Here is a 236,938-nt window from a genome sequence, read left to right on the forward strand (position 1 = left end):
CTGTATGTCTCTCTCTTTCCCCCACCCCCGTGTGTGTGTGTGTGTGTGTGTGTGTGTGTGTGTGTGCACATGCACATATCTCTTTCAGTTTCTTTTACTGTATCACTGTCTCTGTCTGAATCTGTCTGTCTGTCTGACTTTTTTTTTGTATGTCTGTTTCTGACTCTGTTTCTGTCTGTCTCTGTCTCTCTGTTCTCTGTCTCTGTCTCTCTCTCTCTATGTCTTTGTATTTATCTCTCCCTCCTTCCTTTTCTCTCTCTGTCTCTATCTCTGTCTTTCTCTCTCTCTCCCTCCCTCCTTTCCTCTGTCCATCTCTGTCTCTCTGTCTCTCTCTCTCTCTCTCTCTGTCTCTCTCTCTCTCTCTGTGACTTTGTGTCTGTGTCTATCTCTCCCTCCTTCCTTTTCTCTGTCTCCATCTCTGTCTTTCTTTCTCTCCCTCCCTCCTTTCCTCTGTCCATCTCTGTCTCTCTGTCTCTGTCTCTCTCTCTCTCTCTCTCTCTCTCTGTGACTTTGTGTCTGTGTCTATCTCTCCCTCCCTTCTTCTTTGTCTCTCTCTCCATTTTTCTCTGTTTCTCTGTCTTTCTGTCTCTCTCTCCTTCCCTTTATCCCTCCCTCTTTGTCTCTGCCTTTCTCTGTCTCTCTGTCTTTGACTCTGTCTCTCTCTATGTATCTTGTGCCTGTCTCTCCCTCCCTCCTTCTGTCTGTTTCTGTATCTCTCTGTCTCTCTCTCCTTCCCTTTCTCCCTCTCTCTCTGTCTCTGTCTTTCTCTGTCTCTCTGTCTTTGTCTCTGTCTCTCTCTGTGTATCTTGTGCCTGTCTCTCCCTCCCTCCTTCTGTCTGTTTCTGTATCTCTCTGTCTCTCCCTCCTTTCCTTTCTCCCTCCCTCTCTGTCTCTGTCTTTCTCTGTCTCTCTGTCTTTGTCTCTGTCTCTCTCTATGTATCTTGTGCCTGTCTCTCCCTCCCTCCTTCTGTCTGTTTCTGTATCTCTCTGTCTCTCCCTCCTTTCCTTTCTCCCTCCCTCTCTGTCTCTGTCTTTCTCTGTCTCTCTGCCTTTGTCTCTGTCTCTTTCTATGTATCTTATGCCTGTCTCTCCCTCCCTCCTTCTGTCTGTTTCTGTATCTCTGTCTCTCTCTCTCCCTGCCTCCCCTTCCCTCCCTCTCCTTCTTCCTCCCCCTCCCAGATACCCTGCACTGCCAACAACATCCAGCCCTCTCTGACTGCAGCAGTGTATGATGTGCAGTGAGCTTGGAAAGGTGGGCTGGAAAGGGCTTCAAAATGCCAAATTCACAAGTCATGATAATGACCAAGATTGAAACTATACTTACCTCCCTTTCTTGCAGAGATGTGGGCTGTGGGTGTGGACACCTGTATACACACTGTCAGAAATGGCTGATCTGCTTTTTTCCCCTTCCTTATTTTTTATTCTTTATCAAGCTGGCTCTTTTTTATGTGACATAAGGAATGACTTTTGGAGGTGGACAACGGGGAAGGATAAATTTGGAAATGAATGTGATCTAAAAACAAATGGCATCACTAAAAATAAAGGAGGGAGAGGGACCTGTGATTTTATTAGTGTAAGTAACTTCCGAATGAGGATATTCTACCCACAAATATAGATCGACGCCTTCAAGGATTTCCTGTGTCACTTTGAGGTAGTGGGTGACCTGTCCAATAAGTGAGAAACAGAATTTGAATTTACAGCTTCCTAGTTCATAGGCTAGCTCCCCATTCACTACAATGAATTTTCTATTCAACAAACAAGATTATGTTTCTAAATTAAGCTCTGTTCAAAGTTGATTTTCAAAAGGAAAATCCAAATGGAGTTTAAACCTATTCCAGGGAGGAGGGAAGTCCCTCTTGGGGTTTTCTGAGCAGGGGAAGGCATAGATGTCAGTGGCTTTGTTTTAACCATGGAGCCCCTCTTTTCCATGATATTTGTCACTCAGATAAACTGCCACCTCCACCTGCTATCTGACATCAGCCTCTGGCCCTATGACCCAGCAAGCAAGCTTACCATAGATTCATGGAAGCAAAGGGAAGATAACCCCTTTTTTCATTCTTCCATATATTTGCTACAACAGGAAAACTTTTTATTGAAACTAAGTATATTTGTATTTTTAGATACAATGAGAGCAAGATTTATTTTTTATAATAATAGCTTTTTATTTTTCAAAATACACGCAAGGATTATTTTCAACATTCACTCTTGTAAAACCCTGTGTTCCAAATTTTTCTCCCTCCCTTCCCCCTGCCTAGATGGGAAGTAATCCATTATAGGTTACACATGTGCAATTCTTCTAAATATATTTCCACATTTATCATTTTGCACAAAAAAAATCAGGTCAAAAGGGGGGAAAATGAGAAAGAAAACAACAAAAACAAAAAAGGTGAAATACTATGTTGTGATCCACACTCAATTCCCACAGTCCTGTTTCTGGATGCAGATAGCTCTTTCCATCACATGTCTGCTGGTATTGGTCTGAATCATAGTGTAAGATTTAAAGAAACATTAAAACTTATGCACAAGTGTACACTTTTCTCAAAAACCTCAACCAAGTTCCACTTTTATGCCTTAGCCAGGATATAATCCCAAACAATGGCAGCTAAGTACAGTTAGAACACTAAATCTAGAGTCAGGAAAACCTGAATTCAAATCCAGATTCAGACCCTTACTAGCTGTAATATCCTGGGCAAGTCACTTACAGGATGTCTGCCTCAATTTCCTCATCTGTAAAATAGAGTTAGTAATAGCCTCTACTTTTCAAGGTTGTTGTGTAGATCAAATGAGATGATATTTGTAAAGCACTTAGAGCATATGATGAGATAGACATTGTTATTATCGCTATTATTAGATGTAGAGAATAGTGGCTGTTTAAAGCAAAGACCTCTGACTACAAAGTTCTTTCCACCTTGCCATTAAAAACCTGGTTTGTCAAAGGTAATATCTGCAGAATATAAACTCAAATGGGTTTATAGAATTATGGACTTGCAGCTGGAAGAAGCCTTAGAGACGATCTTTGCTACCTCCTCTTTTTGCAAATGAGCAAGCATTTGCCTAAGCTTGCACCAGTTGCACCAGACACAAAGGATTTGAAATGGTACCCAGAGTCAACATTCCCTTCCTCCCTCCCTCTTTCCCTCCTTCCCTCCTTTCTTTCTTCCTTCCTTCCTCTCCCTTCCTTCCTTCCTTCCTTCCTTCCTTCCTTCCTTCCTTCCTTCCTTCTTCCTTCCTTCTTCCTTCCTTCCTTCCTTCCTTCCTTCCTTCCTTCCTTCCTTCCTTCCTTCCTTCCTTCCTTCCTTTTTTTTTCTTTCTCCATTCGCAGTTAAGCCCAGGGTCACACTGCTAGAAAGCATCTGAGATTAGATTTGAACTCAGGTTCTCCTGATTTCAGGACTGATATTTTATCCATTACATCACTTAACTGTCTTATCAATATTCTTTCCACTGAGGCAAAAAACTTCATCAAGTCTAAATCTCTCATTTTATAACTGAGGAAATTGAGACCCACAGCAATTAAGTAACTTTCCCTAAGTTATACAATTAGTAAACAAGGTTAGGAATTGAATTCAGCACCTCTAGTTCTTTCCACCATGCCATACTCCTTGACAATGAATTTTGATTCCAAGTATAAATCCAGTGATGGACTGAATATCTTCCACCCAAGGATCAGCCTCCCATAGTTTAGGGAGGCACATCACCAGACTAGCTACAGGTGATGATTTTATCAGGCTATAGCATCTCCCAAAGATCATCTATTCAATCACAGAGAAAGTTTGGTCTGCACTGGTGAAAGAATTTTCATAAGAGGGATAAATTAACAATTCACTTAAATATTGAAGCAATAATAATTTATTTTTACTATGCTCTTCCTCCAATACCTTATCACACACATATATAATATATATTTTTATCTAATTACATTTAATATATATTTACATATATGCACATATCCTATATGTTTATAAATATATGTGTGTAAACTCATGTAATATATGTATAATGTACACACACATCCTATATATTTATAAATATAAGCACATAGAAACATACTTAATATATGTATAATGCACATGCATATGCCTTATATGTTTATAAAATATATGTACATATGAACACTCTTAATATAGGTATAAACATACACATATAATCTATGTATTTATACATGTAGATATATATACATAGATATTATACATATACGTATATCCTATATATTTATAAAGATGTAAATAGAAACACACTTAATATATGTGTAATGTGCAAGCATGCTATATATTTATGTATATGTATATTTACATATGTGTGTACTGTGTGTTGACACATGCATATTTAATATATTAACAATATACACACTTAGAAACATACTTAATATATGCATTATACATACCTTATATGTTTATAAAATATATGTACATATGAACACTCAATATAGCTATAAATGTACACATATAATCTCTGTGTTTATACTTGTAAATATGTAAACATAGATATTATAATATACATATATCCTATATATTTATAAAGATGTAAATAGAAACACTTAATATATGTGTAATGTGCATACACTCTATATATTTATGTGTATGCATATTTACATATGTGTTAAGACACATGCATATAAACACATTTAATATATTAACAATATACACACATATACTATATGTTTGTAAATATATGCATAAACACTTAATTTATTATAATATACATACATACATATCCTACATCTATTTATACCTATGTATCCTACATGCAGTTATACATATATATATATATATACTTAATATATGCATAATGTACACAAATGCCTTTTTGTTTATAAATGTATGTTGCATACATAGACATGCTTAATACATGTATGCTATACATATTTATGCACATGTGTTTATATTTAAACATATATGTTCATAGATATATGTAAACACACTTAATATGTGTATAATATATACACAGATATCCTACATATTTATAAATATCTGTATATATAAACACACTTTATATATACATATATATCTTATATTTATAAATATATGCATACTTAAAAATACACTTAATTTTATACATATCCATGTAAAGCCTAAGTGTTTATAAATATATGTGTATATATAGAAACACAATATATGTATGTATATACACATGTATGTATGCTATATATTTATCAATATGGTTATATATTTATACATACTTGAACTGTGTGTATATATTTGTATACATGAGCTTGCCAATTTTAGGGTTAATAATAGTTGAAACAAGGTCACCATTCACTGAAGGAAGGCTGAGCTTATCATCTGTGAGACTGGTGCCTGGATGAAGTGATTGAATTAAGATCTGTGAGGTGAATTTGAAGGAAAAGAGTGTTCCGAGTGAAATGGTGACAATACAGTGTCAGCCATGCAGAGGAGGCTGAAGAGGAGGGACCTTTGGCTAGATTGAAGAGGAGAAACTGAGGCATGAAGGGATCTTCCAGTAGTCTGGAAAAATTCTGAGGTCATTGAGGCAGTGAAACAAATACCTGCCCCCAAAACATGTTCAGATCTCTAGATGAACTACTAAGACCAAACTGAAAGCAGATGGAGAAGGATTGCTTCCTTCTTTACCCTGACTACTCATTGAGAGGATAAATTGTTTTCTCACCTCTGCCCGAGTTTCTCCAGAAGTTGCCCTGTCATCATCACCTATAACAGACTGAACCTTTAAATGCCCCTCTTTTTATTTTCCTAGGAAATACTTTGCTAATCTGTCTTAAATGTTTTTGCATTTTATTTGTGGTTTTTGTTTTGTTTTGTTTTGTTTTACAATCTATAAGAAGGACAAGTTTTGGGTGGGGGCATGAGCCATAATATGCATAATTGATCATCTGACCCAACTCCCCCATCTCGTTGCTGAACCTGTTAGTTGCTAAGGGCTATCTCCTGTGTTAGATTATTAAGGGAATCCTGCCTTGCCTGTGTGTCTTGGCTGGGTGCTATTTATAGATCACAAGCTTGATGACCCAGAATGGAATAGGAGGAAGAGATCAGACTGCATTAGGTACTACATTTGGAAACTTGTATAGGGCTTTCAGTGTCTCCCTTTAGTATAATGCCACCAAAGCTCATCTCTTCAAGGTCAGTATTCTACTAGTGATGTTATATGGGTTCAAACCAAGAAGAAAAGCCTCAGAAGAATTAAAATGATACATAACCACTCATCCCAGTCCCAAATAAAAAACTAGAACACACAAGAGCAAAAGACAGGCCATAATATTTCAAATGATGATTTGAATGCAAGATTATCTAGGACAAGTTTTTAGACATTTTGCTCTCAGGATACTCCTGTTTCTCTTAACTATTGGGGACCCCAGAGACCTTTTCTGCATGTGGATTGTATCTATTGACAGTTACGTATTAGAACTTAAAAAGGATTTGTTTCTAAATATTCAAATTTGTTTCATATTTATTAATTATATCAATAAACTACAATTTATTAATTACATTGTATTCATCATGCATGCTAATTTGATTTATTTTATTATCATTATTTATTTATTTTTAAATTTATTTTATTAACATTATTAGAGACCTCCAGGCTGTGGGATAGATTACCCATGGTTGATTTACAGGAAGACATGGACAAGATTTGTACAGGATGATAAGAGATTGTGATTTTCATTGATGAAGGGAGTGGCCACAGAGGTAAAATCTCCCTTCTACTAGGTACCCAAAATCATGAGTCATGAGCTTAATCTAACCCTGATTTGCCTCAAGGTCTGAGAGAAACTGACTCACCTAGAATCTTTTAAGGCTTGTCTAGCTAGGGCTTATTAGGACTTGTCCATGACTCTGGTGTTCCTGCCTTGTTTTTAGTCCTGGCGGCAGCTTCCGTGTAGCCTTTGATCTTCTCTTAAATAGCAAGGAAACCCTGACAATTTCCAGCTTAATCAGAGAAAAGGCTGAAGGTTTCCTTCCTAGCACTGACAACCCCCACTTTGAACCCAACATCTAGCTCTTATACATCAGCGATCACCTCTTTGCAGATGACATATATTCATTTCTGATCTTCTCTCAGCTCTGGGCCATCATTTGTGGCTACTTACTAGAAAACACAACTTGGATCTGCTTCCAACACTTTAAACTCAATATATCTGAAAATGAACTTTTCATCTTCCCTTCTAAATCTGTCTCTCTACCCATATTTCCGGTTTTATTGTTGACATCGTCACTCTCCTGATCACCTGGGCTCTAAAACTCTGAGTCATTTTTTCACCTCTGTTTACTTATTAATTTTTTTCTGGAATAAATTAAGGTTACTAATTGTAGCATTCAAAAGGAGGGCTCCCTTAGTTTGGGGAGCTTGAAAATGAATAAGAGAGATGGCCAGCTTCTCCTACCTGTTTGAATGACTTAATTTGGTCGGAAGTGTCGCCAAATGTATACATGATTTATATGTCCAAAAAAAGGATTAATTAAATATTCTATAGGGGCAGTTGAGATCTTTGGAGTATCGAAGAAAGGAAAAGAATGACATAGTCCTCCAAATCCAGAACTAAATTGGGAGGCTAGAACGGTGGCTCCAGCGATGGCTTCTTGGCTATTCTCATTTCTGTTACATGATAAAGATGCTCCCTCCTTTTCAGGGATTCTCAACTGCAGAATGGTGGGAATAAAGGTATTTGCTACCTCTCCTACCAGACCTAAACTTTGGGACCTTTGGAAACAATAATTAATGGAGGAAAAGGACAAAAGTAGAATGTCACTTATTTTACTCAAAATTGGTAAACAAGGGGAATTTGGAGAAGTCTATTTATGGTACCAGGTATTCAATGGTCATCTAGGTCCAAATGAGCATTTTTATTCTTCTCTTCTCCGCTACAGTCACCATCCTAATTCACTGGCTCAGTCCCAGTTCTTGCCTAAGCTACTATATTAGCTTCCTAACTAATCTCCTTGCTATGACTCTCATCTCTCCAATCGAGCTTTCATTTTTATATTCTGGTATTTTGATAGATCCCTGGTATCATTTAGATGGGTAACTCCCTAACAGTTCTCAATTATGAGCACTCGTGCCTTCTCATTCTTTATGACTCTGATCTATGTCCTTTTAAAAGTCCTCCAGGGGACATCAAATCCAAGTCTCTGTGTGTATCTGCTCTCCTCTCTATGTCTCTCAGCTCCTTTTATTTTTTTTTCTATTTTTTTCTTTATTAAAGATTTTTTTATTTTTCAAAAAAAAAAAAAGTCCTCCATGGGGGATCAATCTAGCATTTCATGGGAGCTTCCTCCAAGTCTCAATATTGTTTGGATAACTTAAGGGAGATTTGTCTCTTTTATTAAATAAATAAGATAAATAAATAAATAAATACAAAATGCGGGTAGTCCATTTGTTAACTCTCAACCTGATCATAGGATTGACTTTGGCTTTTTTTTTTCTCTAATTATACAGTCTTCTGATAATCTCCTTTACCCAAGTCTGCTGAACAATTCTTCATTGAAAATACTTTGAAACCTACTCACAAGCCACCAAGTCCTTCTCCACTGCCATTTTGGTGACTCATGGCTGTAATTCTTTGGAGAATAATGACTAGTCACATGATGAAGATGATGGGACCGCGAGGTGATACAGTGAATGGAATATTAGACATGGAGTCAAGAAAGGATGTCTTTTTTTTTCTTTTTAAGGCAGTGGGGATAAGTCACTTGCTCAGGGTACATAGTTAATAAGTGTCTTAGGCCAGATTTGGACTTAGCTCCTCCTGCCTTGGGCTGGTGCTCTATCCACTGGACCACCTAGCTGACCCATGGCTATGTTTTCATAAATGATAGATGGCTGATTGACTGAACTTCTGGATTTTTTATAAAATACAAATTAGGGGTAAACTATTTACCTTTGCAAACACATTCGGGATCAAATTCTTTAAAGTAACAACTTCCTTTCCATGCATTTAAACTAATTTATCTCTAAAAATTGGTATCAACAGAAGTTTTCAGGAGCAACACAGCTGTAGAATCTTATTTGCCCTCAGTATAAACAGCCTTTGGATTACGTATAAGGACTTGAAGATTTTTTTTCTTTTTTTGTCGAGGCTTTTGGGTTTAAATGACTTGCTCGGGTTCATACAGCCAGAAAATATTAAGTGTCTGAGATCACATTAGAACTCAGGTCCTCCTGACTTTGGGGCTGGTGCTCTGTCCACTGCGCCACCTAGCTGCCTCAGAACTTGAAGATTGTTGAATTTCTCTAGGCTAAGGAAGATTGTGTGATGGGATAGGGGCCAGAGCCATGCTTGGTTTTAAAAATAACTTAGGGGAGACTTGTCTCTTTTATTAAATAAATAAGATTTATTTAAAATATTACAATCCTTTTCTCCCTTATTCTCTTCTTTCCTCCCCTCCTTTTTCCCTTTCCTTTTTTTCACTCCCTCTTTCTTTCTCCCCTTCTTTCCTCTTCCACTCCTTCCTTACCCTTCTACTCTTTCCCTCTTTTCTCCATTTCTTCCCTCTCCTTTTCTTTTTCTTGCCTTTCTCTCCTTTTTACTTCTCCTTCCTCTTTTCTCCTCTTCTTTTTTCCCTCTCTCCTCCTCTCTCCTCCCCTTCCCCTCTTCTCTTTTCTACTCTCTCCTCCTCTCCACTTTTCTCTTTTATTCCTGTTCTATCATTTTCTTTTTTTCTATCTTCTCACTTCTTTTTTCCCTCTTCTTTATTTCTTCCCCAATATCTCTTCACCTCTTCCCTCCTTTCTTCTGCTTTTTCTCCCCTTCTCTTATTCTTCCCTCCCTATTTTCCACTCTCCTTTGTTTCTTTCTTCTTCTGGCTACCCCAAAAAACCACAGATGTGGCCATTGGCAAAGCCCAGAATCTTTTTCTACTCTCTCCTCCTCTCTTTTCTTTTCCTTTTTTTCCCCTGTTCTGTCATCTCCTTTTTTCTACCCTTTTCTCACTTTCCCCCCCTCTTCTCTTCTTTGTTCCCCATCCTCTCTTCATCCCTTTCTCCCTTACCTCTCCCCCTTTTTCTCTTCCCTTATTCTCCCCTCCCCTCTGTTTCTTTCTCCTTCCAACTACAACAACAACAAAAAAAAACCCCACAGATATGGTTATTGGCAATATCTAGCCTCTTTTTCTACTCTCTCCTCCTTTCCATTTTTTCTCCTTTTCTCTCTTTTCCTGTTCTTCTATCCTTTCCTTTTCTCTACCTTCTTCTGTTTTGTCTTCCCATCCTCTCTTCATCCCTCCCCTCTTTTCCTCTCCCCCTTTTCCCTTCCCTCATTCTCCCCTCCCCTCTCCACTCCCCTCTGTTTCTTTCTCCTTTAAGCTACCACAAAAACCCATAAATGTGGCTATTGGCAAAGGCCAGAATCTTTTCCTACTCTCTCCTCTCCACTTTTCTCCTTTTTTCTCTCTTTTCCTGTTCTTCTATCCTTTCCTTTTCTCTACCCTCTCCTCTTTTTTCTTCCCATCCTCTCTTCACCCCGTCCCTCTCCCCCTTTTCCCCTTCCCTCTTTCTCTCCTCCCCTATTCTCCATTTCCCTCTGTTTCTTTCTCCTTCCGGCTACCACGAAACCCCACAGATGTGGCCATTGGCAACGCCCAGAATCTTGGGAAGACTGGCAGCATTCCATTCCCCTTGCTTTCCGGGAGATGGAGTCATGTAGACACGCGGTCCAGGAATCCTTCCAAAACACAAAAGAATGTTTTCGCAGAAACCTCGGGTACTGATATTGGTGTTCGTGGCTGTTGACACACCAGTCAAGCTAATTATGGGATTGCCAATAAGTGATGCTTCACGTGTGATGTCACATGAATGGTGGAAGAAAGTACTGAAAAACACCCATCTGGGTTCCATTCATGGTCCAGTTAATGTCTAATCTTGCAACTGCTTGTCATTTATATAACTACTTGGCGACTTGGTCTCTGCTCTGAAGAATGGCATAAGCACATGTAGTTCTAGCCCATCTTGGGGTATCCTGAGAGCAAGTAATACAGACATTTGAAAAATTAAAGGTCCTTTGTTATCTGTGGATAAAGTATCTGTGATCTGTGATTCTGTGATCAGCTGAATTTCTAGGGACATTGAGCCTAGAGAAGAGAAGACTCGGGAGACCATTATAGCTGTCTTTGACTATTTTAAAGATTGTCTTTTGGAAGAGGGATTTGTTCAGCTTGGTCCTAGAGGGCAGAGCAAGGGATCTGTGATAGGGTGTAGGTCTCCATCCCTTCACTTTCTCCAGAAACAGATTAATTTCCCCTAAAAGGTAACAAAGCTTCTCCTAGGACTTGATCTGTCCCTGATTCACTTTTCTAATTACTGAAGGGTCTAAAAAGTCCCAACCATGGGGAGTGAGGTTCCCTCCAACTTGATGGATGCCTGAAAATCATTCTAGACATTGTACTATGTGCTCTTTGGGCCAGACCAGGTTTCATATGGAGAAGAGGAAAGTTGAATGCCTTGTGACATATTTCTTTTTTTAAACTATTCGACGTCCTGCCTCATTTCATCCCAATGTTAAATCTGAACACCCTTTAAATCTTTTTTTTTATTTTGCTGAGGCAGTTGGGGTTAAATGACTTACCCAGGGTCCTACAGCTAAAAAGTGTTAAATGTCTGAGGTCAGATTTGAACCTCAGGTGCTTCTGACTTCAGGGCTGGTTCTCTGTCCACTGTACCATCTAGCTGCCCCAAATCTATTTTTTTTTCCCTGAGGCAATTGGGGTTAAGGGGTTTGCCCAGGTTCACACAGCTAGGAAGTGACCTGAGCTCAGGTCCTCCTGAGTACAGGGCCAGTACTCTATCCCATTTAGCTGTCTCACTAACTCTTTTTTTTTTTCCTGAGGAAACTGGGGTTAAGTGACTTGCCCAGGGGCATACACCTAGGAAGTGTTACATATTTGAGATCATATTTGAACTCAGATCCTCCTGACTGCAAGGCTGGTGCTCTATCCATTGCGCCACCTAGCTGCCCCTAAACCTATTCTTAATAAAAACCAATGGTGAAAACTTAGCAGTAAATGGAGACTTGATGTTAGGAAAAACTTCCCAATAGTAAAAGTTACCCCAAAGTAAAACTATCCCTTAGCAGGTAGGGATTTTCTTCTCATTAAATCTTCAAGCAAAAAGGAGGTTGAGCAGCGATATGGGTTGGACTAGGTGACTATTTCCTTCCAACTTTGGGACCATGTAAATCTCAGAATGCTGTTTTACTAGAATATCCTGAAAAGAACAGGTAGGACCCTTTTGGTCAAAAGCCCAAAGGAAGCACCAAGAGAGGAACCCATTCAATCTCAAAGCTTAAAGTGACCTTGTTGAGTCATTTTAATCAGGTCAGTTTTCTATATCCCTTTGGGGGGTTTCTTGACAAAGATATTGGAAGAACTTGCCATTTCCTTTTCTAGCTCATTTTACAGATGAGGAAACTGAGCAAATAGGGTGAAATGACTTTTCTGGAGTCACACATCCACATCCAACCCTTTCATTTTAGAGCTGAAGACACCAAGGCTTTGAGGGGTTTTTAATGGTACAATTAGTCAAGAAGTATTTACTAAGCACTTATTATATACCAGGCACTGTGCTGAGGACTGGGGATATGAAGGCAAAAACAATCAAAGATTGTTAGACTGGAACAGAACCTGGAAGGCCAAGGAGACAGATACAGGGCCCACACATGATCAGCCAATTAGAATAGAAGTGCAGCATATTCCCGAGTTAGCCTATGCCCGTTTTATAGTTGGGAAAACTAAAAGTCCAAAAGGTAGAGTCTTTCACCCAATATCACATGAGGGATGGGAGGGAATGGAGGAATAGGGACCTGAAGATCCAGCATTTGAAGCCCCTACTCCCCCAAACTAGATCTTCCAGGGCCTCCTCAGCTTTCTCTTAAATGAGGAAACAGGACTAGTGGTCTTTGGTTATATTTCAAGGGGGTCTGTGAATGTGGAGGGTGGGGGTTGGGGGGGGGAAGCACATATTTATTTATTTATTTATTATAGCTTTTTATTGACAAAACATATGCATGGGTAATTTTTCAACACTGACCTTACAAAAACTTCTATTCTAACTTTTCTCCTTCCCTCCACTCCCTCCCCTAGATGGCAGGCAGTCTCATACATGTTAAATATGTTAAAGTATATGTTAAATGCAATACATGTATACATATTTATACAGTTGTCTTGCTATACAAGAAAAATCAGATTTAGAAAGAAGGTAAAAATAAACTGGGAAGAAAAACAAAAATGCAAGCAAACAATAACAGAAAGAGTGTAAATGGAAAGTATCTATCTTTACCTTTACTAACTTCTATCTGAAATGAAACAATCTCTTTGATTATTTAACAATCTGGCTCTGAAAAGGGGGTCATATTCTTCAGCAGATGTTCAAAGGAACCCAGGACCCAGAAAAAGTTAAGAAGACCCAGACAGATGCATTGTCCCAATCTCCAGCAGCAATAAACACAATGAGCCCGTGTTCTTCTGGATTAGATTAGCTATTCAGGTTTGGGAGAAATTATCAGATTCTAACCCACCATTTTTATTTTACTTAGTTTGTGATAGAGTATTTATTTCTATTCCCCTGGCTTCCAGTTCCAGACTCTTGGCCCTAAACCAAAATTGCCTGTTAGGTTAGGTTAAGCCCCCAAATACTTAAGACAAAAGCAACTTTGTTTTGTGGGCCCAGAAGGAACTCTAGTGGTGAAAGGGAAGAGAAGAATCGAATTAAAAATATTTTTTTTCTAGTAGAGCCAAAATATTTATCCAAGTATGAATGAGGTCACCAAGACCCGGAAAGAAGCTTTAGTAGCCCCAGGGTGTGGTGAGGTCACAGGACTCCCTAAAGCATCTAGCTTCTCTTGTTTTCTCCAGTCCTGCCATACCTAAAAAAGCAAGAAAGAAGTTTGCTGTTCTTTTGCCCCAAGTACTTTTGGTCCGGCCTCCTGCTGTCTCAAACCTGTATTCACTGCTCACTTTGTGACGCTGAAGAAACAGCATTGTTGGGAGGTAAGAGCCCATTTGGGAGTGGTGCTTATCTCTCTCTCTCTCTCTCTCTCTCTCTCTCTCTCTCTCTCTCTCTCTCTCTCTTTCTGTGTGTGTGTGTGTGTGTGTGTGTGTGTGTGTGTGTGTGTGTGCAAAGTTGGCTAGAGTTCAGGTCTAGGAAAAGGTGTGAACCAGACAGACAGAGCTTTACACAAATGTGGAGGAGGGTACAGTGGAAATCTGGCCCTGTCTCCAGCTTTAGAAAATTACTTGATCCCTGATCTACACGTACCTCCCAGAGAAGACTAAAAAAGGAGCTGCCCACAAGGTCTGGTCAATGTTTGATTTTTCAGGGCCTAGCTATATAGTTGGTGAAGAAGCCAGACCACGTGCAGGCCCTTTGTATTGCCCGGTGACCATTTCCAAATTCAGTTGCCCTTCATAGAATCATAGATTTCAATCTTTGGGGAGGGGACTTTACAGATTACTTAGTCCAACCTCCCTCCCTCCCTCTTCAGATGAGGGCACTGAGGCAGTCAGTTTTAGTAACCAGCCGAAGGCTACCTAAATAGCAAATAGCAAAAGTAAGATTGGGACCCAGCTCCTATCTCCCAAATAGAGTTTTCTATCCTGATCTGTGGCTGCCTATTCTGTTGTTGTTGCTTATCTGTCAGTGGAGGACCTGCCACAACAGCCTTTCCCATACTGATAAAATCAGAGGATCAGTCCCCAAACAAATGATCAGACTGTCTCAATCTCTGACTCTCTCTAATATATATATATATTTTATACACACACATATATATCAATATACAAATCACACAATCAATACACAAAATAGATACACATACATATATTGTATTTATACATGCATGCATGTATATACACATATAATATATTTACATACATACACATGTAGTTATATGTGATCTCAAAGTATCAAAAGAGTAAATTACTATAATAATTTCATTTAATATACAGTTAGATGTATACCATTTACATATTTGCATTCATTTTCTAAAAAAAAAAAACACACACACACACACAATAGATCAACATCAGAGTTATCCGTGTGGGGAAACTAAGTGCAGACTTTTCCCCTCACTGATACAGATCAGTAACAATGGAATAGTAAAACAGGAAAGGATAAGATAGTAGGATACAACACAATATAGCTTAATATAAAAATAATAGTATTATATAACATAGCATAATAAAATGTGAATTGATATAAATATGAAATATAATGGAATATGTAATAAACATAATATATCTAATATGTAAAACAACAATTCAAACACATATCTAGCAATTACTACATAGTAAATATGATATTAAATATATTACAGTATGGAAGGATTTTATATATTATCTTATATTAAACAAAATGGAATTAGTATCATAGAAGGATTCCATTTCCACTTTTGAAATACATTGGTTGTGGGTGACCATAACTAAATTATTCCTTCTCCTCTCTCTCTCCATTCCCCCCAAACTCCCAGTCTATATGTTCCAAGGGAGTCGCTGACTTGTATCAGTGGAGGAAGATTCCACATTGGGACTTCCCCAAATGAATGAAATTTCACATCTGGAAACAACAACCAAACAAATGTAAATAAAAAGTTGCACTGGTTATCTTACAAAAATACCATAGAAAAAGCACCCCTGCAGACCTTAAAGTGCTCATTTTATTACTTTTCTTTGTATTCCTCTACTAACCCATAATGGTGGCTAGAGAGGAAGTCTCAGCTCCAGTCGCTCCAGTGACACATAGTGTGATTCTGGGGAAGTCACTTTACTTCTCAGAGAGTTAGTTGACTCTCTAAAACTAAAGGCTGCAGAGAAAGTTCTTAAAATTGGCAGAGGGAACATCTTCTAGCAGTTAACTATCCTAATAAAATAGCAGATCTGATTTCTATCCCATGTCTAAAGCCTCATCACATGGTTGTATTCTTGACACCTTGGCCAACTGAGTGTCATCAGCAAGTCCTAGCAAGTCCTCCCCAACCAAAAAGCCTCCAGGGATGGGATGGGAAATGAAGTCCACACCTATCTTCTGAGGTCCATTCTTCCTGAACTGATTTTCAACTCCTCCATTGAAGCAGCAGTGAGCCTGTCACCCCATAGTCCCTCAACATCGATTGGTTCTGGTTTTTACCATTTGGGGGGTGTCAGATTTAATGGGTTGTGAGGTAAAAAGCATATTGAGTTTCTAAGATCTTTAGCTTCAAGTATGATGACCACACCAGAGAATTCCTCACCTTCCTTGACCTGGCAACATAAATGATTCATATTCACCTGCTCTGATGCCTATAATACCATCTGACTTACTGTTTTGCCAGTACTATAGTTAGTTAACAAAGGAAGTAATTAAATCATTGTTATTCCTCCCTGCTCTAGTGCATCTAACCAAGATGGGGCAGACTAGGAATAACAGTACCTTGATTTAGCACATTCAAGTTTGAAAAGAGCTTCTACAAACAACTTTTCTTTTGATCCTCACGAGATATTATCATCCCCATTATACCGATTGAGGAAACTGAGGCTGAAAAAAATTATTGCTGTTCAGTCATTTCTATCCTTAGTATTTTGTTTTGTCTTCATTGGAATTATATAATCAGCGAGCCATTGGAATTTAGAGGATTTTGTTTTTCATAATCTAAATATGGACAGGTCATGAGAGAGAGGAAAGAATTCTGACTCTCAGTACTGAAGACCTGACTCCACACTTTACCCCCAATACTTATCACCTATGTGACTTAGGAAAAATCCCTGAAATTTTTCAGTACCAGCATTTCCTCATTTGTAACCTGAGGGAGTTAGACTAGATAGCCTCCTGAGCTCCTTCCCCTCTTTATAATCTCTGTAATTCAGTTTCCTTATCTGGGAAAGAGGGAATTGAGATCCCTTCCAGTTTTTCTATGACCCTCCAATTCCATGATCACATTTTCTCTGCAGCTCTGATTCTGAGTAGTTATATTTTCATTTGGAGAAAAACAGGTCAAGGTAACGTTCTTGAAGGTCATTTGCAGGTTCTGCTACCGACTAACTGCCTAACCTTTGCCCAATCAATCATTCCATCAGCAAGCGTTTATTGACTGTGGGTCTGACTGTTAATAGAGGTACAATAGAAAATGAAACAGTTTTTTAACCTCTCCCGGATCTCTCTCCTTTAGCATGAAGAAAAGAGATCATTGGCGAGGGATCATGGCCCAAGAGAGTCTATGAATTTGGAAGGGAAAAAAAAAAATTGCATCTTTAATTCCACTCATCCTTGTTGTCCTTTGCTGTCCTGTGAATTTAATTTTGGGCATTCAAAACTGTTATTCTGAGAAGGGGTTTAAAGGCTTCCTCAGATTACCAGAACAGTCCAGGACACAAATAAAGGTTAAAACTCCCCAGACCCAAGGGACAGAGGACTGAGCTTCATTTAGTTCAATTGAACAAGAATTAATAAGCACCTAATATGTGCCAGGCGCTGTCCTAGATGATGAAGACACACACACACACACACACACAAATAAATCTTCCTTTTCCCACAAGAAACTCACATTCTAAATGTGGGTAGAGAGGTGGGAACAATGTGTACACAGATGAGTAAATACAGAGTAATTTCAGGGTTTTTATAGGACATTAACCGTCGAGGAAGGGGAAAATCAGACAAAGACATGTGCTTGCAAGAGGACTACTAGCAAATCTCTGAACCTTTCAGCACCTGATCTAAGCAGCTTTTCAAAGAATTTGGTACAAGGTGTATTCAAGCTATTTGTGTGCCTCTAGGCACATCATTTTACTCTCAGTGCCCCAGGCAGCTCTCTGAGACTCGAAGTTACTGAGGAGCATCTGATTTGCATCAGTGAATGGTTTCCACAAAGAGAGTACCCTACACAGAACAGTATCAAAAATAAAAATCCCTCCTAGCTCTAATATATCTAACCAAGACTGGCAGAATAGGAATAAAGTAACCAACTTTCCACAGCACATTAAAATTTGAAAAGAACTTTTGCAAAATGCCTTTTTATACCTAATTTTTCTAATATTCAATTTACCTCTTTAATTTCTTTTTTATTTGTTTTGTGATTTGATTTATCTAATTCTGGCAAAATGCCTTTTCATTTGATCCTCACGAGATCCTCACAAAATATTATTATCCCCATTTTACCAATTGAGGAAACTGAGCCTGAGAAAAATTATTGCTGTTCAGTCATTTCTATCATACCTGACTCTTCGTGATTCCATTTAGGGTTTTTCTTGGCAAAGATACTGGAGTGGTTTGCCATTTCCTTGTCCACCTCTCTTTACAGATAAGGAAATTGAGGTAAACAAGATGAAGTGGCTTCCGAGGGTCACACAGAGTCTGGATTTGAACTCAGGTTGTCCTAATTTCAGGGTCAATGCTTTTATCTAGTGAGCTAGTAAATGTCTGAGGCAAGATGTGAATCAGGAGATGTAGAATAGAATTAGACTAGATGACAGCTTACAAATGCACATCTATGATTCTTTGAATTTATTCTATTTTCTCCATCTCATCTCTTGATGAAAGAAGGCATATATAAATAAATACACCAGCTCTTCTGTCAAGTGTAAGTAAAATAGTAACAATAAAATGCATTATTTAATATATAAAACATATTTAATATATTATATTATTCATATATATTAGTAATAGATTTATATATTAAATAGATAGAAAACACAATAATAAAAAGTGTTATCATCTATGGAAAAAAAATTTCTCATATGGATACATTCATGGTCCTTTAAAGCGAGAGGGATACTCCTCCAAGTATTTAATGCAATCAGACGATACTGAAATTTGTGGAAATGTTGGTTTTCATTGGCAGGAATAGAGGAAGGAATATCTCCCTCCCCCACACCTTCATGCAAGGCTAAAAGAAAACTGTCCACACACTGCTCTCCCAAGAATGGGTTATTTGAAATGTACCAGCTGTTTCAGCCACTCAAAGAGCCTCCCTTTGCCAAGAACACTGAAGAAAGTAAAAGTATGTTTGCAAATAAAACACCTCAAATTTGAACATGGGATACAACTAAGAGAAGGAAACAAGGAAAGAAATAAGTACTTATTTTCCTAAAAGAGAAGGGAGCATGAATTTATTCAGTATCTAAACAGGCCGCAGGGGTCCTCAAACTTTTTAAATAGGGGGCCAGTTCACTGTCCCTCAGACTGTTGGAGGGCTGGACTGTAGTAAAAACAAAAACTTTGTTTTGTGGGCCTTTAAATAAAGAAACTTCATAGCCCTGGGTGAGGGGGATAATCGTCCTCAGCTGCCACATCTGGCCTGCCGGCCATAGTTTGAGGATCCCTGAGATGCTTAGGGTCACTGTAACTAGTAACAATACTTTTGTGTTAAATAAGTGCTTTAAAAATAAGTGACTTTCCTAGCTCCATAGTTAATAACAAAGATAGCGTGTTAAGTAAGTGCTTTATAAAGATCTATTTGATATCCACAACTACCTTTGAAGATAAATGCAATTATTATCCCCCATTTATAGCTGGGAAAACTGAGGCTGACAGATTAAGTGACTCAGTAATTAAGGTTCCCCATCTTGTAAGTGTGTAAAGTTAGATTTGAACTTCCTAATTGACCTCGAGCTATTCTTCCTGACCTTTGGCACAGGACCCTATTGTGCTAGCTAGCTGGGTCTGGGGGAATTACCAATCATGCTCTGATGCATATTAAAAATATGTTGTGTTCATGTGAGAATCTGGATGTGCATTTATGAGAAGGTGTGAGCTTGCAAATCCATAATGGGTTGACTTTTTGAATGTGGATATAGGATATGTGTGGTCTGTTTATGTATATAAACATAGTATATGTATAGTGTGGTGGGGTGGGGTGTAGAGGGCTGAAACTCTTGAGTCGTTGCACTGAGGTCGGTTCAAGCACTTAGGGCTAATTACTGATTGGACAATACTCTAGCAGTGGTTCTCAAACTATTGTTTTCAGTATCTTTATCATATTAAAAATTATTGAGGATTTCTCCAAAGCGTTTTTGTTTATCTGGATTATATTTATAGACATTTACCATATTGGAAAAAAAAACTATTTTTGAATTTGTAGACCCTCTAAAAGGGTTTCAGAGATCCCCAGGATTCTCTAGACCATACTTTGAGAACCACTGCATGAGCACATGCTTGGAAAATGATCCTTCCCACTATCCTGTGCTGGCTCAATGATTGGTGTACATACAGGATTGTAGGAGGGACTATGGGGTGGAGTAAGACAAGCCAAAGAAGGGATCTCAAAGAAAAAGTTCTATGTTAGCCGTAGAAGAGGAAGAAGGCCATCCCGGAGATTCTGCTTCCATCCTGTTCAATCCTGCGTCTAAAGACCAAGAATAAAGACTAAGGACTTTTGCTTATCCTGACTCCGGCTGATTCTGGGGTGTCTGGGGTGCTAGCATTGTCGTCACAGTGGGGAAGAGTTGTTTGAGAGTAAATAGATCCAGAGGAAATAGATTCAAATTATATCTCTGCTGCTTTCTAGCTCCATGCTATGGTTTTGGGTTTGGAGAGTCTGCTATCAGATCCTTCCTCTTCTGTCCAGAATCAGAGAAAGGAGATGAAAGATTTAAGAAACCCTCTAGCCCAACCCCTCCATTTTACAAAGGAAGCCAAAATTAAGTGACTAGCCTTGAATTGTGTAGATCTTAAAGGGAAGAGACAGCATTTGAATCCATGACCTCTCCCCGTAATGTCAGGGATTTTCCCACCATGCAGGCTGATTAGACTTTCTTGCTGTGTACATTGGATCGGGACTTGAGAGGATTGGGTTCAAATCCTGAATTTTATACTTTCTGCCTTGTATGTGACTTTTTGACTTTGGATAAATCAGCTAATAATCTTTAAAATAAAAGTAAGATAAGAAGGAAGGCAAGGCATTCAAAGTGTAAAAGATTTAGAATGATCCTACTTTAAAATTTGTTACTCAATAGTATCTGATTCTACATAGTCTTATTGGAGTTTTCTTGGCAAAAATGCTAAAGTGGTTTGCCATTTCCTTTTCCAGCTCATTTTACAGAAGAGGAAACTGAGGCAATAGAATTAAGTGATACAGCTAGAGTGTGTGTGAGATCAAATTTGAACTCAGAACTTCAGATCTTAGGCCTGGTGCTCTGTTCACTGTCACCTACCTGCCCTTCTACTTTAAAATAGCTCCTTTTCTAAAATATGCAAAAGACATTAAAAAAAAATAGCACAGAATCTTACAGCTAATATTTTGACAGAAATAATGCTATCTGAGATTATCTCCAATTTCTTCAGTGTACACATGTACATAGGTAATTGTCTCTTTATTGGACTATAAGCTCACATATTTAACATATATAGGACTGCTTGCCATCTTGGGGGGGGGTGGAGGGAGGGAGGGGAAAAAAACGAAACATAAGCGAGTACAAGGGATAATGTTGTAAAAAATTACCTTGGCATGGATTCTGTCAATACAAAGTTATTATTAAATAAAATAAAATAAAAAAAAAAAGACTATAAGCTCACTGCAGGCAAGCATTGCTTTTTACAAGGGCATTGTATGTCCTGCATTTAGCACAGTGCTAAGCATCCAGTATCCTGAAAACTTCAAATGGGATCACAAAAAGTCACTCACCATTGAATAGCAACAAATATACAACAGCTCTACTTGTTACCTGTTAGTCTGTTACATTATCATTATCATGCCTTGTGATTACATGGCACTTAAATATACAAAATATTTTACACATATTGCTCATTTGGTCCTTTTTTTTTTTTTTTAAAGGCAGGTGCTATTATTATCTATGTTTTCCATTTTTTAGATTGGGAAATGAAGGCTGTGCAGTGTTCAATGAATAGCCAGAGTCCAACCAAAATCTATGCTGAGCATGATTCAAACCTGGGCTTACAGACTTTAGATGCAGGATTCTATCCACTAAGACACATTGTGGCTAGATTGTTGCATTTTGGAATTAGATTTGGCTGTTTGTTGTCCTGAGCAAGCCACTCACCCACTGTGAGCCTCAGTTTCCTCAAAGATAAAATGAGGAAGATTTTTTTAATCAAAAATTCTACCTCATAATGAGGTTCAAATAAAATGAGAACTATAATGTCCTTTGCAAATCTTAAGGTGTTATTGTCATGTCACCCATTATTATTAAAATGTGCACATAGGGTAACAAACTAACAAGGAATAATAAACCCTTTACACCCAGCTAGTGCAGCTGTTGTAATGCAGGCACATTTTAGCCCAGAAATCCAACACAGGGCATCAGTACTCACCCACACCTCACAGACCCCAAAACAAAGCAACAGGCTAACCGGGAGCTAATGCAGCTGTTGGCACAGACACACTTTAATACAGGGAAATACAAAATGTTCTGTGGATACACAAGAGCAGCTCAAGTGGGAAAAAAAAAAAAAGAGCTAAAACAGCTGTTCAAATACATGGTACTGGACCATGAGAAGTCCTTGCAGAGATGGAGAACTACTGGGGTGGAGCATTGCATATTCTATTAGAGATCATGGATGGGCTGGTTGTTTTTAATGGTCTGCTCCTTTTTCCCCTCCTTCTTCCTTTTGTCATTCTTTATTACTAATATTGATTTACTGGGTGGGGGAACCCAGAAGGAAATAATCAGAAATGAAGGTAATATAAAAACTTAAAAAAAAAAAAAGATGTCATTTAAAATAATGTACATAGAGCATGTTTTTCAAATCTTAATGCTATATGTATGTCACCTATGCAACAAGGTACATTACTGTATTTCTTTCAGAATGGGAGGAAGGAGAAGGAAACGAGCGTTCATTAAGGGTCCATTATGGGCCAGGCACTTTGCTAATCACTTTACAAGTCTCTCAGCGCTCTCTACGCCGCTAGCTTCCTTTTTGCAGGGTGTTGTGTCTACAGTGTACCGAATTTCTGAGTGTGCAGTGATTCCTTGCATCGGCTCCTTTTTGGAGGTTGTGTAGGGTTTTTGTGAGGGGGAAGGGGGGACGTTGTTCATCTACACAAATTTTGTGTCTACGTTGTTGTGCATCTACACAAACATAGCGTCGGATTTCTGAGGGTGCGGTGACCTTGCAAACAGCTGCATCAGCTCCTTTTTGTAGGTTGCGTTGCTTTTGCGTCTAGGGGGATGTGCATCTATACAAGCATCGTGTGGATTCCAATGTATACAGCGTTCCTCGGCCAACAGCTGCTTTAGTTACCTTTCGTCAGTTGCGTTGTTTTGGCGTCCAGGCAGTGCGTGCGCGCACTCGCTTAGGGTTCCCTGCCCCCGCCTCTTCGGGGGCTCGCGAGCGTGCGCGCGACCTAGGAAACTGAGCGCATTTCTAGGCCCCGCCCCCGATTGCCTTGACCCCGCCCCAGCCTCCACGGCTCGGTGTATTTCTCCCAGTTCCGTAAACACATCTCTCTCCTCCCCAGCTCGGCTTGGGCCATACCAATTTTTGCCCGCGGGGAGAGCCCGCTCCCGCAGCCTCTTCCAAAGAGGCAGAAGTCCCCGCGCTCCGGCCCCGCGCCTACCCTTGTGGGCTCAACTTCTTGGCAGCGTCGCTAGGGCCTCGCGCGGGATCGGATCAGGGGCGGGCAGGCGGCGGGATGGGTCGCCGCGAGTCCTCGCTCCCCCCCGCGGGCCGGGCGCGATGGACGACGCCTCGGCTGGCTGCTCTGTCCCTCTGGGCCCTTTAAATACCGCGTGGGGCCGGGGGGAGGGCGGAGGGGGCTGGCGAGCGGCTAGGCGGCCGTGCAGTCTGGAGGGCTAGCGGCAGAGCCGAGCCGGGCGGAGCGGAACCGAGCCCCGCGGGCATCCGCACGGACGGGGCTGGACAGGACGACACGGGAGGACGGGCTGACTTTACCTCTGTCCACGCCCGGCTCGGTGGGTACCCCACGGCTACGCGCGGTAGGGACGGACAGCCAGCCAGCCTGCCCCAGGTTGCCGTGGGACAGACTCCTCGCCTCCTCGCCTCCTCCCATCCGCGGGGATCCCGAGCCCCCCACTTCAGCCTTAACTTTATTTCGGGGACGGAGAAGGAGACAGCCCCGGTTTCGTGCCCGGGATTCCCCCCCGATGCGTTTCTCACTTGTTTGTCCCCGAACCGCCGTCCCGCGTGGGAGCGGCGGGGAAGAGGAGGTGGGGGCTGGTGGGTGGCCCGGGGTAAGCTGGCACCCCCGGCCCGGGTGGGAGCCCGAGTGCCGGGGCTTGTTTACGTCCGTGCTGGGCAGATGCCAGCGTTTGCGTTCCGGACCAGCTTCCAAAAATACTTCTCGAGGAGGAGACAAGGGCAGGACTTGGGGCGGGGGGCACTTGTCACCCACCTTCCCAGGCCTTCCAAAATGGGCAGGGGGCACTTGCCTTCCCACCCCCACCCCACTCCTGACCTGTCCACTCATCCTCCTCTTTTCCTGACCCCCAACCCCAGGATCGAGCAGGACCACTGGTACCTCCACCTCCCCGGGTCCCCCAGAATGGACAAGGGGCACTTGCCCTCTCTCTTGTCCTGACCTGTCCACTCACCCTCCTCTCTTCTTGACCCCACCACCCCAGGATTGAGCAGCGGCCACTTGTCCTTCCACCCTGCTCCTGACCTATCCAATCCTCTCCTCGATTTGACTCCCCTCTCCCAGGACTGAGTAGGAGGCACAGTCACCCACTCGCCCCCTCCTTCTGGAGTCCCAGCTGTGATCCCCCGGGGCCCGAGCCTGGGCCTTGTGGGAGGAGGATGTGGGTTGTAGGAGATGGCTGCCTCTGTTTTGGGTCGGTTGCCTGGGCTTTCGAGGAGACCCCGCCTCTTCACCCGGTTCCTCTCCTCCCTCGGTTTTGTTTTGACAGGAAACGTGCAGCTTGCAGGTGGGGGAGGGAGGGAAGGGGAGCCAGAGCCGGACACCCGAGCTCCACGGTGGCGGAACTGGGACCACCTCCTCATTTTACAAAGTTCAGGCAGAGGCAGGGTTAGAAGCCAGATTCTCTATGTTTACCGGCACCCATGAGTTGGCACAGCTTGGAAGCTCTGCCATGAGGCAGTAATAGCTCCGTCTTGAGGAAGGAGGATGGGACCTAGAAGTGAAGGGAGGGCTGCTGTTAGCTGCAGCTGCATCATTGCCGGGAGGGCGATCTGGGGCTGTCTACGTGGCCCTTTCTCTCCCGAATTACCCCTTCTTTGCCTTAGAGAGGCTTCGAGCCGGCTCCCAAGAGACCCGGCACACTTAGAGAAGGAGAAACCAGAGAAAGACCAGGGCTTCCTCGTGTTCCTCCCGAGTCCCCAGCTTTAAACCCCGCTTTCCAGCCGGTTCTGCGAGGCTGCGCTTTTCTGGATTAACTCAGTACAAGGAACTGGGTTTGAATTCCTCCCCATACTAGTTGTGTTACCTTGAGGGAATTATATACCCTCTCTGCCTGGGGCTCAGGTTCTTTCTTGCTTTCTTCTCTTTCTCTCTCTCCCTTCTTCCTTCCCTTCCTCCCTCCCTTCCGTCTGTGCTTTCCTTCCTTCTTTTTTTCTTTTCCCTCTTTCCTTCCCTCTCTTTCTCTCTCTTTCTTCCTTTTTTCTTAATTTCTCTTTTTTCTTTTTTGCAAGGCAGTTGGGGTTAAGTGACTTGCCCAGGGTCACACAGCTAGCAAGTGTTAAGTGTGTGAGGCTGATTAGAACTCGGGTCCTCCTGACTTGGGAGGTGGGGGAGGGAGGAGAGGGAGGCAATGCTCTATCTACCATACCACTAGCTGCTCCTGGGCTTCATTTTTTTTTCTGTAAAATTGGAATTACACTAGATAGTCCCTAAAGTTCCTCTGAGTCTAAATTCTGATCTCTCTCTCTCTCTCTCTCTCTCTCTCTCTCTCTCTCTCTCCCTCTCTCCCTCTCTCCCTCTCTCCCTCTCTCCCTCTCTCCCTCTCTCCCTCTCTCCCTCTCTCTCTCTTTTGGAGGGAGTCAGATTAAATACTCTCTGGAGATCCTACCAGATCTAAATCTCAAAATTTTAGAATAATAACATCCTTTGACTCCAATATCAGCCTACTTTCCCCTCTCTCTTTATAATAATTACTTGATGTTCAGTCCTGTCCAATTCTTTGTGACCCTATTTGGGGTTTTCTTGATAGAGATCCTGGAGGGGTTTGCCACTTCCTTGTCAGTTTTACAGATGAGGAAACTATAGAGTGAAGTGATCACACAGTTAAGTAATGCCTGAGGTTAATTTGAACTCAAAAATTCTTGACTCCAGGCCTGGTGTTCTATCCACTATGCCATCTAGCTGCCCAAGAATTACCCTGGAAGCTAAATCAGTGTGTCAATGAGTCTCCCTTTGGATGATTCAGCAGGTCAGAAGTAGGACCCACTGGCAAGTAACTCTGCAGGTGTTTGTGGTGAACCCTGGAGCAAAGGGTTGGAGTAGTTAAGTGCTGAATAAATAGTAGGACATTGGAACAGACTGTTAGGTTGGAGTTTTTCAAATAGCCTGGTTTTCTAGAAATTGACCTTATAGAGGGATTATTTATAGCCGCTGTGATTGTAGTCAGTGCCTGTTTTGTCTAAATACATGTTTTTGGTTATCATGGCTCAGCACAGTGCCCGACACATAGTAGGCTTTTTAATAAAAATGTTTATCGAGAGATGTAATTTTGATATTCTCTAACAGAAAATCTCTGCAGAGTGATCATTGCCTTGTCACCCTGTGACTGGTGTTTAGCCCACTGGTATAGCTACCATATTGGGCTGGACTGAATGAATGTAGGAGAGATTTCTCTTGCCCCCTTGCTCTCCCCAAGTGCCCAGAGCCTTTTCAAGATCCAAGCCCCCCTGCATAACCTACCAATAATCCATGTCCCAAAAAGCTTTTTTTTTTGTAATCCTGCCTCTGACCGTTGTGCTTATATTGGGAGGACAGAGAAGTTTCTGAAATTAGCCTCAATTTCTTCCCGTGTAAAATGAGGTGGGGGAAGGGTTTCCAGAATCCCTTTCAGTTCTAAATGGTCATTAGTGGCAGAATATCACCTGTCTTCACTCTTCTGGGTCCTCTCTTTTTTTCCTTTTTCCTGCCTTTCTTCTGATCTTGTCCCAGCTGTGTCCATTTTCCCAGATCCCGCTGGGCAAGTCAAATAGCCAGTTCACTACAAGGTTTTCATAAGAGTTTGGATATTTATATTTTAATTTGTATTAAAAGTCTGACTTAAAAGATGAATTTTCTGTGTGAGCTTGGATAAATCACTTTTTTGGGGGATTAGCAGTGCTTTTTGAATTGCAGCTCCAGAGTCCTGATCCCAGGATTGCTATCATGTGTGGCAAGACTCCTAAATGGAATCATTGTTTGGCTTCTCTGGTCCGCTGTTGGCTTATTTCCTGTTTCCTTCTCTAAACAATGTTAGAGGAGTTGGTCTTGGCTTGTTTGATGTCATCTTGTAATGCACTGGTGTCCCTGTTACCACATTGGATGCCTGGCTTGTTTGGAACTGTGATAAACTGGAGAGTGTCCAGAGGAGGGTAACAAGGTCATAGGAACTGGATCGATCCAACTGAGGGTGTTTAACCAGGAAAAGGAGACTTCTGGGAAGCACAGTGGCTATTTGAAGGACTGTCTTATGGAAGAAGGATTACTTCAACTCCTTATGTATGGTTCCAAGGGACTATGGATAGAAGTAGTTGCATGGAAATACATTGAGACTTGAAGTAAAGAACAGTTGTTATTAAAAAACAACAATAACAACATTTGATATTATTGTTATATTTTTGATTTATATCATCTTAATTTCTGAATATATCCCTGACTATAACAGCCTTCCTGCCCAAAAAGAGCTCTCTCTTGTACTAAAGAAAAAAATTAAAAAGATGAATAAGTTTAGCAAAACTAGCCAACAGATCAAAGAAACCTGACATTTATCATAACTCTAATGCCCAACTTCTGAAAAAAAGATAGAAGTATATTTTATATTTCTTTCTTTACATTCTTATACTCAATCAGCAATAATTTTAATTGACTACTTTGTGCCAGCACTTTGCTAGGAGGTAGCGAGGTAGCAATGTAGCTAGGGAGAGATACAAAGATCCTTAGGAAGGATACAAAGAAAAAAAAAAGGAAACAATCTTTATTCTGGAGGGATTTCCATTTACAAGGAAAATCCTCTTCAAGTTGAGAGTTGTCCAGATGTAGAATGGAAAGCCTAAAGTATTAATGAGGTGCCTTTATTATGGTAGGTCTTCAAGTTCTTGGAAGACAGAGGCTGGTTGATTTCTGCCCTCATCTTAGCACTTAGCACAACTATTAGTGCTGAATAATAAACACTTGTTGACGGATTGATTATAACAAGCACACTTGACCCCTTGAAGAAATATGAGAATGGGATTCCTCTCTTTGTAGAGTTAGAGGATGGCTGGTGTGGAACACAGTATAAAATGTCAGCTCTAGTTCGATCTATTAGATTAATTTTTGCTGAACTGATTTCTCTCATCCATTTATTTTTAATTCTGGAAGGAAAGAAGGAAGGAGGGAGGGAGGGAGGAAAAGAGGGAAGAAGGAAGGAAAGAAACAAACTTTGTGTACTATGTTCCATAAAGAATGGAATCTTCTTTCTGCTCTGGATTAGGCTACATACTTCTCCTTTTTTTATGATCTCTTTGGCATACAGATCTTGTAGTGGTATCAGTTTTATAGCCCTTTGGGCATAGTTCTAAATTGCTCTCCAAAATGATTGGATAGGTTCACTATTTCTACCAACGATGCATTAGTGCCCCAATTTTCTCGTATTTTCTTAAACATTTATCATTTTTCTTTTCTATCCTATTTAGGCTAAATACTTCTTAAGAACCTTCCAATGCTGAGATTCTAATTTAGACAGGTTAACCCTTTGATCCCTCACTTGGGGTTGGGCTATCAGGAGTTAGAACAGGCAAGGCCTTTGACTTCAGTACTTCAGAAATCCAATAATGGTTCATAGGAGACCTGGCCATATTTTATCTTTCTTTGGCTTGAGGATGTTTCACTTTTCTTTTCTTTTTAAAATAATTTTTTATTGACAGAACCCATGCCAGGGTAGTTTTTTACATTATCCCTTGCACTCACTTCTGTTCCAATTTTTCCCCTCCCTCCTTCTCCCCCCTCCCCCAGATGGCAAGCAGTCCTTTACATGTTAAATAGGTTATAGTATATCCTAGATACAATATACATGTGCAGAACCAAACAGTTCTCTTGTTGCATAGGGAGAATTGGATTCAGAAGGTATAAATAACCTGGGAAGAAAAACAAAAATGCAAGCAATTTATAGTCACTTCCCAGTGTTCTTTCTTTGGGTGTAGCTGCTTCTGTCCATCCTTGATCAATTGAAACTGAATTGGATCTCTTTATCAAAGAGATCCACTTCCATCAGAATGATGTTTCACTTTTCAAGAAAGTCTTCATTCATAAGCATTTGAAGTTCGTTCTCCCTGAAGAAATAAAATTGGGCTGTAATACTCTGCAGTCCCCATGATACATAGGGGGTCATTAACTTTCAAGGTCCTGCTGGTTTGGGTCACCAGGAAGGGCCCCATCAAATTTCCATATCCATTCCTTGACCTTTAAGACAGTGTAGGATCTTACTGGGTTGAACCAAAGGGACAGTGTTGTAATTGGGGATTTATTGTCATTGAGAGAAGACCCCACTGGGAAAAATGTTTCTGTAACAGATTTTTCTTCTCTTTGACCAGTGATTTGGTGAAGTCCTTTGCTTGAGGTGATCTCCTGGCTCAATAATGACCCTGAGACCTTCCCTCTGACCAAAAGCAGTGCTGAGCCCTAGTCTTCTCATACAGGTAGGTCAGAAAAATCACCATGAAAAACATCTTTTCTTTGCCTATTATAGGATCAGAGATGAGGGAATCTAAGACCAGAAGAGTCTCCCAGGTCATCTAATTCTACCTTTACCTGAGGCTTCCAGTAAAAGTGGAGGTTTTAGTTGGCACTGAAAAAAATAGGAGGTCATTAGTTGGAGCAAAGGAGAGAGAATATCTAGGCTTGCGGGAAAGCCAGAGAAAATGCCTACTTGATATAAAAACCACTCATTGATTTAGACCAATCCTACAGATGGACAAAGGGCCCAGAAGTGAATAAGCAGGAGAGGAAGCTGGAATATATCTGGGAAATTATCAAGGTTTATAGTAATAGTGAGTTACTCCTTGGAAAAGAGTAATCCATCTTTTCAAAGGCCAGTATTCTCCCAGTGATGCTATCTATCTAGGAATTATAAAACATCACAATGTCAGAAAAATCAAAATTATGGGTGATCTATTAGATTGTGCAGGGAGTGGGGAAATATAACATCATATTTTTTGAAGCAGACTTTCATATCTTCAACAAGAGGCAGCATGGGGCTATAGATAGAGACCTGGTCTTAGAGTGAGCAAAACCTGAGGTTAACTCCGTTGCAGGTTGTATAATCTTGGATAGATCATTTTGGAGCCAGTGCTGAAATGCATTGGTAATGGGAGTTTCTTCATTGGGATTTCCTTATGCTAGTGAAATCATAGAACTTGTCCAATTAAGGAAAAAAGAAATTGTTGGCATGGTGGATAGGGCACCAGCCCTGAAGTCAGGAGGATCTGAGTTCAAATCTGGTCTCAGACACTTAATACTCCCTAGCTGTGTAACCTTGGGCAAGTCACTTAATCCCAAATGCCTAAGGAAGGAAGGAAAGAAGAAAGGAAGGAAGAAAGGAAGGAAAAGAAAGAAAGGAAAGAAAAAAAGAAAAGAAAAGAAAGAAAGAAAGAAAAAGAAACTTAAAGTGAAAAAAATGCCAATTTAGAAAGAAACTTAAAAGTATCAAAAAAAAAAAAAAAAAAAAAAAAAAAAGAAAAGAAAAGAAAAGTTGGAGACTTGAGTGAAGGCTCTTATGCTAGGACCCTGTGGCTTGTCTGAATCTGAGGACTTTAGCTTGAATTGAAGTCACAGTCTTTGAAGTATTTGTTAAAGTCATTAGAAGATGTGTTTTGATTGAAACTAGGCCAGCTGTGATTTGATTGACGATCAAAGACTTGGTGGAAAATTGGTTGGTCATTGTGGGTAAAAACAATAGTTAGCATTTACATAGTGTTTCAGAATTTGCAAAGTACTCCCCATTTGTTCTCACCTTCACCCTGAAAAGTAGAGGCATTGTTATTTCCATTTTACAGATGAGGATTTCTGTGACTCTAACAGGAAAAGAATCATTGACTTTTGATCTTTATTTGCTGTTGTGGTTAATTGGGGATATAAAAAGCAAATAAATTTGTATTTAAAGGCCAAGATTCCCTGTCCTTGTCCTTCTCCGTTACTTGGGCTAACTGTAAATTTCTCTGGTCTCAATTTTCTCATTTGTGTTATAAGAGGTTGGGCTATAACGGGGGATATAAGAAGCAGTAAATTTTGATTTACAAGCCAAGGTTGCGTGGCTCTCCATTACAAATCCCCTTTGTGATCTTGGGCAAATTGTAAATTCTTCTGGCCTCAGTTTCTCATCTAGGTAACCTGGTCAGCTCTAGATCTGTGCTCCTTCCTGAGCCTCAGTTTACTTATCTGCAAAGTGAAGGAGTTGGACTCCAAGCCAAAAGTCAGGAGTTTAAATCTGGTCTCAAACACTAGCTGTGTGACCCTGGGCAAGACATTTAGCCTTGTTTGCCTCAGTTTCTTTATCTGTCAGATGAGCTGGTAAAGGAAAAGGTAAATCATTCCAGTGCTTTTGCCAAGAATATCCCAAATGGGGTCACGAAGAGTCAGACACAATCGAAAAACAACTGAACAATTGGAATTATCTGAAAATAGGAGAGGCTATCTTGGGTTCCCCATCTCTGGAAGTGGTGGTTGGGCGGCATTATAAGAGGGACTTCTTGATTTGATATGAATTGGACCAGTTGGCTTCTGGGATTCTTTTTGAAATTCTCTGAAAAGGACCAAATGAGTTTTCCTGGTGCCACCATGTTTTTCCTTTCTTTATATTCCCATATCTTAGCCCTGTAGTGAGCTTGGAGAAAACACTCAATGAGTGATTGGTGACTGATTGTTGTGTCACCCTCCGAGGTTCTATCTCACTTGATTTCCAGATATCACGATCCCTTGCCTCTTTTAATATTTTAGAATGCTTGATTCACATCAACTTATTATCTGTCCTGTCTTTTGTTTGTCCCTCCAGCTTGGGATCTAGTGCTTAATCCTCATCTCAGGTCACTTCTGTTGCTCAGTTCAGAGTTTTCTCCCATCTCTGACCCCAGCTCTTCCCCTCCTTTTCTTCCTGTCTCAGCTCCTTTTGCTTCCAGGAAGTTTCTTTTTTTTTTAAAGATAAACATAGCAACCATCAAAACCCAACAGCATTTCAATATACAAAGAAGAAGAAAAAAGATTATCTCTATTATGTCCAGCTTTTTATTAAAAAGTATATATTAATTGACTGGGGTGTGCATATGAGTGAACAAACACTTATTAAGCATTTACTGTGTTCTGATCTCTGTGTTAAATGCTTATAAATATCTCATCTGTGAGAATCCTTTCTGCTGGAGTATACACATTTGTTATGACCTTTTTATTTTTCTGATTGTTCATTGGCTGAGGGAGACATAATAAATGCTTATATGGAATTCCTATAAATGCTTATAGGAATAAATAATTTTTTAAAAGATGAAAGGGAAAAAATACATGAAATTTGACACAACAGGGAATTCCAGTAGTCATCTGCTTGTTCATGTCCCCTTATGAACTTATTCTGGATTTTTAAAAAGTTCTTTTATCTTTCTTGAACCACTGCTACTACCTACCCACTTCCTCCTTCCTCAAACCAATAAAAGTCTCTTTCTTAAGCACCCCCTCTATCCATGGGTCTGCTCCCTTCTTTAGCTGGTTCCTCGTGCTTGTTCCACCCAGGGCTTCAGTGACCATATTTTCAAGATTTCCTTCATATCTACAGAGCCCTCCCTGAAGGTTTAAGCTTTACTTATCATTAATATTTGGATTAGGTGAAAGTTGCCTTAATTGCTATCTACCATTAGTCAGTGAATGGGTATGGCCTCAATTGATTCCTATTGAAGACCTTAGCTTAAAAAGGCCAAGGTATCCCATTGCATCTAGGGCCATCTCCAGTCTTTTTTTTTTTTTTAATAATAGCTTTTTATTTTCAAAATATATTCAAAGAGTTTTCAACATTCCCCCTTGCAAAACCTTGTGTTCCAAATTTCTCTCTCTTCCCCCTCTTCCCTTGACTGCAACTACTCCAATATAGGTTAAATATGTGCAATTCTTCTATACGTATTTCCACATTTATCATGGTGCACAGGAAAAATCAAAAGAAAACGGGGGGAAATGAAAAAGAAAACAAAAAGCAAGCAAACATCAAAAAAGGTGAAAAAAAGGTAATCCCATTTAGTCCCCATAGTCCGCTCCCTGGATGCACATGGCTCTCTCCATCACAAGTCTATTGGAATTGCCTTGAATCACCTCATTGTTGAAAGAGTCAAATCCATCACAGTTGACCATCACATAATCTTGTTGCTGTGTATAGGTATTCTCTTGGTTCTGTTCATTTCATTTAGCGTCAGTTCATTTAAGTCTCTCCAGGTCTCTCTGAAATCATCCCGTTGATCGTTTCTTATAGAACAATAATATTCCATAACATCATATGCCATAATTTATTCAGCCATTCTCTAACTGATGGGCATCCATTATCAGTTTCCAGTCTTGTCACTACAAAAAGGGCTGCTACAAACATTTTTAGACATGTGAATCCTTTTCCCTTTTTTATGATTACTTTTCTCCAAACTTCTTGATCTATATCTTGACACTGGACCCAGATGGCTCTAGAGGGGAAAGTGAGGCTGGTGACCTTGCCCAGTCCTCCTTCACTTAAATCCAATTCACTTGCATGTCATGATATAACCTCCCTGATGACATGGTCCCCTTCAAGAACCAACAACACTTGGTTCCCATTAATATTCAGAATGGGAGTCGGCCCTGTGATTTTCTGGAGTAGGGGCTCTCCCAGATAAGAAAACCCTCCTTTACCTCAACAAGTTACCACCTTCTCTGCAACTTTTGCTGTTAGAGATCTGGGGCACTCAGAGGAAAATAACTTGCTTCAGATTACACAATCAGACTATTTCATTGGCAGGACACAAACCTAGTAGAACTCTCTGACTCAAAACTGCCAGATAATAATAGTAACCCAGTTCAAAAAGCATTCATTAAAAATCCACTATGAGTCAGTAAACTAGGACTTATTTGTTGCCTGCTGAATCCCTAGCCCTGAGGATTCAAAGAAAACAAAGAAAGGGAGAGAGTTGGTTCCCTCAAGGAACTTACATTTTAAGGGAGGAAATGGTATAGGAAGGTAGTGGAAAGCTGCCAGGTTGCTAGGGACTTTTGTAGTAGGGAGCATCAGGGAAGCTTTTCTGTAGCTCAAGCTGTGTCTTGAAGGAATCACCCATCATGAAATGGCAAAGCACTCCAGTATCTTTGCCAAGAAAATCCCAGATGGGATCATGAAGAGTTGCTCTGAACAATAACAACAACATAGCTAAAATTGCATGACAGAATCTGGATGAAAAACATCTTGACAAGCTTAGAACAGAACAAAATAATGAAGTTCATTAAGGATGATTATCAAGTCTTACTCTTGGATTTAAAAACTTAGCAAACCCAGGTATAAGATAGGGTGAATTTTAAATGGATGGCAGTTTTGTCTGGAAAAGATCTAGGAATTCTTGGATCAGAGCCTGAATGGACAGTAAGACAAGGCAGTCAGAACAAAAGATTCAATCCTGGTCTCATTAAGGGAGCCAAAGAGACTACGGCTTAATCCTATGTCGTCTGTTCTGGTCAAAGCACATTGGAGCATTGGGTTCTTTTTTGACTGTGATGGTACAGATCAAAGATGCAATAGGAAAGACTGGGATGCCAAGTTTAAGGGATCTTACGGCTGCCTCCAAGTATTTGAAGGGGATTCTTCTAAAAAAATTCCGTTCTCTTCCTGGTCCCAGCAGGACTAATAGGACTGGTGGGTAGAAGGTACAAAGAGGTAAATTTGGTCCGGATATCACAAGGGAAAACTTTCCTAACAATGAGAACCAACCTTTGGATCCCACATCCAAAGATTGTGGGATGGGCTGCCTGCAGAAGTGTTGACTTTTTCCCTCTTTGGGGCATTTCAAGCAGAGGTGGGAGAACCACTTGTCAAAGATCTTGTAGAGAGAAAGGATGCCCATCCAGAGATTGGAGTACATACTCCTCTGATGTCCTTCCCAGTTCTGAGACTTTTAGTCATTGGAACTGGGAACTCAGATTATTTCAGAAGGTCAAGAACTGGAAGGCAGAGGGACCTGAAAGATCATCTAGTATGAGACTCAGAAATGTGAATTTGTTCAAGGTTACATTGGTCTTACTTAGCTAACCAAGATTTGAACCCAAGTCTTTGAATTTCAAATTCAGAATTCTGTTTTTACACATGAGGAAACTGAGGCTCTAGTCATCAAGTTTAGGGAGGGATGGAACTGAGACTTAACCCAAGGCCTTCTACTCTCATTCTGTGCTGTTTTTTTTTTTTTTTTTCACTCTTCACGGATGATATGATGGTATATTTAGAAAACCATAAAGACACAACTAAAAACTTGTTGAAATAATTACCAACTTTATGCATTGAATTTTTACCAAGATGGAAGATCAAGACTGGAATTATAAACAGCCAACCAGAGAGCTTGATTGTGTGCTGCCTGGGGCTGAGTGTTAATTAAAATGATAATATTTCCTGTATTACATCTGCCAGCTCTGTAGAACTGAGACTTAGTCCCAGGACAGGGGAATTTAAAGAACTTTAGCAGCGTGTCTTTAGCCCTCAGAAATAACATAATTTAGCATTTGGTTTGCAAGAATGAGTTCCAATCAGAAGATGCCAGATGGTTCACTTGCCCCACCCAACTGAGCTGATTCATTGATTGACCCCGCCCAATAGCAGTCTCCCCAGGAAGGGTTGTATGATGTTTCTAATTGGCCAGTGTAAGGGGTTTATGTTTGCCCCATATCACGGTGCCTCCTTATAAGACCAGAGGCTGGTACTTGAAGCCACAAGGAAGACCTTCTGGTCCAATACTCTCATTTACAGATGAGGTAACAGAGTTATCCAATTGATTTGTCCCAGGGGCTGGGTTTGAACTCAAGTCCAGTGAGTCTCATATTACACTCTCCTTCTGTCCTTAAGCCCCTCATGGCCCTCAAATGGATTTATCTTAAGAATTTGATTTGAGGGTTACCTTTCTGGGGTTTGTCCAGGGCATCAATACTGCCAGTGAAGGCCCTGGCATTTGTTTTCTTCCCAAGGGAATAGCCAATGTTTATTGGGTAAAGCAGTCTGGTATCAGGAAGGCCTGAATTTCAATCTTGCTTCAGACACTTACTGGATTTGTGATCCTGGACAAGTCACCTAACCTCAGTTTCCTCATCTACAAAATAGGTATAAGAAGAACACCTATTTCCCAGAGTTGTTGCAATGATCAGATGAGATGAACTATGAAAAGTCCTTTGCAAACTTTAAAGCACTATTTCAACAGGAGTTGTCACTTCTGTGGTTGTTCTTGTTGCAGAGAACCTAGGAATGTTCACCTTATTGCTCCACTTTGTAGTAGAACTCTGTCCATGAGTACATTGACCTGGTCAGTTGTGAAATCTCTCCTCCCTTGAAATCTTGCAAAGCAGAAAAGTCTTATGGAGTGCTGGGCCTGGAGTCAGGAACATCTAAGTCCAAATTTGTCCTCAGACATTTAGTAGCTGTGTGATCCTAAGCAAATCACTTCATCCTGTCTGCCTCAGTTTCCTTATCTGTAAAATGAATTGGAGAACAAAATGTCAAACACTCCAATGTCTCCAAATGGAGTCACCAGGGGTTGGACATAACTGAAAAAATGCCTGAATAACAAGAGGATTATGGAAGGGACATTAGAGAGGACCATTTTGGTAAATGAGGAAACGGAGTCACAGAGAGGTTGAACCACTTTCCCAGAGTCACCTAAGTAGGTTTGAATCCAGCTCTTCTGGACCTTGAGTCCAAAATTGTAGCTCTGTCTTAGGGCTGGGGTGATGGGCTCAGTGATCTTTCTGAGGTGCCTTCCAGCGTTGGTTCTCCAGCCATCAGGCTTTGCTAGAGTCATTTTTAAAAAAAATTCGTTTAGTATTTTATTTTCCCCAGTTACACATAAAAATAAGGTTGTTTAACATTCATTTTTAAAACTTTTGAGTTCCAGATTCTCTCCCTTCCTCCTTCCCTCTCCCCCACCCACCATGTAAAAGGCAAGCTGTTTGATATAGGCGGTGTCTATGGGTATATGTATCATCATGCAAAGCATCTCCATATTTAGACTCATTCTTCTTGAGCGTGTCTTGTATCCCTCTCCAGGCACCAAAAAACTGATCTGGGGGCTGTTTGTCTATGCAGGTGCCTCCGTTTACCCTAAGGCAGCCAAACAAAATGCCCTTTAATGATGAAAAACGCTCAGTGAATGATGATCCCACCAGCGACTCCGACTCTTCCCGTATGTCCGAGAGCACGGCTTCCCTCAGTGACTACGAGTGTTCCCGGCAGAGCTTCACAAGCGACTCCTCCAGCAAGTCCAGCTCTCCTGCCTGTAAGCAAACAGAAGTCATCAGTCGTCACTAGTACCATCGGGCCCCCGATGGGGTCCCCGAGCCCCAAACCCACTCACTTGTCATAAGGAGGAAACTGAGGTCCAGAGAGAGGAAGGTCATGGAGCACTAAGCTAAACACTAGAGATACAAAATAGCCAAATTCAGTCCCTGCCCTCAAGGAGCTTACAGTCTAATGAGGAAGACAGCATGTAAATAACTATATATAAACCAAACTATGTGCAAAATAAACTGGAAATAATTAAGAGGGAAAGCATCTCTGGGCTTTGGACTTGTGTTTGAGTCCAAATCAAGTCCTTCCTGTGGGGCATTTTAATTCACAGTTCTGGGGAGGAATTAATGTTTGCATGTTTTCCCCCTTCTGGTGAGATTTTTAAGTCTTTGAATTACCCAGAGCAATGGTCCATCCAGGAAGTGAAGTAATCAGAGGGTTTTTCTGGTGGTTTCAAAAATGGTTTCACAAATCACCCCACAGAGGCACCAGAAAATGAAATCGGTATTGCTGGCATTAGCAGCAGTTTTTTTTTTTTTTGTTTGTTTGTTTCAAATTTCTGATTTCATCAGTGTAGGAAACTCCTACCCAAGCAGGTCATCACCCAGTCCCTGGGTTTATAGCCTGAGAGCCTTGAGACATCAAACAAATTACCTAAGGTCCCACAGTCAGTAATGGGACTTGAATCTGGGTCTTTTTGACTCTGAAGCAGTCTCTCTACTCACCCTGCTTCTCAGCAATAGTAGCAGTAATAAGGATAACATTAGCAAATGACATTTATATAGTGCTATCAGGCAAGCAAAATACTGCAGCCACAGTATCTCATTTGATCACTGACTGTTAAGGAGCAATTCAAAAAACAGTTAATTTCTTAAGTGTCAGCTAACAAATATTTGATCATTTATTTTTTCTTATGTGATTTATTTTTTTATTTTTATTTCTTTTTAGTGTTCTTTTTTTTTTTTTTTACATTTTGAGTTCAAATTCCTTCACTTCATCCTATCCCCTACTCATTGAGAATTATGATATCCATTGTAACATGTGAAGTCATGCAAAAGATATTTCAATATTAACCATTCAATAAGCATTTATTAAGTGCTTATTATATGTTAGACTTCGGGTTTAGTGCTGGAGTGACAAAAGCAAAATTATGTTTTCTGCCCTCAAGAAGCTAATGGGAGAGAAAACATAGAGCCCTATGTACATAGGGCAATATAAGTGGAAAGGCACTGGAGAGAGGGCACCTTTTGTCCATTTTTATATGCGAACAGATCTTGAGGCTCATACACCGTTGATTTGGAATATCTCTAAGACTTTCTTGAGTCCTTATTTCACAGGTCTGAAAACTGTGATCCAATGTGGTCCAATAGTCAAAGTATCATAAAATAAAATTCCTTAAGATTCCAAAGCAGATTCTGAAAGAAGATTGGGGTTTAGGATCATAGATTTAGGGACCCTAGAGATGATTAAAACCAGTTCCTTCATTTTACAGTAAATGGAGACCCACATATCCATAGCATGTAGAACTAGAAGGGACCTTGGACATCAGTTAATTGAATCCTCTCTTATCAAAGATGAGATGCAGACATGGGGAGTGACTGGTTTTGGGTCAGTAAGGGAATTTAAGTGACCAAGGCAGTATTGGAAACCTGTCCTTTTAATCCGTCTGTCTAGAAAGTACTTTGTTAGTCATAAGACAGTGATCAATCCTCCAGGGACTGTGATTTCCTTTTGTGGGCCTTCTCTCTACAAAAGCAGACCATGGCTGCTGCAGATTTTCAGACAGTTTCATGAGTTTCTCAGGCTATTCTCAGGTCACTGCCCCTTTGATGAAAAGGCTCCAGACTAAGCCTGTGGCTTCCTGTATAGATGCCGACCGCCCAGCTCAGCTATATTGCACGTCCTTCCTTGTGAAATCAGACTTTGGAAGGTTAGCCTGATACAGTTGTTTGGTGGGAGCCCAATTTCAACTATTTAAAACATTTTAAAAAATCATAGACTTAAAAACTACAAACAAAACAGCTGAATAAATATAATTAAAGCAAAAATTCTGGACTTAAACACCCCAAAAACCCATCTCTAGAAACAGATCATAGCACATGAATCTCCATTTCATGCTACTTTCAAATAAATGTGCGAGATAAGGAATAAGACTTTTTGTACAACCCTTACCCAAACAAAGTGTGGTGGTGTAAGTATATGCATTATTCTCTTAGTTCTGCTTGCTTCTCTCTGCATCAGTTCATAGAGATCTGCCCAGTTTCCTCTGAAACTTATGTTTCATATCTTATGGAGCAATAATATTATTGGCATGCTATATTAATATTCATAGATCCCATAATAAGATAAAGAATAGTGGAAAATACTTAAAACTTGAAAGCAGCGGGAGGACCAGAGCCACATCTATGTGACAACTAAATTGAAAATTCATATTGTATATTCCAAAATGTACATATCACATGGTATATGAATAAAAGTAGATATATAGAGAAATAGAATTTATTATGCTGCCTATGATATGTTTATATAGCATAATTTGTATATATATATGCATAAATAATTTGATATATGTAGAAATAGAATCTGGCCAAAAGTTGCATATGATAGTCATATACCATGATTTATATATACACATATATTTTGATACATGTAGAAATAAAATTTGGCATAGTATATTGTATATGATATATTCATATAGTATACTTTGTATATATACATACATAATGTGATATATGGAAATAGAATTTATTATGTATATATCATGGTATATTATATTTATATACATAATATACCACATGTGTTATGGTCCTATAGTTTAATTTGTATGAATATATGTATGTATGCATCCATGTATCTAATGTGTTATATTAATATTCTTTAATTTGTATGTCTATTTTTTATAACCATTCTCAAAATGAACAACCACTTCTCTGGTTCTATTTTTTTTTTCTGAAAAAGAGCTGCTCCAAGTGTTTTTGGATGTAGGATCCCTTTCCTTTTTGCTTTGTTCCCTTTGGGGATATGTGATTGGTGTTGGTATTATATCTAGGTCAAAGGGTGTACCAGTTTACTGCATCAGTGGAGGGAACATCCACATCAGTGAGTTCACAAGCTCAGTGATATAATGTTAGTAGAACCACTAAACTGTGGAATGAGCAGTCCTCCAACCAAAAAAGAGAGTTTGGGAAGTTTCCCTCTCTCAGTTGTTTGTCGTTCTCAATCCTGGATTTTTCAGTTTAGTTATTAGCATGATCCTCAATTGATCTGATTTCATTTACTCTTCTCCCCATCTCCTTGTATTCTTTATTTGTTATTTTTATGGCACTCTCATTTGATATTATATTAATAACCCTCTGTTTATTCCACCATTCTCCAGTCCTTGAAAAACAGATAATTCTGTTTAGTTTTTTGTATCACAAATAAAGCAGCTATGAATATTTTTATTCAGATAGACTCCTTTTAAAATGTTTATATTTGACTCCTTCCTTTTTTAACCCTAATCCTTTTTTTTTTTTTAAGAGGGAGAAAACTCAATATGGAATATTGCCTAGATTTCATTATCTCCCAGAGCCAAGTACATGACCGTTTCATCAGAGTGCAGCCCATGTTTAAGTCTTTTAAACACTCGACACAGTGTCTGGCACATAGTAGATCCTTAATGAATATTTTCTGGTGGTTGGTCAATTGTTATTTGTCCTTTGTCCTCAAAGAACCATGACATCAGGGAGATGATATCATGACATGCAAGTGAATTAGATTTAAGTGAGGGAGGGCTGGATAGGGTCACTTGCCTCAGTGTCCCCTTCAGAGCCATCTGGCTCCAGTGGCCAGATATAAATCAGGATGACTGGAGATGGCCTTGGATGCAGTGGGAGACCTTGGACTTTTTAAGCTAAAATCTCTTACAGGTCTTAGTTTGACAGAGGCAATGCTCAGTCAGTAATTAAGGCTAGTAAGAAAATGAGGGAATGGCCTCTTTTACTCCCCCCCCCCCCAAAAAAAAAATCAATTTGGGAGAGGAAGATCCTCAGGCTTTCTGGCCAAATCAAAAACAGTTACTGTTTATACATTTACTCTGAGCAAATCTGGGCCCAAGCAATGACCTGGGACCGTTTGTTGACCAACCAGTGAAAGCCAGAGTGATTTGGTCTTAAACCCGATCCTTAAAAAAGAAATCTAGCCAATCAATAAGCATTTATTAAACACTTATTTTGTGCTTGATGCCTAAAGCCCTGGGGATAAAATATAAGTAAAAAATAAGACAGTTTGTGTTCTCAAGTAGCCTATAATCTAACAGAGAAAGACAGAAAATAAAAGGAAGCTGAACTGATGGAAGCACTAGAGGCGAATGAGAAAGGGTCTTAATAGAGAAATCCAAAAGCCAGAGGAGCTGGTAGAAAATGGGGATCAGACTCTGCCGAGCCTCTTTCTCAGACAGAAAAGCCTATGATGCAGTCCTCCAGCCAGAGGGACCAGTCAGAGGGCAGAAAGAACTGTTGAGTTGGGAGAAGCGAGCACACTTGGTCTTGTAGGATAATGAGATTTGTCAGTCAGGAGCTTCCTGGGAAAGGAAGGCAATCGAGAGTCTGGAGAAGTCCAAAATCAATGGATTGGTCCCCATTGCCCCATGATTGACTGATCCCCAGTGACAATAATTTATATCATTGATAATTAGCATATTTAAAAATTAGAATTAATAATAAATATCACAAAGGCATTATTAGTATGATTTATATCATGAGCATTAGTCATAATACATATCACTAATAATTATCAATGTGTGACTTGTTAGTAGTAATAATTTATATTATTATCAATTATTAGTATCAAATGGTAATAATTGTTAATAATATAAATTATTACTAATCATTACTGCTTACTAAATTAATACTAATTATTAATAATATTTAGTATTATTAATAATTAACATCACTAATAGTATACATTATAATTCTATCACTGGCACAGTAACTAATTATTGTTAGTAATAATTATTAGAAATAATCATTATCAATAGTTACAAAATATTTTTATGGATAAGCACTATTAATAATTATATTATTGGCAATACTTTATATTATCACTACCATTATATAAATGATTCTCTTGCTTCTGCTCTACTTTGCTCCATGTCGGCTCATATGAGTCCTTCTGCATTTTCCTTCTCTTGCTCTTTTTTTTACATCCCAGTGCTATTCCATTACCTTTAGAGTATTCAGTTATTTCCCATTAGCTATATGGATGCCTACTTTACTATCAGGTTTTTTCCAAACTTCTTTTAGTCCATCTAACATAACAAAGAATACATAAATGAATAAAAAACTTAGCTTTGTCACTTGCAAGCTCAGTGAATAAGAAAGATATAAGAAGCAACATGGTATAATGGGTAATATCCTCTCCTTTAGATGTAAATCTCCAGTACTATGTTTGGCACATAATAATTACTTAACATGGGCAGCTGGGTGTTATAGCAAATAAAGTGCTGGGCCTGGAGCCAGGAGGACCTGATTTCAAATCTTGCTTCTGATACTTCTTAGCTAGGTGGCTCATGGGAAGTCATTTAACCCCGTTTGCCTCAGTTTCCTTGTCTGTAAAATGAACTGGAGCAGGAAATGGCAAACCATTTTGGTATCTTTGCCAAGAAAACCACAAATGGCGTCATGAAGAGTTGGACGTGACTGAAACAACTGAACAACAACAAAATATTTAATAAAGATTTTTTTCATTCATTCATTCATTCCTCCATTCATTCATGGCTAGCCTTGGAATCAAGAAGACTTAGTTAAGTCCTTCTGACGTTTACTAGCCATGTGCCTCCCTCTCAGCTCAGTTGTCTGGTAGCCACTGTGTGTTATTTTTATGTGCACATGGATTTTTCCCCCCACTACGAATGTTAGCTCCTTAAGGAGAAGGATGATTTTTTTCTTTGTAAGCCCATCCCCACTTGGCGCATTCATAAATTTTCATGGATTAATTGCTTGCTTGATTCAACCTCTGATCTTGCCCTGGTACAGGGAATTTCTACCCTAGAATACAAGTTTGGGCCAAAATAAGGGAGATCACTCATTCAGCAATCCATTAAGTACTTACTATGTCCCAGGCACTGGGATAAAGCCCTGGGGATACAAATATAATAATAACAACATCAACAACAACAACAATAATAATCTTGTCCCATAAGAAACTTACATTCCAATTAAAGACAGAGAAATCCAGGACAGAGTATTATGTGAAGTTCAAGGTGTGATCAACTAGGGACAGAGCCATAGCCGTTGAGTCAGGAAAACCCGAGTTCAGATGTGGTCTCAGATAGTATGATCTTCTGCTTTAGTTTCCTTATCTATAAAATGGGTATCAGAACAGCAATTATCTCCTGGAATTATTGTGAAAAATCAAATGAGATATTTGTGAAGCACTTAGCATAAATCAAGTACCTAATACTTTCTTGGTATTTTTTTAAAAATTATTTTATTTTCGATTATGTTTATCAGAATAATAATTATTATAATATGCAAATTGTAATATGTAGCAATATAATCAATCACATATTAACCATCACATAATTAAATAATAAATTACCAGCAATTAAATTATTAATAATTAGTTAATTACATGTAATTAGTTATTATAATATGCAATATATAATTATGTATAATAATATAATATATGATGAATCATACTATATAATTATATAATACATAATTATTGCATTATTTATATTATATTAATTATATATAATGATAGATAGTATATATGATGATATAATGATACTATATAATATATAATGATAATGATAATTAAATTATTTTAATGAGAATAAAATAATTATTTTAAATTGGGTTTTTTTTTAAAGACAAAAGATTTTGATCACAATAGAAGTGGTATTAGAAGGTGGGAGGTGAACATTACTGTTCCAGAAGTCACCCTCACTCTCATCCCTTTAGCCACAAGCCCACCCAGAGTGGTGACCTTTGATGAAGTGATGGCTGCTGCCAGGAATATCTCCAACATGACTCTTGCCCATGAGATCGCCGTCAATGAGAACTTTCACATCAAACAGGGAGCCCTGCCCGAGAACAGGTGAGCGAGGCTGGGTCTGTGGCGGGGAGGCGGCCTTGAGTGCCAAGCCGGCTCCTGGGGAAATGGATTCTCTTGCGTGCTCATCCAGAGCCCCATCGGGCCAGGTGACATGGTCTCATGGGAGGTCAAGGTGCTTGCTTGATTAGGATGATGGCCGGGTGTCTTGTTCTGGGGGAGATGGGCTGCGGAAGCTCAGAGTTTAAAAACCCTGAGAGGCAGGGGTTACTAAACCAACAGTTCAGGAAAACTTGGGTGCAAATCCATGCGCATGATATCTCGATTGTACCCTTCAGCAACCTAGGAAGCTGCCTCTGTAAGAACTGCCATCCCCATTTTACAGGTGGGAATACTGAGGCTAAGGAAGGAGAGCTGGGAGGAGCTTCAGAGACCATTTAGCCCAGCTCCTACATTGTAGGGAGATTAAGTGCCTTCAGGGACTGCAGAACCAGGTCTCTGTGGCTCCCCAGTGCCCCCAGAGCTGGGGCTGCCTCCTCTCAGGAAGGCTCACACTGAGACCCGGGCTTGGCGTCCCCTGGGACCTCAGGCTCTGGGCTCCGGCCCCCAGGATCTCAGGCTCTAGGCTCTGGCCTCTGGCCTCTGGGGACTCTGGGCTCTGGGTTCTGGTCCCTAGGACCTCGGGACCTCAGGCTTCGGGCTCCGGCCTCTGGGACCTCGGGCTCCGGCCTCTGGGACCTCGGGCTTCGGGCTCCGGCTTCCAGGAAGGCTGGCAGAGGCCATCCTCACACACTGACCTCTTCTCCCTCAGCCTGGCAGGTCGAGTGAAGCACATCGTGCACCAGGCTTTCTGGGACCACCTGGAGGCGGAACTCAATGAAGATCCTCCCGAGTATGAACACGCCATCAAACTTTTTGAAGAAATAAGAGAGGCAAGTTGATAGAGCTTTCCTAACCCCATGGCCTTCCCACTCTCCCCCCCCCTCCTCCTTTCTTTCTCTTTCCCTCTTTCCCTCCATTCTGTTCTGTTCTGTCCCTTTCTCTTTTCCTCCCTTCCTCTCTCTATTGCTCCCTTTTTCTTTTTCCCTCCTTTTCTCTATCTTTTTAAACTTCTTTCTCTTTCTTCCTTTTTTCTCTCTTCTCTCTCTTATGCTTTCTTTTCTTCTCCCTTTTCTTCTGTCTTTTCCTCTTTCCTCTTTCTTTCCCTCATCTCTTTATTCTTTCTCCCTTTCTTTCTTCTGTCTCCCCTTTTCTCCTTCCCTCCCTCCTTCTCCGCCTCTCCCTCTTTTTTCCTCTCTTTTTTCTCTATCTCTTCTATCCCTCCTCTCTCTCTCTTTCTCCTTCCTTTCCTTTCTTTCTGTTTCTCTCTGTATTCCTCCTCTCTTTTCCTTTCCTTTCTTTCTCACTTTTTCTCTCTTTCTCTTTATCCCTCCTTTCTTTTCCTTTCTTCTTCTGTCTTCCCCTATTCATGTTCTCTCTTTCCCCTCCCTTTTTCTCTTTTCCTTTCCTTTTTTCTCTTTCTCTCCCTCTATCCCACTTCTCTCTTTCCCCCTTCATTTCTATTTACTTCTTTCCTTCTCTTTCTACCTCCTTTCCTTTCCTTTCTTTCTCTTTGTTCATCTATCTTTCCTCACTCTTCCTTCCTTTCCTTTTTGTTTCTCACTCTATCCCTACCCTCTCCCTTTCTTTCTCTTTTCCCTTCTCCTCTTTCTCCCTCTTTTTCTTTTCTTTCTTTTTTCTTCTCTCACTCTATGCTTCTCTCTCTCTTTGTATTTCCTCCCTTTCTCTCTCTCTTTTCTTCTTCCTTCTCTTTTCTCCTGCTTACCTTTCTTTTCTTTCTACTTCTATTCTCCTCTTTTCTCCTCTCTTTTTTCTCTTTTTCCCACCTTTTTCTTTTTTTTTTTTCCTAAAAACACTTTGCTTGCTTTCATTTTTTTTGAAACTAACCAGGCAGGTTAAGAATCAGAGGACCTGGATTTTGAGCTTCATTTCTACTATTTACTGCCTATGTGTCCCTGAATACATCTCTTTCCCCCCTAGGCTTCAGTTTCCCCATTTATAAAATGAGGAGGTTGGACTAGTTGTCGAGACCCTCCCAGATGGGCAGATAGATGAATGAATAGCTGGCTGGGTTGATGGATAGATGGATGGATAAATGAATTAATGGATAGATGGATGGATGGAAAAAATGGATAGATGGATGGACAGATGGATAGATAGATGACTGGATGAATAGATAGATGATAGATGAATGTATAATGGATGAATGGCTGGCTGGGTAGATGCATGGATGAATAAATAAATATAAAGAATAACAGGCAGAAAGAGAGAAAGGGATGGATGTATGGAGGGATGACATTTCAAGGTGCCATATGGTGACAAGTCTGTGCTATAACTCTGTGACTCACTAGGGATCTGTGACTTACTGACCAGGAAACACCACTGTAAAATACTATATAGAAATTAAGCTTCTGGTACCTCTAGGTGGTGACAGAAGAGAAAACTGAGGATCAGAGAAGATTTAGGATCTCAGATCCAGGGCTGGATCTCTCCTGTCTATTCATCTATCTAATCATCCATCCATCATCTATTCATCTGCCATCTATCCATCTAGCTATCCATCCATCTATCTATCCATCTATCTAATTATCTATCCATTCATCCATCCATCTATTTACCCACCCACCTATCCAATCATCCATCCATATATCCAGTCATCCTTCCATTCATCCATTTTTCTATCCATCAATCTCTCCATCGGTTTTTCTATCCATCTATTCATCCATTCACTCAGCACATATGTAGTAAGTGACTACTGTGTATCTCTCAGACTTTGTTCTATCTGCAAGGGATAGAAACAAAAGTAATTTCTGGTTGAAAGAAGTTTACTTTTGTCGGCAGAGAAAAAAGCAGATACAAAGTAGATACAAGAAGGTACAAAGTGTCATTTTGATCTTAATTTAGCAAATGTACCTTTTTGCTTTTTATTGAATTTTTTTTTTCTTTTGGAATGGGGAGGAGTCTTTGAATTTGAATTTCCTCCACTCAGCCTCAACTCCTATATAACTCTCCATCTCAGGGAGGCCTAAGTGGTTCTGGGTGGTTTTGGGACTCAGCAGGCTGCCCCACTGCTCAGAACTCCAGAGTTGGGCAATTTCCCCAGCCAGCCATTCATTCATCCATCCATCTGTCCATCTCTCCATCCCTTTATCTCTCTGTCCATCTGTCCATCCATCCGTCATCATTCATTTACCATCTATCTATCCATCCAGTCTCCATCCATCTAGTCCAGCTGCCCCTGCCTTCAAAGAGCTTGCATTCCCCTGAGGAGAAATCCTAACTTGGCAGAGCCTCAGACATCAAACAGACAAACACTGCTTGGTACCAAGTGTTTTTGAGTCCATGACCAGCCCTCTCTGGACTGTGCTGCCTCTTAAATCTCCTGTAGACAGAATCAATCAACAAGCATTTATTCAGTGCCCACTAATGTCACACACTGGGCTGAGAACTGGGGATGTAAAGGAAGGCAAAACAAAAGTTCTCGCCCTCAAGGGGCTTACATTCTAATGGGGGGAGATACATACAAGATACATAATGATGTGTCATGAAGATGCTATTTAGGACTCAAGCTGCAGAATCTGTGTCTCCTTTGTGAGCCCCTCCAACATGGCTTGTTGATTTGACTGCTACATAAATTATCTTTTTCCACCACAGCTTTAGAGCTGAAAGGAACCATCTAATCTAGTCCCCTCTTATTACAGATTGGGGAAACTGAAGTTCATTGTGGGTGGTTGACTTGCCCTTGATTGAACAGCCAGGAAATGGCTGGACTTTCGGGAGAAACACTCTACTCGGGTGGAGTGGGTAGAAAGCCAGCCAAAGGACCAGGAATCCCAGAGCTCAGTCCTGCCTGAGACACACACACTGGCTGTGTCAGCTTGGATGAATCACTTCCCTTTTTAAGAACCTCAGTCTCCAGAAAGTGGAGTTGATAATTATACTCACCTCCCAGGCAAGGTGACAAAAACAAAGTGCTTTTCAGTCAGCAGAGTTGTACAGAAAGGCTAGTAATGGTGCTTTCTGTTTTATCTAAGAAATGACTTTCCCAACAAAACATAGGAAATAAATATCAGAGCCAAAGCATTGACCGGGTCATGTGAACCAAGGGCCGCACTGTAGCCACTGAACTGCACTGCCTTAGGAAGCTAGCTCAGTGGAAGAGAAACAGACCTGGCCTATCTAGTGTTCTCAGGAAGCCGTGCCCTACAACCTGCCCTTCTGCTTCTGCTGGCTTATCTGCAAAGGTTTTGAAATGGTGCCAGGAACTCTGGGTGATCTGAGCCTGCTGCTTTTAGGCTTGCTATATTGGGAGTTTGCTGCAGGGAAAGTGATTTAGTATGGGGAAGAAGGGGGGAAGGGAAGAAAGATAGGAGGAGAAAGACGGGAAGGGGGGATAAAGAGAGGAAGGAGAGGGAGAGAAGGAAGAGGGAAAGAGAGAGGAAGCAGAAAGGGAGGGAGGGAAGAAAAAGGAATAAAAGGGGGAAAGGAAGAGGGAGAGAAAAAAGAGGGAGAGGAAGAAAAGGGAGAGGGAGAGCAAGAAAAGAGAGCGGGAGAGGAAGAAGAGGGGGAAAGGAAGAGGGAGAGAAAGAAAGGGATAAAAAGTAATAAGAAAGGAATTGGGATATAGAGAGTCCATTCTTTTGGAAACTAATGCTCAAAGCCTTCCAGCCTTTGCCACATAAACGAGCTCATTCTGCTTTACTGTTCTATTTAATTTCAAGAAAACAGCCTTAAATTCTTTTTGTCCGAGTTGACTGGCTAAGTCGTCATGCAAAAGGTAGAAGATTAAATCTGTGCTTTTGCTCCATAACTGAGTGAGTGAGTTGCCCCCTGGCTCATAGGTTATTTTGTAGTTTCAGAGCTCTCCAACTGGTAGATAGATGGCCGTCCCATCCAACTCTTGTGCAAGTGAAACTGCTGAGTCCCAGAGAGGTTAAGTGATCATAGAATTTAAGAGATCCAGGGGCAGCTAGATGGGATAAAGTACCAGCATTGGAGTCAGGAGGACTGAGTTCAAACCGGGCTCAAACACTTTTTAACACTCACTAGCTGTGTGACTCTGGGCAAGTCACTTAACCCCAATTACTTTTTCAGAAAAGACAAACTAAAAAATATATATACATATATATAGTCCAATCATTTAGTTTCACAAATGGGGAAACCAAGGCCTAGTATGTTTAAATAACTTGCTGTAGATCATATGGTGATAAATGATGGAACAAGAGATGAACCTTTTTCTTCAGTTGCCAAATCTATCATTTTTTCCACCTCTTTAGCTCATATAACTGGTGTCCAGACGGCAATCAGTCAATAAACATTTCTTAAACATGTACTGTGGACTAGCCACTGTACTAAATGGAGGAAAATGAAAGTCTTTCCTGTCAAAGGGCTTACAGTCAACCCTGATTGATTCCGATATCAAGCTCCTCCACCTTATCTCTGCCTTTTTGTTGTTTAATTTATTAGTTTTTCTCATCTTGACACATACTAGAAAAGTCTTTCTGTATGCAAAGAATTATTACTATTATTATTGTGCAAGATAAAAAAAATTCATGAAACCACAAATTTCTTTTAAGTATATAACACTTTGTGCATGTTCTAAGGTTATCCCATTTGTCTCTCTCTGAACTTCCTTCTGTTCTATGTATTTTTCTTTTTAATATTTCATTTTCACTGATTTGTGTGATTTAAGGGGAACCTTCCTTCCACCAGACCTTACCTGGTTTTTTCTTGCCTTTCTCTTCCCTCCTCTCCAGACTCTTCTCTCCTTCCTGACTCCTGGTGGAAACCGGCTCCGGACTCAGATTAGTGAAGTTCTGGATACAGACCTTATCAGGCAGCAGGCTGAGCATCATGCCGTGGACATTCAGGGACTGGCCAACTACGTCATCAGTACCATGGGCAAGCTGTGTGCTCCCGTCCGGGATGATGATATCAAGGAACTCAAAGCCACTGGCAATATTGTGGAGCTGTTGAGGTTGGTGCTGGTGGGATTACAGAACTCAGCAAGCACTTACTGTATATTAGCTTCCCTTCAAAGCAGCCCTTCCACCTCCTCTGGAGGACCAGGGAGTTATCCCGGCTCGTTAGGTGCTGACATTCTGTCCAACTTGGGTAGAGCTCTTTCTGTCCAGCAAAAATTGTTATTGTTCATCATGTGATTCCAAATGAGGTTTGTTTGTTTGTTTGTTTTTTGCTGAGGCAAATGACTTGCCCAGGGTCACACAGCTAGGAAGTGCTAAGTGTCTGAGACCAGATTTGGACTCTGGTCCTTCTGACTTCAGGGCTGGTGCTCTATTCACTGTGTCACCTAGCTGCCCCTCAAATGAGGTTTTCTTGGCAAAGAGTGATTAGCTATTTTCTTCTCCAGCAGAGATCACCCTGTAATTTTTTTTTTAAATTTTTCATTTGTTATTTTATTTTTTCCTCAATAGTACTTTATTTTTCCCAGTACATGTAAAGATAGTTCTCAGCATTCATTTTTATAAGATTTTATGTTCCAAGTTTTTTCTTCCTCCTTCCCTTACTTCTCTCCTCCCCAAGATAGGAAGCAATCTATTTTGGTTATCCTGTATTTATTTTGTATAAACCCATTTATGTTCATGCTATCTTTTCTAAGAGACTGTAAGCCCCTGAGGGCAGAAGTTATTGGATCAGAAATTTCCAAGGTGAAAGGAAACTCCTGCTGTAACTACTCCATCCCTCTCATTTCTCTGATGAGAAACTGAGCTCAGAAAAGATAAATGACTTATCATAAGATTGTAGATTTAGAACATGAAGGGAATTGGGAGGCCGTTTAGTCCAGCCCCCTCATTTCACAAAGTAAGAAATTGAAGACGAGTTTGGGTTAAGTGACTTGTCCAAAGTCACATCGACTGTGTCAGAGATGGAATTTGAATCTAGATCCTCTGACTTCTGAGATTCCACTGAGAGTGTTGGGAATACAGTAGGTGCTAAATAAATGTTTATTGATTGATTTCAAAGAAGGAAGTGATGGGAAAGCCCCCTAATAAATCTCTTTTCCTAAAACAGAAAGCTCATATCATGGGTTCCCATTCTCCCCATCCCAATAGGAATAGGAAGAATTACCCAGGGCAAAAACTAGAAGGGACATTGCCCTCCTTCAGCCCCAGAGGAGTGCAGCAGACACACCTGCAGGCCACAACCCAAACTGCCTCCCAGTCTGCATCTTGTCTCACTAGGAATGGCTGTTTGTTAAGCTCTTTCAGATCTGTGGTTTAGAACTCTTGATCCAAGGAATTTGATTCCATATGGAATATTTCACATTGGTAATGCAGGGTCCTTTCCCTCTCCTATTCCAGTATTAATGGAAGAAAATGGAAGCAGTGTTCCAAGGAACTAGTTAGCCTCTTGCGGATTTCTGCTGGAAAGTCCCAATTAATTCTTTTTTTTTTTTTTTTTTTTTTAAGTTTTCTTGATGCTGTTTTAAAAACCCTCTGAGAGCCTCCTAATGGGCTATGTATGGGTGAGAATTATCCAGGATGGATCTGTAGGGATGGTCCTCAATCTGCATCATGGGAGGGAATAGTCAGTTAACAGGCATTTATCAGGAATTTACTATTTGCAGGCACTGGAGCTAGGCCTTGGGAATTCAAACAAAGGCCAGTGAGAATTGTCCCTACCCACAAGATATTGCATTGCTTGGTTTTTTTGGGCAAGACTCGCCCAAAGTCACACAGCATTAAGTATATAAGACTGGATTTGAAGTCAGGTCTCTCTGCCCTGATAAATCTCTATTAGCCTATGCAATTTCTTTTCTTTTTTCTCTTTTTTTGGGAGGAAGGGGATGAGGCAACAGGGGTTAAGTAAATTCCTGGGGTCACACAGCTCCTGACTCTGCTATCTATTGAGCCACTTACCTGCCCCCCAGCTCATGCAATTATTTCAAAATTGAATTTCTCGACATGGGGTTTGGTTTTAGCTTCGTTCCTTTCCCCTTCCTCTTTAACTCGTTCTCATTCTGATTTTTAAAGACAAATATTCCACGTGCTGGACCTCATGAAGATCGACATGGTCAATTTTACCATCAAGAGCCTTCGACCCCATCTTCAGCGCCAGTTGGTGGACTACGAAAGGACAAAATTCCAGGAAATCTTAGAAGAAACCCCCAGTAAGTTCAGCATCAGAGTCTTGTTTCCTAAATCAGAGGAGCTAGCCATCTTCATCTTGTGACCACAGGAGCCCTTGCTCCTGAAGGGTTTTGTTCTTTCTTCATCTGCTTTTGGGTCTACATTTCTGTCTCTGCTTCTGTCAAGGTCTCGGTATCTCTCGCCATCTGCCCTTGTCTCTTTTCTGTTTCTGTATCTTTTTATCTCTGTGGCTTTCTACAGAAAAGTCTGGATATATTTCTGCCTCTCTATGCATGTCTCTCTGTGTCTCTGTTTTACTATTTCTGTGGAACTCTGTATATCTCTCTGGAGATCTGTGTAAATCTGTCTCTTTCTGTACGTGTCTATTTCTGTGCCTTTCTGTCTTGGAATGTATTTCTGCTTCTTTATACATGTCTTTCCTTCTCTTTACATGGCTCTCTGTGTCTCTCTACATGTCTGTCTCTGTGGCGCTCTATCTGTATAGCTCTCTCTGTGTATGTGTGAATCTCTGTACCTTTATCTCTGTGTGTGTGTGTGTGTGTGTGTGTGTGTGTGTGTCTATCCCTGTGGCTTTCTGTCTCTGGATATATTTCTCCTCTGAATGCATTTCTCCTCTCTTGTACTATCTCAGTGACACTTTATTTGTGTGTCTGGGAAAATCTGTCTTTGTACCTTTATTTGTTGTGTGTGTGTATCCCTGTGGCTTTCTGTCTGTGGATGTATTTCTTCTCTGAATGTATTTCTCCTTTCTTTTACTATTTCAGTGACACTTTATTTGTGTGTCTGGGAAATCTGTCTTTGTACCTTTATCTGTGTGTGTGTGTGTGTGTGTGTGTGTGTGTGTGTGTGTGTGTGTATCCCTGTGACTTTCTGTCTCTGGATGTATTTTTACCTCTTTATGCATTTCTCCTCTTTTTTCCTATCTCAGTAATATTCTATTTGTCTGTGTGTCTGTGAGAATCTGTCTCTTTCTATCTCTCTATATCTCTGCCTCTGTATACAGCTCTCTCTCTGTCTCTTTTTTATGGCACGTCTCTTTGTCTCCATGACAGTCTCTCTTTTTGTTTCTGTGTTTCCCTCTGTCTCTTCGGTATACCTTTGTCTGTGGGAATCTGTCTTTCACTCTGGAGCAACCATCTTCCTGCCTCCAGAATCTGACTCGTTCACTACGATTTGGCCAAATACGTTTGTATTTGAAGTCCAGCTGCGGGTCTTCCGTTGCAAGGTGAGATGGGATGGGAAGGCCTGTTAAGTGAGCCAGTCACTTTTTCCCTAGAATCTTCCTCTTTCTCCTTGGCAGAATGAGGATAATAATGTCTGCATGATCCGCTTCCCAAGGCCGTTGTGAGGTTAAAAGGAGACCCCAGGAGGCTGGGCTAGAGCAAGAGACTTCACTTGCTAAGTCTGTTTTGGTTTGGTTTTGGTTTTTGAGGCAGTTGGAGTTAAGTGGTTTGCCCGGGGGTCATACAGACAGTAAGTGTTAAGTATCTGAGGCTGGTTCCTCCTGGTATCTGTGCCATCTGCTGCCCCCACCTTGCTAAGCCCAGGAGTCAGAAGGAGAGAAAGGGAAAACAGGTCCTGCCTTCAAGGAGCTCACATTCTACCAAAGGTCCCGAACTTATAAACATAAATATCCATGATATTATTTGAGGAGGAAGGGGGCACTAATAGGGAGGACTTTTTCTTCTGTCTTTGCCTTCCTTGGGGAATATGTCAGACACTGGTATTGCTGAGTCAGTGTCTACAGTGTCTACAGTGTCTACAGGGTTTAGCGACTTTTTCCAAGTGTAGTGGAAAGAACACTATCTTTGGGACCTGGGTTCAAATGCTGCCTCTTGTCCTTTACTTCTTGGGTGACTTTAACAGGTTACTAAAGCTCTCTTGAGCACCATTTCCTTCTCTCAGAAATAAAGGAATTATCCCAGATGATCTCTGAGATCTTCACTTCTAGGTCTGTAGGTTCCCATTCCAAATTGTTCTCCAGAGCAACGACTGGTATTGTTTGTTTTGAGAGATAGTTAATATATTGTCTGACACAATCAACCTTGGAAAAGCTGTTAAAAGTTGTAAAAGTCTTTGTGAGCCTAAAGAAGTGAATTACTTCTCTTTTCTGAGTTTCCTTCAGTTCCTGAAGCAAAGTGTCAACAAAATAATGAGCTTGGAGCAGATGACCTCTGGCCTGAATCTATGACCATGGGATCTTTGTCTGACCCCTTATTACACAGGAGGAAAGTGAGACTCAGAGAGGTGAATCACTCACTCGGGGTCACAGGGGGAGGGAGGAGCAGAGCAGAAAAGTCAGGACCACAAGCATTAAGATGCTCACGAGAAGTGTCTGATCTGCCATAAGGGAAGGAAGACTTTTATTTGGCTCAAGGTTCCAGTCATAGCTAAGGGTCTGGGAGGGAGCTCAGAAGTCACCGGCTCTCAGCCAGTCATTGGACAGGTTAAGAAACTGAGGCTGAGAGATTCTAAAATCCCCCAACTCCAAATCCTTCCTTCCTTTTTATTGCTCTTCTTTAGTGAAAAGATAGAAGACTTGGGAAAGTGAGTCTTTCTTTATATCATGTAATGACAAAGCATTAGATCCCACACCACGTGAGAAGAACAGTTAGCAGGAATTGGAAATGGGTTTTCCATCTTTGATCAGTCCATAATTTCATCTGTGCCAGTACAGTCACTCCCTTCACCTGTACAGGTTAGGACTCATCCCACCTTGTCAGTTTAGTTCATTGCAACAAGCATCGTTTACACATCTACCGTATGCCAGGACCTGAGCTAAGGTGCTAAGGATTCACAGGTAAAAAGGAAGCTAGCCAATCAGCAAACATTTCAAAGCACCTACTATGTGCCAGGTACAGAGCTAAGATATTGAGGATTCATAGGAAAAAGGAAACTAGCCAGCCGGCAAACATTTTAAAGCACCTACTATGTGCCAGGTACAGAGCTAAGATATTGAGGATTCATAGGAAAAAGGAAACTAGCCAGCTGGCAAACATTTTAAAGCACCTACTATGTGCCAGGTACAGAGCTAAGATATTGAGGATTCATAGGAAAAAGGAAACTAGCCAGCCGGCAAACATTTTTAAAGCACCTACTATGTGCCAGGTACAGAGCTAAGATATTGAGGATTCATAGGAAAAAGGAAACCAGCCAACCAGCAAACATTTTTAAGCACTACTGTGTGTTAGGCACTGGACTAAGGTGCTGAGGATTCAAATGCAAAAAGGAAACTAGCCAAACAGCCAACATTTCAAAGTACGGAAAGAGACGGTCTCTATCCTCAGTGTTTACAGTTTAATAGAAGACAGCCCATTGGAGGAAGCTGAAAGGGTCAGATGGGAAGGGGGGACATGATGGAGTCTAGTGCCAAGGGGTGGAATGGGAAGAGTCAGCTGACCTTGGAACTCTCTCTTTCAATGGCTTCTCTGGGAAGCGTCCTTTGCTGGAGCCTGCCCTCCACCTTCCCAATCAGAGGGGCCGAGAGGACTAATGACTCATTAGTCCCGAGGCTGATGAAATCCTGAAGCATGAGTTTCCTGGGGCCATGATGGACTAAAGGAGCACAGCCACGTGGAAATGAGGGATGGCTTGGCTTGGCCATGTGGTCCAGCCTTTTTTTTACTGATAAGTAGCTGAAGTCCTGGGAGGTCCTTAATTAAGTCTCATTGATTTAAATTATGTAGGTTTATTTTCAAATTTGATTTGGATCCGTGATTTCGTAAGTGTAGGGAAATCTCAGGGAGGAAACCCTCTATGAAGTTATCACCTGGCAGTAGTCTTCAAGACTTTGTTCGTGAAGTCCCCTGGTATGATCTGGCTAACCATAGGTCACAGGGACATCTTAAACCCAGCTCTTCCTGATTCCTAGTTTTTGACCCACTGTATCATACTCTTGTTTGGTCTTGGGCAAAAACACTTCTCCCTGGTAGTCGGTTTCTTCATCTGAAAAATGAGGGGATTGAATTTGAAGGTCTGTGATGTCCCTTCCAGCCTGAGCCACCTGGCTCAAATCCCAACATGACTTTCCTGCTGGGGAACCTCCAGCAAATGGAATTCCTTTTCTGAGCCTCAGTTTACTTATCTGCAAAAATAAATAAATAAATAGATATCAAGAAGGTTCCTTCCCACTATTATCTACCTTTTTTTTTTTTTTTCCAAAGCTCTTAAAGAACAAAAAGTCCTATACTCCTTCATGGTTATAGGGAGGAACAGAGGAGGTTGTGTTTGTATATGAAATTTGCATGACTTTCATCATTCTGAACCATATAAAATACCCCCCTCATTGCCCCTTCACAATGTAGTTACTTCGATCGGTAGCTACCGTCCATACGTACCCTTCAGACCAGATGGATTCTTGGGTCCCTTCCCATTTGGGGAAGTTCTCTGTTCTTAACTTCAAAGTCACATCCTGATCTATCCAGACTCAGGGAGGAAGGTTCCAACAATGAGCCCCTTCTCTAGATGGAGAAGTTGAAATTTTGAGGTTGGTGCCCATTGGCAGAGACAAGAAGGGATCTCTTAGGGACTCCTGAGTCTCCCTGAGCCTCAATTGTTCTCCAAAGAGAAACAGACTCAGCTGGACCAGCTGGGTTTCCTTTTGTCCTTAGCATCATGGGCTTATTGTTCGTAGAAGAGAACGAAAGAAACTTTCTCTGTAATTGTCTGCTGTATCCAAGAGATGCTTAAAACACAGACAGGCATTATCTTGGCTCTGTAATTACAGATCCAGGGTGATCTCTACAAGCTATTTCATGCCCCTCCCCTCCTTTATATCACACTCTTTTTTATATCTCTCCCAACAAAAGCAAGCAAGAGGACAGAAAAGTTTGGTTAACTGTGATGGGAACAAAGAACTGACATTTCAAGAGTGGGGTTGGGCATAGAATTTCAACTTGACTCAGGATTGGCAAAGATGAATTGCTCACAAGTTGAGGGGAGAACTCTCTGCCTTTTTGAATAGAGGAGAGAGAAGGAAAGATGGGGGTGGGAGGAGGGAAATTGTCAAGACAGAAGGGGAGAGAGAGAGAGAGGGTTGGAGGGAGGAGAAGAGATGGAAGGAAGAGGAAAGAGAGAGAAATATGGGAGGAGAGAGGGATGGAAGGAAAAGGAAAGAGAGAGGGAGGGAAGGAGGGAAAGAGATGAGGATGGAAGAAGAGGAAAGAGAGGAAGAGAAGACTGGAGGAAAGGAGAGAGAGACAGAGATACACAGAGACACAGAAAGAGAGAGAGAAAGGAAGAAAGGGAGAAGAAGATGGGCTGAGAGAGAGATGGAAGGAGGAGGAAAGAGAGAAACAGAGAGAGAAATAGAGTCAGAGAAAGAGATACACACAAACACACACACACACACACACACAGAGAAAGAGAGAGGAGATGGAAAGAGAGAGGACTGGAAAGAGAAGAAAAGAGAGAAAAGTAAGGAGGGAAGGAAAGAGAAAGAGAGATGGAAGGAGGAGGGAAGAGAAAGGGAGGGAAGAAGAGATATGGGAAGAGAGGGATGGAAGGCAAAGGAAAGAAAAGTAGGGAGGGAGAGAAAAAGAGATGGAGGGTGGAAGGAGGAGGAAAGAGAGAAAGGGATGGAAGAAAAAAAGAGAGAAAGGGAGAGAGGGAGGGAGGGAGGGAGAAAGACATATACACACACAAACATACACATGAGTTCATTTTATAAACAATTACCCAACAGTTGACTCTATACAAATACCAGAAGCAATCTGATTTTTTTCCCATGGGAAATTCTTGAAATTAGGGCCCAGGATTAGTGAATTCCCCTTAAAGAAAAATAACACTGGAAGCAGCATTCTTCCCTTTCTGGGACATTTTTTGGTATTGATCAATCAGGAAGTAAGCATTTATTGCAGTCCCAGCCTGCACTAGGCACTATTGTCCCCGCTCCTAGGGACAATACAAAGACAATACAAGGCAGTCTCTGTCCTTAAGGAACTTGAATTCTCCTGGGGTTCTTAGGATCACGGACTTGAGGCAGGACAGTCCGGCAATCAGTCACCAGACACTGTCAATCCCCTGCTATGTTGTACCTGGCTCAGGGTCAGGCTCTGGGAGGAAAAAGACCAAAATGGCCAGCTCTCGGCCCTCTGGGAACTTGTGTTGGGTCATAGACGTTAGGACTGGAAGGGATCTTTACCCAGCCCCCAAACATGTATTAATGCTCTGTTCCAGGCATTGTGCTGGGAAGGGGGATTCAGAGGGGGAAACAATAAAGTCCTTCCCCTGGAAGAGCCTGAATAACTGACATTTCTAGAGGGCTTTCATGTTCACCAAGCATCTTTGGCCATTTTTCTCTTGAACCTCCCGAGAACCCTGAGAAAATTTTATTGTTGTTCACTTATTTCATTCATGTCTGACATTCTGTGATCCCATTTGGGGTTTTCTTTGTAAAGACACTGGATTTTGCCATTCCCATTTCTAGCTCATTTTACAGATGAGGAAACTGAGGCAGACAGGTTAAGTGACACGCCCAGGGTCACACAGGTAGGAAGTGATTCGGACGCAGAAAGATGACTTCGGGTCCAGCCCTTTCTCTATTATGTCAGAATATCTCCTTAATAGTAGCTGAGTCAGGTTTTAAATCCTAGTCTTTTCATCTGCTTTGTGCCCACCACCGGGCTAACGATGAGGATAAAAAGACAGCATAAACACGTGTAATTAAATACAAAATCTATAAAAGGCAAATTAGGGGCTTTGTTTGGGTCCCGTTGTTTTGGAAGGACATTGATAAGTCTTCACGTGAGCAGAGAGGGCTGAGGAGGACGGCGAATGAAAATTAAGTGTTTTCTCTGACACCGTGCTAAGGGCTGAGGGTGCAAGTCCTAGAAAGTGTGTGTCCCCTTAAAGGAGCTTCCTGGTAGGACCCTGTCCCCTCCACAGGTGGGAGGGCACGCAGGCGATGCCCCCTGATCCTTCACAGCTCTGGAAGGGGTGACGGTCATGCTACAGAGTCCCTTGGAAATGGGGGTGAAATAATCCTAATCGTGAACCGAGTGAAACTTGACCATGGTCAAAATGAGCATCCTGACACTAAAGCAAGATGCAGGCTGGAAACAGACAAGGAGGTTGGAGGGCTCTGCTCTGGGGGGCACCTGATCATTGTCAGGCAGTTCCTGCCAGCCTGGGCCTGGGGGGCCCCCAACCTCCCTGATGTCCCTAACCTCTTGCTCCTCTCCTCCCCTTCCTCCTCCTCCTTTCCTATTCTCCTTTCTCTCTTCCCTTCTCCTCTTCCTCCCCTCCTCCCTCCTCCTCTTCTCCTCCTTTTACTCTTCTTCTCTCCTTTTCCCCTCCCTTTCCTCCTCATCTTCCCTTCTCTCTTCCCTCCTCCCCACCTCTCCTCCCCTCCCTCCTCTTTCTCGCCTCCCTCCTCTTCCCTTCTCCTCCTCTCCTTCCCTGCCTCCTCCTTCCCTTCTGTCCTCCTTCCTCTTCTTTTCCCCCCCTCCTTCCTCCTTTCTTCTCCTTCTTCCTCCCTTGAATTTCTGTTTGGGGGGAGCTATTCTCTCATCTTTGCTGCTCAGCTTCTCCCTCTCACTTACCAAATTCAGTCAGTTGGCATTTATTAAGTACCTGCTATGTGCTAGTACTGGGCCAAGCCCGGGGAACACAAAGACCAAGGTGAGGGGGTGGTACCTTCTGGTAGGGGAAACAGCCGACATATGTGTACATAAGTGCAAAGTGTACCAAAGGACGTCCCCTTAACGTCCTGAAAAGTTGCTAAAGACCCAAAGTGACACACCCTTCTTCACCCCACCCTACCACTGCTAAGTATAGAAGGAAATACAAGTTATTTTGGGTGTTGGTGAGTTGTTTTTTTTTTTTCTTTCCTCTTCTTCCCTCCTTCCTCTTCCTTCTCCCCTTTCTTTCTTTGCCTCTCCCCTCTCCCCACCATTTTCCCTCTCTCTTTCTCCCCTCCTTCTCTTTCCTCCCTCCCTTTTTTTTCCTCCCCCTCTCTCTTTCCCCCTCTTTCTCCCCTCCTCCTTTTCCCCCCCTACCTCTCTCTTTCCCCATTCCTCCTCCCCTCACTCCTCTTTTCCTCTCTCCTCCTTCCTTCCTTTCTTCCTCCTCCTGTTCTGTGGTGGTTCTATAGGTTCAAAATAGATTGCTGACTTTCCTTGGGTCTGGGTCTCTTGCCACAATTATTCCATCTTGGGCCTGAGTATTAGAACTGGATTTCCACTCTGCCCTACACAGCTGTCTATGGTTCTGGAGCTTGTTTCTTGCTCCATTTACAGCTCAGGCCCCTCTGGTTCACAGCTGCTCCTCTCCACTGGGAATGGTGACCCAGAACTGGGTAATGGGTGACAGAGTTGCCAGCTGGCCCTTGTTCCTTCTCCCAGTGCTAATAAGGGGGTCCCCTGGCAAATCTTTCTGCCCCTGTGTTCAGTCTCAGCCCCCTTAGTGCCCCAGGGCCTGGGAATTACTGCCCCCATTGCCACTGACCACACTCCTGACCAGTTCCTGCCCTTCTGTCCTCAGGCTCTCTGTCTTCCCAGGCTGCCCTGGCTGGAAAGATGATTCTCTGTGACCTTTTCTTGGCTTTCCCATTAAAATCCAGCCTGGTACACTTTCTGTGGTGTTGTGGAGGAGGCTGGCTGACTAAGTTAGGTAAAAATGCTTCCTCTCCCTCTGCCATTTTGACTCTGCTATAGTTGGGAAGAGCTGGTGAAGGTTAGATCAGGCCGGTTTCTGTGGGCCATGACATTTTTTGGCTCCTCAAAAGCACAGTTGCATCGTGGGATCACTGGATCATCAAATTAAGAACTAGAAAGGACCTTGGAACCTCATTTTATAGTTGAGAAAACAGAGAGAGCAATTCAATTTCCTCGGGTCACACAGCCAATCAGTAATAGAGGTGGCGTTGAAACCCAAGTGCTCAGACTAGGAAATTCTGTGCTCTTTCCATTGCACCACCCTGCCCCGATTCTAGTGTCCGTTTCTTCCTCTTTATTTATAGCCTTTGTCCCTTTTCTGGTCATACGCTATGGAATAATCTTCAACCGAACAACCTCCTGGGCTTATGTGCTGATCTTATCAGTTACAATGAATGGAAAATCTCTCTGCACCTCCTTAGACTTGGGCTATCTTTGGCAAATACTAATTTTAGGAAAGATACACCATGTGATGAAGAAATGGCTCACGGGCTCCCTTCAGCCTTTGCCTTGGCAATTGTGGATGGGAGCTCTATCAGGAAGGGGCTCAGGCTGGGGGTGGAAATCAGGAAGAACTGCCATTGACAAGGTGAGGACTTGGGAGCCAACGGGCCTGAGTTTGAATCCTGCTGTTCATGTGACCTCACTTGTAAAATGAAGGGCTTGAGCTGGATGGGCTCTTCTAGCTCTAAATCCTTGATCTTATGCTCAGAGACTCAGCTTTTCCCTGTCCTGTAATAAAACACAACAGCTCTTTGGTACACGCCTTCAAGAGCTTAGATCATCACTCACCGAGGACTTTTAAAGCGCCTACTATGTGTCACCAGTATCCCAGACCCTGGTGATCCAAAGATAAAGAATGAGGTGGTCAGTTCTCATGAAGGGAGCTGACCTGTGCATGTATAAGTATAGACAGGATAATTATAAATAGAATAAATGCAAGATAAAAATAGGGGAGTTTGGGAGGAGGGGAGCTAGCCTTTGGGGAGATCAAGAAAGACTTCGTGTTGAAGGTGTGGCTTGAGCTGTTTCTTGAAGGAGGAGAGGGTTTGATGGAGGGGGAGAAAGGAGGGCATGCTAAGTGTGAGAGATGGTCAATGCAAAGATATGACCTCTGGAGATAGAGTGTCACATGTGAGCAAGAGAGAGAAGGCTGGTTTAGCTGGATCTTGGAGTATGGGAGAAGGAGAGAAGTCCCATAAAATAAGCAAGATAGATTGGGGTCAGGTCAGCCATGTCTGCTTCTTCTAGCCCCATTTGGGGTTTTCTTGGCAAAAATAATGGAATGGTTGGTCATTTCCCTCTTCAGCTCATTTTCCAGATGAGGAAATTGAGGCAGAGTTAGGCAACTTACTCAGGGTCACACAGCTGGTAGGTGTCAGTGGCTGGATTTGAACTCATGAAAATGAGCCTTCCTTCTTCCAGGCCCACCACTCTGGGCACTATGATGTCACCCAGCTGCCCCTGTGATAATCCACAGTCATCCTGAGGCTCCTGGCTCTGGGGCTGGCCCCCTTCTCCCTCTCCCCCCCCTCCCTCCACTTACAGAGGGAGCTTCTAGTTTGCCTGTCCGGGCCCCTCGGTGACCCGGGCCACTATGGCTTGGCTTGCTGCTATTGAAGAGCATGGCCTGTCTCCATTCACTCTGCAGCTCTGTGCTTCTCTTACTTTAGAGCTGGAAGGAGCCTTCCCGGCCCGCTCAGCCCCCGGGGTCCCAGAGAGAGGAGGGAGCTGCTCCAGGCAGCGGAGCAAGGGGAGCTCAGTCCTGGGCCACGGGGCCGAGTCGCGAGGGACCTCGGCTTTAGCTCAGCCCTCTCACTTCTCTGGTAGGGAACCTGGGCCCAAAGGTGCAAAGGCCCCGGCTTTAAGCGGCAGAACCCAAATTTAAGCCCAAACTTCTTACCTCCAGCTCTGGCACTGACTGGAGCAAGCTGCCTCCATGCGCTGGGTTGTGGAAGTGACAGCAGTAGTGATGATGATGGGGATGGTGATGATGGGGATGGTGATAGTAATGGTGGTGATGGTGATGATAGTGATATGGTGATAGTGATGATAGTGGTGGTGGTGATGGTAATGATGATGGTGATGATAGTGGTAGTGATGATGGTGATGGTGGTGATGGTGATAGTAATGGTGGTGATAGTGATGATAGTGGTGGTGGTGATGATGAGGATGATGATGGTGGTGATGATAGTGATGATAGTGATAGTGATGATGGTGATGATGATGATGATGGTGACGGAAGTGATGATAGTGATAGTGATGATGATGATGGTGATAGTGATGATGGTGGTGATGGTGACAGTGATGATAGTGATAATGGTGGTGATGATAGTGATGATGGTAATGATGGTGATGGTGGTGATAGTGATGGTGATGATGATGATGATGGTGATATGGTGATAGTGATGATAGTGGTAGTGGTGATGATGAGGATGATGATGGTGATATGGTGATAGTGATGATAGTGGTGGTGGTGATGGTGATGATGATGATGATGGTGGTGATGATAGTGATAGTGATGATGGTGATGGTGATGGTAGTGATGATAGTGATAGTGATGGTGATGGTCGTGATAGTGATGATAGTGATAGTGATGATGGTGATGGTGATAGTGATGATGATGGTGGTGGTGACAGTGATGATAGTGATAATGGTGATGGCGGTGATGATAGTGATGATGGTAATGATGGTGATGGTGGTGATAGTGATGATAATTAGCATCTATCTGGTACTTTAAGATTGGCAGAACACTTTACCTTCATTGTCTGACCATTCCTTTCCAGGTGCTCTAGATGTCACGAAGGAGTGGATAAAGGAATCTGTCGATGAAGAATTATTTTCTCTTTCGGAAAACGCTTCCTCTCCTGGGGCTGAGAGCAGCTCCAGACCCAACCTGAGCCCAACCACGGTGCTGAACAACAGTTACTTGAAGCTTCTGCAGTGGGATTATCGGAAGAAGGAATTACCCGAGGTAACCAGCTCCCGGGGCTTGCTGCATTCTCATTGTCCGGTTTCTGGGTTCATCTCGTGTACATAAAATAGCGTGTAATCGACACCACTTATCAAAATAATTATAAGAACAACTGACGTTTATTTGTAAAGCGTTTCTCTTGGAGACTCCACTGTGCCATCATCAGGGCTGAGTTGGTGCTCCCTCTTACTGTGAGGGAGGTGCTTCTATTATCCAGATGGGGGAACTGAGGTAGGATGTTAAGAGACTTGCCCAGTGATGTCACTGACAGATGTCCGTAACTTTTTTGTCTGTGACTTCAGTGACATTTGAACTTAGGTTTCTGACTCTAAGCCCAGGACTTTAGCCACTAGATCCCAGTGCCTCTAAAATGAGATCAAATCAGCACATGTAACATAGCATTAGAGAGGGAGAGGGGGTAATGGTGAAGATTGAAGGTTTGCATTAGCTTCCCCAGCACTTAGCCTGGTAAGCATAGTAGGTCCTTTATAAAGGCTTGATGATAGGATCCTGGATTAGACACTTCTTCTATCTCCCCTTCAGTTTCCACATCTGTAAAACAGACAGAACATATTTTAAATTACTCACCTCCCAAAGTTGTTACAGATAAATGAGATGTGAAACCTTCTGTTAACAAGTCGGTGAGCATTTACGAAGCACTTACTATGTGCCAGTTCTGGGAATACAGAGAAAAGTAAAAGATAGTTCCTAGCCTTAATTAGCTTAAAATCTAATGCTTAAAAAGCTATCATTATTGTTACTATGAATATTAATAATGTAAATGCTGGGGGCCAACATTGTTAGTAGGAACTGCCTTTTAGTCCCAGCTCCTCCACTTATTACAATAACAGGAATGAATGAATGAATGAAAGCATTTATTAAGTGCTTACTATATGCTAGGCACTGTTCTAGGTTCTAGGGAGAATAGACCCTACCTTCAAGGGGCCTACATTTTGATAGAGGGAGATCATATGTGAAAGGGAATAGTAGCTAGGAAATATTTAGGTTTGGAAAATTATTTTACTGGGGTGGGGGTGGGGGAACGTGGAGCCAAGATGGTGGCAAATGGACAGGACATTGTCTGAGCTCTCCCCAGTTTTCCTCAGAATCAATTCTACTTCAAGCCTCTGAATGGATTTTGGGGTGATAGAAAATACTGAGGTGGGGGAAGCTGGGTGGTGCAGTGGATAGAGCACCAGCCCTGAAGTCAGGAGGACCTGAGTTCAAATCTGGTCTCATAGACACTTAACACCTCCTAATTATGTGACCCTGGGCAAGTCATTTAACTCCAATTGCCTGAGAGAGAGAGAGAGAGAGAGAGAGAAAGAGAAAGAAGAAAGAAAATTACTGAGATGTTTAGTGAAATGATAATGGGAATGGATGGACACATCCATTAGATGTGTAGCAAGGGTAGTGTTAATTTGATAATGGTTCCAGAACTCAAAGTGAGGGCTTAGGAAAGGAGAATAATGCTATCCAGTGGATATTGGCTGGAAAGAAGATGGCGGGACCATAAAGTGAAACTTGCTGTGGGCTCCAGGGAGTTAGAAGGCAGAAAAGGATTGTCCTCCAACTAGCTGATTTATCTATAGTATTTCTGTAGAGTTCCCAGGGTACTTTATACAAAGCATCTCTTTTAAGCCTTGAAATGCCCAAAGTCCTAGAAATATAATTAAATTTTGCACCTGAACTGAAAATTCAGGGCTGACCATCACACTAAACTGCCATGGGCATGTCTCCCTAAATCTTAATTTCCTCATCTCTAAAATGAGGGAATTGGATTAGCTGCTGCCTTGTAGGTTGGTACTTCTGTTATTTGTTTTTTTTAAGGATTTTTGTCGTCTTTGTTTTTGCTCAGACACTAATGACAGATGGAAGCCGTCTTCAGGAACTGACAGAAAGGCTAAATCAGCTGAAGGTTATCGCCTGCCTGTCACTGATCACCAACAATATGGTGGGCACTCTGATAGAAGGCTTGCCTGAGCTCTCAGATCGTCTGAAAAGGATTTCCACTGTTTTACTTGAAGGAATGAACAAAGAGTAAGTTCTCAAAGCCAACACGGGTTCACTCTGGCCTGTCATTCTTCGCAGAGTTTGGAAAGCCTGAGCCTTCTGGGACTGCCTGATGGGGTTTTTGTGAGTGTAACTCAGAGCATCTTAGCCAATGGGCTCTTTCCTGACTAGTGCCTTTTAGTATTGCTAACGGCTGAGATGTCCTTGTCTACAGAAGGCAGAATTTTCCGTGACTAGGAGGGATTTCCATTTAGAAGAAAGGTGTTAGAACTCCTTTTTGACTTTGCTGTCTGAACAGTGCTAAAATCCAAACCAAAACAAAATGAAAAAACCTCAATCTGAAAAACTAAGATTATAGAAAGCAGTTATGAATAGGGTTATCTTAAGATATGTTTGTACCTACAGCTTTGCTCTGGGTTCCCTTTTTGTTCTTGGTACCCCATTACCCCTAATAGGAGGAAGACTTCTTTTAGGTAGGGATTGTTTCATTCTTTGTATCCCCAGTACCCAGACAGTGCACAGTAAGTGCTTAATAAATGCTTGCTGATTGGAAGGTAAATTTGATGTAGTAGAAGGAATACTGACCCTCTCTGGAGTCAGATAACATGGATTCACATCCTTTCACGAATATAATTTTCATATTAACTTTACCCCTGTTAATATATACCAACAAGTATTTCTTTCTTTCTTTTTTTTTTCTTTGAGAGGCAATTGGGATTAAATGACTTGCCCAGGGTTAAGTATTAAGCGTCTGAACCTGCATTTGAACTCAGGTCCTCCTGACTCCAAGGCTGGTACTTTATCCACTGTACCATTTAATTGCCCCACAACTGATATTTATTAAATGCCTATTATATGGAAGGCACAAGTCCAGCCTCAGTTTCCTTTTCTGTAAAATGAATATAAAATGACACCGCCAACTTCCTGGGCCCAAATAAGATACTTATACAAAAGTTGTTTCAGGCTTTGAACTAGATGACTTCTAAGGGCATTTATGATTCTGAATCTTTGATCTTATTAGAAATCACTTAATCTTGTCTCAGTTTCCTCCTCTGTTTGATGGATTGGGGCTAGCTGGCCTATAAGGGACCCTTTCAACTCCAGAACCTTTATTGTAACATCCCATGATGCTCTATATAAACGTCAGCCATTGTTATTATTAACATGTCATGATTCTTACCAAGAGGCCGTGAGGGATCCAGTAGATCCAGGGTACTCTGTGAGTCAGGAACACCTGGATTTCAGTCCCCTCTCATCGTGGTACCTAAAGGCCTCTAGATGGTGTACTGGACAGAGTGCTAACCTTGGAGAAGGAGGGAGATCTGAGTTCAAATATTGCCTCGGATGCTTAGAGCTGTGTGTCCCTTGACAAGTTACTCAGGCCCTGTTCACCTCAGTGTCCTCATCTGCAAAATGGGCATAGAACAGCCCCTCCCTCATATATTTGTGTGGATCAATTAAGATAACCTATACAAAGTACTTGACAAACCTTGAAGCATTATGCATGTTAGCTGTTGCTATTAGTCATGTAGGATGTGCGGCCCTGAGCAGGTCCCATCATTTTGGGGTCTCAGTCATCTCTCTGAGGGCAGGTGCCGGTCTGTATTTGGAATAGGAGGTGACCTGCCTTGTGCTACTGAAATCACAGGATGAGAGGGAGAGGCAAAGGAGCTGGAGAGAGGGAGCTGGGAGCACTCGGGCTGTGTGGTGAGCCAGGGGGTGTCAGCGTCCTGGCAGGTAAGGTGAATGGCTTGTAAGCGCCTGGTAGTTCTAAATCTGTGACCCTGAGAGGGTGCTGGACCCAACTAAACAAGAAGGAGTGAGCTCCAGTCACTGTTTGTACTGGAGTCACCCAAAAGTGCTTAACCAAGTGGGGAAGCATGGGAGAAGAAGCAATGAGGAATTTAAAAGGAGACATAAATTAGAATATGTGAATCTAACTCTCTCCCCCTTTCTTCCTCTTCTCCTCCTCTTCCTGCTCTCTCTGCCTCTCTCCCTCCCCTTCCCTTTCCTTCTTCTCCCCCTTCTTTCTCTCTTTTTTCTCCTCCTCTTTTTCTTTGTCAAATTCTTCTTTCTCTTCTCCTTTTCTACTTTTTCTTTTCTCTTCTTCCTCCTTTCTGTGCCTCTCTCCCTTCCCTTTCCCTTTCCTTCTACTCTCCCTCCTCTCTTTTCTCCTCTTTTTCTTTGTCAAATTCTTCTTCTTCCTCTTTTCTCCTTCCTCTTCTGCTTTGTCTTCTTCCTCCTCTCTGCTTCTCTTCTTCTTTCCCTTTCCTTCTTCTCTCCCTCCTCCCTCTCTTTTCTCCTCTTCTTCATCAAATTCTTCTTCCTTCTCTTCTTTCTCCTTTCCTCCTCCTTTTCTCTGTCTCTCTCTTTCCCTCCCCCCCTCTTTTTATCTCCCCCCTCCCTCCCCTTCCTTCCTTCCTCCCTGACTCTCCTCTCTCCTTCCCTTTCTCTCCTCTTTTATTTTGTTCCCTCTCTCCTTTTTCCTCTCCCTTCCCCAGGACTTTCAACCTCCAGGAGGCCTTGAATTCCGTGGGCCTGCAGACCTGTGTGGAAGTCAACAAGTCCCTGGCAGAGAGAGGCTTAACCACGCTAAGTCCTGAGATTCAGGCCAATCTCATTGGTCAACTCTCCAGCATCGCCGAGGGCAACCCTATCTGCTCCCTGATTGGTGAGTCTGGGCATCCAGGGTTTCTGTTTGTCTTGCCTTCTGTTCTTTTCGGTTTTTGCCTTAGCTCATCACACTTGTGTCTTGACTGAAAACCCCTTCTGATGCTTCATCATCAATCTACAAGCACTTATTAAGTGCCCATTGTATGCCAATCCCCTAAGTGTTAGATACTGAAGCAATTCTTTTGTCAGGCTGTAAAGCCTGACCGTGGAGAGCCTAATCAATCACTCAATCAATAAACAGTACCTACTATGTGTCAGGCACTGTGCTAAGTACTTCGTAATTATCTCATTTGATCCTCACAACAGCCGTGAGAAGTGATACTATTAGTAACTCCATTTTACAGTTGAGGAAACTGAGGCAACTGAACGTGAACCAGGGTCATAATATTACTGCAGAAGGATTTTAATTCATGGCTTCCTGACTGCAAGGCCAGTAGTCTATCATATTATCTTATATTGTATACAATGTTCTCTTGGTTCTTCTCACTCAGCATCAGTTCGTTTAAGTCTCTCCAGGCCTCTCTAAAATCATCCTGCTTATCATTTCTCATAGAACAATAATATTCCATAACATTCATATACCACAATTTACCCAGCCATTCTCCAATTGATGGGCATCCATTCAGTTTCCAGTTTCTGGCCACTACAAAAAGGGCCGCCACAAAAATTTTTGCACATGTGGGTCCTTTTCCATCTTTTATGATCTCTTTGGGATACAGGCCCAGTAGAGGCCAGCTCTAGATCTCTGATGCCATTAGAAGCAACAGAGCTGCAGATCTGTAGGACCAGAAACAATGGGAGGAAATTCAATCCAAGTCTTGAGTCCGGAGCAAAACTTCCTGAGGAGGAAAGCCGCTCCACCGTGGAATGGAAATCTCCTGAGAGGTGGCAGTAAACTCTTTCTCAGGCAGGAATTTCAGGCCTCCTCGAAGCCTGGGGAGAGGAAAGACAGACAGACACAGAGTTTGGATGGTTGCTCTGGCCCTGTCTACTCTTATTCTGCGGCTAATGATGCTGTGATGTGGGGAGTTTCTTCCATATTGGAAGTTCTCCACAATGACAAAATTGTGAGATCTAGAAAGAAAACACATAAAAATAACCGCTCTATCAAAGAGTGATCACAGTGCTCTGCTATGATAATTGGCAGAAAGCCCATTGCAAAATGCAAGGTACGAAGTGTCAGTTATTACTGTAGCTCACTCTCCCCAACTACACTGCAGGGAGGGGTCCCCAGAGACGGCTTCTTCTCTTCTGGGTTCTAAGGATAACCCTCAGGTCTTTCTAATCCCGTAGCTCGAAAGCCCCCAGTGAGATGTTTTCTACATTATCAGTCGACAAAAATTAGCCAGCCACACTTAATTAGCTTTTAGAAATAAGTATTTCTAAGGTAGTAGAGTAAGAACAGGTGACTAGAACATTCCTTTCCCTTACTCCCCACCCAATCTGGGACATATTCTCCCCAAATCCAAAAGAAACGGGCTCCAACCCAGAGTGCGCTATAGGCCAAAGGGAATAAGTCATTCTAGAGCTTAGCACAGTTCCTGGCACATAACAGGCATTAAGTAAATATATTTATTGGCTATTGACTATTGGCTAATTCACACTTCCATTTTCCCCTATGTAGAGGACCCTCAGTATGGCTTTCTGCTGGATTCTGTAAGGTTCAGAGCTTCTTTTCCTTAGTTTCCAAATGGTCTTTGTACCATCAGCCTCTGCTGTTCTGAGAACACTGATAGGACAGTTATGGAAGACAAGAATCTTCACATCTTTTGATGTTTACAAAATCATCCCACTGGTCAAGGGAGGGGAGGACACAGAGGCTTTCTCTTCTTGTCCTGCCTTCGCTACACCCCACAAAGGGTTCTTTTCAGAGATTTAGATGAATTGCTCAAGTGCCTGAGTTCCAGACTGGCTTACTTCTTTATCTAGTGCTGTATGACTGAATCTTTTTAGCCACTCCCAATATTTTTCCCAAATAGCATAATTTCATTTCAACCGATAATTTTCTCTTTTTCCTCCTTCCTCCCTTTCCTCCTCCCTCCCTCCCTCTCTTTCTCCCTCTCCTCTCTCCCTCCCTTACTTCTTTCCTCCTTTCCTCCCTTCCTCCCTCCCTCCTTCCCTTCCTTCCTTCCTTCTTCCCTTCCTCCCTCCCTCCCTCCTCCCTCCCTCCCTCCTTCCTTCCTTCCTTCCTCCCTTCCTTCCTTCCTTCCTTTCTTTTTAAAATTTTAGCTAGTCTCTATTTGAGGCAGTTACTGTCATGCAATGTAGGAAAAAATTAATTGGTATATTTTTTCCATATATATATATATATCTTCAAAGAGATAAATGATATTAAAAATCAGTTCTCAGTTTCACATAGCTGCATTTTTACAGTGACATCAATGTATTGCAAAATTCACTTTACAATCAGTTTTAGACTCAGCACTAGAAACCTTTCAGAAGACTCAATGTCAACTAGATTTTGTAAAGGTGAATATTGAAAAAAACTATCTGCGTGTATTTGGAAAAATAAAAAGCTATTATTTCTTTGAAAGAGTGATGTGGGTCTAGTGATAGAGAATTGATGTGAGAAGCCCCTCTGGTTGGAGACGTAGGTCCAACATTAAAGAATTCACGAACCCAAAAAGTCTGACTGGCAAAAGGGATTTTTATTGTCACTGAGAAGCCAGCTTTGCTAAGAAGACAGACTTCTTAGTGGCAAAAGGTCCTCTTAGGGAAATAAAGGTTAGCACTGAAAAGAGGTATCTTCACAGTGGGCAAGAGTCCTCGCAGGCATTTCATTGGCAAAGCATAATCCTACTTTGGACTTCTGCAGAGATTTGGAGTTCAAAATTGTCTTTTTATTGGCGGTCTGGGGCTAAGTTCCAGTTGAAAAGAGAGTCAGTGCCCCCAGGCCTAGACACTTATCTTAGAGTTTCAAGCCACTCAATAGGAATATCAATAGGAATAGGTACTGAATAAAATCTTTTGAAGGCTTTTTCCTAGAGTCTGGAGTTTCCTGAAGAGGATTGGGCCACCCCCAAAAGATCAATGGAGGGTGATTTGACCAAGATCTCCAATTGAATGACGCCACTTAACTTGGAAAAGGCTTGTCTAGGAAAGTATACTCTTTCCCAGACTTTTTAGAGTCTGAGACCCCAAATCTAGTTTCAGGGTTCACTCCCAGCAAGAGCAAAAAAAAAAAAAAAGACATTGTCAGCCAATGATTTTCTAAATTGATTAAATGTAACTAGTTAAATGCCTTTGATTGATTGAAATAATATGACTTGAAGTTACTTTAAGTGTGCATCTCTACATTACATTATCACTACCCCTGCCATTATATTATTACTAGTTACCATTATTATAAGGGCATAGACATTTTGCAGATTAGTATCAATAGAAGCCATTCTTATACCAGTGAAATCATAGCTCTTTAGGATGTAGAAAATGCTAAAGTTCCCTAAAGGGGTCTTTTTGTCCACTTTGGAGAGAATTGAAGAAGCTCTGAGACATTGCTATTTGTGGGGTGTTTAATGTCCCGTTGTTCTGCTCTTCAAGTGCCAAGAGAAAACTGTTGTCTCCCTTATTCTGTGATCTTGGATTTCCCATTGAGCCCCACAAGCAGATCTCTTTTCCTGTCAAATCCAGCTAGATGGTGGACTTGGAGTAGCCTCAGGCTTCTCTCCTCTGAACAACTGCTCAGCCCCACTCTCTGTACATTCAAGTTTAGGGGAAATAAATGCAAAAAAAGGGGTTTGTAGCATTAAGTTCCTTCAAGGGCAGATTTCTATCCCCACTCCTGACACTTGATATATACATATACATATATGTATAATATACAGTAGGTACTTAATAAAGGCTTGATGATCCTATACACATTTCATCTTCTTAAGGGCACAGTATGTGTGTGTTTCTGTGACTTTGCCCAGTTCTTGATTGTAGTTGGTGCCTGTTTAATTAATGTGAAAAGCAGGATTTATGAGATTGTAGGATGAGCATTGGATTGAGTGTGAGGAACTAGTTTCAGATCCAGTCTGCCATTCACTCACTTCTCGACCTTTTTGACCTTCATCTGTAAATGATGGGGTTGAGCTTGATGATTTTAAAGTCCTGCCCAGTTCTAGATCCATGGTCCTATAAGTTCCAGCTTCTTAAACTGTGGTTGCAAGCCCATACAGGGTCTCGTAACTGATGTATAGCTTATAAAATTATGATTTATTATCAATAAATGATTGTTTTATAAACCTATTTTATCTTCCTATAGAAGGGTCCATGTCAAAATTTCTCGGGTGAAAAGGGTTGCCAGTAGAAAAAGTTTAAGAAGTTTAAGATTGCTTCCCTCAGTCATAAAGCTTTTTTGCATTTTTTCTTTCTTTTTTTTTTTCCAGATAAACGAATTCATCTGTATATGAAGAGTCTTCTCGGTCTTCCAAGCCATCAGAAATGCATGCCCCCCATACCCGGGGGTCTCAATGTTATCCAGTCTGAGCTGGAGACTCTGGGCTCTCAATATGCGAACATTGTAAACCTTAATAAACAAGTTTACGGACCCTTTTATGCAAATATTCTCCGAAAACTCCTGTTCCTGGAGGAAGGAGGCCGAACGGCAGACACTGACTCTCCCAGCAACTAGTAGTAGCGAGCTGGAGTTGGAAAGAAGACTGGCCACAAAGTCATCGGCCCTCGATCCTTTCCCTGAATATGCATTACAAGGACTGCGGCATATTCCCTGTACCCCTGTCTGTGTTTTGGGGTTACCTAGAATCTATAACTCCTTTCCTGCTAGTTACAGGGCATATGCCTGTCGCACACCTTGCCCCCCAACATTCTGTCTCTCTTTGAAAACTTATTGGAAGGAAACCATGATTTTTTTTTTCAAGAGAGACTTCTGAAGGACAGGAAGCAATTTATAATGGATTCTATCACCTGAATGTGATATTTTTGTTAAGGTTTCCACGATCCGTGATCCTAATAGCATTAATATCAGTCTTCATTACCTAGATTCTCAGACCAGGCGTTATCGCTCCTAACTTGTCCCTTACAGAGTCTGATTTTTATTTTGGCACAATTTGTGAGAGGGTTCCAGGTCGAGATTGGTGAGGGCCTTCACTAACGGGATGTAGAAATCCCTCTCATTAAACATACTGGCAAAATGAAGTAAGTCAACACAATTGCAGCTGAAACACACGATTCTTTTTTAATTTTTAATAGGTAAGAGAAGTTTCCATAGGATTTCCCCCTTCCCTGGGATCTGAGCACTTACCTGGAAGGACTGACTTGACGAGTATCAAGTCACTTTTTACATTGCCAGCTGTCAGTATTTGTATCCGATTGGAAATCTTTGAAAGCCATGTTGTTTTGACGTCATCGAAAGACCACTAGGGTGTAGCTTGTTTGAAAACTAATCACTTCTAAGAAATTTTATGCTGGAGGATTCATCTTCTCTACGTGCAACCAGTGGAAAAATCTGCAAGAAGTCAACCTTCTCTGCGATCTGAGCTGTGGCTAAGAGGCTCCTTGCAGATCTCAGCAAATCAGATGGAAAAAAATGGAAGAGAAGTTGCCTTTTAAAGGTAGCTTTGGATTGCCGGAAATTGGGTTTGCTTGGGACAATAAAAGAAAGAGGGAAAGGAACTGTATAATCCCAGGTGATGATCTGGGATGTTGCCAAGCAGCAAACCATGGTTTTTTTTTTTGTGTTTTTTTTTTTTTTTTTTTTTGGTGTGTGTGTGTATGTGTGTGTGAAATTTACATCTGAAAAGAGAAAAAAAAATGAACTTGAGCTTCTGTATCATTTAACCTTGATATCTATTAATCTACATTATGCCTCTTATTTGTATCATTCAAGATTCAGAATACTTTGAGAAGCTGGGCCCTCGTGGACCTTTGGTTTTTAAAGACAACTGCATGTTAAAGAATTCTGCATTGGTCTTCACTGAGAATCAGGGATAATGCACCAGCATTAGGATGGGTCTCCTGGGGGAATCACTCATCTTGTACAAAACCATTTCTTGATGGGTGATTTTCTTGGACTCCATGGAGCACCAGTTAACGTGATTGAATACATACTCTTTTGTAGCTTAGGGGATTGTCTGTGTGTGAGAAGGGAGGTCTTTAGTTATCATGTTACTTCCTCCCCTTCTCAAGTCTTTTTATCTATCTTCTCCACCACCATCACTGCTATCCCCCTGTCCCTCCAAAATATCCTCCTCTATTTGGGGATATAACTGCTTTATGATAGTGAAATTTAAAGAAAATGGCAGGATAAATGAGATATCTCTGATTTTTATATGCCCAAATCTGAGCATATTTACTTAACTTTTCTCCCTGAATGACCAATTAAAATTGTACGCCATCTTCATGTGGGCAGTTGTCCAAATGGAACTCTCTTCACGGACACAGCGAGGTACTGTGCCCTTCCTCTCTTCCTGGTATAGCTTCCATTCAGTAAGGTGCTGAATAGAACTCGGTGTTTCTTGTATTCTCTGTCCCGTTCTTTGCCCTGCCCACATTAAGGGCTCCGAGGGGATGGATCCAGTAAATCATATTTTATCTCTTCCAGTAAGTGACCATCCTGTTTAAAACAGGGAGATAAAAGCAGAGCATGTTTTTACCATAAAATTTGAATCCAGTTGTGATTCTTTTATGCACTTAATTTATATCGCAAGGAAAAACAATTTACACTTTTAAAATAAATTACATTTAAATAAAGGGCATTTTATTTTTTAAAAGTGGCAAAATGAATTTGTCTCTGGATTAAGGCAACTTGCATTGACTAAGGTGTCTCAGTCCCCATCTTCCTGGATGCCTTTCATCCTAACGTTGCTTAAACGTTGGCTTGCATTTTAGAGTTTCTTAACAAGGTCACGTTTTGCTATGCAAGGTTTATTAAATGTAAAACTAATATTTTAATGTAATGCTTAAATTCTGTTTGTGAAAATTTTGGCAAAAACTTGTTCCATGCAAGCTGGCAAAATATGTTGGGTTTTTTTTCAGTTAAATATTAAAGCATTGACTTAAAAAATAACCGGTGTGTCCATTTCTTTGGTGTTTTTTGTTGTTATTATTGTTGTTGTTTGTTTAGAGACATGTGAAATACTTTATATCCTTAGGGATTTTAAGTCATGTTTAATCAGGACATCACCTTCCTGTCGTAGCCCACCAGGTTCTTCTGCTGTTCTTAAATATATATAGTACTTGACAAATGTCAATAATTGTGGACACTTCCTTATTCAAAAGAGAACAGAAGAAAGGATGGTTGTATATGAAACTTTAAATCTCAATTACATGCAACTTGGTTCTTTAATGCATCCCATCAATCCCTTATTAAACACTTGACTATGCTAGATGATGATACAAGGACAAAGGATGAAAATATGGTGACTTGGAATGAACTTACAATCTAAAGTTGTAAATTCATTATGTAGTTTCAAAGCAGTCTTACTATCAGTGTCTTCTCTGAATTTTCCTTGGTTCTCTTTCGTCCATTAAAAAATGCTAGATAGCCGATTAGGTAAATAGTTTTGAAACCAAAGGGCCGGTGTTTGACAAGTCACTTTGATGTTCTGGGCCTCAGTTTCCACATCTGCAAAATGAGAGAGTTGGATTCCTTTCCCACAATACAATCTGTGCCTCAGTTTGCACATCTATAAAGTGAATGAGCTGGGCCAGATGATTTCTAATAGTCCTTTCGACTTTTGTATCTATTATCCAATGCTTGGAAGAAAAGAGAAAGGAAATACTTTTTGATGGGGAAAGAAAATAGAAATCAGGGAAGATTTCTTGGGGAAGGTGGCACTTGATTGGCATCTTCATGGACTTAGTTATTAAGATGTCATCTTTCTGAATTCAAATCTGGCCTCAGACACTTACTGGCTGGATAATCCTAAGCAAAGCTCTTCACCCTGTCTACCTCAGTTTCCTCATCTGTAAAATGGCAAACCACTGTAGAAAACTCCCAAAGCAATCACAGAGAGTTGTACCAAAACAATTGAATACGAAAACCACTGTCTTTGCCTTTCCATGTGCTCCCCGCCCAGTGCTTAGCCCTTAGTCCTTCACGAGTACTTGTTCTCGATGAATTAATTAAACCTGAGACTCATAATGCTGACAAGATTTCACAGGGACCCCTTTAACATGTCTCCACAGGGAACCTAGATTCTGGGACATCTGCAGATGTTCTGGGAATTTCTGTAGTAAGTGGATGTTGAGATTTGAAGGCTTGATGGGAAACTTTTCAGGAAGTTTGGGCTCAGTGGAAGGGAGCCAAAAAGCACAGGAAAGTTCCAGGAAATTCTTGAGGCATCCAAAATTCTTTTTAAACAAAAGGCTTTTTCTAAGAGAGGGAGACGAACTCAGTTTTTCCCACTTAGATTCAACGTTTGGTACTTCGTGCCCTCCTTGGTAGGATTTCTTAGTGAAAAACATTCCCAGATGCTCACTGATCCTTAAAATGCCATATTCAAGGTTGTTCACCCCAATGGCATGCTCTGTTTATATCCAAATATCCCAGAGAGTAATTATTAGTCTTTCTGTAGACTCCAGTAGGAAACTGAAGAGTCCTTACTAAATATTGGTTGGATCTATCAGTCGTCTCTTCTTGGCAATGAATGACTGAGTTGATCAGGATATTTAGAAAGGCAGATTGTGACAGAAAGTACAAGGCAAACTCTGAGGATGCTGGGAGAGAAGATCAAGGGCTCCCAAAATGGAGGCCATGGATGAAAGATACTCTTAATCATTTTGGATGGAGAAGTGATTCTGATGGGATTTCCTGTCTCCCCTTTGAAGAACTGCTTTTCTAAACATCTTCAAAACGATACTTAAGAGAGCACAGCACAATAAATTAATTGTATATCAGGCTTGTGGTGAGTGGGTGCCATTATTACCTCCATTTTACAATTGGAGAAAATTTGGCTAAGTGACTTGCCCAGGATCGGAGTCATTATGAATGTGAAACTAAATTCCAACTCAAATCTATCTTATCTGCCACTTTGCCTCCAAGGGATCTTAGTTAGCCAAAAGGTAACTCAGAGGTGATAGAATATGATGCCTTCATTTGCAGATGGGGAAAATGAAGCCCAGATAGATATTATATATGAATACATATAGATGTGTGTTATATATGTAATATACACACATGATATACATACACCTAAGTTATATTTATTCTACCTCACATATTGCTACATGAACACACATGTTATATACAATCTCATCCGTGTCATGCACATAACACAGGCATACAACTTATCTCTACTAAATACATTATATTAAATACAAATATAACATATTTTATGCAAATTCTGGATGTTACATACACACATCTCCTCCATGTCATGCATTTACCACAGAATACAATTTACATCTACTATATACATGTATCAAATACACAATATAACATATTTTACACATATTATGGATGTTATATACACAATCACAGTCTATCATAAAACATGTTTTAATAAAACACATGAATGGTCATAAAATAAGCCCATATTACATTAAATATTAGCTTACACAAATATTTAGGTACAGACCTAGCTTACATCTACTGGCCACATACATCATAGCGAATGTACATACATCTTACATATATTATACCTTTTATTACAAAATATGCAATCATGTATATTACATTCACACCTAGATCACCTATTTTACAAGTATTAGACATATACAATACACATGCAACTTCTGCATCTGTACTCATACTTTACAGATACATTGTTGCATATGTGGATACATTGTATATATATATGAACATTTTTAAAAGTGCCCCGTCCAGAGACGCCCCGAGGTGGAATTTGAACCCAGAACCTCGAACTCCAGGTCCAGGGCTCTACCCACTATATTATGCATATAGGGGGCTAATAGCTGTGAGAACGGTGAGAAGTCTAGGCCTCGTGGAGGCCTAAAAAGACACTTTATTCTTTTCTCTAAATTATTCTGGAAAAGGAGCCGCAATAACCCAGCTCAGCCTCCAGCCGCCACGTGGATGATTCCTTCCCCCTCCCCCAACGCACGAGCTCCCCAGGATGGGCGGGGCTCGAGACTCTGTCAGGAGGAGGGGCTTCGCCAGAGGCACATCCGGGTCTTGCCGGTGAAGCCATAGGGTTACTAAAAAGCAGGCGGAACCTTTCCGCCATTGGGTGTGGTGCACTACCCGGGGGAAGGGTTTGGGCGCCGCACCGCCGGGTGTTCACGCTAGTAGCGGTCCGTCTGCCGCCGCTGCTCTTGGGGCCGCGGATGTGTAGCTGAGGAGGTGGGAGTAACGGCGGCGAGACAGAGCCATGGAAGTTCTAACCGAGGAGTTCGGGAACTTGACTCCGGAGGAAGTGGTCGCTCCCATTCCCACTGTAGAGGTGAGTGAACGAAGGCGCCGGGACGGGAGCGTTGTTTGGGGGCGTTCCCTCCTCGGGCACCCAGACTAATCTGGGAATGTAGCTGGGACGGTGTTCCGAAGCCTACGGCGCATGCTCCGAGCTCTCCGCTCCGCCCCCTCCGGGCGGTGGGGCTCCGGATGCGCATGCGCCGACCTTGGCGCACGAGGTTTCTTCCCGGGGCTGTCAGTCCCGACTCAGTTTTGGGGACCTGTTAGGGAGCCTCGTCCTGCTTCGTGTGATGGCTGCCGCAGTTCCCGCACAGTTGCCTTTTTGTGCTTCCCAGCCCGAACTACTTTCTTCCTGATAGAGAATAGAAAGAAAAATTCTGCTTTCTCTGCTTGCTTCTTTATCATTTAGCCTCCCCGAGTTTTAGCCGCCTTCCTTTGCCCCCAACAGGAAACCCATTCTATTGACCTTTGGGCTCCGAGTATGTCAGTAACTGTTAATTTAACATATTAGGTGGTGGGAGAGAGACAAAGTTTAGTTAACCTCAACTTAGATTTCACTTTTATGGAAACTCCCGGGTGAGAAAGCTCCTATTATTATTGCAGGCTGGCCCCATTCCTTGCAGCTTAAAGGAAACGGAGAGCTTAAATGATTTAAAACCGAACCCCTCATGACAGAAGGACTTTTTGAATCTGTTGTTTTCCTAATTCGTAGGCTCTCTCCACTGTATCATCTAGCCGCTGAGTAGGGAGATGTGATACATAAATAACCTATAGGTGAAGTGTATAAGGGGGGGGGAACTTGAGGTGGGTGGTGCAGAATTTTTTGTCTACTTAACTTCCTCAGGTTTGGGGTATTCTTATGTAGGGAATTCGATTTAGAGTGTGACCAAGGAGATCTCACTCTTCTACATTTTTTACAATTTCCTAGACTCTCCACTCCTTTGAGCTAATGTCCCCTTGCTGATTGAATCACATTGGACCCATGTGTCACCAGAATATTTGATCCATTTAGTCACAGCCCTAGTTTGTCTGTGTAACTTTAAGGTAGTACTACTTGAGAATGAATGAATAAAATAGCATTTTTTAAGACACTTATGAAGTGCCACTAGGCACTTTACAAATAGCACCTTTGAATCTTAAAACAGTGTTAGGAGGTAGTGCTGTTATTATCCCCATTTTACAGAGGAGGAAAGTTCAGTGATTTGTTCAGTCACATAGCTATAGTTAAGTATCTGAGAACACATTTGAACTCAGATCTTCTGACTCCAGGCCCATCTCGACCCACCTACCTGCTTCCAAATACAAAAACAAGGATGTGCTCACAGAATTGGTTTACAAGGCATAGTTGGGGTCTGCTTGCCTAAAATAGTTGGACAGCCAATGGAGAAGGGACAGTGTATGGTCTGTGGCTGTTGGGTAGGCTCTTGGTAGGATTACTGAGATTTGCTTTAATAAAAAAAAGTTTTTGGAGCACATAATAAACTTTCGATACACTAAACCCCAATATATTTTTTTTAAACCCTGATATGTTTTCAACAAACTGTCTAGTGCCTTTTTCTTCTTGTACTTCTAATGTCTCACATTGGTTACTGAGCATTCTGGTCATAGGGATACAAAGCAATGAATCAAGTCATGTTCTTGACATTACTTTTTTTTTGGGGGGAGGATAAGGACTCATTTCAGTGATAATGATATAAATTAAATAGACCTTGCCTGAGCCCCAGTTAGAGAGAGGTAGGAGAGCCTCTGTAACAGAGTACTTTCTAAGTCACCATTCCAAGTCTGCCCATTCACTCAGTTTTGAATCCACCTAACACCTTTTATAGCTTATATCTTTTCTGTTCTAAAAAGAGATGTGTTGTCTGATGTTTTCCTAAACTCTAGGTAAGCCATATCAACTTGTTCAACTCCTCAGTTTGAGGAAGGTTTAATAAAGAGGGAAGGAGGGTCGATTAAGTGGAATGACAGGGTATCAGAAGAGTCATTGACATCAATGATGAAGCCAGCATTCTCAATGACCAAGATGATCATTTTTAGCAAGCCTGTGTCTCCCTATATTATACTTGTTTGATATCAATACTAAGAGGATCATTGAATAAATCTGCCAAGTGGCAAAGATGAAAAGAAGAGCTTTCCTGGCTTTTTCTAAGTCCCAATCAAAATCTCATTTTTTATAGGAAGCCTTTTCCAGTCTCTCTTATTTCTAGTACCTTCCATCTCTTAATGACTTATAGTTTGTCCTATATAGTCTGTTTGCAAGTAATTGTTTACTCTTTACCTTCCTTTAGAATGTGAGCTTTTTGAGGGCAGGGACTCTTTTTGCCTCTTTTTGCATCCTCAGCACTTAGCACAGTGCTTTTCATATCATAGGTATATTATGTTTATTGATTAAATGAGTGATATTATTGTAGACATGGACTACTGTAGAAGATAATTTGCAAAAGCCTATTTATTCTCTCATATTTCTTCAAGGATGCTCTGAATACATATTTAGACTGTTCTTATAAAAATTGCACAGAAAGGAGAAAGGAAACATATTGGTTGGTAATTGTCAAAGCCTTATGTAATGTTCTCTCTAAAATATAATGTTTTCTGTTGAGGTGTTCTTGGGGTCTCTGGGAGCACCCTTCTGTTCAGTTCAATAATCACCACACGAGTACAGCCAGGGGTTAAAGTCTAAATCCTTTATTGTCTCCTTCAAAGTCTTATCTCCTTTACTTGAGCTCGTTTTTTGGAGACCTTCTGGATCTTGGTTTCAGTGGAGAAGCAAAGGAGGAGAGCCTGCCACCACTTCTCTGTTTTCCCTAGTTCTGATTCTGGCTGAATTTGGCTGAGCTTCTATGGTCTCTTACAAAGGTGTGACTCTTGTAGAACTATAGTAAGTACTAAGTACATGTACTGAACTAGAGAACTTTTAAGCACCATGCTAAATAACCATTGTCTCTATCAGTTCCACTGAGCACCTTGTAAGAAGCCTTGTTTGAAATTCAGAGTTCTGGCCTATAACAGTCTTACAGTCACCTCTTTGGCACTAATACTATTTGTGTCTTTTCCCCATTTTTCTAATGACTTCCTTTCTTTGAGATAACTTTTAAAGATACCTTTAAAAATGTACTACCTTCAATACAGATTTCATCTATGTACTTTAGGTCCTGTTGCTTTCTTGACTCATTTCCCTAAACCAAATGATCTGGTTTCCCAGCTTCTGGCCGCTGTCAGAAGCTGACAGAACAGGGAGCTAAAGGCTGGTGAGAATAGGCAGCAAGAAGTCACAGCACTCAGCTTACTAAGGAAGCCTGAAGAACCCTAAAAACAGGACAGTGGGGAGTAGCAGGGGCACAGAGAGTATGGGACCAAACAGACCTGTGTACTTCACCAGCTCCTGAGAGCATCACTTCATGGCATGGAATTATCCTGACAATTATTATTATGACAGTTATCCTGAGTCATCAGGAAAAAGGTAAAATAGATTCATTCTCTTCTAAAAAAGCAGGCAAGTATATAATACATTTAAAAATAATTTTCATAAAAACAGTTAAAATGAATATAGTTTTGGTGCTTGAAGGAATAAGTTTCACATTTTGGGGGAAAGTCCATCAGGTACATCTCCCTTCTGTGACAATGTTGAAGGAGAAGGCTATGACTGTTGTTACTTTAAAAGTGTTGGCCTTGTTCAGTTATTCTTAATTATAATAACAGTGGCTAAAAATCTTTGCTTATTAGCATATTTTATGCAAACCTTAATTCTTATTGTTTTGGTTCACAGGAAAAATGGAGGCTGCTTCCAGCATTTCTAAAGGTCAGTGTTACACATTTAATATTCGTTTTCGTGTTCTTATGTGAAAAAAAGTCCATTTGATTTTCCTTTTCTTTGGCATTTTTTGACAACTGCTGTGTGTGATGCCTGTTGCTGAGCAGTGGGGACACAAGGGGCCATTCTGGGAGGCAGACCTCATATGTCAAAATAGCTTAGGCTATATATTCCAAAGGCCAAATGAGAACTAGAAGTAATGAGTGCCTCACAGATTTAGAGGAGGAGCAATATATTTGAGTGGGGTTTTTGAGGAAAATCTGAAGGATTGAGATTTAGACCTGGAAATAGGAGTAGAATTAGGTAAGTAGAGGTTTGGGGAAAAGGCAGATATATACAAGACTGTTCCATTTGAGTTGGAGCCAGAGAAGTTATGAGGAATCTAGCCAGAGATTACGCTGTCACCATCTGCTTAGTGCTTTGTGATGCCGGGTGTCGATACAGCAGTAATTTCTGGGCAGGTGCTGATGGCACTTCTGTCGGCCCAGGGTGCTGTGGAGGAGGCCTAGTGCCTTTCTTGTCTCTCTCGGTAACAGCGGCCCAGGAGGAAGGCAGGCAGGGGATGCGGAGTGTCTGCTGCTCCTGAGGGGATGCCGAAGCAGTGCTAGGCCTTCCTGAGTTCTCAGGCTGCTTCTCTCAGAGACTTCTAGTGGGAGGCTGGGGAGGCCTGCTAGGGGAGCAGTGATAGACAGATTAAGGCACAAACGGGGGCCAGGTGGTTTAGTGTCTTGGGTTCCAGAAATTTAAGAATGTCTTTGAGCTGGGAGGGATGTGTGCTGGTTGAGGTTTTTGTCATAGTAATCGGATTGTGTTGTGTATGGTGGCCTGGAAAATAGAGAATGGAGTTAGAGAGGAGACTAGGGGAAGGGGTCCTTGGCCAGGCCCAGACCAGCACCAGCTCTTCTTGGCTATTGCATTGCTCTCAGCTGGGTGAGTTCTGGCTTTGGTCAGGATGAAGGGTTGTTTCTAAGCAGGATGTGCAGCTTTCCCAAAAGCTTTGTCTTGAGGTAAGTGTGACACCAGTTGCAGATTTTGTTCTTTTGGTGCTGATCTTGGGGCTTCTTTCTGATCCCTGTAGGTGAAAGGCCTCGTGAAGCAACACATTGACTCCTTCAATTATTTCATCAATGTAGAGGTGAGTGTGCTCTCTGGGGCCCAGACTCGGGCAGGGAGAGTTACCTGCAAGACTGAGATTTCTTTCCTTCTTTCTGTCTTGCCTGTAGATAAAGAAGATCATGAAAGCCAACGAAAAGGTCACCAGTGATGCTGACCCCATGTGGTACTTAAAGTAAGGAGAGGTTTGCTCTTTTGTACAGACTCTGTTCTTTTCAGAAACACAGTTGTTATGAAATACATTAGGCTAACCGCTAAAAAACATTGCCCCTCCCCCACATCTTCTCTCAACTTTTTATTTGGCTTGATATCAATAATTGATTTAAAAGTTCTTGAACTAAACTCTATTCAGAGAGGAGAATTACTATTTGCTTCCTGTGTTTGCTTGGTCTTTGAAACTAACGGGTTAGTCCAGTGTCCAGTAGAATGTCTAGTAAGTATGTAATATAAATTCGTTTTCTTGGGCTGATCATCCTAGTGCATCACTTCTACTTGCCATATTTTTTAGGAAGTTGTATATTTGTTCAGGAGTAACACCTTGATAATGTGCCTTATAGATCAGGGGTGGGAACATCCAGTCCTGGGAACCGTATAAGGTTCATGAAATTATTTGCTAAGGCAATCCCCGGTGATGAAGAGCTGAAAGCTGCGTACGGTAACCTCCCACTGCACTTGAGTTCTTTAAGTTGATAATTTTGTGTGGCTGGTGAATGATGATGTAAATATCCAAATGGCTTTTGGCAGAAAAAAGATTCCCCACCCCTGCTGTAGATAAATGGTGACATGCTTCAAAGACAGGAACCTATGTCTTCTTCTTTCCCACTTTTCTCTCTTCTCCCCCAGAACAGTGTGTTACACTTAATAGAAACTATCAAGTGTTTATTGAGTATATGTTTATTTACATGTTTGTTCAAATAAGAGAATGTCAGATTGAAGCTATCCCTTTAGATTTCAAACTTTAACAGCCAATATATATTGACTCTGGTATTTTGGGTGAAGATAGACTGTTGGTTTTTCACATACAAAATAGATAGAATTGACCTTGGATTTATTTTGCTTTTCAGATATCTTAACATCTACGTGGGCCTCCCTGATGTTGAAGAAAGCTTTAATGTGACAAGGCCTGTCTCCCCCCATGAGGTAATTGGGAAATATGATTTTTAGAGCTACTTTTCTTTTTAATTACAGATATCCCCCCACATTTTTGTAGGATAACCTTATCTGCAATACAAATTCAAATTTTGTTTGACAGAAGACAAAACCAAATTAATCATATGTGGAATCGAATCAATGAATGTTGTTTATTTAAAGGTTTTTTTGGAGGGGAAAGAGCTAGGCCTGTGATTTCTTAGGTGTGGGGAGCTGCTAGTGAGGAACTTTGGCCAGTGTAAAACTGCACATTAATGGTCACTCAGATTTGTCTGAGGCGCTGAGATGAGCCACTTGCTCAGGGCCCCAGAACTGGTACATGTGCAAAGCAGGACCTGCAGCCTGGTCTTCCCGACCTGGAGGCCAGCTCTTCATGCTCTGTTCCATATTGCCTCTCGTTTGAAAAATATGTGTGTTACCTGTCATTGGCTCGGCGTCCAGCTGTTCCAGTCACTTCTGATTCTCTATGTCCCCATTTTGGTGTTCTTGGTAAAGATACCAAAGGGGTTTGTCATTTCCTTTTCCAGTTCATTTTACAGATGAGGAAACTGAGACAATAAATTGTCACAAGGTAGTAACAAAATTAACTTCTTTGTTTCAATGTCCCCTTCTAGAGTTATGCTTTTTTTCTTTGTGTATCATTTTCCATACCAAAATGAGGATGATGACAATAATTCATATAGTGGCTTTAGGTTTGTAAAGTACTTGGCAAACATCATTTCCCTCATTTTATTGATGGGAGAATAGAAGTGCAAAGAAACTGATTGATTAGATCAAGGTCAACCAAATCATAAAATGTCGGGTCTCCTGAGCCAGTCTGGTGCTTTCCCCGCCCTGCACGCTGCTGCCTCTGCAGTGAGGAGGGCCCAGCATGGGCCCCTCTCCAGGAGAGCCTTTTCTCCCTATTCAGCACACCCAGGTCTTCCCTTTCCTCTGACTCGTGATTTGGGGGCTGTTCGCCATGCGCTTGCACATCTCACACTATGAACTGATGCTGACCTTGGCATAAATTAAGTGGTTAAACTTGGCACAGCAACCTTGGTAAGTGGGTAGAGCCCTCATTGGTTCCTTCCTTTGTAGATGAAAGAACTCAGAAAAGCTACGTGACTTTTGGGATCCCTCAGCTAGTTAGTGGTGGGCTCTCTGGGCCATTCTGCTGTCCTGCCCGGCCTCTGGTGCTTGTGTCCACACTGAGCTTTGGGAGGAGACTGGGCTCCCTCAGAGCTTTAGGTGATAGATGGGGGGTCATTGGGCCCATCATGCAGTGTGTGTGTTCCCTCTATGGCTCTCTGGCATTTGACCCACCATCTGCCTCCTCATTTCTGAAATCTTCTCTTGCTTTCTCCCCTGGCTGGCCTCCCTCCTTTTTTCCTGCTTTCCTTCCTAATTCTATTTCCTGACTGGAAGGGCCACCACACTCTCCTTTGTGGTGCAGTGAGTGGATCTCACCTCCTCATTTCAGGCCTCAGTTTTGTCCCTGGTCTTTTACCCGAGCTCCGGCCCGGGTCCCTGCTGCCTTAGGGCCACCTCATCTTCCCTCCTGGTCTCTCACTCCTGCCCCGGTTCTGTCGGCATTGCCATCGCCTTCCTCCCGAGTCCCATGCCTTTTCTGACTCTTTTCCTTCCTCTGTTTCTGGAGAGTTACTCGGTCAGTTCAGCAAATTCTGTAATTGAGTGTGGGCCAAGTGCTGGCACTGGGCTCGATGAGCCAGGGAGAGACTGAGGGGGAAGCTCCTGTGCCTTTGGTGCTGCTTTTCGGAGGTGTCTCTCCTTAGCTTTTGCATGTTTCCGCTGTTGGGGTCTCCTCTCCCCCCGGTTACTTTGTGCACCTCCTCGGAGAACTCCTGCCTCTGGCCTCTCCCTCCTGGTCCGTCTTGTCTAGCACCATGTGAAGCCAGAGGCCCTACATTCAGCGCCTCGCTCCCTGATTTACTGAACTTGGGGCAGCTCCTCAGCTGCCCGGGGCCCTGGGCCTTGAGTTAAGTGACTTCTGGACCCTCTCAGGACTCAGTCTGTGGTCCTGTGATCCCTTTCTCTGGAGGCCTTGGGTCTGGGGCTGCCAGATGCCTCCTCCAGATGTTTGTGGAATGGGATTGAGGGTTACCTCCCTAGTAGGAAGCCTCTGGGGAGGCCCCCATTTCTCAGCCTCTTGCTGCTGACCCCGTAACCTGGCTCAAGCCTGTCTGCTGCCCTTTACTGCGTGCTACCCTGTGAACACGCAATGTTGGAATCCCCAATTCTAAGCTTTTGCTTTGTGGGCTGCCATTCTTGTCATCCTAGAATCCTAGCCCGCCTTTGTGTGTGATAATAATTAACAAAATACTTGGATGATTTTTGTTGTATTTGAAAGCAAAGTCACTGGGGTCACATAGCTAGGATGTGTTTGTTTCATGTCTCCTGACTTCTAACTCTGGTGATTTTTCTAATCTTTCCCCTTTTAAAATTGGGTCCTCTCATCTTGCCCAGCCTGGGAATGCAGGGACTACCCATGGGGCAACATCCCACCACTGGTGGACACAGAGGTGCTTGCCGACCTGGGGTGGTTTGCTCCCTAATTAGGTGACCCGGTGCCGTTCTGGGGGCTCCCCACATTAACGCCGAGCTTGATGCAGATACCTGATTTAGCCTGGCCAGTTGCGGTTCAGAAGCTTCCCTGGTAGCAGCAAGGTACCACTGGCAAGGGCCTCCAGACTCAACCCCTGCCTCCTTCCCAGGCTGGCCCTCCCACTGCAGAGGCCCAGCACACAGCCACGTCTGCACCCCTTTCTCCCGTCAGCCCAGCTAGTCCATGAATCTCTACAGCCACGCTGCCTCACATGTTGGTTCTTGCACTGGAACCGAACTGTTTCCTATGGAAAAGCTTCAAGGAATTAACATTGTACAGAATCTCCTGCAGATTTTTTTCGGTGGTTTTTCCGATTCTCATGTATCTCATTATTGAACTAAATAGACCCTTGAGAAGTCATGGAGTCTTGCTGCCTGATTTGACTTTCTTCAGTTTCTTGTGGCCGGTGGTGATGGATTAGACTGATTTGACTTCCTCCTTTAGGGGTGAGAAAGCTAAGTCAGTAGCTTTAAAATGGTTGTTGGATGGGGACAGATCCTCTTCTTTCCCGGAAAGTTCTCCACCTAGTGGTTGTGAGGTGCATCAGAACAAAAATGACTTAGTGTCCTCATTTCTGGTTTTGGTCAGGAAAAGTTAAACTACATGGCAAAGGGACGAGATATTGAGCATCCTATTAAACAGCCAAAGGGAGTTAGATTGTAACATTTATGGAACCAAGTAGCACGAGCAGCTAACTAGGAGCACATTTAAGGCAAAGATTTTAGGTTGTAAAATGGACTTAAAAACATGCTCAGAGCTGTCACCGACTGTTTTTCTCTCTCCTGTGTTGGAGTACTTTGCTGGTACATTCTAATTCAGGCAAAGGCACAGAGAACGCTGTCCTGTTCTCTCTAATAATCTCATTAGGGAAACAATGAAAGCACGTGAAACAGAGTGCTTTACGGCCTACTTTTTGGGCATGGACTAATTTCATGCAGAGTTCAGAGACAGAGCCCTGTGGCTTGGAGTATTTGCAGAAAGCTGAGTCTGCATCTGTTCCAAGGACATGGGATGCTCAGCTTTATGAAACAGACAGGCTTGTTTATTGATCATCATATTCAGAACTTAGCTTAGTCTGTATAACATGACTGTAAGCCTATAGATCCTGTTCACTAGGATGACTTCTTTCTCTCTGTTGTCCCATGATTCAGTTCCTGATCACTCAGCCTCTCGGCAGTCCTGCTTTTTTCCAGCATTGCTAAACGAATCATTTTCCGTGAATTCAATTGGTGCAAAAGTAATCTTTGCTAGATTTGGTGATGCTAAAGAGCGTTGCAAGGGAAACCTGTCAAGATTCTGGTGTTCTGCTCCCTTATTGGACTGCCCGGTCCCCAGGTGTGCAGCACAGACAACATTCACTGGCTTTGGTCAGGCAGGGTCAGGGAGAGAATGAGGCAGCAGGAGGATGGGTTAGCGTGGGATTGATGCCAGTGAAATGGGAGTTCCCTTCTTGAAGAGAGGCGTGGGGGACGAGATGCCACAAGCATCAGGCCTTTCCTTCACCGAGAGGCTGTAGCACAGGACTCTGACTTTGTGTTGCAGTGCCGTTTGCGAGACATGACGTACTCGGCTCCCATTACCGTGGATATTGAGTATACCCGGGGCAGCCAAAGGATTATTCGGAATGCTTTACCCATTGGCAGGTGAGAAAAATGTGTGTGTGTCTGTCTTTGTGTGCATGTGTGCGTGTATTTTATTTCCTGGAGCGGTCAATTTGAAATGACAAATATAAACTTAACAAAGAGTCTTTATTCTGACCTGTCCTTGGCATTAGCCAGGTAACACAAGCCTTGAGAGAAGATTTCCTAAGGCTAGCCTTCTTGCTAAAAGGTTACTGTATATTTTATTACTTTAAAGCTTTTCTTTACTCTCCAGAAGTTGTTCTTAATTGTCAAGGAACCTCAAGTGTGCCTGAAGTGACGTTATTTAAAAATCAGGTAGTTACTTTGATAGGTAACTCTAGTCACCACCACCATTATTATTATTATTATTTTTGCTGAGGCAATTGGGATTAAGGGACTTGCCCAGGATGGTATATCTGAGACCAGATTTGAACTCAGGTCCTTCTGATTTCAGGGCTGGTGCTCTATCCATGACAACATCTAACCACTCCCATGATTTTTTTTTTTAAGTTCCTTCCTCAAGGTAGGAAAATCGAGGCATTTTTCTGTAGGATATTAGTGGAAATAGGAAAGAATCAGTTTGGATCATGGCATGCCAGGTTCTCAGGCAGACCTTCCTGGTTTCTCCTCCAGTGCTTTGGCAGGGGGATTTACAGATAATTACCCTGAGAAGGAAGAGTTAAATTTTCCTTGTTCTCCACTCCATTTTACAGACAGGGGAAAGGAGCAGGGACTAAAAGAAATAGCCTTAGCTTGGGTAGGGAAGTCCTTTTGAAGCCAGCATGAGAGCTCTGCTATGCCTGGTGCATGTCTGTCTTTTTGTGTGACTATGCCCCTTGCCATTGGTGATACATTTTGAAAACAAGGAGAAGAGAGTAGATTTGTTTGCAAAAAGCCAGCAGAGACCATTGGGATGGGAAGGTTAGGGGCCAGTGTGGTGAGAGAGCTGCTGCTTTGCCTTTTGGTCTATGTGTCTGACTGATCTCCTTGAAATAGGGACTTTACCTCCTTCAATACTGAACATAGTTTGCACTTAATATGTGCTTGTCCAAGAGCTGCTGTAGGTTGATCTGTTCTTCAGGCACACATGAAACCCTTGATGATGCCCCTGGACAAAAGGCATTTCCTGGCAACGTTTGATGTTCCATGATCATGTATGTGGGAGGTGGTCAGTTTGACCCAAGCAGTTTATGGGACCATTTTTTGATATATGATGCAAGGACAAGAAAATGTTCCTAGCAGTCCTGGCTTCTTGGCTGTAGTGTCAGCAAGTGAGAGCAGCTGTACCCCAAATTGGGCCTGTCTACATGCTATGAAAAGCATCCTGAGATGGGGTTGAGTTCAGTGGTGGTTTTCCCAGACCAGAACCATGGCTTAGATGATTCTGTTAAACATATTCCCATGTTGAAATGAACGTAAACTGTTTGCATTTTTGTTTTTCTTCCCGGGTTATTTATACCTTCTGAATCCAATTCTCCCTGTGCAACAAGAGAACTGTTCAGTTCTGCAAACATATAGTGTATCTAGGATACACTGTGACATATTTAACATATATAGGACTGCTTGCCATCTAGGAGAGGGGGTGGAGGGAGGGAGGAGAAAAATCGGAACAGAACCGAGTGCAAGGGATAATGTTGGGAAAAAAAAAATACCCTGGCATGGATTCTGTCAATAAAAAGTTATTATAAAACAAAAAAACCCATATTCCTATGTTCATCAGGGAATGAATAACAAAAGAGAATTTTGGATTATTTTATTTGTTTTTTAATCTGGTCTGTCTTTGTGCAAAGAATCTTCTTTTCAGTAGGCAGGTTCATGGTTTCTTTGTGGATGATACTTCGTGCTTATGTGGATATTCCCTTCCCCATATCCCCACAGCATCCAGAATAATGAGAAAATAGAATTAAGATGGAAGCTCTGCTCACTTTAGCTGAAGACTTTGACAAATATTCTGGGCCTCTTTCAGGATATTGCAATAAATATTTAATCACAATATTTCAAAAAACATTGAGTGATCTGACATACTGTTCTGAAGAGAGCAAATTGTATTATGGATTAGAATGAAGAGTGAAGATTTTCATTTCTGTGTTGTTGCTGAGCATTGGGCGTTGTGGAGTTTTTGAGAAATGATTTAGAAGTTGTTTAAGAGATTGAGTTTTTTATTTACTCTCAGTGCTTATGTGGTTATTTTTCTTTGAGAATTGTTATATTTTGTAAATACTCCACATGGGACTCAACACTCTTATCTTTTCTGAAAACAGAATGCCCATTATGCTTCGGAGCTCAAACTGTGTCCTTACAGGGAAAACGCCAGCTGAGTTTGCCAAACTCAATGAATGCCCCTTAGATCCAGGTACGTTTTCTTCCCGTTGGTTTTTTTTTTTTGTTTGTTTGTTTGTTTTTTTTGCTTTTACCTTTGTTATTCCCATTTTCTATTGTGACTTTTATTTATATCTTTTGTTTTTATAACATCTCCACTTCACATAACAAAGAGTAGTTTTTAAAAATAAGAAATTTTTTTAAAGAAAGAGGAAAAAAATTAACAGACTAATTCATGTCAGAGAAGTCTGAAAATAAGTGCAGCAATTGTTGACTCCTGCCTCTGCAAAGGGGTTGGAAGGAAATATCTTCCCATCCCTCTGTTTTGGAGCATGCTTATTTTTTATAATTTTGCAACATTGCTGTTAATTTTGTGTGTGTATGTGTGTGTGTGTAAGAGAGAGAGAAAGAGTTCGTTCTGTTTATATTGTTGTAGTCGTGTCTGTCATTTTCTTGGTTCTGCTTACTTCATTTCTGCATTAATTTGTGGAGATCTTTCTATACTTTTTTGCTGAAACATTCCATTCCATTCCTAAATCTCAATCTGCTTAGCCATGCCCCAGTTGATGGGCATCTATTTTGTTAACATTTTTTGCTATCATAAGTGCTGTTACACATAGTTTGGTATCAGTGCCTTCCTTGATGTATGTGTCCAATGGAATCTGTGGATCAGAGGGCCTTGATGTTTTAGTCATTTAATTTGCATAATTCTAAATTGCTTTCCAAAATAGTTGTACTGGTCTGCAGCTTCACCAACAATGTCAGTGTGTCTATCTTTTCAAACTCTTCCAGTGTTGACCATTCTTGCTTTTTGTCATTTTTGACGATTTGCAAGGGTATGAATGTTCTCCCACTTTAGAAAAAGAGCAAAATATGTTCTGAAAGAACCTCAAACCTGGAGCTTTGCAGCTTACCATGAATTATCTTATCCCATATGTCATACATTGGCTTATATTAAACACATCCACGAAGTATTTTGAAGATTGGCCCAATATTTATTTACTCTTCTAGCACAAAAATCTTAAAGGGAGGGGGTGAGTCCAAGGAGGTGCCCGGACTGGCAGAGCTTGCCCAGCCCTCAGTGGCCTCTGCTGGGCCGCGGTGGTGTGCCAGGCTGCTGCCACTGATGAGGTGTCGGGGACACCCGATCTGGCCCCCAGATAAGCCAGGAGACGAGTGCCCGGCCTCTGTGGTCGGGACGGGGCAAGGAGGACTCAGGAGGGTCGGCCTTTTCTTTTTGGAGCAGGTGGTTACTTCATCGTCAAAGGAGTCGAGAAGGTCATTCTCATTCAAGAGCAGTTATCGAAAAACAGAATCATCGTGGAAGCTGACAGAAAAGGCACGGTGGGGGCCTCCGTTACCAGGTAAGCAGTCTGTTGAGGCCCCCCATTTTCTAGGAAATGTTGGCGATCCTTCATTGAGATTATTTAGTTATAGTACCCGTGTTTAGTGTAGATATAAGCCGTATTTCTTGAATGGTGTATAGTGACAAAAGCTAGCATAGAATATTCATTGAGACAAGGCTGAAAGGTCACAGCTCTGAGGCCCAGAGATTAAGTCCTGCAGTTGGTCAGGCATCAAGTCCCTCCTCTGATCAATAATCAGGTTTTCTAAAATCTCCCCGGTCCCCCCAAAAAGGAGCGCCTTCAGGTTTTCAGCAGGCTCCGGTCCTAAAGCCCCGGAATTCTGAGTCAGTCACCTCCCGGCCTCGCAAGGCCCGATGGCGACCCCTGCCGCCATGGTTTCTGCTGCGTGTGAGTGCTTTTTAAATAACCTGAGTTTCCTTGCAGTTCAACCCACGAGAAGAAGAGCAGGACCAACATTGCTGTGAAGCAGGGGCGGTTTTACCTGAGACACAACACCTTGTCTGAAGACATCCCCATCGTGATCATCTTTAAGGTAGGGTAGAGACTGTCTGACCGGAAGCCTCCCCAGTGCTCCCTCCTCGCAGACCCGGGCCAGGCAGGGTCCTTGGTGCAGCCAAGGCGGGGCAGCCTCTTCTGCTGTGGCTGTGGGCAGGGCGGCAGCGAACGTCAGCAAGAAGGAGGACTTCTGGGTGGGATGGCAATGGGGTCCGTGGGTTAGTGCTGTGGGGAGGTCCTGGATGAGAAGCCTCTCTGAGAGACGAGCAAAGGGTGTCAGAAGCTTTCCTTGTGATGCCCCAATAAGGTCGAGAAGCTTTATGTTGTCTGAGAAGGAAACTGAAGCTTAAAGAGGTTCACAGTTGGGCTGTGAAGCCAGGACCCTTTCCTGCAGCTTCCTCCTGTTGTCTGTGCCTTATAAATACATGGTGTCAGGTCTCTCCCTACCCCCAATCCTTGAGCTTTATAGGTGCTTGCGTTGATAGATTTGTGATGTAGCTGAAAAAGAGCACTGAACGTTTCTGATTTCAAACACAAACGAGAAAACAAGGCTGCTCAAAAGATCTGGGATTTGGCCTGTGTGGCCAGTGTGCTGCAGAACTGAAACCCTCCGCCCTTGGAGATGATGTTTTGTGAAATGCTTTGACCAAAGGCTTCATCCCCTCGTGCTGAGCGTCACACCTGGTCCTAATATCCCCTTGGCATATTAATATTCCCTTCTTTGGGATGCTTCTTTCTCAGCAGTCTCCTTGGAAGCACCTGCCAGAGTTCAGGCTTTGTGGCCTTGCCTCTGAACCCAGGGCGCCTCCATACCAGGATGGCAGGGGAGGAGGATTTGAAGATACGACCAATTAAATAAGGAGGGAGAGAAAGAGAAAAGACATGAAGATGGGCTCCTTGAACACTCTCGTGGGAGGAGCAGCTGAAAAGAAGCAGAGATAGAAGTTGGGCTTCTCAATTAGAATCCTGGGTCAAGGGCTCTGGAGGTTGATTGCACCAGTTCCTATCTCTGATTTCATTTTGAAATTTGTGGCTCTCCTTTCCCTTGGTACTTGTGTATCACTAACACTACTCTCGCTTTTATCAGCCACAATTAAGGTTATTTTTTGGCTCACAAATGGAACAAAGAAAGGAAGACAGAGAGAATAAAGGGAGCGGATTAAGAGGGATTTGCCTATATGGGAAAAAGAGAATGCCTGAGGTGGAAGTAACTGAACTGTGAATGGTGAGAGAAAGGGGGGCTGGGGATGGCATGGGTTCTGTGCAACTGATCCTCCAGAGAGGGAAGAAAGGAAGTCAAAGAAAGGAGATGTTCCCTGAGCTGGCCATTAGTTAGAGGTGGTTTGGGAGAGGGGCTGCTTCTTGGGGTGGAGAAGCACTGGCCCCTTGTCCTATGTGTCCGTCCTTGATTCAGAAGGCTGCCTGTGTGTTGAAAAGTAGCAAAAGGAAATTTCTTCCTGAAATTTGCTTAGTTTGACTTAACTTGGCTTTCTTAATCTGATGTCTGGATTTGGATTTTTTTTTTATTTTAACCTTTTGGTAAATTTTACAATATAATATAACTGGTTTCTTTTGTTAATTGTATGTATTTTATCTTAAGTGTTTAAAAGAATTTTGAAAAATCGATAGACTTCTTCCAAAAGGGTCTGCGACAGATTAAGAATCCTTGCTCAGATGCTACCTGAGGAAAGCACTTGAAGCCATTTCTTTGGTCACAGCAAAACTGGGACTAAAATATTTAGTCTGTCAAAAATTCAGTGCTCAGAGACTATGAGGCGTCATTATTTGGGAATGAATATCGGGATTGTCTTTCCTGTCTTTTTCCACTTGGAGAGAACAAGGAAGTACTCAAGCTGTATTATGTGGGCATTATGTCACACACAGGAAAGGATGTCCTGATGGGGCAAAACTGGAGGGAGGGCTCCCTCGGCAGGCAGTCTGAAAGGGGAGACCCTTGGAGAGAGCAGCCCTGACCTGCAGCCCCGGCCGGAGTCCTGGCACCGAGGACCAAGCGAAGTACTGGTGCGCAGGACGTGGCAGCCGAGCAAGGCGCAGGGCCCGGTGCGGTCCGAGGAGCCGGGGGTGCTGTTGGACCTCGGGGCAGAGGCATCTCACCGCTGTGTCCCTCTGGCCCGGGTTCTGTAACTGGCCCCGGTGCAGTTGGATCCCCACAAGAGGGCAGCACACCCTCACACATCAGGCAGAAATCAGTGAGTGTGCGCCTCTGTACCCACGTTCTTAGTTTTGAATAAGTTTCTTCTCTTCCCTTTGGTTCTTACATCGTTTTGGATTCCCTCCCCTTAACCCTTGCTCCTCCCCCAGGCTGGGATTAGTGTGTTCATCCGATACCTGGATGGATCAGGCGCCATCATTTTCCTCCTTTAAAATAAAACATTCGTGTCCCAACTATGCACATTGACCTGACTGGGATTTTGCACTTTAAGGATCTCATTGCCCATCTATGGAGTCACATGGGGAGGAAAAGGTCCAGGTACAACCTGAGCTAACGCAGCTCTCTTCCTTCTGAAGGCACCTTTTGAGTAAGCCAGGCCGGTCAGCTGGCCAAGACTGTGTGTGCATTGGCGGGCTGTCCAGCTAGTTCCTCGAGGGGACTGGGGCCATCTTAAACAATTTTGCAGCCCTGGAGCCAAAAATATTAGGAAGTGGTCAGACTTCCAGAGCGAGCCTTCCAGACTGCCAGGCTTGGAGAATCCTCCTTTTTCTCCCTAGCAGACATGAGAAGAAGCTTCTCCTACTACTCAGGAGGCCTGCAGCATTTGTTAGAAGGTAATTAAAAAGACTTTTGTGAAACGCCCTACCGTTTGCCAGGCCCAGTGCCTCATGATGGGATATTCAGGATAGGAGGGCCTTTGGAGAGCCCCAGCCCTGTGCCCTCGTCAGGTAGATGAGGACATGGAGGGCAAGCTCCTAGACTCTCATTTCATTTGCTACCAGACAACAGGAATGGGAAGACTGCAATAAAAAATATACTTGAAAAAGGTGTAAGAATTTCTTCACGTTCCTCCTCGTGTTGAGCGAGCCTGACGTAAACAGGCTGTTTCAGTTGGCAGCTGGCTGACAGGGACAGAAGGAGGGACTGAGAGGCCTTTGCACTGAGTCTGAATGTAACTGACGGTGCTAGGATTCCTATATCAGCTACAATTTGATTCGTGACAGATCCTCCAGAAATTTTTTCCCATTTTCCTTTTGTGTGCTCAGCATTTGCACTGTGATGATGTCAATAGTCTTCAGAGTTTGCAGGTATAGTAGAATAAAATTGAAATTTAGAGGAACATTTCTGGTAGCATTTTTATTTTTTTAGAGCAAAACATTTTATTATAAATGATAATACTACAGGTCTTGTGTTCTTTTTCAGAGTAATGAATTTTAAAAGAAGACTGAGATTCCTGTTTCTAGGGAATAGGGAAATAGGGACCTTTTACCCTTTACCTACTTAATATTTGTCAAGTTGCTGCTATCAATTTGCATATCATCCTTTTCTTTAAAGGACTGCATCCTTTGTAGCTACCATAGCAGAAAGAGAACTCCCTAGTGACCTCATTGTAACAGTGGTCGACCAATAAAATCCATGTTCTCGTAGCACTTTTTGAAATTTTCTCTTTCAGATCGACAAAGGGACATGAAATACGTGAAATTATTGCATTGGTTTTCTACTCAGAGTTTATTCATTGCTTTATGTGGTACTGTATGTTCATCTTGATATAGTTAAATTGAACAATTGAGGAAATGAATTGATTTTTTAAAAAGTGGATGAATTCCAAATTACCATCCCTTATTTTTCTTACATTAACTTCCCAGATTGTATGAGCTTTTATTGAACTAGGGTAGTAGTGCCGAGTCTTCTTCTGGTTGTTATAGCATAAGTCTTAAACTCATTAGTGAGGCAAAATGATTTGAGGTACCTGGAGTACAAAGAGTCCCACATAAAACTAGTTTTTAGATGTCTAAATTATGTCTGCAAGGTAAAATAGTTGGGCATGTTGCTGAAGTTTCCATAGCAATCTTCTCCATTTATTTGTAACTCTCACTGGATTGATAGCTAACTAGGTTGTAAAGCAGGACTTTGGCCTTTGGAGGTGTAGAGCTTTTGATAAGTCTGGTGTAGTCATCATCATTGTAGTTTGATGACCAAATGGAGGAAGTGGTTAGTTTTCTGGGGCATTAACTCTGTTTTCTGAACATGTGGCGTCATTTATCAAATACCCTGCACATCTTGGCTTGAAAGCGTAAAAATATCTGGAAGGGTCTAGCTGTCCTTAGGAAAGACTGGTTTGGTCTAGAACCAAGAGGAGGGGGAGGATGCCCGTGGCCCATAAGGAAGGACTTCTTGACTGAGGTTAAGCACTGGGACGTGCTCTCAAGGACGCCAAAGGGATTTCTGCAATCATTTAAAAGTTGATGGTTTCTGTTTCTTATATCATCACAGTATTTCATGGGTCCCTCCTTCTTCTCTTCTCCTTTCCTGAAAGGCATTTCATATAACAAAAAAAAAAAAAATATTTTAGAAGCGGAAAAAGAAGTCAGCACAATTGATCAATATGTTGAGAACGTCTGAATACGTATACAGTGTATGACACCTGTGCACCTCTCACCTCCATGAAGGATTAGGTTAGGGGTACTTTCTCCAATCTCTCCATTTCATCTTTATACTTTTATTACATTTGCTTTTAATTTTTTGATTCTTGTCGATCATCCCATTTAAATTGTAACTAGACTATGTGTTGTATTCTTGGCCTTGTTTCACTTTGCATCAGTTCATAAAAGTCTTTCTACACTTCTCTGTATTTACTACAGCATCATTTCTTACAGCACATTATTGCCTCCATATATTTTAAAGAATAAGATAGCTTTCTTAGAAGGTTCTAATATGTGAACGTGCAAACAACAGTTTTTCTGTTAGTTAATATGATCTTCATACATCGACCAGTGATGGAGTGAGTAATTGTTCCAAATCCATATTGGAATTCTCATTATAAATGAAAGCAAATGTAAAGAAGTTAGGCTTTTATAGTAATCTCAATTAAACAGTGACAGGACCAGTGTGGTTATGGTAGGAGTGGAGAGGAATTGATAAATGCGAGAGAGCTGATAAAGTCATCAGACAAGGGACAGTGCAACAGCTCCTCAGTGAGATCTATGGCCTGACCGTAGATAATCAGCCTAACCATTGGTGGTGGAAAACCCAGGAGATGGAACAGCATCCATTACTCACATCATAATATGCCATCGTACGAGCTGCCCATTGAGTTAGTCACTAACATGACTTGGATGGTGAGCCAGAACTGAGAGAGAGCAGATTATGAAACCCCAGTCTCAGATGAATTGTCAGTTAGCCAAAAGATCACAGAAAGACACGTAGCAGGTAGAAGTAAAGTGTAGCAGATCTCCAAAGATAATATGCATGTGTTCCATGGTGTAAAAGAACATACAGAATTGGAAAGAAAGATGGGCTGCTCATATAGCAAGAATAATAAGCAAGATAACAGTCAGCCTAGACTTACACTGGTATCCATACGATATTAAAAGAATGAATATAAGGTCCCTAGTGTGTTGGGTAGATGCTCCTGTGGAGACTATACAGAGGCACATGACTGAGGGTTGTCAGAGATAAGAAGGCTTGGAGGGGCGACCATCTCTGCCTGTGGAGGGACCAGGAAGTGTGGGAAAAGAGAGCCTGGTAGCTTGGAGACTTCATTGTACCAGAGATCACTGGCCCTGAGTCAAGAGGGCCAGAGTTCAAATGCGACCTCAGACACTTGACAGTTACTAGTCCTGTGAACCTAATTGCCTCTCCCAAAAGAAAAAAAAAGACCATTATAACTTTATGATTGTAATCTAGGTGCTTAATTCTTATTAGATTGACACTTGGTTAGAACTGATCTCTTCCCTACTCTGAGGCCTTTCTCAATTTCCATGTTGCCAGGACTATCTTTCCTGTATATGTATGTGTATATTGAGATAGTTTTGATTCTGCTGATTTCCTTCTGTGTCACTTCAAGAGCTGTTGTCTTGTGTGCTTAATAGTTAGAATTTTTATGGCATTGTCATAGCCATTACATTAACAATCTATAATTGGTTTAATCATTCTCCAATTATTTCTAACATTTTTTGCTATTACCAGTAGAATAGCTATGATTATTTTGGTACATGAAGATCCCTCTTTACTTTTGGTGGGGTAAAGGCCCATCAGAACACCTTCACTAGTTTGTAGAGATAGTGGCTGAATTCCCCCAGGAAGACCCGGGCTCAAACTGTGACCCTGGGTAAGTACTTAGCCTAAACTTTTACCTCAGTTGCCTTATATAAAAAGGGAAAACAAGAATAATACCTCAGTAGGCAGCTATGATAATCAAATGACACATATAGCTTGAAGATATTTTCTTGGGATTTGCTATCAGTTCCTATTTCCTTTTTGTAAATAGTGTGTTCACATCCTTTGACCACTGCTCATTTGGAGGAGAAGCTGTGTGTGTGATATATTCGTATTACAGATTTTGATGAGTAACTTTTAGATTTGTCATACTAAAATTTATTCTCCAAAGGTTGTGAACTTTCTCCTTATGAATTTTGTTGTAAAATTTTTAGGTGCAACTCCAGTCATTGTAGAGATGGAAGCCTGTGAGTTGGAACATTGTGTGTAATAGCAGTCTTGGTTGATGTGTGGTCTAGTTTGAATTGAATTGATTTATTCAATTTGATTGAATACTTTGTTTTAAGACAGTTTTGGAAATGAAGATGATATAAAAATAATTCTAAATTAATTCAAAATTTTTTAAATGATAAGGTTCATGCTTTCATTTTTAGCCAGTTGCCTGGTAGGTATCATCCAGATTTCTAGTAATTATATCAAACCCAGCATTTCCAACTATAACTCATATTATTTCCTTAAAACTATATGCCTTTCAAATGTTCTATTGAGAGTACCACTTATCTTCCATTCACTTGGGTTTTCAGGCTTAGAGTCAGCCTCGTTTCTTGCCTCCATCTCATCTACCATATTTAGTCCATTGACAGATGTTATTGATTCTACTTTGACCACATCTCTTGTATCCATTTTTTCTTTTTTTCTTTTTTCTTTTTTACTTATACAGCCACACATTAATTTAGTTCCTTATTATTTCTCTTGGACTACTGTTGTCAACTTTTAAGTGTCTATTGGACTTTTGTTTTTGTTTTTACGTCATTATAGGTTTCCCTAATCTCTCTCCCCTCTCTGCAAGCCATCCCATATAACAAATAACTTTTTTTTTAAAAGACAACAAATACAAAAGAGAAAAATTCAACACAGTTAATTCACTGAGAAAATCCAAAAACATGTGGTATTGCTATAAGCAGCCTTCATAGACAGTCACCTCTGAAGGAGAGGACTGCATCTTTTCTTTAGACCATGCTTATACTTTATAATTTTGTGAATGCATTGATGATTGTGTGTGTGTGTGTGTGTTTGTCTGCTTTTTGTGTACATTGTTGTAGCCATTGTGTCTATTATTTTCTTGGCTCTGTTTACTTGACTGCATGTATTCCTTACATTCATCATTTCTTACATCACAGAAAGATTCCATGGCATTCTTTGGTCAGTGGACATATATCTTGTTCCCAATTCCTTACTGTCACGGTAAATGCTGCTATAAAAATTTTGGTATCATTGATCTCTTTTGCATATAAGCCCATTAGTAGCAAAAGATGAAAACAGTTACTATTGTAAAGGTTGTGGGAAAGATGGGCACACCTATGCATTGTTGGTGGAGCTGTGAATTGAACCATTCTGTAATTATACAAAGAAAATGACTAAAATGTCTATATCCTTTGACCCAGAAAGCCTATACCTAAGTTTATATCCCAAGAAGGTCATTGAAAAAAGAGAAAGGCCCCATGTATAATAAAATATTTGTAGAATTGCTTTTTGTGCTAGGAAAGAACTAGAAACAAAGAAGATGCCTTTTAATTGGGAAATGACTTTAAATGTGATACATTAAATATAACCAAATATTGCTGTGCTGTAAGTAATATATTTATAAGTCTTAATGATTTAGCCTATATAAGGAAACTAAGAGATTTTGGAATCTCTTTTTGTGAGCAGATGTTTCATTTTACTTGTTTTAATTACTTATCTTTCTGACTGGATAGCTTATTTGTCCAAAGACCTATATGAATTATGTCTCTTATGTTTTCAGATTCTTAGATATCCTTATGTTTTTAGAATCCTCAAATATCCATTTCCTGTCTTCTTAAAACATAAGTATTTGTGGTATGTGGGTTGATAATTCTGAATTCTCCTTAAAAAATTTTTTTTCAATTAATAACTTTTAAAAATCAATAAATTGCCTAAATTCCCCTTAATATCTTCTCTTTATCCTTCCCAGAGAATCATCATATCCTTACATTTGAAACTATTCCAATAGCTTGTCTGCCCTGAGTCATCTGCAATACTTACTGTTTTTTCTTAATAAGCTGCTACTTCTGTCAGCTTATATAACTTTTCCATATTAATTGCCAGATTAGAGTTTAAATATGATATGTGTAGACAGTTACATCTTGAGTTTTTCTTTGTAAATGTCCTGTGGATTCTGTTTGCATTTCTCAGGTTTTTACTAGTTATAGAGAATTTTCTTTGGTAAGTTCTTGGAGTGTAGTATCCAGATTCTTTTGTTTTTCTAAGTTTACCAGAAATCTCAAATTTGCTGCCTTGTGTTTTGTTTTCTAGGTCTGTCATGTAAATCTGTATGTAATTGGAATAGTATTGACAATTCCAGTGACTTCTTCCCATTCTTTTGTAACTGTGCATTTAGTTGCTTTGCTTTATGTACAGTTGTTTTTTTTTTTTTTTTCCTGATAAAGTTAGTTTGCTGTTTGAGATTTTTAAAATGGTTTTTCCCTTTTATGTTAGGGATTTCTTCATTATTTCTCTGCCCCTGTCTCTGTCTCTCTCTTGTGTCTCTCTGTCTCTTTCTTGCTTATCTTTATAGAACATCTATTGGGATAGTTTGCATGATGAAGAGTCTCTTGGTATTTTTGTCAGTGAAAATTAGCATTATGGTAGTTTGCCTCCTAAGATGCTTTTATTATAATAGTTTTCATTTTCTCTTTATGTAAGTCAGTATTAAGGGAATTATTTCTCTTTGCTTCATTTTTCTCTTGGAAAAAAAATCCTGATTTTGTTTTAAATTTTTGTGTGATATTTTTGATTTTACTGAAATATGGATAGTTTAAAAAATTTGATAACATATATATCTGTGTGTGTGTATATATATATATATATATATATACACACACATATATGTACATATATAACAAAATATTTATAGAGTTGCTTTTTGTGTTAGAAATAAAGAAGATGCCTTTTGTACATATCTATCTATCATCTAGATAGATAGATACATACTCCATCATAATTTCATTTAACAAACTTTATTAAAATTCATTGTGTATATATGGTCATATGATCAGCATGCAGTATAAAGATTCAAAACAGTGCAGACCTTTGTATCAATGTGATCTTTTTGCAGTCTCACCAGTGTGATGTAGAAGGTCTGTTATTGGCTATATCTGATGATGTACAATTTCTTAAGGGAGGAGTTATTGATTCTTTGGATACAACCTCATAGAGCTTTTTAATTTGGTGACCACAGAGGTTGCTTTCTTAATTTTTGTGCTTGTCACTTTCTCAATATCTACTTTGTTTGGAATGCTTGTTTACCAAGCAAGGGTTGGGTTAGAACTGACTTTTTATTTGTTAGTCTCTTTAATTTTTGGTAGGCTCATTTGTTTTTTGCTTTTTTTATAGCTTTTTATTTACAAAACATATGCATGGGTAATTTTTTCATCATTGACTCTTGCAAAACCTTCTGTTCCAACTTTTCCCCTCCTTCTCCCCACTCCCTCCCCTAGATGGCAGGCAGTCTAATACATGTTAAATATGTTAAAGTATATGTTAAATACAATATATATCTACATATTTATACAGTTATCTTGCTGCACAAGAAAAATCAGATTTAGAAAGAAGGTAAAATAACCTGAGAAGGAAAATAAAAATGCAAGCAAACAATAACAGATAGAGTGGGAATGCTATATAGGTTGTGGTCCACACTCATTTCTGGTAGGCTCATTTGTAAGTGAAAAAGTCTCCACTAGCTCAGTTTATTCATTTACTGTTTGGGGATGCAAGCTTCCCATATATGTTTAGTTAGTAGACTTCCTTTGTTCAAATCCTGTTGTAAGTTGGTCTTTATAAGAGAGATAAATAGTGTGCTGTGTTCCAGGGGATTTGGAATCCTTGTCAAAACTGACTCCATCTTTTGCAATTCCTTTTAAGAATTATCTCTTATTTCCTTGCTTTAGAGCTAGAGGACTATGGATATACATTATACAGATCTATTAGGATATTCACCATGACAGTTGGTTTTGCATGTTTTTTGTGTTCTGTGGCAAAAGAATGTTCTTTAAGGGGAAAAGGTATGTTTGGAAATGTCAGAAGTAAAACTAGAGGGGGAAAAAACCTTTAACATTAATAACATTGAAATACTTGCTGTAAAATTCACATTTCAATTTCTACTGCTGATGTTGACTTAAGACAACTTGACATCCCCCATTCTCCTTTAGTCTTTAGGGAAAACTTTTTGCTCATTTTTATGAGTAAGCATATTTTCCATGAGACCTTAGAAATATACTGATTTGTATTTCATAAGTTTTGCCTCTTAGGGTACAGGTTATATTCATGTTTAATTGTGTGGCCTAGCAGGGACCTTGCATGTAGGAAGTGTCTAATCGATACTTGCTGAGTTGAATCAAACTGACTCTTTCATCTATATAGTTCATTTGAACCTTACAACAACTCTGTGAGGAACGTACAGTGATACTCATTTAAAGACAAGGAAACTGAAGTATAGAAAGGTGTAAGTGAATATTTATTGATAGTGGAATTTTAAAACCCTGGAATGTTATTCTGATATCTGTTTGAACAGACTCCATTAAAGATGTGAAGCCTTCTTCTCCCTCTACCAACCTTGGTATTTGTTATCCTCAGAATAAAGGATGAAGACAGAGTTGAATGGATTTTTTTTTCTAATTTTTAATTTTGAAATAAGCCAGTTGTTTTTCACATGCCCCAGGCAGAATTTGAATGTGGGTTTTTCCTGACTCAAAAATTGCTTCTACTATATATTGCATTATACACAATACATTTATATATTCTAAGTTAATGAAGTTACTTAGGATTTGTAAAGAGTTTCAGAAAAAAAGAAAATATTGTATATGTTTCAGCTATTTCCAACATTTGTTTCCTTCCCCTCCCACAGCTTTAGAATTCTCATTAATTTTACATTTCCATTCTAAAAGAGAACTCAAGGCAAATTAAGGAAAGAAAAACCAGAGGTAAATGAAGAAGCTTGGAGAAGAGCTGGGAGAGCTTTTTCCTTTGTAGATGAAGAATTGGGGCTCCACAGAGGGTCGCCTAGAAGGATCAGCAGGCAATCAGCAAACATTTCTGAAGTGTCTGCTGTGTGCCAGACATTAATAAATGCTAGAGACACAAGAGGCAAAATCTAGCAAGTGGCTAAAACAGGACTAAGACCGGATTCGGCCCATGAGCTCATCTCCCTTATCCATTCTCCCACATGGTTAGAAGCATTTTGGTGCTGGGGTCTGAGAGAACAGAATTTTTCAAGCCTTTTTAAAAAGAAGCTTTTTTGGTTGTATTTTGCATAACCATGAGACAGAAGAACCAGAGAATAGCAGATATTACATTTGGAAATTGGTTATATCCTGACAAGTCTTTCTAATTCGTTCTCGAAAGGAAGAATTTTGACCACAGACCGTAACTTTGCCCAACTTCTGAGAACATTATTGCTCTGCCTACAGAGGTTTAGTGAGCTTAACTCCCTGTTTCTTGATCTGGCAGAATTCCAGACAAATGTGTGCATGGACAAGCTTTAGCACCATCTGGAATTTACAAAGACCTGCACTGCTGTTTGCCACCTTGAAACACTTACCGATAAAGAGATTTTCCTAAAGCTGTTAAGCACTTTCTTAGTGTATAAAGCTCTTTTAAAAACTGTCGACGATATTATAAGACTTCTATAGAATGATAAAAATAAAATGCTAAAATATTCTACAAGTGGGATTCTCATGAAATGAGTGGCAATGGCATCCAGTAAAATGAATCCTGTGGCAATAATCATTGGGCTCCATTTGGGTTCCTCTGTGGATCTTTCGGTAATGTCTGAAATCGCACCCTTTAACTGGGCAGTTTTAGCTTGTGTGTCATGGTGGCTAGTTTCATCCATCTTCTTCTGTGTTAAGAATTTATGCCGGATATTTTAAAACTTTGCAGAATGGACTCAGAGCATTTATTTTCCTCCTCTTATCAAGGTTCTTAGCTAGCTGGAGCATGTGCTGCCAATGCCAGATGGCACTGTTTCTGAGCGGAGAGCTAGCTTTTGCTTAGGAGTAATACCGGCAAACAATGCCAAATTAGCATAAGCAAATGTCAGTGAGTTAACACAAAGCCAACACTCTTTCTGCCTTTTCTTCCTTTCCTAGGCCATGGGTGTTGAGAGTGACCAAGAAATCGTGCAGATGATTGGCACTGAGGAGCACGTGATGGCTGCCTTCGGTCCCAGTTTGGAGGAGTGCCAGAAAGCTCAGATTTTCACACAGATGCAGGTGTGTCTTTTCATATCTGTCCTTGGCCATGACATTCAGTTGGAAGCCTAACGTTGCTCATTTCTGTGGGGACGGATGCGGTGCCTTCTATTTGGAGAAGTTGGGGGTGAGAGTTGAGAGAGCTTATGAGGGGAAAAGGGAGGGAGGAGGGAGATGGAAGGAAGGAATGTACCTAGCAAAAGAACATGGTGGTTCACCCTGTCCTGGTGACCAAGAAGCCCATTTCTCAGGGTACTTGCATAGATTGTGCCACTTATTCCCTCTACTTGAAGTGGCTTTGCTTTAGTTGATGGTTTTTTCCCCATGGCTGTGTCTCTGGGCATTAATTCAGTCATTCCCCTCCTTTGGGGCCCCCATCTAAGCATCCACTTGTGTATGGTCTCTGTCACTCAGCTGGCGCTCCCCCTCATTGCCATCCCAACACCTTTTTGGAGGGGTGGCCTGCTCATCACCCCGCAACTTGGCTGCTGTAAGGGTGCTTCCTGCCCTCAGAATTCCTTGGCACTGTGGCAGAGTCTTGGGCCTGCGGAATGAAATGCTCTTCTGATACATTGAAAACTGCTTTTTTTTTTCCTTTTCTTTTAAATAGTGAACAAAGACAAAAGAAAAAAATTAGTGAATAGATTAGTTTCATAGAAAATATAATGTCCATCTCTGCTTGGCACTTGGTACTTCCATAGAATATTTTAGGTTTTTATTCTAGAATCATAAGCACTTCAGTAAATGTAAATGAATGGTGCAGAGTGCCCTTTTAGAATAATGTGTATGTTACTTAGCAGAGAAGATACTCTTCTTTATTGATCTGTGGGTATCATTCATTTTATAGGTCACCTGCATTGGGCGGGAATCCCAGACTAGCCCCTCCCTGTCACTCATGTTTTGTGGGTTCTCCTCCCACCCTGTCGTTTGGTGTGTTCTGGAGAGGAGACTAACTGAAAGGAGAGAAGGGATGGACAGTGCTCACAAGTGTTAAGAAATTCAGTTCTTCTTTTCCCTGATCCCTTAGTTGAGTATAATTGAAGGCTGATACACTGTAATTATTGGGCCATTTTGAGAAAAGTTACTTGCTGTTTATATGTCCTGTTACTAATTAAGATTATTATTATTTTGGCCATGTTATAGTTCTTGGTAGTGGAACTTTGTTATGGGCAGTGCTCAGGCTCACTGCCCAGATGTTCCTGAGCATGAACAGGGCTGTTGAAAGGGTCCTGGATCAGCCCTGGAGGAGCAGGGAGTGAGTGGTTCTGTCCCAGTGTCAGATTCTGGGCCAGCAGAGCTGGCGGGGGAGTGAGCACTGCATCCCCCAGTACCTGCCAGTGCCACCAGCACCTCAAATGCAATGTGCCCCAAAGGGAACCATGGTCACTCTCCCCGAAGCTGGCTGTTTCCCTAGTTCTAGTGGTGGCCCCGTTCTCCACCCAGTCATCCAGACCCAAAGGCTTAAAGGTGACCGTAAGTTAGCCTTTCTGGAGATGTATAAAAGTTGGAGAGAGAACTCTTTTTCTGAGATGATGTACAAGTAATTGTTCCTGCGATGTGAGTTTGAAGGCTTCTTGGGGGATGCCAGAATTCACCTGTTTAGTTTCCTGGTCTAAAAGTATGAAGTCTTGCAGCCTGCCCCTCCATCCTTTCTGGTCTGCTTCAGTTTTACTCTTCTTCAGGTGCTCCATGCCCATTTACTGTTCCATGAGCCCAACTCTCCAGTGCCTGCCCTTGGGCTTTTGAATGATTGGCCGTTCCCTCATGTCTAAGATGTTTCCCTCCTTAACTTTACTTCTTAATTTCTCTGACTTCTTTCTAGACTCAAGTCAAATCCCCCTTTTTTTGGGGTCCTTTCTTGGTCTGAGATGACTTACCTTCCATCTACCATGAATATATATCTTCTTCATAACTAATTATTTAATTAATGGTGACTGATAAAGTTAATTTTTAAAAGATGAATTGTGATTAGTCATTTAATTTAATGTTTGCCTAATCAAATATTGCTCTCTTTAATAAAAGCATACCAATGTGAAAATGTGATGTTAGCAAATCAGCTTTTTGGAGGGAAGTCAGTTGCACAGAAATAAGATGGCGTTGATGGGCCAAGCGAGGACGCAGTAAGATTTCTGGGTGCCGCCGCCTGTTTTGGTTGTGCTCCATCGATGGCGTTGTTAACGCTGTAGGGCCAGGGCGCACTCTGTCGAGGGGCCTGTGTGGCCCATTTCCCCCTAGAGTCGGCTACACTGATGAATGATACCTGATGGCAAAGTCATTTGGACACTGCAACGGCCTTACTTTGTTTTTCAGGCCCTGAAATACATAGGAAACAAAGTAAGAAGACAGAGGATGTGGGGAGGGGGGCCAAAGAAGACCAAGATGGAAGAGGCGAGGGAGCTGTTGGCTTCCACCATTCTCACCCATGTGCCGGTAAGTCGTGCCTCTAAAGCCAAATACGTACATGCTCACCTGGTGTCCTTGGTCTGCCCGTGTTGGTTGTGAAGCTAAAAATAAGATTTCTTACTCTTGATTTCAGTTTTGGCCCCTTTCCCTAAGAGAGAAGCTCCGGGATGGCTGCAGGTGGGTTTTGGAGTGTTCCAGGGATATCAGATGGGGTCAGCCACTCATTTTATAGCTGAAGGCACTGAGCCCCAGGGGGTGATTTGTCCGGAGGGTGTCAGCACTGGAGCGCCTAAGTCTCCCGCCTCCCAGACCTTTTCTGGAGCTGACATCTTCAAGCTCTTCCCAGCCACGGTTTCATTCCCTGCAGCTTTGGTGACTCCCTTCCTTAAAAAAATCCAAACCTCCCTTTCCCTCTGCAGTTTTTTCTGGCTTCCTGAGCCTCGGGCCCATCTCTCATTCGTGGTGACTTAGGGCAGAGTTCATTTTCTTTGCAAGGACTGTGATCTGTGTGCCTTGTTCAGTTTTTCTGCCAGTGGGTGTTGCCAGCTTTTTTCTTAGCGAATGGCCTTTAAGGAATCAAAGAACATCATTTGTTATTTTGGGTTAATTATAATGTTTGCTCCTCAACACTATAACTTTTGCAATGGGAAAAAGGAGTTAGGAGCCAAAGGTGTTATAAAGTGCAAAGGGAGACCTGTTGTGGTGGAAATGTCTGTGCTTATCACTAGTCACTTATCAAAGCTCCCTGAACCTGCCACTGTCCAAGCAAAAGGAAGACTTTGGAGTGACTTAATCTGGTTAAGGCAGACAGCTTACTGTTTCCCATTTGATACAAAGATGAATACTAGAATAGCAAGTCATTAGGAAGGTGCCAATACCTATACTCAGAAAAATAAAAGTTAAATTAGATTAAACTGAATGGGAGATTACTGCCAAGGCAGAAATATTTTGTATTTTTTATAGTCCAGTTCAGACTTCCTGTAGAATAATCTCTGGAAATCGATGGGTTCCCAGCAGCAAAATAAACTTTTTTGCATTTATTTCTGTGATTGCTGACTTGATACTTGACTCACTATCGTTTTTTGACTGATTGTCTTGGATACTTGGCCCTGCACATCCTAGGCCTCTCCCAGAGAAGATCATGTTGGGGAATTGATGCAAAGATAGGAAATTCCTCTTTCTAACTATTATTTGTGATTATATATATATATATATTAGATCCCTGGGGATCCACATCAGAGCTGTGGTCCTCCCACTTCACCCCCCGGTCCTCTATTGGCCCACTGTTGGTACTGTGATAGCACTACTCTTGGTTGGAGACCCTTTGTTGTGGTGCCATTTTCCTGAATCCTGCCTGCTCCCTCGCCTCTCTACCTCAGTGTCACTGGGCTCCCTGGGAAATGAGCTGCCCTCTTTCCCAGCACAATTATACCCCTATCCTGCATGGAACAGTTCCTAATTATGTTTCTAACACGAATATTTGAAAATTTTCTGCTTTATATCCCTCCTATTTCCAAAAATGATCTGAAGTGATATATATAGTAGTTACTGTAAGTTATTGGGGAATTCTCCTTTTGAGTTGATAAGCTGCTATCTTGCTCTCCTTGAGGATAGCAGCAGTGTCTTTTCAAAGCTTAGTTTCTCTCCTTGCACAATGGATGCTTCAGAGATATATGTTGGATCGAATCGAAAGTCATAAAAATACAATTTTTGTACATTTTCTTTCTTATAAGCCATGCCATCGAATGTTGTATCAGTAACATATTTCCTGTTTTTCTTCCTTGAAATGAATGTCTTTTCAAAATTTTCCATTTTGGTCTTTTTGGAACGCAGGTAAAGGAATTCAATTTCCGAGCAAAGTGTATTTATACTGCAGTGATGGTGCGAAGAGTGATTTTGGCCCAAGGAGATAATAAAGTTGATGACCGAGACTACTACGGTAACAAGCGTTTGGAATTGGCAGGACAGGTGAGTGAATTCTCCGTGTAGAGTTTTGCGATTTATTTTTCCTCAAGAATAGTTTTCGCTGGTGTTTGTTTTTTGAAAGTAGGAATTGTGGCAGCTATGTCCATGATCAAAATGCATGCATTCCCCATACGGCGTAACTTCTTTGGTAAATCAAACAACACTTAGGGTGATGAAAAGAGACTGCTCCATAATCAAATTGGTACACCAACGTAAAAAGTGATCATAATGCTTAGCATTTATATGGCGCCTTCCTCTGAAGGGAATGAGAACCGTAGAATGTGAGAGCTGGAGAGAATCTTAGGAACCGTGAACATGGCCCACAGAGTTGAGGTGCCCCAGCCTGGAAATGGCAGTGAGTGTCGGCCCTGAAAGCCCTGCTTGCCATCCCACACCCATTCCTCACTATTTCCCGGACACTTGTTTTTCCAGCTTGGCCTTGACACTGGTACTTGTTCCCTGTGCTTGGAATATTCTCTCTCTCCATGTTGTCCCTTCCTAGTTCAGCTCAAGTGCTACCTGCTGCTAGGATTAAATGATTCCCTCACTCCTTTTTGCCTTTGCTGCTAGTGTCCTTCCTCCCAAAACAGTACTAGGAGTAATAATAATAATGATAATAATGTTTGCATAGCACTTACTATGTGCCAGGCACTGTGCTGAGTACCTTACATATATTATCTCATTTGATACTCACAACAGACCTGGAAGGTAGGTGCATTATTATCCCTATTTTATAGGGGAGGAAACTGAGGCAAACAGAGGTTTAACTGACTTTCCCAGAGCCTTTGAATATCTGAGGCTGGATTTGAATCCAGATCTTCCTGATTTCAGGCCCAGTTCTCTACCTGCGGTGCTGCCTTGTTGTCTCAAATCTACTTTGTATGTAATTTTGTATTCTGATATAGGAATATATGTGCATGTCACTCCCAATAGAATGTAAGACCCTTGAGGGCAAGAGATATTTCTTTTTTTTTTTCTTCTTTACATCTGGAGTTCTTAGCATAGTTCTTGTCACATATTAGGTGCTTAATAAATGCTTCTTAATTGATTAGTTGTTTTCAGTTGGTAAACTGAGGGGAGGGTATGGATGGAGAATGGGGGTAACAACAATTATCAAACTGAGAATGACCTTGTCTTGTGCTGAGATCAAACTTTTGGGCCTCTTGTTCTAAAGGCTATCTTGATTTTTTTTTTCCTGACAGCTTATAAGTAATTTTTCTTTGACTTGGATTTTGACCATAATCTTGGAAATTTTCGTTTAGGGATTTCTTTCAGGAATTGTCTAGTGGATTGTTTTTATTCCCACTTTTGCCTCTGGTTCTAAGAGATCTCAGCAATTTTAAGATTTCTTGATATATGATGTGTCATGGTCATGCCATTCAGGTAGTCTTATGGTTCTTAATTTTTTTCTCTTTGATCTGTTTTCCCAAATAATTTCTTTTTATTATAAGAGCTGTTCTTTCATTCCCTTTGTTTTAATATTAATGTTTCAAGGATACATTTTCCAATTTTCATGGGAGTTCAAGGGAATTTTTTTCTTCAGTAAATTTTTGTATCCCTTTTTTCAATTTTCTTATCTTTCTTTCTTGGCTCTTGTTTCTTTTTTTACTTTTTTTTTTCTAGTGCCCTGTTTAATTTTTTCAAAACAGTTTTTTAATTTCTGGAAGTTATGTCTTCTTGGACCCTTCTCCTTCTTTCTTGGGGTATTATTGAGTGCCATCATTCCAGGATCTGAAGGATAGCTTAGAGTGGGAGCCTGCAGGTTTTTACTACTTCCAAAGTGTTACTCTCCTCCTGGTCCAAGATCTGCAAGTTCTGGACCCATCTTTGGACATGTTGGCTTGTTCCTGGTTGGGAGTTCAGTAGATTGTGACTGGGCTCAGGCTCCGTAAAGCAAGCTGGGACTCAGAGTGACTTTTCCTAGATATTTATGGAGAGGTCTGTTTATTTTCCTCTGCTTTGCTGTCTTGTTTCTACTTCAATAGAAGTAGAAACTCATACTTTTTGAATTAGATCCAAAGAAGTTGGTAAATTATAACAAAGTCCATGCTTTAGCAGGACCTTTTGAGTGAAACCGCTCTATATTATTATTTTATCCGTTTTCCCTCATAACATTGTGAATTTTTTTTTAACCACTATCAGTTTAAAAAGCTTAATATTACCATAACAGAATTTTGGCCTTGAATTTTTTTATGGGTTTGGAAGGTTTGCAAATCATATTACATATATTAACATTTGAATCTCCTGATATCTCTCTAAGGTAAGTGTTATCTTATTTTACCAAAGAGAAAACTGAAAAAAAAAAAAAAAGAGAGAGAGAGAAAACTGAAGAGTTTAGAGTCTAAGTGACTTAGCTAGGTCATTTAGCCAGAATGACTCATTCATTATTATTAAGGTATTTGAACCCCAGGCTCCTGGTCTCCTGGCCATAAGTTCAGTTTCCTTTCTAGTGTACTATCTCATTCTCTCTAGGCATTTACATGAATGTTTTTATAGGGATTTACATAGATGTTTTTATGTTTTCCTTTCTCCCATTCTGATCCTCCTTTTTATAAATTCACAGAGAGCAGGGACCATGTTCTTCCAAGACTATCCAAGAATGATGGAGTACCTTATTCACCATCTTACATATAACTTACTTATTAATTATGGTTTTTAGGAAGAAATAGTATAAACCAAGCTTGGTGCTATATATCTCTAATAACCTGTTTCTGAGGAGGTTGCAACTAGCAGGGCTCTTGAATTGGAGAGCCCTGAGCCAGAGTAGGCTAAACCAAATTGGTTGTTCCCATTAAATCTAGCACCATGATGGTTTTTCTCCCCTCCCCTTTCCCCCAAGGAACTGGTTTAGCTTGGAAACAGAGCAAGTCAAAACTCCTAAATTGCTCAGTAATGGGATTGGGCCTGTGATTGGTCCTTTGCTTCCAGTCTGGGCAAGATAGGGAGATTCTTTGTCACCAAAAAAAAAAAAAAAAATGCTGTAGTTCCAGATTACAAAAAAACTGTAAAAATGATAGCTTAAGTTTAGGCTTATTCCAAACTTCCTTCTGTGGAGATGATTGGGTACAGCTGGTAAGATGGGAGGGGATGGCTCATTTGAGTTATGTGTTGATTGCTTTTGGACATTTCTGCAGACATATGCAGCAAAGTGCCTTTTATATCTAATGTGTAATGATGTGCAAGGTCATTGTGTGACTGATTATCAAATAGAAAATTTGACTCGGTTTCACAACTATTGATTAAGCATCTGTAATGTTCTTGGTGCTTTCAGATGAAATGATTTCCATTTCTAGGGTCTGTTGATTAACTTTGTTATTAAACTTTACTTTTTTGTTTAAATTTGCACAAAGGAGTTTGAGAATTGCTTCAAATCACTTTATTTGCCTCTTACCAGAGTTGATACCTTACATGTCAAACTATGGCCCGCGGGCCAGATGCAGCAGCTGAGAACGTTTATCCCCCTCACCCAGGGCTATGAAGTTTCTTTATTTAAAGGCCCACAAAACAAAGTTTTTGTTTTTACTATAGTCCGGCCCTCCAACAGTCTGAGGGACAGTGAACTGGCCTCCTATTTAAAAAGTTTGAGGACCCCTGCCTTAGATTGTATGCATGGATCAAAAACAGGTGACCCCAAGTGGGGTTGGTAGAATGGAACTGGGCTGTATTTGCAGGACCTCATTTTCATTGGAGGAGAAAAATCATGATTTTTTAGGATTAGGGAATGGCTGGACATGTTCTGGTATGATGATCCACATTTGGAAGACTACTGGACTATGAGAAAAGATGAACATGATGATCTTTTAAAAAAAACAAACGGATAGTAGTTAATGTTTTCTTAAAAATTTTTAAGATTTTACTAGCAATAAAAGTCTTTGTTAAGTGGCTTTATGAACCAGCAAAGATGGGTATCTTTAATACATTTTTGGTTTAAGTTCCAGTCTTGTGACTGTCTTTGGGTCAGGATCTTAAACTGTTTCTCCTGTGTCTAAAACTGGTGTGATTCCCACCACCCATTACAGCCCATTGTGAAATACTTTTCATGGAGGAGATAAATGGAAGATAAAATCAAGGAGTGACGGGCCTTGGAATACAGGAGTCTCATCTCCTCTGGCCAAATAGTTGCATCATGCATCATTAACAATTGAGTAACAGGGAAACTTTTGGTCTTGAAGATATAAGGCGATGTTTTTGAGTGTAAGGGCATACCCATTTGGGAACTGATGCTCTTCTTCGAGCTTCCAGTGTTCCAAGATTGAAAGACAAAGTTTATAAAGTTTTATGTCCTCTCAAAGCTTCTGGGGAGTGACTCTGGCTGTTTGATCAAGGACTGAGTCTCCTTTTGCCTCTCAATCTTTCCCTTGGAAGTAAGGCTTTTGACCTCTTCCTGTTTTTAGCCTAAGCTTGATGGACAGCAGCAAGCCTAAATAAAATGTTCCAGGCCTGGGGATTACACTATGTGCACCTCTTTCCCCCCGGGACTGCAAGTGTTTTTGCAGTTGGAGAAAGTGTGCTTTTTGCGGATTGTAGTTTCATTTTTTTGAACATCCTGGTTGTCAGGGAACTTGGCCTGCTGGGGCGGTTGGGGGAGGGATCCTGTTGCTTCAAAAATTGGACTTATAAAGAGTGTCCCTTGTGCGGGGAAAAACATAGCTTTACAGACAATGTAAAGACATAAAAGACATTGTGTTGGCCAAGATGTGTGAAAACAATCGCTGCTAATTTCCCACCCCGTGGGACAGCCCGGCCTGAAATGTGCTTGTGCCTCAGATAAGGGCCGTGTGGGCCTGGCCAAGCTGGCTTTGCCACCGAGGGTTGGGAGGCCAGCAGCCAGGAGAGGCGGTAGCAAAACCGGCCCATTCCAGGCTTAATCTTTTCACCTGCCTTTTCTTTTCCGCTAATGTGTTCATTATTTGCCGAGCAGTTCTCTATTCTTTGTCTGGAAATTTTTTGTTTCTAATGCATCTTGCTTTGTATGGGTGAGATATGGAACAGCCCCACAATCCGGCACCCTGGAAAGCAAGGGATTTCTACTCTGTGACAAAAGACAGCCGCCTTGACTTCAGAGATTGCCTAATCCCAGCTGTTCTGATAATGTAATTAAGGCTGCCTAATGTCTTTAATTTTGCAACCAGTTTGTGTGAAAAGGAGAATTTGGCACTCTGCAGGCTTAAACTAAATAGCAATCTCAAGACGCCTAATTAGAATTCTCTGACATTAAGCTAATTGGTGAAACTGTATTTCAGCAGCTTAATTTCTTTATTAATTTTTTTTTTTTAGCATTTTCATTGAAAATCAATTGATGAGCTGTCAGCATTTTCCCCTTAAATATAATTTACTCTTTAGTGCTCTTGTCTTAAGCAGGCTGAAAGGCCTGGACTGGCTGTGGAAGGTACTGAATATTATCACCAGCATTCCATCCCTTTCCTTTTAATCATTTTACTCTTGACCTAAATAATGTGGTTATTGTGTGATTGGGCCTCACGGTTACTCGTAGCCCTGTTAGAGAGCTTGTGAATTGGGAAGCATTATTCTCTGACCTTATTTTGAGCACAAAAAAATAAGCAAAGTTGGGCTCTGAGAAATATATTAATGAGTTGGTGACCAAGGGGAGTAACTTCTGTAACTTCTGTTGATGGCACTTGCTTTTGGCTTGCTTGGCTCAAAGGACATTTTGTTGTACTCGGCCCTGCTGGCTTCAGCGTATTCAGCTGGGAGAACCAGGGCAACTTTCTTGTTATAATTTGAGACACAGAAGGCCCTCAGCCTAGGGACCTGGGGAGAATGGGAATGAGCCCTTGGGGTCAGAGATGGGATGTGCTGCAGGCTCCTAGTGCGCTCTCTGTCCCCGATTGGCATGTGGGTATCTTTCTTCATCTTCCACCTTTGCCCTTGGCTCCCCAACTTGGGGGTTTTCACAGGTACAGATGCTTGGGAGGTCTGGTTACACGGTGTTCATTTCACCTGCGTGCGCTTTTTAGTGGGAGCCCTGGTGAGGGCTGCACTGCTGTCAAAGGAGGGTCTGTCTCGTGGGCAAAGAAAGTAGATCAAAATCAAATTCAGCTATTTGGGACCGTTTCTGAAAACCGAGCAAGGTTCCCTTCAAAAAGGGTGGCTAGAAATAAAATTCTTCTGCTTTTAGTATTCAGGTCTACAAGTAGAATTAATTTTGATAGGGAAAAATACAGACAACCCAAATTTGAATTTTGAATTTGATGATATTGGATCCTTGAAGTAGTGTGTATATACGCTGTTAAGAAGAACTCTATATCCACTGACTTCTTTTTCCCTGTGTTTATAGGGAGCTAATTCTTTAAAATGTTATTTTATTAATTGGGGGGTTTTTTCTTCTTGAGAGTGAGAACCTAGTATTGAAAACTTTTCATGTCTGTATACCTCTATTTCGTTTTGTTCTTTTTCTTTACATTTATTTATATTGGGCTTTTTAAAAATCCATCTTTTTAAAAAAATATATTTATTATGAACTTAGACATCCCTAAAAATATTTCCATGTACACAGAACATAAAAAGAAGAGTGTAAGGAAATGTTCATTGCTTTTTATCATCTACTTTAAAAAGTATAATATTCTAACTATTCTGAGTTTCAGTGACTTACTGTTGATAATGAAAAATATTGTGAAATGCTAACACTTTTTAATTTTAATTTTAAGCATTTTTGTGTTATTTTAAAGTATTTAGTTTTGCCCAGAGAAGAGAAGATGAAGATGTAGCTCATATGAATGATGTCATTTATTGTCCTTAATTCAGCAAATGACACAAAACTCTCGCCTTTTGTGGGGGCAATAATGATTCCAGTATGCCAGAAAGGGAACTTGGAAATCCTTTATATCATCTTTGAAAAATTGAAGTGAAAAATTATCTCTCTAAATTAAGAGTATTCTTAATGTTCTTAATCTTTTTGTGTGTGTCCTGGACCCTTTTAGCAGTGTGGAGAAACCTCTGGACCCCTTCTTAGACTACTAGTTTTAAAGAAACCAAATATAAACTACATAGGATTACAAAGGAAACCACTTATATTGAAAGAGAGCTTTCAAGATATTTTTAAAAATTCATGAATCCCTTGAAATCTATTCACCAACTCCAGATAAAGAACCACAATTCTGGATTATTTTCTTTTTTGAGATTTTGATGGTGGTGGTGTTTTTTAAATTAAAAACAGTCAAATTTTTACAAAAAAACAGTAGTACAAAAGATGTTTTGGTAGATTATTCAGATTACCAGAATTTGTGTGGTATTCCTTCAAAGCATATATTTTACTCTGAGAGGAAAAAAGTCAAAAGGGTTGATAGGCAGAAATAAGGAACCTTTGCTTTGGTATGCTACTCTATTTGACTACTGAAGTAGAATGTATTTAATTTATTAGTAAGAAGCCCCCTATGTTTACAAATTCCCTCCACTCCTCCAATTACTTTTTCTAAGTAATTTCTTTAGGATTTCCTTAGGAAATTGCTTAGAGAAAACTAATTTTTTTTTATTAGCAATATTTAAAATCTTAAAAGTGAGTAGTTTTTAAAAATGAATTTTTATGGATATATTTTGTTTTAAATCATCACATTTTCTCTTCTTTCAAATTAATAGTTATTTTTTATAAAAAAGAATAAGAGGAAAAAATTCAGTGAAACAACCAATATGTCAAAGAACTCTAACGTCTAGTGTTCCATTCCCATAGTCTTTACAAAATTTTTATAAAGATTTTGGGGGAAAGTATCTTCTCATGTCCAGTCTTTAGCACCAAGTTTAGTCATTATAATTTTGCATTTCCATTTGTTTTCTATTGTTTTGTTCTTATTCTTTCTATTTGCATTTAAAAATTCTAGTCTTTTAGAAAAATCATTTAATTAAATCAAATAACCCCCCTCCCCAAGAAGCATTTTCACATATGTAGCAAGCAGAACACAAAAATAGATTGCATATGAAATTGTGTGTTTCATACTACTTTTCTTTAATAAAAGCTGTATACACACACACACACACACACACACACACACACACACACACATATGTAAAAAAAAAAAAACCCGCCTTGCTTATTTTCCCTTCCTTTTGAACTTCCATCTGTTTCCTTCTCTGTACTTCAAAACTTTTTTTTGGTGTCATCATTATGGTATTACTAATCCCCTTCTTAGCAAATTCCATTTCCCCTTTTCCTCCTTTCTAAACCACTGTATTCCTCTTTTTATTCTTTATCCTCTTTCCCATTAAAATCCTTCAGAACAGAACCAGCCCACCCCCATCAGGCATCTCTTTTTCTCATTTAATTCCCTCTGTATCCTTTGAAGACATTAAGGTACTTGAAGGGAGACTTGTTTCTTCTCCCTCTGATAATATTAGCACTACATCATCATAAAACTCCTCCCAAATTCCTCATATAATTTGACTTCTCTTGGTTTCTGTGGTTGTATTTCTGAGTTCCTAATAGGCTCTGGTCTTTTCATCAGAAATGTTTGTGAAAATTCTCTTCCATTAATGTCATTTTTCCCCTTTGTAGAATTATATACTCAGAATTATATATTCAAGATAAATTATTCTTGACTGGCATTCCAAGATTGCCTTTTGTTTATATTAAAAGTTGCTAGATCTTGCGTGATCCTAACTGTAGCACCTTGGTACTTGAATTGCTTCTTTTTATAGACTTATGATATTTTTTCTTTAATATAGGAGCTCTGGATTTTGGTTAGGCTATTCCTTGGATTTTTCCATTTGGGGTTCCTTTTAGATGACAAATGATTTCTTTCTATTTCCACTTGCATGTCATGGCATCACCTCCCTGATGTCATGATCCTCTTTGAGAATAAAGGACATAACAACAACAGCTCTTTAACACATTTAGGTGGGTTTCATTTATGATTTCTTGAAATATGGTATCTCTAGATTTTTAAAAAAGTTTTCAGGAAGTTTAATGATATTTAAATTATTATTGTTCAGATCAAAAAAAATTTTTTTTTTACATCTGATACATTTTCTTTTTTTTTTTTATTTGTTTTGATTTTGATCTTGATGTCTTCTGGAATCATTGATTTCTGACTGATCTAATTTTCAACGGGTCTATCACTTGTATTAGGTTTACCACTTTCTCCTAAGCTTTCTATTTTCTTTTAATTCTTTCCTCCAGAACTTTTATTTCATCTTTTTTTTATCTTGTATTTGTGGAAATTTTATTTTTTCTTGGATTCATTACTTGAAGGTTTTTTTTTTTTTTAATATCAGCTCTTCTTTTGGGGGATCCCTAATTCTGCAATAATTTTAAATTTTGGTTGATGTCTATTTATTTATTTTTCTCTTCAGCTTTAATTCCTGAGCTGGGACTTTGTGATAGGATCAAGCTACGTCCTCTGCTGTACTCTTAGGTGGAGTAGTGAGCCCTACTTAATTTAACCATAGGCAGGTTTTTGTATTGATCTTTACCTATAAGAATTCAGGCCCTTCTGGATTTTTAGGTTCCTCTGGAGTCCCAGGACAAAATTCTAGTTTTCTTGGAGCCATTGGCTCCATGACGATTAAGCCCTCTGACCATTGTGAATCTTTCTGATACTACTCAATCCTTCCTTCTCCTCTTAGAGTAGAAGATGTCCCTATTCTTCCTGCATCCAGACAAAATTCTGTGCTACAGGTGTCTCATTTAGTAGGCTGAGTGACTCACTCCCTTTGCCTTGCCTGGCTCTGGCTTTGCTAGAGACCTCCCTTCCCTTGACAATGGAACAACCAACTGGCTGACTTTTGGGGCAGGTCTAGAATGGAAGTTAGATTTCTTTATCATTCAGTATGATGCGACTTTCATGTTTTTGCTGTAATGAGTTGCTGCAATTGGGGAGTTAGAAGTGCTATTTACTGTTCATTCCTCCCTTTTTTCTTTATTTTTCTTAGAATCATCTTTTGTTCCTTCAAATGAATTTTGTTATTTTGTCTAGCTCTGAAAATGAACTCTTTCATGGTTTGGTATTGTATTTGATCTGTATCTTAACTTTGATTATATTGTCATTTTGATTATTTTGATATAGCTCAGCCATGTATGCTTAGTTACTTAGGGTACCCTTTCTGAAAGGATCATTTAATAATTGTTGTTCAACAGCTGTTGGATGGACTTGGGCAGAAAAAGTCCCAGATATTTTTTGCATCTTGCTAATTATTTTGAATGGGGTTTCATTTTGGGGGTTATTGACATATAAAAATGCTTTTAAGTTGTTAAATTTTATTTTGTAGGCTGCAATTCTACCAAAGCTAATTCTGTCAATAACTTTCTTTGCTAATAAATAAATCACCATGTTTTTTAAAAGCAAATAGGAATGTTTTATCTCATCTTTTCCTATTTTATGTCTTTAAAAAAAAAACAACTCTTTTTGCTATTGCTAGCATTTTTAGAATTATGTTGAATAACATCCAAGTTGGAGGATGGAGGTGGCAGAAGGGAAGAAGACAACCTAGTTTTTACTGCTGTATTTATTGGGGAAACTACTGGTGTTTCCTAATTGTATATAATACCAGCTTTTGGTTTACATACTTTTTTTTAATCATGTAAAAAAAAAAAAGATTCTCTATGTCTTTCTTTTGTAGAATTTTATCATATGTGAATGTGGTATTTTGTCAAGGTTGTTGGTTTTTTTTTTTTTTTTAATACATCCCTTATTGTGGTTTGGGATTTTTAAAAATACAACTATGTTCACTGTTTTTCTAATGTTAAATCATCCTTATGCACTTGATATAAATCTGACTTGATCATATTGACTTTTTCTTTTTTAGAAATTACTGTAAACTTTTTGACATGATTTTATTTAAATGTTTGAATCAGTACAAAAACAAAGTCTTCATTTCAAAATTTATTAATACATTAATGGAAAAGTAATTATTAAACCCTTACAGTGTATAAAAGCAGTGCTCAGTGCTGGGGGTTCAAATAGAAAATGTCAGGCAGTCGGCTTCTGTTCTCAAAAAGATGCTATTCTGATAGAGGGAATAACAGGAGGAGATTTTAATTATAAGTCTGTCAAATGCTGCATCTGTGGTTCTCGAGGGCAGGGAGGCAAAGTAGGTGACAATGGATCTTCTTGAATGTCATTTTTATTGATCAAGTCATATCTGCCGGTTGTTGATCCATTTCACAGAGCCAGGGACTTTGGGGACCAGAAACTCTTCCCCCAGGTTTTCAGTAGCCATGGTATCTGCTGTATTCAGAATGTGGTGCTAGATCCCCCACTCCATAGAAGTTTACGTTTTCCTGGACTGCATATAGCATGCACATAAGTGTAAGACAAGGCGGATCACAGTCAGAGAGAACACATGTGAGTACGTTGGAAGAAGGATGGGATTCTGAGAGGATGGCACGAGAAAGGAGGTATATGTCAGGTGTTTGAGAAGAACCCCACAGGTAGGAAGAGATGCGAGATGGGGCCGTGAGTCGGGCAACATTTTCTCTGCTTTGTTATGTCCACATGATTTACAGACAGAAGCTAGGAAGTTGTTAATTGTGAAACGTTGAAGTGCGTGGCGTCATTTGTGTTGTAATTGTGACACTGATTTCACTTAATACGTTCTCCTACTTCAATTCAAAGTTTCTCACCTAGAACTTGGCCCTCTCTCTCACTTATTGTGCTCAGGTAAAGAGTCATTCCTGACTTTCACTGCCTCCAAGGGCCGTGGGAGAATGGGGGGGACTCTGGAATTGGGAGGAGGAGGTCTGGCCTGGAGGCCTGCTTCTCATGGGACAGTGCAGCCCAGCCCTCCACCCTCAGGCCCTCATCCATTTTTCTAGTGGCTACCTGACTTACTTAATGGGGGCACCCTGATCAAATCGTGGGAGATAGGATCTGTGTCAGCTGTTACTATCATTATTTTAAAATTTTCAATTTAACATTTTGTTTTTTCTCAGTTACATATAAAACAATTTTTACATTTGTTTTTTTAAAACTTTGAGTTACAAATTCTCTCCCTTCCTTCCCCCCATTGAGAAGTCACATGGGAAGTGATACAAGTCGTGTTATAAAAGAAAACAGATTCTCCCCCCAACAAAAGAAACCGCTGTTATCTTTAAATGAAAAAGGGAGGACACTTTTCAGCAAATAGTACAAAGATAGCCAACAGCCCACAACTGTTTGACATGTATTCATGTATGTGTATCCATATGGATTATATGACCTGTGTAAAATGTCGTATCTGTGCACATGGGTGATGGGTTCCATGTGTTCTGTAGCCTTTTAACATTAATGTTTGAAAACGACGTGGGAAGACTTGCTGTACAGAGTTATGTGCAAAGAAAGCCGGAAGACAGTCACCTCATCTTGGTTAAGACCCTCGTCCTTGAACACAGGCAGAGTTCACAAGTAAGACAAAACTTCCTGCTCCCGTCAGCTATTTTCCATAGCTTTTCTCTTTACTTGGAAAGTTCTTTTAATGGAAACACAACCATGAAGTTGGCAGATTCCTTAGGTCCCGTAGGAAAGCGGCCCGATTACCTTCATTATGGCCGATGCTTCGGTGGCGGTCCCGTGCCGTCAGCCTCAGGGGCTGCCCACGTAGCCTGCAGGGTCGCCTCCCGTTCCCTCCTGGAGTCCTCCAGGCTCCTCCCAGTTCTTTAAGAGGGAGACACCTGGATCTGGCTTCCGCGAGCCCTCCCTCCTGGAGCACTGGGGGCTCGGGGATTGCCTGGAGACGGGAGCTGGATTACTCAATGTCTGATGGACTCTGCTAAGTAAAGTTTGTTCCCTCCTCATGGTGGCTCTTGGTGGCCCCGGGCTCGGGAAAGCTCAGCCCTGGGGAGGCTGGCTGTGGCAGGTCCTTCCAGGACTCAGTGGCTCGGAGCAGAATGGCAGAGGGGCCTCCCCTGCCAGATTAAAATGTACTTGGGAAACACTTAACACGATAAATAAAAATGCAGTAGGGTATGGGTAATGCTTTTGTGTGGTTTTCTAAGTCAGCATTCTGCCCTGCAGCTCTGGGGGTTCTCTTGTAGGTGAGTTTAGCACCCAGGGCTTGGACGACTGGCCTGTGGTCTGAGGCTCAGCCAGCTTAATAAGGAGGAGAAGTGCGAGGGGGGCTGCCGACCCTCCCCCACCATCTCCTGGGGCCAGAAGGGGCTACATGAGCTCTTCTGCCAACGAAACCATGGGGTCTTGGGGCGGGGGTGGGGAAAGTCTGGGGACCCCATTTCTTCTGGCCAAGGTTACCTTACATAAAATGGGGAGGTCAAGAAGGGTACGTTATCAGAAGGTTCCTTCTCATTCCAAACGTCTATGAATTAATGCATTTGCCAGGTGAGGGCAAGAATGTTTCTTTTATCATTGATCACCATATTTAATTTGGTCACATTGAAGTTTAATCTCTTCATTTTTAACCATGATGTCATCCTGTTGTTTTCCTTTGGGTTTCATTTTTGTTTTATATCTTCTTGTTCTATGGCACAAACCCTGGGTTCTCTGGTCAGGCCTCCCCTCGCTTCAGTTTTAGGGCCGTTGATGGCCTATGCAAGCTGAAGAGAGGCCATTCACTAGAAGTGACTTGCTGTCTGCTCAGATGCAGAGGGAGTTATCTCCTTCATCCCTTTTTCTGTAGAGCCGCCATGTCATGATACACTTCTGATCCCGTCCCTCCCCTGCTTTTGAAACTTCTCTTGTTCCCTATTTTCTCTAAGATAAAGTACAGGCTCTTTCATTTGACATCTTAGAAGCTTCTGAGTTGGCTTTGGCTTACCTTGCTAGGTTGATGACCTGTTCTCCTCCCCCCAGCCAAGTTAGCCCGCTTGCTGTTCCCCCATGTGGGCTTCCACCCCTTGCCTCCATGCCTTTGCACGGGCTTGTCCTGGGATGCTTTCCCGCACCTTTGCCCCTTGAAGCCCCTAGCGGCCCTTAAGGCTTAGCTGAGCTGCCGTCCCTTTGTAGAAGACCTTCTGAGTTCCACTAGGGCTTCCCTTCCTCCATCTCTCTGCATTTGGTTTGCATTATGTCCTGTGTTTCCTTCTTTGTGGACATGCTGTCCTTCCCTCAGGAGAATATAAGCTCCTCGTGGGAAGAATGTGCCTTGTTCTTTTATCCGAATCCCAGGGCTTAGCACTGTGTCCCAGGCCATGTAGGCAGAACCCACGTTCTGGAGAGATCCTTTGTGACTTCCTGGACTTGAGACCAGTTCACATTTTACCTTGAGGCTTTGAATGTAGCTGCTTGGATTTCATTGTTTTCTTCTGAGTTTTTGTTTTGATCTTCCTTGTTATCACAATAGTAATTTTCTTCAGACAGGTTCTTCTTTTTGTTGTTGTTTGCCCCCCCCCCCCTTTTTTTTTTAGCCTTTTTCTTGACTTTTTAAGCTTTTTGTTAAAGTCGGGCCATGTTCCTGGTGTGGCGAGGGCACTGTCCCAAATAGCCGGTTTTTCGTGCTGCTGTTTTCAGGGCTAGTTCTGAAGCTCTGTGAAGGTTCCTTTCTTTCAGAATGGATGAGCTAAGGAGAGGGGTGGTCACTGCCCTTCTGCCTTGTATTCTGATCTGTGAATGAACACAAATGCTCTTCTCCTTCCCTTCCTCCCCAATGCTCTCTTCTGCCCTGATACTGTGACCATGGTCCCCGCTCCTGCTAGTGCCCCTGCTTTGCCCCAGAACCACACATTTGCACCCGACAGAATCCTGCCCCCAGTGCCAGCAGATGATCCCCTGCTGTCTCCTTCTGACCCCCTTCCTGTCTGCAGACAGAGAGCTCTGGGAGTTGTAGCCATGGCCCGTGGTGATTATGCTCCACTCTCGTCCCAATGAGACAGATCCTTCCTGCTGACTTTCTAAGTTGTCTGGGGCTGGACAGTTATTTCCCATCTTCTTCTTGTTGGTTCTGCCACTCTAGAATTCGTTCTGAAGCATTTTTTTTTCACATTGTTGTGAGGGAGATTTGAACTCAGGTGAGTCCCTTTTTACTCTGCCATCTCGGCTCCACCCCACCAAGAAAATTTATCTTTCTGAAGGTCTTCCACATCAACTCTTCCTGCCTTTCATCAACTTTGTCAGTTTACTAGGTGTGAAACAAAACCTTAGAATTATTTTATTTTCTGTTTCTCTTATAAATGATTTGACATAATCTTTCATATGGTTGTGATTTATAGTTTTTTTGAAAATCTGTTTATATCATTTTCCCATATATTTTTGGTAATGGCAAAGAAAAAGTTTTCTCCAGATAAAGAAAATGTAGTCAGAATGTGTAACAGTTCTGGAAGATACTCACAATATCAGACAGTGCAGTCCAAGGCCTAGGAATAAGACACTTTCTAGTTCTGGACAAGTCACTTTTCTTTTGCCTCAACTTCTTCATTTCTAAAATGGGGATAATAGCATCTTCTGTGCAAGGTTATTGTGGAGATACAATGAGATGATCTTCATAAATCTTTTTTTTAATAGCTTTTTATTTACAAATTATATGCAAGGTAATTTTACAGCATTGACCATTGCCAAACCTTTTGTTCCAATTTTTCCCCTCCTTTCCCCCATCTCTTCCCCCAGATGGCAGGTTAACCAATACATGTTAAATGTTAAAGTATAAATTAAATATAAAATAAGTATACATGTCCTAATAGTTATTTTGCTGTACAAAAAAAATTGGACTTTGAAATAGTGCACAATTAGCCTGTGAAGGAGATCAAAAATGCAGATGGACAAAAATAGAGGGATTGGGAATTCTATGTAGTGGTTCTTTCGCTGGGTGTAGCTGGTTTAATTCATTACTGCTCTACTGGAACTGATTTGGTTCATCTCATTGCTGGAGATGGCCAGGTCCATCAGAATTGATCATATAGTCTTGTTGAGATCTTCATAAATCTTAAACCAAGATTAAGGTTTATTATTACGCTAGCTATTGGCGTGTCCCATTTAGTTAGAACATGTGCAGAGGAGAGTAGAATGAGTTAAATAAAAGAAAAAAAAATGGATTGGAACTAGATTATGAAAGACTTTAGATGATAAGAGAAGTCTGTAGAATTCCAATGGGCAGAAGAGAAACCTAAACATTTTTGATCAGGGAAACAAAATGTCGCACATATAGAGTAGCAGGATTATTTTGGCAGCTGTGTGAAAGCGAATTGGAGAGGGAAGACTGACTTACTGTTGGACCTGACAGTAATGAGGCTTTGGATGGTGGAGGAAGAGGTGGATGCAGGAGCCATTGGCAGCGTTTGGATGATGACAGGGGAAAGGGAGTTGGAGATGATGAAAGTTTGGGATTGAAATAGAAAAGGGGTGGGGGAGAATCCCTTATCCAGTAAATATGTATTAAAATTCTTGGGGCCTTGAGTTCCTGTGCTAGGGACTCCCAAACAGAGACCTGCCTCGTAAGAAGCTTATAGCAGTGACCCTGGTTTAGAGATTGGCAGGAGGAAAGATGGAGGGAGCCTCCACAGTCAGCTCTGTTTTTTGCAGAGAAGCAGATAGACACCTGGAAGGGTGAAGGGATTGACTAGGGTCACCATCACAGAATCATCAGCTCCTTGCACTGCACCAAGGCTCTTGATGCTGCCCACTAAGGCTAAGCGACTCCCTGACATCCTGTGTTCTCTGGGTGATTGCCTCTTCTGCCCTCACTTTTTTCCTGCTTAACTCCTGGATCCCTGTCTCCTGGCTGCACCTCTCCTTTCTAGAACACATCCACATCTCTCTCACCTGACCCCACTAACTGCCATCTCATATCTCTCTTGCCATGGGGGCCTGACCCCCATGAGAAAGCCATAGAGCCTCCCCTTGCTCTCCCTCTCTCCTCAGCTCTACACAGTCTCTTGTTAAAGTTCCTGACACACCCAAGGGCCTTCTCTCATTTCTCTTACTTCTCACCCTGAGGATGGGCGCAGGACTGGGGATAGAGGCAGGAACCAAGGTGGAGGTAGAACAGTGACCACACAGATGTTTGCTGCGTCTGGGTGGACAGCAGCTCTCCCGGGCCTTAGCGGGTGGTCCCATGAGGAGCTCCGACCAAAAACAGCTCATTACCTGGTAGATGGCGGCCCTGAGTTCCAGCCTCCCCGCCGCCGTCTGAGGCCCTTTCCCCTTGTAAAATGAGGGGGCCAGATCCCCCGGTTTCTAGGAGCCCCAGATTGAACCTGTTGAGGAGGGAGAGAAGGTTGATCAAGGTCCTTCCTAGCTCTGACTCTGTGTGTGAGGTGTGGGCCTGTAAGTTGAATATTGAATAATAAAAAGGCTGCGGCATCTCTAATGGCAGCCATAGAGTCGGAACAGTGTGCCCTACCTCCCTGCTAAGGGGAGAGAACTCTGTTCCATTACCATTACCCAGGGGACTGTTATTGTTTTCAGTCTATAGGTTCAATTTCCTTTAGGGGTTTTTCCCTTCACATCTTTATAGTCATCCACATTTGGGGGTGGGGGGATACTAGTTATTTCTCCATCACTTCATATAGATCTTCACATTTTTTCTCTAACTTTGTGAATTTTTATTATTCACACAAATCCCAAACCAGTGCATCCTTCCGTGTCCAGCCATCCCTCTCTGCTGAAGCTCCTGTCCATCTGATGAGCAGTTGCTTAATGACTGCTTGCAGATTCATGGTTGTACCCTTTCTCTTTTAGCAACAGTGTGTATCCTTGCACATAGACTCGCTTTGTCTGTTTGCATGTTGTTGTCCACGTAAGATTCTGAACTCCATGAAGACAAGAACAAGCTTTTGCCTTTATTTATACCCCTGCACTTTGCTCAGGATCTGGCTTAAAGAAGTGTTTGCTGTCACACTTGAGTTTATGGTGTTTTTGAACTGTTCGCTTGTTTGTCATTTCTAAATTACGTTATTGTAATTGCCCACAGTGCTGACATCGTGTTATTTTGTGTGTGTGCGTTCTCACTCCACTAGAGTCCTGAGCACACAATAATTAAACTCAAGAAATACTTGTTGGATTAAATTTTTACAGGTTTTAGTGATTTTTTTTTTCAGTGAATGAATGAAAGTTGGTATGCTGAGTGATTGATACTCTGGTACTAGAGCAGGAAGGAAATTTAGAGATCATACTTTACTGATGAAGAAACTGAGGCATTGAGACATGATTTGTCCATGGCCACATAGTTACTAAGTGGCCCAGGTAGGGATTTGAAACCAGGCCTTCTGATTCCAGGTTCAACACCTCCCTCCCTGATGTAGCAGATACAAGCTTACAGGTGAAAGAAGCAAAAGCATGTTTTTTAAAAGACACTTTCTGTTTTTGTGCTTTTATTTGCAGCTTCTTTCTCTCCTCTTTGAAGACTTGTTCAAAAAATTTAATTCTGAAATGAAGAAGATTGCCGATCAGGTGATCCCCAAGCAGAGGGCTGCCCAGTTTGATGTGGTGAAGCACATGCGCCAAGACCAGATCACCAACGGCATGGTCAATGCCATCTCCACAGTAAGTGGCCACTTTTTTGCCTTCTGTATTTTGGGTGAACTTAGCTGCAAATTTATTTCTGTGATTGCTTGTTTTTGAGAAGAATGAAACGGACAGTTGATGTTTTCACTGGAATTCTTTTGATTGTCTCACTTTTTTTATTTTTAGAGTAAATCAGCAGATTGGAAGTTATTAAAAATTGCCTTCTCTTTAAAAGGAAACAAATATTCTTATTTTGTCTCTTGCTTTTGCCATAAATAATGCTCTTCTTTCCTTCTCTTAATGAAACTTTTCTTTTTTGTTAACATAAAATTGAGATAGCATCAACTCATTTAGGTCTATGATTGTTCAGCTGTTATCAAACAATATAACTTCCATTTTACTGCAGGTGTGAGGTCTTCAGCTGTTGCACCCATTTGTGAGTTCAGCCTGTGGCAGCTGTTGTATTTAGGGCCCCAGACCCATTCAGGAGGCCTTATCACATATGTTTTCTGTCTTTTAAAAAAACGTATAAGTTTATCAGATAAAAGCTAGTTAACTTTTAGTACACCAAACATAAAATTAGCTTTTTAAATGGGATTTTGCCACCACTGTCAGCCACGGCACACTCTAGCACTGATTCCTTTAATAATGGAAGGATGGGGGCAGAAAATCCCCTGTGGATGTGAGTGCAGTCTTGCAGTCAGTACCCTGTCGGCCTTTCTGTGAGCTGGGCCAAGGTGAGCCTTGGTCTGTGACTCACCAGCCTAGTCCATTTCTCAGGCATGAGAGGCAAAAGAAGAGTGAGAATGACATGTTGTACCTTTTTTTTCCCACTTCTGCAGTCGCCATGGTTCCTTTCAGCAGACCTCAGATTAGCCAAGGAAAGAAAGAAAAATGAAATTTTCTGGAATCTCAGCTGGTGGTAAATTAAGCTAGTAGTGGATTTTTGGTTTTGTTATTTAAAAAATAAAACTCTCTCACGGCCTAGTTTGTTAGGAAACCAGTAAGAAGCAGTAATATACCTTTTCTCTAAATGAGCCAAGTTTCCTGCCTCGCTTTTCCCTCCAGAGCCATCTGGGTCCAGTGGCCAGGTATAGATCGAGATGATTGGAGATAACCCTGGATGGATGGGTCCTGGGAATTCAGAGACAAAAAGGGAAACAGTTCTTGTCCGTTGGGAGCCTTATATAGGCAATCAGAATGGAGACCAGGGTGTAAATCTCTGTGGGCTTGCTGTTCTCCTGCTCAGATATACTCAGAGAAGAGACTCCCTTTCATTTTCTCCTCCCTCACTTTTGTGTTGTCCCTTGCAGAATCCTAGAACAGTCGTCCATCGATCCTTCTGTAGCCCTCCTAGCTTTCACGGTCCAGGCATATATGGCAGGCGGCCCTTGGGGTTACTCATGAGGATATTTCACATTCTTTCAGGGTTGTTTTTCTAAGAATCATGGAGCTTTCTGTTTCCCCTGCCTGGTGTCCAATGGGGCTTTCTTGAACTTGGGCTTCTTTTTTTATTTTGTACAACAATTTTGAAAATTATATCCTTGTATATATGTGTCATTGTCTCTTGGTCTTTAATGGTGTATATTTATTATATTGATTGCCTTACACGCAACTTTATGAAAGGATTCCCAAGATAGGTTGGAACTTTCGGTTCAAACTGTCTTGAAAGGATCAATCTACTAGTGGATTTTCCCCTTATTTTGTTGTGGTTCAGTCGTTTTCAGTTGTGTCTGACTCTTTGTGACGCCATTTGCAGAGATATTTTCTTGGCAGAGATATTGGAGAGGGTTAAGTCACTTGCCCAGGGCCTCATAACCTGTTAAGTGTCCGAGGCTGGATTTGAATTCAGGAAAACTCATCTTCTCTGCATCTCTGTCTGCAGGCCTAGTGCTCTGTGCACTATAGCACCACTTAGGATATCCCTTTTCTCTTTCTGTCATTGCTAGTTTTTCCTCTTCCTTTTGTTATATTTTTAAGGACTAAACTTATCTCTTCCAGCCAGAAGTGCAGAAGGCTTCTCGGATGCACAGCCCTGGTCCTTGGCCACTATACCCCTTCATAGGTAACCTGATGGTGGTCCCCTGCCTTTGCCTGTTTCTGAGGGCTCCCCATATTAATGTTGAACTTAATGTAAACGCTTGATAAGCATAGCCCCCCCACCTCAGGTCTCCTAAGCTCAGGAGATGTTCCAGCTTCAGCCTTCCTACTGGCGGGGATGGTAAGACATATGCCAACATACCCAGTTGAGTTTTTCTTTTTAAACTGAGAAAGATAAACAAGTCAGCCACTTAAAAGACAGCTATTTTCCTCATTTCAGCAGTTTTATTTCGGTTACCACGCAAGCAGCTTAAAAATCTGCCTTTAACCTTCCAAAGTATTTTCTTTAGGAAGACTTAATGTACCATTTTAGAGCATGATATAAATGCATTGTTCAAAATGAATTTTAGATGAGTATGTTTTTAGAAAGTCCTGAGTGCCAGGATAGCCATCGAACATATGGAAAGTGTCTGAAGGCTCACAAAAGATGTCATTCTTGGATTCCTCAAGGCCTCCATTAATAAGTCTGCAGCTCCTTCTTATCCCTTCTTTTTCTGCTCTGGCAAAGCATCCCTAAGGCTCCTTTTGGCTGTCCTCTCCCTGGGACCTCTGGGGGCTTAGCATCTTCCTCTTTCTGCTCCAGGTTTCTCCACTGGAGAAACCATCTCTTTGGAGAGTCGCCCGACCTCTGAAGAACATGTCTGGGTCCCGTGTGGTCCCGTGGGAAGAGTTCTGGATTTGGGATCAGAGAAGAGGGATCAGATTCTGCTGCCTCCTGGGCCCCCAGGGCCCTTGGCTGTTACACGAGGAGCTCTGAGGGGCCCAGGCTCCCCCCAGCTCTAGGGGCCCCTCCTCCGATCTGCGCTGTGCACAAAATGCAAGGCCTCAGGCAGCTGATCTCTGGCTTCTCTGGTCAGCACCGGCACAGAACCACAGAGGTCCAAGTGGCCCTTTCATTCAGCCTGTGTCTGAAAGGAATTCTCACTGTCATCTTCTTGACAAATGGGCCTCCAGCCTCTGCTCAAAAAGGCTTCCAGCAGAAGGGAGCCAATGCAGCCTCCCCTCCACCAAGGCAGCCTCCCCCCACCAATGCAGCCTCCCCCCCACCAAGGCAAGCCTCCCGCCTTTGGCAGTTTGGGGCAGATTTTTCTTCTCTGCAGCAGCCCCGCCTTTGCCTCGGTCCTTGTCCTGCCTGGCAGGTATTTGAGGATAGCCCTTGGGTTCGTACTGAGGGTTCTCTCGGTTGCCGCGTGCCCGGGCCTTGGAAGCGGCCTCCTGCGACGTGGGTTTTTGTCGTCCTGCTTGATGGCAGGTTCCCCTCAGGCCTGTCAGTGCCCTTCTTACGTGCCCCAAACTAACCCCAGTGTGCCAGGCCGACAGAGGCCGAGGATAGCGGGCCTGGGGCCTCCTGTCCCTTCATTGGGCCTTCCGCAGCACTGCCCACAATTGCATCACCCTTCTTGCAGCCACGTTATCCATCGAGCTTGAGATACTAACCTCCCCCCATCTTTTTCCTTCAAGCCGATGCTGAGCCGTTCTTCCCCCATCCTGTACTTGTGGGGGGCTACCCACGTGTAAGACTTCACATTCATCCCCAGATTTCTTATTTTATACTTATCCCCATTTTCTAAAATTCAGCCCCGGGCTCTAGCCGGTAGCGATGTTTTAGGATTCTGACTCTGCTCTGTCTCACCGTTCCTTCTCCCCTTTGTGTTCTCTGCCTCTTTGATGAGCGGGCCATCAGAGTTTTCATCCAATTCATGGGTAAAAATGTTACCGTACAAGACCAAGCACAGATACTGAGGTGGATCCTGCCTGCCATGGTGACCCTGAATCGGTTCTCATTTCTCTGATTGCGTCTTTGTCTGCACACGCTTCCGGCTTCTCCCCGAGAACATGAGCTACTTTACAGGAAGCCTTACTACTACTCCCTAGGCTAACAATCCGCAGCATTCCCTCTATGGATCAGTTTAATAACAAACGAAGTTAGAGTGACCATTTTTGTGGCTCTGATTTTCACTCTCCAGCCCCAACTCATTCTGAACTTTTGCAGGTGTGATACTGTTTTCATAGAACCATATGTTCTCTGACCCTCATCTTCTCTACCTTTCCCTTTACATTCTCAGTCAGTTATTGAGTTCCCTGTGCATCCATTGGCCTTTTGGACACCTCCCACTTTTCCTCCTCACATATTTCCCTTTTTGGTTTCAGAATTTCATTCTTGATCATCTTCTGCCCCTTCTGCAGAATTTGAGTCATGGGATCTTGTCTATCCATTCTCTGATCTCTTGGAAGTACAGCTTTTCCCATATGTGTGTTAAACTGCATTTTTTTTTTTTTTTTGCAAGTTTTAGGAGAGAGTAGGAGCTTTCCTACAGGGTTCTCCTCACTTCCACCCCAGCAATCAGGTCAGGGGAAATCAGCTCCAGAATAGTTTCTCCTTGTTGGTGCAGTTTTGACTAAGGATGGGTTATTCACCATTTCTCTGGGTGGTCTCATGTGAAAGCGTGTGCTGGTCATGAGGACGGAGGAGGGATCCCTCACTTTCTTAAAGAGCATAACCATAGGGAGCTCCAGGGGCCATTTACGTGTGGAAGCCGGAGAATCTTGGCCCCAGAAGCCATGGAACCCTACCTTTGATACTTAGCCAGCTGGTCAACCCTGGGAAGACCCTTAACACTTAAAAAATGGATCAGTAAAATGGGAGTGTCTCGGTATTCCTAGCATGGTATCTGCCTCAACCTCTGAAGTTGTAAGGAGTGAAATAATGGATGTAAAGTGCCTCGCAGATCTTAAAATGTTATCGAAAGTCAGCAGAGGTTTTTTTTTTTTTTTTTTAAGTAGATTTCATTTAGATGTCTTTTGTTTTTACATCAACCCAGTCTCCCCTATGTCCCATCTCTTCTTACTTCTGGAGAATCATCCTATAGATATACATATATATTTTAAAAAAAAAAGGAGGAAGAACAAAACTTCTACAGAGTGAATAATAACTCAGCCAGACCCTCATGGGGTTATATTGGCAACGCTGTCAGCAACAATAGTATCACACCCTTTTTAGGATTGTTACTCACACACTCAAATACTGGTGGCTTTCTCAGTGGCTACTGGCTGTCTTTTCCCAAAGGGCAGATTTTGTAGCAGCTTTTGTGAAGGGTAGCCACAGGTCACTGGCTCTTCGTTCTCCTGGCTTGACTTTACCACCTTGTCCCTGGGAGGGCTCATTCCTCCGGCCCTGAGTGGCTCTTTACATCTTAGCTGCTGGGGATCAGAAGCTCATCTCCTGGTGCCCACACAGCTCAGTCTGAAATGATCCTGGTCCTTAGCAGGCATAGAGCTCCCTACCAAGGCAAACCTCCCAGGAAGTTTTTCCTGCTTAATTAAAAGTTGGGGAAAAAAAAACAAAAACAAAAACTTGGAGAAAGTGCTAGGCCTGAAGTGAGGAAAAGCTGGGCTCAAATCCTCCCTAGGCATTCCTAGACTGTGTGATCCAGGCAAGTCACTTACCTGTCTGGTTCTCAATTTCCTCAAACAAACAAACAAACCTGAGGAAATAATCACACCTCCCTTACAGGATTGTTGTGTGGTTCAATTGAGATAATCACTTAGAAAGTGCTTTCCAAACTTTATGGCACTTTGAAGATGTCAGATTTCGGAAAGACCTGCCAGGGCTTGTGTTCCTCTGGCCCAGTCAGTAAGTATCCAGGGCCCCTTCCATAGACAGGGAAACTTTGGAGAAGGACCTTTGTGGAAGCCTCTCATTTTAAATACATCTAATTATCAGGATGGGAATCAGTTAAGCACCAATAATACTTAGGCAGTACAGAAGTTGTATAAAAGGAAGTGATATAATGAGACAAGATTCATTTGGGAGAAGTCAAAGTTTCTTGACAATAAGGAGTCTCTTTTAATAGTTCTTTTGTGCTTCCCCTTTTTCTCATGGCTACCAGTGACTTTTTGTTATTCAAATTCTCCTAATCCCCTTTCTCTTTTTACTTTTATCCTCCCCAAACTCTTCATTTACAGACTTGGGTCCTAGTGAAAGTTACTCTTCTCTGTTTTCAAAAATATTCTGAGCCACATTTTTATCAGTGACTTGGATGGGAGGCATAAATAGCATGTGTTGATTCAGTTTGTACGTGAAAGGGAGCTGGAAGTAATAGCTACTGTAATAGTGACACAACACAAGTGATGTGAAAAGAGCTTGACAGGCTTCTAGAGTAGATTTGGTAGGTACGAAGGTCTGAACTTGCCTTCAGAAAGTCAGACGGGTGCAGGCTGGAACTGTTGCTAGTTGCCATTTGATATGAGTCTAGAATCGACCTGGGGACATGGCAGCCCCAAACCCAATCTAAACTTCAGCTTTGTTGGTATAAATAGAGGGCTAGTGCTAGGAAGGTTTGAGAGCTGCTGATTGTTTCTGCTTCTGGGGATCACATTGAAGTGGGATTAACGAACAGATGTACCCCAAGAAGAGCTGCTTGAGGAAGGAGCTTGAAGGTATTTTATGCTGCAAGAAGAAAAGACTGAGGGGGAAACCTGCTAGTGGGCTATCATCTAAGGTTTGGAATTGCCTTGACAAAGTGGAGTAAAATTTGTTCCACTTGGCCCCAGCCTGGAGAACTGGCACCAAAGGGTGGGAATTGCAGCTGTGGGACCAGCACAAGCTGTACAGAAATATGGACTGCCTGACAGGGCCTGAGGTGGGAGGGCTATCAGAATACTGTCTTCAGCGAACATAAACTACCTGCTTTGTGCTCGACTCTGGGATATAGAGATCTATGGCTTTGGGGAAGGGTTAGATTGGCGCACTCACAGTCCTTTCCATGTGCTGTAATTCCTTGTGGTCCCATAGCAGGCTGAGAATAATGTTATAAATCCTCCCCAGGAACCTCATCCAACTGGATATTGTATTAGTGCATTTGATTGGAGTGGAGTATGAGGCATTTGAGTTGTTCTTAGTGGTTTGGTTCTAGCTAAAGAGAGCCCTTGGAAGCAAGAATCGGTGATGGAGCTCTCCAGTGGAGAAAGCAAGGAGCCACTGGCCGTGGTTGGTTCTAATACCTTGGCTGTTTTTTCTTCTTTAGGGAAACTGGTCCCTGAAGAGATTTAAGATGGACCGCCAGGGAGTGACCCAGGTGCTGTCTCGCCTTTCTTACATATCTGCTCTGGGCATGATGACAAGAATCTCATCCCAGTTTGAGAAGACCCGGAAAGTGAGTGGTCCTCGCTCCCTGCAGCCCTCTCAGTGGGGAATGCTCTGTCCGTCTGACACTCCAGAAGGAGAGGTAAGGAGCCGATGGAACCTCCAAACTTTTCGCTCCATTTTGCTGTTCTTGTTTTAAGCGGCCCCTTTGGAATGGTCGGCACTCCTCTGGGGCTGAGGCCGATGGAGCTCATGCTCAGGGAGGGGGGCACAAGATAGTTCTGCATTTCTATATGTTTTAAGAATACTTTGACTTCTTGAAAAGAATTTGAGGCAGCATGTGATTGGAACAGCAGAATGGATAGGAACCCCCAAAAGGAAAAAAGTGGGGAGGTAGAAAGTTTGGAGGGAGGATTCATTTTGAGGAGACTTCCATGTATTTAAGTTTCCCACATTTTTATTAGCTTCAATTTTGCTCTAAATTTAGAAGCAGTATCTTTTGTAGTTATGGTACATAACTTAGGCAGAAATGAACTTTGTAACATTCATGTATATTCTCATTGTTTTTTAGGCTTGTGGTTTGGTTAAAAACCTGGCTCTGATGACACACATTACTACTGACATGGAAGATGGCCCCATTGTTAAACTAGCCAGTAACCTGGGTGTAGAGGATGTTAACCTCCTCTGTGGAGAAGAGCTCTCTTACCCAAATGTGTTCCTTGTCTTCCTCAATGGTTAGTACTCCAACATAGACTTTTACTATTGAATCATAAGTTATAAGGGACAGATTACAATTTGACAAGCAGATCATAATTTTTTAAATATAACTTGACTTTGTAATTAAATTAAAAATAAAAAGTCACACTATATACTTGGTCCTCCTTTCTCTGAATCTCAGTGGCTATCAATGCTGGGACCAGTGAGGTGCTTTGGAGATCTGACCTCTGTACATTAGCAGCTGTTGTGGGGGGAGGAGGAGGCCAGTAAGTGATAGGTCAGTCTGTAGGGGCCAAAAATCCCAGTGTTAAAATCAGTCTGTATAGTTAGCTGACATAGCCATGCCATTTTGGGGTAACAAATGAAATTTGTATTTTAATATGTTATTTTAGTAGTAGTAAATATTTTAATTCTCATTTGGAGGCTCGAGTATTGATTTCTAAATTGTAAGTTTAATGATTTGATTTGTTTCTCATTTTGTTTGTTCTTTATATTTTTATTTCATTATTCATATTCATTTCCAACTATATCCTTTTCCCCCTACTTGGCAAACTTTCCCTTATAACAAACATTTTAAAGGGGGTAAAAACAGATTGGTAAAACCAACCAGTACATGTATCTGATATTATTATATGTAATATTTTAGGGTTTATTAGTTATTAATCTTTAAATTAGGTAGTTACTTTTCTTTAGCTAAACCAAAGAAGGTTATGGTTTGGTTAAAAACCTGGATTTTGCTAAGGGTTTTGTGATTTTGTTTAAAATTTATATTAGGCAGGAAGCTTTCCAGATTAAGGAGACATTTCTGTTTTTAAGTACTATAATCCATTGTGTTTAGGCAACATCCTGGGTGTCATTCGAGATCATAAGAAACTTGTAAATACGTTTCGGCTCATGCGAAGGGCTGGTTATATCAACGAATTTGTCTCGATTTCCACAAACCTCACTGATAGATGTGTCTATATTTCCTCAGATGGAGGAAGGCTGTGCAGGTATGTAAGCAATTTTCTTGGGGGCAGACGACCAGGGGCAGCGATTTTCACTTGCCATTAAATAGCCCTGGGCTTTCCTTGGGTGTTCCCTCCCTCATCTTGGGATGTTGCTGTGTCTCCTCATCTTTCCCTTGCCATTCTTGTGGCTCTTTGAAAGGGCTGTATCCAGGTGACACAGTGGGAGGAGGGCCAGGGCTCTGGGGCAGTGGGGCTCAGAGAGAGCGGGGTTCTGAGAGAGTGGGGCTCAGGGAGAGCTCGCCCAGCTCCTTTCCAGCCTCTTGTCCGACCCTTTGTGAGCATGCCGATCCCATCTTGACTGTTCCTGAGCACCCAGATGTCTTCTGGGCCCCAGGGCAGAATGCATAGGGATCCTTTGGGAGAACCATTCGCCCACAACCCTTAAGGGGTTGCCCTCGCCCGCCTGCCTTTGTGCGGCGGCGTCCTCCAGCCAGTCAGCATCCACAGCTGTAGGGCAATCATGTGGGACCGCAGCCCCAGTACCTGGGCCTGAACATAACTGGAAAAGCGAAGCCAGAGGCTCCCCTAGCTCCCCTGCCCCCCACACACACTGAGCCGAACGCTCCTGGAACCTTCCTCATCCAGTTGGGTTTGCTTAAGCCAAGACACCTTGTACAAACTCAGCTGTGCCCACGTGCTGCAGGGGTCCTGCGGGTCTTCTCCATTGGCCAGACCGCTCCGTGGACTGGGCCTGGGGTCTTCACTCTGGGTAGCTGTCACCTGTGGAGTAGGAGAAGAGGCCAGTCAGCGTGGGGAAAATTAGAGAGGGAAGAAAAATCCGGATTTGTTCTTAAGTAGCAGTGATGGGAGAGAATGTTCATGGCTTACTTAGGGATGGTTATTCCCATAAAGATTACACACGCACATTGACTGTCTCTGTGTGTTTGTGGAAGGGAGGGGGGATGTGTGTGGAGAGGGGACGTGTGGCTATCACGCTAGCGGCGGTCCATGGCCCTGCTTGTCAGCCCTTACGGCCCGCTCTCTGGGTCTTTCTCTTCCCCCATTAGGCCATACATAATTGTGAAGAAGCAGAAGCCCGCCGTTACAGACAAGCACATGGAAGAGCTGGCCCAGGGATACAGGTAATGACGATGCTTGAAGGCAAGCAAATTCACTTCTTCCTTCTTTAAAGCACGCCGTTTTAGGCCCTTCCTTCCCGAGCGCCTCTGCCGCTGGAGGCCCGCCAGCTGCTTTCCCCCGGGCCTTCACCATTCAGTCAGATTCCTTTTTGTAGGAATTTGACCGTGGCCCAGTTTCAGGAAGTTGTCTTTCAGTTTCGTTTTATTAATTGAAAAATGGAAGTTGCTTAATACTTTAAAAGCCTCTGATTCCCAATAGTTGAAGCTCTGTTAGATGAGGTAGGTTTAACACAGCATAAAAGGTGGGTAGGAGACAGGACAATGGAGGGGAGAGAGTTCCGGGGTCACAGCCTGTCTTGTACCTTGTTTTATGTAGGAGTCCCAGAAGGGGGAATGACACTTGCCCAGGCTCTGCAGTCGTTTCATTCAGTAAGCAGTTATTAAGTTCCTACAGGGTGCAAGGCACTGTGATGTCAGTCCGGAATTCGGAGATCAGGGCTTGGGATCTGCCCTCCAGGAGGGATGGGAGCAGACTTCTAACCCTCCCCCCATGGAGGCTGTTTTTTCCTTAGAATGTATCGAGTCTTGTTGGCTAAACAGACCCAAGGTTTTACCGTTGGCATCACTTTTTTCTTGCCTGCATATGAAGTCACCCCAAGGGTCCAAGAACCCCGTCTTGTGCCCGGCTCTGGCTCTCAGGGGCAGCTTCTCTCAGCTCAGCCAGCTCATCGCACCTTCTTGGGCTCTTCTTCCTGCTTTGGCAAGGCTCTGGAGTGGCCCATGAGCTAGGACAAGGGGCATCTATTTAAGTAGCAGTTGTGTGCCAGGCCCCATTTCCGTGATGCAGAAATGAAGGGAGGACCTCACACAGTGCCCGGCTGTGAATGTGGCCCCAGACTCCAGGACTCTGGGCAAGTCACTTATTTATAGTAAATTGGGGCAAGGGTTGGGCGCAGGGGCCTCCAAGTTCCATGGCTAGAACCCTGCGATTCCCCAGCCAGGCCCTGACTGGGAATGGAGACTCAGAGTGGGCTTAGTCATTTATTGTGACTGAGGTGGCCGGGTCTTGTCTGAGTCTGGTCCCAGCCTGCTGGGGGCATCCCAGTGGACAGCACTGGGCCTGGAGTCAGGAAGACCTGAGTTCAAGTCCAGATTAGTTGTGCAACCTTGTGGGCAAATCACTTCACCGCAGTCTGCCTCAGTTTCCTTGGCTGAAAAGTGGGGATTATAACATCACCTCCCTCCCAGGGTGGTGAAGAGGACCCAGGAAGGTGATACTTGCAAAGCCTTTAATGCAGCTCTGACAAATAGTAGGTACTACATAAATGCTTGTTTCCTTCCCTCCTTATTTGCCCAGTTTGGGGGTGTTTCTGTATAGCTTTGGGGCATGCTGCCCTGTGTGCCTCAGTGGTCACACCAGGGAGACTCCCTGTCTCAGCACTGCTGACCTCCTGCTGTACTCACACACACCCCCCCCTGCCCCCACTGCAGGTCGGCCACTTGACCCCAGAAATATCAGCCTCCTTTCTCTCATCTGCCTTCTTAAACATCCTGATGGGATTCTAGGTCCAGAGAGCTGCCACTCGCTTCTGTCGCCTGTGGCAACCCCTGGGCAGCGGCAATGTCCAAGGGGGCGTCTCCCTTAACCCCCAGTGCCTCACAGTGGGACCTTCTCCTGGCTGATGGACAGAAGGCCAGACCTGGGGAGCCAGGCTTCCGGGCCCCTCATCTCTCTGAGTGCCTGGATCAGACAAGGGAGAGTCCTGGGGCCAGAGCATGAAGGAGGCCGCAGCCTCACCAGGGAGGAGGCTGTGCTGGAGCCTGGTGGCCACGGGGGCAAAGTGCTGAGATTGACTCACGAGCAGAGCAGATAGGGCCTGGCGCATCGTGGAAACAGGAACTAGAGAGAAGAGTGCGAGCTGACCCACGTGACTCACTGGGATCCTTGGGGAGTAGAAAGAAAGGGGAGAGCAGGGAGATGGGGGAGAAGTTGAACGTCCAGCCGTGGATTCCTGACTTCGTGTTGGAAATATTTGTTTGATTTCTTCCTGTGATGATTAAAGTGAATAAGACAAAAACCACATTGTTATTCTTATAAAATACAACTTGACCACTTTTCCTCTTTAAATTTTTAATTCCAGTGAGAATGGTAGGAGCTTTGCAGATCAAGTTTCTTGATAAATTTTCTATTTGCACAGTTTTAAAAGTTTCCCTTTTAAGAACAGTATCTTATTTTATTTTCATTTCTATGATACTTAAAAATTAATTATTTTGATGCAAAAATATTTTTAACACATCTCTGATGCATTTTCAGAAATTTTGAAGATTTTCTACATGAGAGTCTGGTTGAATATTTGGATGTGAATGAAGAAAACGACTGTAACATTGCACTGTATGAACACACAATTAACAAGTAAGTCACATCCCTGCCACCAATTGGAGAACCTGTGTTTAGAATCTCCTCTCCTCTTGGTTCATTAACATCTTTCGTTTTCTTGTTCTTTTGGAAACAAAAATGCTTAGGCTGTCATTTTGTGTGAAATCCTTAAGCAGGTCTGTACTTTGGTTCTGTAACTATGGGTGATACCCCTCAGGGGCTTCCATCTTGGGGCACTCCATGTCCTTCCATCATTTCCCCCAGAAGGGTCTTCCCTGTGCCTCCCAAAGGCTCCTTCTGGACTTTTTTGTACTTGAGTTCCTTGGTAGGCTTTTGATTTGTGTGCTCATGGAAATTTCCCCATTGTTTTCATCTCTGGTTGAGACAACACCATGCTGTAGCATTTTTCTAATTAGAAAACACCCAGTCCAATCCTGTCTTCTGTACAACTCCCAGTCTTCAACGTGACACTGAAAATATAATCCACTGGAAAATGGTCGGCCAAAGCCTCGTTCTTGCTCCCTTCATGGATGTCTTCATTGTGGACTTACGTGAATCATTTGTATACACAGTTTATAAATATAGGACAATAAACATAAAGATTAGTAATTATTTTATCATTTCAGTCACTTTTTCTTTCTGTTTTGTAATGTCACCTATGACTATTTCCATTCTCTTGGAATTGTTCCTTCCCGTTACTCCAACCAAAGATATTTTGCAAGAGAATTCATTGCTTTCAAAATTAAATTACATCTGACCTAGATTTCTTCTGATATGGAGAACTGGGATGTTAGAAAATAGTTTTGGAAACACCAATCTATCGGCTCTGTTAGTATCTAGTTATCTTTCTACTTTTCTTCCTAAACGCTGTGGTCCTTGGCTGCCATCTCTTTCTGCTTGGCGAGAAGACCAGGAGTTTTCTGTGGGTGGCACGTTCTGGGCTCTTGTGCTTTCCTTCTGCTGGCTTCACTGATTAAGCTTCACTTATAAATAAATAAATATGTATTGTTTTTATATAGAGATTATAATAAATATAAATAAATTACCTTCTTTATATTCCATTTTTTAGGCAATCAATAAGTTTGTTTGACTGGGGAATCTTGAAGCTATTAATAATGTGTGGTCCCTTCTTTTCATCTGTAACCTTTTAATTTGGTATTGATTTGACTCTTTGTTATAAGAATAATCTTTTTGTGCAAATACAAACGAGCAAGATAATCTCTGCCTCCCTTTTCCATATTGTGCCATCTCTATATCTGGTCCTTTGTGACTCCCCCTGATGTGCAGTCTTCCCCTTAAGAGAATGTAAGCTCTTAGGGCACAGATGATGCTGTGGGTGAAGTATTAGCCCTGGAAACAGGAGGAGCGGAGTTCAGACATTTGACACGTACTGGCTGTGTGACCCTAGGCAAGTCACTTAGTCCTAATTGCCTGTGTGTGTGTGTGTGTGTGTGTGTGTGTGTGTGTGTACACACATACCTACATAAATCAAATTAGAATGTAAGCTCTTGGCACAGTGCCTGAAGCAATTAATAAATGCATTCATTCCACTTTAATGATCCTCTCTGTTTTTGCGATATTTAGATTTATTTTGGAACAAAAATGGCTTTTCTTCTGATCTCTGATCACTGCCAGAATTTCATCTGATGCCCAGCCCTAGAAAGGACAATCTGAGAACGAGGCTCCTACGGTGGCTCCTTTGAATTCCCCAGCTTGTAAACTCAGAGAGGGCATCTCTGATTTCTTGTTCCTATTTAAAACCCAGGAAAATGGAGCGTGCCTGCAGGACTTCTTTGGGGGCTGAGTGGACTGTGATGCAGGGATTGCGGTGTCCCATGACCGCGGCAGGTGGCAACAGCTGACCCGAGCTCTGGGTCCCCTGCCCCCGAGGCCACAGGACCCGTGGCAGGTTCTGGGGCTCTCCTGAGGTGCTTGGTCCGGGGCGGTTGCCACTGCCATGGTCTGCAGACAGAGCGGGAGCTAATTAAATCATCATTTGGCCCATTTTATAAATGAGGAAATGGAGATCTGGAGAGACTAAGCAACTATGCCATAATCATACAGTTAGAAAGTCTCAGAATTTGGGCTTGAAAGCAACGCTTCCTGACTTTGATAGAGTGATCACTGATGAGCTGAGATTTTTTTTACCATAGTGTTTTATTTTTCCCCTTATTTATCATTACTTCCCATTGACTTTCCTCACCCCTAACAGAACCATCTCTTGTCACAAAGAAATACAGAGAAGCAGATTAACTCATTGGTCAGTGCCTCATTCCACACCTATGGTCTGAAGCTCTGCTGATCAGAGCTTTTGTGTCTTCCATGTTGTTTTCCTCTAATATGTTTGTGGCTTCCTTGATCCTGGTCAGCATCCATTCGAGCAAGTTACCCTGAAATCTTCATATTTGATGGAGTTTCTTATGGCAGGATAACATTTCAGGATATCCGTCTGTCCCCCAGGCAGGGGGCATCCAGTTATCTGGGGCCCTGGGGCCTTTCCCTCTTTCTTTGGCCTTGTCCAAGGAGTGGGATTGCTGGGGGTAGGGAGTTTGGTAGCTTTCCTAATTATACAATCCCGAGTCATTTTCTAGAATGGTTGGACCATTTTACAGTTTCATTGTCATAGGTTAGTAACTCACATTCAGGAAAGCTTCTCATGTTGAAAGGCTAACGAAGAGGTTGGTTGTTTTTCTTCCTTCAGGAGGAGTTTTTCCTTTGGGTTATTAATTAGTTCTGTGACAGATGGAATTGTTTCTCCCTTGTCAGTGAGTAAGTATCTCAGCCGCCCGTGTCCCGCTAGGGTTTTCCCTTAGGTGGCTGCAGGCAGAAAGGGGGACAGAAGCAGAAAGACTAGACCTTTTCTCAGGTGGCAGGTTGTACAGCCCAGGACCACACCGACGAGCATGAGGATCCCTAGTCCCTTAGGCCAGAGCCTGCGGCCCCCACAGCTGATGACGGAGAAGCGGCTGAGGTGGGTTCTCTGATCCCAAGCCCATCTCTCCTCCCCTACATCACTCTCTTAAAGGAGACATGAGCTGGACCTAAGGGGAAGTGACCTAAATGAGACCAAGGAGGCAGCCGGTCAGAGCTCTGGGGGAAAACATCTTTCCTTTTAATTTTGCCCAGTATTATCAGAGCACCTTGGAAAAGTGGTAGGTGTATCACCTTTGGTAAGCTTCTGTTCCCGTTCCTGCTCAAGTAGAAAATTAGCCCCATAACTTTTTTGTTTGTTTAAGGAGCATTCTGCCTTCTTTCGTTTTGAAAGAAAAATCTAGTATATTTCCTTAGGGCCTTTACAGGTGTTTATATGTGAACATAGTATCTTACTAGTGTTTTTTATACTGGAAGTCCTGAGAAAAATGGGGTCGTCTGCTAGGTCTCCCATTCTCATTTTTTTCAACCTGTCTTGTTTTCTACAGCTGAAAAGGGTCCTTTGCCCTTTTCTTCCCATGAGGAATGTTAACTGCTGAATTTCATTTGTTGGTATTTAAAAAGAGGGTGAGGGTGGGAGTGCATTTCAAACAAATACCATTTTAACTCAGGCTATAAATGTGACTTTAAGAGGGCTTCATTCTAAAACAGGCCACCCATCATCAATAAAACCAGCATTCCCCATGGAAAAAGAAGGCTGCAGTGTGACTGCCTGCTAGACCTTCAGATAGGGGTCTTGCCAGAAATTGTACCAGATTGGGTTAAGATGAGAGCTAGAGCTACATGGAAAACATCCTTACACTGAGATCCTACTTAAGGAATTGTCACAAGGATGTAGGATTCTGATTTCTGGCCATGTATCCACACCTTCAGGAGCCCTAAGACAAAAATAGGAAGCTCGACAGTGGAGAATGTAGCCCCAGTGTGCAGGCAGCTCATTTTTCTGTTCCAGCTGAAGCTTGTAATTGGGTTTAGTCCCAGGCTAACTTCTTTTTGGCAGAATATCATACAGGAGAGTGCCATACGACACACGTTTATTAAGTATCTCCTGTGTGCCAAGAGGCACAGGTACTGGGGACACCCAGAGGAAAAAAGGAAAGACAGTCTCTTTCTTGAAGGAATTTACAGTCTAATGGAGGAAGAAGATCACACCCAACAGAAAATCCAAAAAACAGGGAAGAAAGGAGGGAGGGAGAGAGCCAGCACAGGCCATGATGATGGTGTGGTAGAACCCAAAGAGTGCGGCTGATGGGGAATGAAGAATTTCCAGACCTTTTGAAAGATAGAGTGTTCCAAAGTCAAGCCATGTTTTCTACTTCCACATATTTCTGAAAAAAGGACATTTATTTTTCTGATATAATGGCAGAAAAAGTATAGGGGAAGTAGTGTTCTCACATTACAGTGAATGTATGAAAAGAGGAGTAAACATTGCCATGCTTCTTTCTTTCTTTCCTTTTTTATTTTATTTTATTTTATTTTATTTTGCATGGCATTTGGAGTTAACTGACTTGCCCAGAGTCATACAGTTTCTAAAAGCAGATTTGAACTCAGATCTTCCTGATTCCAGGGTCAGGACTCCATCCACTTCACCATCCAGTTACCCCAATTCTTCTGCTTTCTTTTCATTTTGCTCTGACTTTTTACTTTGATAAGGCCATTTTGGAATTACTGTCATCCTCATCATAGTCCTTGGCGTGGCACAAGGCATCCAGAATGCTTTTGGATTCAAAGACTGTCCAGCCGGTACCATAAAGGAACTTCTGAGTAGGAGGTAGAAGTTGGACCACATGGCTGTTGAGGTCCCCTCCAACTGTCAACGTTCTGACAACTGTTGGAAGAGCAGCTTGACATGTTTAATTTATCATTTTAGGTCAAAATCAAACCTCATGAAATTCCAAATAGGTTTCCTTCTAGATTTGTATCATTCATGTTATATTTATTTGCAAAAATAACTATACATGTGTTATTTTCTACAATATTTGCTATATTCATTTAACCAAATCAAAGACAACAATACTATTTTGTTGTCTAAGTACTGCTAGTTATTGATTTGCTCATTTGTTTATTTGTTCATTTTTTTATTCTTAGGGATACCACCCACTTGGAGATTGAACCCTTCACACTTCTTGGTGTTTGTGCTGGGCTTATTCCATACCCTCACCATAACCAGTCCCCCAGGAATACTTACCAGTGTGCTATGGGGAAACAAGCCATGGGTAAGCTGTTGCTTCTTGAACTTGGGAATGTGACTAAAATAATTTCAAATATCATTTTTATAAATCCTTGTCATTTCTTTTCACTTCACTAGTGTTATCAGTCTCTTGCAACTTGGAGAGCTACTTACAGAGCTGAGTATTGAGAGTTTCATGATATATCTAAAGCATAAGCAAGAATAAAGGAAAGAGAAAAAAAAAGAGGGTAGAAAGGGAATAAATGAGTATCTACAAAGCACCTCCTGGGTGTCTGCTCTTTACAAAAATTATCTCGACAACCCTGGAAGGGGGTGCTCTTAGGATTCTGAAGCAATCAGGCTAAAGGGTCACACAGCTACTAAGTGTTTGAGATGGCATTTGAACTCGGGCCCCGTGCTCTATCTGCTGTGTCGCCTTGCTGCCCAAAGAGGGAGGAAGAGAAAGAAAGAAGGAAAGGTCAAGGCAGAGAGGACCCTGGTCCGCGTGGGCACCGTGTCAGTGTTTGTGGGTGCAAGGAGGTCTATGGACTCCCTCGCAGTGGCCATCATTAGTGAGGGTCAGTGAGGTGATCATAAATGCCTCGTCTGAGGAAGAGGCGATTCTGAGCTTGGTCGGTTCTCCAGGCCATTGGTGGAGGGATTGTGTCCAACTTAGTGTCAGGAGACACGGGACAGATCCCGCTTTGCCATTGGGCATCCTCTCAGTCCTCCATTCCCTCATCTGAGGCTCCCAAGTCTGGTCTAGGGAAGATCCCACCCTGGGCTTTGGACCCAACGTGGTCGTCCCAGTGGCGCCTCCGTTGTGTGGGGCGGTGCTCCTGGTCCTTGTCCGGGGAGGCCCCCTCCCCTTCTGCCTTGGGGTCTCCTCATGGGGCAGGGCCAAATCCCAGCTTTTCCCTTCTAACTCCGGGGGTTGAGGGCTCCGTCAGCAGAGCACACACGGTTTCATCCTGTTTGGCAGCAAAAGCTTCGAGTTTGGGCCCACCATGAGCCTTGTGTCCCTCATCCAAGAACCAGCTGAGATCAGTTTAAAAGAAAGTTCCTTTCCAGAAAGCCATTGTCAGGTGATGGAATTTTTGCTCACAGCCCCTGAAGAAGCTCAGGTGCAGGGAGAAGGCCTGTGGGGGTCTGAGATCCTAGATCAGAAGCCGGTCTGCAGAGTGGGCTGGGGTCTGTCCTTGTACTCTAAAATATAATTGGGGTGATCCTTTGGAAAGAAAAGTGAAAATGGTTATGGGAGGGGTGCAGCGTCACTGTTGGGGAACAAGTCAGAGAATAATTTCTCCCGTTTTTGGCCACTGTAACTGACTGGCTTTGCAGCAGAGCCATCCCAGATTCCATCTGGGATTTTTTCCTCTTTGAGGTCCCCAGCCTGTTGCCTTGCTGTCACTTACCTGAATGATGTGATATCCTGTCGATTCACAGTAATTCTCAAAGGGAAAAAGCTCAATAGCAGCTCATCCATTTGCCTTTCCCATTCATCCTTCAGCAGCCATGAGACTGGTTTCCCATTTTGTGTTTCTGACTTGCTAACAAGTTGAAATATACAGTAGTGAGCCCTCCGTGTCAAGAAAGAACTGTCCCTTTTATTGGGTTTACCAAACCATTTTGTTCTGGGATGTGAATCCTGCCCCAAACAATACACCTTTTGTGAGGGACCTCCTGCAGAATTAAGTAGGGAAGTATCACCCCATCACTGATTCCGCTCTTTGGGGGGACCTGAGAAAATGTCACCCAAGGGGCGGGGTGGGGAGGGAGAGACATCTACCTAGAGCTTCCTTAAAAAAAAAATTTAAAGAAGAGACTTGAAGTGAAGAAACAGCGTTTGTCTCCTCACAGCCCGAGCCTTTGTTTTGTGGCTGTTTTGTGGCTCCGAGGAGTATGTGGACTCTGGGCTAGTTACCGCACACAGCTAAGCAGGATCACTGTGTACAGAAAGCCAATTCAGTGTCTGTGGAGTTCTTTTGTAGTTTGCTGTGTGAAGGGGTTTTTCTGGTTTTGTTTTGAGTGTCATTTGCAATTCATTGTCTGTGTTTTCTGAGGTTGGTGTATTCAGCTGCATTGACCCTGGGTCCGGCACATTTAGCTCCTTGGATACACTCTTCTGACGTTACTGCTGACGCTGGGAAGACAAAAGCCGCTGAATATCTTTAGCAATAAAAAAAAAAAAAAAGCTTTTGTTTCTATTTGTTGTTACCAAACACCTGACTCTAAAGAAAATCCCTGAGATAAAACTACATTTTCTAAGTTGGCACATGACATGGCCATATTTCACTCTGGATACTGAAATAGCTATAAAAAGACTGAATCCTGTCTGTATTAAAAATTCAAAAGATAAGGGAGAGCCGGGAACTGAAGGAAGCCATCCAGGAGGCAGCCAAAGGGCTGGGCTTGAGAGTCCCCTCTTCCCTTTGAAGCTTGAACGAAGGTGGCTGTTCTGTGAAAACTCACATTCTGCCCCATTTAACCATTCAGTGAATAGGAAAGAATATTAAGTGAAAAACAGATTCAATATCATAGCTGTATCTTTTATTTTTTTTTGAATAGAAGATCTCATTTACTGACATTTTAATTATGTTTTCTGCAATGTGGCAAATGCATCTCTTTGACCCAGTTTCACTGAATGTTGAATGTAATATTTCTGAGGAGAAATTACCTTCCACTGCTTAGTACCAGCCCTTTCTGACAGCTTATAGAAATTCCACTCCAGATCTTGGAGTCCAACCAGCTATCACTGGTGAGAAGCAGAGTAAATAAATGAGACCTTGATGGTGGAGTAGGTGAAGAAAGAGGCAATGGATGAGGAACCTTTCTCGCTCGCTCTCTTTTAAACATCAAATTCTTATGCTTTCCACCTTCTTTCCTTTCTCTCCCAGCCAATCATCTCATTTATCATCAAAGATTTAAAAATGGAGTCGGGGAGGAAGAAAAGCAGTTCAGCAAATTACTGAGTACATCTTACAGGATATTAATAGGACAAGGGATCCCAAAAGTCTCGATGCAGTCTGCTGTTAAAATTTAAGTTTTAAGTCTTAAATTATAATAGTTTACAATTGCACTAAGACCTTTGAGACATTCTGTATATGTTATATTCCTCTATTTCTGCAATGAAGAGAAAAGATACTTATCTTTTCTTAACATTTTCTTTCAAGGACCAAGATTATTCATTAGGATTCAATGTTCAGTGGTGTGTTTTTCCCCCCCATGTCCATTGTTTCCCTTGTCATCCCTTTGCTTTAGTTTGAATCAGTTCATATAAAATTTTCCATACTTCTCTGAATTCTTCATATCCATTGTTTCTTATGACATGAGAACATTTCACTATATTAATGGACTCAAGTTGGTTTTGCTATTGGTGAGCATCTACTTTTGTTTCTAATTTGTTATTAACAAAAATGGGAGGAAAGCTGCTTTAAAATTTTTTTGGTGCCAAAGCACCTTTTTCACAATGAAAGCTAGATTTTTTTTTAAACAACAGTAATAATAGATAGCATTTTAAAAAAAAATTATTTTCTTTAGTTACATGTAAAACCATCTTTTTGTTATACATGTACACATTCTTTTTTTTATTACAAATTTCCTTATGAATCACGTTAGAAGAAAAAAATCAGAACAAAAGGGAAAAACCACAAAAGGAAAAAATAGACAAAAAGGGGGGAAAAAAGTGAACATAATATGTGTTGATATTACATTCATTCTGCATAGTTCTCTATCTGAATGCAGGTGGCATTTTCCACCCAAAGTTTATGGAGATTGCCTTGGATCACTGAATCACTGAGAAGAACTGAGTCTTTCGTAGTAGATCATCACACAGTCTTGCTGTTATTATGTACAGTGTATTCCTGGTTCTTGTTTCATTCAGCATCAGTTCATGTAAATTTTTCTAGGCCTTTCTAAAATTAGCTTGTTCATCATTTTTTATGAAACAATAATATTCTATTGCTTTCATATACTACAACTTATTCAGCCATTCTCCAGTTGATGGGCACCCACTCAGTTTCCAGTTGCTAGCCACTACAAAAAGGGCCTCCACAAACATTTTTGCACGTGTGTGCCTTTTCCCTCTTTTATGATTTCTTTGGAATTCAGACCCAATAATGGCATTTGAGCTAGTGTTTACATAGCACCTAGCAGGTACTTGGCTAACGGCTTTACAAATGTTATCTGTCCCATTGGATCTCCTCTTTAATCCCATGAAGTGGGCAGCATTATCACCCCCTCCCCCTTTTTTGGAGACAAACGCATTGTGCCCTTTTCCCATCTAATTTCCTGCCCCGGCAGTGAATTGTCATTTTGGCAATAACTACCTTGCTTAGTTTTCCTGTATTCTGTTATTGTGTGCCAAGGGTAGCATCTTCCCTAGAGAAGGAGAAGACAAGAAGACATTGGGGAAACGGTGTGATCTGCAGGTGGGGTTACAGACGGAGGGCCGGATCAAGAGGCCGGCTCCTGTCTTCTCCCCTGCCCGCTTTGTGGGTTACTTAAAGGGCTCACACAGCCTCAGTGATGAATGTACATCACTTCTCTCCTGCTAGGGCTGGATTGTATAGCCAAAGCAAGGGCTAGAGGAAGGAGGGAGAGAGGGAAAATGCAAAGGAGAGAATGGGGGAAGAGTCTTGAAGAACTCCTCTCTTATTGTCACTTCAACCTCCTCTTCTTCCTCCCTCTGCTTCTGACAGGAGATGCTCTTAACCTTCTCGTGGATCCCATGTGCAGGGAGGGTGACAAGCTACCCCTCGGACTCACGTAACATATTAAAGCCTTGTCCGGTCTTTGGTCTGTCCGTGTTGTCTGGGCCGTGATTGGATGCCCCTGCTCCCCCAGGAGAGAGCTCCCTAAGCACGGGCCTGCTCTGGGGCTTGGTGGCTTCTGCCCAGGAGGCACTTCCTCCATATTTCTTGTTCTTAGCAGGCCTTACATCGGCTGAACCCCACATGGTGGGTTGACTTAGTGCATAGAGTACTAGACTGATATTATTTGTGTGATCTTGGGCAAGGCACCCAGCCTCTTGTGCTTTTGATAATCTTCTAGGATTTATTATTTAGTCCCAGACTGGTTGTGATCTACATTAAAGATGGCCTTGTCATGGAGGCACCATTATTATTCCCATTCTACAGATGAAGAAACTGAGGCTGAGTAGTTAACTAAATTTCCCCAGAAATTAGAAGTGCAGTTTGCTCTTCCTGATTCTTTGGTCCACTTGACCAAGCTGGGTACTCCTCTTCCAGGAGTTCCCTACACTGGTGTCCTGGGTATAACAGACCTAAAATGAATACACTCAAATTTTGTAAATTATCGGGGAGGATAGAGGAGAAAGTGGGCTTGCCTATCAATATTCCAAGAGCTCCAGGGATAATGTGCTTAGTTATCAATATTTTCCATATCATCGATACTATGTCATCCTTGTATGAACTCTGCCTTCTGATACTGAATCCTTAGATGATAGTGTTTTAGAATAACTCACCCATTGACGTGGCAGCTTGCTTTTCATGATTGTTAACATTTGCAAAATTGTAGAAAAGCAATTTTTTACACATTTAATTAATGAGTAAGAAGGTCTTGGGAGGGACAGATGTAGAAGTACATTTCTTTACAACCCAGTTCTATTGAAATGGAATTGAAGGGGAGCAGAAATTACATTGATAAATTACTTTTTAACTTTCAATAAATGCTTAATCTTTTTTTTTTTTAAGCTTCCCAAGTTAAAAGACTTAAATAGTGTGATGAGATCATAAACACAAAACATTTATCTTAACTCTTTTTAGTATTTGGTTTGGTCAACGATCCCTCGTAATGACTGAAAAACCATGATCACACCAGACGAAGTAGCACAATTTATAGTGGGATCCAGTTGCTGTGGCCTCGGTTTAGCTGCTCAGCCATTTATGTTTCCCCGTCACTTAGTGATGCCCTTCTGGGGATTCAGAAGACATTTTTGGCAGCCTGGTGGGACATTGCCTGCATCCTCGTCTCAAGCTGGGGAAGGGCTCACAATTGGAGGTGAAATCTGCACATAAATTTTCCGTGATCCTACGTAAAAGGACACACTTATTGTGAGTGAACTTTTACCACAGGCCTCACAGCAGTAATTCTGTTCCTGCACAATGAAGGTTTCATTGCCATATTGGATCACACCCTTTGTGAGGCCATATCAACATGCATTAATGGGTGATTGATAGAGCAAACTCCATAAGCCTCAGGTGGCTCTGGGTTTTCAGACCAGCCTTGGTGATTTAGCCAGAGGTGCTGGAATAAATCCATGTGGTTAGGCAGACTACCATGGAATTCCTAACGGCTTTCAAAGATCTCATAGTCTCTTAACAAAGATAATCTGTTATTCTCCTCAGTATGATTTTCTTCTTCCAGAATCAGAACTAACATTAACAACTATGCTAATTCCTCTGTGTTTAGAACTTAGAGATTCTGCATGTTGAGTGAGAAGGACCTGCGGTATATAACTTCACTATCACCAATCAACAAATATTAGTTTGTGGAAATAAAATTAATATTAATGTAGGGTCCCTGTGTCTCTGCTGGAAGAATATGAATGAGATTCCAATTCACACAGACATGAGTCATTATTTCTTTTCTGATCTTTAGTATTCTTGCCTTTTCTTGTTGGCCTTCTGGAACAAAAAATTTCATGGGGGGAGGTCAGATGAGTGACATGGGAAGACTAAAACATACTGCAGATCCTAATCTACAACCATCTGATGAGTCTTGAGATTTTGAATTCTTCTGGATTACCTGGAATATTTATTGTGTCTCTAGGCTAGAATTCAGGCTCCTTTCTTTAAGCTCCTTGCGTTTAGAATAAAGTGTTTTTTATTTAGGTAACTAATCTATCAGAGATGACTGCAGAGATGGGGTTCCTTGGCCAGTAGCCTTCACTCTCACTCTGCCCAGGACCACCATCAACTACACCAGCAGGAAGGCCTGAGAGTTGAGATGGGAAAGAACCTTAAGCTTTTCATGCTTAGGGGAAACTCTAAAAAGTCTCGTGACTTGAACAAGCTTTAAAGGGGATCCAGTGGACTGTGCTCCATGCTGGTTTGCTTCTTGTTATTCGGCATCAGACATTGAAATAGAAGACGTTTAGACATCTTTCCTTCTGGGTTTCCTTCTATTGCTTCATTATGGTCCTTATACCATTTCCATGTTTGTTTATTCTTTTTAAAAGATCACTGTATATTTATTTTTTGCCAATCCTCAAGATACTACTAGACAGTTCTAATGAATTAAAGATTTATTTGGGCTTCTTGTCTTTTAAATATTATTGAACAGAATGTATTATTAGCTTTATAGACTAGATTTTAACATTTATATTTGGGAATGTTTTCTGATCTTTGCAATGACCTTTTTCTGCTGCCTCTCCTCTCACCCCTCAGGTTTAAAGTGATCCTTTCCTTCCTTGAATTCACCCTCACACCACGTTTTTTGTTTTGATTTTTTTAACCTGTCTTGAGGACAAGTATGAAATCTCTTTATAGACTGTAGCATCTAGCACAGATATGTCATGCATTTTTAATCTCGACTTATTACTGTCCACTTATTTCAGACGCTAAAATAAGTGATTTTTCTTTTCTTTTTTCCTTCCTCCATTACTAATAAAGGCACTATTGGATATAATCAGCGAAACAGAATTGATACTCTCATGTACCTACTGGCCTATCCACAAAAGCCTATGGTAAAAACAAAAACCATAGAGCTGATAGATTTTGAGAAACTCCCAGCTGGGCAGAACGCCACAGTTGCCGTGATGAGCTATAGTGGCTACGATATTGAAGATGCCTTAGTCCTCAACAAGGCTTCCTTGGACAGAGGTAAGAAGAGGGCTTGGCAGGGGAGGCTGGGAGAACATGGCTGCGGGTACACACACAGCCCGGCAGACTGGGAAGGATGCTGGACTGGGTGAGAAGCCAAAAGACCCAGGTCTAGCTCAGTGCCTTCCCTTCTGGCCTCAGCATGCCCGTCTCTGAATCTGTAAAATGGTCCCACCTGCTTGCTTTAGCGCCCCCTTGGATAGAGAGCCTAGGAAAAAGGGCTTCCCTCAGTGCAGAGTTGTTATGCACAGGGAATATTCAGTGCATTAGTTGTTTGAGATTCAAGCAAGTTTCAGCACCTCATGAGTGACAGAAAGTCACCCAAATACAAATCCTGTTTAGAATTACAGTTTTCTATTTACTTTAGCTATAATAGATTCTAGAGCAGTGAGCGGAAGCTGGTACACCAGTAGTAACTCTCAGTGTTACCATCACACTCAAAGAGACGTCTCAGTCAAACTGTCTCTGGGAGATGAAATAAACCGTTTTGCCATCACTGGCTTTAAAATCAGACTTGTTTGTTGTGACTATAAACCTGCTGACTACGGCCCTGGTGATGTGTGGGCTCGAAAGGTCATAGATTGGAAGGAGGAACTTGCGTATTGTTCGGCACATCATCCCGATAATACGCGGTTAACTTTCTTTAACAAGATGATAAACAACGCAAACGACTGTAACAATGAGGGAATTCTTTTCTCCAAATTGGTGGAGTGCTGAATTTTTATAAGTAGAACAACGAGCGGCAGTGAACCACCTGAAATGAGAACGGATTTCTTTATTCCTGGTCCCTCGCTGCCGCCCCCCTTCCTTGGCATTGCCCACTAGGCTTTCCCCACCCTCCTGCTAGTTGCTAGGCAGCAATCACAGTACTCCTAGACATGTGTCTTTGGCATTAATGTCGGCTGCACTTAATTTATGCTGCTTTTTCTCCCCAAACGACAACAGCCATGCTTTAAAACTAGATGTTTTCCTTTCTGATTAACTGGTAACGTTTATATGGAAACCTGAAGACTTTGCGATGTCTGTCAGAAACTCTGCAATGCCTTTTAATGATCTGAGTTTGCTGCCTCTGACTTTACAGCAACCACCTGTGAATAAAAGGGCAAGTTACACTCGAGAGAAGAGAATCCTGTATTGACACAAATTATATTACGCTGGTATCTCCTTCTCTTAATTACAATGCGAGCCATTGGAAGCTCCTGTAGCACTCTCCCAAGGAGCTCGGTACTGCCAGGGCAATAGTGTCCGGGGGCTACTGTGGAGGAAAGCGAAGAGTAAGGTGATGTGAAGACCTTAAATGTTCTGTAGCCAACCTTGTTCATTTGTTTCTCTCTGTTGCTAGTTACTTCAGACTTGTTTAATCTACCGGTTTGAGGGCTTTTTAGATACTTGCTTTCATTTTAGCCTTTCTTAAACCAAATCCCCAGGTTTTCCAGAAAAGTTTTAGATCAGTATATTGAAAACTGACATTTATTATACCAGTTATAAAGCTCATTTCTAACGAGCTTTTCCTATTTAATTTTTTCTGAGATGTTAGTATATCTTGGAAAGTTTCTTCACCAGTAGATAGATTATAGAGGTCAAAGCACTGTCCATCTCCATTTTAGTCTTCAACATACGGTGTGCTTCATACAAAGTGGGCACTTAATAAATGTTTGTTGAAACAAGTTGAGTTACAGAGGGTATCAGGTTAAAGGTAGATTTGGCAAATGAAGAAACAGCCCAGGCTAGCAGCTCTGGAACCTTGTGTCTTGAGCAGCTGCTTTTTGGGTGAAGATGTTCTTGAGGAATCTAGGTAGAGCTGATAGTCATGTCTTTTCCTCCCCAGATATTCCAAGTTCAACTTGTTGTTTATCCTGGTTAGTCTTCGGACAGTCAGTTGATTTCATCTTCTGGTCCTCCATTAACTAAAACTTAGAATCTTTTAAGCAGAAGAATACACTTTAAATAACCTGTGATTCCTGGCGTCCTCTGCCCCTTTCTCTTCACTGAAAGGGAAAAGTGGGTCTGCATAAGGCCTCTGCAGATGGCCATATCGCCCCGTTGGCGCTGGCAGCCAGCCTGCAGGGAGGAGCCTTTCCCACGGGCCCGCCCGGCCTGGCCAGCCCTTGCTGAGCTGGGGCCTCGTCAGGCTTTCTCAGGGTGCAGCCTCCCAGGGCTTGTGCCCGTGGGCAGAGATGGGGAAGGAGTCCGTTTTTGTGAAAAAAGATCATTGGGGTTGTGGATGCCTAGAAAAGGAGGAATGCCCGCTGCCCTGGCATCCTGGGACCGACCGCCAGGAGATGCAAAGCGTGGCAGCTCGGCCAGCCAGTGACATGCTGAAATCTCTGGCCCAGCCTCCCTGGGGTGAGGGCCTTGTGGCCGGCCGGGTGATGTAAGGCAGGGACGCCTGACTGAGTACTTGCTAGGTGTAAAGCACCATGCAGAGCACTGCGCACACGCAGGGCACAGTCCTGCCCTCAGAGAGCCCATGTGTGGGGCAGCGAGCAGTTTCATCTCCCAGAGGACTGACTGCGTGTATAGGAGTGGGAGGGTAGCGTTTCCCCTGCCTCCCTGGGATGAGGGGGATGGGGCTGTACCCTGGATTCCGGGCCCAGGACCTGAGCCCCATCCTCTGGCTTGGGAGCCCCCATGTTTGCAGAATGAAGCAAGTGAGTGGGTACCAAGTGGGCAATGCTGTACCTGGATCTGATAAAACCCGAGGGACACTTGGTACCCTCTCTCGTCCATGGCTTCCTGCAGCCGTGTTACAAACCAGGGTCCCGTGAAGGCGGCGGGAAAGGCTGTTCTCGCGTCTAACCGTGTTTCATTTCAGGCTTTGGACGCTGCCTCGTGTATAAAAACGCCAAATGCACATTGAAGCGATACACCAATCAAACTTTCGATAAAGTGATGGGGCCGATGCTGGACGCAGCAACCAGGAAACCCATCTGGCGGCATGAGATTTTAGATGCCGACGGCATTTGTTCTCCAGGTAAGAGTCACTCTGCAAGTGCTTTCTCTCATGAATGTTGGCAGGGGGATTAGGCGATGCTCGTAGTGTACGTGGGCTCCCACAGCCTGTGTCAGAGGCAAAACCAGGCGAGGCCGCCCTTCTGCTTCCTCTTTGATTGAAGGCAAATCACTTAACCTTTCAGTGCCCCAAGGGAGAAAATGTTTCCATCCCAGAAGGCCCCGGGTCCGGGCCTCGCCCCCACCCACACTCCCCCAGTGAACAAGAACAAATGCCTGTCCCCCTGCTTGCTCAGTTTTAATTAAGGATTCACTCGGGGGGGGGGGGGGGGGGAGAGTTGTGGGGGGTAGGACAGGGAGGAGAGATGTTGGAAATGAACTTCTCTGGGAAGAAGAGGTACCTTTGAGTAGATGGAGAGTATATTTTGAGGTCTCTACAACATTAAATATTAGGATTTATAATGTGACATATGTTAACCACATCAGACTCCAATGGCATGTGACTGTTTCATGATCTGAAGGTTGGACTGGAAGGTTCCTTACAGCTTTCCCGTCTGTGGCTGTGGCAAATCCATCATGATGCAATGGCCGGCCTCGAAATAGGGGAAAGCAGCCCAGGCCTGGGACGGGAACATCGCAGAGAGGGACAGGAAGCACCTCCGGGGTTCTGTGCAGGCTCTGCGCCTGGTGAGGGGGTCTTCCCGGAGGACCCATTTCAGCAAAAAGCACACATGTGTGATTCATAAATGCGCCTCCACAAAGAAAGAGTGCAAGTGATCTTCTTGGTTTGAAAGTACAAGTGGCATTTGCTGGTACAAGAAAATAATTTTATTTTACTGATACGCTCTAAGTCGATTATTCTTATTCCCCCTCAGGTTTTAAATGTTGGGCCGTCTTCCTTCATGGAAGTGTGGTTGTTTTTCAGTTGTTTTCACTCATGTCTGACTCTTCATGACCCCATTTGGTGGTTGTTGGGAGTTTGGTTTTTTTGTTTCTTGGCAAAGATACAGGAGTTTGCCATTTCCTTCTCCTGCTCATTTTACAAATGGGGAAACTGAGGCAAACAGAGGGAAGTGACTTGCCCAGAGTCACACAGCTAGGAAGTGTCCGAGGCAAGCTTTGAACTCAGGAAGAGGAGTTCCCCTGACTCCAGCACTGGCACTCTTTCCGCTGCACCACCGGAGTGGCCTTAAATCCCCCGGCCGAAACCTCCTACCCTGGGTGTCAGGTCCTGCGCTCTCATCTTCCCGGGTCGCTTTCACAAGCTGGCGGGTGATAACAAGTATGGCCCCTTGGAGGAGGACCCCCCGGTGCGGAGTCCGACCAGAACGTCCTGTTTCTTTCAGGAAGGTGAGGCGGAAATCTAATGTTGTTCGGGTTGTTTTTTAGGGGAGAAAGTGGAAAACAAGCAGGTGCTTGTGAACAAATCGATGCCGACAGTCACCCAGATTCCCCTGGAGGGGAGCAGCGTGCCTCAGCAGCCGCAGTATAAAGATGTCCCCATAACGTAGGTGTCTGCGCGCCGCTGGCTCGGCCCCGGGGGCTCACGGTGCTGGGCAGGAAGGGGAGGGGCTGCTGGATTCTGGTCCCTGCCCGCGGGCACTGGTCGGGGAGGCCACACTCACCCCCATGTGAGTCTGTGGCAGAGCCTCGAATCCAGGGTCACCTGGGGCCCAAGGGGAGAGGAGGGGGAGGGCCGTCCGAGCTGGGCGCCAGAGATGAGCAGCTTTCAGTGGTCTGGGCCGGGGGGAGTGCAAGTCCTGGTGTTCTGGGAAAAAAACTAGAATCACGTGCTGGCTCCGTCATACTAGTTTGCTGTATTCTCTGGGAAATCATTTTTTATGCAGGAGTTAGCTGGTAGTTGAGGCTATCATTCTTAGTCTGTCAAAATGAAATTTACCACTAAGATTTTTTAGAAAACAAAATTAATTTGCAGCATTTAGGTATATATTAAGTATCTGTGTGGGGGAATGCTTACCCCACACACACACACACATGTTGGTACACACATATGCACAGTGCTTGGCACAGAGTGAGCATTTAGTAAATACTTAGCATGGAGGATGGATTGCTGCCCTTGAGACTCGGTGTCTATAGCTAGAAATAATCATATGCTAATAATGTTCAGCCCTACATTCTCTTTTTTGTGCCTTAGATTTTGAGTTGTTTGTATGTCAGGGGAGACATCTGAGATGACGTCTTGTTACTGAAGTTGAAACAAGGACAGGACTTGAGACTGACACAAGCTAGAACCTGTTGGGCTATCTGACTGTCAGATGCACGTTACCTTTCACTCTAGAGATAGGTTCCTGGAAAGCTGCTGCTCTTAGGATGGTGGGAGCTCCCCACAAAGGAACCAAGTGAGGTCCCAAAGCAGTCCTTGGGGGAGAATGACGTCTGGCTCAGTGCTTCTTGGGAGAGGCCGTGTAGCCTCAGAGACAAAGGGCCAGGGCCGCTGCCCTTGTAAGAGACGGCGTGATGGCAGCTTGGTGATAGGGAAGGGAAGCAGCCATTTGGGCTCCACTTGGTGCTCAGGAAGGGCAGCCCAAGACAGCGTCTCATTTCTCTCTTTTCCTTAGCTACAAAGGTGCTACAGATTCCTACATCGAAAAAGTCATGATATCCTCCAATGCAGAGGATGCTTTTCTCATCAAAATGCTGTTAAGACAGACGAGACGGCCAGAAATTGGAGACAAATTCAGTAGTCGCCATGGCCAAAAAGGTAAGTTGTATTTTTTTTAAAAAAGCTTTCAGAATGAACTTGTTGAAAATAGGTGTATGCCCAGCTTTGTCAATACTGTTAGATGTCTTCTTTAAAAATTCTTTAGTCATTTATTTTAGTATTGACAAGATGTGTTATTAGTTCACGTTCATCTTTTTCTAAGACTGAACATTGGGACTGCTGCATACTCTGGGACTGCTTTCACACCCAGCATCGCCATAGCTGCTGGGCGGCACATGATGGGCTGTGGGGGTTCCCGGCCTATTAAGGGACTGCTTCTGTTTGTCCCTGTAACCCAGAAAGCTGCTCACCTTTTCAGAGGGAGACCTCTTTCCCCTCCCCGGGCCTTCCTTTACCGTACTTCAGTTTTCTGACTCGGGTTTCTCCTCCCCGTCCCCAGCCCAGCGTCGCCGTGACCCCTACATCAGTGTCTCCTCAGCATTCCCTTCATCCCTGGCCTTTGTCTCTTGGCGGGTGACAGGCCGAGCCGAAGGGCCATACCCGACCGCTCTGGTTGCCAATAACCCCCAGCCTCCCTTTTAGGCACTGACAGTTCACTCCCAACGGAGCAAGCAGGAAGCCAACCAAGCGGGCCCCGTGCAGGCAGCCGCCCCCGTGTGACTCCCTGCAGGCGATGCGATGGGCGCCGGTCTCGGGCACGTGTGCCAGGCAGCCTGGGCCGGGGGAGGGACCCCGCAGCCTCCCAGCCAGGAGTCCTTCAGGGCGGTGCCGGCAGGAGTGTCGGGCGCCTCTCACAGGAAGGATTGGCCAGTGCTGGTCAGTCCCTCAGCACTTGTGGGTGCTGGTCTGGTCCTGGGGCGGAGGGGGCAAAGAAAGCCCCAGCACTGCCCCAGAGAGCTCCTGTCAGTCAGGGGCGGGCCGGAGATGGAGGGCCGGCTCCTTCCCCCACCGCACCCTGGGTGCTCGGGCAGGTGCCTGGAGGGACGGCCTCGCCGTGGTTCCGCTGGGCTGAGGGCAGGGAGGGCACGTCGTCAGAGGCCTTCCCCGTCTCACAGAGAATCTCTGCTGGAACAGAGAATCGCAGACAGATTTTGTTTTGGGGGAGGGCGACTGGCACATCTCTGTGGAACCGAATGAAAGGCGTTCTCTTGAGTTTTGGTGACCTTTCACTTGTGCTAAGGAGTTTGTCTTTGGAGTTTTCCTTTTCCAGATGGCTTTTAATCCAAGGGTAAAAATCCTCTGATTAATCTGGATTCCCTTGTTTGTCCTCCATGACAACTTCATCAAATTTATTGGAAGAGGGTAACAAGGCAGGTAACAGAGCTTTTATGAAATAGCAACGGATGCACACCCGGCCTCCAATTTAGACGTGTTCCTCTTTTAGTTACATAGAAAGCTTGACTGCTTTATAAAATCCCAGTCCTCTCAGCCTTCTCTCTCCATCTAGTTTTGACTAGAGGAGTCCCACAGTAGTAGCATTCTGGGAATGTTTTTCATATTCTGTTTTCCACTATAGCTTTTAGAGCTGTAACTAAAATTATTTAAAAATAAACCTAAGGAGAGGTAATAATATTTTGTCTATCCCCTCCCCCCCCAAAAAAAATTATGATCTTGTTATGGAGTTAAAACTTATTTGAATCTTTGTTTTTCTTTAAAAAAATTTTTCTTTATTATTATGAACTCATTAAACATCAACATATTAATATGTCTAATTGAAGTATGCATTTCAATATACAAAAAGGGAAATAAATATATATATACATGCCTGTAAGTATGTGTGTATATATATACATATACACATGTGCTCATATATGAGGTTATGAACTTCTGTTCCATACTACAACTTGTTTTTTTTTAATAGTTCAAATATAATACAATAGTTCTGATGCCATCTTGATTGTTTTTCTTTCTGAACTTCTTTTGCCCTGTTCTGTGTTTGTTTTTTTAATGATTCTTTGTTGTTCTTTTCTTGCCATTTTAACGTAATCCTTTTCATTATTCTACTTGTCCTTCACACAACTCTCTCCTACTCCCTCACCCTCAGTTCCTTCCTGGCAACGAATCATTCTGGGTATGGAAAATAATGGAAAATAAATTCACACATTAGGTATGTCTGACAATTCCGTACCTCTTGTCTATCCTCTCTCTGCCAGGAGATGGTAGCTGTTTTGTGTATCTGAAGCATCCTCACATGGGAGAGGGATTTGATTTCTTTATTAATAGCAGTGGGATCTTGAGGTAGATCAATTTGGCTCAGTCAGAGGAAAAGCTTTTTAGTGGTTAGAGCTATCCTAACAACAGAAGGAGGTTCTTTGAGAAATAAATGAGTGATGTACCTCTCAGGGTCTTCAGGTGAAGAGTGATAATTCTGGAATGTAGTAGAGGGATTTTTGTTCATGCCCAGTTGAACTAGATGGTATCCACGACCCTGAGCTTCTTCAGTTCTTGATTGCCCTTTATAGGTTATCCACTTCTTAAATTATCTCTTTTGTCAAACGTTTTCTCTCCCCATGTTGCCCGGCAAGCTCTTAGTTGCTTCCCCTAAGAAATATTTTATATATAAATTTAAAAAGTTAAAAATTAAAAAGTACATGTTTGAAAAAATAATTTTGTATATTGGTTGCTGCAGTAAAATATTGAGAAAGCCAAAGCTTATTGTTTTACTTAATTATACTTAAGTTATAATCCTGTTTAGGGTGGAAGCACTGTTAATATTTCTTAATATCTACTCCACAGTGACTTTTCCGTCAACAAGCATTTGTTAAGTACATACTATGTGCCAGGCTTGTGTAGAATTGTACATAGTGCTACACAAATAGTCATTCAGTGAAAGTAAAATTAAAGTGCTCATTTTGACTTTCCAATTAAATGAATATAATATGTTACATTAATATATATATATTAATGGTTTTTTACTCCATGATATTAAGAAAACTAGATGATAAGCTTATTAAGGACAGGGACCTTTTATTTCTTTCTTTTCATCCACATCTTCTAATATTTAGAATTCGCCAGATCAAGTCAACAAGCATTTCTTGAGTGCATACTGTTTTCCAGGCACTGTATTAAAGCCTGGGGATACAGAGGAGGGAAGACTCTAGTATCTGCTCTAAGAAAGCTTAGATATTGCAATGAAACAGTATAAAGGTTTTTTGGGAAAGGCTCTAATTTTTCTGGTACAATAGACTAGAATTCAGTAGTGCTACTGATGAATGTGAAACTGTTAGGAAAGGGAGAAAAATGATAAGTTCAGTTAGTAGATATGTTATTTAAGATAATAGTGGAACATCTATAATCATTTGAGAAGAATTTTTTTATAACAAGAATATATATTTTATAATGAACAGCAAGAATGTAATTTTGGTAGAAAACACTGATTAAAATCAAGTATTCCTGGTGTGATATTTGAATTAAATTCTCCCATTAGTGATTTAAGTAGTAATTTAAATCAGTGGTCTCCAACTTTTTAAATTACAATTCCCAGCTGTAAAAATTTTTGAGTTTGATGTATTCCCAATCTGCATATACTTACTCATTCTTAAATTATTCACGGTACTAATAATTATATGTTTTATAAAATCTATACAAAATGGGAATTTTAAAGGATGAAATAAAAAAGAAATAAATTTGATCTTAAAGTCATGAAAAATACAGGACTTGAATAAGTAGGAGAATAACATGGTCAGAAAATTACCGTATCAGTTGTGGCAAGGATGGATAGGAGAGGGGGTATCCATCAAGTCAGAGAAACCCAATAGGTGACTCTTTCATGTTCCCAGGCATGAGATGACGAGGGCCTGAACAGTAGTTATTTGAGTAGAAAGAAAGGGACAGATGTAAAAGACTTCATTTCCATCTATGTAAGAACTAGTAACCAATGGAATCTGTAGAGTGGAAGGTAAGGTAAGAGTTAAGATAGTCTCAGGGGTGTAAGCCTCGAGGTCTGGAGGGAAGGTGATGTCCTCGCAGAGGTGGAGAGATTTAAGGGAAGTGGATTTGGGAGGGAGGCTCATGGTGACTGTTGTGGATACCCTGAATTTGAGATTCCTACGGGGATCAGATCCAGGAGAAAGGTTAGGGTGGGTAGGTAGCTACGTAGTTCCAAGAGCTATTACAGCGAGATGGTATTTATGCCTATGGAAATGGATGAGGTTACCTAGTGAAGGTAAACAGAGGGAAGAGAATAGGGCCCGCAACTGAGCTTTGGAGGACACCCCACACCTAGGAGGGCTGATGTAGATAATGATTCAGCCAAGAGGACTGAGAAGGACGGGTCATATGGGATGGAGGTATCACAGGAATAACAAGATGGGGGTCTTCCCAGGACCTTTCAGATCTCTTCACAACAGAAATCATTCATCAAGTGTTTGTAAAGCAACTTCGGCTATTTCCATAGTCTGGGACACCAAGATCCAAAAGAAGATAAAGAATAAGCCCCCAAACCCAGAAATTGGTGTTTACTGATCTTGAGCTAATGTAGCTTCTTCTCCACACTGAGGCTGCACTAGCAGACTCAAGGACCCCAAGCAGGCTTACATCTAGACTCACCCCAACATCCTGATGCTTCCTCCTCATCCCCTCTTGGAGCTCCAAGGTATGGACATTTCCTAGGGTCTCAACAACCAGATTGGTTATTGCTTAGTCTGTGGGGGCCAGAACCTGGAAGCACCCATCCTGGTGGCAGGGAAATCAGCCTCTACCCGTGCCATGAAAAGCAGGCTCTGGACTGTCTGTATGGCCTAAGAGCTAAAGAACAGAGGCAGTGGGACAGACTACCAGATAAGGACATTGTGCACGGACTGTGCAATACTCTGCCAAGCCTCAGGGGAAAGCACAGCATCCAGCGAGGGCCAGTTCTTGTGATCCCCCCTCCTTCCCCTGGAAGTCGTTTGGGGCAAAAATCCAGGGAGACCCACAAAGGAAAAATAGTAGTAACAGGAAGGAATAGGGCCTCTGGTATGAAGAATACAGAGAAAAGAGAGACCAGGTGATTATAGGAATCACGAATTGAGAATAAAGAGCCAGAATAAATAGAAAGACAAGATAAAAAAAGGAGTATCCAAAAATGGGGGGGGGGGGGGAGGGAGGGACACCTAATGATAAAAAATAGCTGAAAGGAGAATCTGTCTAAGAAGGGAAAAAAAGGGGGAAAAATTATATAATCAGATAAAAGCAAGAGGGGGCAATTAATAAAACCCTCAAGGGTAAGAGATGATAAGTGAGGAGGGACTTCAGGGAGGAGAAGAGAGCCAATGAGAACAGAGCAACTTTTTTTTAAAAAGTAAAAAGTAACTAGAGGACCATAATAGCAAAAGAGATAAAAAAGAAAAAAATTATTAACTGAAAAAAGCCCCAATTTTAGAGAAAGGAAAAAAAACCTCATAGCTTTAAATGCGAATAGATTAAAGAATCCAGTAAAAGAAATTTGTTTCTTAAATGTATAAAAAACATTAAAAATATTTCTTATAAAAAATAGACTTTAAAAACCCAAACATATACAAAATGAAGGTTTAAAAAATTGCTATGTATAAAATGAATTTTTTTATTTATTTTATTCAAGTTTTTTTTATTTTCAAATGTATGGATAATTTTTCAACATTGACCCTTGCAAAGCCTTGTCTTTCAATTTTTCCCTCCCTTCTTCTCACTCCCTTAAATAGCAAGTAATCCAATATGTATTAAACATGGTAAAAATATATGTTAAATCCAATATATGCATACATATTTATACAGTTATCTTGCTGCACAAGAAAAATCAGATCAGAAAAGGAAGAAAAATGAGAAAGAAAAGAAAATGCAGGCAAACAACAAAAAGAGTGAGAATGTTATGTTGTGATTCACATTCAGTTCCCATAGTCCTCTCTCTGGGTATAAATGGCTCTCTTCATCACAAGATCATTGGAACTGGTCTCAATCATCTCATTGTTGAAAAGAGCCACGTCCATCAGAACTGATCATTGTATAATCTTGTTGCCATGTACAATGATGATCTGGTTCTGCTTATTTCACTCAGCATCAGCTCATGTAAGTCTCTCCAGGTTTCTCTGAAGTCATCCTGCTGCTCTTATAGAACAATAATATTCCATAACATTCATGTACCATAACTTATTCAGCTATTCTCCTACTGATAAGCATCCACTCAGTTTCCAGTTTCTTGCCACTACAAAAAGGCTACCACAAACATAAAAATGTAATATTATCAGATGAAACAAAAACAAACATTCAAAAAATAGATATAAACAAATTGTATTATGTTGAAAGGAACTATAGAGAGAATAATATCAGTAATAAACCCATATGTTCCAAACACTTTAAAATCCAAATTGATAAAGAAAACATTATCTGAGCTTTTAGAAGACATAGGTATTTAACACAATAATAATAGGAAACTTCAGTGTCTTTCAAATTTCTGGAGAAACTAGAGTTGAAAGACTTAGTATCTTCCAAATAGAGCTTTTGCAAAAATTGACCATGGAGTAGGGTACAGGGATATTGCAAACAAATATTAAAAAGCAAGAAAATGATAATAATGAAATAATTCAAAATTTTCTGGGATGCTGCTAAAGCAGTCCTTGAGGAAAATCATATCCTTATAATCATACATCAAGAAAATAGAAAAAAATATTAATGATCTGAATATGCATTTTAAAAGTTAGAAAATCAGTAACAGAGAAAAGTAGAAGGCCAACCCAGGGAGTTCAGAGTATAGAAGCAGAAGGATGGAGTGATTAAAAAGTCTCATATGAGTCAAGAACAGTGAAGGATTGAGAAGAGATTATCAAATTTGCTGATTAAGATTGATAACTTTGAAGAAAGTACTTTCAATTGAGTGAGAAATAATAATGAGGTTGAGAACTTGGGAGCCTGGACTAGTAATAGCAATAATGATAATAACAAACATTTACCTAGCACATTGTCTGATCTGATTTTCACAGTCACTCTGTGAAGCAGGTGCTATTATGACCCTCATTTTACAGATAAGGGCACTGAGGCTGAGAGGGCTTGCCCAGGATCCCATACCCAATGAGGACATGAGACAGGATTAGAATTCAGGCCTTTGTCATTCCAAGTCCCACTCTGCTACTTAAGAAGGATAGATTTGAGAGTCGGGGTGGAAGATTAGAATTATTTGATTATTTCTACCATGTTTAATGTGTTGGACGGATTACCATCTAGGGGAGGGCATGGAGGAAGGGAGGGACGATTAGAACACAAGATTTTCAAAGGCTAATGTTGAGGAATTGTCCACACATATGTTTTAAAAAATAAAAAGCTTTAATTAAAAAAGAAAAAAAAACCTAACATAATTGTAAGCCACCCAGTGACAACTCATCTTGTAGTTTTTGCTCTTTCCCAGGAGAACGTGTTTCCTTGTGTTGTGCATGTATATATATTGGGAGGCTTGCTGCAGTTGGGGTGTTGGACAGCAGGATGTGGCAACACTGGGTTGGGGGATCAGGATGAGGAATTTTGTGGGTGTCTGGGATGGGCCCAGGACTGAGGAGGCTGCAGTGAGAGAGGGGATTGAGGGAGAGACTGTTGTCAGATGGAGTTGGAGAGAAGCTCAAAATTAGCCTTTTAGGAGTGGGGGCAGAGAAGGTCCCTCTCTGCTTCACGATGGCACACCCCATTCCACAGCCCCCACTGTGGAGACCATTGGCCTTGGGATTTTATCAACAAGGGGAATTCCTGGTTTGAAAATTCTCCACCCAAGGAACTTCTATTCTTAGGGAGCTTCCCAGGGCACTGAGAGCATAAGTGAATTAATTGTCCTTGGTCACTACATCAGGGGCGGGACTTGAACTCTTGTTCTGACTCATCTTCTCCGTTGTCTCCTAAGCTATTATTATTTGTCATGTTGCACTTGGAGTACAGGTGTCCAACGGGCCAAGAAGCAACTGGCAATCGAGGGCTGGGGAGGTCCAGGGCTGAAAAGAGGGATTTTGAGGTCATTTTCACAGGACAGACACGTCCCAAAGCAGAAAGTTTTTTGTACATTGGCTGGTGGTTACTTTGAAGCATTCACCCTGGAATTTACTTCACGTAGTCACGCCAGTAACCTATGGACCTGAGGTGTTGCCTACTGGTGGACCACTCCGTCCTTTTAGCCATTTGTGCATTTATATGTACAAGACCAAACAGGGGCCGGGGGAATCAAATTAGTGCCTCCTTAATTGTAGGACAGTTAGTGAGGGATGTTCACTCTACTGTGAGAATACCTTCAGATTGCCATCTTCCTGGTTTAAAAGGATCTACATTTTAGGCTCGCATTCATATTTTTCTTAAAGCTGGTTTCATGTTTTTATCATTAGTCCTTGTCCCTCTGCTCTGCTTGGTCCCCTGGACTTCCTGATTAAGCCTTCTGCTTAAACATATAACATAAAACTGTTATCAGAGATCCCTTCTGAATGCCAAGGCAGTGACTCTTTTCCCTCCAAGTGTTAAAAAATTGAAAAAAAAGACTTATGATTACAAAAACTGTGTTTTGTATTAACTCACAGCCATTAGCAGGTGGCGAGCAATCTCTAGATACGTGAAGCAATGGAAGAGGCAGATAATTCCATATATATAGGAAAGAATATTGATGCATGTAAAAGTCAATTAAAAGAAACTTTAAGAAAAAGACTGAAGATGACAGATTGAGTTGGTTAACTAAAGCAAGAGAATAAATAGCAATTAGTTGGGAATCAACATGAGAGCAGTGCAATCATTGGGCTGGGAAAGAGAGCGCAAGTGTTTTATCAGGAGCTGTTTGAAAGTGAGGGAAGAGACAATAGAGCACTATCACCTTCTGTGACCCCAGCAGTGGAGGAGGACTGATCCAGGAGATGAGGGATGAGGGAAAGCATTTCTATAAAGAACCCAGCAGAAGGCATCGGAAGGTTGGAGAGAGCAGCAGATCAGGGTCCAGCCCCGGGCTGAACACAGTCCACTTCTGAGATGCGGGAATGTCAGGAAGCCAGTTGTCATTCTTTCAAAGGAGAGACTTGGGGTTCTTGGAACCTTGTTTCTTCTTGCCTTCTTGTGAGTTCACTTCTGTAACTCGGGAGTAAATGTGTGACCAGCTGTTAATGGGGGGACTTTGATCCAGATTCTCAAGCAAATCATCTTTTAGAAGCTGAAAACACAGGTGAAGGCCAGTGACTTGGTCCTCAGGCCAGAGATACACACACTAAACAGAATGCAGCCCTTGCCGCTATAGACTGGCCAAGGTGGTTCTCTCTCCCTCTCTTTTTGTTTGGTTCAGTTTGGAAAGAGCGCCGTGTATCCAAGAGGTGGATTCCCTCCGGTTTTCCACCCAGCTTTCAAATGCGCTGGAACGGAGATGGGAGAGCGGGAGGCTGCTGGGCCCTTGGGGCTCTCCCTGCATCCCCTTCCCCATCTGCATTTTGAGTTCCAGAGTTCTAAAGACTATACCAAGTGAATAGGGGTGATCCTTGGCATATCATAGGAGATAAAATTACTTAGAAGTGGATTGTTCTGTTAAGGTGGAAGCCATTTGATTCTCTCACACTTTGATGTATATTCTAGAGGTAGAGGAAGAGAAAAGAATATTTTGTTTCACAAGTAGCTGGTGTTATTTATTTAGAAGGTAAACAGACTTTTTACCTTACTTTTTTCTTAAATTCTTTGGCTGAAATTGTCTGATGACCCAAAGAATGAAGAGGAGAACCCAAAGAAAGTTTCATCTGCCTGCCAGGCAAGCCAAATTATTATATTTCCACATTTTCTCTGCTGATGGGCAATGAGAAAGGGGAAAAAAAAACTGGACTCCTTTGATGTGAGGAGGGAGAAAAAGCAATATATCACTTCTGAAAGAACATTTCTCAGTCTCTCATGTGAAAAAGGATTAACACCTCCAACAAAGGTCCTGCAGGTCACAGAACTAAGAAGCGGGCTGAGCAGTATCCCTAAGGAAAAGAAAAACTGTATTTAAGTTTGATTGTTGGGACCCAGAAGCTTTTTAATTGCTGCAGATCTGAGATAATGGTTTAAATCTTCTTGCAGTATCCACACTTAAACTCTTTAAGAAAAGAAAACTTGTTCAAATTGAATAAAGTCAGCATTTGTTTTTGTAGATGAATTCTTAATTCTCATTAAAATAACGGTTTCTTCCTGGGATGATTCAGTCCATCAAACTTCAACTAACACATTGTTTTGCTCTTTTGGGATCTTCTTGATCAAGAAATATTCTATTACCTAGTTTCTTCTTCTGGTTCACACTGGGGGAAAGTATTTAAGAAACTTCTTCACTAATTCCCTCCCCCTTTCCTCCCCCCCAAAAAAAATTATTTTTGGATGAATTGGCCAGGAAAAAGAAAAAACCCTGCTTTTCTTACCTGCAAAAAAAAAAAAAAATTCTTCATAGAGTTGTTGTTATTGAGAAAGCATGTTGTGAATCTTGGAGAAGTTATTATTATGGAAAGGAAGAAATTAGACCTAATGTGTAGAAAGTGCTAATATCTCCAGGCCTCCATTTTTATGTTTTCCTTTTTTATATCTGGAAGTCTCTAAAAATTGATTCCATTTAAAAAAAAAGTTAATGAGCAGATAATTAATAATAGCAAAATGAAGAGATTCTATAGTGCTTTATGCTTTTCAAAGTACTTCCTGCCGATCTGATGCTGGAAACAGCCCCCTTTTCTGTCGGTCTGACTTGGGGTGTCTCCTCTGTTTGATCCTGCTCTAATGAAAGCTCCCAGGGTGAGGGGAAGAAAAGCAGCTAGTGCAAAGCGATCAGTCGATGATCTTCCCAGGCTTTTATCAGAAAAGAAATTTGGGCACAGATCGGGCACAAATATTAAAATTCAGCTTTTTCGATGCAAACAGACAGTTCCTCAGCTGGACTGAAGCATTATTTAATTCGCTGTTTGCAGGACAAAATTTGGGGTAAATAGTTAACAAGCAACCTCTTGACCTTTCAGTAAATACCCAAATAAACCTTTGAAATCGGATGGTTAGTTGTTTTATGGCATAGAATAAAAATCTCCAATTGGGTTACCTAATAGTGGACCTTGAACACATTTGATTAAGCTCTTGACACTTTGGGTAGTGTGTATTTGGTAAAGTTCCTCTGGCTATTGTTTTTACAATTGTGGCTTCCAGGACCATTGTAGGAGTTTCAATTAATTAGCCCTTTGTGTGCTTCAGACTATGCAAATTTATCACATCAAACCATTCCACAGCTCATGGGAAAGCCATGTAAAAAACGGCATTGTCTTCTAGCGCCTCCTCTCATTTAGAGTGATGTTTTAATAAGAAAGCTAATCAAGTTTTCCTATGCATTATTTATCTGTTAACATGTAAGGAAGAGCCGAATTAAAATTATGTCAACCAGGATGTGCCCAGTGATGTGATAGATCTGGAAAAGATTCAGCTGTAGGACAAAGCTAATATGATTCAACAATTTTTGTCCTCCTTTTGGGGATTGTTTGGGGGTAGTGGTGTGTAGGGGGAAATGGTTAACTTGACAAGAAGCATTGGTGGAGGGACAGGGGGAGAGGGAGGGTTACTTCATTGAGGAATCACATTTTCATGTAGAGATCCTGATTTCTGATTATTTAAAAGTTCATAAGAGATAAGTTATTCTGGACAGAATGTTTGTTTGATTTGGAAACTTTCCTGCAATTTTTCTGATCTGGTCCTTTCTTAACATGTTTGTTCCTCATCAGTGAAGCTGTTATCAAGTTTTACAGAATTTTCAGCCCTGGGCGTGATGGGGTTAAAATTATTATAATATCTCTCTTAATAATGGCAAATGATCTAAACAAATCTATCTAGAACTAGTCTTCTTTTTTCCCCTTCAGCAAAAATCAGAAACACTGCTACTACTTCTGTTCATTAACTTACTCCCTTTCCTTTACCAGTATTCCTCCTGCTGAGAGTGATTAGGTTAGTTAATGATGATGATGATGATGATGATGATGATAATCATAATACCATCTTGTATTTATATAGTACTTTCTAGCCATGGACCTCAGAATACTACATAGGTATCAGCTGGTCTTTTCTCACAATATTCAAGAATAGATAGATAGTTACTCCCACTTCAGAAACCAAGAAACTAAAGCCCCATTAAAGTGAAATTGATTTTTACCTATTGTCATACAGAAAATCATTTAAAGCGGTGCCTCAGTCTCACTTGTCTGTTAAGAAATTATGTCCATTCCACAACATCATTTAATACACCATTTTACTCTTCTTGGAGTTAGATTACCATGGAAAATAAAATGTAGATATTTTTTGTTTTAGATTTTTATTAATTGGTTCCTAAAGAAAAGGATTTTTCCTGATTAGAGGAAACTTTTATCCCTAAAAGATGTACTAAATGAAGATAAATGATCTATTTTATTATAGAAAAGCAACACAAGAACCTAAATTTAGAATTTGTACAGCACACAGTTGGGAGGGAAGAATGTCTTGAACTAAGGTATAGGGATAAATTCTCTTTAAAAAGTAATCTTTTCTCAAATTTATTATTCAAATTTCTTAGTGGAAACTGGTAGAGGATAATGTTCTGGAACTCCTTTCATTTGCTAACTACCCAACTTATTTCTGTGTAGTAAGTGATGTGAAAAAGCCCACAAAATTACTTCAGCCCAGCACTCAATACCCAAGAGGTGCAGCTGTGCAAGACAAGACCCCTTGCCACAAGAGGTAGCAGAGAATGTGGCCAGATCAGTGATGTCTTTTACCATGCAGTGCCTCATCATGAGCCTTAGAATGTGTCTGAACTTCTTCCTGATTGTTGTTTTCCACTTTGGAAATATTCTGATGGAGTAATAGGCCCAGTGGACAAAGTAGCAAGAGAGAACCCTACAGCCTGATGGAGCGGGACAGCCCCCAGCCTGGTGATGGGTAGTTCAGTTTTGTTGCTGATTTCTCTCTGACTTGGGGCCAAGCACTTATTTCTGGTTCCTCACCTGGAAAGAGGTTGGGAGGAGCCAATAACATGAAAATAGCCTTCTTAGCATAAGCACTATGCAGATGTTTTAATAAAAGTATTTATGTAGCACTTTTTTGCAGTTTGCTAAGTGCTCGACTAATCTTTTATTCTCACAACAACTCTGGAAGGTGCTAATATATCTCCCCCATTTTACAGATGAAGAAAGTAGGGCAGAGGATAAGTGACTTGCCCAATGTCCCCAAATTAACAAGTATCTGAAGCTGAATTTTAATTCAGGCCTTCCTGACTCCGGGTCCAACAGTCTTAACACTTTAAATAATAATGGTAAATAATAAAACAATGGGGCTAGTATTTAAGTAAGGGTTGGTTGTCAGCAAAATATTAAAGTTAAATTTTTTTATTTTTTCTCTTAATTTTGATTATTATAATAAGATTAAAATAGGAACCAAAACTAATCCTTTATACAAAAATTGGAAGGTTTAAAATATCAAAAGTGACAGAAGAAGTTGTAGCTGAATATGCTTCCTGGGAAAAATCTGAAAAATAATCAAACTGATTGGGGAGTAGCAACCCTAAAAAGAGGCCCGTAAAAGGAGGCAAACTAGCACTTGGACCGAGGTACTTTTTTAGTTTCTAATTTGCTTTCACCTTTATCTCAGTATTAAAAGTGGTGAAATCAGAATGTTGCTGTTTTAAGGATGGAAAAGTTTTCTTTGTTGCCAATTTTCTAGTTTTTTCAGAAGTTCCTTTAGCTGGAGTTTGTGCTGCACAGTTAGCTGGTGTGCTGAATTTTTTTAGGCATATTAACCCAGTGTATTTGCATTTCACTGCCAGGAGGTTGTGCTCTAAACAGTGGTGTGGAGAAACCAGCGTGAGCCAGGGACTGAGATTTTATTTTCAAATATGAAATGCTGTGTAAGCATCTGAGGTATGAATTGGTAATTGTCTCACAACATTTTCCATTCGATATGCTTTATTTGTCTCCCATCCTCTTTTCGTGCTTTCAGGGAAGTATTAACACATTGAAACGAACTGCATATCATTTACATTTTTAAACCAATGTTAGAGGAAAATGACCATAACATTTAAGAGTTTAAATATCAAGAGGAATTTTACGCCCCAGTCCCTAGAGAAAATACAGATTTACTGTTTTGTATGAAGAATGAAGAGAAACTTTCCTATTATGATTAGAGGCATGAACAATTTTTAAAACTGAAAAACAAGTTTGGGGGTTTTTTGGTTTGTTTATTTTTTTTTTTTAAGAAGATATCTGGAGCTGTGGTGGAGAAGTTTTTGTTGAAAGCTGAACTTTTCCAATGGCCACGCTCATTTGAGATCATCAGATTCTGTCTAAATATTTTGTTTTAACTTCTAAGCTCATTATGCCCTCTTTGTGTTAACTTGTATTAAAATCTGTCAGCTATGACTGGTCTCATAAGCACAGTCAGCGGACCAGAATAAGTTAATTATTTACTTGTGCCACTAGTGCTCTTCATTTAATGAAATGCACAGCTGTGTTAGATCTGCGGTGGGATGTGTAGCCGCCATTGTTCTACAAGTCAGCAGAGGGTAGAAGCCGCTATGATGGAGAGCCCTCGGCTCTTTCTGCTGTTCTGCCTTTCTGTGTCGATTTCATGGATCTTTTATCATTCACTTTCACACAAAACAAACAACACAGGGCTGTCTGCTATGGGAACCATCTTGGCATAGAAAAGGGTCTTCAGAGCCTAAAGTAATTTTAAGTTAGGGAAGATTTAATTTTTGGCTTACAGGTGCCCCGGGTACAGAGACAGCCCAGATATTTCCTAGAAGTAAGTGGAAGGAAAGAAAAACAAAACAACTCAAAAGTTTCATTTTTATTTTTTAGCAAAAAATCCTCTGAGAAAGGGGAGTCTAGATTTCAATTAAATTTCAGTCAACGGTCTTAAAACATTGAGATTTAAGAATTTGTCTCATCTTGATGACCAGATTGCATTTGCAAATAAAACATCAGCTAAAACTTAAAATGATAGAGTATGTTCTCTTTCTACCCTTCCCTCCTAGGAATATTTCATGCTCACTCTTTTCTTAGTTCATGCACCTATTTCCCCACACCCCCACTTTCTCTTCTTGGAGGGTGGACAAGTAGCCCCCCTCCTGAGTAGACGCCAGCACCCCCCTGTGAACTGACTGGTAAGGGGGGGGGTCCCTGGTTTTTGTTTTGGGGTTTGGGATTTTTTTTTGGTTTGGATTTTTTTTTTAAGGGATACAACTACATCAGCTATCTCTCAGCACTCTCATTATTCCAAAATTTTATTCCTTCTAGAGAAAAGTCATGGGGCCAGCCTTCTCACTGATTTTTTTTTAAACATTTTTGTGTCCTAACAGACAATGTTTGTGTCTCAGAACCTAGATTTACAATTTGATTCCTTTCAGACTCGCCTTCCTGGTAGTCCCAGGGTTTTGTCAGCAAAATTCAATGTGGACATGATGGATTTTTAGAGCAGGGTGAACAAGGATTAAACCTCACTCCAGCACAGATAAAAATGTACTTAACTAGCTAACCTCCTTCTAATGCCTGCTAACTTTACCATCCATTGATTCAGTGGGGATGTTTTCTTGTTAAAATGTCAGAATCCCAATAATAAAGCAAATAAGTACCCTAACATATAGCTTCTCAAACTTGATGAGTTGTGTATTCAAACCTACCAGAAATCTGAGTACTTTTATGCAGTTAAATTTTTCTCTTCCTGTCCTGTGATATCAGCACTTTAGAAAATATATATAATTTTAGATTCTAAGCCATGGTTTAGAAAATGGTTTTCAACTCTTATTTGATGATCATAAGCCTCAAAGAATGAGTGATTGTGAAGCACCAAACATTTCTTATAGAATTAGGTATTTTTCAGTGTTTTGATGATTTGATCCATATCTAAATCTAATACAACAAACATCTGACGCTTTTATGAGGCTTTCAGGTTGACAAAGCCATTTAGCTTGCATTGTCCCCTTCGAGCCTCACAGTGACCCTGGGAGGTAGAACAGATGAAAGGTTGGCATCTCTCTACTGACATAAGAGCATTTTCATCATTTTACTTGTCCTTGGCCAGTTTTATTGTGAACTAATTTTCCGATACTAAATTATATTTCTTATTTATGTCCTAATAACTAAGAAACCAAAGTAATAAAGCAAAAGCAGACTCTTATTTAATATCATTTTCTTTTCTCAGAAATATGGATACTAGGATAATATTGAAATTAATTTCACTGAATTTAGAAAACCTTTTTGTGAGTTTTTTATCTTGGGAATCTTGGCACCTTAATTTATGGTTACTGTCATTCATACTGGAAATGATTTAAGAATTGATTTTTCTTCTTGAATTTTATACTTTGAGCCAATAACAAACCATCTACTATATGTTACCCTGTGGACAGACATTGTAATTCCATGAGGCAGTTTAGGCTCAGCCAGAGGAACCTTGGACAAACAAAGGAGCTGAGTATTTGCAACTGTGTACACAGACCTGTGAGCATATCAGAGACAAATTAGCCCTTGTTATTTGAAAATTGAATCCCAAACTTCTCCCTGGTTTAATTGCACATCAGCCACATACAATAAAGGTGATGGTCGTGGGGAAATGGGATGGACGGGTGGGTATCTAATTAGGAAACTGTCCCTGTGACGGGTGAGGGAGGGATCATAGACTGACATCCCTCTTAAAAGGGGTGAGATTTCTAGCAGGAGGGGGTCGGAGATGAAACCTCCAGGATTCATTCACTCATAGTTGATGCTTCAAGTTGGATGAGCAAACTTGTCAGCGCGTTGCTTTTAGCTGCCACCTGGAGGAAATTGTTGCTCCACCAGGCTACCTATGAGGTCTCTTGGAAATTTCTTTGGTGAATGAAATTAGGAAAGATGGGGAGTGATAATAGGAAGCAGGGCGGGAAGATTCACTGCGAGCACTCTATTCTCCCATTGAGCTCATTTTCTTTCTTTTCACTCCAAATCTTTCTTCTTCCCAGGTGTTTGTGGGTTGATCGTTCCTCAGGAAGACATGCCATTTTGTGATTCCGGAATCTGCCCTGACATCATAATGAACCCTCATGGCTTCCCATCACGTATGACGGTCAGTTGCCTTGATTTTTCTTAGGAATCGCTCCTTTTTAGAGTAAGGTTAGACAGATGGTTATGTCTCACTGGAGGAATTAAAGACTTGGAACTTTGAAGTAAAAATTTTAGACACTGCTATCTTGTCCTCAGTTACCTGGGAACTCTTTAATTCTACCATGGCTTCCTTCTCATCCCTACATACAGAAGATCCTTGGATATGGTATTGAAGCTTAAGTAGAGAGAAGGGAGATTTTTTTTTTTAACTTCCTTTTGTAAATCAGTCACTTGTGTAACTTACTTTTAACAAACTAAGCGATTGATCTTTAGTAGATGAGCACTTTCTATAACTTTAGAAGGTTTAGAAGAAGTCCTTATATATTATATGTACAGAATGTTTTATAGAGTCTTAATTCCATATTAGTACCCTACTAGTGTCCCTTGATGGTTTAACATCAGTATCATAATGTCCCAAGCTCTGAGTTCCCAAGCAGGACTGGGGAATTTTAGACAGTAAGTCTGATATTGATCAAAATATCAGCTGTCCTGTCTCTCTGATATGACTTGTAGTACAGCTTATGATTGATGTTATTCTTCAGAGTATTTACGTGTGTATGTGTGTGTGTGTACGCGCATGCGTGTGTGTGTATTTTTTTCAAAATGGTCTCATTTGAAGAATACCATCTCTTTTTGGGGACAGACCATGTTCAGACCAATATGGCATACTTCTGATCAGAATAATGATAGTCTTGTGAGACATAATTTGGTAACCAGCCAGATCTTGCTGTTAAGTCTTTTTTCCCTATTAGCTCATCAGGATATTGTAGTATGAGTAGACTCAGATAAATTTATTTATGACACTTAATGGCACCTCTATTGAGAAGATATCCAGGTGTGTTTGTCTCTCTATCTGCTTGCCTACCTACATAAATAAATGCAAAGTATACATGGTGCCATCCCCACATTCTTAGTTAGAGTTCATTGTGCCCAACTCTTTCCTCCCCATTGCCAAACAAAACAAAATTTAAAAGCACCTGGTCTAATGTAAACAAAAAAATTTAGGACAGGGAGACTTTCATCCTAGAGTCATGAGGCTAGAGGAGGCTTCCTCTAGCAATAATCTGGTCCTCCTCTTTCTGGACCTTCAGGAAGAAGGTATATACACGCATGTTGGAGAACTGGCTGTCTTTTCTGTTCTTGAAGCTCTGCATGGACAGTCTGACCTCCTTTTTGAGATAATTTGAGTGTTTGAAAGCCAAGAATATCTTTTTTTTTCCCTTTTCAATAGTATTTTATTTTTCAATTACATGTAAAGATAATTTTCAACGTACATTTTTGTAAGATTTTGAGTCCAGTTTTTTTTTCTCCTTCCCTCTCCTTTTTCTAGGACAGCAAGCAATCTGATATAGGCTATACGTGTACAATAATTTTAAATATATTTCCACATTAGTCATGATGTGAAAGAAAAATTAGAACAAAAGGGAAAAATTATGAGAAATAAAAAGCAAACTAACAAACAAAAAAGGTGAAAACACTGTGCTTTGATCTGCATTCAGTTTCCATAGTTCTCTCTCTGGATGTGGATGGCATTTTCCATCCTGAGTCTGTTGGAATTGTCTTGGATCTCTGTGTTATTGATAAGAGCCAAATCCACCACAGTTGATTATCACATAATCTTGCTGTCACTGTGTATGATGTTCTCTTGGTTCTACTTTCTTCACTTAGCATCAGTTCATATAAGTCTTTCCAGGCTTTTCTGAAATCAACCTGTTCATTATTTCTTTTTCTTTTTTTATAGTACTTTATTTTTCCAAATAGGTGCTAATTTTCGATATTCACTTTTGCAAAATCTTGTGTTCCAAATTTGTCTCCCTCCTTCTCTCTTCCCAAGACAGCAAGCAATCTAATATAGGTTAAACATGTGCATTTTTCTAAATATATTTCCATATTTGACATGCTGAGCCAAAAAAAAAAAAAAAATCAAATCAAAAGAAAAAAAAAAGCAAACAAATAACAAAAATGGTGAAAATACTATGTTGTGATCCACATTCAGTCCCCACAATCCTCTTTCTTGATGCAGATGGCTCTTTCCATTCCAAGTCTAATAGAATTGTCTTGAATCACCTCATTGTTGAAAGGAATCATGTCCATCACAGTTGATCATCACATAATCTTGTTGTTATATACAATGTTCTCTTGGTTCTACTCACTTCTTATTATATTTTATAGAACAATAGTAGTACATTCATGTACTATATTCAGCCATTCTCCCACTGATGGGCATCCACTCAGTTTCCAGTTTCTAGCTATGACAGAGAAGGCTGCCACAAACGTTTTTGCACATGTGAATCCTTTTTCCTCTTTCATGATCTTTTTAGAATGCAGACACAGTAGTAGTATTACCTGCCAGATCAAAGGATGTGCACAGCTCGATAGCCCTTTGGACATAGTTCCAAATTGCTCTCCAGAATGGTTGGATCATTTCACAAGTCCACCAACAATGTATCAGTACCCCAATTTTCCTACATCCCCCCAACATTTATCCTTATCTTTTCCTGACGTCTTAGCCAATTTGAGAGGTGTGAGGTGGTACTTCAGAGTTGTTTTAATTTTTATTTCTCTAATTAGTAGTGATTTAGGGCATTTTTCATATGACTATAGATGGCTTTAGTTTTTTCATCAGAAATTGTCTCTTCATATCCTTTTGACTATCGGTTGGGGAATGGTTTGTGTTCTTATAAATTTGAGCCAATTCTCTCTATATTTTAGAAATGAAGCTTTTATCGGAGACACTGGCTATAAAAATTGTTTCCTAGCCTTCTGCTTCCTTTCTAATCTTGGCTGTATTTGTTTTATTTGTGCAAACCCTTTTTAATTTAACATAATCACAATTATTCATTTTGCATCTCAATGTTCTCTACTTCTTGTTTAGTCATAAACGAGATCTGACAGGTAAACTATTCATTGTTCTCTTAATTTGCTTATACTATCATCCTTTATATCTAAATCATGAATGCATTTAGACCTTATCTTGATATAGGTGTGAGATAGAATGCAATGCCTAGTTTCTGCCATACTATATTTCAATTGTAGTGAGTTCTTATCCCAGAAGCTAAAGTCTTTGGGTTTATCAAACAGTGGATTACTATAGTCATTGTGTCTTATGTACTTAACCTATTCCAGTGATCCACCACTCCATTCCTTAACCAATACCAAATGGTTTTGATGACTGCCGCTTTATAATACAGTTTTAGCTCTGTTACAGCTAAGGCCAAGAATTTCTACTGTCCCACAAAATTCTCTCTGCTGCCATTCTCCTCTCTTGCTGGTGTTCCTCAGATAAAGAGAATAATTGATTATCATTCCGCTTATCAAATGCTTTCAAATATCAAAGAGAATAATCTAGTTGAAAATAAATATTTATCCAAACAAAAGAAATGCTAGATGAGGAATGGCTGACTAGATGAAACCACAGCTTTCTTTTCCTCCCTCCCCATCCCTGCTTAGAAAAGCAAAGTTGATCACAAAGTAAAATATGAGGGAGTAGTATACTGCTATTGTTACTATTAAAAAACTGAAATTATAAAATGTTGTATTAAAATGAATCTGTATACATGGTCCAGGAAATAATCTTTGATTATGCCCTACTTTAGATAAACCTTTGCCATTAGGTATCAGGCCTAGTTTTGATTTCCAAAAGGATGTGAGGAAACAGGAGATAATGTAGAGGACATCAAAAATGATTCCTCTGAAAGAATGCCCTACATAAGGAAAAGTTAAAGGGATTGAGGCAATTTCACCAGAGAAGAGCTAGCTGAAAGATGAATTAGAATCATAGAACCTTTTTAAAAATGTTTTTTTAAATTTGTCAAGCATTTTTTTTTCCTTCCTTCCACCTATCCCTTCACATACACTAAAAATAAAGAAGAAAAGAGCAAAAGGAAAGTAGGGAGAGACAAAAGAAGGAAGGGAAGAAGGGCAGGAAGAGACATAAAGGACAAATTCTCATATATTCAAAAATATTTTTCTCACTCTTCTTATTAGTCTATCATCTCTGCCATGTATATACTGTTTTTCTTCATCATTTTTCTAGAATAATGGTTGATTATTTCATTGTTCACAGTTCTCAAATTTTTCAAAATTGTTTGTTTTTTTAATATTAATCTTATATGAGTGGTTCTGATGAATCTGCTCACTTTACTCTCCATCAGTTTGTACAAATCTTCCCAGATGTCTCTGGAACCATCTTTTGCTTCATTTCTTGCAGCACAGTAGTATTCCATTACACTCACATGCCATAATTTATTCCTCATTCCCTAGTTGATGGGTATACCCGTATTAGTTTCTTGTTCTTTGTGGGCACAGAAAGAATTGCTAATATTTTTCCTTATGGAGTTCTTTTTCATCTTTCTTTTATTTCTTTAGGTTATAGGTCTAGTAATGATATTGCTGGGTCATAGGGCATACACATTTCAGTAACTTTGGAGGCATAATTCCAACATGTCCTTTCTGAATAGTTGTACCAATTCCCAGCTTTGCAAAAAGTGCATCAATATGCCTGTTTTCTTGTAGTTCCCCAATTTTTGTCATCTTCTCTTTATTTGTCAACTTTGCCAGTCTAATAAGTATGAGGTTTTTTGATTTTCATGTCATCTACAAGTGATGTAGAACATTTTTTAATATGTCTATTGAAAGTTTAACTTTTTTTCCCTTTAGGAAACTTTCTGTTCTTCTTATCTTTTGATCATTTATCAGTGGGGAATGGCTCTTATCCTTATAAAGTTGAACTCTTAGAAATGAGACCATTATAAAAGAAATTTGCTGCAAAGATATTTTTCCCAGTAATGTTGATTTGCAATCTTAGCTGCTTTCAACTTCTACCCTCTTTTTCTCACTCTATTCTTTTCTTTTGCTAGTTGCATTAGTTTTGTTCACATTAGAACTTTTCATTTATATATAATCAAGCAACACAAGGTTTTCTACTTACTTTATTTTCCAAGCTTGGATGGCCAGGCTGATCTTTTTTGGCCTTCAAAGCATTAAATATATTATGAGTTGAACTGGTTCTTGTAAGCTAATTTGGAAGCCAAACTACATTTTCTTTATGAGAAAATGTGTTCTGAGTTCCAGGCAAGTGACTTACGAACATACTTTTAGGATTTAGTCTTTTTGTCAGTTGGAGGCTATTGACATCCCTTTAATCCCTGTTGAACAGAGAGAATCTGTCAGTTCGCTGAATGTTTGAACTCGGTATTCTGTCTTCTCCAACTCAGTGCTGGCATTTTCTCCCATAAAAATAATTAATTTGTTCCTATTGTCAAAAGAAACTGCAAGTACACTTTCCCACATAGTCTTTAATTTTTAACATAAAAATTAGCCAAGATTGTTATCTTTCAATTAAGCCAAGAAATGGCTTTTTTCTAATATTTTAATAGTATTTTATTTTTCAAATATAGTTTTCAGCATTCATTTTTGTAAGACTTGTAAGACTTTGTGTTCTAAATTTTTCTCCCTCCCTTCCTCACCTCCTCTCTCCACAAGATAGCAAGCAATTTGATAAAGGTTATCTATGTGCAATCTTTTTAACTGTATTTCTGGATTTGTCATGTTGAGCAAGAAAAATCAGACCAAAAGGGGAAAAAAATAACATTTGAAAGAAAAAACAAATAACAACCAAAAAAGGTGAAAATAATGTGCTTTGATCCATGTTCAGTCTCCATAGTTTTCTTTCTGGATGTAGAAGCTATTTTCCATCCCAAGTCTATGGAAATTGCCTTGAATCACCCCATTGTTGAGAAGAGCTAAGTTCATCACAGTTGTTCATTACATAGTCTTGCTGTTGGTATGTATGACGTTTTCATGGTTCTGCTCTCTTCACTCACCATCAGTTCATGTAAGTCTTCAGGCTTTTAGAAATCAGCCTGCTCATCTTCTTATAGAACAATAATATTCCATAACATTCATATACCATACCTTATTCAGCATTCTGCAACAGATGGGCATCCACTCAAGAGAAATGAGTATGAATTTCAAAAAATTAAAAACACAATTGGAGCTTTCCATACCATCCAATAGGACCATGCTTTGTCAAATGTGTTTATTCGCTTTCTCTTCTTCCCATCATTTTTACAAAATTGAACCCTGAAAGTGAATCTCATGTTTTTTCTCATAACTTTGAAAATGAGAGAGAACGCTTTTTTTTTTTTTTTTTTGGTTAATATCAATGTCCATTTTAAAAGACAGTGCCTTTGTGTGGTCAAAGGACTGGAAACAGAAACTGTTTCCAAAACTTGGAAAATTGGCTTTTGTTTGAGGAATGACAAAACCAGAGGTCTTGCGTGAATGGGATGGAAAGTCCCTGAGCTTTAAAAAATGAAAACATGCTAGATACAAAGTAGCATGGAAGACTATAAACTGATACAAAAATACAGCAGAAATAGGAAGACAAAATACATATTGACAATAAGGGGGAAGAAAGATGAGTGCTCCAAAATGATCATGGCATGCTTTGCCCTCAAAAAAAGATAGACGACTCTTAAATCAGGGTCTAGGATGCCAAAAATGCCAGACATTTTTGATGCTTTAGTTAGTTTGATTCATTTGCTTTTTTCTTTCTCTTTTTTTTACTCTTTATGAAAAATGGTTCTCTCAAAGAGAGTAGGAGGGGGCAACATTGAGAAATGTAGGTTCCATAGGAATAAAAAATCAATAAGAATATATTTTTAAAAATGAAAAATAGTGCTCTAACAATATGATCAGTTATTTATAATAAATCAAGAAACTAAGGCTGCCCTCCAGCCTGGAAGGATCTCTTGCTTGAATATAGATCATGTATTAATGAATAATATTCTTACATCTTTATTGGCCAAAGCAAAAATCAAAGCCCAGGAGAGGCAGGAGCCAAGTGCCTTGGCTTTGATTTCTAGCTTTGTGAAAGGTAACAAATAAAACCCATAGAGATTTTTGTGCAGATGCTCACATTCTTCCCTTCCAGAAGTAAGTATGTAGACACTGTTGATACCGAGAGTCGAGTCATAGAGTTTTGGCTTTGCTAAAGAGCTCAGAGACTCCTGGTCTCCCCCAAAAGAAATCTCCTGGAAAGTGACCCACACGTGCAAGAATGTTTGTGGCTGCTCTTGTGGCAAGGAACTGGAAACTCAGTGGATACCCATGTGAGTGGGAGAATGGCTGAATAAATTGTGATATATCAGTGTTATGGAATATTATTGTTCGGTAAGAAACGACCAGCAAGATGATTTCAGAGAGGCCTGGAGAGACTTAGATGAACTGTTGCTGAGTGAAGTGAGCAGAACCAGGAGATTATTGTACACGGCAAAATCAATAATATAGGACAGTCAGTTCTGATGAATGTGGCTCTTTCCAACAATGAGATGATTGATACCATTTCCAATGATTGTGTGATGAAGACAGTCATCTATACCCAGAGGACTGTGGGAACTCAGTGTGAATCACAACATAACATTCTCACTCTTTTTGATGTTGTTCACTTGCATTTTGTTTTCTTACTCATTTTCTTTCCTTTTTGAACTGATTTTTCTTTATACAAAGAGAAATTATATAAATATGTTTACACATATTAGATTTAACATATATTTTAACATGTATAACATATATTAGATTACTTACCATCTAGGGGAAGATGTGGGGGGAAGGAGGAGAAAATCTGTATCACAGTGGGCAATGTTGAAAAATTATCTGTGCATATTTTTTTTTTTTTTTTTGGTTTGGTTTGGTTTGGTTTGGGGTTTTTTTGCTGAGGCAATTGGGATTACGTGACTTGCCCAGGGTCACATAGCCAAGAAGTGTTAAGTGTCTGAGGCCAGATTTGAACTCAAGTCCTCCTGACTTTAAGGCTGGTGCTCTATTCACTCTGTGCATATGTTTTGAAAAGAAAAAGCTTAAAAAAATTTTTTTTAATTAAAAAAAGTAAGAATGGGGACAGCAAAAAAAAAAAAAAAAGAAAGAAAAGAATCTTCTAACATATGCTCTACAAGTAGCTGTTTGTCCTTTGTTTAAAGAACTCTAGAAAGGGGCAAGCCAGTGACTACCTATGCCAGCTTATTCTACTCTCAGATGGCTATATTTAGGAGAAAGTTTTTTTTCCTCGAGGCAACTAGGGAATGCAGTAGACAGAGCACTGGCCCTGGAGTCAGGAAATCTGAGTTCAAATTTGGCCTCAGACACTTAAGTAGTTTTGTGAACCTGGGCAAGTCACTTAACTGTCATTACCTTCACAAAAGGGCCAAGTTTTGCCTAACATTCAGCCTAAATATACCTCTCTGCAACTTTCATCCACTGCTTCTAGTGTGGCCTTATAGAGTGCATAGATTAACCCAAAGAAATCTCATGATTCTGCAGGTCTTCAGGTGCTTGAAGACCCCTGAGCTTGTTCTGACAGTCATAGTCAGTTTTTTATGCTTCCTTCCACTGTCTTTTGTCGTTTAAAAGTCCAGGGTTGGTCACTAAGTTCTCTTGTGTCCCACATCGGTTTTTAGGTGACTCCCCTTTCTCCTCATTGGAATTATTTTTCTTCATGCCTTCAGAATATCATCTTGAAAGTCTCCTGGACTGACTTAGCATGTGGAATTTATTCCATAGGATCCTACCTTTTTTCTCTCTGAACTCTTTGAAATCAGCTCTCAGATATCTAATGTCCACATCAGATTTTGCCTGGTTTCCCTCCCTCTATCATAGATTCCGAGTTGGATTGATCACTTCCTGATCCATCAAATTTCCTTTCATTTTCTCTTCAGCAACCAGTTCATTTTGTAAAAAGTAAGAGAGTGTAAATATCCTTCCTTTACCCACATAGTGGTTCCTTGACTTTGAGACAAGCTAGAGAATTAGTAACTATTTAACTTTTAGCAGAGAAAGAACCTAAAACAGATATATGACTATTTGAGTTTACGTCACTGCTATACTGTTTCTTTGGATTATTTCTGATAATTTTCCTAAACTCACCTATTTCTTTCTGTTCAGGTTTCCTTTGATATAACCTGTTGACAGTTTTGCTTTTATTTCAGTTTTGATTGATCTTTGCCATACTGGTATAGAATCTGGTCCTAGATTTTCTCCTATGAATATATCTATTTAATATACAGTGCTCTTCCATCTAATCTTTCATGTGTCCTAGTTATTTTAAATGCATAACCTCTTCAGATGCCATATTCTAGTTATGAGCCCACCTTTGCCAAGTCTCAGTTATCCTTAGGAAGTCAAATTTTGTCTTCTTGGTTTGAGATTTTGAAATTATTTTGATAGGATAAATCTATATTTTGTATATTTGTGTGTAATCATCTGTCACCATGACCCTTAATATTTAGAAGCCCCAGCTCTAAGCTGGACAGGCCCTTGAAAGGTCATTTAGTCCAACCCTTTTATTTCACAAATGAGGAGACTGAAACTCTGATTTGTCAGAGGGTACCTAGATAGTTATTTAGATTTGAATCCAGGTACGTTGACTCCCAATTTAATATTTGTTATTCTTAGCTGCTTTCTTAAATTTTGTCTTGTGAATTTCTGGACATTTTTACTAACATTTGAAGCACTTGAATTGCATAGTGTCCAACATGAAGAGCTCTTTAAGAGACCCTATCTTCATATATAGTCAATACATGTTAGTTGGTTTTAATTTAAAATAATTGTTCAAAAAGTAAACATAAATTATGTGCCTAAATTACTATTACATGAAGTACCTCGTGAAGTCCAAATTCATTGACATTCTCGTTACTTGTGTCTGTGTTCAATAATTATATGACCATAAATCCTTGAAGCTCTCATAGATTGAAACTTCAGAAGTAAGTCCACTTAACTGGCTTGCAGATTCAAAATATGTATATACATATGTAAATAATTGTATGTATAAGTAATAGACATAATATTATTTTTATAATACATATTAGGTAAAGTTGGGTTTGACATTTGATTTTTTAAATGTCCTGTGAACTTTTATATATGTACATATGACAAGGGAGCTGGATAATCACACATTAATTCATGAAGTATATGATTTCTTTATGTAATGCAGGTGGGAAAACTGATTGAATTGTTGGCTGGGAAGGCTGGAGTGCTTGATGGCAAATTTCACTATGGGACAGCTTTTGGAGGCAGTAAAGTTAAGGATGTGTGTGAAGATCTTGTTCGTCATGGTTATAACTACTTGGGAAAAGACTATGTAACATCTGGCATTACTGGGTGAGCATTTTTTGGCCTGAAACACTTTGAAAGAAGTGGGGAGATCTTGTTGAGATGGGTGGGGAAGCTTCTTTAGATTTCATTTTCATAACTTAATTTATATGTATCACCCTTTCAGTAAACAGAAATCTAAATTTTGAAAACATGTACTCAGAAGATGCTTATTCTCATTCCAAAAGATTCTTCATTTCACTAAAGTTTCCTTTAAATATTGGACTTTCCTTTTTGTATCTGAATGTATTTTCAGATTATAAAGAGAGACTGAGGAGCAAAAAATTGTAAAGTAAAATAGTATAATGTTAGTAAATTAGAAAACATTATAATTTATGACAAGTCTATGTACACATCAGTTACATAAAATCAGTTGCCAAAAAACAATATGAGAGTTTTAATTTGCACTGGTTTTTAAATCTCTTGAATGTTAATGAAAATCTCTGGAGAGTAGAAACGTAAAAACACTGTTTGGGTTTTACTGGTTTTGACAAACTTGAAAATGCTAAATCAATAAGGAATCCAGCTCAGTATTGTTTAACATTGTAAGTATTTATAAGACCATAAATGCCATTAAAGTGCCCCTCTTAATTAGGTTTTTTTTCCCGTAATACCTGAAATGTTAGAGCAAATATTTTATAATAGAGAAATGTGTATCTGCTTCAAAAGTAGCTTTGTCCATGTGAGAGCAGTTTGATCCTCTTAATTTATCGGTTAGAAAATCCTTCTCTCCCTCCACCTAGACAGCCTGATCCCAGCTTGCTGATACCTTATTGCATCTTAGAGCAGCAATTCTTGAATTTTTTCAGATCAGGATCCAGTTCCCCTTCTCCCCAATAGGTTTTATGTGGGTTAATCTATTGAGATTTCCTACATTAAAATTAAAACATCTTATTATTATAATGAAAATAGTTATGGAACTCATAGGTGTCCTAAAAGAGTCTCATGGATTCTCAGGTATCCCCACACCATACTACAGAGGAACTGGGAAAAGAGTCCTGAATTGGGTTGTTAGGTAACCAGATTCAAATCTCAGCTGTTCTACTGACTGGTAGTGTGACCATGGACAAGGAAGGCATTTAAGTCACCTCTGCCTCGGTTCCCCCATCTGTAAAAGTGGGGATAGTAATGCTGAAGCAGCCTCCTGCCTCTTAATGATCGAAGCAGGGGATCTTTCTGTGAGTCTCAGAAAACTCTGTGTGTGAACTGCTTATAGTCATGTTCACTTCCCAACATCCTCTAACTCATGTACGGAAAATGAGGCTTCCTGGAGGCATCCTGCTCTCTAAGCATTGGAGGCAGAAATACCCTACTCATGGATAGTCTGAAAAGAAGAGAAAACCTAACTTGGTTACTCTGGTTGCAGAAGGAGGATATAAAAATCTCAGAATCGAAAGGGGCCTCCCCTGTTCTCTGATCCAGTCCCTACCAAAATTCTAGCAGATCACTGACAAGGCTCATCTCCCTGGCAGAAGACCCTTAAGCTTCTCTCAGCCCTTTCCATGCAGGGCCTGCTTTATTAGACAGTGTTTTCTTACTTCGAGCGGTTTGGACTTCCCTGAAACTCATGAGTCCGACTTCCACTCTCTGGGGCCAAGCTTCTGTCCCACAGTCTGAAGCCCTGTGGCTTGTGCTAACTTTCAAAGGGACATGTGTATCATTTTTAGCTTTTTGGTTAGCCTGTCACCAGTTTAACTTTCATTAATTGCTCAAGGGCTGAAAATCATGTCCTTCATTCAGTTTGTCATAGACTTCTATATGACTAAGTTAAGGCCAGCTATTGCCCCTGTTCTCACATAAAATAGGACATCTTTTATTTGGACCAAATCTCTGATTCCTCCCAGGGAACCTTTGGAAGCCTATATCTATTTTGGCCCTGTGTACTATCAGAAGCTGAAGCACATGGTGCTGGACAAGATGCACGCCAGAGCGCGAGGACCGCGCGCTGTCCTAACCAGGTAATCCAGACCAAGGACGCTGGGCGGATGCTCCCGCACCAGGGCATGAGGATTCGGGGATGGCAGTGAGACGCTCCTGCTTTTGGAAAAGGAGTCCTTCAGTGACTGACCCAGGAGGGGCTGGCATAAGTGCCTGAGAGAGATCCGAGGGGAGGCTTTATGGGGGCTCCGAGAAGAATTGACTTTTCTGTTCAGTCAAGTTGAAATTCACAGGCTTGTCTTACTGGAGCTCTAGATGTTGGGTTTGCTTTATTTCGGGCTGGATGGGCTGGTACCATCACAGAAGGACGAATGAATGAGAGAGGAAGATCTCAAAGCATGTGAAGGTCGTTCCGTAGCCACATAATGAGAGCCACTCTAGATACTGTCGGGGATCTGTAGTTCCCATGCCCCGTAGTCTGGGGGTCCCTGGCCAGACTGCTTTCTATCCCATGGCCAGGATAGCTAATAAAGAGGCACGTGTTCCCTAGGCTGGCCATGAGGTGATGATGGATCTGAGGTAAGTATGAGAGAAATCTGAGGGGTTTGGTGAGCACGGCATGAAGGGACTCTTATCCTAGGCTGCCTCGGGGAGTGCTTTCTGTCCACTTCTGAGCAACCCATTTCAGGGAAGGTTGGGCAGACTGCAGCCTCCCCAGAAGAAGGCAGGTGGGAAGCCTAGGAAGTGTCCAGAGGCGTGTCACTGGCAGGAAGCAGGCTGCTAGGCCAGGAGGGGCCGTGATGGCTGTCTCCAAGTATTTGAAAAATTATTCTATGGAAAAGGGAATAGCCTGGGGGACAGAAGGAAGGAGAAAAGGGGGAGGCTGCCCAGTGGCTTAACATCAGGAAAAAGCTCCTTAGAGGAGGCAGAGGCCCCCCCACCCAAGGGGCAGAAGGGACCTTGGCTGAGGGGCCATTGTTTGCAAAGGGCCCCAGGTTAGATGTCCTCACATCTCCATCCCAGCCCTTGGATTCTGGGGTGAATTCTCTGGCCATGGTGACTATTCAGCGATGTAATTACCCAGGGAATATGTATTACACATTAATCAGAAGTTCAGTTGCGCAGCATATTTTTAAATGCTAATAGCCGAGTTCAATTAAATTCAGTTCCTTATTGAGAACTGTTTGCATGATATGCTCGGGTTTTTTACAGCAATAGAAGGGAGGAAAATGAAGCAGCTGTTTTTTACAATAGGAGAGGTGTGGATGACTCAATCCTTTGACCCTTTAATATAAAGCAAATGCATACATCTATTGAAATGATAGACACATGTGCTCTGGAAATGCAAGAGCGGGGCGGAAAGCAGAGATTCTGAGGCTCATAACCCTCCCCGTGAGGAGACCACGGTGTGGGCAGCTCGGTCTCTTCTGTGATGTTCTTCCTGCCCCTTAAGTTACAACAGTCAAAAACTCTGTAAGAGCAGCATAAAGGCCAAAGCAGCCACGGCCCGTGTATAGTTTTGTTGTGTGAAAGGGGCAATTATTTATTACCGTTAGTGTTCCTGCTTTTTAAGTTTCCTCACAAATAAAGTCGGTGGGCAGTCCTCTCTGACCTTTTAAGTTTACAAAAACGCCTCCAGTTTGGGGGCCCAACATGAGAAGGATTGCGTGCTCTTGTTATTATTCAGTAAAACAATATATAAGCGACAGAAGCTACAGTGAATTCAGACGCACTTCTAAATGTATTTTCCACAGTGGTACCTGCACATATCTGAAGCAGACGAACATATTTGTGGTTGTTTGGCTGAGGCAGCTGGGGTTAAGTGACTTGCCCGGGGTCCCACAGCCAGGAAGTGTTAAGTGTCTGAGACCAGATTTGAACTCGGGTCCTCCTGACTTCAGGCCCGGGGCTCTATCCACTGCACCCCCTGGCTGCCCCCAGATGTACATATTTGAATGAAACATTATTGTCTTCAAATAGGACAGTTGCTTATTACGAGATGGATCCCGTGTAGCCAGAGGCCCCGAGACTAGGAAGTACTGAGTTAGACCGTGTCTGTGTGTGGGCGCACCCAGCCAGTGCTGTTCACCAGCTAGCCATCTCTCAAAGCACATGACCGAGCGTAAGGGGGCTGAGGAGCAAGAGTCTCCACTAGCTGGCTGGGAGAGGGGCAAAAAGCAGGGGGGGAGGAGGGGAGAGATAGCCCTTGTGCCCTATCGACAGCCAGTCCCTAACGTCACCTTAAAATGTGAAGCATCGCCTGCTGGATGCCCTCAAATGCGACATGCAGAATGTTCAACCCCCTTTCGTTGTTTTTCAGGGATTGTCAGGAATTGTGAAGGCATCCTACAGATTTTTTATTTGCAACTAAGACTTTTATTTCTGAGAAGAATTAATCCATGACAGACTTCCTCTGAGTTGATTTATAGGAATATTTGGAAATTATTTAGTGATTTGAATGAGAAAAGCAGGGTGCCAGCCCCAGGTGTCTGTGTATGTGTAATAGAATGACAGGTTGGGGTGCTCATAGAGGACCCAGTGCGGAATAATGGGACAGCATTGGATCTGGAGGTGGAAACTCAGGTTTGAAATACACTCTGCCCATTTTTGTGGGACATTGGGCAAGTTCCCTGGTCTCTCCGGAGCTCCTTTTTCATTTTCAATATGAGTAATAATAATTATGTATGGATTTGTACTGCCTTATGGAGATTGATTTGTTCCTCACATTTTCCTGGTTTTTGATTTTTTTAAATGACAGACTCTTTCATCTGGGCCTATAATTCTGTAAGCACTGGCAACAGCCTTGGAGAGGCTGGGGTTCTCTTTCTTGTTCCTTTTCTCTTAGCTTTAAAATAGGGGGAAAGTACGTGTGCTCCACAAGAGGCTTCTGTTCTTTATGTTTTTCACTAATTTGAGATCTTTTCAATCCAAATACCACATTTGTCTGATGATTTGTTTCAAAGGCAGCCCACAGAAGGTCGATCCCGAGATGGTGGTTTGCGTCTTGGAGAAATGGAACGTGACTGCCTGATCGGTTATGGAGCCAGCATGCTTTTGCTAGAGAGATTAATGATTTCAAGTGATGCCTTTGAGGTAGATGTCTGTGGGCAGTGTGGACTTCTGGGATATTCTGGCTGGTAAGTTGATACCATATGTATTTTGTGCCTCCTCCTCTCCTCTAAGTCAGTTCCCTGCTTCTCCTTTTTAACATCTCTCACCCAATACACCTTTACCCCTTTTCTTTTTTCCCCCTGTGATTCTTCATATATATATATATATATATATATATTGACTTTTTCCTGGTAACAAGCAGGTTGGACCCATACATATATATATATATATATATATATATATGCTAACCCCAAGTCATTTGACAACCTCTCATGATAACATTGTGGGATGGTGTTAAAAAGAATGAATGAATAAGGCATCATTTATTAAACATTTGGCACCAGCCAGAAGTAAAGACAAAAAGCAAGAGCAGTTGCTGCCATCGAGGAGCTTATATTCTCACAGAGGACATGCACAAAAGATAAAAAAGCAATTATTTGATGCTCATTAAGTAACTCCTCAGATTAATTTTTGTTTGGAAGGCGTTCTCTAGAAGTTTGCACCTACCTTGATCTGGGGACCATCCTGGTGTTTCGTTTTATTCGTGCCTTTGGTTTTTATACCACAGTCATCCTACAAAGTATATATAGCCCACTCCATTGACTTTTTCCTGGTAACAAGCAGGTCGGACCCATCTAGCAGCCAGCTCTGACCCTGACTCTTTTCCTATCTTCTGTCTGTCATTCCTGCTCTTTGGAGCACAAGCATCTACTAGGGACTTAATAAATGTTGCTAAGTTGAAGGAGTCATGGTGGTCAGTATTCTTTCCATTTACATTTTTGTAGATGTGCTGATATCATTCTTTGCTCTACCTTACTTCATACATGGCTGCCCATGTCTCTGAATTCTTCATATTCTTTGCTTTTTTATATTGCAGTAGTATTACATCACATTCATATAGCACAGTTTGTTCCGCTATTCCCTACTCAGTGGGCACTCATTTTTTCCTAAAAATTTTACTCCCAAAAAAGTGTTATTCATTACTTTGGTTCACTTCAGGCCTTTCTGGATCTGTCCTCTCCTCCCTTTGGACAATTATCTTATGTACAGTTACTTTTGTATTATTTTGTACAATGTTGCTTTAGCTCTGCGGGATTTTTGTAATTCTTGTCTTTATGTGCACATATCCATGTTGACTATGTGGTGATCTGTCGTGTTTCCTACAAGAACTTAACATCCCAAGAGATGAGATAAGACCTAGCTGTATTTTTTAGCATGTAGTATTCACCTTCAAAGGACTTAGTTGACTACCTGCCTAGAGAGTAGATCCCTAAGCAGCAGCTGAGCAGTGCTGAGTCCTGGCTCAGTGATAATGCAGCCAGCATGGAGCAGAGACTCCTTAAGAACCGAGTCAAGGAAACTTCCCCGCTTCTTTTAAAAGGCAGAAGGAGCCTTGAGCCCTGGACCTTGGGCTCCACTCTGCCAGGGTCATGTGGCCATGGACAAACCAATTCACAGAATCTCCATGTTGGAAGCTGAGTCTCTGCTTTTGAAGGTCTCCAGTTTCCAGCCAAGATGGCATCCCCCTGTGGTCTGGGTCTAGTCTTCAGACAGCTTTTTCTTGCCTGAAGGCCCAGTCTCTCTCCTCCTGCCATTGCTGCTAGATCTGTCCTGTGGGGCCATTCAGAGCAGTTCTCATCTTTTTTCCATGTCACAGCCTTTCGGAGATCCGAAGACAGCCTGCTGAAAATTCTCACCTCCAAGCACAGGAGCCCCTATTATTTCACCTGACAGCCACATGTGATAATCTCTGTCTCCCAAGGGGGCGTCACCCATCCATGGTAAACTGCCAATTAAAGACCCCCGCTTCCTTTTCCACATACCCACAAATTTCTTAATATTTTCTAAAACTCTGCTAGGAACCAAAGACAAGTTTGCTGCCATCTGTTTTGAAGAATCAACCCTCTTCCTTATTTTGGGGGGAATGGGTGAGAATCCACATTGTGCCTAATTCCAGCTCGTAGCATTTCTCTCATTCTCCATGGTTTTTCAGAGATCACTGGTCATAATTCAGTATTTCTTATTTTCCATTTCCTTTAGTTCCCTGAAATATAGTTCAGTCTGGTCTAATGACTAGAATTCACTGAAGAAGTGAGGAGCTTTCTTATCACTCTCCCACTTATCTTGAATTTCATCTTTTATACCAATTATACTTCTGGGTAAAAGGATAGTTCTCTGTAGTAGAGAAAACAGAAGTAAATGAGAGTTAAGTACTTCTGTCTGTTATCATCCACCGTTGGCCAATAATCCCATTGCCCTTTTGATTTTTCCCTTGCCCCTTGGGTGCCCAAAAGGCTTTTTTGGGTATTCACCACTAGCTCTAGTGCTCCTGACATCCTTGTGACAGACCTGCGCTTACTTCCATCTCCTTTCTCTTTCTTTTTCTCTCCTCCTCTCTGTTTTTTCTCTAAATATCACCTTCACAATTTCATATTCTTCCCTGATGAAACAAGAGGGCCCGACCACATGATCCCTAAGACACCCAAGTCATTGCTCTCTGATCATGGAAGGGACCGTGAGGCGCGTGCCTTCAGGCCTTGCTCCCGGGGCAGCATTTTGCTCTGCTGTTGCCTGAGTCATGTAACCCGAGCATCAGATTGAGGCGACTCAAACCCAGCGGGCCAGGCCTGGTGGCCAGAGCCCGCACCTGCCCAGGTGGAGGAGGCCCCTTGTCGATGGGGTCGCGTGCAGTCAGCTTGCTACAGTTGATGCTTTTCCTCCGATTGTGTGAATAGAGGGAGAGTGTAGTGGGAGAGAGCCTGGCGTCTTGTGTGTGGATGGGCAGGGGCCTTTTCTGGCTTGTTTCTGGGCTGGGATACCGATTCATCTTTTGAAATGTGCCTGGAGACCGAGCTGGAGGGGCCTGAAACAGCTTCTGGCAGTCCAGGGAGCAGACTCAGTACCTGAGTCCCTTCTGGTTTGATGCGGGGTCTTATGGTCTCCCTTTGGGAAGGGAGCCTGGGTCAGTGCTGTGGATCGGAGTCAGGAGCCTCCAGGGGGGCCGGCCAGTCTGATTCACATCCATGTGGCCCTTCAGCGAAACACAGATACGGGCGTGGGTTAGGAGACGGCCTGTTCAGATCCGACAGTTCCTGGCTCAGCGGACCCTGTCGTTTCTGTGTCTGTGTTCCCCCGCCTTGCCTTTGATGCAGTGTTAAGTCAGCACAACACCTGAGCATCTTGGGTCTCACTGAGTAGGCCTGAGAACACTGTTGAGGACCAGAGGGATCTGTTCCTGATGGGTGTGAGAAGGAGGAAGTTCCGGGCCCACAGAGGCTCCTGGCAGGTTCTGCCTTCTGGCCCAGGGACCTAATGATGCTGCCATTTCTGCAACCTGGCTCTCCCTGATGTGGGAGGGGGCCAGAGGGTCGGTGGGGGGAAGCCACTCTCTAATGAGCAGCACAATGAAAGCCACGCAATTAGAGCCACCGAGGCCCTCTGCAGCAGCCCTTCCTCAGGGACTCGCACATTAGTGCAGCATTGCTATGGAGCTTGTTCTCCAGAAGACATGGGGGCGGGCGTCACAAAAAGCAAAGGCCCAATGAAAACTCGCCCTAAAAGAAAATCCCTAGTAAGAATTATATCTACAGGGAAGGTTTAATTTCTCCTGTGAAATGACAGTCCCTGCTTTTGCTTTGTATCTAGAGCCATCTGTCATCTTGGTTTTCGTTTGGACAGACAAGTCCACATTTGGGTTGATTCACTCAGGTGTACAAGGTCATTTTGAAAAGGTTGTCAACAGAGGCATCCTTCTTGTTTCAGCTGCTGAGATCAGGATACTTTCTGGTTTATTACAGGTATATGTAGGAAAATTTCAAATGAATGATCTTGGATTGAGAGCATGGGGTAATGTGTTATGAGGAAGAAAACTATAGGAGTATCGGCAAACAAGAGACTCTTCTTTTTAGTGGGAGAGAGAAAACTTAGTTACGGAATGACCTAGACCAATTATAAGAAAGGTTTCAAATGGAGATCAAGTGTGAGAGGTCTCAATTCAAAATATGATCCAAGGGGAAATCAAATCCAAATCCAAATGTGGGAAAATAAAAAGGGAAAACCATTGGACAAGTATTTATTTGGAGTTCAGTGCCATGTTGGGTGTTGTACAGTTAGTTACACAGTGGATGAAAATTAACTTTCTGTATATTTGCTGCTCTCTTCCCTACCTGCATGTCTTTGTATATTCATGAATATCCTCTCTGTCAGAAGCTGTAGCAGTAGAAGGATATAGCTCTCAGGAGGAAAACCAAAAATTCAGAAGAATATTAGGGGACCTTACCAAAAAGGAAAAAATCAAGAGCAGTCTCTTGTCTCTTGACGTCTCTTTCCCCAGTAATTCTTCTAAGGCACCTGAGTCAGATTCGAAACTGAATATTCAGGCTTTTTTGTTACTGTCCCCCTTCAACTTCAGGTGTGAGTGGTCTCAGCATGGAAAGGGGAACCATTCCCTCTAATTGTGTTTATTAACTTTATATATACAACCATTATAATATAAATGTCAATATAAATATAAAACATTTGAATAGATGTGTATGCAAAGTACTTAGATAGTTTAAAGGGGATGAGGTGGCCAGCACCTGAAGTTGGGAAAGGCTATGTACAGAAGATGGTGTTCAAGCACATCTTTCCCCCCCTCTTAATAGTGATTTATTTTTTCCCAATTACATGTAAAGATAATTTTTGCCATTTATTTTTGGAAATTTTGAGTTCCAAATCTTTTTTCCTTTCTTTTCTCAAGACAGCAAGCATATAGGTTATACACGTACCATCATGTAAAACACATTTTCGCATTAATCATGTTATAAAAGAAGACTTGGAACAAAAGAGAAAAATCAATAAACAACAAAAAAGAGAGAAATACAATGATTTCATCTGCATTCAGACCCCATAGTTCTTTCTCTGGATGTGGAATTGCCTTAAATCATTGTGTTGCTGAGAAAAGCTAAGTCTTTCAGAGTTGATCATTACACAGAGTTGATCAGAACACTGCGTAGGTGTTCTCTTGGTTCTGCTCACTTCACTCATGTAAGCTTTTCCAGGTTTTTCTGAAATCCTCCTGTTCATCACTTCCTACACCACGATATTTTCCATTACATTCATATACAACCTCTTGTTCAGCCATTCCTCAATTGATGGACAGGCACCCACTCAATTTCCAGTTCTTTACCACCACAAAAAAAAAGCTGTCAAGCTGCATCTTGAAGAGAGAGAAGAGCTCTCCATGAGACGGAAGGAGAGAGGAAGCACATTTTAGCATGAGGGAGATCTGGTTCTGGGGCATTAAGACGATAGATGGAGTGTTGTATGTGATGAAAAAATAATAATAGCTAACGTTTCTGTAGCGCTGTTTACCTAGTACTGTGCTAAGGGCTTTACAGTGATTAGATTAGTCTCTTGGGTGTTATTATTATCCTCACTTTACAGGTGAGGAAACAGGCAGCAGGGCTGAAGTGGCTTGCCTAGGTTTACCAGCAGTGTCCGAGGCTGCCTGTGAGCCCAGCTCTCCCTGACTCTGCACTCTGTGCCACCGGCTGGATCACTGAGAGATACCCAATGAGGCTAGAAAGGCAGGGGTCAGGTGGTTTGGGGCTTTAAAAGCCGAACACTGCAGTCAATTGAGTAGGGGAGTCACAAGGTCAGATAGCTGTCTAGGAGAAATTCACTCTGGTGGTACCAAGTAGGAGGGATTGGGCTAGGGGGGCTCCAGGAATTATCTAGGCCAAGGTTGATGAAGGCCAGAACAAAGGTGACAGGTGGGAGTGTGGAGAACAGCTCAGGTGAGAGAAGTATCCTAGAAACAGAAATGGCAGACCATGGGGTGGTATGAGAGAACAAAGACTCCAGAGTCACATGGAAGAAAAAGACCTGGAAGCCTGGAGGAGGGCAGCTTCTTCAACAGAAAGAGATGCATTTGGGGGAGAGAGCAAGAACAAGAAGTTCTCGACAGATTGAATTTTTTTTTTATTTCAGTAGAATTTTATTTCTTCAGTTACATGCAAAGATAGTTTTCAATATCCACTTCTGTAAGATTCTGAATTAGAAATTTTTTCCTTCCCTTCCCCAAGCCAACAAGCAGTCCAGTATAGGGTATACATGTATAATCATCTCAAACAAATTTTCATGCTAGTCATATTGTAAAAGAAAACTCAAAACAAAAGGGAAAAACTATATATTTGAATAACTTCAGAAGGAAAAATCTGAAAATGAAGAAATATTTAAGTCATTTCAATGATTAAAATAAAACTTTCTTTTTTGTTATTTTTAATAATAGTTTTTAATTTTCAAAATATATGCTGATAGTTTTCAAAATTGACCTTTGTAAAACCTTGTGCTCCAAATTTTTCTTCCTCCCTTCCTCACTTCCTCTTCCCTTAGACAGCAAGTAATCCAATGTATGTTAAATATGTGTGATTCTTCTATACATATTTGCACAGTTATTATGTTTCATAAGAAAAATCAGATAAAAAAGTAAAAGAAAAAAGAAAACAAAATGCACGTAAACTGCACAAAAGATGAAAATAACTATACTGTGATCCACCCTCAGTCCCACAGTTCTCTCTCTGGTGTTTGTGGCTCTCTCCATCACTAGACCATTGGAACTGGCCTAAATCACCTCGATGTTGAAAAGAACCACGTCCATCAGAATCAATTATCACATAATCATCTTGTTGCTGTGTACAATGTTCTCTTGGTTCTACTTCACTTAGCATCAGTTTATGTCGGTCTCTCCAGATCCCTCTGAAATCATCCTATTGGTCGTTTCTTACAGAACAATAATATTCCATAACATTCATATACCATAACTTATTCAGCCATGCTCTGATGGGCATCCACTAAGTTTCCAGTTTCTTGCCACTACAAAGAGAGTTGCCACAAACAATTTTGTACATGTAGGTCCCTTTCCCTCCTTTAAGATCTCTTTGGGATACAGGCTCAGTAGAAACACTGTGGGGTCAAAGGATGTGCACGGCTTAATAGCCTTTTGGGCATAATTCCAAATTGTTCTCCAGAATAGTTGGATCAGTTCAGAATTCCAACAATGTATTAGTGACCCAATTTTCCCACATCCCCTTCAACATTTATCATAATTAACCAACATAAAATATTTTTAATAAGGGTTTGATTTCCAACACAGGCAATCAAAAAAACATAAGACCAAAATCCACTTTCCAGTAGATAAATGGTAAAAAGATATCAATAAGTAATTTTCGAGAAATATATTATATACTATTACCAATAATATAAATATTTTAATTCATTACTAGTAAAAATAAGTTCAAATAAAAACCACTTTCACACAGATTTCTCACTTATCCACAAATTGAGAAAGATGATCAAGGAATAGAATGGTCAGTATCAAAAGGATTATGTAAAAATGGGCACACTAATATATTATTATGTACAAACTATGAGTTAATCCAACTATTTGGGTTTTTTTAGCATATAATTTTATAGTTTAGTTTTGATAATAGTGTGAAAAATAAATTTTCCTGAAGTTACTGGTCCTGTGGGTTGTTGGAATACTAAAATTAACATAAACTGGAATGTTGAACAGCTGAGACAAATATTTTGTGGAATAATTTACAATTTTTAATTCTAACCACTATTTAATAGAGTACCAAAGATTAACCTAAAATGTGTCCAAAGGAAAAGTTGAACTTTAGTATATTATAGAAGTTTTAAAAGCTTAAGTTTGTTATATTGTTTTATTTACTTACACTTGACCTTTTACTTGAAGTGAATTTTAGCTTTAATAAAAGAACATTTAAAAAATAAAAGAACATTTAGCAAATAATGTTGAAAAGCCATCATAAAAACCAGCAAGTAAAAGTAACAATATTTTTAACTCCTCTTTTGTTTGTTTGTTTGCTGTTCCTTTTATATTATTACATGTTAGCAAATAATTTCTTTTGCTGTTTATTCCATTTTCTCAAATTTTTCAAATTAGAGATTTTATTCTACAGCTTACAAAGATGGTTGCCCTAGCTTAGGAAGGATTTTTCAGAAGACTTCTACCTTATCTTAATTGCTTCATACTGAACCTTTATTTTCCTTTGAGTCCAACTCGACTCAGGTCTGCATGTCCCTAAAGAGCAACAATCGGGTCTAGCTTTTAGACTCTTAGGTTCCAACTGGAAAGACTCTTAGGTGATTAATGATCAGGATGGACTGCCAACAGCCCAGCCATTCTGGAAAGAGGTGGAATTATGTGAAGAAAGTGACTTGTGTGCCCACTCTGACCCAAAGTCCACTGATAGGCGTAGATTTCCCCCCATGAGATCAGTAATACAAAAAAGGTCCATGTATATCCAAGTATCTAGAGAAGCACTTTTGTAGTAACAAAGAATTACAAACAAATTAGGTGGCCATTGATTAGGGAAATGCTAAGTAAAGTGTGATGCTTAAATATAAAGGAATATTACTGATGAATCCAGAGAAACATGGGAAGGCTTATATGAACAGATGCAAAAGGAAGGAAGCAGCACCTGGAGAATGCCGTATTTGTTACACAATAGTGACCATGGTGCACATGGAGAGTGACAGTCACCAACTAGTAAAAATAAAATGCTCAAGAGAAAAGAGAAGGTGCCTCTCTCACTGCAGATTAGGGCAGGCTTTTTCAGGGGTTGGCTAGTTTTATTGAACTGGGTTTGGTTTGGTTTGGTTTTTTCCTCTTTTGGTTTTCTGGATAGAAGAAAAGGAATATGTTGGAAAATGCAGGTGATCCAAAAAATATAAACCAGTAGAATTTATTTTAAAAAATAAATAATGTTATTTGCTTGCTTGGTTTGTTTTTTATTGTGTTTTTTCCCTTTTTGTTCTGACTTTTTTTTTTTAAATTTCAGCACAGCATGACAAATATGGAAAAATGTTGAGAATAATTGCACATGTTTAACTTATATCAGATTGTTTGCTGGGATAGGGGGTGGGGAAAAAGAGGGAGAAAAATTTGGAACCAAGGTTTTGTGAAGGTAAATGTTGAAAATTGTTTGCATGTATTTGGAAAAATAATCCACCACTAAAAATAAATAAATAAATAGCATTTAAATATGTTTTATTAAGCCCTTCTCTTTCTGTTCCTGTATTCTAAACTGGGCAGTAAAGAGTTTCTGGAATAAGGAAGGTGGTAGTAGAATTGGGCAGAAAAAATTCTTCTCATTTAAACTGTGACTTGTCCTGTCACTGTTGATGCAAACCCTGACCTCCTTTGTTCTGATTTGTGCTCCAGGTGCCATTACTGCAAATCTTCATGTCACGTGTCTTCCTTGCGAATCCCTTATGCCTGCAAACTGCTATTCCAAGAGCTGCAGTCAATGAACATTATCCCCAGACTAAAACTATCCAAGTACAATGAGTGAAGGTGTAAGTAACACGCATGGAGTTTCAAAAATAAGTGGTCCCATCATTGCACCAGAAGGATCTTGGGTAAAAGTAGTGATGACAAGGAAGAATCGGGACTTCCAGAGACTTCCCAGGCTGTTCGACCTTTGAGTTTTTAAAAAATGGAGTTTTTTGGTACAGTAAAAGATAGAGAAATATTCTCAAATTTGCCCAAACACTTTACTACTTGATTAAAAAAAGACAAAGACATAAACTGAAGCAACATAATAGATCAATAAAGATTGCTTTACACAGGACTTGAAGTTTGCTTCTTAGAAGGCACCACTATTGGGGAGAACAGTGGGAGAATGGATTGGGCTCAATTTGGTGCATCAGAAGCCTGTGATGTTTCCTCTAAAGTGGAAGCTGTGAATCTCCCTATTGTGAGGAGTTCAAATTGTCTTTCATATATCAAAGGAATAGAAAAGGAGCGTGTGACTCCTTCACAGACACACAGACTACTCGATGTAGTTAATACTTAATCCAGCATCATCAGGCCAGCATGTTTTTGCACATAACTGGATTTTCTCTCTAAGTGAAAATGAATATTTAGAGTATCAAACCCTTTTTTGTAAAAAATGTTTTTTACCTTTCTAAAATGTATTCCTCCTAGGAGTATCTAGGAACGATAAGAACTGTTATCCACATTGTCAGACATAGTTGATATGTTGGGTGTTTGTTTTTACATCTTTGCTGTGAGGGCTAACTGAGTGGTTGGATATGGGAAGGAGGAGCAACATTTTAGGAAATGGTGATGTAACAGCAAAAAAGATCTCAATAAAAAGATTTTTTTGTTTTTAAAATTGTGTTAAGACTCAATGAGATATTGAACAGGAGCTTCAATAAAGTGAATCATTTTAGGTGTTCCAAACCATTTATGATTATTGTAAGCATTCAGAGGCCCTCTGTTAGTTGAGCCTCTCTTCCAGAGAATTAAGTTAGGGTTTTCAGAAGGCGGATCTTTAAATAAATGGGACATTGCTGAACTTGGAATCTTTGAGTTGGGGAGGACCTTATACCAAACTCTTCTGCCTATAGTTTATAAAAGCCACTCTGTACATTCCTGATGTCAACCAGCATTTCCGTTTGTGAAAAGTTCACTCCTTGTGAAGATGGAAAAATCAGCTCCCACTTCTTCATGACCATCATTTAATATTTGGAAGCACCAATCATCTCTCCTGTTAGTTTTCTAACCTAAATTCTTGTTGACTGGATTTTATCCATGATTGTCCCAGTATCCGTTTGGAACTCACCAAAGATTTGTATCTTCTCTCTTTTACCAGAGGTGACAGATTTTCATTTTAGTTTACCTTAATGGGCATTTCTGCTGTGTCCTAATCACTGGCTTTGGGATACAAAGGAGTGTAGGAATCAGGAAGACATAAATTCAAATCCTGCCTCACACACTAACTGTTACCCTAGGCAAATCAACTCACCACTGTAAGCCTCCGTTTTCTGATCTACAGAATAGGAATAATAACAGCACCTTTTTCTCAGGCTTATATCAAAATCCTTTGCAAATTTTAAATTGCTGTACAGATGCTAATTACCAAAAGACAAAAAACAGAAACGGCCCCATGACCTCAAGAAGCTTACATTGTGTTGGAGCCTATATTTGATTCTTTTTGTGATCATAGTATATGCTTAATTTTTGTAAGTGGAACTTTTTAAAAATAGTTTTATTTTTTCCCAGTTACATTTAAAACAATTTCTTAATATTTGTTTTTAAAATTTTGAGTTCCAGATTCTTTCCCTCCCCACCTCTTCCCTTTGTTAAGAAGGCACATGTGAAGTGATACAAAGCATTTCTATAAAAATCATGTTGTGAAAGAAATAGATCTCAACCCCCTCCCCCCCCCAAAAAAAAACCCTCAAGAAAGATTAAAAAAAAAAAAAGGGTATGCTTCAATCTGTATTCAGATACAATCAGTTCTTTCTCTGGGTATGGATAGCATTTTTTTTATCCTAAGTCCTTCAGAGTAGCTGTAGATCAGTTGTGTTGCTGAGAATAGCAAAGTCGTTCACGGCTGATCATCCTATATTACTATATGACTTTGTATACAGTACATTTCACTTTGCTTAAGTTTGTGGAGGACTTTACAGGTTTTTCTGAGAGCATCCTGCTCATCATTTCCCATGGAACAATAATATTCCATCATAATCGCATACCATGGTTTATTCAGTCATGCCCCAATTGATGGGCATCCCCCAATTTCCAATTTTTTGCCAAGAAGAGAGCTGTTTATAAATATTTTTGTACATATAAATCCTTTTCCTTTTTTAAAAATCTCTTGGGATTCATGCCTAGTAGTAGTATTGTTAGGTCAAAGGAGATACATGATTTTATAGCCCTTGGGCATATTTTATATTTTATTCTTTTGTGTTTTGTGACATTTTTTATCATTTGGCCCAGTTATATGGCATATATCACCTTAGTAGATAATAATTCTTTAAAATTCACCTTCAGCAGATCTCATCATTGAAAAAAAGCCTTCCATATTCTTTTCCAAGAAAAGCCTGTTAAATTTCCAAAACATAAAATGGTTAGTTGAAGGCCAAAAAGGACTTATTAGAAGTAGCAGATTTTTCATAAAGCAGTTTACTCAAGCAGAAGAGGGAAGCAATGGCAGAGGCACCAAGATTTACTCTGTTATAAACAAACCCAATTAAAAGTCTTAGATGAACTGGCCATGCCAGGGCACCCATCCTAGAGACACTGATAATTATCCTCCATGAATTTTATCCAAGAGGACATGGTACTGCTTTCAGATAGCTAAAGGGCTATTGCATAGAAGAGAAAAGAGACTCGTCTCAAGTTTAAATCTAGAGCTGGAGTCCTTTTTATAAATGAGGAAAGTGAGAAATAATCTACCCAGCTTCACGGAGGTGGATAGAAAATCCATCTCCAAATCCAGCACACTGAACCCGTTACTGGTGCCGTTCTGCCTCATCGGGCCTTTGTTTCAGAACAAAAGCAGAAATACCAAGGTTTGAAGAAAACTGCTTTGCAAAGATGGTGAGGAAAGTGGTAGAGGGTGGAGGAAAATGTTTGCCTGAAGCAGCCGGTCATTGCCTTCTGACATCAAAGTGAAACCTGTTCTCAGCCACTGGAGCCGATGGAACAGCTTCGCGGAGCCAACAGAACCAGCCTTCAAAATGCTTCCATGTGGCTGAAGTCAAGGAATGAATAAAAAGGGCCTGATTGGGTGCTACATCATGGAATCGTTTTCAGCTGTTCCAGAATTTTTGGGGGCCCAACACCTTTATCTTCAGTAATGAGTCACACTAGGTGATAAGTATTATAGGCTCTGGATGGGCCCTTCCATTTCTTGGCAGTCTGAGTAACAGAGAAGCCCGTTTTTGAGAGCCCTATAAATAATTCAGTTGTGAAACTAACTGATGGTCAGAAAAGTGACTGTAAAAGTCGCACCTCTTTTACCGTCCATATTTACTCCATATGTGGCTTGTGAACAGTTGGTTTCGTTTGCTGACCAAAAGTAGGTTTTTATTGCCTTGGGCCCCACTGGTGGTGGGGAAAACGAGCCGAATCCTACAGAGGCAACTGGAAGAAAGCAAGCGGTGATTGGAGGCCGTATGTCGTTTGTGACGGAAGCCAACCTTCTAATTTGGGTTTCAGGTACAGACCCCAGACGGCAATTAGAAGAATAGCACTTTTGCAAGTTAACCCTAATATGATCAGGATGTCATAGAAGAATTGAATCCAGACCAATCTGAAATTCTCATTTTTTACCCCTGGTTTTAAAGACCCCACTGGAAAGGGCAGAAGCCCCGAAGTGTTTTTAAAAACAGCGCAAAAACCCCTTTCTCTGCATGCTTTGATACCTTAATGGAAATATGGTCTTATTTATAGATACACTAATTATTGGGAAAAATCACAGCCCATCGACATCTCATACTAGACAGTTTGTGTTGATGTCCTTCCACAAATCTTCCTTATTCTTGAATGTATTGGAAGCTGTCCTCTGAGTCATTTAACCTTTTTGTAAATGTGAGAGATATTCAACCTCCTACAGGAAATCTTCCTCGATCCTAATCCCTTTGTTTACCTCTGTTGATTATTTCCAATTTATCCTATCATTTTGTACATAGTTATTTGAATGCTAGCTCTCCCATTAGATTGTGAGCTTCTCAAGGACAAAAAATGCCTTTTGCTTCTCAGCATTTACTGCTCAGCTCTTAGCACAATGCCTGGCACACGGTAAGTACTTAATAAATATTTATTGAATTGTATAGGTGTATTTGCCCAGAAACTGCAAAACTACGTCAAAGGGTAAGAAGATTTAAGTCACTTTTCTCACATAATTTCCAAATTGTTTTCTCAAACAGTTGAACCAATTCACAGCTCCATGAAAAGTATATTACTAGTATATCTGTCTTTCCACAGTTCTTTCAATGTTGATTGTTACAACTTTTTCTTACATATGACAATTTGCCAAGGGGTAGGGTAAAACAGGAAAATTATTTTAATTTGCAATTCTTTTAGTTATATAGAACGTGCTTTAATATGGTTTTTAAGAATTTGTGAGTATTCCTTGGAAAACAAAATCATTTGGCCCCTTATTGTAATTTTATATATCTTATATTCTCATCTATCAACTGTTTAATGTCTTGATGTCAAAGTTTAACAGTGATACATGATATAAAAACTTTGCTCTATTTCATCATATCTATCATTTGTACAAAAGCCTTATTATTTTATCATCAAAAACAGTTGTCATTTGTTAATTAATGATTATGACCCTAGATTTGTTTTTCTGGTCTTTTTGGTGGGTTTGAGAGAAGAAAGAAGGGGAAAATTCAGAACTGAAAATAAAATTGAATTAAGAAAAAAGTTGGTTGTTGTTGTTAAGTCATTTCCAACCCTATGACCCCATTTAGTGGTTTCTCAGCAGAGATAATGGAATGGTTTGTCATTTCCTTCTCCAGCTCATTTGACAAATGAGGAAACTGAGACAAACAGGGTAAAGTGACTTGCCTAGAGTCACACAACTAATAAGTGTCTGAGGCCAGATTTTAATTTAGGGAATGAATCTGATTACAGGCAAGAACAGAGGATTAAGCCACTTATGATGATTGTGCTAAGTCTTTTCCGCCTGTTGTCCCTTGATTTATTTTTTAAGTGATTGACTTTTTATACTCCCATATCCATTGGGTACTTTTGGTATTACATAAGATGCTAGTCTAAAATTTCTTCTAAACTGCTTTCCAATTTTCTCAATAATTCACCTATTGAGCCAAAATCTAGCTCTGTGTGAATTTTCTGAATTGGTCCTAGCTTTTCCATTCAATACCAAGAAAAATGAGTCTAATCTCCATCCCGTGTAATCCTTAAAGTAGTTGGAGAGTTTAATGTCCAAGTTTAATGTTTCTGTTTTCTTGGCTAAACATTCACAGTTCTTTCACCAAACCTAATACGGTCTAGTCAACAAACAATTATTTCAGCTTTGCAGTGTGCTAGGCACTGCACTAAGTTCCAGGGGTAGACATAAGAATCTCAAAGAGCTCACAATCCAATAAAGGAAAACAACCCATACAAAGAAGCTTGAAAGGTGTTTGGGAGAGGGGGTATTTGATACAGAAGCAGGATGAATCCTGAACTGGAGTTGGGGCTTGAGGGATGGTCTGAGAAGGTGTGCTTTACAGAGTTGACTGTATCTTGCAGAATGATGGGTATCTGGAGATGGTAAAATCAAAGAGAGTAGACAGGTGGTTAAAGATGATATAAATTCCCTTAGTCCCCTCCTTAATTGGTGGAGGATGTGGAAGAAGCTCTCCGATGTTCATCCCTTACCTTTTCTAATCAGAGTAAGAAAAGGGACCCTAAGGATGGGAAGTGCTGAGATGTGAGTTTCAAAAGTGATTTCATTTTGGAAAATGATAAGCCCCTTAATTATCCCTATGGTTCTTCTCTGAAAGATAATGGCCTCAATGTTTCATTAAATGAACGAGAATTTGCACCTATTATGTGCAAGGGACTGTACACGTAATAGGGATATAGCATAATGAAAAGCTTCTATTTTACTGAGATGATCAATGTCCTTTCTAAAATGGGGCATCAAGAACTGAACCCGGTAGTCTAGGTAACATTTAACATTTGTAAAGACCTTTACATATATTATCTCATTTGATCCTAACAACAACCCTGTAAGTAGATGTCATTGTTATCTACATTTCACAGGTGGAGAAATTGAGGCAGAGATTAAATGACTTGCCCACATCATACAGCTAGATCTGAAGACAGGATTTGAATTCATCTTCCTAACTCCCAAGATCAGCATTTCAGTCACTGTACCACCTGTCAGCCTCCCAGATGTAATCTGATATGACCAAAGTATATTGGAATTAATATTTCTTGTCCGAAATATTAATTCATTAATGCATCCTAAGACAGTATTAGCTTCTTGTTCAGTCACAACACACTTCTGAGTTGGATAGAAATATTAGGAGAATAAAGAAGAACTTGAATCAATAATGAAGTAGTAACTTGGATAGATCTATACTAGTAAAATAACTCAGAAGTTGAATTTAAAGAAGAGATACTGAGATTTTGTTTTTGTTTTACTTATTTTAATAGGGTTTTTATTTTTCCAAATACATCCAAAGATAGTTTCCACATTCACCTTTGCAAAAGCTTGTGTTCACATTTTTCTCCTTTCCCCTCCACAAGGCAGCAAGCAATCGATATGAGTTAAACATGTGCAATTATTCTAAACATACTTCCATAGAAAAGTCAGATCAAAAGGGGGAAAAATGAGAAAGAAAACCAAACAACAAAAGGTGAAAATACTATGCTTTTATCCACATTCAGTTTCCATAGTTCTCTCTCTGGATGCGGATGGCCCTTTCCATCATACATCTATTGGAACTGCCCTGAATCGCCTCATTGTTGAAAAGAGCCAAGTGCATCCCAGTTTGATCATCACATAATCTTGTTGTTGTGTACAATGTTCTCTTCATTCTGTTTGTTTCACTCAGCTTCAGTTCATATAAGTCTTTCAGGCTTTTCTGAAATCAGCCTGCTCATCATTTCTTAATAATAATATTCTGTTACATTCATATACCATAATTTAATCAGTCCTTCCCCAATTGATGGACACCCACTCGATATTGAGATTTTGAAGGAGAACAATCTTCCTGACAAGATAATGGAAATTCTGTTTTGGGGCTAAAAGAGAAAGGATCAGAGATAAGGCAATAGCAGAAGATGAAATAAGTAAGCTCTGAAGAGAGACTCAAGAGAAGATACTTGGAAAGGTAAGGAGGTAAAGATTAGTGGAATCATCGGAGGGATAAGTAAATTGATGGAGATATTAATAGGTGGGCATCTTGGGGAAAGTAAATGGATTATGGTGAAATGCTGAAGGGGAGGTCATTAGGGCTGTGATTGTTGAGCCAAAGGAAAGGAGTTGGAAAAGTTGTTGAATTATCAAGAGGAGATAACTTGTGACTATTAAGTCAAATAAATTAATTTAGATTAAACTTAATTAAATTAAGATAACTTTGACTATTAGAGTTAAGGTGTAAACACCTACAAATATTTTTTTAAACTTAGACCTTAAATCTCAACCATTTTGGAGAATAGGGAAAACTGTGTCTTGAATTACATTAAATGTGTTCCAAGCGTTCTCTGAAATCCCTCTTGGGAAAAAAAATAAGAGACTTGAAGAATTTTTTTCCCACTTTCAAAGATGTAGGAGAAAATGAAGTATTCCTAAAGAAGACAGAAGACTTCAGTGGGCAAGTGGTGGGAAGATGAGATCTGAAGTGAAAGAGGGGAGATGACCCTTGTTAGAATGATGGACAATAGAAGAATGGAATGGGGGAGGGAGGGAAAAGGACAACATTAAACTAGAGTTTAAAAGAGTTAAGCTCCTTCCATGCTTCCAGCAAGATGAAAAAAGCCACTAAACCAAGAATAGCAGTGTGGAACCCTAGAAGATGTCAGATGAGAGGTCATCTAGGAAATCGGTCAGAAGAAGGAGAGAACAAGCCAAGTAGTTAGCAATTCTTTGAGGAAAAAGTAGCTATTTGTTGTCCTGATGATAAAAATAGAAAAGTCTGAGATCTTCTCAGGAAATGTCTCCAAGATGTAAGAGAACCTTGTAAAATTTATCGAAATGGAGAATAGCTGCTGACTTGTGGAAGTTCTGATGGAAACAAATGATACTTCCAGGAGGAACCTAACAATATTGCCAACAACAATGACTCCTTCGGTAAGAAATTACCCATAGTTCTCTCTCTGGATGCCGTGGTACAGATTGTGTTTTGTTCACTGTCTCCCATTAAAAAAACAGGGATGCACAAGAGAAAATTTAATTTGGGAAGTGAACAGCTGACTGGTGATTTCTAAGAATGGAATTTGGATTTCCAGATTTCAACTTACAATGGAAAGATAATAGATTCCTTACCAGAGATGTAGTAGACCTAACAAAGACTGGTGATGATGTGTTTGCCAGGTGTCTTCCATCTAAAGGACTTTAAAAGGAATGGGAGAGCACTGCCTATTTATAGCACGCCACCTCCCCCTCCCCAACTTAGATACCGTAGAGAGCAACCCCAAAGAAGAAAGACAAATAACGTTATAGAGAAAACCTGAAATTATAGGAGAGAAAATCTAACTAAAGAGCCCAAATTTTAGGTAACAAACACGGGGACCACAGAAGGCAAATTGGATGATACAGTTGTCCCTGCAACTCACTGGGATAAATCTCAAGGCTGGAGCATCCCTGCGAATGTTTCTCTTCTATTCCAAAGTAATGAAATTGATAAAAACTGAGTTAAGAATGGTGCAGGGGAGAACTATTACATATCAATGTATGTAATACCATGAGGATGGTATCCTCATGAAGAAATCTAGGAACCAGAATGTGGGTGAAAGTCAAAGGAGGGAGGAAAAAGTTATTTTTATTTTTGACATGAATGACAGGCTACCTGAACAACAACAACAAAAAAAAGATGAGTTTAGATGAAAGATTATAAGCTTGACGCAAAGGCAAGATATAATATTGATGAGGGTCTTTAGTTTCTGTCAACAGCAGAACAACTACTGATGTCTTGGCTTGCCTCAGTGATAATTTTATTCTTCCCCCAACAAGGAGGAATTCTGTTCTGATTTTAGTCTCAATAACATGGAAGAACTGGTTACTAGGGTGGGGGTGATAGGAATTTTGAGGGAAAGTGGCACTCCAACCTGGGATTTATGATGGGGGAAAGGAAATTCAAGCATCCATTGATGTGTCCTAGGTTTTAAGAAAGAAGATTTTAAACTTCAAAGCTTCCCGTGAAAATATAGGTAGAGTCCTGTGGACTAAAATTCTTCAAAGGAAAACATTCTGGAAGGAATGGGAGGTGCTCAAAAATGAAATTTTGGACACGAAGGGAAACCATTTGAATGAAGAAGAAAAACAGTTTTTGGCTGAAAAAGTCTAACTTAGATTTAAATGAAAAATGTACAGAATATGGAACATGGTCAGGTAAGAGAAAATGAATATGATTGTGGTATGATCTTATAAAAATATTGTCAGGAATGCTGAAATTAGGAAAAAAGGATTTTTAAATTATATAGATCCATAAAAGTATATTGGTAGAGAACAGAGAATCAAAGAAGAGGGCTTTACTTGGGGTAGATAGGGGATCGTAACCTAGAGAAAGCAGAGTTGTTCAGTCCTTATTTTATTTGTTTTCTTGGCAAAAGTGAACTCTCCTTACCCTGAGTATGATAGAACAAAAATGACTACCAGGGAGTTGAAGCCCAGGATAAGTAGAGATCGCTTAAGAGATCACTTAGCTGCTCTTGATGATTTCAAGACTTAGCCCGGGTGAATTTCATCCTGAGGTCTCAAAGACCTGATAAATGGGATTGGCTGATCCACTGTCCATGATGTTTGAAAGATCATGGAAAATGGGAGAGTGACCACAAGATTAGAGGAGGGCAAATGAAACACTGATATTAAAAATAATAAACAAATAAACAAATAAATACATAAATATAAAATATAAATTAAGAATAAAAATAAGAAGGAATGAAGCAATCTGCTAACTATTAGCTAGTGGACTTGACTTCAGTTTTCATGAAAATTGTAGAATAGATTACAAAATGAGGCAGGCAGATGGCACAGTGGATAGAGCACCAGTTCTGGAGTCAAGAGGACCTGAATACAAATCTGACCTCAGAAGCTTAACACTTACTGGCTGTGTGACTCTGGGCAATTCACTTAACCCCAAATGCCTTGCCAAAAAAAAAGTAATAATAAAAGAAAAACCACCAAAGAGATGATTAATGAACTTTCAAAAATGAAAGTGGTGATTACAAAGAGCTAACATGATTTCATCAAAGATAGATCAAGACAGATTGCTTTTCCTCTTTGATACAATTACTAAAGTCATCAAGTTATCTTGAAAAATTGATTAATTTACCCCATAGTACACAGAGAAGTATGGATTAGATAATAAAACCAGAGTGATTTACCAAAAAAAAAAAAAAAAAAGAAAAAGAAAAAAAGAAAGAAAGAAAGAGAGAGAGAGAGAGAGAGAGAGAGAGAGACATGGATTCCAGGAATAGGGAAACAAGAGTCTTCCTGAACTCTGTACTCATCCATCCCTGGAGATTTGTGTTCAGTTCTGGGTTCCATGTTTTAGGAATGGGAGAATGACCTTAAGCACAGCAGGACGACAAAGGGAGTTAAGTAAATGGTACCACCACTAGAATGATCAGATGACGTGTAAGAGGAATTTGTGTAAGGAAGAATCTTCTGGCTTATGTGCAAAGAAAAAAGTCTTCCCTGGAAAATTCCAGGACTTACACGTTTAGCAGACACTCGCATCCCATAGAAACAGTCATTAGTAATTAGAGAGCTGCCCAGGGATCTGAGGCAGACGCCAGCACATGAAACAGAAAGGGCCTGTGAAGATTATCTCTTTCTATCTCTGAGTTATGGGAAGTAGAGGCTGCACTTTTCCTGTGTCCAATCTGGTCTGAGCTTTTCATGCTGAGAGCTAGCTCCCAGGGTCTTTTATACATCAGAGTTTGGGAGCTTACTTGTCCCCTTCTTGTGAGAATAAAAGTCACCCTTGACTCTAGATACAAATGTCTGTTTTCTATAATACTCATGTAGAGCTGTGTCCCTTACCACAAAAGAACCCCAGCTCTGGACTCCCATGAGCCAAGTTCAGTCTGGGGGAAGCCTCAGTCCAAAGAGAGTTGACTTTACCTGTTTCATCTCTCACTCTCTTGTCTCATTGCATCCTTATATTGGAGTCCAGGAAAATTTTCATTAAAAATTTAATATATTAATAAAAATATTAATAATTAATAATATCTATATTAATATAGATTTAATATAATAATAAAATCTTCTCAAAACATCTAGAAAAATACTCATTATACAAAATGGCTGATATCAGTCTTAAGACAGCTATTTATTTCCTCCACTGTGGAATTATAATTTAAAACACAAGAGTCAAACTATACATTCATACATATGTAAAACATGAAACTCACATCTATTACTTCTATTATACCTTCCCAGTAGACTGGAGTTTGGACTTCCATGTTCCAAGATGACTTCATCAATGTTCATCTCTTGTGAGAAATATAGTTGCAGGAAGCACCCCTCTCATCCTGACAATCAAGTCAAAGGAACTTAAAGCCTCTTGTATTCATGAGGTGGCCACCAAGACTAGAAACATACATTTCATTGTTTGGTCAACCAAATGTGTGGTCACCATCGTTATTTGGAGAATGTGGGGTGGAAAAGAGAAAGAAGAAAAATCTCTTCTCCTTGCTGGAAGTCTAAGAGAGAGAGAACTTGTGTTAGTCATGTTCCAACAGAAATGTCATCTCGGGAGTGGAAGCCATTTCTGGCCACAGAGTGGGTTCTCTTGGGGTCTATCAGAGGGTTCAAGGGACCAATCAGCTGTCCCTGATCTTCTTTGCCCTTTAGAAAAGAGCCAGTAAGAAATAGAGAAGTTGATCAGTGGAATAGGTTAGGTTCACAGAACAAAATAGTCAATAACTATAGCAATCTAGTGTTTGACAAACCCAAAGACCCCAGCTTTTGGGACAAGAATTCACTATTTGCCAAAAACTGCTGGGAAAATTGGAAATTAGTATGGCAGAAACTAGGCATTAACCCACACTTAACATGATACACTAAGATAAGGTCAAAATGGGTTCATGATCTGATATAAAGAGTGATATTATAAACAAATTAGAAGAATATAGAGTAGTTTACCTCTAAGCTCTGTGGAGGGGGAAGGAATTTGTGACCAAAGAAGAACTAGAGATCACTATTGACCACAGAATAGAAAATTTTGATTATATTAAATTAAAAAGGTTTTGTACACACAAAACTAATGCAGACAAGATTAGAAAGGAAGCAATTAACTGGGAAAACATTTTTACAGGCAAAAGTTCTGATAAAGGCCTCATTTCCAAAACATACAGAGAATTGACTCAATTTTATAAGAAACCAAGCCATTCTCCAATTTGATAAATGGTCAAAGGATATGAACAATTTTCAGATGAAGAAATTGAAGCCATTTCTAGTTCATATGAAAGAGTGTTCCAAATCATTATTGATCAGAGAAATGAAAATTAAGACAACTCTGAGATACCACTACACACCTGTCAGGTTGGCTAAGATGGAAAGAAAGTGATGAATGTTGGAGGGGATGCGGGAAAACTGGGACACTGATACATTGTTGGTGGAATTGTGAACACATCCAGCCATTGTGGAGAGTAATTTGGAACTATGACCAAAAAGTTATCAAACTGTGCATCCCCTTTGATCCAGCAGTGTTTCTACTGGGCTTATATCCCAAAGAGATACTAAAGAAGGGAAAGGGACCTGTATGTGCCAATATGTTTGTGGCAGCCCTTTTCGTAGTGGCAAACTGGAAACTGAGTGAATGTCCATCATTGGGAGAATGGCTGAATAAATTATGGTATATGAATATTATGGAATATTATTGTTCTGTAAGAAATGACCAACAGGATGATTTCAGAGACTTACATGAACTGATGCTGAGTGAAATAAGCAGGACCAGGAGATTATTATACATGGCAACAATAAAACCATATGATAATCAACTCTGATGGATGTGGCCCTCTTCAACAATGACATGAACTGAATCAGTTCCAATTGTTCAGTAATGAAGAGAATCAGCTACACCCAGAGAGAACTATGGGAAATGAGTGTAGATCACAACAGAGTATTTCCACTCTTTCTGTTATTGTTTGCTTGCATTTTTGTTTTCCTTCTCAGGTTTTTTTTTTACCTTCTTTCTAGATTCAATCTTTCTTGAACAGCAAGATAACTATATAAATATGCATACATATATTGTATTTGACATATACTTTAACATGTTTAACATATATGGGACTACCTGCCATCTGAGGGAGGAAGTGGTGGGAAGGAGGGGAAGAGTTGGAAGAGAAGGTTTTGCAAGGGTCAGTGTTGAAAAACTACCCATGCGTATGTTTTATAAATAAAAACTATAATTTAAAAAAAAAGAAAGAAAGAAAAAGAAAAGAGCCAGAACATTTGTAGCCTTACCCTAAGAGCCAAAGTGCACATGCCTAGCTCCCTGTCAAGAGCTCCAATCTTCTTCCTTTAAATGTAAATGTAATGTCTCCCTCTAAATTATGGAATTGAGTCTTTCCATGAAAAATGACTTCAATATTTTCAAGGAGAGCTTTCTGTCCCCCTACCCCTGATCACCCTCACCTCATTCAAGAATCTACTTTAGGTTAGATATGAAAACTTTGTGGAAAAGAGCCCAGAATCATTCAATGATGATCCTATTACAAAAAGATACTAGTCCACAGATTGTTCCTCCAGTGCCTCATGGTGTGAAGCTAACCCCTGTATCCAGAACAAATTTCACAAATATGGAACTTCTAGGGTATAAATAGCCCCCCCCATAATACTTAACTGCACTTCATTTACAATTTATTATCTTAGAGAGTTGCTTGGGGATTCTGAGAGATTCAGTGACACATACTACTACTACTACTACTACTACTACTACTACTACTACTACTACTATTATTACTATCACCATTATCACCACTACCACTACTACTACTACTACTGCTAGCATTTATATAGCTCCTTAAAATTTTCATAGTAGTTTATCCATATTTTATTTGAGCTTCCTTATAATTTTCCTCATTATTATCTCCATTTTAATGATCAGAAAACTGAGGGTGAGAAGTTAAAGGTGCCTAATGTCACCCAGCTAATAAGTGAGGGAGATAGCCTTCTGATCTCCTTGATTCTACACTTTTATATCAGTATCTATGAGATGAAAAATGCAATAGTCTCTACAGGGAACAGTAGGCAGGTCGGTTTGGCTAGAATGCATATGTATATGAAGGAGAATCATATGAAATGAGCCCCATTGGCAGGCTAGAGGCAGATTATAAGAAGTTTTAAAACCAGAGAAACTTGTTTTGTCCTAGAGACGAGAGGAACCCATTGTATCATGATCACTGTAGGAGTGAGCATGGTCAGACCTGTGCTATGGGAAGTCATTCTGGCAGCTGGTAGGAAGAGGGATTGGAGAGAAAAGAGACTGGAGGCAGGGAGACTGATTAGGAGGCTGTTAAAGTGTTCCAGATGAGAGATGGAGGAAAGGGACAAAGGTGAGCTATACTGTAGAGAAAACATGAAACTTCTGGGCAAATGATTGGATATGAGGAGTTAAGGGTGATTGGGAAGATGGTCATCCCCTCACCAGAAGTAGGGAAATTGGGAAGAGAAATGGGCTTTGGGGGGTAGAGAGTGAATTCTGTTTTGGACATGTTGAGTTCCAGGTGCCTCTGAGAAAAGCAATGAGAGATGTCCAAGGGAAGTTGGTGATGTTAGATCACAGGTCAGGAGAGAGATGACTTGAATATGTCAGTTTGGCAGTAATCTGCTTAGAGATGATAATTGAACCCATGGGAACTTTTGAGATAGCTTAGAAAGAAGGAAGCTAAAAAGCAAATAAGCATTTATTAAGTGCCTACTGTGTTCCTGATACTGGACTAAGCAATCTTCTACACCAAATAGCTGCCAAAGGGTGAAGAAAGAGAGAACATTTGCCCAGGATAGAAACCTGGATTCTATCCACTGTTATGGTGCCTGGCTGATGATCTAGCAAGAGATTTATAGGGGGCAGCCATCGAGGTAAGAAAAGAGAGTAATATCACAAATCCAGGAAGGAGAAAGAGTTTAGAAGAAGGAGTATTTCTTTCCTTCAGTGAGTACTAAGGGAAAGAAAATGTGATAGTGCTGAAACTCTAGCCTCTGTCCAAAGGAGGAGGCTGCTATTTTAGAATATTTCTGAATGACCTAGAACCTTCTCCTGAAAAGAAGGTTCTAGGTCATTCAGAAATAATATTCTAAAATCCTGAAAAGTTAGAAGCATCACATTTTCAATAACTACAATGTAGCTTTATGAGTGGACTTGAGGTTTTGATTATTCCTGCTTTTGCCTTCTAGTGTGGAAAAAGTGATTATTTTTATTTTTTGTCTTTTAATAAGTAAATTTCATGATCATTCTTGCTTTTGCCTTAATAATTAAGTATTTTATGCCTATTTAAAAAATAACTGTGATAGTGAAATGAAATTTCTCCATTACTTTTCTTGACTTTCAAGAACATTTTGATTGCTGGGGAGGGCATCATGCTATAATCATGGGCTTAAACTATACCCCAACTGCTCCCCAAAGTTGGAATTTCCCATCACACATCAGTTGATTTTGTATTGAATCAAGAACAAAGAGACCCAACCTTGAAATGTGTCCTTTTCTTGCCTTTGTTCTATTTTTCCTTTCTCCTTGCCTAGATGCCCAATCCAACAAATATCTACTAAGAATCGATAAGCACTGTGCTAGGTGCTAGGAATACAATTAATAAAAAGAAAAGCAATCCTTGCCTTCAACAAACTTGCAGTTTAAAGAGAGAGACAAAGATAAAAAGAGGCAGGAAAGCAAGGGGGAGGAAGAGGGGAACACGGGGAGTTGAAACACCATGGAGTTGAAACCAGATAGGGCAGCACAAGCAAAATGTAATGAGCTGAGTATTCAAGTTCTGCCCTCTATAAAGGAAGGCATTGGGAGGAGTTTGGTACTTCACCCTCCATCCCTCCAATCAGGAAAGGAAAGTGGTGTCAATGGTGCTTGAGTGAGGAGCATGGTGGTGAGTTTAAAAGTGATGAATTTATCTAGGGAGGGGTATCCTATCTATAGGATTGAAACCACAAAAATCCAAGGTAATCCCAATAAACTTTGGCTAGAAAAAGCCATCTGCATCTAGGAAAAAAAAATATGGAGATTGAATGTAAATCAACACATGCTATGTTCACTTTTTTTCTGTTTTTTTTCCCTCTCCCATACTTTTCCTCCTTTTGTTCTGATTTTTCTCTCCCAATATGATTCATAAAGAAATTTGTGTCTAAAAAATTCATATACATGTATAGCCAGAAAACAATAAAATAATAAATAAAGGGGGAAAAAAGAAACCATGCAGGGTAGCAGATACAAAGTGAAGGTCCTCCTGCCTCACTTTACTTGCATTCCCCCCCTTACTAAAATAGCTTTTATCTAGTGTCACAGAATTATAGATGTAGAAGTATACATCACCTCATAGATCATCTGTTCCAATCTCCTTCATTTTACAGAAGAGGAAATGGGTTGAGAAAAGGTACTCAATTTTTCCAAGGCATTAATAGCAGGCCCTGTATTTTAACCCAGTCCTCTGACTTCCAAATCCAGTGACCTTTCTATTATCCCATATTTGCTTAAGGTCCCAAGCTCTTCCTTTTCTCAGCTTTAATAAATGGACCCAGATTTTCAGATCTGAACTGTGTGAGAGAAAAGATGCTTTTGAGGAGCTCAAGAAGGAGGGTTACTTGCTACAGAACTGGTCGAGTTCTCAATTTTTTTTACTCATCAATGGGAAAATTAAAAGTGTGTGTTAATACTGAGATCCATCTTCATAAACGTGCGATCTCCTTACAGTGTTAACTTACACTATTGTAAAAAATATAATATGAAGTCACACAATAAGCCAGGAAGACAAGGCTGTGGATTTGATCCAGTATGAGTCACCAGAGAAACCTTGGTTACCTCAGGCATTCTGGATGCTATCCCTTTCTGCTTAGATCACTTTTATTGAAGTGAAATAACAATGACAACAAGGATTTATTAAGTGCCTATGGTGGGCAAGGCACTCTCCTAGGCTGTGGGACTACAAAAACTAAAACCAAGGGAAAAAAATCTCAGACTTTCTCTTCCAGAATATTTTACTTCATAGGAGACATGTACACAATGAAATAAATGCAGAACAATTTGAAGAAAGGCCTTGGATTAATTGTCTATATGTAATCACACTATTGACTTATTTGAGTACAAATCAAAATTACTACAAAGCTAGAAGGAAAAAAAGAAGGAAAATATATACCTTTGAAATAGCATAATTCCGACCTTCAAAATGGTGAATGATTAAATGTAGGATTTTGAATAGAAAAATGGACATAGAGGTTTTATAATAATTGTATAGACTGTTTTAGGTGATTTAAATCACTTGCCCTGAGGATTAAGCCAAAAGGGCCTAAAAAGCTCTTTCAAAACCATTGGTTTAAAAAAAATAAAAATAAAAAAATAAACCATTGGTTTAAATATAACATGAAGACTACTAGCTGCCCAAGACAATGCTGTATGATGATATGATTCCCTTATAAAATCTTATTTAAAATCTTATGATTTTTATGGAAGATTTATGAATTGTTTCATAAAGAAGAAATGGAGGATAGAACTACCTTAAAGAAAGTTTGACAGGAGACCCAACTAAGCCAAAATCTTCCTGAGGGCATTTAAATATGTACATAAAAGAAATAGAACCAAGGCAAAATGGAAAATAATTGCAAAGAGTTTTCTTACAAATTCTTTTCCCAATTATGGACAATAAGAACTACCTCACTTGGATTCCTAACACTGTAGTTTGTTAATATATAAATGGAATTTAAGAAAATGAATATAGAAGATGAATTAGACAAACACATAGAGATGATCCATGCTGGGAGTAAGGCATTTGTGAAGATGATGGGAAGGGATCAGTTCACAAGATATCTAAAGTAGAGAATAATATTAAACAAAAGGCATGGAAAAAAAAACAATCTTAATATGAAAAAGTAACTGACCTTTCGTCTTTAGGAAATGTTTCTGAGAATCACAAATACACACAGAGTACATTTTTGATGAGACAATAGGGAACAGACAGGTTTTCACAATAGATATTCCATAGTAGACCCCATATGTACTATCACACAAATGAGTGAAAGATGTAAAAAAAAATACATGTTTCCACTGTGCTTATTATTAGTTGTTAATAAAGGAGAAATTGATCCAGGAAAGCAAAATACCACCTGAGGATCTCCTTCAAAAAATACATTTGAAATAGCATTCTTTTTTGTTGTTGTTCAATCATTTTTCAGCTGAGTCCAACTCTTTGTGACTCTTTTGGGGGGTTTTCTTGGTAAAGCTACTGGAATAGCTTTTGCTCTCCAGTTCATTTTACAGATGAGGAAACTGAGGTAAACAGGGTTAGGTGACTTGCTCAGGGTCCCACAGCTAGTGAGACAAGCTTTGAACTCATGAAAAGGAGTCTTTCTGCTTCCAGTCCTAATGCTGCCCCTTCCACCTTTCATTTCTACATCAATAGTATTCAAGATCCTTTGAAAATTATAACAAAAGAGATAAAACCTTGTTCAACCCTTTGATCATAAAAATCAGAAGTCATAAAACAGAACCACATGCTGACCAGAGGTGTTTACCACTGTCATGAAGGAGATCCAGTACAGGGAGTCCGACATGAAAGGGCATTCCCTGTAAATGGCAAGGTCCTTCGGGTTGCATCATGCTAGAACAATGTGGAGAGAAAGAGAGACAGACAGAGAAAGAGATTCATGAGCTTGGTCTGACTATCTACAGAAGAAAAAAAGTAGATTAAAATGTTAGTTATCCAAAATATGGCATGCAGTAACTTAGAAGTTATCCATCGACAGATATTTCTTGACCAGGGATGATGAACTGGGTGCAGAATTAAGCAATATTCACTCTGACGCTGGAAACCTCTTTTCTGTGAGGACTTGAGGGGCTATTAAGTCCAACCTCATTTTACAGAAGAGGAATCAGAGGGTCAAAGATGTGAAGACATGGCCAAAGTCACACAGGTGAGCAAGAGAGGAAGGGTTCAAGCCCAGGTCCTATGATTACAAAATCAATGTGCCTTTTCCTATACCACTCCTTCTCTTCATCCTTCTGTGCTCTTTGCAGGGTTCTCAGGCATATCCTTCAGATTCTTCCATCCTCCATCCTTCCTACAACAAAAGGCCAAACTCTATAGTTTCATCAAATCAACTGAGGAACTCTTTTGTAATGGTCTTAGGGGAGGCAGTTTAAAGATCAAGCAGTGGCAGCCCCACCCCCTAAAGTTTCTAACTTTCTCCCCCTCTCCCTGCCCTTTCTCCCATTCCTCCCATTTTACCCCCTCTCTCTTTGCTTCTCTCTGTCTCTCTGTGTCTCTGTCTCTGCCTCTGTCTCTCTCTCCCCCTCCTCCTCCTTTTCTTCCTCCTCTCTCTGTCTCTCTGTCTCTCCATGTCTCTGTATCTGTCTCTGTGTCTCTCTCTTCATATCTTTCTCTGTCTCTGTGTGTATTTCTTTTCCCTCTTTTGTTTCTCTTTCTCTTTGTGTGTGAATCTCTGTCTCTGTCTGTCTCTCTCTGTGTATCTCTTTCTTTCTCTCTGTCTGTCTCCTCTTTTCTTCCTCTCTCTGTTTCCTTTTTCTTTTCTTTCCCTCCCTCCCCTCTCTTTCTGTCTCTGTCTGTCTCTCTGAATTTCCATGTCTCTGTCTGTTTCTGTCTCTTGGTCACTGTCTCTGTGCATCTGTATTTCTCTTTCCTCTCTTCTTTCTGTTTCTCTCTCTCTCTGTCTGTCTCTGTCTCTTATGTATGTCTATCTGTCTCTGTCTCTCTCTGGGTATCTGTATCTGTCTCTTGTCTCTCTCCTCTCCTCTTCCTCTCTCTGTTTTTCCTTTCTTTTCTCTCTTTCTCTTTATCTCTTTCTTCTCTATCTCTCTCTCTCTGTGTATATTTCTCTCCTCTATTCTTTCTGTTTCCTTTCTTCTTTCTTTCTTTCTCTCTGTTTCTCTGTATGTTTCTCTGCTTCTCTCTCTGTCTCTCTCCTCTCTTCTTTCTCTCTCTGTTTCTCCTTTCTTTTCTCTCTGTCTCTGTCTCCCCCCCCAAATACACACATTACAACTTGACTGTGAGAATCATATTGGCTTCCTTTCATATACAGACCCCCTAACTGCCGCCCTGCCCCGCTCCCACAGTCTCCTTCCTTTCTTTCATAACTGACTTTGGAAAATACCACAGGAATTGGCCGTTTAAGCTGTGGCCGATAGATAGTGACCGAAGTCTTGAAGAGGGGGTGGTGACTCTAAAGAAAAGAAGTTCTTAGTTCCCAGCAATGGCTACTTGGCAATTTCCCTCAGATTTTCCACACTCTCATTTCTTGACTGAATGGGGTCAATCTTACCCCCATCTTTTAAAAAACACTCCCCTACTGCCCAAAGACACACCCAGCAAAAACCAATTACCGAGGGGAAAGCATTGAGTGACAATGGTTTTGTCTCTCTGCACATGGGGCACTTTTCCCTTCTTTTCTTCTTAAACAGTCTTTACCAGTTTGGCACCAAGACCAAATTTAGCCCCCAGTCCCGTCCCTCCCCTGCTGCCTCTGACACAAAGTCCTGATCACCTTTTCCACAGTTATCTTTTGGACTGACTCAATTCATTAATGAATGAATACATGAACCCGGATTCCTTCACCCTCACTAAGCCACGATCCAACCAGAGCTCAAGTCCTATGTTGTGTCTGTTCTACTCATGGTCTGGGCGGGAGCTACAAATTAAATGGCAAAAATAACATTTAGCATTTATATTGCAAACGAAAGTTTGCAAAACATTTATATACAACCAGGTATCATCCCTCCTATATTCAAGCACCAGTGAGAAAGGGATCTGATCCCCAGAAATACATGATCTGAGCTGAATAAGAAGCTTCAGTTCCATAGCCTTCTACCACTCCTGGGAAAACCTCTCCCACTGAGTCTCCTGGAAGCTGACTAGACCTTGTATCTGCTAGAATGTGCCCATCTTTTAGACCTAGCTAAATTACAAAAAATTATTTCCTTTTCCCTTTTCCCACTTCAGGCTGGGAGCAGAAAATACCCACGTGGGACACCTGCCACCGAGCATTTTTGAGGATGGAGACAAACATAACCCTTTATATTTGCCCTGCTCACCAGTCCCATCACCCAACCATGCAAATTGCCCTGATGTTTGGTGGGCTACCGGATGGCACCAGAAATGCTGGAAGGTTAGGGCGCAAGCTGGAAGCTTTAGCCTTATGACCCTTAAAAGAAATAACACTATTCATATAGTGCTTTCAGCTATACAAAGTGTCTTCCTCTCAACAACCACATCAGGTAAGCAATATCATATTATTTGGGATAATGAATCTGTTCAAGATCATAAGACTCACTAAGTTGGAGATTCTCCCTCCCCAAGACACAATTTATGCCCCTAATTCTAGGGCTTTCTCCTGGCACATCTATCATACCTCTGACATCAAAGAGTTTAAAACTAAGATTCCTGAGCAAAACAAAAATTAAGCAAACACCTGCCAAGTACAAAATATCCATGATGGCTCACGAACAAAGAAAGTAGCTTAATAGAAGATTGACTGTGGAGATCACATGTGGCTATTCTACAGAAAATTGCTCTGGTTGTATATTAGGAGGTAATTGGGGGGGGGGAGGGCAGTTTCTTGTAGATTTTGTGTCATGGCTATTTCTATAGAAACTTGCTCTGGTTGTATGTTAAATGTTAAAGTTGACCCCAGAGTCTATGGCAGTAATCCTGGGCTTTGGAATTTGGGGGACTGAGCCACTGGGGTTACATGTCATAGGGCTGTTGGAGGAAGAGAAAGGCCGCGTTGTGAGGTACAATACATGCCATCATTGTCAGCACCTTGGCCAGGGCCAGCGTGAAAGCCAGAGAAGTGAGCTATCAGCACCAAAGCTAGGGACAGCTTTAAATCGCTCCCAGCTCAGTAATGGTTCACCACCACTAATTAGGTAGAGTAAGAGGAAGGGAAAGAACAATGAATATGGAGCATATTTTTTTAAAAAAGAAGAATGGACTTTACTACTGATATTCATGGATCCATAACCAGTATAAATCCTCATAGCAGCTTCAGACTCAAACCTAGACGAGCCTCTTGAGTAATGTAGCCACATCTTCATCATTCCCAAGAACCTCTTGTGACTGATCTTGTCTGTGTCTCTCCTGGATGCCAAACCATGGGGAGGCAGCCAGGAGAAATGCAAGCAGAAATCTGCCCCTGCTCCCCCACCTCCCTGAGGAAAACTGTTCCTGGGCGATGTGGCTACCATCTGCTATCAGGTATTCCTAGGACTTAAGCTAGACTCCATGTGCCATATTCCTCCAGGCATCATCTTCTTTCAAACACAGTAGTAGAAAATATCTTGTGGAGTGTGGGGTAGCTTACAGTCTTCACATAGAAGTGGGTCTTTATTGTAGATTATGCTTCCTGAACCATCCCTGGCTACACCTCTGAGGGGCACCTCTTTGAGACTCAACCTTGGCTAATGACTTGAGGACCCCGGATATATCTGTCCACCTTTACCTTTCATTTATCATCACCAAGACAATTTAGGATGCTTCCAATCCAAATACATAATCTCCCAAAGGCTTCTGCCTCTACCAGTGCCTTAGAGGCAAATTGGCAGCCACACACTGTCATTTGGGGACAGCTGGAACCTTTCCAACCTCCATCTCCATCATTTATGAGATAGTAAGGGGAACCCTAAGTAATCATGGGGTGGGGGGGTCATGAAATGTTCACAGTTGCCCTGATATTTTCAGAGCAGCTAGTTGTTTTCACTCTCAGACCGTTCCCTGAGATCTTCTGTGGATAGATCAGTATAAATCAAAATGAGGAGGAAGGCTCTACAACAGTGAATTCATTTTATGTCTCTTGCCATTGGCTAGTTGAACTGCCAATATGCATCAGGCCAGATAGTGATTGAATAACGGCCAATTAAAACTTTCATCGACTGGCCTCATACTGATAGACAGCTCAGCCAGCCAGTGATAATGCTATTAGGGTACCCTTTCCTCTCTGGGAGCTCTTTCTAGAAGCAAGGGGTAGGGACCCAGAGCCACACTCTCAGGCTTGACTAGATTAGTGTGGGGGCAGTGTTCATCCAGGGTGGCCTCCCCTTGTAACTAAACAGGTTGAGCTACCACATTTCATTCATACCACCACCCACACTTGCAAATTAGGAGCATCCCTCCAGAGAATCTAATTTTTTGCAGTCATAGAGGATGAGACATGTTTTCTCTGGAATAAAGTCAAAGGGGCTGACCCGATGGGAAAAACATCTACTTTTAAACAAGGATAGGGCATAGATTCGAAGGGGGAGCTCTCTGGAGGTACCTGATGCTGCTGTTTTTTTTCTCATGCCATGCACAGGGACACTACTCTGATCATTTTTCAGCCTTCTTGAACCTCACATTACACACACAGACACAGACACACACACACACACACACACACACACACTCACTCACTCACTCACTCACCAGGTACTTGTCAATCTAGGAACTCTAATCTTCTTGCTGTTCCCTACACTAGACACTCTCCCACCTATGGGCATTTTCATTGGCTACTCTCCATGCCTAAAACCTCATAGCTCCTAGTTTCTCCAGCTATCTTTAAATCTCAACGGAAGTCCAATCTTCTGCAAGAAGACTTTGCCAATCTCTTTTCATATTAGTGCCTTCCCACAGTTATTTATCTATCTCCAATTTATTCTGTCTATATTTTGTTTGTATATAGTTGTTTGCACATTGCCTCCCCCATTAAATTATGGGCTTCTTGAGAGCTTGGACTGCCTTTTTTTTTTTAGTATTTTCTGGGCTGAGCAAAGTGCCTAGAATTTAATAAATAATTATTGATCTGCATTTAACTCTCTATCAGCTGGAGAAAGGATGATAAGAATCACTAGCCCTTTGGCTGGGTTTTACAGCAACATTCTGCACTTTTTGAGTAGGGACTGCTGCCAATTTGTAAAAATAACTATAACTGTGAGTCAGAGGAAGCTGTTTCTGATGGTCAGTGGCTACTCTGTGTTCTAAGGTCTCTGTGCTATGGGATAGCTGACCAGTTAACAATTGATCTGCCTGATGATTTCAGAAAGGCCTGGAGAGACTGACATGAACTGATGCTGAGGGAAATGAGCAGGACCAGGAGATCATTATATACAGCAACAACAAGACTATATAATGATCAATTCTGATGGACGTGGCCCTCTTCAACAATGAGATGAACCAAATCAGCTCTAATAGAGCAATAATGAACTGAACCAGCTACACTCAGCAAAAGAACTCTGGGAGATGACTATGAACAACTACATAAAATTCCCAATCCCTCTATTTTTGTCTGCCTGCATTTTTGATTTCCTTCACAGGCTAATTGCACACTATTTCAAAGTCTGACTCTTTATATAGCAAATTAACTGTTTGGGCATGTATACATATAGTGTATTTAACTTATACTTTAACATATTTAACATGTATTGGTCAACTTGCCAACTGGGGGAAGGGGTGGGGGAAGGAGGGAAAAAGTTGGAACAAAAGGATTTGCAACTGTCAATGCTGAAAAATTACCAATGCATATATCTTGTAAATAAAAGGCTATAATTAAAATAAAATAAAATGTAGAAATTAAAAAACAAACAAACAAACAAACAAAACTGATCTGCCCTCTAACTTTCAGGAGGAGGTACAAAACCTCTTCCTTTGGCCCCACCTATGAGTTCAAAATAATAAGATTTTGCCTGTTTTTTGGAAGCAAAGAGATAAGAGATGGTTCTTCATGATGATTTGCCCTTGATTCCAAGCCCCCTCCCCCAGTTGCTTAGAGGTGGTTCTGTATCAAACATGCAGATAAAGAATATCAAAGCTTTGACATCTTGAGCATTCCACAGAGATCAGTTAGTGGAGACACTTGGTAGATGGAAGAAACCAACTATCTAGGTAGATATGAAATTTTATCTTATTAGCTTCAGTACATCCTTCTAGTCTCCTGAGATCTATTTGTATCCCAGTAGGGTCACCTTATATATCAGCTCCCATTTTCATGCCATCTCACAAATTTGACAAATATACACCTACCTGTTTATCATATATATATATATATGCTAGGAAGGGTTAAGTGTCTGACGTCAGATTTGAACTCAAGTCCTCCTGACTTCAGGTTCTATCCACTTCACCACCTAGCTGCCCTAATAGTTATTTTTTTTTAAATTTTGATTATTCTGTAGTTTTGATATAATATCTATATATATTTTAATTTTATTTTATTTAATAATAACTTTGTATTGACAGAATCCATGCCAGGATAATTTTTTTACAACATTATCCTTTGCACTCGCTTATGTTTCGTTTTTTCCCCTCCCTCCCTCCACCCCCCCCCCCCCGCAAGATGGCAAGCAGTCCTATATATGTTAAATATGTTGCAGTATATCCTAGATACAATACATATTTGCAGAACCAAACAGTTCTCCCGCTGCACAGGGAGAATTGGATTCAGAAGGTAAAAATAACTCGGGAAGAAAATCAAAAATGCAAATAGTTCACATTCATTTCCCAGTGTTCCTTCTTTGGGTGTAGCTGTTTCTGTCCATCATTTATCCATTGAAACTCAGTTAAGTCTCTTTGTCATAGAAATCCACTTCCATCAGAATACATCCTCATACAATATCGTTGTCGAAATGTATAATGTTCTCCTGGTTCTGCTCATCTCACTCAGCATCAGTCCATGTAGGTCTCTCCAAGCCTCTCTGTATTCATCCCGCTGGTCATTCCTTACAGAGCAATAATATTCCATAACGTTCATATACCACAATTTACCCAGCCATTCTCCAATTGATGGGCATCCACTCATTTTCCAGTTTCTAGCCAGTACAAACAGGGCTGCTACAAACATTTTGGCACATACAGGTCCCTTTCCTTTCTTTAGTATCTCTTTGGGGTATAAGCCCAATAGAAACACTGCTGGATCAAAGGGTATGCACAGTTTGATAACTTTTGGGCATAATTCCAGATTGCTCTCCAGAATGGCTGGATTCGTTCACAACTCCACCAACAATGCATCAGTGTCCCCGTTTTCCCGCATCCCCTCCAACATTCATCATTATTTTTTCCTGTCATCTTAGCCAATCTGACAGGTGTGTAGTGATATCTCAGAGTTGTCTTAATTTGCATTTCTCTGATCAATAGTGATTTGGAACACTCTTTCATGTGAGTGGTAATAGTTTCAATTTCTTCATCTGAAAATTGTCTGTTCATATCCTTTGACCATTTATCAATTGGAGAATGGCTCCTAATAGTTATTTTCGAGGCAGTTGGGGTTATGTGACTTGCCCAGGCTCACATAGCTAGTAAGTATTAAGTGTCTGAGGCTGAATTTGAACTCAGGTTCTCTTGAGTCCAGGATCAGCTCACTATCTTCTGTGCCATTTAACTACCTTTTCAAAACATTTTCAAAACAAAACTTATTTATTTTTTTAATAACACCGAAATTTTCCTCTTTATACTTCCCCTCCCCCTTCCCAGGGAACTATCCCATATAACAATATTTATTGTTATATAACAGTATCCCAAATAAACAATATTTTTTTTAAAAAGAAAGAAAGAAAGAAAGAAATCAGCAAAAATCTATCAATTCCTTAGAAAAAAATCTAAAAATATATGCAATTTACAATACTCAGGGCCTCCCACCTTTACCAAAAATGTGGAATAGATGTGTATATGTGCGGAGTTTCTTCTCTTCTTTTTGGAGTTATGCTTATTCTTTGTAATTTTGCAAAATTCACTTTTGATTGTTCTGCCATTGCTCTTTTTTGTTTACATTGCTGAAAATGCTATATTGTTTTCTGGCTTTGAATACTTCACTTTGCTCCAGGTCATGTAAAATGGTTAAACTATAGTTTATAACACATCTCTTTATTTTAGTCCCAGGTATTGCCCACCTGAAAGCACCCACTGGAAACTCACAGCACCAGGGCTGGAAGGGATGCTGTCAAGGTCGCCCCTCTCATTTCATGGAGGAGGAAGCAGGCCCAGAGACAGTAAGGTTACCTAGTGGGCCTATCCTTCCCAAGCTGCAGAGGCTTCCTCGGGTTCTGATGACAGACTCCTTATGTCTGTTTCCTTTGGGAAAACCTCTTCGAGACACTCATCACCAGCCTGATCGGTAGGGGTCGAGTTATTCAACTGAAACAGCTTTCCAAAACCTTCTCATGCGCCCCAGAAGAGGGACATAACACAAGCACAGCACTGAAGGAGCCACTCTCATTTGCTTTCCTCTGAACTTCTGCTGTTTCCCTCCCAAAAGCTCCTTGAAGGCAGCACCTATCTTATGGAAAGTCTCCTCTCCCCATCACCCAGGGCAGTAATCAGTGGGGACCCAGAAAATTGCTGAATGAAGCTTTCTCCTACTTATGTTTAATTGTCTTAATTAATTAAATTAATTAATGTTTTTAATTGGTGACGACCTGTGGTCTTCTTCTGCCTTTTCTTGTATTCCGATTGCTTGGATGGATTATGGGGCTATAGGCTTGAGGCAGGAGGGGGGAGATCTGAGTACACTTCCCATAGCCCTTGCTCTGATGGGAGTGTGTGAGATTGCTGGGGGTAGGGGACAAGGCGAATGGGACCGGGTCAGTGTGTGTGTGTGTGTGTGTGTGTGTGTGTGTGTGTGTGTATTTGTGACTTAGAATTATCTAAATATTTAGTAATATAAATGTATATTATATAATATATATACTATATAAATGTATGTTATGTAATTTATATAATATATAAGTGTGTATTATATAATTTATATAATATATATTATGTAAATGTATATATTTTATATACTATATAAACGTATGCTATGTAATATAAAAGTGTATATTATATAATCTCTGTCCGGTGTGACATTGCAAAGTGAATATGAAGATTGCATGCAGGCTCCTGCTAATGAATACATTAGTCCTCGAGTGTGGAAAGATTGAAAATGGAAAAGAAAAAAAAATGGCTGTTGCTTCCCTAGCTGACTCCTATGTTCAGACCTGCCAGAGCTGGCTGCCCTTTCTGATGGATCCTGGGAGATGAATCATACCCCCTTCCGCACTGTCTTCTCCCTGCCCCTCTGTGCAGAGACAATCGGGCTGCGTAGACCACTGATCGGCTTCCTGTTGTGGACAGCCAACCCCCCAACTCAAGAAAGCTCCCAATTCAAATTTTGCTCAGAAAACACTTGTCATATGGGATCATACCTTAAAGCAGGATTTCTTAAACTCTTTCTACTCGTGATTCTTTTGTTTTTTGTTTTTTTGTTGAGGCAATTGGGGTTAAGGGACTTGCCCAGGGTCACACAGCTAGGAAGAGCAAATTTGAACTCAGGTTCTCCCGACTTCAGGGCTGGTGCTCTAGTTGCCCCTCATGACCCCTTTTTGCCTGAGAAGTTTTCACTCAACCCTGGGTATTTAGATATATAAATTAGGCACGCAAATCAACTGTTTACTGATAATCATAAATTTATTTTTAAACAATTCTGTCGTATACATAGAATTTTGCCATTTATTAAAGATGAAGGCAAATCTGCATACTAATGAATGGCAGTGCTTATTTATTTTTACATAAAGAATTAATCTTGGCAGAATGTTTGATACTGCAGGATACAGAGCATTCAGAAATCTTTTACTGTTGCCAAATTTTTTGTAACCCTCACATTCAGTTACACATCCCTATATGAGGTCGAAACCCACAGTTTAAGAAATAGCTCTCCAACTGGAAGATCAGGTTTCTAGGAGTCTAATAATCTCATGTTGCAGATGAAGAAACTGAGGCAGAGAACGATGAATGAGTCTTTGCAGAAAATCCCTGCTCAGACATCATTTCCTCAATGAGACATTCCCTAATCCTTTCTTTGTTAACCCTTTTCCCTCTTGAAGCTACTTTGTATAAACTTTTTGTTGACATAGTGAACACATGAAATTCCCCCTAGAATGGAAGCTTCTTGAGGGTAGAGGCTGCTTTCACTTTGCCTTAGCATTTTTAACACTTAAGGTAGCCCCTGGCACATATTAAGCACTATGTTAATGCTTATGGATCAATTTTATTGACTTAATTGTGTGTATATTGACCCTTCTCCCAAAGTATAAGCTTAAGGGCAAGATTATTTCTTCTTCTTCTTCTTCTTCTTCTTCTTCTTCTTCTTCTTTTCCTTCTTCTTTTTTCTTCTTCTTTTCCTTCTTCTTTTTCTTCTTCTTTTCCTTCTTTTTCTTTTCCTTCTTTTCTTCTTCTTCTTTCTTCTTCTTCTTCTTTCTTCTTCTTCTTCTTCTTCTTCTTCTTCTTCTTCTTTTCCTTTTCCTTCTTCTTCTTCGTCTTCTTCTTTTCCTTCTTTTCTTCTTCATTTCTTCTTCTTTTCTTCTTCTTTTCCTTCTTCTTTTCCTTCCTCTCTTCTTCCTCTTCCTCTTCTTCTTCTTCTTCTTCTTTTCCTTCTTTTTCTTCTTCTTTTCCTTCTCTTCTTCCTCTTCTTCTTTTCTTCTTTTCCTTCTTTTTCTTCTTCTTTTTCTTTTTCTTTTCCATCTTCTTTTCTTCTTCTTTTCCTTCTTCTTCTTCTTTTCCTTCTTCTTTTCTTCTTCTTTTCCTTCTTCTTTTCTTCTTCTTTTCCTTCTTTTTCTTCTTCTTTTCCTTCTTCTCTTCTTCTTCTTTTCTTCTTTTCCTTCTTCTTTTCTTCTTCTTTTCCTTCTTTTTCTTCTTCTTTTCCATCTTCTTTTCTTCTTTTCCTTCTTTTTCTTTCTTCTTCTTCTTCTTCTTCTTCTTCTTCTTCTTCTTCTTCTTCTTCTTCTTCTTCCTCTTCTTCTTTTTCTTCTTCTGTCTTGAGAGGCACTAAATGTAGCAGAGTGATTAATTGTTGTACATACTACACTTTTGTAGAATTGAAAGGAATAATTCAGACATAAAATTAAGTTCTGTCTGTGGATTATTTCGTGATTATTCATTTGATCCTCATGATTCTGAGAGAGCTAGTGGGAGTGTTGCGTCCATTTCATAGATAAGAAAACTGAAACTCAGCATAACTTACATTAAACATAAAACTGTAAAAAGAACAATGACAACAAACCAGTAGAAAATGAAAGTCCCCAAATGACAATAATCAAATTTGGCCTTAGGAGTAGATATGAGAAGATTCTTCCCCTCGGTCATTTGTTGGGGAGACTGGGAGAAAAAGGACATTGCATATAATATCAGATTTTTTCAAAGTATTGCTCAATTTTGTCAAGGTTTTGTTTTTTTAAGTTTTTTTATTATATAAAATGACTCCCTGTGAGAAATTGGTGGTAGTGGTGGGGGAGATAAAAGGGAAGATCTAGACAGTGTAAAAACAAAAGATAGCAATAAAAATATATTTAAAATAAAATAAATTTCCTGAGTTCCCCCATAGGGCTTTCCCTATACCTTGTGTGATACATTATGTATATATGTGTCATATACATATATAAAGCATATATATGAATATGTGAACTCATATACAAACTACAATGTAGTATATACATGTGTGTGCACACATATGATGTATACATATATACATGTATGTGGTATATATTGTACAGTGCATATTACTAAATATAATTAGTAACTAATATATTTTTATTATGTAGTAGAAATAGTCATATATTCGTGTATATTATATATTTGTGTATGTATTATACACATGTATTTTATATATTAGTGTATATATATCATCTACATATTGATTTATTTTAAAGAGGAAGGTCGGCTCAATGATATTAAGTAATTTATTTGAGGTCACACAGCTTTAACATATCAGAGCCAAGGTTCAAATGAGGTTTCCTGAGTTTGAGCCCAGCATTCATTCCCACAGTGCCCCTCTTCAGATCACAAAGCCCGGCAGAATACTGAATCCAGTACTTCTGATTCCTAATCAACATACAAGGTCTCTTCCATTTACCACACAACTTCTGCCAAATTTCCAATGGCTTCCTTATACCTGTAGGTTAGAGTTCAAATTTCTTATCTTAGCCTTCAAAATGTTCCAGGTTAAGTCTAATCTAAGGACCTGCTAGCACATGTTTAACAAGCTACTCTGGCGGGAGAGAAGAGAGGGAGGAAGGATATACTCAACACATTTTAAAATTTAATCTGCATTAAATATTCTCTCCATCTCCTTCTTAACTTGAGACAATTAGGAAAACACTAAATCTGATGTATAATGTTTGCCTATTTCTGAAATGTAAATACTCATATTGAAAATTTAACAATCAGCTTACCAGAGGCAGTTTGTTGGTTCCTGCAAGGACCTGTACCCTTCCATACCTCCCCTGCACCAGCTCCTCTTTCCTTCCAACCAAAATGCCTTTCCTGTGAATATGTTTTGTTCTTCTCTGATTCTAATACCACTTCCTTGTAGTCACAGCCTTCTTCTTCTTGTTCTTCTTCCTCCTCCTCCTCTTCTTCTTCCTCTTTTTCTTCTTTCCTTCTTTCTTGTTTCTTTCTTCCTTCTTCTTCTTCCTCCTCTTCTTCTTCTTTCTTTCTTTCCTTCTTTCTTCCTTCTTTTTCTTCTTTCTTTCTTTCCTTCTTCCTTCTTTCTTTCCTTCTTCCTCCTCTTTCTTCTGTTTCTTCTTTTGCTGCTGCTGCTTCTTTGCATTATTATCATTTATCATTCACATTGCATTCATCTAATGTCATTACACAGACTGTAAATTCTTGGAGGGAGAGACAGTGTCTCTATGGTGGTGTAGCCTGTGGAAACAATGCTGGCTTAGGAGGCCCTCAGGACCTGAGGAGTCTCAGGAGACACAGCAGGACCTCAGCCAGTTCTACTTCCTTTCTGTGGATCTCAATTTCCACATCTGGACAAATAAAAGAAAATTTTTTGAAAGGAAAAAAAATGAGGATATTGGCTTAGAAATACTAAGATCCCTCTCTGCTCCCAGTCTTTGAATCTATATATGTACATGTGTGTGTATACGTATATATGAATATATGTGCATGTATAGTTGTGTGTGTGATTATTTAAATATTCTCCACAGGATTGTGTATATCAGAGATGCAGAGAAATAATTATTGCTGCTCTCTCCATCCTGACAACTTTCTTTCGACGCTTGGATATTTACAGTGTATTTAAACTCTATCCTGTAGTCTATGGATTTGTATAGATGTCTTGTCTCTTCTGCTGCACTGGAAGCTTTGTACAACAAGGATTTGTGTCTCTGTCCAGCCTCTGGGAGAGGGCCTGGTATGGGGCGGGGGAGATTGGCATTTTATTGATTCAGGGAATCCCAGTGTGGAAACCCTCATCCATAATGCAAATAGTCCCTTCTGTAGTAGGAGAATGTCCAGGGGCTCAAGGTCACATAAAGGCAGGACTTGCCTCCCAATTCCAGGGGTAACACTCTGCAAGTTGTCTCTCATAAGTGTATTCAATTCAATAGTCAACAATCCAGGTTTTAAACACTTTATATGATAAACTATTGTGTTTAATTTATACTTTAACGTATTTAACATGTATTGGTCAACCTGCCATCTGAGGGAGGGGAGGGGGAAGGAGAGGAAAAATTGGAACAAAAGGTTTGGCAGTTGTCAATGCTGTAAAATTACCCCTGCATATAACTTGTAAATAAAAAGCTATAATAAAAAAACAAAAACAAACAAAAAATGATATATGATAAGCCATGCACTGAACTACATTGCATGCCAAGGAAAATCACCCTCCCCCGAAAAAAAAACAAAAGCAGTGGGAAGATCATGGCCATCTGAGTCATAGATGTAGAGCTAAAAGGAGGTCATTTTCCCCCCAACCATTTCATTTTATAGAGGAGAAGATTGAGGCCAAGAGAGGTAATAACACTTGCCCACAGTCATACAGCTAGCAAGTGACAGAGCTGGGATTCAAGTGCAGATCTTCTGACACTTTCTCATCTTACAATGGAAGGGTAGGATTAGATGGCCACTGAGGTCTTTGGTTGCTCTGATCTTCTCATCCTAAACATACTGTGTCATTCTAGATGACCACCATGGCACCTGGTGTTCTCTGAGGCTCTAGCTAGCACACAATATTTGACCTCGTGATCTGGGTTTAAATCTCAGCTCAATTCTAACTACCCCTAAATTCATTTGACATGAGACAAGTTGACAGAGATAAGAGGGAGGGAAAAGACAGGGGGAGGGAGAGAGAGTGACAGACAAACAGAAACAGAGACAGAGAGCGACAGACAGACAGAGGAACTGAGAGAAAGACTGAGAGAGACAGATAGAGAAGAGGGAAGAATGAAGGAGTATGGGAGACAAAGAGTGACAACAGATAGAAAGAGAAAGAGAGACAGAAACAGAGAGATGGAGGAGGAAGAAGAAAAGGAAGAGAAGAAAAAAAGAGGGGGAATTGTGGAGGGACAGGAAGCATTTAGTGTTTAGAATATGCCTAAAATTGTGCTAAAAGGTGGAGATATTTTTGAATTAATACATAAGTGGGTGAATAAATATGAAATTGAAATCAATATCAGCAGGAGAGTCTTCATTGTTTTAGGTCTGGACAAATTTTCACTGCTTGGAGTGCTGAGATGGATAGGGCACCTGTGTGACCCTGTGATGCACGATGGCAGTTCTTAAGTCTTGAGACTTTAGACTGTGATGGAGGGACTTAAAGCAGACTTAAAGGTGGAAGGAAGTGCTTTTACTCTAAACCCCGCCTCCTTTTTTTTTTTTTTTTAAATAAATCGTTAAACTGAGACCCAGGGAAGAGACTTGCCCCAGGTTACAGAACTCCCATCGTGCAATGGCTGATGATAATAGCAACAACAAGTGATTTATAAATGTTTCAAGTATAGGAGTGCTTCGCCACTCCCATCTTTGAGCCTCAGACCACCCCAAGGAAGAAGGGGCTGCAATGATTTCAAATCCTCATTTCACAGATGAGCAAAGCAGTGATCTACTGGAGGCAACATAGAGACGAGATTCAAATTGTCCTCTTGTCTTCAAGTACTGAACTTTTAACCATCTGGGGATAATGGTAGAGTAGGAAAAGTACTGAGCCATCAGATACCTTTGACTTTTACTAGCTCTATGACTACAAATTACTTACCCCTCCAGCCTCAGTTTCTTCATCTGCAAAGTGGGCTACATCAGATCTATAGCTCTTGAGACCTCTAGTGAAATACTGAATTCCACTGAAGTGATATAAACCTGAGTTTGAATCTAGTTTCGGACACTTACAGCGGGGTGACCCAGGGCAATACTTAGCCCTGTTTGTCCCAGTTTTCCTTATCTGTAAAATGAGCTGAAGAAGGAAATGGCAAACTAGCCCAGTATCTTTGCCAAGAAAAGCTCAAATGGGATCACAAAGAATTAAACACAATTGAAAAATTGGCTAAACATTTTATATCTACATATATAAATCATTTTATATATACATATATGAAGCATATATATATATATATAAAACCATTATATATACATAATGGTTAAACATTATATATATACACATAAAACACATATATAATCATATATATGATGATTAAACATTTTATATATACATATATGAAACACATATATAACCATTATATATACATGATGGTTAAACATTATATATATATATATATACATAAAACACATATATAACCATTAATATATGTATGATGGTTAAACATTTTATATCTACATATATAAACCATTTTATATATACATATATTAAATATATATAATGGTTAAACATTTTATATATACATATATGTGGTGTTTAACCATTTTTCAATCGTATATCTGTATGTATATATGCATATGTATGTATACATGTCTGTATGTGTGTATATATATAAATATATGCATGTATCTATGTGTGTGTATGTATGTATCTGTCTGGAAGGAAGGAAGGGGACTGACATCTGGGGCCATTAGTGTAGACTTCCTGTAGGAGTAGTCCTTGAGTTGAGTTTTAAAGGAAACAAGAGATTCTTTGAAGCAGAAATGGAAAAGGGAATGCATGCTAGGCATGA

General features: G+C 40.8%; 2 protein-coding genes across 4 annotated transcripts; both read left to right on the forward strand.

Annotated features, from left to right (window-relative positions):
- Nucleotides 1-13,868: 13,868 nt before the first annotated feature.
- On the forward strand, nucleotides 13,869-76,061 carry TCP11L2 (t-complex 11 like 2). Of its 3 annotated transcripts, none has more exons than XM_051961463.1 (11): nucleotides 13,869-13,958; nucleotides 29,599-29,703; nucleotides 37,332-37,521; nucleotides 44,477-44,612; nucleotides 45,379-45,499; nucleotides 50,384-50,604; nucleotides 52,622-52,758; nucleotides 64,179-64,366; nucleotides 66,225-66,406; nucleotides 68,881-69,050; nucleotides 73,423-76,061. In XM_051961463.1, the coding sequence occupies exons 3-11, from the start codon at nucleotides 37,365-37,367 to the stop codon at nucleotides 73,665-73,667; spliced, it is 1,557 nt and encodes a 518-aa protein (XP_051817423.1). In that variant the 5' UTR covers nucleotides 13,869-13,958; nucleotides 29,599-29,703; nucleotides 37,332-37,364; the 3' UTR covers nucleotides 73,668-76,061. The 3 variants fall into 3 exon arrangements, with proteins under 3 accessions (XP_051817423.1, XP_051817424.1, XP_051817422.1); XM_051961462.1 differs by lacking the exon at nucleotides 13,869-13,958 and adding an exon at nucleotides 23,633-23,807; XM_051961464.1 differs by lacking the exons at nucleotides 13,869-13,958; nucleotides 29,599-29,703 and adding an exon at nucleotides 23,632-23,807.
- A 2,153-nt stretch (nucleotides 76,062-78,214) lies between these two features.
- On the forward strand, nucleotides 78,215-202,515 carry POLR3B (RNA polymerase III subunit B). The gene is made up of 28 exons (XM_051961465.1): nucleotides 78,215-79,398; nucleotides 83,134-83,166; nucleotides 84,257-84,313; nucleotides 84,402-84,466; nucleotides 85,356-85,431; nucleotides 89,588-89,688; nucleotides 91,929-92,020; nucleotides 93,233-93,350; nucleotides 93,777-93,885; nucleotides 106,407-106,529; nucleotides 108,819-108,938; nucleotides 110,745-110,879; nucleotides 129,071-129,232; nucleotides 136,321-136,521; nucleotides 136,951-137,113; nucleotides 137,935-138,088; nucleotides 139,114-139,188; nucleotides 141,500-141,598; nucleotides 146,582-146,709; nucleotides 154,298-154,507; nucleotides 157,323-157,481; nucleotides 158,849-158,966; nucleotides 160,039-160,181; nucleotides 177,052-177,155; nucleotides 187,185-187,351; nucleotides 189,187-189,300; nucleotides 192,184-192,357; nucleotides 201,561-202,515. The coding sequence occupies exons 1-28, from the start codon at nucleotides 79,327-79,329 to the stop codon at nucleotides 201,688-201,690; spliced, it is 3,402 nt and encodes a 1,133-aa protein (XP_051817425.1). The 5' UTR covers nucleotides 78,215-79,326; the 3' UTR covers nucleotides 201,691-202,515.
- The last annotated feature ends 34,423 nt before the right edge of the window (nucleotides 202,516-236,938 follow it).

Source organism: Antechinus flavipes, chromosome 5, assembly GCF_016432865.1.
Source record: "Antechinus flavipes isolate AdamAnt ecotype Samford, QLD, Australia chromosome 5, AdamAnt_v2, whole genome shotgun sequence".
Classification (NCBI taxonomy): Eukaryota; Metazoa; Chordata; class Mammalia; order Dasyuromorphia; family Dasyuridae; genus Antechinus; species Antechinus flavipes.

Coding starts and splice junctions, on each gene's coding strand:
- TCP11L2 (XM_051961463.1), top strand. CDS start 37,365: ATGCCCTTTAATGATGAAAAACGCTCAGTGAATGATGATCCCACCAGC. Junction 44,613..45,378: donor GGAGCCCTGCCCGAGAACAG/GTGAGCGAGGCT, acceptor CTTCTCCCTCAG/CCTGGCAGGTCGAGTGAAGC. Junction 69,051..73,422: donor CCCTATCTGCTCCCTGATTG/GTGAGTCTGGGC, acceptor TTTTTTTTCCAG/ATAAACGAATTCATCTGTAT.
- POLR3B (XM_051961465.1), top strand. CDS start 79,327: ATGGAAGTTCTAACCGAGGAGTTCGGGAACTTGACTCCGGAGGAAGTG. Junction 108,939..110,744: donor CCATTCTCACCCATGTGCCG/GTAAGTCGTGCC, acceptor TTTGGAACGCAG/GTAAAGGAATTCAATTTCCG. Junction 129,233..136,320: donor TGGTCAATGCCATCTCCACA/GTAAGTGGCCAC, acceptor TTTCTTCTTTAG/GGAAACTGGTCCCTGAAGAG.